This window comes from Pongo pygmaeus, chromosome 11 (genome assembly GCF_028885625.2).
Source record: "Pongo pygmaeus isolate AG05252 chromosome 11, NHGRI_mPonPyg2-v2.0_pri, whole genome shotgun sequence".
Taxonomy (NCBI): Eukaryota; Metazoa; Chordata; class Mammalia; order Primates; family Hominidae; genus Pongo; species Pongo pygmaeus.
The window spans coordinates 122,634,871-122,923,228 of record NC_072384.2 but is presented as its reverse complement, the minus strand read 5'-3'; the positions used below and the strand labels follow the sequence as shown (position 1 = coordinate 122,923,228).

Below are 288,358 nucleotides of genomic sequence, written 5' to 3'. Positions count from 1 at the left end.
AATCAATATCATGAAAATGGCCATCCTTCCCAAGGTAATTTACAGATTCAATGCCATCCCCATCAAGTTACCAATGACTTTCTTCACAGAATTGGAAAAAACTACTTTAAAGTTCATATGGAACCAAAAAAGAGCCCGCATTGCCAAGTCAATCCTTAGCCAAAAGAACAAAGCTGGAGGCATCACACTACCTGACTTCAAACTATACTACAAGGCTACAGTAACCAAAACAGCATGGTACTGGTACCAAAACAGAGATATAGATCAATGGAACAGAACAGAGCCGTCAGAAATAATGCCACATATCTACAACTATCTGATCTTTGACAAACCTGACAAAAACAAGAAATGGGGAAAGGATTCCCTATTTAATAAATGGTGCTGGAAAAACTGGCTAGCCATATGTAGAAAGCTGAAACTGGATCCCTTCCTTACACCTTATACAAAAATCAATTCAAGATGGATTAAAGACTTAAATGTTAGACCTAAAACCATAAAAACCCTAGAAGAAAACCTAGGCATTACCATTCAGGACATAGGCATGGGCAAGGACTTCATGTCTAAAACACCAAAAGCAATGGCAACAAAAGCCAAAATTGACAAATGGGATCTAATTAAACTAAAGAGCTTCTGCACAGCAAAGGAAACTACCATCAGAGTGAACAGGCAACCTACAAAATGGGAGAAAATTTTCGCAACCTACTCATCTGACAAAGGGCTAATATCCAGAATCTACAATGAACTCCAATAAATTTACAAGAAAAAAACAAACAACCCCATCAAAAAGTGGGCAAAGGACATGAACAGACACTTCTCAAAAGAAGACATTTATGCAGCCAAAAAACACATGAAAAAATGCTCACCATCACTGGCCATCAGAGAAATGCAAATCAAAACCACAATGAGATACCATCTCACACCAGTTAGAATGGCAATCATTAAAAAGTCAGGAAACAACAGGTGCTGGAGAGGATGTGGAGAAATAGGAACACTTTTACACCGTTGGTGGGACTGTAAACTAGTTCAACCCTTGTGGAAGTCAGTGTGGGGATTCCTCAGGGATCTAGAACTAGAAATTCCATTTGACCCAGCCATCCCATTACTGGCTATATACCCAAAGGACTATAAATCATGCTGCTATAAAGACACATGCACACGTATGTTTATTGCAGCATTATTCACAATAGCAAAGACTTGGAACCAACCCAAATGTCAATCAATGATAGACTGGATTAAGAAAATGTGGCACATATACACCATGGAATACTATGCAGCCATAAAAAATGATGAGTTCATGTCCTTTGTAGGGACATGGATGAAATTGGAAATCATCATTCTCAGTAAACTATCGCAAGAACAAAAAACCAAACACCGCATATTCTCACTCATAGGTGGGAATTGAACAATGAGAACACATGGACACAGGAAGGGGAACATCACACTTCGGGGACTGTTGTGGGGAGGGGGGAGGGATAGCATTGGGAGATATACGTAATGCTAGATGACGAGTTGGTGGGTGCAGCGCACCAGCATGGCACATGTATACATATGTAACTTACCTGCACATTGTGCACATGTACCATAGAGCCTAAAGTATAATAATAATAAGAAGAAGAAGAAGAAGAAAAAAAGGAGCTTCCATCTGTTGCACACATATAAGATGCATACACAGAGAAAAACGAGTGCAATAATATAAAATCAATACTAAAAGGAAAAAAATGGAGCACCAGATGACAATTTCTATTAAAAAACTACATGTATCACAGCTGTAATTTTCAAATCTGGAATCAGAATTATCTCAAAAATCTGCCAAAATTACAGACCTCTTCAAAGGAAGTATGAATTCTTAAATTAGAAAAGAGAAAAACAATGAAACTAACAAATGCAAAATAGAGTTATTGGAAAAAAATGCAGCAAAATAGACAAACCATTAGCTAATCTAATAAAGAAAGAACAAGAGGAAAAACAAAAGCACAAAATTTTAAATACTGAAGGAAAAATAATCATTAAAAGCAGAGGAAAAATTTTAAAAGCCTTAGAGGCTACTTTGTATACCTCTATGAAAATAAGTTTAAAAAAAAGATGAAATAGATTTTTTTTAAGGAAAACACAACTTACTAAAATTGATCACAGAAAAGAAAGTCTAACCAGACTAATTATCATAAAACAGCTAAAGAAAGGGGGTTAAAATACTCCTCTATGAAAAGCACCAGGCCCAGCTGGCTTCACAAAAACATTCTATCCATCATTTAAAAAATGGGTAATCACAATGCTAATTAACATATTCCAGACATAGATGAAGACATTTTTCAAATTTTCTTTTATGAAGCAATATATTGATCTTGAAACCTGAAATAGTACCAAAAGAAAATGATAGAATACTATCACTTGTGAAAATCATTCAAAAATCTGAAAATATCAGGAGTCAGACTTCAGCAGCTCATTAAAAAAAATAGTTTGTAATTAAAAAAGTGAGATTTATTATAGTTATGCAAATAAGTTAAGTATTAGAAATCCATTGATATTATCTATCATATTCATAGAACTAAAGAGAAATATCATATGATCTGTTATGGACTAAGTTGTGTTCCCTGCCCTAAAAAAAGATATGTTGAAATCCTAATTCCTAATATTTCAGGATGTCATCTTATTTTGAGAGAGGGTCTCCACAAATATAATTAGTCAAGAAGAGGTCATACTGTTACAGGTTGAGTATCCTAAATCTGAAAATCCAAAATTCGAAAATGGTCCAAAATTAACACTGTTTGAGCACTGACATGACACTCAAAGTAAATACTCATTGGAGCATTTCAGATTTTGGATTTTCAGATTAGGGATGCTGAACTGGTCAATGAAATGCAAATATTCCCAAATCTGAAAAAATGTGAAGACTGAAACATTTGTGGCCACAAACATTTTGGATAAGGCATACTCAGCTTGTAACGGAGTGGACCCCTGATCCATTATGACTCAGATGTTTACTCACTTAGACGACCATATGAGGACAGAGACACAGAGGGAGACCACCATGTGATGATGGTGGCGACTGGAGTTTTACAGCTGCAAACCAAGGGATGTCAGGGATTGCCAGCAAATCACTGGAAGCCAGAAGAGGCTACGAAAGATTTCCCTACAGGTTTCAGAGGGAGCATGGCCCTTGATGTCTGGTCTCCAAAACTGTGAAACAATAAATTTCTATTGTTTTAAGCTACCCAGTTTGTGGTACTTTGTCATATCACCCCTAGGACACTAATACATCATCCTTTTGATAGATGTAGAAAAGCCATTGGATAATATTTTACACTCACTCTTGTCAAGGCTCCTCAATAAAATAAAAGTGTTTAATGTGTCTGGGGTCAGTGAGCACATGATTTTGGTTGGATGGAGAGTTTCTGTATTTTAGTAATAGAATATAATGTGGGAAGGATAAATTGTGTCTTCCCAGTAGTAAGTCCTGAATGTTGGGTTGAGTTTTACAGTATATGTTTGAGGGAATGAGAAATCTTTGAAAGGCAGACCAGGTGCAGTGGCTCACATCTGTAATACCAGCACTTTGGAAGGCTGAGGCAGGCAGATCACTTGAGGTCAGGAGTTCAAGACTAGCCTAGCCAACATGGTGAAACCCCGTCTCTACTAAAAATGCAAAAATTAGCCAGGCATGGTGGTGGGTGCCTGTAATCCCAGCTACTTGAAAGGCTGAGGCAGGAAAATTGCTTGAACCTGGGAGGCGGAGGTTGCAGTGAGTAGAGATCATGCCACTGCACTCCAGCCTGGGCAACAGAGCGAGACTCTGTTTAAAAAAAAAAAAAAAAAAAAAAAAAAAAAAAAAAAACTTTGGAAAGCAAATAAAGGACATGAGAAAAGCAGTGTTTCCAGAAAATTAATTGGGAAGTTTGCTATTTAGTGAATAGTGTCTGGAAGCAGGGAAATGCTGGAGATATGGATATCCATTATAGGCCCCCATAATTCAGATTTAATAGGACTTTTTCAGATGGAAGAAATTTCACTTAATTGCATATTAAAGCAAACATGAATCTACTGATTTTTCCTTTCTTTTTCCCCACACAAATGGTAGCATTTGTTACATGCTGTTCTCTGTCTTGTTTTGCCCATTATGATATACTTAGAGATTATTCCATGTCATTATTAAAAGACCTTGTTCACTCATTTTTTTTAACTGCAGCACATTCTATGTGTTGTAATTTATTTTACCAGTCCTCTAGTAATGAACATTTTGGGTTGTTTCCGAACAATGACTCTACAAACATTGCTGCAATAAATAACTATTGTTCCCACCTGCGCTTCCATACAATAGACTCCTGGCAATGGAATTGCTGGATCAAAAGGCCTGTGCATTTGTAATTATTAGATATGGCTTAATGGACCTCTAGAGAGTGATGTACCAACTTCCTCTTCAGTCAATAAAATTGCCTATTCCTCTATATTGCTGGCTACATATTAAAAAGTATGACCAAACTTTTTAATTTTTGTCAGTCTGATAGGCTAAATATGGTATCTTGTGGTAGTTTTACTTTGCACGTCTCTTATTATCGGTGAGGCTGGCCAACCGGAGAGAAATGTCCAGGTCTATTCCTATCTCCAGATGAGAGATCTGGGTAAGAATGTTGACTTATCCCAGTCAGTTGCAGGGAAAATATTAGCTCCCTAATCTCCCAGCTTGAATGCCATGTTCACCCTATTAAAGTCAGGAAGCTCCAGTTCAGTGTTTACCAAGGTGCTAGAGTTGGTGCTCATCCTGGATTATCTTTGAGAGCCACAGAACTATTTTGGGGATTGAGAGAGGGACCAAACCTGGTCTGTAAAATCTGCTCCAACCCAGGACTAAGTGGGTGGCTCTGATAGCAAGGCTGTAGAGAAGCCTCCTGCAGGAAAAGTAGTTATGGGGTGACTGCTTGCCTCATTCACCACTAGAAGTTAGGTTATTGCAGCAAGAGCTTAATTATTTATACAGATTATGTTAACTTTTATTGGCTAATTAAGTTTTATAGTTTTCTTGGACTATAGTTACAAATTATTATATACCGAGTGGCTTAAAACAACAGAAATGTGTTAACAGAACCCTCAAAGTTCTGGAGCCCAGAAGTCCAAAATCAAGGTGTTGGCAGAGTTGCTGCATGCCTCTCTCCTAGCTTCTGGTGGTTGCGAGCAAGCCTTGGCATTCTGTGGCTTGTAGGGGTACCACTCCAGTATCTTCCTCTGTCGTCATATGGCATTCTCCCTGTGTGGCTCTCCGCGTCCAACTTTCCTTCTTCTTCTAAAGGCATTAGCCATTGGATTAGGGTCTACTCAAATCCAGTTTGATCTTGTGAACCCCCAAAACTTCAGACAGGTATCAGTTTAGAAAGTTTATTTTGCCAAGGTTGAGGACACATGCTACAGCCTCAGGAGGTCCTGATGACATGTGCCCAAGGTGGTCAGAGCACAGTTTGGTGTTATACATTTTAGGGAGACATGAGACCTCAATCAACATGTAAAAGGAACATTGGTTTGGTTTGGAAAGGCGATGCAACTTGAAGTGGGTAGGGTGCTTCCAGGTCATAGGTAGGTTAGAGACAAATGGTTGCATTATTTTGAGTTTCTGATTAGCCTCTCCAAAGGAGGCAATCAGGTATGTATTTATCTCAGTCAGCAGAGGGGTGACTTTGAATAGGATGGGAGGCAAGTTTGCCCTAAGCAGCTCCCAGCTTGACTCCTCCCTTTAGCCGAGTGATTTTGGGGCCCCAAGATATTTTCCTGTCACATTTCCCCAATTTTCTTTTTAAAAATCTTTTGGAGAAAGCATTTTAGAAGAAAATGAGTCTCTGGTCTCAGGTTTTGTCTGGTCTCTCATGGCTAGGATGGTTTATTCCTAGAGGAGTAGGTCCCGAGTTATTAGGAAAGCTCATTTTAAGAAGGTTGTGAAGTCTCATGTCCTATGAAGAGAAAGTAGGGGGAGAAAGGGAGAAAAACAACAACAAACAAAAGAACAATCCTGGAAAATCAATATAGGCCACATTACTCTGAAGTCCATACATCAGTAGGCAGGTATGAAAGTGGCTTATGTATGCAAATAGGCTTTACTTTCTTCTGAAGTTGAAGTTGTCTAGCTTTGGATTACAGGGCTTTATGAAAACACAGCTTAGTTTTCAGTGACTCCAAGTTAGGGAAAACAGGAAAAAAAAACCAAGAAGGAAAAAAACTAAAAACATTATTTTGAAGACTTGTAGCCAAGTAAAATTAAAATTCAGTCCAAACTGTAGAAAATAATAAAAATTGAAAAACATTAGGAAAGACTGGAATCTAATAACAGGTATACTATAGTTTTTGAAACATAATTTTTCTCTCTCCAGTTTCTCATTGCTGCTAAAGGCAAATCATGGTAGGCCTGGTTTGCTTTATTATACTTGGCCTAGTTATTTGTATACAGTGCAGCAAGAATAATTACTTTTTACATAAGCTTTTAAATTGGCTTTGATAGGACTTTGTTCCATGGAAGGAATCTCAGATAAGACTTTTTTAAAGCTAAGCCCAGCCATGGATTTGTACCATCAAATACTTATGAGTTGGGTGATCCTCTCCTCTTGAGGTTCCAAGATAAAACTTGGGGCTCCTAAGCCTGTCAGAAAGTGACATTCTTTGCTTACCACAGGTCAGGAACCCTGTACAAGGACTGTGTAGACAAGTACGAGGCCAGTTTTCCCAAGGCACTTTTACTGGCTCTGTAAGTCAAGTTTGACTCCTTAAAGGAAAACACACCATTCCAGTTGAAGTGTTGGTAAAGTAACCAGTTGCTGTAATTGTGTCCTATTATAAATGCAAACAGGTTCTTACTGCACTTATGCACATAACTTTATTGCCATAAGTTAAGAATAGTTTACAAACTATTCTTTGGAAACTATTCTTTCCAAACTATTTGGAAACTCACAAATAGTTTCCGAATTCTGGAGAAATCAGGTAGAAAGAAAGCAAATGTGATCCAAATTTTGTTCATAGGAGTACTCTTTACTCAATTGTTAAACGCTTTAATGTAAATAGTTTAAAACTTTTCTTGACTCTGAAAAACAAAACAAAGGATCAGCAACTTTTTAAGCAAAAAGTTAAAAATATTACTTCTCCTTGATATTCATGAACATTTCAGATCTCCATGAGCCCTGAAAGTTTTTTCTCTATTCTGATATCACAATCTCCAAAGTTATTAGAAACCTGCATTCAAGAGTACCCATTAGAGTTTCACAGCTGATTATAAAACCACCTTCTAAAGAAGACAAAAACAAAAGAACAATTGTCCATGGATGACAAAAAGTTTTAGGGCAGCCATAGTCAAAGAAACAATTGACAAAGGAATTTGTTACCTCCGTGGCACAAAATAATTTAACATAACAATTGTAATTATTACTGATAATGTACATTAAGTCATATCAGAATTATAGCAGTTTTCCATAATTTTGGAACACATACCAATAACATATTTATACAAGCACAGCCCAAAGAAAACTAAGCACCATTTTATATTTGACAATGTTTCCTGTATAATTTCATACCAAATAAGCCAAATATGTCATTTTTGGACTATAGGGTTCATCATATCCTAAAGAATTAATTAGGTCAGAAAAAGACATAATTTATAATTTGATTTGGGAAGTTTGTCAAATATTAAAGGTTTAAAACACTTGATATCACAAAATAGCATCACAAGTCATTGTACATTTCATTTACCCGAAGTGATAACTCAAGAATTCTGAAAAAAGGTGAAAACCTTCACTCTTTGAGAGAGGAGACTTAATTTCCCAAACAATAAGCCCTAATAAAAACAGCATGAAGCCAATTAAATTTGTTTTTCAAAATTATATAAACAATCTATAAAATTTTAATCTTAACCATAAGATATAACTTCCATAAGCCTTTTATAACTTTTATAACCCTTATTAAGCAGTCAGTTAATGCTTCAAGAAAACTGTTACTCTGACACAGGGGCCAAGATGCTGGTCTTACATCAGTGTGCTTTTGACATTGATGATTAATTTATAGAGAAACTGAACTTATTTTATCTCTCAAAATTGGCCCTTACAATCTCACATGCTTACCTCTTCCATGATAGTCCCTGGGCCTTGAGGAGTTGAATAGCCTTAATTTATGGCCCTGTGTCTCAAGAATGCAGTTTATTTTGATGGCATTTTCTACAGGGCCTGAAGATGGGGTTTAATTGCTGTAAGTGTTTAAAATTTAGCAGGGCTTGGTGTCCTTTTCAGGCCCAGGAGTCAAAGCCCTGTAACTCAATGTCACAAGCCCTTTGAAAGGGCATACAGAGAGATATGCAGATATAGTAACCTTAATAAAAAATTTACTCTCAGATTTTTTTCCTAAGCAAACCAAAACTTAATAATAATATGACAACTTGATTATATAAAAGTTTTTTAAAAATAAATCCTCTTGTGACATATATAGACTGTTCATGACATGCTTAGACTTTCTGGTTTGTCTTGAGCATCCCTCTTTTTTAAACAACCAGTCATTTTACTTTGGTACTAAATTTACCATACAAGAGTCTTTCTCGTATGAAATTATTTCTCTTTAAGCTTTCCTACCAAAAAAAAAAAAAAAAAAAAAAAAACTACTTCTGTAACTTTCTTTACATCTTCCTTATTTCCTGGTTCCTTTTACCTTGTTTTATATGTGACCTCTAAATAAGCTTTGAGAACTTCATGTCTAAAACACCAAAAGCAATGGCAACAAAAGCCAAAATTGACAAATGGGATCTAATTAAACTAAAGAGCTTCTGCACAGCAAAAAAACTACCATCACAGTGAACAGGCAACCTACAGAATGGGAGAAAATTTTTGCAATCTACTCATCTGTCAAAGGCCTAATATCCACAATCTACAAAGAACTCCAACAAATTTACAAGAAAAAAACAAATAATCCCATCAAAAAGTGGGCGAAGGATATGAACAGACACTTCTCAAAAGAAGACATTTATGCAGCCAACAGACACATGAAAAACTGCTCATCACTGGCCATCAGAGAAATGCAAATCAAAACCACAATGAGATACCATCTCACACTAGTTAGAATGGCGATCATTAAAAAGTCAGGAAACAACAGGTGCTGGAGAGGATGTGGAGAAATAGGAACACTTTTACACTGTTGGTGGGACTGTAAACTAGTTCAACCATTCTGGAAGACAGTGTGGTGATTCCTCAGGGATCTAGAACTAGAAATTCCATTTGACCCAGCAATCCCATTACTGGGTATATACCCAAAGGACTATAAATCATGCTGCTATAAAGACACATGCACACGTATGTTTATTGTGGCACTATTCACAATAGCAAAGACTTGGAACTGACCCAAATGTCCATCAATGATAGACTGGGTTAAGAAAATGTGGCACATATACACCATGGAATACTATGCAGCCATAAAAAAGGATGAGTTCATGTCCTTTGTAGGGACATGGATGAAGCTGGAAACCATCATTCTCAGCAAACTATTGCAAGGATAAAAAACCGAACACTGCATGTTCTCACTCATAGGTGGGAATTGAACAAAGAGAACACTTGGACACAGGAAGGGGAACATCACACACTGGGGCCTGTTGTGGGGTGGAGGGAGGGGGGAGGGATGGCATTAGGAGATATACCTAATGTAAATGACGAGTTAATGGGTGCAGCACACCAACGTGGCACATGTATACACATGTAACAAACCTGCACTTTGTGTACATGTTCCCTAGAACTTAAAGTATAATAATAAAAAAAAATTTAAAAAAAGCTTTGAATGAGACAAAAATTGTTCACCTTTTTCAAAAGGACATACTTTTTTTAAAGAATGTTTTTCTACAAATATATTTTTATTGAAAAATACCTAAATAATGAAATATCTATTATTTAATTTAATATAACTTTAAGTTCTAAATTATGATGAGTTTGTCTATAAGAATTTATCCCATTACATTTACCTAATTGTTTTACTTTATTTATTAGACAATCAGATATGCATTTATCTCAGTGAGCAGAGGGGTGATTTTGAATACAATGGGAGGCAGGTTTGCCCTAAGCAGTTCCCATCTTGACTCTTCCCTTTAGCTTGGTGATTTTGGGGTCCCAAGATATTTTCCCTTCACAACCTATCTTAACGTGATCACATTCACAAAAGCTCTGTTTCCAAATGTGGTCACATTCACAGGTTATGGGTAAACATAAGTTTGGGGGGAACACTATTCAACCCAGAACATGCACTGCCTCTGTGCCAGGTGTATGCTCAGTACCTTGTACCATAACTTAAGTAATCATGGTTTACTCTTCTAGCAGCCTGTGAGAAAGCCACTCATCATGCATTTGACAATATGTGTGCATACTAGAGTCAGGCACTGTTTCAGGCTTGGGGACACATTAGTTAAAAGAACAGAGCCCTGGGATTATGTAGTTTATAGTTTAGTAGGGGAGGCAGCTGATAGTAATTCAAACAAATATATACTTTTAGGGAGTGACAGGTGCTATGGAGAGGAGCAAGGTGGGTGGGGTGGGGCGAACACATTTTTAGGTAAGATGGTTTCCTCAGAGGATGTGATATTTATGCAAAGTCCTGAAAAAAATGAAGGAGCCCATACTGTCAAGACCAGGCGAAAGAGCATTCCAGACAGAGGGAACCACCATTCTTAAGAATTTGAGGCAGGCACAAACTCCGCATATTGGAGCAACCACTGGGAAGCCTGGCTGGAGAGGCTTGAGTGCCAGCGTTGACCCTGGGAGAGGTGTACAGAGGCTGAATCAAGTGGGGCTATAGAGGCTGTAATTAAGACTAATACTCTCACTTTATAGGTGAGGAAACTGAGGCTCAGAGATAGAAAACTTGGCCAAAGCCACCCAACTGATAAGTGGTTACAAGGACAATTGAACCCAAATCTGTTTGACTACAAAACCAGTGATCTTCATTACTAAACTACACTCTATTCCTTGGATTTATCTTTACTTTTCACTTTTGTATTGAAAAGTATTCTTCGTGAGTAATAAGCGCTAAATAAATACTTAGTTGCTCTGGCTAAGAGTAAGACATCACATTTTTTAGAGCTCTTGGAATTCATGACTCATGTTCAAATTATTACGTTTAAATTCTACAACATCCCTGGTGGGAAAGTGGTTTTAATCTCCATTTTATGGAAGAGAAAACTGAGGCTTGGAGATGTGGGGTGATTTCTCCCCAAGCTACAAAATGTATTAGATACATTTTGTGGGGCCCACCATCTACCATCTCACAATGCTTTTACAAGAGAACGTCCTTCCTCTTCTACCCATAATCTACCCATGGGAGGAGAAGGAATGGGGAGAGATTGGCCACCATGTTTGAGCCAGATGACCCAGGCCCTGGCCAGAGCTACCTGGCCCTGGGCTGGACACCTGGCCAAATTTGGGCTCATCACATGCTCCCTCTTTGGGAATTTGGATTCAGAGATCCCAATCAGTATCTGCTGCACTAAAGAGAAGAAAATTTAAAAACTGGAGACTGCACTGTGGAGCAGATAACTCTGTCATGTGGAAATGAGAGAAAAATAAAGCAGCCATACGGATAAGTCAAAGGTGAGAAAACAACCCCTGAAAGACAGCTCTCTGGTGCCTGTTTCCAGCCACTGTAAGGTTTTTCCTGCTTTTGGGTAGCTCAGGGAACCCAAAATTCACCTATTAGACCTGTCTGGGTAGGTAATATTAGACCCTTGGAGACCTGAATGAGAGCAAGGTTCACATAGAGCTTTAGTTTCCAAAGCATTTTCATACATTTACCCTCTTATGTGTACAAATCTTCACACCAACTTCATGAGGTAGGTGGGACTGATACTCCCCACCCCCAATTGAGCCTGAGACTCAAAGAGGTTAAATGAATTCTAAAGGCCTTTCCAACTAAAGGGAGAACCAATATTCACACTTACACTTTCTGGCTGCAGATACTGATCTTTAGACCCGAAACCCAATGTGCTTTCTAGATGTGCATGTTGTTCACTAAATCATATTGTATTCAGAGGCTGAATGTTTAATTCATCATCTGTATCATGAGTTTCTTTCACCTGAAATGTAGGTACTATAAAAGCAGGATGATAACTCTAACCTGAAGCCCCAGAACCCAGGCAAAATCCAGCCCATGGAGACTGGGAGTTTTTAAGCAGGTACACAGACCAGACCAGATCTGACTTATTGTAGTGACTCTACTGATAGTTCTCACTCATGAGCTGAAGATGTGTACAGGATTGAATCAAGCGTTTCCAAGATGATAAGAGTTGCCATGGAAAGGGAGAAAAACCCTTCTCTGTCACCCATAGCTCTCCAGACAATTCACTTGTTAACAAATTCCTTATTTCTGTTATCTGTTGCTTGAAGAGGGCTAGACAGCCAGGAACTGGCAGAAATGGAAAGAGAGGCTCTAGGACTGAAACCTGAGCTACTTCCTACCTTCGCTTCACAGTCACTAGATCACCAAAGCCCCACCCACCTGTCTGCGGAGTCCACTTGCTGCTGCCATGGAAACTACCAATTCCTACCCATGTCAGGGCCTTGGATGTTGTAAAGGGCTGCAGGATCTGGGGCTCCTAAGAGATTCTGGAACTCAGTGATCTACTGATACTATTTCACCTCATGTATACATCAGATTGCCTCCTGGACTTTGCTGGAAATCTGGCCACTTTCTTTGGGCAATGCATTTTGAAAGCCAAGCAAACTTTTGACACACAACCCTTTCAAAATTTGCAAACTCCTGTATATGAATTTGGTAACTGACAGTTTTTTTAAAAAACACTAATTCATATCTTTGCATTTGTGTTACGTAAATACTTGAGGATTAATATCTTTATCAGATTAGAGGCATATCATTTGTTAATGAATTGGTCAAAGCCTCAGCTCCATGGACTATCCAGGTCACCAGAATTTTGAAATACAAAGCATGGCACTCATCTTCTGTTGTTGAGGGTGAACTCCTTTCTTCTGTCTAATGAAAAATGTCTTTTTTTCTATTTGGACATGTTCAATAAATCATCAAACCGAAATTCTCCTTTTTAAAACTCTCAGGCTGGGAGAAATTTCAGCTTAAAACCTCACTTTAAACAAAAACAGTTAAATAGGCAACAAAAACAGAAATAAACCAGTGAGACTACATCAAACTAAAAAGTTGCTGCATAGCAAAACAATCAACAGTGAAAAGGTTGAGCTAGGCATGGGGGTTCATACCTGTGGGCCCAGCTACTTGGAAGGCTGAGGCAGGAGGATTGCTTGAAGCCCAGGAGTTTGAGTCCAGCCTGGGCAAATAGACCCTGTCTCTCTCTAAAAAAAAAAAAGGACAAGTGGGAGGTAAATGAAGAACATGTGGATGCCAGGAGGGGAATGACAGGCACTGGGGCCTACTTGACGGTGGAGGATAAGAGGAGGGAGAGACTCAGAAAAAAACTACCTATTGGGTACTACGCTTATTACCCGGGTGATGAAATTATCTGTACACCAAATCCCCATGACATGCAATTTACCTATATAACAAAACTGCACCTGCACCCCTGAAACTAAAAGTCAAAAAAAAAGAAAAACTCAAATAATATGGCATTTCTGCAAAAAGGCATATTTTGCCTTCAGTTCCAAAAGGCATATTATTGAGATTGCCAAAAACAGAAAGTATGGCCCATTCATTAAATCTTTAGTGTGAATAAATGTGAATCTGATATTTTTTAAATCTCAAAATAAATACATAAAAGTTTTTTTAAAAAAGAAATCACTGTAGGATCCTTCCCAATAGTCAGCTTTCTGGACATTTTTATAATATCATTCAATTTGCAAATTCAGTTAACAGTACTTTCCAAGACCATGTTTATTATATGGATATGGGTACAGCTGTAGCACTTAGTTATCAAAAAATTTTAAAGCCTCATGTAGCTCTGGATAAGCTTCCAAATCTATAAATCTATAAAGTACAACTTTTGGTTGTACTTTATGCACATATTCAACTTCCTAAAACCTAAAAGTTGATTGGAAAACTTCACAGATAGTTACACTCAAAACACATTGTCTAATAAACAAAGCAAGTCCCAGAATAATGCAGCACATGTACAGCATGTTGCTATTTATATTTATGTCTAAAATATTAAAATACACATTTTTGTGTGTATGTGTATATGTGTGTGTGTGCACACATGCAAAAGAATAGGAAAAGGGAAAAACACTCATTGGCTGACACCAGCTACCTGTGGGAAGAGGTATGGAACAGGAGCCAAGGGAGACTTTTAATTTTGACTCTACGTGGCATTTGCTTGAATTTTTCACATACATGTATCGCTTTAGTGATTTAAAGGATTTATTGTTCTTTTAAAACTGTCCTAACTTGTCAGGCTTGGTTAGTGAGAGAAGCAGGTTTCTAAGATGCTTACCCAAAAGAGATTGTAGTTATACTGAGAGATTACAATCATTTAAAGGTGGCTGTGAGCCACCAGCTATCTCAAGCATATCTTTCTTACAAAGTTAACAATATCTCTGCCAAACTCGCCTGATAAACAACAGAATTCTTTTCTTTTTTTTTTTTTTGTTTCTAACCAATTAATCTACTAAGTCATCTTGTGGTGGTGAGAAGGGCCCAGAGTAGGGAGGGGAGCAGTGTGAGATTCTGGACACATGCTATAACCCCTCTGGGTCTCAGGGTTCTCCAACATCCACGGGCAGGTTAATCAAGGTCTATCCAACTAAAACGTCTGTCTGCAGTGGGCAGATGATCAATCTTGTAAGTGGCCTGTGCACATAGGCCTGCAGTGCCTACTTTGTACAAAGGCCCCGACCATCATGCCTGCCAATATAGATTCTCGGAACTAAAATGACCTGCAGGCTACACCATGGCTTTGGTTGAGACATCAGCATGAATTCAGCAGAATCTGTAGACAAATGTGAGAACTATCAACACACAGGAACCAACATCTAAAGAGGCTGGCCCACACTGTCATCTTAAAAAATGGAATTAGTTGCCAGCCTTTGAAAATCAGATGATTTCATAGGTAGGAATGTAAATCAGTATAGCCATTACGGAAAATAGTATGGAGGTTCCTCAAAAAAACTAAACTAGAACAACCATATATGATCCAGCAATCCCATGAATGGGTATGTACCAATATATCTAAAGGAAATGAAATTGATGTATCAAAGAGATATCTGCACTTCTATGTTCATTGCAGCATTATTCACAACCACCAAGATACGGAATCAACCCAAGTCTTTATTATGTATGAATGGGTAAAAATGTGGTATATAACACAAAATGAAGTATGTCAGCCTTGAGAAGAAAATCCTGTCATTTGTGACAGCATAAATGAATGTAGAGGACATTAAGTGAAATAAGCCAGACACAGAAAGACAAATACTGTATGATCTCATTTATATGTGGAATCTGAAAAAGTTGAACTCATATAGGCAGAGAGTAAAATGGTGGTTACTAGAGCCTTAGGGGTTTGGGAGAGGTGTTGGTCAAAAGATACAAAATTTCAGCTAGACAGAAGGAATATGGTCAAGAGATCTATTGTACATCATGGTGACTGGAGTTAATAAGAAAGCAGATTTTATGCTTGAACCCAGGAGGCAGAGGTTGCAGTGAGCTGAGATCACGCCACTGCACTCTAGCCTGGGCGACAAAGCAAGACTCTGTCTCAAAAACAAAAAGCAGATTTTAAGTGTTCTTACCACACAGAAATTAGTATGTGAGGTAATACATATGTTCATTAGCTTGATTTAGTCATTCCACAACATAAACACGTTTCGAAACATCCTGCTGTATGCCATAAATATATAGAATTGTTGTCAATTTGAAAAAAATAAAGAAGTAGAAAATAAAATATCAGATGATTTTATGTAAAATATAGATCTCTATCTTTACCTTAAAAAGCTGGAAGATCTGACTTCCCTGGGCCAACATTCACTGTGAAGAATCTCTCAAGCTGATCATCTGCTACTGTCTTTGGGCAAGGCAGTACTGTGGGCTTTTGCACAGTTCTCACCACTTCGTATTATTTTATATCTTGCCCCATCACTCATTTTATTGCCAGCTTGCCCCCAGAAGTATTTGCATTTTCAACCACTCCATTTAAAACAAGAAAGTCCAGTTAACAATGTTGTTCATTTGGAGGATGTATTAGTCCTTTTTCACATGGCTGATAAAGACATGCTGGAAACTAGGTTAATTTATAAAGAAAAAGAGGTTTAATGGACTTACAGTTCCACATGGCTGGGGAGGTTTCATAATCATGGTGGAAGGTGAAAGGCACATCTTTCATGGTGGCAGACAAAAGAGAATGAGAACCAAGCGAAAGGGGTTTCACCTTATAAAACCATCAGATCTCGTGAGACTTATTCACTACCACGAGAACAGTACAGGGGAACCACCTCCATGACTCGATTATCTCCCACTGGGTCCCTCTCACAACATGTGAGAATTATGGGAGCTGCAATTCAAGATTTGGGTGAGGACACAGCCAAACCATATCAGAAGAGTCTCAACATTCAATCCAAAAAGAAATCAACAGTCCTCCACCTAGAATCTAGAAAACAGTGGAAGAGATTGCAGCGGCATCTGTATCATCTAATTTAGTCATATGTTTGGTCTCCAAATCTTCTTGCCTTTTTTTAGTATAATTAGTGTCTGTTAGCAAACAATCCTGTATCTGAATTTCCTTATGTGTGTTTAAATTTTACTCATTTTGACATTTGCAGCAGTTTCTCTCAAGGGGAGTCAGTATGTTTACTGGAAACTTTAATAAGATATGTAGTCTTACTTAAATAACAAATACTTATCTACTCAGAAGAATAATTAACAGAGTACTAGTTTATAATTTTGTGCATAGTGCTTTCTCATTGCTAATAACAGCCTTCTTTTTATTGCTAATAATGCCCTTTCTGTTACTAATAATGGTGAGAGGCAAAATGAGCTGGTGGAGCGGGTTTGAGTCAGGCACACTCGGATTCAAACCCAGGTCTCCTAGTCCTTGGGCATTTCTCTTTCCTTCTCTGTGCCCAAGTTTAACTATCTATACAATTAGGATACTTTTCTTGAAGGGTCATTTTAGGAAGTTAATGAGATGCTTCTTTCTTTCTTACTTTAACTGTAATAGGAATTTCTCCAGATCTCCAAACATTTTCCTATCTGCACCATTGTAGAGATGGTTTCCCCTGCATCATTAAGCTAATTCATAGTTATAGCCACTCTATTAGGTGAAATTAACAGCTTTGTTTGCATGCCATAAAACCCTCCTTATCACTAACCTCTGTGGTCAGCATGCAATGAAGGAGAGCCTTCATGATGAACAGTGAAGTGGTAACAGGAGACCAACAGGACAATCAGACACACTCTGATTTCTAATTTGCATATGTTACCTACAAGTTCTAGGGGCTTGAATACTTAGAGCTTTTACAATGTGTTTTATTGTTGACATTATGACAATTAAAATACCAGTGTATTGCCTGGTTAATAAACACTTACGGAGCTTTATACAGCCATAATCTCATCATGAATTGAATTTATTAACTGTGGTAAATACCGTTTGTCTACATGTAGTAATTGGTTTGTGGATTTGTTGACCGTATACCATATACTCTCCATGGTGGAGAGTTCTTTTAGTTGTTTTGCTGATTGCTTTGACATAAGTGAGCTATTTATTAATTTCCTAAGAACCAGGAGCTTGTCCCACTTTTTAGTGAATGCAAAATCTTCTTCCTGGTCTGGCTTAAATTTTCCATTTCTTTTTTTATACTTGGTTAATTTTCGCTTTGGTGTCAGGGAAATGGTATAGCTGAATCTGTTCAAATGTCACTGACATACATAGAAACAGTGAACATCTCCCAGTCCAAAGGCCTGAGAACCAGGAAGGCTGATGGTGCCTTATGGACTTCCAGGAGAACGTGGCTTTGCTACTGAATCACAGTGCTGGTTCTGGGTATCACTTCACAGAGTCAACAGGCAGGAGTCTCCACACCACCTGCTGTTGCCATCACAGCTAAAATGTGTGCCTTTGCTGTGTCTGATGAAGGAATAAATCTTTTTGATGTTGTTGTTGTTCAGGTCAATGAGATTTCATCCTATCAATTTGTTTTTATTTTACTTTATTTATTTTATATCTATATATTTAAAACTAGTCAAGTGTAGTAGTGAAAGTGTAGTAGTGAGAAGAAGGGAAAGAGTAGAACAAGGAGTTAAATCTGTAACTGACTATGAACAATCAATTGCCTTAACTCACTACCTTTGGACCCCAGCCTTTTTTTTTTTTTTTTTTTTTTTTTTTTTTTAAGACTAGTCAAGTGCAGTAGTGAGAAGAGGGGAAAGAGTAGAACAAACAATTTTTATTCACTGATGTTTTATTTATGATTCTTCCAAGCTCTTCCAATTATTACAGGGGCTGGAGGCCTAAAAACTACATTTCTCAAACTCACTGTTATTGGCAGAGTTCCAGTTTAGATTCCTCCCTGGGAGATGCGGGATGATATTTGAAGGGGAGAGAAAAACAGAAGCTGTTTTGCTTCTGCAGCATGGGCAGCCTCATGTGAGAACCTCAGCAGATGACAGACATGGGGCTTGGCCAGCAGCTTTTGGGTGTCTTGCTGTGGAGCACCCACTTCCTGTGAATCACCACAGGATCCTGTGATTCCTTTATTTTCTGATTACCTAAACGTCAGCAGTGGATTCCATAATTAACGTTCCCCCCAGTCTTTCAAATGGGTAATGAGCTTCTAATCCCTGTACTAAACCTCTTGCTACTTCAAATACCTAGAGTAGTGTATTAGTCAAGGTTCTCCAGAGAAACAGAACCAATAGGTTGTGGAGATTTATTATAAGGAACTGGTTCATGCAGTCGTGGAGGCTGGCAAGTCCCAAGCTCTGCAGGGTGAGTTGGTAAACCAGAGACCCAGGAGAGCCAATGGTGTGGAACCAGTCCAAGTCCAACGTCCCAAGGATCAGGAGAGCCAAAGATGCAGTTCCAGTCTGAAGGCCAGTGTACTTGAGGCCCAGGAAGAGGTGATGTTTCAGTTTGAGTCCAAAGACAGGAAAAAGCTGTCTTAAAGTTTAAAGACAATTAGGCAGTTTAAAGGCAATTAGGCAGACAAAATTCTCTTATTTGTGGGAGAGTTAGCCCTTTTGTTCTATTCAGGGCTTCAACTGATTGGATGAGGTCCACCCATCTTAGGGAGGGTAATCAATTTATTCAGTCTGCCCATTTAAATGTTAATCTCATCCAAAAAAAAAAAAAAAAAACACACACAGAAACACCCAGAATAATGTGGGGTTTTTTTTTCTAAACAATTTTAATTAATTTTAGAGATAGGGTCTCACTATGTTGCTCAGGGTGGAGTACAGAGGCCATTCACAGGCACTATCATTTAGGGTCTCACTATGTTGCTCAGGGTGGAGTACAGAGGCCATTCACAGGCACTATTGTGGCACACCATAGTGCACCACAGCCTCAAACCCCTGGGCTTAAGTGATCGTCCTGCCTCAGCCTCCCAGGTAGCTGGGACTGCCATTTTGTGCCACTGCACCTGGCCCAGAATAATGTTTCACTGAACATTTTGGCACCCGATGGCCCAGTCAAGTTGACATATAAAATTAACCATCACAAGTAGCTTCTGATTTTTGCCACCCATGTTTGATACATCCCTCATGTGTCATACACACAAATGGTTATCTTACCTAGAATCCTTTTTTCCCTCTTTACCCCAAGGTAATAAAATTTTATTCCTGAAAAATTTTTACAATTGGCTTCATGTAGGGAAATGCAGGTGGGTAGGAAATAGTAAGTAGTAGTGAAAAGTGCACCTTGTCCCTCTAAAGGACCATACAACTCATTAAAAACCGTTATTCATACTCATCTCTCCTTTTCTTCACTGTTGTTTTTAACCTCAGTAAGAGGTGAGTGTCTGTGCAGTGATCTAAATGGCAGACCTTACAACCCGAGGAAATGTCTGCCACACCAGCAGTCAGGTGGAGGCAGGGTCTATGCAGTTGTAGAGGCATGTTCTAAGCACCCATTTTGATATGGTTTGGCTGTGTCCCCACCCAAATCTTATCTTGAATTGTAGCTCCCATAATTCCCATGTGTTGTGGTAGGGACCCTGTGGGAGATAATTGAATCATGGGGGTGGATTCCCCCATACTGTTCTCATGGTAGTGAATAAGTCTGACAAGATCTGATGGTTTTATAAGGGGAAACCCCTTTTGCTTGACTCATTCTTTCTTGTATGCCACCATGAAAGATGTGCCTTTAACTTCTGCCATGACTGTGAGGCCTCCCTGCCACGAGAGTCCATTAAACCTCTTTTTCTTTATAAATTACCTAGTCTCAGGTATGTCTTTATCAGCAGTGTGAGAATGGGCTAATATACCTTTCTTCTTTTATTCACTTTTCCAAGATCATTCGTTTCGGAGAAGTCAAAGGTAAAGCATATATACTCCCTGTATACCCATCACAAGGTGACACACTTAGGGCCACATTCTTTTATACATTTTTAAATCTTAAAGTATGTCTTGAAAATAGTAATTCCCACCATATATCCCATGACATTTCAAAACAGCTCCATTGGCCAGAGTCCCCTGGTCAATCTTTTGATGGTCTCTAGTACCAAGGAGTCTGCCACTGTACTCCTAACCCCAGAGTGGGGGATAATTCTCACACAGAAGGAAGTGTCTTAATTCCAGACAAGACTTTGCCTAACATACATCAGACACAGTCTTGTAGAGAATTACAGAAGTCTACCAAACTATATAAATTTATTCCTAAGAATTCGAGGAGGCGTGAATTCTCGTCCCATCCCAGTGCAGTGATTGTCATGTTAACTTCTTAGGATTGCAGTGGTTTCATATTTGTATATGTAGTTGACCCTCCAACAACACAGGAGTAAGGGGTGATGACCCCCACATAGTCAAAAATCTGCATATAACTTTTAACTCCATTAAACTTAACTACTAATAGCCTACTGTTGGCTGGAAGCCTTATAAATAACATTAACAGTCAATTCACACATATTTGTATGTTACATGTATTATATACTGTATTATTACAATAATGTAAGCTAGAGAAAAGAAACTTTAGGAAAATGATAATTAAGAGGAAGAGAAAATATATTAACTAGTCATTAAGTGGAAGTGAGTCATTATAAAGGTCTACGTCGTTGTTGTCTTCACATTGAGTAGGCTAAGGAGGAAGAAAAAGAAGAGCAGTGGGTCTTGCTGTCTTGAAGTGGAAGAGGCAGAAGGAAATCCACACATAAGTGGACCCATGCAGTTCAAACCTGTTTGCTCAAGAGTCAACTGTATACACACACACACACACACACACACACACATACACAGATAGGAAGGGGTTAGACAAGATGATCTCTAGGGTCTCCTCTAACTCTAATTAATGCCTGACTTTACTATACTTAAAGTTGGAGGTTATTTGGGCTACCGAAGCCCGAGTATGATCCAGTGAATATGCTTGGTGAACAAAATAATTTATTCTGCCCTAGAACCTTGTTGTCAGACCCTGATGGAGCCATCTTGTTATTGTGTCTTCCCCCAATCTCTGGGATAGCTTCTTCCCTTTACATCACCCCCTGACTTTGACCCACATCATTTTCTGTTTCTGTTTTTCTTTGTGCAATGCATTCTGTCTTCTGTCTGTTGTATCCTTCCCTGAGCTCATTGGTCAGGGTTTTGCCTGCCACTAATGGGCTTTCAGATCCTACTTCCTCCGTTATGCTTTCTTTGGTCTCCCAGTTATAATTAATTTCTCCCTCCTTTATCCCCCCATCATACCATCTTAGATCAGTTTGGCTATTGTAGTCATTACCATATCTACTTATATACTCCCACAGACTACTCATGGATGACAAGAACTACGTTGATTCCCTTTTCAACTTTCCACCCTTAAAGCATTAAAGCAGTGCTTTTTATTTAGCTGGTGTTGAGCAATTCAGCATTGAATTGAATCCTGTTTTCCCTTTTTTTTTTTTTAATCTTCTCTAACAGGGATTCAGGATTCCATGGCATGGTTTTCAAAGATCCTGGAATTAAAATGGCCTTTAAACAAGGCTAGGAGAATGTCTTAACAGACCAGAGCAAGATCGCTAAATGTGCAGAGACAGCCTCACATCCTGAAGGATGTTGGAAACCAACTGGGCAGGAGAATAAACCAGACTATTCAACTAGACATCCCTTCAGAACAGACTCCTTCGATCCTGCCTTCCTCACTTTGTGCAAAAAGTTACTCACGAGTCCAGCACATAATGTTGGCCTTCCAAATAATTTTATAGGTGATTATTTGATAAGGGAGTTAAATGGGACTTTTTCCCAATAGCTGCTTAAAGAAGAAAATCTGTTTTTTTTTTTTTTTTTGTCGTAAGGTACAAGATTTTTTAAAAAATGGTTAGGCTACTTATGAGTTGATAGTAATTAATAATGGATTAAAGTTATATATTATAGCAAGTGACTTAGCCTTTCCAAATCTCAGTTTTCTCATCTGTCAAATAGTGTAATAGTAACTTTTCCTAACTTTTCAGTTGCTGTGATTATTAGAGATGATATTTATAAAATGCCAGCATAGACTAGTACCTGGCCCACAGTAAGCACTTAGTAAATGGTGGCCACAGACAGGCTGTATGAGGATGAGATTAAAATATCAACTGAGGGACAGGTGCAGTGGCTCATGCCTGTAATCCCAGCACTTTGGGAGGCTGAGGAGGGTGGATCATGAGGGTCAGGAGAATGAGACCATCCTGGCTAACACAGTGAAACCCCATCTCTACTAAAAATACAAAAAAAAAAAATAGCCTGTGTGGTGGCGGGCGCCTGTAGTCCCAGCTACTTGGGAGGCTGAGGCAGGAGAATCACTTAAACCCAGAAGGTGGAGGTTGCAGTGAGCTGAGATCACGCCACTGCACTCCAGCCTGGGCAACAGAGAGAGACTCCATCTCAATAAAAAAAAAAAAAAACATTAAAATTAAAATTTTTAAAAAATCAACTCAGTTTGTTCTAGTAAATAGTTTGAATCTTCTTCTAATTAGTAAGCTAAATTATGAAGTATGGCTCTGATAACACTTTTCTAAGTATTAATTTACAGAAAATACTGTTATTCAACACTAGCATGATCACTAAATTACGTATATTGATTTTTAAAAAATGAAGGTAAAACCAGTTATCATCTTAAGAACTAGAGTAGGTTTTCATGTACTAATTAAATATTTTACAGAAATTTTTTTAGAAACGAATGTCTCTATGTTGCCCAGGTTGTACTCAAACTCCTGGACCCCAGCAATCCTCCTGCCTCAGCCTCCTGAGTAGCTGGAACTACAGGAGTGCACCACCCACCTGGCTTAAGTGGGATATTTTTAACAAAATGATTATGTGCTTGGTTTATATGACACTTACCATTAAAATTGATTCTGATCCATTTTTTTCTCAAACAGTTCAGATCTGAATATGTTAATCCCAAAATTAAAAAAAAGCTTTATCATGCCAACTTTAATTAGATAGATAAAGATTATATAAGTGAATCATTTACCTCAGGCATATTGTTTGGCAAAACTTGTGCTGCTCCAGGAAAGAATAGCTCCTCCTCTAAATATTATCGTAAAGAGAAAAACACATCTAATGTCAGGAGCAGAGCTCATATGGCAGCTGGTCAACTAATGGATCCTGTAATTGGCAAAGAGATGGGCTTCTGCAGATAAAGGAAGCAGCGTAATCATGTTGCTAACAATACACATGAGTGTTTGGCTCTTAAGATAACAAATGGGCTGACACAGGACCATATGCATGAAGCTAAAAATACCTTGCAAAATAGCTACAATGAGGTGCCCTGGGACACAGTTGTAATAATAAACGACTGCATACTGGCTGTCAGACCCCTATTTGACAAAACTAAAATATCTTGTACTGCTTTTCTACTGACTGGGAACATTGGAAAAAAGAACACAAAATTGTCAATGTGGCAGTGAAAGAAAACGCTCATGGAAATGTGAGATCTGATAATCAGATAATGCAAATGATACTGTATACATAGCAACAATTTCTATCCTCACAATAGCTCACGATAACAGGGACCATTTGTTTTAAGACAGTAAGATCCAATTCACCTGACTGTGTTCTGTGACTTAGGATCACTAGATGCTCAATTTTGAGTCACAATATCTTAGTAGCTGTATTACCTGGGGCAAGACTCCACATCGTTATTCTGAGGCTTAGCTGTCTCATCTATAAAATGGGGTTAATAAAACCATTGGATAGTGTGGAAATAGAATCATGTATCAAAACAGAATGTCTGGCAGAAACAAAGCTTTTTTGTCTTGAATGTGGATTGAGTTAAACATAAATAAATAATTCATCCAAATATTTGCTGAATGGTGGAAACATTATATTTTCTTTATTCGGAAATGAAATGGTTAATTATTCAGGGATAAGAAAAATCTTTTTATAACCAACCAGATGCCTGGACTTTGTAACCTTGGTGATATTCTAAAGTGCTGTTGAGATTGCTGCTGCTGCTGCTCTAATGAATCCAGTGTTTTGGTGGAACTGGGGTATCCAGGGTCCTACAGCAACAGAAGCGTTTTCCAGAGTAGTGGACATAATGGGCCCCTTCCTGAGCAACAAATCCTCCACTCATCTTTCCTAATCAGACCCTCAGTTTCCTAGCCATGCGATCCTGCTGTGGCTCCTGATTGGCCTTCAATAGTTGCATACTTCTACCTCTGTTGCCACAGAGATCAGTGCACTATGTAACCCAGGTCCAACCAATCAACATGCAGCACTTTCCCAGCTTCAGTCATTCATTTTGGAATGGGCATGTGATCCCAGTGATTCAATCAGAGCGAAGCTCAGTCCTTTTGTTTGGTGGTCAGGGTATGAAAATAGCTTTCTGCCCTGTGTATGAATAAGAAAGTACATATCATCAATACACAAAAGCCAGTTACAGTTTCACAAACTTGCAACATTCAGAAAACTTATTTTAAACATATATATGTGTGTGCATATATAAATGCTGTCAAAAATATTTTCTCCTAGCTGTGTAGGAGAAAATAATCTAACAAAATATGGGCAAGACCTTTAATGAGAAATGTGAAAACTTAATTGAAAGATACTAAGGAAGACATAAATGAAGAAATATGTCATGGATAAATATGAAAACTCAGTGTTAAAAAATGTCATTTCTAACTTGTTCTATACTATCAATTCATTTGCTATGAAAATTCTAATAAGTTTTTTCAAGGGACTTGATAGTTTGTGTACTCCAAAAGCAGATGTTGAGATGGAGTTTGGGGTGCTAGATGTTTACAACTCTATTAGTCAGTTCTCACATTGCTATAAAGAAATACCTGAGACTGGGTAATTTATAAAGAAAAGAGATTTAATTGGCTGATGTTCCCACAGGCTGTACAGGAAGCCTGATGCTGGCATCTTCTTGGCTTCTGAGGAGGTGTCAGGAAACTTACCACAATCATGGCAGAAATGGGGGCAGGCACATCTTACATGGCAGGAGTAGGAGCAAGAGAGAGTGAGGGAGGAGGTGCCACACACTTTTAACCAGCTCTCAAGAGAACTCACTCACTATCATGACACAGTACCAAGGGGAAAATCCAGCCCCATGATCCAATCTCCTCCCACTAGGCCCCACCTACAACATTGGGGATTACAATTTGACATGAGATTTGAGCGGGGACACAGATCCAAACCATATCAACTAGGAAGGTATGAAAGGAACAGGGAGGAAGCAGGATTGGACGGAGGAAGATGTTAAACTCTGATGCAGCCTTGACAAGTCTCAACCAACTCTGTGGTGAGCTCTGAGACAAGTACTGCCCTTCACAACATCCTACTTCAGGCCAAAATATTCCTCATCCCACTTAATCACCAGATAAAGGCTGCCCCTGGAAAGGCCAAGTCTCTGTGTAGGTGGTTCTCTGAAGCTGAGGCTAATCTTAAAGAAAGTGATATTTGGGGGCTGTCTGCTGACTGCACTCCTTTCAGCCTGCCAGCAAATTCTTCCTTGAAGAAGGCCTATGCAAAGTAAATCTATGTCTATCACACAAGCTGATTCTAAAACTGATAGAAAAAAAAGCCGAGAATAGCTAAGATATAACTCCTGAAGACAAAGGAGGAAGAGGAGAGAGAGGAGGAATGATGGGGAGGGGAAGGAATAAAGGGATTTGTCCTACCAGAAACAAAACTTATTTTTATTTACCTATATATTTATCATTTTCTGTGTTTTTCATTCCTTTGTGAAGATTCAACTTTCCTCCTGGTAGGATTTCCCTTAAGCCTGAAAAACTTACAATGTGGGCCTTTTGAGATAAATTTTCTCAGCTTTCATTTACATGAAAAGGTCTTTATTTTGCTTTCGTATTGCAATGTATTTTAGCTGGATGTAGAATTCTGAGTTGATGCCAGGCGTGGTGGCTCATGCCTGTAATCCCAGCACTTTGGGAGGCCGAGGCGGAAGGATCACAAGGTCAGGAGATCAAGACCATCCTGGACAATGTGGTGAAACCCCATCTCTGCTAAAAATACAAAAATTAGCTGGGCGTTGTGGCATGTGCCTATAGTCCTAGCTACTCAGGAGGCTGAGGCAGGAGAATCACTTGAACCCAGGAAGCGGAGACTGCAGTGAGCCAAGATCATGCCACTTCACTCCAGCCTGGGTTACAGAGCTAGACTCTGTCAAAAAAAAAAATTCTGAGTTGACAGGGATTTTTCCTTTTAATATTTTTAAGATGTCATCTTCTTATGCTTAGGTCTCCATTTTTTCTGATGAGAAGCCTGTGGTCGTTCTTATGTTTATTTCCCTGATTGTAAAACATTTTTGCTTTGGCTACTTTTAAGACTCAGGAATTGGACTAATATATATCTAGGTGTGGTTTTCTTTGGACTTCCCTGCTTGGGTTTTGCTGAGCTTTCAGATACCTTTCATCAAATTGGCAAAAGTTCTGGTCATTACTTCTCCAAATATTTTCTGTCCTAATATTTGAATCCTCTCATTCTGAGACTATACTTCCATATGTTTTAGAATGCTTAATATTTGCCACAAGTTACTAAGATGCTTTTCTTTTTCTTTTTTTCCAGCTTTTCCCCCTTTTTTCTTCAGCTTCTTAGATAGTATTATGGGCTAAATTGTGCCCCTACCTCAAACTGATATTTTGAATTCCCAACCCTTAGTACCTCAGTGTGTAATCAAGTTTTGAGATAAGGTCTTAAAGAGGGGACTGAGTTAAAATGAAAAATATGACAGTTGAGAAACCTATAATTAAAATAAAATAAAATGAGAATATCAGAGTTATCCAATCTTCCTGATGTCCTATAAGAAGAGAAAGGACACCAAGGGTATATGTGCACAGCAGACACCCATATGAAGAGGTAACAAGAGGGTGGTCATCTGCAGTTAGAGGCCTTAGAGAAAACTAACCCTGCTGACACCTTGATCTTGGACTTCCAGTTTCAGAACTGTCAAAATAAATTTGTCTCATTTAAACCACCCAGTCTGTGGTATTTTGCTATGTATTACTAGCAGACTAATGCAGATAGGTTCTACTGTTTTTTATTCAATTGCATTGATCTTTTCCTCTGCAATTTTCAATCTACTGTTAATTCCATCTATTATTTCCTGAAAATATAACTTTTTCATTTCAAATGTGGTATTACTAATTTTTAGAATTCCCATTACTACATTAATATTCCCCATTTTTATTTCTCATTATATGCATATTTTATTTTACATCCATGGATATATTTATAATAGCTATTTTTAAGTGCTTGTCTGTTAAATTCAACATCTGGTCATTGCCATTGAGGATGCAAAGATGTGAGAACTTTGCTAACTTTTTCTTTCCTGGTTATGGCACATTTTCCTGCTTCTTTGCATATCAGGTATTTTTTTCATTGTATTCTGACCATTTTTTTCTTTAGAGATGAAGTCTCACTCCCAGGCTGGAGTGCAGTGGCACAATCATAGCTCACTGCAGCCTTGAACTTTCAGGTTCAAGTGATCCTCCTGCCTCAGCCTCCTGAGTAGCTGGGACTACAGTGTGAGCCACCATGCCTAGCTTGTATGCTGGTCATTGTTAATACACATTGAATATCCCTTATCCAAAATGCTTAGGACTGGAAGTATTTTGGATTTGCGATTTTTTTTTTACAGATTTTGGAATATTTGCATATATATATTCAGATATCTTGGGGATGGGACCCAAGTCTAAACACAAAATTTATTTATATTTCCTATACACCTCATATACATAGACTGAAGGCAATTTCACAATATTTTAAATAATTTTGTGCATGAAACAAAGTTTTTGTACATTGAGCCACCAGGAAGCAAAGCTGTCACTATCTTAGCCACCCATGTGAACAATCTGATTGTTTGGCATCATGATCATCCCTGGCTCTAAACTGATATGCTACTCAAAAGCAATAATTTTCTTAAGCTTATTCACACATAAATACTTAACAGTAAAAAATATGATATGCCATTAATACAATGAAGAAATATTGTGTGCAGAATAACTAAGTAGCACAGTAGCATCACCAGAATACCTGTCTCAGCTGTTAGACAACGGCAACAACAAACAGTGATAGGTTTCAACCTCCACCTGATGCTTTTCTTTGACTAAAAGGTTACTAGACAGTGTGTTTCTTTTTCTTTTCTTCTTCTTCTTCTTTTTTTTTTTTTGTTTGGTAAGAAGAAACATCAAAAGTAATTGAGGGACCAGGAAATAGGTCCTCTAGGAATGAAGAGGCATTCTGCAGGATGGCTTTCAAAAATGTTTTCTCCAGAATAATCTGCCTCATTAACAATGAGTTTTTTGCTTAGATGTCTTTTTTTGATTTTATAAACTGACAAGATTTCTTGTCTTGTTATAAATATACACTGCTGTAGTCCTTCAAAAAGCCCACCACACATTTTCACTATGTTGTCAATAGATACTTTTCCTATAGTGTTATCATCTTCATCATCACTATTATCATCATCTTGATTGGGAACTGTTTTGTCATATTTCACCACTAGTCATTGAATAAACAACTGGAGCCTTGTTATTGATGTTAAAAACTTTTTCAATATCACCTTCTTCCAGCTTATTGATGGACTTTAAGGATACATTTCTTGAATATGTAAGAAGGTCAGATGTCCCTGGCGATCCATGCCTTTTGTTAGCATAATAAAGGACTGCTAAGAAATTCACTCCTTGAGGACAGCAAAGCTTTTGCCTATCACAGCAAGTTTACACTCATGCATACCTGCTGTGTTACCACATCCCAGCACAGTTATTCTGTCTTTGCTTCCTTAATTCCTGTAGGGGCTTTCTCATCAGATGTAGTCAGTGTCTTTCTGGAGCAATAAGGCCAAAAGTGTTGATTCATCAGTATTATAGACTTGTTCTGGCATCAGATTTTCATCAGTGATGACCTTGACGAACTCATCAGTGAATTTCTCTGCTGCTTTGTGATCAGCAGATGCTTAATCACCAGCAGTCTTTACAAATTTAAAGCAGTGGTTCAAATTTTTACAGGTTCTGTTCATTGTTAACCCCAAAGAATACATCCACCTCTCTTTTGGGTATCATTCTGGGACCACCAGTGAGCAATGTAGGTTTTGACCCCAGAGGCTCTGAAGTGAGTCCAAAGAAAACATTTATGAAATTAATGCTAAAGCCACAGCACACCTAAGGGTGAAAATGTACTCCTTCTTCCATTTACTATCACAGGTTGTGTCCAGTCACTTTGTCCAATAGAGCTCGTCAGAAATTACACAATGAGATCAAGTGATTATATTAAGATTTTCCAACAATAAAATACAAAAAAAGCATTCCAATAAAAGAAACTATAAAGAAATACATAGAAAAGTTTGTTACAAAAGTGTGGATGATACTTGCAGATCTGTAAAGTGTTAATGGTGGAGGGTATCTAGGTTCCTGGCATCTTGAACAAAGAATTAGACAAAACGCACAAAGCAAGGAAAGAATGAAGGGATTTATTGAAAATGAAAGTACACTCCACAGTATGGGAGCTGGCCCAAGCATAGGGGCTCAAAGGCCCTGTTACACAGTTTTTGTGAGTTTAAATACCCTCCACTTGGGGTACCCCCTATGTAAATGAAGAGGATGAAGTAAAGTTACAAAGTCATTTACTCGATGTATTCCCTATGGAGAGGATATTTCCTGTTATAGCTGAAGTGTCAATAGGCCTTATGTTCCCTGCCCCCAGACCCTATTTTCCTGCCTCAAAAGGAAAGGTCATAGAGGGAACTTCTCAGGTACTGCCAGTACCATTCCCAAACTGGGTGGTATTCACTTGGATGTTTGCTTTGATAGTACTCTTTAAAATGCACATAGGGCCAGGTGCAGTGGCCCACCTCTGTAATCCCAGCACTTTGGGAGGCCAAGGTGGGCGGATCACTTGAGTCCAGGAGTTCAAGACTAGCCTGGGCAACATAGCAAAAACCCCATCCTTACAAAAAATACAAAAATTAACCAGGTGTGGTGCCACGTGCCTGCGGCCCAGCTACTCACGAGGCTGACATGGGAGGATTGCCTGAGCCTGGGAGTGAGCCAAGATCATGCCACTGCACTCCAGCCTGGGCAATAAAGCCAGACCTGCCTTAAAATAAAATAAAACAAAATAAAATAATTAAAATAGAATAAATAAAAAATAAAATGCACATATATGTTTAATACACTTTCTGTAAGTATAATAATTTTAACAGTAATAAATTTCTTTTAGAAAAATAAACTTCATTAATGAAATGCCAACAACAAGATGTGCTAAGAAAAATTAATGTGTCTTTCTCAAATTTCTGCAATCAGTCTGTTGAATATTTACAGTTCCTTTCAATTTTCAGTTCATCGTGACAGTTCTTTACTGGTTTTGTGATTAACAAACAATTAAGTGGTATGTGTTCATTGTGACACAGACAGACCTACCTTTTCAACACATGATCAAGATCTTCATTTTTAGCTTCATGCAGCATTTTCCCATTTTTCACTTTCATTAATATCTGTTCATCACTTTTAGCATAGAACTGCTACAGTTTATCCTTCTGTTTCTTCAGGTTATGTATGCTGATAATTCTAATACCATACTCTTCTGTAAGATGTTTTACACTTACACCACTGGCTGGTTTCTCCAACAGCTGGACTTTCTGTGCTATGGATAAGCATAAATGCTTTCTCTTTTCCTTATCACTGTTACTCATAAGGATATCTGCAAGATTTTTTGACATTTGCAACAATATCTACACCACAATGCAGACAATAAGCAAGAAAACACAGTGAGTAATGCATGTAGGTCTTGGCCACATGTGGGGCATCATGGGGAACATGGACCCAGCCTGTACATACATGTGTCATTTCATTACCCATCGTGGGCATGCTTGCAGGGAGAATCTGGGTGTGTGCCGAAAACATGTATTACAGCTAAAGGGGGCTGGGAGGCTCGTTTTCCCTTGGGGATGCTGAATAAACTGTGCATTGTGTGCCTTTATTTGACTGTGACCCATGACATAAGGTCAGGTGTGGAATTTTTCACTTGTGCAGTCATGCTGGTGCTCACAAAGTTTCCAATTTTGGAGTTTCAGATTCGGGATGCTCAATCTGTACTAAGTTGTTAGGACTTTGGATTTTGTTGTCTCCCTTCAAGAATGTTGAGCCTTGTTCTTGTAGGGAGTTAATTTGCTGTAAGATCAGCTTCATAAGCCCTCACTTTAAGGCTAGGGTAGCTTTACTCATAAGAATAGTCCTCTAGACTCTCAACTCATTGCCACTGTGTTCGAATAGATCTCTCTACACTAACTGGCTAGAACTTTAGTGATCTCAGCTCTGTGAAACCTTCAGAGATTGAGCTTGGTGTTCAACCAAACAGAAGCCTTTCTCTATTATCTCCCTTCTTTCCAACACCTACGTCACAACTTCCAGTTGCCTCAGCAGCCCCCAAATCTGATCTTTGTTCCTCCATCCAGTAAAAGCACAGCTTTTGTTGAATCTCCATTTCTCAATGCCTTGGCTTAGAAAATGCCTACAGGCAGAAAGAGAGCTGGATGTGGAGCTCCCCTTCTGTGTCTTACTCTTAAGGATCACAGCCCTGTGCTGTTGTCTCATGTCTTTGTCCTGTTTTATAGACGTTCACAGTGTTAGAAGTCAAAACTTATTTCAAAGCCAGAATCGTTAAGTCTATTGGTTTTGGCTCAGGGAGAGAAAAATTGACCAATGAAACTGAACATACAGCCCAGAAATAGATGCACATGCATAGGCAAACTTTAAATGTGACAAGATGGCATTGCAGATCATTGGGAAAAGCATGGAAGATTCAACATGGGTGCTGGCCTCTAATTATCCATATGGAAAAAAATAAATCTGAACTCATACCTCACACCACTCACAAAAATAAATTTCAGGTGGATCATGATTTGCATATGAAATGTCAAGCTTAAAAATGTTTAGAAGGCAATGTAAGAAAATATATTTTCAGGATAGGATTTTTAAACATAAGGCAAAACTGCTAATTATGAAAGGAAATATTGATACATTTGAGTTTATTAAAATTAAGAACTTATGCACTGCAGAAGACATCATAAGAAAATGAAAAGAGAAGCCCATAACTGGGAGAAGATGTTTACAAGCTATATAACTAACAACATATTATTTGCAAGTCGATAAGAAAAAGACAAACCATCCAGCAGAAAATGGATAAGAGACATAAACCACATAATTAGAGCAACTTTAATAATGGAAAGATGCTAAACACTATTAGTAATCAGAGAACTGCAAAATAAGACTCTAATGAGACATTATTTTATGCCTATAAGATGGCAAAAATTAAGAGGTATGAAAATACCACAGGCTGGTGATTAGCTAGAGCCGTGAGAGCACTTTGGCATTGCTGATATGAATGGAAATTGTTATCACTTTGGAGAACAACTTTGCATTATCTTTAAAATAGAACTCTTATACATGTGCACTAAGAGGCACGTACAAATATGTGCATAATAGCATGGTTCATAATTATAACCAAAAAATGAAAGTATTGTAAACATCCTTCTGTAGTAGAATGGATGAATTGTGATATGGTCTCAGAATAGAATATATTTCAGTAGTGAAAATAAATGAACTGTAAGTTCGTATAACCATATGGATAAATATTAGAAACAAGATTGCTTGAGCCCAGTTTGAGACCAGCCTGGACAACATAGTGAGACCCTGTTTCTATCTAAAAAGTTCTTTAAAAATAAATAAATACATAAAGTAATTTGTAGAAAACAACTTACAATACTATAATTTTCAAAAACAAGAAACAGCAATGTCTTGAGTAGTGATACATATAAAATAGAAATATAAATACTTATAATATTTATATTTATATAACATAATATAAACATGTTATATATAACATAATATAAATATTATTATATTTATATAAATGTATTATATATCATATATAATAATATATAATATATTATATATCATTAATTTGTTATATTAATATATAATAATATAGGTATATATAATAATATAAGATATACACTAATATATATTGTTAATACATTATTATATCAATATAATATATTATATTATATATATATAATTCAAGATATCACCCACACCTTTGGGGGTGTGGGTGATAGGATCAGGTGAAGCACACAGAATGAAATTGGTAATGTTCTAGTTTGTTAATTGGTGGTGGGTTTATCTATCTAGCAGATATTATTTGACATGATCAGATATTACATATCTTAACATTAAAATTATTAAATATGTGAAAACAACTTTAAAAATAGAATTAAAATATTTGGGCCCTTTAGTTAAAATAATGTAAAGTGAGTTCATAGAACATTATAATTTGAAGCACTGGTTTGAGGACTATATTAATTTTCTATTGGTGATGTTACAAAGCATCACAAACTTAGTGGCTTAAATAATTATCCTACAGCTCCAGACATTAGAAGTCCAAGGGTATTACGGGGGCTAAACCAAGGTATTGGCAGAGCTGAGTTCCTTCTGGGCATTCTAGGGGTGAACCCATTCCTAGCTTTTTCCAGCTGCTGGAGGCTGCCTGCATTCGTCTCTGCTTCACTCGTCACATCTCCTTCCCTCACTCTGATCCTCCTGCCTCACTCTTATAAGGACCTTTGCAATGACACTGAGCCCTCTTGGCTAATCTAAGATAATCACCCCATCTCAGAATCTTTGACTTAATGACACTGCAAAGCCCGTTTTGCCATAGAAGGTGATGTATTCACAGGTTCTGCAGACTAGGATGTGGACATCTTAGGGAGAAACTATTCTGCCTACTTTAGTACTTTTGACGTTGCTGGGAAACAGCTGGGAAATTCCGAGTTAAGACACTTAATATACCTTATGTATGAAAGAAGAGGAAGGAAGGAAGGAAGGAAGGAAGGAAGGAAGGAAGGAAGGAAGGAAGAGCAGACAGACGACTTAGCAGCTATTGACAAAAGCTTAACTTCCACAGCCAAGTCATCCTGAGAGTGAAGCTGGAGGAGGACACAGCTTTAAGAATCAAAAATAAACAGGGCTAAAGACCTAATGTCCACATGAATCTCTGAGTCAAAGTAAATCTAAAACTTGATTATCTCTGGACTTATACAGTTAACCCTTGAACAGCACAGGATTTAGAGGTGCTGACCTCCTGCACAGTCAAAAATCCCTGTATAATTTTTGACCCCCCTGAAACTTTACTAATAGCCTATGTTGCCCGGAAACCTTACCAATAATATGAACTGTTAGCTAATACATATTTTGCATGTTATATGTATTATATACTATATTCACACAATAAAGTAAACTAGAGAAAAAATGTTATTAAAAAATCATAAGAGAAAATATATGCACTCTTCATTAAGTGGAAGTCGATCATTATAAAGTTCTTCATCCTCATTGTCTTCACATTGAGTAGGCTGAGGAGGAGGAAGAGGAGGAAAGGTCGGTCTTGCTGTCTCAGGGTGGCAGAGGCAAAGAGAATCCACTGATAAATGGACTATATAGCTCAAGGATAAACTGTATTTTCCTTTTAGTTACATGTCTTTTGTAAAATTTACCACCACTTTACCCAACAAGCTTTCAATTTCTTGGTAGAGATATCGCCTTGGTGAACCTACTTTAATCTTGGAAGTGCAGCAACTTGCGTAAGGCAACTCCATGGTTGATTAGAATTTGGGGACTGATTCACAGTAACCACTAACTGGGGTGCTAGTTGCCTATCCAGCATCTCTTCTAATTTTTCCCTTTGTAATTACAGCCTGTTTTACTCAAGGTGGCAATGTGCTCAGCTGATAATTACCTTTTTTGGTCTTTCTTTCAGATACATGTGGGCATTGTCAAAGTTCTGGCCAATGGGGAGTATTACATTATTCTTTTTCCTGCTTCCTGGAATACAGAGTTGAGTGCCGGAGCTTCAACAGCAATCTTGCAGCAAGAGGTGACTATGAAGACAGAAATTAATCACTAGGGTGATGGGTGCTATAGACTGAATGTTTGTGTCTCTTTCCCCCTGCCCCACAAATTCATATGTTGAAATCCTAATTCTCACTGTGATAGTATTTGGAGGTGGGACTTTTGGGAGGTGATGAGGTCATAAGGATGGAGCCCTCATGGGTGGGATTAGTGCTTTTATAAAAGAAACCCTAGAGAGCTGTTTTGCCCTTTCCTGTCATATGAGGACACAGCTAGAGGAGAGCCATGTATGAACCAGAAAGCAGGTCCTCACCAGACACTAAATCTGCTGTTGCCTAGATCTTGGACTCCCTAGTCTCTAGAACAATGAGAAATAAATGTTTGTTGTTTAAGCCATCTAATATATACTGTTTTTATTATATCAGCTGAAACAGACTAATACCATGAAACAGACAGAAATAACCTAGGTCTCCACTGACTTTGTGAACCGACACCAATACTGATCCACCTACTTGTGGTCTTCTTTTGCAGGTAAGCATAAACGTTGTGCATGTAAGTCACTCTTATTTTGGATTCTTTTTATATACAGACAATATATCCTTAACTCTTAGACTAAAATAATAATGTATATAAACAGGAATAGACAATTATTCATTTACAATGAAAACATAATTATAAATTCCATGTATATAAAAAAGAATCATAAATTATTCATTTACAGAGAAAAGGTAACCATAAATCCCATGGGGCCAGACTACTTAATTGAGTCAATATATTCTCTCCTCTAGAAATCTGTTTGGGAAGCAGAGAAAGGAAGGCAAGGGGTCTAGCAGATCAGCTTTTAGGGCCAGCTTCATCAAGTCAGAGACCTTGAGGACTCACAATCTACGTGGAGATAGATGGGCACAAGGGGCAGCACCTCTAGCTCTATGATCAGAGGATTTTCCTCCAGACAATAGTTGGTGAACATGGTTCAACCTTGCTTCTTCAACCACCAACATGTATTCCTTGCTCTGAATCTACAGTCTTTAGATGAGTCATCACCATCACTAAGGTTCTAGTCAGACCTGCTACTACTGTTATTGACTTTAGACTGATCTTTTACATAATTTTTTTTAAGAATTTAGAACACATGCAGAAGCAGACAGCCTAGTGTAATGAATATCCTATGTACCCCTCATCCCACCCCAACAATCACCTTCCCATAGCCAATACTGCCCCATCATACCCCATCTGTTTCCCTCCATCCCAGATTATTTTGAAGCACATCCCAGACATCACATAATTTCACCTGTAAATATTTCAGAATGGATCTTTAAAAGATAAAGGTCAGGCTGGGTGTGGTGGTTTACACCTGTAATCCCAGCACTTTGAGAAGTCAAGGAGGGAGGATTGCTTAAGCCCAGGAGTTCAAGACCAGCTTGGGCAACATAGTGAGACTCTGTCTCTACAAAAAAATAAAAAATTTTGCCGGGAATGGTGGCGCATACCTATAGTCTTAACTACCCTGGAGGCTGGGGTGAGAGGATCCTTTGAGCCTGGGAGGTTGGGGCTGCAGTGGGCTATGAACTCATTGCTGCTATCCACCTGGGCAATAGAGAGAGACCGTGCCTCAAAAAAAAAAAAAAAAAAAAAAAAGAAAAGAAAAAGAAAATATAAAGGTCTGAGAAATCATAATCTATTAGCCGACCCTCCATTTCTGAGAGTCAGTTAAAGGTCACTCTCCTAGTAGAGAGACATTATGTTCAACCAGACATAACCCTAACTTGTATACCAAAATGCCAATGTCTATAAAGAAAGAATAGCTAAGCATTCATTTACAATGAAAAAAATAGTTATAAATTCCATAGGAGCAGAAACCCAAGAGACACTTCCAGTCCCCTCAATCCTTGCCTGCCTTCTGCCAAAGATGCTTACTTTCCCAGCTTCCTATGAAGCCCAGGTGGTCATGTGTCCCAATCCTGACCAACGAGATGTAAGAGGAAGCCTGCTCATGTTCTCCTGGAAAAAATTATTGCTTCCTTATAAAACGAGAAATGGTGAGGGGCCTGCTTCTCCTTAGCTGCATTGATACAGTTTAAGAGAACGCTACTGTGAAGGGATGATCAAGACAATCACAGAGAACAGATAAACAAAATGTAGTATATCCATATAATGAAGTATTATTCCACAATTAAAAGACGAAACAAAAATGATTCATGTACAACATGGGTGAACCCTGAAAATATTTTGCTAAGTGAAAGAAGCCAGACAACAAACCCCATGTATTATATGACTTCATTTATATGAAGTGTCCAGAATAGGCAAATCTATAGATGTAGAGAGTAGATCAGTGGTTTTCTAGGGCTAGGAAAGGAGAAGGGGCTTGGGAATGACTGTTAATGGGTATGGGATTTCTTTGAGGGATGATGAAAATGTTCTAAAATTAGATTTTGATAATGGTTGCTCCACTCTGTAAATATACTGTAAACTAACAAACCATATACTTGAAACAGGTAAACTTTATGATTTGTAAACTATATTTTAATAAACCTGATTTCTTAAAAAAATAATCACAGACACACCAGCTCAGAGCCTTGAGATCATTTTGCTGCTGAACCAGTTTCTGCAACAATGTACCCACATCTTGTGTTGGGGGACAACAAACATAGTATTAGGTTATTTTTCTGTATTTTTGCAGCCAAAGGTATTCTTTTTTTTTTTTTTTTTGAGATGGAGTCTTGCTCTGTTGCCCAGGCTAGAGTGCAGTGGAGTGATCTTGGCTCACTGCAACCTCCACCTCCCAGGTTCAAGTGATTCTCCTGCCCCAGCCTCCCGAGTAGCTGCAACTACAGGCACATGCCACCATGCCTGGCTAATTTTTGTGTTTTTAGTAGAGATGGGGTTTCACCATATTGGTCAGGCTGGTCTCAAACTCCTGACGTCAGGTGAGCCACCCATCTGGGCCTCCCAGAGTGCTGGGATTACAGGCATAGAGCCACTGTGCGCGGCAGGTACTCTTAACATCTTATTTTGCCATTCAACTAATATTTATTTAATGCATACTATATGGCAGGTATTAGAGAAACAAAAGGGCCAACATTCCTTGTATTCCTATTATGTACCAGGTGATTTATATACTTTTCATTATCAATGCCTCACAGCAGCCCTGGTGAGAATGGCCTCTGCCTTCAAGGCATTCACATTCATGCACCACCTGCCTCTTAACCCTTACGTGGTACTGTTTAAAAATGTAAAGTCTCTTTGGGAGGCCAAGGTGGGAAGATCACAAGGTCAGGAGATCGAGACCATCCTGGCTAACACAGTGAAACCCCGTCTCTACTAAAAATACAAAAAATTAGCTGGGCATGGTGGCGGGTGCCTGTTGTCTCAGCTACTCGGGAGGCTGAGGCAGGAGAATGGTGTGAACCTGGGAGGCAGAGCTTGCTGTGAGCCAAGATCGCGCCACTGCACTCCAGCCTGGGTGACAGAGTGAGACTCTGTCTCAAAAAAAATGTAAATTCTTGGCTTCACCTTGGACTTACTAAATCACATCCACTGTGAATAAATCATTGGCTAATAATCTACACAGGTGGCCCATAAACATAACTGAGCCTTATGAAGCTTTCAACATAAACCTGAAATAAACAAATACAAATAGAACTTCTGACAGCAGAGCAAAAACATCACAAGGACATTGTTGTAGGAAAGGCAAGAAGTTAAGAAATGCACATAAGGCCCCCCACCCCGTCCTCAAGAAGGTGTGATATAGGGCAGAATTTTAACCTAGCCCCAGGATTCCCAGCCATGGTGGACCCCACACCTTCTCCCAATTGCTCAATCAAATGCTAATCTGGTATTGCTGTGAAGGAATTTTCCGGATGTGATTAAGGTTCTAAGTCAGTTGACCTTGAAATAGGGAGCTTATTCTTGTGGCTCTGACCTAATCGCATGAACCCTTTACATCAGAATCTAGGGGCAGGGGAAATCCGTGATTCGAAGTATGAAAGGTATGTGATGTGTGAAGCATTCTTTGCTGGCTTGGAGATGAAGGAGGTAAGGAATATGGATCATCTTTGGGAATTAAAGGAGCCCCTGCTGACGACTAATGATAATATGGGGACCTCACAACAAAGTGAGATCCCATCTCAACAAAAAGTCAAAAAATTAGCTGTGCATGTGCCTGTGGGCCCAGTATTTTGCCTTTATTTATTGTGATCGCAAAATGGCAGCTCCCCCTCTGGGCTTCCCATGCATTCTAGTTAGGAAGAAAGGGGTGGACAAAGGTTATTGCCAGCTGAGTCTGATCTTTTGTAGTAAGAAAGCAAAAGATAGTCTAGAAGTCCTACTCAGAAGACTCACTTACATCTCAATGGCCAGAACTGGATTACGGGGCCACCCTTGGGTCAATATTGGCCAAGGAGGATGAGATTGCTATGACTGGTTTAGACTAATCACAATGCATTACCTCGGGTTGGGGTAAAGATCCTAGTCACCCATTGAAGAAATCCAGGTATTCTTCATAGGAGTGGTAGAGGCAAGAAGGGGTATTGGCTAGATAGCAGATAATGTCTCCCATGGTTGAAAAGGACATTTCATCATCAATCCAACAAATATTTGTTGAGCACCTTGTATTAGGGCACTTTTTACAAAAGTGCATGTGTGTGTGTGTGTGTGTGTGTGTGTGTGTGTGTGTGTGTTGGAAAGGTAGAAGGGGACACAGGCATGAAAATAATAATTATGAATGACTATGGCTTTAATTGCAAAATGAAAAGTTTCTACTTTTATATTGACCATAATATAGTCCCTACCATAGATACATTAGGTGAATCACAAAACAGCAATAACTTGCCCTAAGACAGCATATATTGATTTGTGCTTTTGAAAGAGAGAACATGTTTTAATTGGTAAGGATTACATTCAGAGTAAATTTCTAAGAACAATTGAATTAAGTATTGATCCATATCTTGAACTAAATCTGGGCAAGAAACATAGTTATCATTTAAAATGCAAAAGTGGTACAAATATAGATATGATATTCTCCAAATGAAGTGATGCAATCTGTTTCTATTTTATGGGAATGGCAACACTGAGTTTCAGTATAATTTATACAAGATTCCCGGGTGCTCCACCCATTTTAATCTGCAGTTAAGTGCTTTGGATGCATACATATTTAAAAATGTATATTTAGCCTTTGGTTCACCAATTTCATCTTTGTAAAATGTCTCGATGAAAACAATCATTTTTTCCAAATTCTAATTTGATGATATAGAATATGACACTTGAGCTTATTCACACTACAGAAATTAACTCAGTAGTTAATTGTTCTGATGTAAACTAGCCAGTTTCACACTAACATAATTAGCCAGAAGTTTTATACCAGGCCAAACAGATGCAAACAGGAACAGCTTGCGACTGATAACATAAAGAGGTTTACAGTGCTTATTTTAAGGTGTAAAGCTTAGGAAATGCTGAGACTTTTGTTCAGGTCCTATTCAAATATATGAGTATTCCAACATAGAAGATGATAATAAATATGACCATATCTTCTCTAGTGAAAAGGTACTGAATTGGGTGATGAGTTATGTGGACTCTGACACCAGCCATGTTCCTAACTAGGGTACATGGCTTAGAGTAGGACCTCAGACAAATTTTGCTGTGGCTTTTCAAGCCCCTATGGTTACTAAATATGTGGTGTAATAAGAACGCTTTTCTACTCAGTGCTTTTTTAAAAAAAATTTTAAAAATAGAATTCGTTATTAAAATAGCTGAGCATAAGCATAGGTGGTGCTGTGTAGGTCTTAGTGATTTTCCACCTGAGCTATTTGCCTTCTCTCCACTGCGTTAAGCCCTCCTTCACTCTCTAGGAAAAGTCCTGACCCTCAGGAGAGGGACCAGCATCAGTATTGACTCAGTTTTGCTGCTGACACTTACGGTTGTTCCCTGCATTTGCTCTCAGAAACAAGACTGCAGTGAGCATTCAGCTGTGTTAATCTTGGTGCAGGCTTCTGTTAATGTCTCCAGATAAGCTCCTGGGAAAATGCTTGTTGGGTCAAAGGGTTGTACATTTTTAATCTTGAAAGATATTCCAAAATTGTCTTGCAGAGAAATGTCACCAATTTAAAGGCCCTCTAAGAAGATATGAAATTAGTTTACTACATGCTCAGTGATATTAAACATTATTAATATTGTAAATATTTTCCTTTCTAGTAGGTGAAAAAGGCATCTTTCATCTTAATTTGCATTTTTATAATTCTAAAGATTTATTGCCTTTTTGTTTCTCTTTTGCTATGGACTCCCTAATTATTTTCTCATTTTCTTGTTTTTCCCCCCATTAAAAAAATTTGTTTATGGGTTCTTTGTATAGTCACAAAGAGACAAAAATTTTTGTCCATAATATGTGTGGCAATGTTTTCCAGTTTCCTTTTTTTTTTTAATCTTGATGATGTGTTTTTGCCAGGCAGAGTTTTAAAATTTTATAATCAGTTATATTTAGCACTTTTTTTCCTCTGTGGAATTTGGATTTTGTAGTACGCTTTTAAAGGTCTTCTATATGCCCATATTATTTTGAAAAATCCATTCACACTTTCTTCCAACACCTTTATAATTTCAATTTTTAAGTTTAATGTTTATCTGAAATTTGTTTCGGTGTAGGGAGTTAGGTAGGGATTTAGCTTCTTCTATCCAATTTGGACTCATCTACCATCTATTTGTTAACATCTGTCAAGAGTGGGGTGCTTCCTATACGTTAACTACTGAGGGCAGAAACTAGGACTACTATAATTCAATTAAATGTGTTAAATCTCTCCACCTTAGCCATTTCCTTTTCCTCCTCCCCTTCCTTCATCTCTTCTTCATTCCCTTCCTTCTCCCTTTTTCTCTCTAACCCTTATCGGCTCTGGCCCACTTTCCCTTCCAGCCCTCTCTCTCACACCTTCCTCATCTCATCAGTGAAAAATGATTTTGCTTTTATGCTGCTAATCAATGATTCTCTATCTGGAGAGAGATTGAAGGAAACACTTCAATGAGTTGGAATGACTCAACCCATTCTCTCCTTAACATCTGTAATCTGACCTCAGTGTACACTGCTGTATTGATGTGTTTTCTTCTTTTTTGTAAGCATTCTCCATTACCTCTTTATTGTTTCTAATATTGTACTTCATTATCTATTTTTAAAGGTTCACATTTTTTTTGCTTTCTTAAGCCCAAGTGGTTCTTTTAAAAAAATTTTAATTTGTGTGGGTACATAATAAATATACATATTTATGGGTTACATGAGATATTTTGATAGAGGTATGCAATACATAATAATCACATCAGGGTAAATGGGATATCCATCACCTCAAGCATTTATCCTTTGTGTTACAAACAATCCAGTTATATTCTTTGAGTTATTTAAAAATGTACAATTAAATTATTATTGACTATAGTCACCCTGTTATGCTAGCAAATACGAGGTCTTATTCATTCTTTCTATTTTTCTTTGTACCCATTTCTATCTCCACTTCTCCCTGAACCCCACACTACCCTTCACAGCCTCTGGCAATCATCTTATTCTCTACCTTCATGAGTTCAATTATTTTAATTTTTAGCTTCCACAAATAAATAAGAATATAAATGAGTAAGAATATGCAAAATTTGTATTTTTGTGCCTGGCTCATTTGGTCATTTCACTTAACATAATGACCTCCAGTTCCATCCAACTGGTTCTAGATCCTTGAGGAGTCACCACACTGTCTTCCACAATGGTTGAACTAATTTACACTTCCACCAACAGTGTAAAAGTGTTCCTATTTCTCCAGCATCTGTTGTTTTCTGACTTTTTAATAATAGCCATTCTAACTGGTGTGAGATGGTATTTCATTGTGGTTTTGATTTGCATTTCTCTGACCAGGATCTTATTCTTTTTTCATAGCTGAATAGTACTTCATTGTGTATACGTTCTTTATCCATCAATCTATTGATGGACAGTTATGTTTCTTCCAAATCTTGCCTTATTAACAGTGCTGCTATAAATATGGGAATGCAGATATCTCTTCGATATTCCTTTCTTTTGGGCATATACCTAGGAGTGGGATTGCTGGATCATATGGTGGCTCTAGTTTTTCAAGGAACTTCCAAACTCTTCTCCACAGTGGTTGTACTAATTTACATTCCCACCAACAGTGTCTGAGGGTTCCCTTTTCTCCATATCCTTGCCAGAATTTGTTAATGCCTGACTTTTGGATAAAAGTCATTTTAACTGGGGTGAGATGATATCTTATTGTAGTTTTGATTTGCATTGTTCTGATGATCAGTGATGTTGAGCACCTTGTCATATGCCTGTTTGCCACTTGTATGTCTTCTTTTGAGAAATGTCTATTCAAATCTTTTGCCCATTTTTCAATTGGGTTATTAGTTTTTTTCCCATAGAGCTTTTTGAGCTCCTTATATGTTTTGGTTATTAATCCCTTGTCAGACAGGCAGTTTGCAAATATTTTCTCCCATTCTGTGGTTTGTATCTTCACTTTGTTGATAGTTTCCTTTGCTGTACAGAAGTTTTTGAGCTTGATGTGATCCCATTTGTCCATGTTTGCTTTGGTCACCTGTACTTGTGGGGCATATCTTAGATTTAAAGACTTTAATCCATTTTGATTTGAGTTTTGCATATGGTGAAAAATAAGGGGTCTGGTTTCATTCTTCTGTATATGGATCCAGTTTTCCCAGCACCGTTTATTGAAGAGACTATTATTTCCCCAATGTATATCCTTGGCACCTTTGTCAAAAATGAGTTCACCATAGATGTATAGATTTATCTCTAGCTTCTCTATTCTTTGCCATTGATATATGTGTCTGTTTTTATGCCAGTACCATGCCATTTTGGTTACCATAGCTCTGGAGTATAATTTAAAGTTAGGTAATGTGATTCCTCCAGCTTTGTTCTTTTTGCTTAGACAGCTTGGCTATTCTAGGTCTTTTATGGTCCCATATAGATTTTAGGATTGTTTTTTCTATTTATGTGAGATTTGTCATTGGTGTTTTGATAGAGATTGCATTTTATCTGTAGACTGCTTTGAGTGGTATGGACATTTTAACAACATTGATTCTTCCAATACATGAACATGGAATATCTTTCCATTTTTTGGTATCCTCTTCAACTTCTTGCATCAGTGTTTTATAGCTTTCAGTGTAGAGATCTTTCACTTCTTAGCTAAGTTCATTCCTAGGTATTTTATTTTATTTTTAGCCATTGTAAATGAAATTACCTTCTTGATTCATTGGTTTTTTTTTTTATTGTTCACTGTTGGCATACAGAAATGCTACTGATTTTTATATGTTGATTTTGTATCCTTCAAATTTACTGAGTTTGTTTATCAGTTCTAATAGTTTTTTGGTGGGGTTTTCAGGTTTTCCAAATATAAGATGAGATCATCTGCAAACAAGGATAATTTGATTTCTTCCTTTTCAATTTGGATGCCTTTCTTTCTCTTGTCTGGTTGCTCTAGCTAGGACTTATGGCACTATGTTAAATAACAGTGGTGAAAGTGAGCATTCTTGTCATGTTCCTGATCTTATAAGAAAGGCTTTTGGTCTTTCTCTATTTAGTATGATACTAGTTGTTGTATATGGCATTTATTATATTGAGGTATATTTCTTCCATACCATTTTTGACAGTTTTTATCATGAAGGGATGTTGAATTTTATCAAATGCCTTTCCAGAACCAATTCCTATGATTTTATGGTTTTTGTCCTTTATTCTATTGATATCAGGAATCATACTGATTGACTTGCATATATAGAAACATCCCTTCATACCTGGGATAAATACCACTTGTTCATGATGAATTATCTTTTTAATGTGTGGTTGAATTCAGTTTGCTAGATTTGGAAGAGGATTTTTGTCTCATTGTTCATCAGAAACAATGGTCTATAGTTTTCTTTTTTCATTTTTTTTCTGGTTTTTGTATCAGAGTAATACTGGTCTCATAGGGTGAGTTTGGAAGTTCTTCCTTCTCCTGTATTTTTTTTAATAGTTTGAATAGAATTGGTATTAGTTCTTTAAATGTTTGGTAAAATTCAGCTGTAAAATAATCAGGTCATGGAATTTTCTTTACTGGGGGACTTTTTGTTATGGCTTCAATCTCATTATTTGTTATTAGTCTGTTCAGGTTTTGGATTTTTTCATGTTATGATATTGGTAGGTTGTATGTGTCTAGGACTTTATCCATTTCTTCTAGGTTTTCCAATTTATTGGCTTATAGTTGCTCATGGTCACCTCTAATGATGCTTTGAACTTCTGTGGTATTGATTGTAATATCTCCTTTTCATTCTCTAATTTATTGGAGGTTTCTCTTTTTTTTCTTAGTCTGGCTAAAGGTTTGTCAAGTTTGTTTTTTCTTATCAAAAAAACAACTTTTCATTGATCTTTTGTGGTGTTGCTTTTTGTTTCAATTTCATTTATTTTTGCTGCGATCTTTATCATTTCTTTTCTTTTCTTCTACTAATTTTGGGTTTGGTTTGCCCTTGCTTTTCTAGTTTTTTAAGATGCATTGTTAGGAGTCTCTGAGCAGCCATTGAAGGGGAAGGAACTGCAGGTGTGTGTGTGTATGTGTGTGCGAATGTGTGTGCGTGTGTGTGCACACGCTAGTGTGTGGACAAGGAGGTGGGGGCAGCTGAGTTAGAGTCCCAACTCCTAGACTCCATTTGCTATTCTCTTCTTTCTCCCCCACACCTATCTGGTGGTAGTGGGCATTTATATTTGCGTTCCTTTTCATTCATTTCTAAATCTCTTAAAAATTTTGGGTTGGGGGTATTGGGGAAGGCAGGAAAGGGAAAAGAAGGAGAGTAGTAGCTGAAGAGCAAGAGGAGGACATGGAGATGAAGAAGATTAACCTGGAGTTAAGGAACAGATCCCCGGAGGAGGCGACAGAGTTTGTCCTTGATAATTGCCTGTGTGTCAATGGGGACATTGAAGGCCTGAATGATACTTCTCAAATAGCAAAGACTTGGAACCAACCCAAACGTCCAACAATGATAGACTGGATTAAGAAAATGTGGCACATATACACCATGGAATACTATGCAGCCATAAAAAATGATGAGCTCATGTCCTTTGTAGGGACATGGATGAAATTGGAAATCATCATTCTCAGTAAATTATCCCAAGGACAAAAAACCAAACACCGCATGTTCTCACTCATAGATGGGAATTGAACAAAGAGAACACATGGACACAGGAAGGGGAACATCACACTCTGGGGACTGTTGTGGGGTGGGGGGAGGGGGGAGGGATAGCATTAGGAGATATACCTAATGCTAAATGACGAGTTAATGGGTGCAGCACACCAGCATGGCACATGTATACGTATGTAACTAACCTGCACATTGTGCACATGTACCCTAAAACTTAAAGTACAATAAAAAAAAAGGAAGTTAGGAGCATCTAAATATGGAAAATAACTCCATAAAATTATAGTATATTTTATATCAAAGAGAAACCAGAAAAATAAGAAATGTTTTAAGTATTTTTTCATATAGCATGTTCATATATAATTATTTCAATAGTCTCAATGTAGTTGTGCAATTGTTTGGGTAAAGAACTAAACTTGAAGTTAAATAGCATAGGTCTGGATTCTTATGGTTTATAACATTCATATATTTTATATGTTCCATAAGAATATGTAATTTCTAAGTTTATAACATAATAATTACAGAAATCTAGGTAAAGTAATACTTCTGTGACGGTCTCTTCATCTACAAAATGGAATTAATATTGCTTTTCTCGTTACATTTATATTAAAAATTGGAGAAGTAATATATGTGAAAGAACCTTACATTAAATATGCAAGTTTTATTTGTTGAATGTAAACAGTTATTAAAGAATAGAATAAGATATTACATTTTGATTAAAAAAAAAAGAACTAGAATTTCTGAGTATGGCTAATGTGGAACTAAGTTCGCTGGCCCAGCTTCCCAGCTTAAATAAACTTCAAAAATTGGAGCTTAGTGATAATATAATTTCTGGAGGCTTGGAAGACCTGGCAGAGAAATGTCCAAATCTTACCTACCTCAATCTGAGTGGAAACAAAATAAAAGATCTCAGTACATTAGAAGCTCTGCAAAATCTTAAAAATTTGAAAAATCTTGACCTGTTTAGCTGTGAGATCACAAACCTGGAAGATTATAGAGAAAGTATTTTTGAACTGCTGCAGTAAATCACATACTTAGATGGATTTGATCAGGAGGATAATGAAGCGCCGGACTCTGAAGAGGAGGATGATGAGGATGGAGATGAAGATGATGAAGAGGAAGAGAAAAATGAAGCTGGTCCACCGGAAGGACACGAGGAGGAGGAGGAGGAAGAGGAAGAGGAGAATGAGGATGAGGATGAAGATGAAGACGAAGCAGGTTCAGAGTTGGGAGAGGGAGAAGAGGAAATGGGCCTCTCATACTTAATGAAAGAAGAAATTCAGGATGAAGAAGATGATGATGACTATGTTGAAGAAGGGGAAGAAGAGGAAGAAGAGGAAGGAGGTCTTCGAGGAGAGAAGAGGAAACGAGATGCTGAAGATGATGGAGAGGAAGAAGATGACTAGATCATTCTAAGACCAGATTCTCTAATGTTTCTGGGTGTGCAATAGAGTGATCACATCTTTGTTTCTTCATGAATGATAGCTATCCCTACAGAAGATAATGTGTAACATTTTATAGGAAAAGTGTGGTTTTACTATTTTTGCCTTATCATTCCAAATAAGAACTGTCTGTTAATGATCATATTGTATGTAGAGAAAAATTTTCATTGACTTGCATTGTGGAATTCCCTAGCAATTTATTTAGACTTAATTTTTTAAATTCAAGCTTACTGTATTAGTCATTTTTAGCCCATAATTAAAGCATGATCACTTTTACACAGGTGTAGTATGGTGCATTTCATTCCTTATTTGTAAATTAACTGAAATTACAGTTTGCTATAATATAAAATGACAATAGTCTCTTGAGTGGTAAGTTGGTTTTTTTTTAGAGGTGATCCAGGGATCTTTAGTTTGAAGGCAGTTACCTTTTTTTTTTTTTTTTGACTAAGAGTGTTTGGTTGCTTTTTTATCACAAGTAACTTGGAAAATAGAAGCAGAATAGTAAAGGTTCTATTCAGCAACATAGTTCATGGATTTTGTGGAGGTTCTATTGAGTAATATGGTTCATGGATTTAGTGGTGACTGATAAGATTTTATTTTTGAAGGAAAAATTGCTTATACTAAGTCCAGAGACATGCAGGTGAGCCGTTTTGTCAGGCTGCAAATCATGACATGCCATTGGTTGTTTATTTTGTTTTGCTTTTAGGTGTGCATTCTTTTTCTTCTTAGCAATTCCTCTATGATCACCTTCCTTTCTTGTTTCACTCCCTCCCGCTGTCTCAAAAGAAAGTTGGGAAACTTGTGAAACCCAGGAAAACCTTTAGTCTTATACCTCAACTACCTTTCAGTACTGTCTGGGTTTTAAATAAGTGAAGTGGAAGAAATTGAGTATTTTCTGACATAAGAATATATTATCAATACAGTTTTATGCAGTAAGCTCTGCTTACCATAAATGTTTCTTGGTTGACGACATCTAAGACAATATTAGTAGGATGAAGAAAGAAAAAGCAGGGGTGCTTTTGGAAGCAGTGTTAGTGTTCCTCAAAAGTCAGAACAGTTGCCTGTTGATATATTAATAAGACATTAAAGTCAAATTTTAAAGTTGGCCTCTCAAATGATTTGGATACCACTCTGCAAAGTATTTCTAACCTTTAATTCCCAGTTTTAAAGCAGATATAATAATAGCATTTAATTGGAATATACTAGGCAGCTGGAAAAGTATTTGAAACTAAATCGACATTAAAATTAAGATTTGTTTTCAAGTGGATGTCCATTAAAAGTAGAAAAATATTTGGGATAAGTGAGTGTGTGTTTCCTTACATGGCCACTAAATAAAATATAATGAGTATTCAAGTATATCTCCGCTTTTGCTATGGAGGCTCCATGTTCAAGGCAATGGCTTTTTAAATCTTAGCTATCTAAAATTTTTTCCCTTTGTTTTGAATATTTGTAAGTTTTTAAAAAGTTAGTGTCAGCAAATTAATTGAAGTTATGCTTCTATACTGGGACATATTTAAACACAATATAGTACTGATGCTACTGCTTCTACAGTGTAAAATGTATGACTTGGTGTTTTAAAGTAAAAATTATGATGTTACTTGTGGAGAAACTAAAAAAGTTGTGCAACTGACTGAAATAAAACCCTTGGGATAAGTTTAGTGAGGGTATTGGAATCCCCAAAAAACTAACATTTTTCTTCTGCTTTTAAAAACTGAAATTCCCTGTTCTAGTTCCTAACAATTCTCATTTCATACTATGCCAGATTACAAAGTACTTATTTTTAAAATGAAATCTATATATTGACTTTCTTATCAATCATCTTACTATGCAATCAAAATTAGAGTACTTTGGTTTGAAAACAACACTTAGAGCCTCCAGGTAACTTTTAAGACTTATTTAGCTTTGTGGGTGGTATTTTCATGCAAATAAGTAAGGGTGGGTTTTATATTTTGTAGAAGTTTTCGGTCCTATTTTAATGCTCTTTGTATGGCAGTATGTATATATTGTATTAAGTTCCTCAAGAATCTCCTTAAAAACTTTGAAGTTAATACTTTTGTGCAACTGTGTTTTGAATAAAGCCATGACAGTGTTAAAAACAAACAAACAACAACAAAAAAGACGCAGTTAGGTTGTTTATTTAATTGAAGTTTTTCTACATCTTTGATGTAGGTACTTATTGGTATAAACTTTCCTATTAGTCCTGCTTTTGCTGTATCCCATAGGTTTTGGTGTGTTGTTTCCATTTTTATTTATTATAATTTTTTTTCAGTTTTATTAATTTCTTCATTAACCCATGGTCACTCAAGAACATATTGTTTAATTTCCACGTGTTTGTATAGTTTTCAAAATTCCTCTTGTTATTGATTTCTAGTTTTATTCCATTGTGATCAGAGAAGATACTTGATATAATTTTCATTTTTTGAATTTTTAAGACTTGTTTGCTGGCCTAACATATGGTCTATCCTTGAGAATGATCCATGTGCTGAGGAGAACAATGTGTATTCTACAGCCATTGGATACAATGCTCTGTAAATATTAGGTCCATTTGGTCTATAGTGTAAATTAAGCCCATGTTTCTTTGTTGATTTTCTGTCTGAATGATCTGTCCAATGCTGAAAGTTGGGTGTTGAAGCTTCCAGCTGTTGTTGTGTTGGGGTCTATCTCTCTCTTTGGTTCTAATAACATACGCTTTATGTATCTGGTTCCTTTAGTGTTGGTGCATATACATTTACAATTATTATATCCTCTTGCTGAATTGACCCCTTTATCATTATATAATGACTGTCTTAGTCTTTTCTTACAGTTTTTGTCTTGCAATTTATTTTGTATTATATAAGAATAGCTACTCTTGCTCTTTTTTGGTTTTCATTGGCATGGAATATCTTTTTCCATCCCTTTGTTTTCAGTCTGTCTTTATAGATGAAGTGTATTTCTTGTAGGCAATAGATTATTAGATCTTGATTTTTTTATCCATTCAGCTATTCTATTTCTTTTCACTAGAGAGTTTAGTCCATTACATTCAATGTTATTATGATAACATTAATTATTAAGGACTTACTGCTATCCTTTTATTTGTTTCTGATTGTTTTGCAGTCTTCTCTTCCTTTTTTCCTTTCTTTCTGTCTTCATTTTAGTGAAGGTGATTTTCTCGGATGGTAGGATTTAATTTCTTGCTTTTTATTTTTTGTGTATCCATTGTATGTTTTTTGACTTGAAGTTACCATGAGGCTTGCAAATACTATCTTATAACCCATTATTTTTAGCTGATAACAACTACTTAACAAACAAACAAGCAAAAAGAAAATTAATAAAAACTCTACACTTTATCCCCTGGCTTTTTAACTTTTTGTTGTTCCTATTTATATTTTATTGCACTGTCTATGTTTTGAAAAGTTGTTGTAGTTATTTTTTGATTGGTTCATCTTTTAGCCTTTCTACTTAAGGTAAGAGTAGTTAACACATCACAATTAGAGTGTTATAATATTCTAGATTTTTTCCCCTAGAAGAAAACCTAGGCAATACCATTCAGGACATAGGCACGGCAAAGCCTTCATGACTAAAACACCAAAAGCAATGGCAACAAAAGCCAAAATGACAAATAGCATCTAATTAAACTGAAGAGCTTCTGCATAGCAAAAGAAACTATCATCAGAGTGAACAGGTAATCTACAGAATGGGAGAAAATTTTTGCAATCCATCTGACAAAGGGCTAATATCCAGCATCTACAAGCCACTTAAACAAATTTACAAGAAAAAAACAAACAACCCCATCAAAAAGTGGGCAAAGAATATGAACAGACATTTCTCAAAAGAAGACATTTATGCAGCCAACAAACATATGAAAAAAAGCTCATCATCACTGGTCAGAGAAATGTAAATCAAAACTGCAATGAGATACCATCTCACACCAGTTGGAATGGTGATTATTAAAAAGCAGGAAACAATAGATGCTGGAGAAGATGTGAAGAAATAGGAACACTTTTACACTGTTGGTGGAAGTGTAAATTAGTTCAACCATTGTGGAAGACAGTGTGATGATTCCTCAAGGATCTAGAACTAGAAATACCATTTGACCCAGTAATCCCATTACTGGGTATATACCCAAAGGATTATAAATCATTCTACTATAAAGACACATACACATGTATGTTTTCTGCGACAGTATTCACAATAGCAAAGACTTGGAACCAACCCAAATGCCCATCAATGATAGACTGGATAAAGAAAATATGGCATATATACATCATGGAATACTATGCAGCCATAAGAAAGGATGAGTTCATGTTCTTTGCAGGGACATGGATGAAGCTGGAAACCATCATTCTCAGCAAACTAACACAGTAACAGAAAATCAAACACTGCATGTTCTCACTCATAAGTGAGAGTTGAACAACGAGAACACATGGACACAGGGAGGGGAACATGACACACCAGGGCCTTTCGGGGGATGGAGGGCTAGGGGAGGGATACTATTAGGAGAAATACCTAATGTAGATGATGGGTTGATGGGCATAGCAAACCACCATGGCATGTGTATATCTATGTAACAAACCTGCACATTCTGCACATGTATCCCAGAACTTAAAGTATAATAAAAAAAAAATTCTGGGTTTTTCTGTGTTCTTGCTATTACCAGTGAGTTTTGTACCTTCAAATGATTTCTTGTTGCTGATTAATGTCCTTTTCTTTCTGATTGAAGTACTCCCTTTAGCATTTCTTGTAGGTAAGGTCTAGTATTGATGAAATTCCTCAGCTTTTGTTTGTCTGGGAAAGTCTTTATTTCTCTCACATTTTAAGGATATTTTCACTGGATATACTACTCTAGGCTAAAAGGTTTTTTTCCTTCAGGACTTTAAATATATTATGCCACTATCTCCTGGTCCGTAAAGCACTGAAAAGTCTGCTGCCAGACATATTGGGGCTCCTTGAATGTTATTTGTTTCTTTTCTCTTGCTGCTTTTAGGATCTTTTCTTTATCCTTGACCTTTGTGAGTCTGATTATTAAATGCCTTAAGGTAGTCTTTGGATTAAATATGCTTGGTGTTCTATAACCTTGCACTTGGATATTGATATATTTTTCTAGGTTTAGGAAGTTCTCTGTTATTATCCCTTTGAATAAACTTTCTATCCCTATCTATGTACCTCCTCTTTAAAGGCCGTAACTCTTAGATTTGCCCTTTTGAGGCTATTTTCTATATCCTGCTTTATTATTATATTATATATTATATAATATGCTTTATTATTTTTTATTCTTTTTCTTTTGTCTCCTCTGATTGTGTATTTTCAAATAGTCTGTCTTAAAGCTCACTAATTCTTTCTTCTGCTTGATCATTCTTCTATTAAAAGACTCTGATGCATTCTTCAGTGTGTCACATTTTTAAACTCCAGAATTTCTGCTCGATTTTTTAAATTATTTCAATCTCTTTGTGAAATTTATCTGACAGAATTCTGAATTTATTCTCTGTGTTATCTTGGATTTATTTGAATTTCAACTCAAAATAGTTATTTTGAATTATCTGTCTGAAAGCTCACATATCTCTGTTTCTCCAGGATTGGTCCCTGGTGCCATATTTAGTTCATTTGATGACATCATGTTTTCCTAGATGGTCTTGATGCTTGTGAATGTTTATCTGTTCCTAGGATTTGAAGAGTTCGGTATTTACTGTAGTCTTTACAGTCTGAGTTTCTTTGTACCTGTCCTTCTTGCGAAGGCTTTCCAGTTATTCAAAAGGACTTAGGTGTTGTGATCTAAGCTGTGCCTGCCCTGGGGACATCCCAAGCCCAGTAGCCCTGTGGTTCTTGCAGACTCATAGAGGTACTGCCTTGGTGGTCCTGGATAAGATCAGAACAAGATTACTAGACAGAGACTCTTGTTTTCTCTTCTTACTTTCTCCCAGAGTCTCTCTTCCTCTCGCTCTCTGTTCTTCACTGTCCAGAGCTGGGGGTGGGTTGACACAAGCACCCCTGTGGCCACCACCACTGGGACTGCACTAGGTCAGACTTGAAGCCAGTATCACACTGGGTTTCACCCAAATCCCACCGTGATCACTACCTGGCCACTAACTATGTTTACTCAAAGCCCTGGGGCTCTACAATCAGCTAGTGGCAAAGCCAGCCAGGCTTGTGTCCTTCAGGGTGACAAGTTCCTCAGGCCCTGGGTGGATCCAGAGGAGCCATCCAGGAGCCAGAGACTGAAGTCAAAAACCTTAGAAGTCTACCTGGTGCTCTATTGTACTGTGGCTGACCTGGGATTCAAACCATGAGACAGTCTTTCCCCTCTTCCCTCCCTTTTCCACAGACAGAGGAGTCACCATAGCTGGGAATGTGCTGAATCTCACCTAAAGCCAGGAGGTCTCAGCTTCACCCAAGGCCCACAGGGGCTCTATCTGGATATTGATGCTGGTTATTCAGGGCCCAAGGGCTCTTTAATCAGCCTGTGATGGGTCTTCCCTTCAAATCAGTGGGTTCCCTTCTGGCCCAGGATATGTCTACAAATGTCATCCTGGAACTAGGGCCTGGAAAGGAGGCTTCATGACTCTGACTAGTGCCCTGTCATACTGTGGATGAGCTGGTATCCAAGAACTAAGATCAAGTCCTCTTTACTCTTCCCTCTCATCTTTTCAAGTGGGAGGAAGGAGTCTTTGGAGCTAAGAGCTGTGCAGCCTGGGGTTGGGGAATGGGTGGCATACAAACACTCCCTTAGATGCCCTGGCTGGTATCTCAGTAGGTCGTGTGCCCCCGAAGTCCACTAGCTCTGAGCCCAGTTCAGCACTAGATCTCACCTAGGAGTTGCAGCCCCTGTGGCCTAGATTACCCTTCAAGTTTATTTATGGCCCCAGAGCCCTTTAGCCTGTGGTGGCAAGCCTTGCTGGAACTCAAGTTCTAACTACTCAGATGGACAATCTCCTCTAGCTAGAGTTGGTTAAAATGCTCCCTCCGTAGACAGGTGTTAGCTGAGTTCAGGCCAGTTTTGCTTTCTGCTGTGACAGTGCAGCACTGAGTTCAATAAAATGTCTCACAGTTGTTGTGCTCTCCCTCTCTACAGTGCACAGATTCTCTATGGCATGGAGCCACTGTTGGGAGATGGGAGTGGATGGTGTCAGCAATTCAAAACTGTCTTCCCAACCCTCTTCCAGTGCCTCTTTCAGTGTTATAATGTTGAAATCAGATACTGTGAGTGCTCACCTGATTTTTTATTCTTATGAAGGTGTTTTTTAAGTATACATAGTTGTTAAATTGGTGTCTTTGTCATGGGGGACGATTGGTGGAGCCTTCTATTCAGCCATATTGCTTCTCCCCTCTCTCCAAGTGTCTCTTAATGGAGAGGAGGGGAGATGGGATTTTATCCCCAGTGGACATTTGGCAATATCTAGACATATTTTTGGTTATCACAACTTGGGGAGGGGTGTTCCTGACATTGACTCATTAGAGGCCAGGAATGCTGCTAAAAATCCTGCAATACACAAGACAGCCACCTGCAACAAAGAATCACATGGCCCCAAATGTCAATATTGCCAAGGCTGGGAAAACCTTTAATACACAGCGGTGTGGTTTCTTCAGGAGCATTTGGAAGTGTGAGGAGCAATAGGCATTATTTTGGTGGTTTCAGGACTGAAAGACTGGGGAGTACCATTGGCATTTATACTTGAAGCTAAGGATTCAAAATATTTTGGAGTGTGCTATAGTCTCAGGCAATGAAGAACTGCTCAGCCTCAAATGCCAATAGCACCTTTGTTTGGAAACACTGCATACCTTTATGTCGTTTACATTTCCTTTTTTGGTTTCTCCCTCTCACTGTGAGTGTTATGCAACCTCTTAGTTTTTCTCTCTGCTTCTGAGAGCTCATTCTATCTCTTGATTTACTCTAGTTCTAAACACCTACTGATGACAATAATGAGATTGAATGTCCATGGATGACACTATTTTGGCAGTCAAGATTCAACCTTGGAGTTATCCTTCAACATTTTGAAGATATTATTTTATTGTCTTTTGGCCTCCATTTTGTCTGGTGATTTTATCCATTATTTGTATTGTGTCCCTGTATATAATGTGTCTTTTTCTCTGGCTGCCTTTAAGAGTTGCCACCTTCTTTGATTTGCAGCAGTTTAATTATGATATGCTGAGGTGTGGTTTTCTTCACATTTAGCTTGCTTTGGACTAGTTGAGTTTCTAGGATCTATGGGTTGATATTACGTATCATTTTTAAAATGTTGTTGACATGATCTCTTCACACTTTTTTTTGCCCCATTCTCTCTCTCTTCTATTTCTGGGGATCAAATTTCATATGTATTAGACTGAATGGTATTGTCAGATGCTCTGTTCTGTCTTTTTCTCCTCCCTCACTCTTTATGTTTCAGTTTGGGTATGTTCTATTGACCTGTATTTAGGTTCATTAATATTTTCCTCTGATAGGCCCAGCCTGCCATTAAACTCATCAAATGAATTTTTTATTTCTGGTATCACATTTTTTATTTTTAGCTTTTTTTGTGGTTCTTTTGTAGACCTTCCATCTCTCTGCTAAAACTCTCCATTTCTTCGTACATGTTTTTTATCTTTTCCAATATATAGATCAGCATTTTTATTACAAAATCTGTCTGATAATTCTAACAACTGAGCCATCTCTACATCTGCTACTGTTGATTATTTCCTCTCTTGACCATGGGTCACATTTCTTGCACTTTTGGGTGACATAACTTTCACTACGTGTTGTATTTTTTTATATAGAAGGGACTAAAGTAAGCAATATTTACCTTGAGAAAAGGGCACGCTCCTCTTCTGTTGGCTTTAGAGTGATGTCTGAGTCATTTTGATCTGTGGTTGAACTGGATCTGGGCTTTGTTGCAGCTTTAGCTTAATTAATTTCACCACTGGCATCAAATACTTTAAAAATTGTATCAGGATTTCTTTCTCTTCAGCAGACCTTGGGATTTGAGTGCTAGAGAGATGTCAGACACCTCTGTACTTTACATCTCATCCATCAGCTTTCAAATGGTGACTTCTCTCAGCTTTATAGCTTCATTGCCAGGTTTTTGGTTAGGTGGGGATTTATTTATTTATTTATTTTTGCCTCTCAGTATTTGGGGTCTTTGAGGGATCTTTTTCCAGCCTTTAGAGGGTTGCTACCTTATACTCTATAAAGTCCCAAAAATGCTTCAGATAAATGCCTCTGATATGGTTTGGATCAGTGTCCCCACCAAATTTCATGTCAAATTGTAATCCCCAATGTTGGAGTTGGGGCCTGGTGGGAAGTGATTGGATAATGGGGGTGGATTTCTCATGAATGGTTTAGCAACATCCTCCCTTGGTACAGTCCTCATGGTATGAATGAGTTCTCATGAGATCTGGTCATTTATGTGTATAGCATCTCCCCCCTCACTCTGTCTTTCTCCTGCTCTAGCCATGTAAGACATGCCTCCTTCCCCTTTGCCTTCTGTCATGATTGAAAGTTTCCTGAAGTCTCTCCAGAAGCTGAGCAGATGCCAGCATCATGCTTCCTGTACAGCCTATGAAACTGTGAGCCAATCAAGCCTCTTTGTAAATTACCCAGTCTCGGGTATTACTTTATAGCAGTGTGAGAACAAACTGATGTAGCCTCCAAGTGGTTTCTTTATTTCTCCCAGCTTTTCTGTTCCACTTTGGCATTGATTGCTGAAAGCTCAGAATGCCTCAAATGTTTTCTTTCAGCTTTTGATGTACTGCTGGAAGCCTAGAGAGCCTTAGATGAATTTCTCTCAGTTCTCTTGCTCTGCCCCAGGGGCAATTGCCTTGAACATGGGAGAGACATCATGTATCTCAGGAAAGATTTCTTTCAGTTCTTCTGCCTTGTCGCAAGCATTTAGGAAATTTCACTGGTGCATTAATGAAGACCCATGGGAAAATGTTGGTAGGTGGATGTAGACTCACTCTGTGGATGCATTTCCTTGAAATTTTCATTTGTCACATCTGCTCCCACATGCCATTAAGTCTGTTGAAAATTCAGCTGAATTCCTTTTCTTCTTGCCCTGCTGTTAAGAGTAAGAGCAACTGTGGAAGGACGTTCCAAGATGGCCAAATAGGAATAGCTTTGGTCTGCAGCTCCCAGCATGATTGACACAGAAGACAGGTGATTTCTGCATTTCCACCTGAGGTACCCGGTTCATCTCATTGGGACTGGTTGAACAGTGGGTGCAGCCCACAGAGGGTGAGCCAAAGCAGGGTGGGGTGTTGCCTCACCCGGGGAGCACGAAAGGTCAGGGGATTTCCCTTTCCTAGCCAAGGGAAGCTGTGACAGACTACCTGGAAAAACGGGACACTCCCACCCAAATACTGTGCTTTTCCCAAGGTCTCAGCAACTGGCAGACAAGGTGATTCTCTCCCGTGCCTGGCTCGGCAGCTCCCACGCCCATGGAGACTTGCTCACTGCTAGCGCAGCAGTCTGAGATCAACCTGCGAGATGGCAGCCTGGCTGGGGGAGGGGAGTGCGCCATTGCTGAGGCTTGAGTAGGTACACAAAGCGGCTGGGAAGCTCGAACTGGGCGAAGCCCACTGCAGCTCAACAAGGCCTACTGCCTCTAGACTCCACCTCTGTGGGCAGAGCATAGCTGAACAAAAGGCAGCAGACAACTTCTGCAGACTTAAACGTCCCTGTCTGACAGCTCCGAAGAGAGCAGTGGTTCTCCCAGCATGGCATTTGAGCTCTGAGAATGGACAGACTGCCTCCTTAAGTGGGTCCCTGACCCCTGTGGAGCCTAACTGGGAGACACTTCCCAGTTAGAAAGAAACAACACCTTTTACAGGCAGCTGCCCCTCTGGGACGAAGCTTCCAGAGGAAGGATGAGGCAGCAATATTTACCATTTTGCAATATTTGCTGTTCTGCAGCCTCTGTTGGTGACACCCAGGCAAACAGGGTGTGGAGTGGAACTCCAGAAAACTCCAACAGACCTGCAGCTGAGGGATCTGACTGTTAGAAGGAAAACTAACAAACAGAAAGGAATAGCACCAATGTCAACAGAGAGGTCATCTACACCAAAATCCTATGTGTAGGTCACCAACCTCAAAGACCTAAGGTAGATAAAACCACAAAGATGGGGAGAAACCAGAGCAAAAAAGCTGAAAATTCTAAAAATCAGAGTGCCTCTTCCCCTCCAAAGGATCACAGGTCCTCGCCAGCAATGGAACAAACCTGGATGGATAATGACTTTGATGAGTTGACAGAAGTAGGCTTCAGAAGGTTGGTAACAACAAACTTCTCTGATAAAGGAGGATGTTTGAACTCATTGCAAGGAAGCCAAAAACCTTGAAAAAAGATTAGATAAATGGCTAACTAGAATAAACAGTGTAGAGAAGAACTTAAATGACCTGATGGAGCTGAAAACCATGGCACGAGAACTTCATTACACATGGACAAGCTTCAATAGCCAATTTAATCAAGTGGAAGAAAAGGTATCAGTGATTGAAGATCAAATTAATGAAATACAGCAAGAAAACAAGGTTAGAGAAAAAAGAGTAAAAAGAAATGAACAAAGCCTCCCAGAAATATGGGACTATGTGAAAAGAAAATCTATGTTTGATTGGTGTACCTGAAAGTGATGCGGAGAATGGAACCAAGATGGAAAACACTCTTCAGGATATTATCCAGGAGAACTTCCCCAACATAGAAAGGCAGGCCAACATTCAAATTCAGGAAATACCGAGAACACCACAAAGATACTCCTCAAAAAGAGCAACCCCAAGACACATAATTGTCAGATTCACCAAAGTTGAAATGAAGGAAAAAGTGTTAAGGGCAGCCAGAGAGAAAGATCACGTTACCCACAAATGGAAGCCCATGAGACTAACAGTGGATCTCTCAGCAGAAACCTTACAAGCCAGAAGAGAGTGGGGGCCATTTTCAACAGGCTTAAAGAAAAAAATTTTCAATCCAAAATTTCATATCCAGCCAAATTAAGCTCCATAAGTGAAGGAGAAATAAAATACTTTACAGACAAGCAAATGCTGAGAGATTTTGTCACCACCAGGCCTCCCTTACAAGAGCTCCTGAAGGAAGCACTAAACATGAAAAAAACAACTGGTACCAGCCACTGCAAAAACAGGTGAAATTGTAAAGACCATAGATGCTACGTAGAAACTGCATTAATTAATGGGCAAAATAACCAGTGAACATCATAATGACAGGATCAAATTCACATAAAACAATATTAACCTTAAATGTAAATGGGCTAAATTCCCCAATTAAAAGACACAGAGAGGCAAACTGGATAGAGTCAAGACCCATCAGTGTGCTGTATTCAGGAGACCCATCTGACATGCGAAAACACATATAGGCTCAAAATAAAGGGATGGAGGAAGATCGACCAAGCAAATGAAAAGCAAAAAAAAGCAGGGTTTGCAATCCTAGTCTCTGATAAAACAGACTTTAAACCAACAAAGATCAAAAGAGACAAAGAAGGCCATTACATAATGGTAAAGGGATGAATTTAACAAGAAGAGCTAACCATCCTAAATATATATGCACCCAATACAGGAGCACCCAGATTCATAAAGCAAGTCTTTAGAGACCTAGAAAGAGACTTAGACTCCCACACAATAATAATGGGAGACTTTAACATCCCACTGTCAATATTAGACAGATCAATGAGACAGAAGGTTAACAAGGATATCCAGGACCTGAACTCAGCTCTGCAACAAGCAGACCTAATAGACATCTACAGAACTCTCCACCCCAAATCAACAGAATGTACATTGTTCTCAGCACCACATCACACTTATTCTAAAATTGATCACATACTTGGAAGTAAAGCACTCCTCAGCAAATGTAAAAGAACAGAAATCACAATAAACTGTTTCTCAGCCCACAGTGCGATCAAATTAGAACTCAGGATTAAGAAACTCACTCAAAACCACACAACTACATGGAAACTGAACAACCTGCTCCTGAATGACTACTGGGTAAATAATGAAATGAAGGCAGAAATAAAGATGTTCTTTGAAACCAAGGAGAACAAAGACACAACATACCAGAATCTCTGGGACACATTTAAAGCAGTGTGTAGAGGGAAATTTATAGCACTAAATGTCCACAAGAGAAAGGAGGAAAGATCTAAAATCAACACCCTAACATCACAATTAAAAGAACTAGAGAAGCAAGAGCAAACAAATTCAAAAGCTAGCAGGAGGCAAGAAATAACTAAGATCAGAGCAGAACTGAAGGAGATAGAGACACAAAAAAGCCTTCAAAAAATCAATGAATCTAGAAGCAGGTTTTTTGAAAAGATCAACAAAATTGATAGACCACTAGCAAGACTAATAAAGAACAAAAGAGAGAAGAATCAAATAGATGCAATAAAAAATGATAAAGGGGTTATCACCACCAATCCCACAGAAATACAAACTGCCATCAGAGAATACTATAAACACCTCTATGCAAATAAACTAGAAAATCTAGAAGAAATGGATAAATTCCTGGACACATACACCCTCCCAAGACTAAACCAGGAAGAAGTTGAATCTCTGAATAGACCAATAACAGGCTCTGAAATTGAGGCAATAATTAATAGCCTACCAACCAAAAAAAGCCCAGGACCAGACAAATTCACAGCTGAATTCTACCAGAGGTACAAAGAGGAGCTGGTATCATTCCTTCTGAAACTATTCCAATCAATAGAAAAAGAGAGAATCCTCGCTAACTCATTTTATGAGACCAACATCATCCTGATACCAAAGGCTGACAGAGACACAACAAAAAAGAAAAAAGAAAATTTTAGACCAATATCTTTGATGAACATTGATGCGAAAATCCTCAATAAAATACTGGCAAATCAAATCCAGCAGCACATCAAAAAGCTTATCCACCTGATCCAGTGGGCTTCATCCCTGGAATGCAAGGCTGGTTCAACATACGTAAATCAATAGTAATCCATTACATAAACAGAACCAACCATAAAAACCACATGATTATCTCAATAGATGAAGAAAAGGCCTTTGACAAAATTCAATAGCCCTTCATGCCAAAAACTCTCAATAAACTAGGTATTGTTGGAACGTATCTCAAAATAATAAGAGCTATTTATGACAAACCCACAGCCAATATCATACTGAATGGGCAAAAATAGGAGGCATTCCCTTTGAAAACTGGCATAAGACAGGGATGACCTCTCTCACCACTCCTATTCAACATAGTGTTGGAAGTTCTGGCCAGGGCAATCAGGCAAGAGAAAGAAGTAAAGGGTATTCAATTAGGAAATGAGGAAATCATATTGTCCTTATTTGAAGATGACATGATTGTATATTTAGAAAACCCCATTGTCTCAGCCCAAAATCTCCTTAAGCTGATAAGCAAATTCAGCAAAGTCTCAGGATAAAAAATCAATGTGCAAAAATCACAAACATTCCTGTACACCATTAACAGACAAACAGAGAACCAAATCATGAGTGAACTCCTATTCACAATTGCCACAAAGAGAATAAAATACCTAGGAATTCAACTTACAAGGGATGTGAAGGACCTCTTCAAGGAGAACTACAAACCAGTGTTCAAGGAAATAAAAGAGGACACAAACAAATGGAAGAATATTCCATGCTCATGGATAGGGAGAATCAATATTGTGAAAATGGCCATACTTCCCAAAGTAATTTATAGATTCAATGTCATCCCCATCAAGCTACCAATGACTTTCTTCACAGAATTGGAAAAAAATACTTTAAAGTTCATATGGAACCAAAAAAGAGCCAAGACAATCCTAAGCAGAAAGAACAAAGTTGGAAGCATCACACTACCTGACTTCAAATTATACTACAAGGATACAGTAACCAAAACAGCATGGTACTGGTACCAAAATTGATACATAGACCAACGGAACAGAACAGAGGCCCCAGAAATAACACCACACATCTACAACCATCTGATCTTTGACAAACCTGACAAAAACAAGAAATGGGGGAAAGGATTTTCTATTTAATAAATGGTGCTGGGAAAACTGGGTAGCCATATGTAGAAAGCTGAAACTGGATCCCTTCCTCACATCTTATACAAAAATTAATTCACGATGGATTAAAGAATTAAATGTTAGACCTAAAACCATAAAAACCCTAGAAGAAAACCTAGACAATACCATTCAGGACATAGGCATGGGCAAGGACTTCATGTCTAAAACACCAAAAGCAATGGCAACAAAAGCCAAAATTGACAAATGGGATCTAATTAAACTAAAGAGCTTCTGCACAACAAAAGAAACTACCATCAGAGTGAACAGGCAACCTACAGAATGGGAGAAAATTTTTGCAATCTACCCATCTGACAAAGGGCTAATATCCAGAATCTACAAAGAACTCAAAACAAATTTACTAGAAAAAAACAAACAACCCCATCAAAAAGTGGGCGAAGGACATTAACAGACATTTCCAAAAGAAGACATTTACGCAGCCAACAGACACATGAAAAAATGCTCATCATCACTGGTCATCAGAGAAATGCAAATCAAAACCACAATGAGATACCATCTCACACCATTAGAATGGCGATCATTAAAAAGTCAGGAAACAACAGATGCTGGAGAGGATGTGGAGAAATAGGAATGCTTTTACATTGTTGGTGGAAGTGTAAATTAGTTCAACCATTGTGGAAGACAGTGTGGTGATTCCTCAAGGATCTAGAACTAGAATTACCATTTGACCCAGCAATCCCATTACTGGGTATATACCCAAAGAATTATAAATCATGCTACTATAAAGACACATGCACATGTATATTTATTGCAGCAGTATTCACAATAGCAAAGACTTGGAACCAACCCAAATGTCCATCAATGATAGACTGGATTAAGAAAATGTGGCACATATACACCATGGAGTACTATGCAGCCATAAAAAATGATGAGTTCATGTCCTTTGTAGGGGCATGGATGAAATTGGAAATCATCATTCTCAGTAAACTATTGCAAGAACAAAAAACCAAACACCACATATTCTCACTCATAGGTGGGAATTGAATAATGAGAACACATGGACACAGGAAGGGGAACATCACACTTCGGGGACTGTTGTGGGATGGGAGGAGGGGGGAGGGATAGCATTGGGAGATATACCTAATGCTAGATGACGAGTTAGTGGGTGCAGCGCACCAGCATGGCACATGTATACATATGTAACTTACCTGCACATTGCGCACATGTACCATAAAACCTAAAGTATAATAATAATAATAATTAAAAATAAAATAAATAAAAAATAAATAAATAAATAAATAAATAAAAAAAGAATAAGAGCAACTGTGGATCTCTTCTCTCCTAAAAAGAGCCTGTCTCTTTCTGGCATTTGGTTCTTTTAGGTTCTTTGCATCCTCCACTCTGTCTTAGGTTTTAAAAAATATGATTTTGTACCTTTCTAGCTTGATTTGGTTACTAGGATGACAATTATGGTCTATTGTGCCTTTGTTTGCCCTAATAGGAAGTGAACATTGAACTGGAATTATCATTGAGGCTCCTTTCTCTTCATCTCTGGTCCTCAATAGTCTAACAATTTTTCTCTTTAACATGAGTCTCATGACTCTTGGAATGAATCCTCATTATATCAGAGTAAGGATTAGAATATTAACTTGGCCTTACTGGTAGTCTATCTCTAGTCAACCTCTCCTTCCTTCAGTCCCTCTATCATGTAATCTAGTCCGTCCATGATTTGGGTTCCTCAACTGCATCACATCTAAATGAGCCAGTCTATAGGCTAGCCCCACCTCTTTTATATCATCTTTTTTTAAAAATAATATCCTAATTTTATTCCAGTGATATTGAATGGTTCATATATATTTGGGAGGGTGGAAGAACCAGGTTGATGTCACATAGCCAAGAAAATGCTCCAAATCCCACTGTAGTGATCTGGTGGAAATACCATGCTTGCCACCACTAGACAATGGACAGCACATCTTGGGCCTCCAGTATCAACTCTGATACTGAATGTTGCTGCTGCAAACTCACTATTGCTGCCCTCACTGCCTCCTATTGCCACAACTGAGTCTGCATAGTATTCATTTATTCATGCAATAAATATTTACTGATTGTCTACCATATGACAGGCTGTCTTCTAGGGGCAGTGGAAACATGAATAAATAACCAAGACTTCTGCCTTTGTAGAGTATATATTCTACCCAAGCAACAAATTTATCCAGTTTGTCTAGGACTTTCCCAGTTTTAGCATCAAAAGTCTCGCATCCTGTGAAATCCCTAAGTTCAATAGAAATTTGGAAGAAGAATATTCCAGGCAAAAGAAACAGTGATGAACTTGAGGTGAGTGAGGCCCTGTTATTAGGGGAATATCAAGGACCACAGTGTGGCTATCATGAATTGAGAGAGATTTAGGCAGGTTAATAACATCTCCAAGTTTCTGTTTCTTCATTAATAATTTTGGGAAAAAAACAGACAATCTTTTGCTAGTAACTAGGTAGGATAAAAAAGTCAGTGTATTCAATCACACAAAGGACTTTGAATAGTAAGCATGACTCAGGGATCCCTTTGGCCATCTAAGCAAAGCCAAGAATAGTGATTGGATTTCCCAGGATGGAACTGTGGAGGAACTTCTTGTCTAATGGACTGAATCTCTTGTGACATACTTAGAAGACCCATGATGTTCTTGAGAATGTTATGCCATCAGAAACACTGCAAAGTGGGTATGAAAGGGACAGCAAGGGGACAGAATGAAAGAAGGCTGTCAGACTCCTCACATTTTACAGGCTTATAAACTACTAAGTTGAAAAACTACTAAGACTGATAAACTGGCTGATAAAACTACTAAGCTACAACTATGTGTTACCCTTCATGAAAAAGGAAGGATGACTCAGCACAGAACAATAAGCCCAAACTGTGGAGTCATTTCTCAGAGGAAATTATACCAGGGAAATACGTAAGTTGTAAAAGTTTTATTAAAAAATAAAACAAGACTTAAATACAGCCTTGAAGACAGGGAAACACTTTCAACATTGATTAGAATAGATAGATTACATTCTATATTGCAAAGTCTTAAAACTAAAGTTCTCAATTTCAATATCGTAATAAAATATACTCTGCCTTATTAAAACATTTACTTCCTTTTCATAGCACACTATGTGATATATATTTGACAAAGTGTAGCAAGATGTCTACTTAATATTCTATTCTTTTTTTTTTTTTTTTTTGATGGAGTTTCTCTCTTGTTGCCCAAGCTGGAGGGCAATGGTGCCATCTCAGCTCACTGCTACCTCTGCCTCCCAGGTTCAAGTGGTTCTCCTGTCTCAGCCTCCCAAGTAGCTAGGATTATAGGCACCTGCCACTACGCCCGGCTAATTTATTGTTAGTAGAGATGGGGTTTCACCACGTTGGCCAGGTGGTCTCGAACTCCTGACCTCAAATGATCCACCCGCCTCAGCCTCCCAAAGTGCTGAGATGACAGGAGTGAGCCACCGCACCCGGACTATTTTTATTTAATAAGTATTTATTTTTTATTTTACTAAAAGGACAAATACTTTTCAGGTTTCAATGGAACATGGTTTTTCTGCTATCTTTAGTTTAACTGGGTAGAGTATGAGCCTTGCTTGCAGGAATTAATACTTACTAAAATCTATGAAATGGATTCCAGGACTGAGCAAACTGACAAGATCCACTTTCAATTATTACCTTAGGCTGAATGATTTTAAAGTAGCTTTAAACTGATTCCTAAAAAGCATTCTACAGAAAGAGACACATTCAGGATTCCTCAGAGAGAAGCAAGCAAGAAAACTCTAATTTTAAACATAATTTTTGGCAGTTGGGTCTTAAATCAATTGACTCTCTTTCAGTTATTTTTGGACCTAATAAGCCAACCTAAAAAAACATACTAAATTAACTTAAAGGAATTCATGTTTATAATACAAATGGACATAAATAAACCTAATCTTCTAATACTGGTAATAACAACCAAGGCTGCTTCTCATCATAGAAAAATAAAACCAACATCCTCCCTGTATTAGTCTGTTCTCACGCTGCTATGAAGAAATACCCAAGACCGGGTAATTTAATAAGAAAAGAGGTTTAATTGACTAACAGTTCTGCAGGGTTGGGGAAACCTCAGGAAATTTACAATCATGGTGGAAGGGGAGGCCAACATGTCCTTCTTCACATCACTGCAGCAAGGAGAAGTGCTGAGCACAGGTGGGAAAGCCCCCTATAAAACCATCAGATCTTGTGAGAACTCACTATCACGAGAACCGCTGCGTAGAGGTAACCACCCCCTTGATTCAGTTACCTCCCACTAGGCCCCCTCCCACAATACATGGGGATAATGGGAACTCCAATTCAAGATGAGATTTGGGTGGGGATGCAGCCAAACCTTATCACTCCCAAAGAAACTTCTGGAATATGCATCTTGACTCCTCTATAAAAGGAAACCATCTTGATCATTGATAAACTCAGAAAAACCTGAAACAATGTGTTATTCCAACCCACAGTATTACCATCCAAAGAGAAGAGGCTGAGGCCTTATACTATACAAAATATGTTAACAAGGGAGAGAAGTATAATAAAAATAAAATAAAAAATCCAAATATACTTTCCAAAGACTAAAATAGTACTTCTCCAAAAGATGGAAAGTATTTCTCTATTTCTCTATCTCATGGAAAGGCAGTGGTCCGTGGCATTGGCTACTTTATGAGGTTGAGGAAATAACTCTAGTTTATTTTAATGTACCATGTAATCTGGCTCATTTCCCATATTGTTCTGTGATCTTAACTGTGGAATTCAAAGGAAAACTTGGACCAGAGTTTCAAATGTCATCTTGATATGACCATATGCATTTCCAAGCTCACTTCAGTAATTTGCTTTTCTTTTTCTCTCCTTTTGTCTATAATGTTGAGCCAATGATAACAAAATCAGTAAAAATGCACAACAGTATAAGAAACAAGTCACTACAGGACCCAAAAAGCATTGGCTCATTAGAGTTGGAGACAGATTTTTGATTTAGGAAAGCATGAATTCCAGGATGCTTACATGGGTGGTGTTTCACTTGGACTATTTCTTGTTGGTAAATGCCTCACTTTCAATTACTTCTTTTATTTTGTTTCTCCCTAAATTGTCCAGACATTCTGTACCCCTCCTGTATTTGGTTGGGATTCTCTCTGTCTCTCTCTTTTTCCCAGCCCCCACAATGATTTTCACTGTAAAGTCTCTGGTGTCAAGGTTACAACTGACACAGTTCTGGCTTTAACAGAAGGTCATTTTCAACAAAGGATTTCTGGTTTGTGTTTGTGTATAACATACCTCTGCTTAGGAACATGCCAAATCGACAAGAGTCACATGGTGCCTCCTGGCTGCTCAGTACTGTGTTCAGGTACAATAAACTTTGACAGAAGGGCACCACAAAATCAAAAGTGACTTCTAGGAATGGAGTCCACAGCTCTGACAGGCTGTGACCTTGGTGACAGCTATGTCTTTGGGGAAGAACTGAGATGATTTCTGAAGCCTTCTACTGAATGTTTCTATCTATTTTAGAGACCTACCTCACGCATAAGACCTGTCTGAAGAAAAATAAGAAATGATGCTTCTATAGTATAAAGATCATGACTGTGCCTAACTCCTACCAAAACTTTGAATGAATACTTACTGCAGTTAAGTCAAGGTCTTTTCAACATCAATTATTTGTCTGTTATAATTTGATTGCCAGATGGGTGTCTTTATGGGAGTAGTCAGGTGATCTGACAAAATTTCCAAACTTACTTTCAGTAGCTTAAAAACTAATTGACTTCTGAGCTCTAAACTAGCAATGCATAGGATATGGTCTTTTAGACAGTTAATAGTAAAATGGGCATCTCCATAAGTTTTTGCTGGAAAATAATATTATTAAAAGATCATTTCTATCATTAGGAGGATCTGCTATATCCAGGCTGAAAATTTTTGTATGTACTTGAATTAAATGCAAAAGAATTTTATTTTAAAGAAAAGAATCTGCATCACATATTCTGTCTCTTCAGCAACATAAAATGCAGCCCCAAATCATTTCCCATATTCAATTACAAGAGTCAGGACTTGGTCCAGCTCTAATTGACTCCAGGAACATTTTATTTTTTCGTTTGAAAGATAATTTAATTCACTGCCATATGTTTACCGGGGTAGTTCTCTGATCTTGGCCCTAATGGTCCCTCTCTCCTCACTACCAGGTGTGGTTTCCAAGGGACCCAGAGGCTCACCCTTTGCTCTCATTTCCACAGTTTTTACTAGCTTAATCCTCTGTTCTGAACAGCATTTATTCTTCTGTGGCTTTTCCCTCCAGTGTCTTTCTCTTCTTGTAATCATTGAAGTATTCATGCTTGAATTGAAATAGTGAAGTCAGCTTTTAATGCTAGATCAAAAATATCAGAGGAGCTACCAATTTCATGGTTCACCAAATAATGGTATCAATCTGGACTGTTTAAGAGACACCAGAATCTTCTGACCCAAACGCAAACCCCATTGGCCTTGAAATAATTTGATTCATATCTGATGACTGAGGAGCCATATTAAGGTTTTGCTTAGAGTTTTCCAGGCCAGTGACTGTCACCACTGACTTTTATTCTTAAAGAAGTAGGATTTGGAGGATTGAAGAGTGTACTCATTTGAATGTCAGAAGACTCAGAAATATATTTTCTGGGAAAACAAAATGCCTTCTTGCAACTTATAAGAGTTCATGGAGCTCACTTTTGTGCAGAAATGTAATGACTATTAATTTAAATACAAAATTCATCTTTCCTACTGTATAGTCAACTATGGCTTGTGTAACAAACTCTCCCAAAACATAACATCTTAAGGCAACAGCCATTTATTACTTTTCTTGGGGCTACGAATCGGTTTAGTGGTTCTGCTGACGTGGGCTGGGTTTGTTTGCTTGTGTGTGGTCAGCTGGCTGGTTGGCCAGGCAGCCGGCTGATCTAGGATGACCTTAGCTGATGACTCAGTCTGTCTGCATAGGTCATGAATATTCCTCCAGCAGGCTAGCTCAGGTCTGTCCTTGAGGTAATGGCACAAGTCCAAGAAAGGGGACCCAGCTGTGCAAGAGAGCAAACAGAAATATGCACACATTTTTCAAGTTTGATTTGTCAAATTTACTCTTTTCTCATTGGCCAGAGCAAGACCACGGCCAAGCCCAGGAGTAGTGTGGGAGGGCACTGCCAAAGGGCATAGATACAGGGAGGTATGAAAAGTTGGGGCTTTTAATGCAAGCAACCTGTCACCCTTACTCAGGTACAACTAGGGCATAGCAACAGGCAAGCTGGAGAAAAGGGCCACTTTCTTGTGCTACTCATATGTGGGGAGGAGGGGCAGTGGAAGTAGAGTCCAAGGTTGCCAAATTAAAAACGTGGAAATCCACATCCAAATCATGTCGTCAAACAAGAAACTAAGAGCAAAACTGAGGTATGCCTTAAGAAAGGGGAAGGAGGTGTCAAAGAAGCAGAAAAGCCTAGAGTGGTGGCATGAAATGTAGATGGCCATGAAGTCATTTTACATTGGAATTTTACCCATGTTTGGGAGAACCTGGGTGCAAAATCTTTGCATATTTAAGAACATACAGGATATAAACTATATCAAACTGTCATCAAAAGATTCGAATGCCTACAGGCAGTGGAGTTTTTGAAATTTCTACACAAGAAAGATTTGGTTTTGCTTAGAAGAAATAGTTGCTGCTAAACAATTCTTATACATCCTTAATATGTATGAGCCCCAGTAAAAATTTCTTTTAGAACCAAGGGTCGGTAAAACCATTTGCTTCTATGTGAATGAAGAGGCTTTCTTTTGCTAGCCTACTCACAGAATTTCTGTAATCCAGTGGATTTTCTTCTTCACTTTGGTTGCTAGGAAGGTCGGAGTTAATTAAGTTTCATAGGCCACTGAGAAGACGTTTGAGGCAAAATCTTTGGATGTAATTTTCCTTCCCCTCTTTTATTTTCTCCTTTGTCTTTGTCTTTCCTTTGTGTTATCTTCAGTCTTATGATACCCTGGTATTTACAGAGAGGGCTTTGAGGAAATTGCAATGGCAATTTCCTCATTTTCTTTCCAGAATCTCTTGGGATTCTGGCCTCTGTAACTCCTGTTTCCCAAAGAGAAAGGGCAGGGCAGGCATATTCTCATATTCCACTCAGGTTTGGCAGGGTCCCCACAGACTCTCAGCCTGGGGGAGTTGATGTGTAGAAATAGGAAACCAGACTTTCTGAGGAACCAGCTGGAGAATGCCACAGATAGGTGGTTGTTCCCACATTGCACAAGTAGGGTCAGGAGGTTGACAGTGTCTTCAAGCAGCACTCCTTCCCCAGCACCATGTCTCCTCCTCAGATCACCCGCACCTTACCATAGTAGAGATTTTGTCCATGAGTTGCCAGATTTAGCAAATTAACATACAAGATGCCCAGTTAAGTTTGAATTTCAGACAAGTAATGAATAGTTTTTAGTATAAGTATATCCCAAATATTGCATGAGATATACTTGTGCTAAGAACACTTATTTGTTGCTTGTATGAAGTTTAAATTTATCTGGGCATCTTACATTGTTTTCTGGCAATCCAACCATATTAAGTAAATGGGAACAGAGTCAAAATATCCATATTCTCAAATTTGAAAGACTGCTTTTATTCTTTGCTGACTTTCCTATTATTTTTAAATTCATACAATGGTGTTCCCTTACAAGGTACACAACTGAGAGTATTCTTACCTTAGTTACATTCCTTAGGAGCACTATTTCAAATATTTTTCAAAAAACCAAATACTCCATAAACTTTCTTTTTCATTCCAAATAACACTTATTCAGAAAAGGGAATGCAATTTATTATATCTAATTAGTCTGCTGCTCATTAAACCAATATCTTTTAAAATAACTCCATTATGGTCTTTTGCTCATTCTTATCATTGACAGGGGTTTCATATTTGGATACTTTTAGGGAGGCCAATATTATGGAATCACAACTAAAACCCTTTTTTTTCTTTTTAAAAATATGTATTCAGCCAAATCCACAATGTGAGCCATTCTACGGGACATTTGACTAGATTTCTTCAAGAAGTCAGTGGCCTAGAAATAACAAATGGAAGTGAGGAGAGAATGTTCCAAATTGAGGGTTAACACAGAGATAAGATTATTAACATTTGAATACAATGAGTGGACCTGTCTGGATCTTGATATGTACAAGCCAATTTTTCAAAATTTTGTTAGCATAGAGGGGAAATTTGATTATGGCCTGAGTATTAGATGGAATTAGGAATTTTTGTTAGTTTTATTATGTGTGGTAATGTATTATGATTGTTTAAGAAATATCATCCTTCTTTAGAGATTTGTCTTAACGGTGTTTTGTACTGCTGTAAAAGAATACCAGAATATTATAAGGCTGCGTAACTTATAATATACAGAAATTTATTGATTCATGGTTCCAGAGGCTAGAGAACTCAAGAAGAAGGGAGCAACATCCAGTGAGGGCCTTCTATCTTCATCATCCTGTTGCACAGGGCAAAGAGAAGGTGAAAGAGAAAGGCAAAAGGGGCCTGCACTCATCCTTTTATAAGGAACTTCCTTTCCCAATAATGGCACGAATCCCTCATGACCATTAGGTGATTACACCTCTTATTAGGCCCTACCTCCCAACACTGTTTCGTTGGGGATTCAGTTTTCAAAACATTCAAGCCATAACAAAATGTGTGCTGTAGTATATTTAGGGCTAAAATAATGTGATGTCTGGAGTTTGCTTTAAGAACTAAAAAAAGAAAGAGAGAAAAAGCCTAGGGGAAATTGGTGTGGCAAATTGGTGACAATTGCTGAAGCCCTATGATGAATTCATGAGGGTTTGTGATATTCTCTGCTTTTGCACATTTTAAAGAAATTATATAATACAATATAAAATTCAATCTTATTTTTAAATATTACAAAGAAGTTTATAAGGATACCATACTTTCTTTTTTCAACTTCTAAATGTCTTATTAATTTCATTTACAATTTTGTTCCTAATTATAAAAGTAGCATATACTCAGTATTTTAAAAACTAAAAAAACACAACAAAGAGCAAAGAGAACACAAAAATCACATGAAATTACCTGTAGATAAGTTGAGGACAAACAAAAAAGATCAGCTGAAAGAATAATTATAAGTTTCCTTCTAGTCTCTTTTTATTGTTATTACATATGCTTGTTTTAAATAAATGGATTTGGGTTCAGCTATTTGTTTCCATTTGTTTTATTCCAAAGTGGGTTCTGTTCAATGACAAATAAATGGTTGGAGTTTGATAAGAACTTCAAATGTTGGATTATTTAAGTAGTGTTGCCTTCCTGCCATAGCAAATGGGAAGATTTCCCACAAGGGGCAGGGCATTGTAGATGAGCAACACAAATGCTTTTTTTCTTCTTCTTCTCTTGCATTTCTTTAACTTTTAAAATTTGATTTCATCTTCTAATCAAAACAATGCCATAATTTCGTAATTTCTTCACCTTTCTGCTGGTACTGAGAGGAAACTCTCGTTTTATTCTTGTATTAAATGGCTAACTACTTATTTAAATGCTCAAGAATGCAATAGTTATTGATTTGGTCATCTTTTTTTTTTTTGATTTGGTCATCTTAAGGTATCAGCTTGATTGTGTCAAATAAAAAAGGAATAGGCACACCCCCAAAACTGGGTAGAACAAAGTCCTTAGAAATGTATTAATCAGCATGACTTTGGAATAATATTATACGTGGCTATAACCTGGTGAAATAATGTCCTCCTTTTGACAAATGCTGCAGCTATCTTTGGACATAGGTCATTCTGAACATCAGGGAGGAACCTCGCCACTTGTCCCTATTAGTGCCCTACAAGCCCTGATGGCTAAAAGAAGACCAGATAGTACTAAAACCCAGGAGAGATGCTAACTTGAGGAATGACTATGTAGATGTTTGTTTCCCTTAATCCACATTTACCCAGGTTCAAAAGTAAACATCATTTTAACATTATGAGCCTTCTGGTGTGCTAGAAGCACACAGATCATCTATGAAGTCTTCCTGCTGAAACATTTAATCAAGCCTCCAGATGTGCATCAATTGCTCTTGTTGCAAAACTGATCATCCGGGAACTTGGTGGCTTAGAACAGTAACAATGTATTATTTTATACTGTTTTGTGGGTCAGATAAATGATTCTCTGGTTGGAGCCATCTGGTTGAGAATGGCTTCACTCCTGATGTCATTTGAGGAGATGGGGATGACTTGGCCACATGTTTCTCATTAAGCAGCAGACTTGAGAGCCACAGGGCTCTCAAGAGCAGCAAAGATGAGCAAACCCAGCACCCAAGCATGTAGCAAGCCTCTGCTGTGCCACATTTGCTACTGTCCCATTGGCCAAACCAAGCCATATGGCCAGGCCCAGAGTCTAGGGGAGAAACAGACTGCACCACTTAATAGGAAAAATATTGTCAGTTTTGCAGTCTACATCTAACTTCTGGTTTATATAAACACAGTGTAGAGAGGAAAATGTTACATGGTATCATAAAGAAATAATTAGGCAAATTCAAAATGTGCAACATTCTATAGATACCTCATCCAGGGTTTTCAAAAAGTCAATGTCATAGAAAAAAAAAGAAGAGATATAGGGATGGGGTGACTCTTCTAGATTTAAAATGACTAAAAAGAAATAACACCCAAAGCCAATGTATGAACTTTATTGGGTAATTATGCAGGAAAATAAAAACTGCCATAAAAAAACATTTGGACAACTGCATATGGATTAATACAAATTTAAATTTTCTTCGATGTGATAATGGCATTAAGGTTATGTAGGAGATCATCCTTATTCTTAAATGAGGCAAAGTGACATGTTTAGGAGTGAGATGTCATAATGTCTATAATACGTCTTCTAATGGATTATCAAATCAATATGCCTATATATTATAGAAAGAAAGAGATAAAGCAAATATAATGTTATGGGTTGAATTGTGTCCACCCCCTAGATTTGTATGTTAAAATACTAACCCCCAGTACCTCAGAATGTGACTATATTTGGAGTGGCTCTTTAAAGAGGTGATTAAATTAAAATGAGGTGGTTAGGGTGGGCCCTACTCCAATATGGCTGATGTCTTATAAGAAGAAAAGAGAAAACACAGACAGCCATACAGAGACAGGATACTGTGAAGACAGAGGGGGAGGACGACCAGCTACAAGCCAAGGAGAGAAGCTTCAGAACCAACCCTGCCAACACCTTGATCTCAGACTTTCAGCCTCCAGAACTGTCAGAAAGTAAATTTCTGTTGTATAAGCCACCAAGTTTCTGGCACTTTGTTCTAGCAGCTCAAGCTGACTAATACACATGTGAAAATGCTGTTCATTGTTGAGTCTGGGTGAGGCTGTGCAGGTATTCATTGTGTTATTTTTTCAACCTTTGTGCATGTTTGAATTTTTACATATTAAAAAATGGGAGGATGCTATGGACTAAATGTTGTGTCCTCACGAAATTCATATGCTGAAACTTAATTCTCAGTGTGGTGGTATTAGGAGATGGAGTTTCTGGGAGGCGATTAGGCCATGAGGGTGGAACCTTCACAAATGGGATTAGTGCCCTTTGATGGAACTGAAGAGATCAGAGATTCTTCCACCTAGTGAGGACACAGTGAGAAGGCACTGACTATGAACCAGGAGGTGGATTCTTACCAAACACTGAATCAGCCAGCGCCTTGACCTTGGACTTCCAGCCTGCAGTGCTGCAAGAAATAGATTTCTGTTGCTTATAAACCACCAGTCTATGGTATTTCATTATAGCAGCCTGAACAGACGAAGACAGAGGACGAGGCCTTCTAGGACACCTTCTTTAGTCAAGCAACTCTTAAGAAACAATATTTTCAATCAATTATAAGTGAATTTTGAAATATAGATTTGGCTGCAACCTTGCTTAGAGAATAAATGAGTAGTTGGAAGCTTGACAAATTAAATGACAAAACCATTTCTCACCATATCAGCAGTTCAAATTATAGGCCATTAGATCTAGAGAGAGACTTAGTGACATGATTAATTTGGAAAATTATTTTGTGCAACAGAATAAAAGGACAGTGTGGCCATTGTCTTGAGTTTCAGCTCCAAGTTATTTCAAAACAGCAGCAGTGGCAGCTGGCCAGCTTTGAAATACAGTGACATGAATAAGGGACATCGATGATGGAATTATCCAAACAGTGCATTAACTCTGTCAGTCTGCCAACAACTCAAACAAATATTTCCTGACAAAGTTGTATTGCATTTTTAGTAAAAAGTGTAAAGCGGTTAATCATAGGATTTGATTCAAGCAAAAAAGCAGTTCATTTTGTGTATGTTGCCTGTCTTTTTTCTTTTCTTTTGCTCTTCTCAGCAACTGTCCACACATCCAAGTGACCCGGCTATTTCTCTTCTCCCTAGCATCAATGAGGTGGAAAAAGAAATGATCACATATCCAAGTATTATTATTTACAATGGTGCTTGCATTTTTTAATGCTATCAAGACTCAGAGTGGTTTTCAACACTAGCAACACATTAGAATCAACTAGGAAGATGTGAGCAAAAAAAAAATAAAAACCAAAAACAGTGATTCTGGGATATATTTTTAAAAATTCTGATTTAATTTATTCTGAGGTAGGACCTTGGTATCAGTATTTAAGTTTCCCAGGTGAGAGTGTGAAGCTAGGTGAGAATAACTGCTCTAACCACAAGTCCATGCACTTCTTGGTGGTCAGTGGAGAGCCTGTAAAGGGTTCTTTAAATTATCTCCAAAAATCTTTTTAAAATATCTTTTAAAATGTATTATAAAAAAGTCTAATAATGCTACTAAAGTATCATTTCACTTCAAATTTTTTTGAAAAGTGTTTTCTGGCATGAGATATGCTATTGTGCATAATAGGATGAAGTATAATTATTGTAGTTGCCAGGCTGTGACATCTAAAATAATTTTCCCCATTGACAATACCGTAAGAACTCCAGGAGTCCCAAGACTATGATTTCTAAATAATATTTTCTACTAAAGGGAACTAGCGCTTCTTGAAGAACGAACAGTTTGAGGTCTGGAGCACAAAAAGTACATGATGAGCCTAAGAGAGCTGTTTGCCCTAAAGCAAGGATGCTCAAAGTCTAATGGGATGTTTCGAAGTGACTCAAAAGCCAGAATGAAGACACTCCCATTGGCTACAATTTGAACCTCTGAAGGAATAATGATTATAAAGTGACTGTAATAAAATAAACAAAAACCCCGGTTCATACTGACACTCAAAACTAAAAGAACAGAACAGAAAAAAAAGAAATTCATTTACCCCTACTGGAGGCAACGATTACAACTCCTTATTCTGAAAAGAGAAAAAGAGTTAGACATAAATTTGCCCCCGTAGAAGGAATAAAACTCATCTCCAGTTGATGGAGAAAAGCTCTTCTTTACAGATAGATGCTACCTAACTTTCTTAAAAGATAGATATTTTTTAAAATCCCCAAACCTCAATGACATAATTAATGAGAGCAGCAATAATTAATAGAGATTAGCAACATTAGGTAAAAAGCTAATGGGACTTCTGTTTTTGTTAAAGGTGAAGTAACAGGGATAAGATATATCCTTCCACCTGACACAACCAAAACACTAGACAAAATATGTAACGATGACATTCAGCATTGGATATGAGATGACAAAGGACAGCAATCCCTGAGAAGTGGAAAACAAATGAGGTAGCCCTCTGAGTGTACCAGCTTACTGCTTGGAGTTAGTTTTCAGGTTTCAGTACAGTGAAGGGGAATCCAGGCAGAGCTCAGTGGTATCCCTGGGTTGACAGTATTGAGCTGGCAATCCAGGGAAGCCAAGATGCCCAGAGTTCACAGGGCAGACAGGAAGTGAACTGCATTTTTTTAAAAATCTGGAAATACAAAGGAAATCTCCCTCAAATATTCAACTCAGTATTGATAAGCACATGTGTGTGAGGAAACTACCTGAGATCAGGAAAAGAATCACCTGAAAAGATTAGAAGAAATTTAATTTGCAGTTTTAAAAAAATCCAAAAAAACTTCCTATGAAGAAAATTCTGGCCCCAGATATCTTCGCTGGTGAAATAACATGAATTTTAAACAGTATTCCACAAAATTGTAGGAGGGAATACTTTCCAACACATTCTATGAAGCCAATATTACTCTGATAACAGAACCAGATAAAGCTTTTATTAAAAAGAAAATTATGGACTAATAACCTTTATAAGCATATATGCCAAAAATTCTAAACAAAAGTTTAGTAAATTGAACTGAGCAGTATATAAAAATCATGGCCAAGTGGGGTTTATCCCAGGAATGCAAAATTGGCTTGGCGTTTGAAAATCAATCAGTATTTCTAAGAGAAAAACCAGAAAACCAGGAGGAACTTCTTAACCTGATGAAGGGCAGCTCTGAACCTGTAGCTGGCACTATAGTTAATAGTAAAAGACTGAATGCCTCCCCTACCCAGGAACAAGCTTTTACTGCTTCTATTCAATATTGTACTGGAAATAGTAGCCAGTGCAATAAGGCAAGAAAGAGAAATAAAAGGTATTCAGATTAGAAAGAAAGAGATAAAACTGTCATTATTCTCAGATAGTATGATCATTTGCATAGAGAATCTAAAGAATCTACAGAAAAGCAATGAGAACTAATAAGTGAGTTAAGCAAGGTGGTCAGATGCCAGTTCACTATAAAGAAGTCAGCTGACTTTCTTACATACTAGAAACAATAAACTTAAAGCAATGCCATTTATAATAACATCAAAAATATTAAATACTTAGGGATACATATGACAAAAATGTGCAAGACTTGTATACTGAAAACTATAAAACATTGCTGAGAGAAATTAAAGAAGACCTAAAGTTTCTATTGTGTTCACAGATTAGGAGACACAATATTGTTAAAATGTAAATTCTCTCCAATTGATATATAGATTTAATGTTATCTCAATTAAAATCCCAGCAGGTTTTATTATTAAAAAAAAAGTTGATTCCAAAATTCACATAAAAAAGCAAATGACCTAGAGTAGCAAAAAAAAAAACTTTGAAAAAGAACAAAGTTGGAAGACTTACACTAATGTCAGCACTTTTTATAAGGCTGCAGTAATCAAGGCTATGATATTGCTATGAGATGGATAAATAGATCAATACAACAGAATGAGATTTCAGAAAGGGACCTACACATACAAGGTCAATTAATTTTCAACATAGATTCAAAAGTAGTGCAGTTGAGAAAGAATAATTTTTTCAACATGTGAATGGATACAGAAATGATATATTTGTACAATGGAAATTATTCAGCAATAAAAAAACAACAAACTATTGATATACACAGCAACACGGATGTATCTCAGAATATTTATACTGAGTGAAAGAAGCCAGACCAAAAAAAGAATACATGCTGTATGGATTCCATTGATAAAAAGTTATAGAAAATGTGAACTAATTTATACTAGCAAAAACCAGAGGTGTGGTTTCCTTGGGATGGGAATCGGGGAAAGGGCAAGAGGAAACATTTTAGGGGGATTATCTTTATCATTATCTTTATTGTATTGGTGATTTTACAAATACATTCATATTTCAAAGCTTACTAAACTGTCCACTTTAAACATGTACAGTTTACTATATGGCAATTATATGTCAATAAAATTATTTAAGAAAAGCTAATGGGATGTTTGCATGCTACCAAAGTATTATTCTACCCAACAGATTGATTAAAGTACCCCTCAGATTAATTGTTAGTTGAAAAGAGAAAAAATATATCTATACAAAAGGGAAATCTGGCTGCCACCATGATAACCAACTGATCAAGTTAAATATCACTAATAGTGGGAAAAACTGACATTAAATGCCTCTTGAAATCTTAACACCTAAGTTCAAATTCATGGAAAATACTCAGGATAGAAGAATTTAAACAAGATCTAACTGAAGCCACTAGACAAATCCAGAATGTGGAATATCCTACAAGACAATTTGCTTAGTCTTTTCAGGAAGTCAATGATTGGTTGGGGGTGGGGATGGGGAATTGATTAGGGATAACAAATGTCATGCATTAAACTTTATTGGATTTTACTTTAAAAACAAAACAATAACATTTTGAAGAAAATTGATGGTAATTCAATAGGGACCAAAACTCTATCAAAATTGGTATTTGCTCCAGCACAAAATCTCCTCTCTTCAAGCTTGTTTACCACGTGCCTGAATGAAAAGAAAATTGCCCACATACAATTGCAGAGATCTTCTGAAGCCATATACCCTGGAAATAGGCAAGCTGGCTTGTGGCTTGAAGCAGAGAAAGAAAACTGAAGTGGTTCGTTAATGAAAGCACGCTGTCAACTCCAGAATTACTGCCATTTCTTCCAATATTTTGAAAAAGATTACAGAGGGATTGTCGGTTCTGCCCATAGTACTGTCTACCAAAGAAATCACATCTTGGTTTTCCTTCCTTGTGCTGTACTAACACCATCAAAGAATCTCTGTTATATCATTTTGGGCATACAAAGACCATCGAAAACGTTAGAATGGAATTTGCAAAGTAAGACTTCCACTAAAAGAACAATCTTAATACCGCTGTAGAGATGGGGGCCCCATGATGTGTGACAGCACATCAATACTTGCAGCTTTGGAAAAGACATGTGTATTTTGTGGCTTTCTATCTAAGCAAACATTGATGGCAAAAAACAAACAAACAAACAGAAAACCAGAAACAAAACAACAACAACAAAAACCCCTGCCAAACTTCCTGCAATAAATCTTGTCTATTTCCATGAAACACAGCAACTTCATCAGACTCAGGACCTCAAATGGTCACTTTTTTCAAGATTTTTTTTTTTTAAAAAAACAAGAAACGCAATAGAAAATAAACTATGTTTTCTTTCTTGTCTTTCTTTTTTCTTTTTTTCTCTTTTTGAGAGTCTCACTCTGTCACCTAGGCTGGAGTGCAGTGGTGAAATCTCAGCTCACTGCAACCTCTACCTCCCAGGCTCAAGCGATTCTCCTGCCTCAGCCTCTCAAGTAGCTGGGATTACAGACGCCCACCACCACGTCCAGCTAATTTTTGTATTTTTAGCAGAGGTGGGGTTTCACCATATTGGCCATGCCAATCTCGAACTCCTGACCTCAAATGATCCACCCACCTTGGCCTCCCAGAGTGCTGGGATTACAGGCATGAACCACCGGGCCCAGCCTAAAGTATGTTTTCTATAGACAGGAATTTGCTGGCTTTCTACAAGATAAGACTTGAGCATTTGAATGACCTTCAGGCAAAAAAGAAAATAGGGACAGGGGAAGGGAATGTTGAAAGTAAAGGAACATTTACTCAGGACAGTTGAACATGGATGAGTTTATTCATGGCTTGACTTATTTTGTAGATACTTTTGATGGAATTAGTAAAGTAATTTTTTCCATTCAAAGCCTTACATGCTATTAGGAAAGCTGCAGAGCCACTATGAGCTCTTCTGTCCAAACTGCTGCTCTGGAAAAGGAGGTGGGAGCAGGCACTCCTGTTAATTTTCAATGCTAGGAAAAAATGTTTCTTTAGGCTGAAGTAGAGAGTAATATTTTTTGTTCCAGTTTTCTGCGGGCAAAAATCTGTGGGCACCTGGAACCTTGCAGAATCCTTTTGATGCTTATTTCTGCTCCAGTGATCTTGAAATTAAACGTGTGTTTATGATCCTTAACTTGCTGACATCCAATGTGCAGATTCCGCCAACAATGACCTCACTAAAGAATTGATGCTACATGGTTTAACCCAAGCAGAGTCTTGAAGAAATCTGATGTTGCTTGACTCAGGCCTGCTCTTGTCTCAAAAAATGTACTATGGGAGCTCTGATTCCATTATTACGTTTATGAACTGTGTGAACAACAGTTTTTCATCACTTATCAGTCAAAACGACAGATGAAATCCACTGACAAAGACGACATTGGCATTTCATCAGATAGCATGCTACAGTTTCATCCTCTCATTCAAGCTAAACAACAGCACCTTTGCTGTTAGATTAACTTTTGAGCAGTTAAAATGTGCCTTTTGTTTTACTTGTTTGGAAAATTTTTTATGTTTTTGCATATCTTTGCAACAATTTTGCGTATTTTCCAAGAATGAGCATGAATTTCTGCCTGAAAAAATGGGAGTGAAGCATAAGCATAAAATATTATTTTTGTATTTTGTACAAGTAGAAAAATGTGTGTTCTTTATTCCAAATGATATAAAAGCATTCTGAGTTGATGTCTGTGTGTTTTTTCCTGGGATGCCTACCATTGCTTCCTTTGGCTTCTCAAAGTGGTACTATATCCTAAAAATGTAAGAAACTGCGAAAAAAAAAAAAAGAAAAAGAAAAAAAGAAAGAAACTCAAACAGTGGAATTTCAAGCATCCGTCAGTAGCTGGAGCAGGATTTATAAAGCATCCAGCTCTTTCTAGTGCCCTAACACCTCACCAAATGACCATCTCCTCCATTATCTCTGCCTAAGCTCATTCTTGCAGTCTAGCTCAAGAAGTAAAATAAATCAGATATTGCCCAATTTTTACAAATTTATCTTTCTTAACCAATGCTTTTGCCACTTTTTAATGTTCCCTGGCCTTACTTAACTGGCAGGCTTCTCTGGGTTTACTTAACACAGGAGCTTTGAATCTGACCCATGTATAAGAAACTGTAGGAGAGAAGCTAAGGGACATCATCACATTTTTTTATTTGAGGCGAATAATCTCTTAGACTGTGCACTATAGTTTGAATATAATTTCCTAGACTTATTTTTCCTGTTAGCATTGAAAAATAAGTCTGCTACTGAAAATATTTCAACCATTACAGGGTTAATCCATGACTAGAAACAGAAACAGTAAAGTAGAAGTAGAAGATAGGACCATTAGTTATATCATTGGTACTGTATTATCACATATGGTGTTGCATCTGCTTTCCCTTTATATTTGATCCATAATATATAAACAGAGATGAATGAGATATAAAGGTGCAAATTTCTTGAACTGTATTAAATATCTGTTAATTAACAAAGTATCCTGAAAACTATAATGAACTGTAAAAATTGAAAACTATCATCAAATGTAATTCTGTTTTGTTTCATTTTCAAATAGAAGCCATAATTCTCTCACTCAACTTCATTTGCATAATATCATAATATTATGGCAACTACAATATATTCCTCTTTACCATATATTTCATTAAAATGGGAAATTTCAGCCAGACTCAGTGGCTGCTGCCTGTAATCCCAGCTCCACGGGAGGCTGAGGCAGGAGAATCGCTTGAGCCTGAAAGTTTGAGGCTGCAGTACTGTATGATCAATCACATCTGTGAATAACTACTGCAATCCAGCCTGGCAAACAAAGAGAGACCCTGTCTCTGATTTAAAAAAGAAAAATGAGGGTAGAGAGGGTATTTCCCCTTCAGAATACACTTCATCTCTGAATCTACAAGTTTCAATGTAGATTTTGAAACAAATTAATAATTTTTATGGCATTGGCCTAAGTATGATTCAAGCATTTCTCAAGTAGAAAGTGTAATGTGATTTTTTTTCAATTAGATATAGAACACAAATAGAAGAGAGAACCAAAATCTGTCCAAATAATTTATTATATATGCTACACTTTAAGGTCACTCCTGTATTTTACCTTCAATAAGATTTTATAAACTAAGTAAGATTTCTAAAAAGTTACAAATTCCCTCACAAATGTTTTTAAAATAAATACAAAAGGAATAATCCTAAATATTTAAAAAGCTATATTAAAATGTTTATTGCAATTAAAATTATGATTTCTAAAAGTTTAAAGTTTCTTATTCATAAATATTCAACTTTAAGATATCTATCAAATTAGTTTATTAAACAACACAGTAAACGATAAAAGATCACATTATTGTATCAATATTCAGTCATTTTCAACAAAAAGTCCTAGTAGCATGGGATAAAAAGAAATATATTAATATGCTAAAGATCACTCATAAAAATCCTGTGACAATCATAACAATCAATAATCAAGATGTTACTAGAAAATAACATCTTGAAGTCACTTCCATTGAAATTAAGATCAAGAAGTACTTCCACGGCCAGGCGCAGTGGCTCACACCTGTAATCCCACCACTTTGGGAGGCTGAGCTGGGCAGATCATTTGAGTTCAGGAATTTGAGACCAGGAATTTGAGACCAGCATGGCCAACATGGTGAAACCCCAGCTCTACTAAAAATACAAAACTTAGCCTGGTATCGTGGTGCACACCTGTAATCCCAGCTACTTGGGAGGCTGAGGCAGGAGAATCACTTGAACCCGGGAGATGGAGGTTGCAGTGAGCTGAGATCGTGCCACTGCACTCCAGCCTGGGTAATAAAGCGAGACTCTGTCTCAAAAAAAAAAAAAGTGTGCCCACAATTATAATATCCAGTTTTAACTGAAACAACGAGAGAAGGAAATAGTCATTATACATATTGAAAAAGTAGAGACAAAAATGACTATATTACTATGTTTTCTTTTTAAAATTATTCTATATTTAGAAAAACTAAGAAGATAATAAACTTTTTTTAAAAAAATAAGAGAAATTGATAATGTAATTAGGCACAAGATATAGGTACAAAAATACTCACAATAATCTTATTTTATAATAGCAATAATATGTTAGAAGTAGAAACGGAAAAAAAAATAATTCCATTCATATTAGCCAAACCAAAAGCAAATACACAAACAAAAAAACCCACAACCCAAGATGGGCAAAGGCCCTTTATTTAGAAAACTATGATTTTTATCGAGGGATATAAAATGAAATTTGAGCTAAGAAAGATTTTCTAATCTGGTGTGGAAATGGATGCAACAATTTAATGCAACCCCAGTTATATTATCAACGTTTTAAAGTAGACAAAACAAATATAAACTTTATGTGGAGGGATTAATATCAGAGAAAAGCCAGTAATTTTTGAGGAAGATGTGTATATGTGCATGTGAACATAAACACAATTGCAGGGAATAGATACTATCTTACTTTCCCAACTATTAAAATTCATGACAAACCCACTATGATAAGGTAGTATTCCTGTATGTTAGCCTAAAACATTTTATATTTTAGTGTCTGTGAACTGATACTGAAAGAATTTAAGAACAGTATGTTTATAGTCAACAAGGTAACACAATTTTATTTTATTTTATTATTTTTGAGGCAGGCTCTGGCTCTGTTGCCCAGGCTGGAGTGCAATGGTGTAACAATCATGGCTCACTGCAGCCTCCATCTCCTGGGCTCAAGTGATCCTCTCACCTCAGCCTCCTGAGTAGCTGCGACTAGAGGTGCGCCACCATGCCCAGCTAATTTTTGTATTTTTAGTAGAGATGAGGTTTTTCTAAGCTGCCCAGGCTGGGCTCGAACTCCTGAGCTCAAGTGATTTGCCGGCCTCAGCCTCCAATTGTGCCAGGATTACAGGCATGAGCCATTGTGCGAGGCTCATAATAATTTTAATTATTTATTTACTCCAATATAGAACAGTCTACCATGATATGTCATAGTGCATGTTAATGGAACAATGCAATAAAATAGAACAGGAACAAATCTAAGGATATATGGTAGCTTGATATATAACCAAGTTGGCATTTTAATTCAAGGTAATGAATAATTGAATACATGGTATCGGCATAATTTACTGTCTGTCTGAAAAGCACTCCCAAACAATAAAATTCCATACTTTTTTTTAATTAAGTGGGGAAAGATGTAGTGTATAAAATTGAAGTGCAAATGGTAGATTGGAGCAAAATAATTGCATTATATGTGACAGACCAAGTATAATTTCCTCCTACTACAAATTCCACTTACTAACTCTTAAGAAAAAGACAAAAAAGAATGAAAGTATGGGGAATTTATAGAAGAAAAAAATCAGATTATCAAGAAATACTTGAAAATATTAATAGCTCCATTTGTAGCATGGAAATGCAGGTAAAGCAAGATAATTTTTAAACCTCAGATTGTCTATTAAGAGCAACAGGATCTAATGTTGTTGAGGGTGGGGCTGAAACTAGCAATCTAAGACACAGCTGATGAGAATGTCAATTGCTGAAGTCTTTTGTGAAATTAATCTGAAAACATCTACTAAAAATTAGAATACTCATGCTTTAAGGATTCCACTTGGGATTATGTATCCTATAGAAATAAAAACCAATGTGTAATATTGTGTGTTTAAGGATTTTTATTATGACATTATCTACAAGGGCCAAAAAAAAAAAAAAAAAAAAAAAAAAGTCCACCTCTAAACAACCCACTGTCCATGTAAGAAATGGCTGAATAAATTATGGCACATCAATATCATGTACTATAATGCAGCTATTTTTGTTTGTTTGTTTCTTTTGTTCTGTTTTGAGACAGTTTCACTCTTTTTGCCCAGACTGGAGTGCAATGGTGCCATCTCGGCTCACTGCAACCTCTGCCTCCTGGGTTCAAGCAATTATCTTGCCTCAGCCTCCTGAGTAGCTGGGATTATAGACATGCACCACCATGCCCAGCTAATTTTTGTATTTTTAGTAGAGACGGGGTTTCACCATGTTGGCCAGGCTGGTCTCGAACTCCTAACCTCAGGTGATCCACCGGTCTCAGCGTCCCTTAGTGCTGGGATTACAGGTGTGAGCCACTGTGCCCAGCCTAATGCAGTTATTAAAAAGGATGTTAGGTGTACATTTGGGCTCTGGAGATGCCTATGATATATTACTACATGAAAAAGACATTGTAGAACAAGGTATGTGATGTAATCCCATTTTCAAAAACAAATTCTATGTATATACATACATATATTTATGATCTATATTAACATGAGCATTGAGAAAGATAGAAACTTGTGCAGGAAAATATTAACATCAGTTGGTTATCTTGGGGAGTGGCAAGTAGAATTCATCAGGAGTAGAGGGTAGACTATTAGATTTTCTTAAGCGTTTCTATGTTGTTTGACTTGTTAAAACATGTCACTTTTGTTATTACAAACTCTAACAAAGTTTAAACAAAGCACCAACAGGGAAAATACTTTAAATATTGGTAATAGATTACTTTCCTCAGTTGTAGGAGGACAGCCTCCAAAAACCAAAGTACTGTTAGCAATAGGAACTGGGTCTCCAAGACTGATCACAGCCTCAGTATAGTTACTTTTTAGCACTTTTTTAGTAAGTTCCATTGCATCTTAAGTGGAAATATCTAAATCTCATATGAATTTAAAAGATTTATAGCAAGTGACTATTTAAAACAACTAAGCAGATTTAAAGGAGTAAAATATAGATAATAGGAAGATACTCCTACATTCTAATGAAGACTCACTAAAAAATACTCAAAGAAAAAGCTTAAAAATTATTTAGAAAGAAAAATGTACAGTTAACAATGATAGAGGTAATGTGCTATAATCATACAATAAAATTCAGTTGACCTTTGAACAACACAAGAGTTGGGGGTGCCCACCCCTGGCACAGCTGAAAATGCATATACCTTTTGACTCCCCCAAAACTTAACTATTAATAGCCTGCTGTTGACCGGAAGCGTTGCCAATGACATCAACAGTTGATTCACATATATTTTGTATGTTACATGTATCATGTACTACACTTTTACAATGAAGTAAGCTAGAGAAAAGAAAATGTTATTAAGAAAATCATAAGGAAGAGAAAATATATTTACGCTTCATTAAGTGGAAATGGATTGACATGGTTTGGCTTTGTGTCCCCACCCAAATCTCACCTTGAATTGTAATAATCTCCACGAGTAGTGGGAGGGAATTGGAGGAAGGTAATTGAATCATGAGGGTGGGTTTTTCCCATGCTGTTCTTGTGATAGCGAATAGGTCTCGTGAGATCTGATGGTTTTATAAAGGGAAGTTCCCCTGCACATGCTCTCTTGCCTGCTACCATGTGAGACGGGACTTTGCTCCTCCTTTGCTTTCCATCATGATTGTGGGGCCTCCACAGCCATGTGGAACTGTGAGTCCATTAAACCTCTTTCCTTTATAAATTACCCAGTCTCGGGTATGTCTTTATTAGCAGTGTGAGAACAGACTAATACATGGATCATCATAAAGTTCTTCATTTTCATTGTCTTCACATTGAGTAGACTGAAAAGGAGGAGGAAGAGGAGGGGTTGGTCTTGCTGACTCAAGGGTGGCATAGGTGGAAGAGAATCTGTGTATTAGTTAGTAGACCTGTACAGTTCCAATCCATGTTGTCCAAGGGTCAACTGTATTGTACTATGATAAAAATTATGAAGATTTTATTTTAAAAACTTGGAAAATACTATAGTTATAACATTATCTTAACAAAGCAGGATGCAAAACTCTATATGCTTTTGATTACAATCAAAGAAAATGACAACAATAGCACAACTTCTGTATTAAAAAAAAGACCAAAAGGAAATAGACTAAAATATCAACAAGAAAAGGGGAATAAAGGGATTTTTGTCTTTTTTTCTATTTCCTAAACCTTCCAAATGTTTTGAAATAATTGTTATTATTACATAGCATTATATAATTATAAATGGAGTAGAACTTTATTTGACCATATGGATAACAAATATTTGAATTATTATATATAGTACTTTATAATAATAAAGTTCTATGTAATATGCATAAATAATACGTTTAATAGTTATTACATATAATATTTTATCCCTTAATAATAGTATATTTAGTAAACAATAGTAACTATTGAGGAGTAAATAAAGTGTCAAATATTTTAAGGCAATAAATAATATCTGGATAGTTAATCTCACCTTGTAATTGCATTAAATATTTATTTTCTACAGCTCAATGCTGAAATTTCATAGATAATTTGCTGAAACTCTTAAATATCATTCTTCATGAGCAGTATGGAATTTCAGCCTCTGTTAACTAACTAACCCCTGCAGTTCTGTGCTGGTATTCCTGTGCATTAGCCTAAAACAGTGTCTGTTTACAGTGTCCAGGATTTTTTAAAAAGTCATATTAGTAACATGAATGGAGCTAGAGGCCATTATCCTTAGCAAACTAATGTAGAAACAGAAAACCAAATACCGCTGCAAGTTCTCACTTTTAAGTGGCTTATTTTGTTTAACATGATGAAAACACATGGACACATAGAGCGGAACAACTCCCACCGGGCCTATCAGAGCGTGGAGAGTGGAAGAAGGAAGAGGATCAGGAAAAATAACTAATGGGTAGTAAGTAGGCTTAACACCTGCGTGATGAAATAATCTATACAAGAAACCCCCATGACACAAATTTACCTATGTAACAAACCTGCACATGCACCCCTGAACTTAAAAGTTAACAAAAAAGTCATATTAATTGTCAGTAAAAAAGTATGATTATGTTAATCCAGGATAGTATAATCTACCATGATATGTCATGGTAGAAAAGTTAAATAACTACCATATAACTGATGTAATGCACAAAGCCAGAGTGGAAACATGAATATTGTCTTATACCATCTTTCTGAGCCATCACTACGCATCTCTTCATTTTCCAAACTGTAAACAGATATCATGTCTCTAAATGATCTTGTTAGTTAGATAAATAATGACGTGCCGGTAAAGTACCTAGTTGAATGTTGGTGCCATCTTCGTCATGTCCATTTGCCAACCAGCAAACTCAAGAAGGAGACAGGAGAACTAATGATACCAAAAATCAAGTTCCTTACCAGTACCTCTTCCACTTTTTTTTTTATATCCTTCTAACTCATTAGAATAAGAAACGTTTATATTATTAGGATGTATCCAAGAAAGGGATTTCACCCTGAGTCAAAAGGGACCCCAATAAAGATATCAGGTCCAAAGGACATATTTTATAGTATCTACTGTGTACCAGGTTCTTTCAGTCATAAGGCACAGAAGCCCCCTCACAAACGAAAGTCGGTAAAATGGGGAGGGATGTGGCAATAATTTAGAGCATCAGGGAAACCTCCCAGAATCTTAGGTCGTCACAGTGCATGGGTGTAGGAACGGAAACATTCCTAAGCCAAGGCCTTGTTGCCATCTCTCAGGGCCTTGCTAACCTCATCTCCATGTGCCTCTGTTTCTTGCTTTCATTGGCTCTTATTCTCACTCTTGCTCTCTCTTCTCAAGCATCCTCTGCTTTTTCATCTCCTGCTTGGCCCAATGTAGCCATCTTAGCCTTGATCTAAATGACCTTTCAGCTCAAGTGCCTCCCACAGACTAGAATTTCCCTGTGGGTTTCTTGGTTCAGATTCCAGATAGAGGGAATGTGATTGTTGAATTCATGAATGAATATATGTATGAATGAGTCAATCAATCAATAAATTAATTCAGCATTATTCTCCTTTAAGAACTTTTATTGAAAATAAATAATCCATTGAACTCATGTATTTGCCGAACAATGTTCATAGGTAGAAATTTATTGGGCCGTCTATTTCCTCATGAAGGAAATCTTCTATGTAATATTATAAGGGTTCTATTTATGCTCCCAAACTGTATCTACTAAATTTGTGTCATGTCGAAATAACTTTTTAAAAGATATTACTTATTCATTTTTAATTTTTATGAGTACATGGTATATATATACATATCTCTGGGGCACATGAGATATTTTGATACAGGCATAAAGTGTGTAATAATCACATCAGAGTAAATAGGGTATCTCACCTCAAGCATTGTATCATTTCTTTGTGTTACAAACATTCCAATTCCACTATTGTAGTCATTTTAAAATATACAATAAAGTGTTTACTGTAGTCATCCTGTTGTGCTATCAAATACTAGATCTTACTTATTCTATCTAACTATATTTTTGTACCCACTAACCATTCCTACTTCATCTCTCCCCTAACCACTATGCTTCCCAGCCTCTGGTAACCATCATTCTATCCTCTATCTCCATGAGTTCAATTGTTTTACTTTTTAGCTTCCATAAATGAATGAATACAAGAGAAATTTGTGTCTCTGTGCCTGGCTTATTTCATTTAACATAATGTCCTCCACTTCCATCCACTCATCAAAATTGAATAAAACTATCAACCTAAATAACAGAGCTCTCTAAAAGAAAATGGTATTTATTCAGAAATAGGATCACAATGGGAATATGTGCATGGTTTACTATGTCATGCTTATTCCCATTGCAATGTTTATTCCTGAATAAACATCATTTTCTTTTAGAATCTCTCTCTCTGTTATTTAGGTTGTCAAAAGAAAACAAAATTTACATCTTATGGGTTAGGCACTTGTTAAGTACTCTGTTATTTTGTTTAATCATTGTAATATCTACAGAGTATGAAGAAATTTAGGCTTAGAGGGTTTAGAAATCATTTCACAGTAACACTGTGAAGGAAAGACTCCCACAGGTTTCTCTGGATCCATAGTTTATAAGCTTAGCTATAAAGTATATAAGTACGTATACCTAGGTATACGTACTTATATATATATATAAGTAATATAAGTATATAAGCTTAACTTTGTAAATTATAGTTATATAAGTATATAAATAAAGTATGTAAGCTTTACTGTAAGTATATAAGTAAGTACATAAGTAAAGTATATAAGCTTAACTATATAGCCTACTTCGTACTCCTAGGTGATATAAGACATTTAAGCCCTGTGACATATAGTTAATACAACATTTTGCTGAAGTTTTAGCAATCAGTTAACATTGTGGCTGGTTAGCAGTTATTGTAGAGTTGGCAAAAGGAAGAGATAATATTTGTCATCTTTACAGTTCCTTTTAAGCACTTTAGATTTTTTAAACACTTGAAATTGATTGAAAGCTCTGCATTTTGCAAGGAAGTGTTCATATCAGCCCAATGCCAATAGTAATTATAGCGTTCACATGGCAGAGTTTAAGTGATGATCTTCCTTATCAGAGTGAAATCAACCTGTGGAATTGTTGCTGACTTGCAAATCTTAAATATGGCATTTCTGAATTTCAATTCTAATTGCCAGATCATTTAAAAACTTTAGCCACTACTTGAAATATAAATAAATTCAAAGCAAAATCCAATGTACCATTTTAATGTGTACTCTCCTTTGGACTATTTGTGATTATTTTTATTTTGATGCTCTTGAGTATAATACTTTGTTAATTATCACAAATAAAATACTGTATCATTGAATGTCCACTTATATTTTACTATAAAATGTGACTCCCTTGGCCTTATGATGTGACATAACAGTAGTTATCCTTTTGTGCATCCTCTTGTCTCCACATAGCACTTTTATCCATCCCAATCTAAAGATTATCTTCATAGTCTTTTTTTTATTATTATTATTATTATTATCATACTTTAGGCTCTATGGTACATGTGCGCAACATGCAGGTAAGTTACATATGTATACATGTGCCATGCTGGTGCGCTGCACCCACCAACTCGTCATCTAGCATTAGGTATATCTCCCAATGCTATCCCTCCCCCCTCCCCCCACCCCACAACAGTCCCCGAAGTGTGATGTTCCCCTTCCTGTGTCCATGTGTTCTCATTGTTCAATTCCCACCTATGAGTGAGAATATGCGGTGTTTGGTTTTTTGTTCTTGCGATAGCTTACTGAGAATGATGATTTCCAATTTCATCCATGTCCCTACAAAGGACGTGAACTCATCATTTTTTATGGCTGCATAGTATTCCATGGTGTATATGTGCCACATTTTCTTAATCCAGTCTATCATTGTTGGACATTTGGGTTGGTTCCAAGTCTTTGCTATTGTGAATAATGCCACAATAAACATACGTGTGCATGTGTCTTTATAGCAGCATGATTTATAGTCCTTTGGGTATATACCCAGTAATGGGATGGCTGGGTCAAATGGAATTTCTAGTTCTAGATCCCTGAGGAATTGCCACACTGACTTCCACAAGGGTTGAACTAGTTTACAGTCCCACCAACAGTGTAAAAGTGTTCCTATTTCTCCACATCCTCTCCAGCACCTGTTGTTTCCTGACTTTTTAATGATTGCCATTCTAACTGGTGTGAGATGGTATCTCATTGTGGTTTTGATTTGCATTTCTCTGATGGCCAGTGATGAGCAGTTTTTCATGTGTTTTTTGGCTGCATAAATGTCTTCTTTTGAGAAGTGTCTGTTCATGTCCTTTGCCCACTTTTTGATGGGGTTGTTTGTTTTTTTCTTGTAAATTTGTTGGAGTTCATTGTAGATTCTGGATATTAGCCCTTTGTCAGATGAGTAGGTTGCGAAAATTTTTTCCCATTTTGTAGGTTGCCTGTTCACTCTGATGGTAGTTTCCTTTGCTGTGCAGAAGCTCTTTAGTTTAATTAGATCCAATTTGTCAATTTTGGCTTTTGTTGCCATTGCTTTTGGTGTTTTAGACATGAAGTCCTTGCCCATGCCTATGTCCTGAATGGTATTGCCTAGGTTTTCTTCTAGGGTTTTTATGGTTTTAGGTCTAACATTTAAGTCTTTAATCCATCTTGAATTGATTTTTGTATAAGGTGTAAGGAAGGGATCCAGTTTCAGCTTTCTACATATGGCTAGCCAGTTTTCCCAGCACCATTTATTAAATAGGGAATCCTTTCCCCATTTCTTGTTTTTGTCAGGTTTGTCAAAGATCAGATAGTTGTAGATATGTGGCATTATTTCTGAGGGCTCTGTTCTGTTCCATTGATCTATATCTCTGTTTTGGTACCAGTACCATGCTGTTTTGGTTACTGTAGCCTTGTAGTATAGTCTAAAGTCAGGTAGCGTAATGACTCCAGCTTTGTTCTTTTGGCTTAGGATTGACTTGGCGATGCGGGCTCTTTTTTGGTTCCATATGAACTTTAAAGTAGTTTTTTCCAATTCTGTGAAGAAAGTCATTGGTAACTTGATGGGGATGGCATTGAATCTGTAAATTACCTTGGGAAGGATGGCCATTTTCATGATATTGATTCTTCCTACCCATGAGCATGGAATGTTCTTCCATTTGTTTGTATCCTCTTTTATTTCCTTGAGCAGTGGTTTGTAGTTCTCCTTGAAGAGGTCCTTCACATCCCTTGTAAGTTGGATTCCTAGGTATTTTATTCTCTTTGAAGCAATTGTGAATGGGAGTTCACTCATGATTTGGCTCTCTGTTTGTCTGTTATTGATGTATAAGAACGCTTGTGATTTTTGTACATTGATTTTGTATCCTGAGACTTTGCTGAAGTTGCTTATCAGCTTAAGGAGATTTTGGGCTGAGACAATGGGGTTTTCTAGATATACTGTCATGTCATCTGCAAACAGGGACAATTTGACTTCTTCTTTTCCTAATTGAATACCCTTGATTTCCTTCTCTTGCCTAATTGCCCTGGCCAGAACTTCCAACACTATGTTGAATAGAAGTGGTGAGAGAGGGCATCCCTGTCTTGTGCCAGTTTTCAAAGGGAATGCTTCCAGTTTTTGCCCATTCAGTATGATATTGGGTGTGGGTTTGTCATAAATAGCTCTTATTATTTTGAGATACGACCCATCAATACCTAATTTATTGAGAGTTTTTAGCATGAAGGGTTGTTGAATTTTGTCAAAGGCCTTTTCTGCATCTATTGAGATAATCATGTGGTTTTTGACTTTGATTCTGTTTATATGCTGGATTACATTTATTGATTTGTGTATATTGAACCAGCCTTGCATCCCAGGGATGAAGCCCACTTGATCATGGTGGATAAGCTTTTTGATGTGCTGCTGGATTCTGTTTGCCAGTATTTTATTGAGGATTTTTGTATCAATGTTCATCAAGGATATTGGTCTAAAATTCTCTTTTTTTGTTGTGTCTCTGCCAGGCTTTGGTATCAGGATGATGCTGGCCTCATAAAATGAGTTAGGGAGGATTCCCTCTTTTTCTATTGATTGGAATAGTTTCAGAAGGAATGGTACCAGCTCCTCCTTGTACCTCTGGTAGAATTCGGCTGTGAACCCATCTGGTCCTGGACTTTTTTTGGTTGGTAAGCTATTGATTATTGCCACAATTTCAGATCCTGTTATTGGTCTATTCAGAGATTCAACTTCTTCCTGGTTTAGTCTTGGGAGGGTGTATGTGTTGAGGAATTTATCTATTTCTTCTAGATTTTCTAGTTTATTTGCGTAGAGGTGTTTGTAATATTCTCTGATGGTAGTTTGTATTTCTGTGGGATCGGTGGTGATATCCCCTTTATCATTTTTTATTGCATCTATTTGATTCTTCTCTCTTTTTTTCTTTATTAATCTTGCTAGCGGTCTATCAATTTTGTTGATCCTTTCAAAAAACCAGCTCCTGGATTCATTTATTTTTTGAAGGGGTTTTTGTGTCTCTATTTCCTTCAGTTCTGCTCTGATTTTAGTTATTTCTTGCCTTCTGCTAGCTTTTGAATGTGTTTGCTCTTGCTTTTCTAGTTCTTTTAATTGTGATGTTAGGGTGTCAATTTTGGATCTTTCCTGCTTTCTCTTGTGGGCATTTAGTGCTATAAATTTCCCTCTACACATTGCTTTGAATGCATCCCAGAGATTCTGGTATGTTGTGTCTTGGTTCTCGTTGGTTTCAAAGAACATCTTTATTTCTGCCTTCATTTCGTTATGCACCCAGTAGTCATTCAGGAGCAGGTTGTTCAGTTTCCACGTAGTTGAGCGGTTTTGAGTGAGATTCTTAATCCTGAGTTCTAGCTTGATTGCACTGTGATCTGAGAGATAGTTTGTTATAATTTCTGTTCTTTTACATTTATTAAGGAGAGCTTTACTTCCAAGTATATGGTCAATTTTGGAATAGGTGTGGTGTGGTGCTGAAAAAAATGTATATTCTGTTGATTTGGGGTGGAGAGTTCTGTAGATGTCTATTAGGTCTGCTTGGTGCAGAGCTGAGTTCAATTCCTGGTATCCGTGTTGATTTTGTTTCGTTGATCTGTCTAATGTTGACAGTGGGGTGTTAAAGTCTCCCATTATTAATGTGTGGGAGTCTAAGTCTCTTTGTAGGTCACTCAGGACTTGCTTTATGAATCTGGGTGCTCCTGTATTGGGTGCATATATATTTAGGATAGTTAGCTCTTCTTGTTGAATTAATCCCTTTACCATGATGTAATGGCCTTCTTTGTCTCTTTTGATCTTTGTTGGTTTAAAGTCTGTTTTGTCAGAGACTAGGATTGCAACCCCTGCCTTTTTTTGTTTTCCATTTGCTTGGTAGATCTTCCTCCATCCTTTTATTTTGAGCCTATGTGTGTCTCTGCACGTGAGATGGGTTTCCTGGATACAGCACGCTGATGGGTCTTGAGTCTTTATCCAATTTGCCAGTCTGTGTCTTTTAATTGGAGCATTTAGTCCATTTACCTTTAAAGTTAATATTGTTATGTGTGAATCTGATCCTGTCATTATGATGTTAGCTGGTTATTTTGCTCGTTAGTTGATGCAGTCTCTTCCTAGTCTCGATGGTCTTTACATTTTGGTATGATTTGCAGTGGCTGGTACCGGTTGTGCCTTTCCATGTTTAGCGCTTCCTTCAGGAGCTCTTTTAGGGCACGCCTGGTGGTGACAAAATCTCTCAGCATTTGCTTGTCTGTAAAGTATTTTATTTCTCCTTCACTTATGAAGCTTAGTTTGGCTGGATATGAAATTCTGGGTTGAAAATTCTTTCCTTTAAGAATGTTGAATATTGGCCCCCAGTCTCTTCTGGCTTGTAGGGTTTCTGCCGAGAGATCCGCTGTTAGTCTGATGGGCTTCCCTTTGATGGTAACCCGACCTTTCTCTCTGGCTGCCCTTAACATTTTTTCCTTCATTTCAACTTTGGTGAATCTGACAATTATGTGTCTTGGAGTTGCTCTTCTCGAGGAGTATCTTTGTGGCGTTCTCTGTATTTCCTGAATCTGAATGTTGGCCTGCCTTGCTAGATTGGGGAAGTTCTCCTGGATAATATCCTGCAGAGTGTTTTCCAACTTGGTTCCATTCTCCCCGTCACTTTCAGGTACACCAATCAGACGTAGATTTGGTCTTTTCACATAGTCCCACATTTCTTGGAGGCTTTGCTCGTTTCTTTTTATTCTTTTTTCTCTAAACTTCCCTTCTCGCTTCATTTCATTCATTTCATCTTCCAGGGCTGATACCCTTTCTTCCATTTGATCGCATCGGCTCCTGAGGCTTCTGCATTCTTCACGTAGTTCTCGAGCCTTGGTTTTCAGCTCCATCAGCTCCTTTAAGCACTTCTCTGTATTGGTTATTCTAGTTACACATTCTTCTAAATTTTTTTCAAAGTTTTCAACTTCTTTGCCTTTGGTTTGAATATCCTCCCGTAGCTCGGAGTAATTTGATCGTCTGAAGCCTTCTTCTCTCAGCTCGTCAAAGTCATTCTCCGTCCAGCTTTGTTCCGTTGCTGGTGAGGAACTGCGTTCCTTTGGAGGAGGAGAGGTACTCTGCTTTTTAGAGTTTCCAGTTTTTCCCCATCTTTGTGGTTTTATCTACTTTTGGTCTTTGATGATGGTGATGTACGGATGGGTTTTTGGTGTGGATGTCCTTTCTGTTAGTTTTCCTTCTAACAGACAGGACCCTCAGCTGCAGGTCTGTTGGAGTACCTGGCTGGCCGTGTGAGGTGTCAGTCTGCCCCTGCTAGGGGGTGCCTCCCAGTTAGACTGCTCGGGGGTCAGGGGTCAGGGACCCACTTGAGGAGACAGTCAGCCCGTTCTCAGATCTCCAGCTGCGTGCTGGGAGAACCACTGCTCTCCTCAAAGCTGTCGGACAGGGACATTTAAGTCTGCAGAGGTTACTGCTGTCTTTTTGTTTGTCTGTGCCCTGCCCCCAGAGGTGGAGCCTACAGAGGCAGGCTGGCCTCCTTGAGCTGTGGTGGGCTCCACCCAGTTCAAGCTTCCAGGCTGCTTTGTTTACCTAAGCGAGCCTGGGCAATGGCGGGCGCCCCTCCCCCAGCCTCGCTGCCGCCTTGCTGTTTGATCTCAGACTGCTGTGCTAGCAATCAGCGAGACTCCGTGGGCGTAGGACCCTCTCAGCCAGGTGCGGGCTATACTCTCCTGGGGCACCGTTTCCTAAGCCCGTCGGAAAAGCACAGTATTCGGGTGGGAGTGGCCCGATTTTCCAGGTGCCGTCTGTCACCCCTGGAAAGGGAACTCCCTGACCCCTTGCGCTTCCCGAGTGAGGCAATGCCTCGCCCCTGCTTCGGCTGGTGCGCGGTGCCCTCACCCACTGACCTGCGCCCACTGTCTGGCACTCCCTAGTGAGATGAACACGGTACCTCAGATGGAAATGCAGAAATCACCCGTCTTCTGCGTCGCTGGCGCTGGGAGCTGTAGACCGGAGCTGTTCCTATTCGGCCATCTTGGCTCTATCTTCATAGTCTTAATCTGCAGTAAAGAAAGATATGTCTTCATTATCTACATAATGGGCTCATTTCTCCATTTCCCTTTGGATATGAATGTGAGTCTGAAACTGCGTTACATTATTTATAATTTCATGCTGCATCTCTTAAGTGAGCTAAGCTCTAACTTCAACACAGGCAATTTGCAGTTTCTACTAAATCACGGTTTAGTTTTGTTTTTGTTTTTTACTTCTTTTTCTTCTGTTCTGCAAGGATCTTAACTCTAAGAGACAGAGTTCAGGTACAGCATTTTATAACATCATAGTATCTTATGTCACTGAGGTTTTCTATTTCATAAAAATGATTTCTTTGGCCAATATAATCTGGCATGAATCTAACTCTAATAGCTTCCTTGGGCCTACAGTTTCTTTTACTGACCTTGCTTAAATTTCAAGTGTACCTTGAGTTTGTAGAGGTATTCAGAGAAAAATCAAAGTTAAAGGTGACTTTAATATTTGAGTGTTGGGCAGAAATTTAGCAAAATTTATACCTGGCTGTTATTTTATTTTTCAAATTAGGCTGAACTTTGCTAGAGTTCATCTGAATTTCTCATTCAAGTTGTTCCTCCCCAACTAACTGTAACAAAAATATTCTTTTTTTCTGAAGAATGTTCAAGCAACATACCAATTCTCAATCTATGAAGTACAAAAAGTGAAAGCTTCTTAAAGACTTAATGGAAAAAGATTCATTGAGGAAAATAATATTAGCTCATAAAATATTCCGTAGGTTAGGTGTTTTATCAACCCATAGAACTATCAGACTAGTGTTCTGAGCTCTTTGTAAGGTCTCTGTGTTTCCTTATTGCTATGCTTATAGCGGGTTTCTAGAGATAGCAATTTCACTTCCAGCAATAAATTAAGTCAATAATTAAAATAACAAAACAAGGTGTATCTATGTTCCTCACTCCCCTGAAAACTGTACTATCTGAAGCAGGGGCTCTTTGCTTCTGCCTAATGTGCTTTGACTCCCCCATATTTGTCAGTTATCTTGTAAGTTAGAAACCAGCTATAACCACTTAAGAGCTACATTACTATCACTTATTTTGATTAATATCTCTTCCCCCAGGGTACATATCTAGATGATGGCATCTGTTCTGAATAGCTTCCATCTGAAGAGCTACAGTTCTAATTTTTCCACTTACATATGTAAGATTCATTGTGATGAAGTAGTTTTAAAAATAGTAATAAATATTTGACTTAATTATCCTACAGAAAATTTCAGTCTTTTATAACTGCAAACTGAGGAAAGGAAACATGACATTAGTGTAAGTAAAGCAGTTCTATTTTTTTAGAGTCACATAACTAATGTTATTTGTCAGTATGGTTTGGACCTGTAGCAATAATTGATTAATAAATTGCTCATTTACTGCCATCCCCATAGTAGAATCCAACATGTACTGTGACTGTTCAATAATGTACATTTTAATTAATGATTTCTTTTCTCTGAAACTGAAATGTCAATATGATTATAAGCGTGTATGCTGAGGACAGAGTTCAACAGAGCCTCTTAATAACAGAGCTAAAATGGAAGGTAACAGCTTGCTTGCCACATGAGGCTGTGACCAATTAAACCAGCTCCCTCAAGTGTTCAATGTTGGGGAGAAAGAACTGTCAAGAATCCCATATACTCACAAATAAGTTCCTGATCACTTTGCGTTGTACGCATTGACTATTGCTATAATCCATGTAATAGATACTTGGGTCTTTATTTTATGCTCAGAACTTGCCTCTGTGGGCATCACTCATATTTTGTAGCAGCTTTGTCCCAGCAGGCAACATGTATGGTTAGATCAGATGGTACTATGTTTGATACTGAACTACTCTTTATTATAATTGATCTATGACTTTGTGTAAATTGTGTAACTGAGCCTCAGTTTCTTCATCTATAAAATAGGTATTTAATGAGGCAATATCTTAAAGTACCATGCACAAAAAGGTATTCAACAAATGAGAACTATTATTTTCTCTTTGGGCATCCACATCGAACCTGGTTCAATATCTGGATTATGTTATATTTATTTATTTATTTTTAGAGACAAGGGTCTCACTCTGTTGCCCAGGCTGGAGTGCCGTGGCATGATCATAGCTCACTGCAGCCTCAAACCCCTGGGCTCAAGTGATCCTCTTGCCTCAAGCCTCTTGAGTAGCTGGGATTACAGGCATGAGCCACCGCATCCGACTGGACTATGTTGTTTAAAGGAGATAGAAATTTATTCTTGTGTGGTATTTTGGGAAAAATGTGTCATAAAACTTTCCAGATCTTTTGTAATGAGTATTTGTAAGTTTTTAAATCAAGGGCAGGGTAGGAAAGCCTTACTTTTAAAAAATTCAATATGGCATCCACATACGGAGCATACATTTTTCACCCCTTTCCCTTCAGAAATCCCATTAAAATTATAGCACAGGAATAAAAAGGGAATAAAAGCTAAGCTATTCAGAAGGGGACCTTCACAGATGAGAGAGTTCAATAAATTTTTGGAAGACAACAGCATATAGAAGATGATAGTTTTAAAAAAAATAGCTGGGGTAACTGCTATAGGAGTTTCATAGGAGAGATGAGTTTCTCATAAGTAGCATATAACCGGGTCATGTTATTTTTATCTAGTTAGTCTGCATCTTCTTAATGAAAAGTTTAATCTGTTTACACTCATGGTAATTCTTGATATATGAGGGCTCATTCCTGTAATTTTATTAATTGGTTTCTGGTTGTTTTGTGTATCCTTTGTTCTTTTCTTTCTCTCTTATTGTTTATCATTATGATATGGTGACTTTCTGTAGTGGTAACATTTGAGTCCTTACTCTTCATTTGTGCGTTTGCTCTACCAGTGGGCTTTATATTTCTGTGTTTTTTCGTGATGGTAGATACCGTCCCTTTGCTTCCACATGTAGGACTCCCTTAAGCATATTTTTTAAGGCCAGTCTAGTGGTAATGAATTTCCTCAGCTTTTGCTTTTCTGGGAAAGACTTCATATATCCTTCATTTATGAAGGATAACTTTGCTAGGTATAGTAACTTTGTTTGGCATTTTATTTTTCTTTCAGCACTTTGAATATATCATTCCATTTTCTCTGGGTCTTAAGATTTCTGCTGAGAAATCTGCTGTTAGTCTGATGGGGGTTCCCTTATAAGTGACTAGACACATTACTCTTGCTGTTTCTAGAATTATCTCTTTGTCTTTGGCTTTCGACAGTTTGACTATAATATACCATGAAGAAGACCTTTTTGAATTGTATCTATTTGGGGATCTCTCAGCTTCCGGAATCTGGGTGTCTAAATCTCTTGCTAGATTAAAACAATTTCAGCTATTATTTCATTAACTAGGTTTTATATTTCTCTAGTTTTCTCTTTGCCTTCTGAGACACTGAAAATGCAAATATATGGTTGCTTTACGTTGTCTCATATGTCATGTAGGCTTTGTTCATTTGTTTTTATTAATTTTTCTTTGTTTTTGTCCGACTGGGTTTTTTCAAAAGACCAGTCTTCAAGTTCTGAAATTTGTTTTTCTTTTTGGTCTAGTCTATCGTTGAAACATTTGAACGTATTTTGTGTTTTGTTTAATGAATTCTTCAGTTCCAGAATTTCTGTTTGTTTTTTTTATGATATCTGTCCCTTTGGTAAATTTCTCATTCATATCCTGAATTGTTTTTCTGATTTCTTTATATTGTGTTTCTGACTTCTCTTAAATTTTGCCGAGCTTCTTTAATATCATAATATCATTGTTTTTCATAAATTTCTTTTTCATTGGAATCTGTTGGTGGAAAGTTAATTTGTTCCTTTGGAGGTGTCATATTTCCTTGTTCTTTTTTTCATGTTTCTTGTGTCCTTACATTGATATCTGTGCAGCTGGCATAATAGTCACTTCTTCCAATTTTTAAAATTTGCTTTCATCGGGGAGAAATTTTTTCTGAAGCTACATCTATGCTATTGGTTGGTTAGGACACTTTGGCCTTGATTCTAGGTGTGTGCAGTAGTGTGGTCTTCATACGATTGCTTTGGGTATAAACAGTGTCAGTAGTGTCTATGATTTCTTTAGTGGCTTAGGGGGCTGTTATTAGTGGGGGCTGTGGTAAAGTTTTGCTGTGAACGGACATGTCAAGCAAGCCAATCCTTGGATTCCAGTGGTGACAGCAGCAGTCCAAGCATCCCTGTCCTTGGGACCCATGGTGGTATACACTGGCACTGGTGTTAGTGGGTTCAGGTCAGCTGATTATTGGGCCCCCAGGAGGATTCCTTGGGTGTTGGCAGTCACAGCAGTGACTCATGTGGGTGGGAGGTTCCTTCGGCCCATGGACATCAAGTATGGCCTGGGTAATGGCAGTAGCAGTGGCAGGACAATCTCTGGCTATCCTGGTGTTGGTGCTGACTGTGTTGGGCAGGGTGGGCTTGTCCCTAGGCTTGCAGCTGGGACATACAAGTGGGTGGCAGCTGTGGTAGTAGTGGCAGGTTGGTGGGCCTGTCCTCAGGCCCCCGGGAGGGGTGCTTAGGTGCCAATAATGGTAGATGAAGTTGGGCAATCCCAAAGCACCCAGACATCATGCTCAGGCACTAGGGGAAGGGGGATGGAGCCGGGTCAGGTGGGCCTATCTTCAGGCCCCCTGAAGGCATGTGGGTGCTGGCTGTGGTAGGCGGGAATGCAGTGATCCCAGGCCATTGGCAGAATGCCTGGGTGGGAGCAGCAGCAGCTGTGCTACGATCCTGCTGCTAGGGAGGGCAGGGTTGCTTTCAGTGGCAACAGTAAGGTGGCTGGGGAGCACACATTTTGGCCTCAGGTGGCTGCTATAAGTGAGGTAGCCTTTTTTTGGGATGCCTTTAAATGCACAGTGGCCCTGCTACTGGAGGCAGCTGGGTTACTGACAATGGCTTGCATTTTGGCCTTGGCAGCAGAGCCAGCTGTGGTGGTGAATAAAGGTGGAGAATGTCAATGGGGCTCCAGGGATGTGAAGATAAAGGGGCTATTTATTGGGCCCTCCAGCAGAATACAGTATGATAGGGGCTGTGTTCTCAAAATGGAGCCTTCCTTAGCTGCTTAGGATTTAGGAGATATGTAGGACCCTGTGTGAGCTTCCTCTCAGAAGGAATACTGTGGGATAGTCTCCAGGCAGCTCCCTATGTTAGTCTCAGGGGCTGCTTGAGTTGAATGGCTCAGGGTCCGGGCTAGGATTTCAGGAGTCCATGGTAAGAAGGTGGACCTGCCGGGGGTTTCTCATTTACCCTTTTCCTACATTGGAGAACTTCTCTAGGCTCCCAGCAGATGCCTTCTGAGCGGGCTGCCTCCCTTCCCCCTCCTTCCTTGTCTTACGTGTTTCCTGTCACTTCTCTCTTAAATTCCAGTGTTCTCTCTCTCTCTCTCTCTTGCTCTCGCTCTCTCTCTCTCTCTCTCTCTCTCTCGGTGATCTATTTGAAGTGTGATTATGCAGTCACTATTTTGGTTCTTTGTGGAGAAGGCAGCTCTGGATGCCTCTGGTCAGCCATCTTGAAGGCCCTCCTTGGTTGATCAGATTAATAATCTGGCCAGTTGGGATGTAGTCATGTACCTGTCTTTCATGTATTTGAATAATTTCTACATACTCTGTCCCTTTAGTTCAATACGCAAATGTGCATTCTTTTAAAAGAAACAACAGCAACTCTGGTGAAGAAAATTTGAGTTTAAACCAGAAGTGGATTTACCATGAAACCAATGAAGCTTAAGTTTCAAGGCCCCTTATTTGAACTTGAAGTGTTCCCATGTCCATATGTTCTCATAAAATTCACAGGAATATATTTTAACTGCAAATCTTTAAGACCATTGTTTCTTTCCACTTCAACTTCCCCTTGTTAGGGTTAGGTAGCATCGAAGAAGCCACGGGCATTTTTGGACTGTGTCTAAGGAAGTTGATCTTTGGTTTTGGTTTAGTGAAATATTTATGCAGTTCACAGATTCTTCTGTGTAGAGGTTAGCTGTCCCAGTGCAGAAAACAATTTTCAGTCCTAATCTTACCACTCCCTATATCTGTGCATCTAACTTTATAAAAGGAAGGTGAAGGGCCCCATATAACCCTCATAATATGCCACATTATTAGGGACACCAAAGACAAGCTGGTCAGTGAGTGTTGTCAATTCAGAGTACTTAAAATTACTTCCTGCAACAAACAAATCCCTAAAATGCCTTGAAATTTTACAGCTCATATATGATATTCACTTGAGAGAAGTGTTTCTAAAATTAATAATAATCCTAAAAATGTACACACCAATACCAACAAATTGTGAAGCCAGAAGGAACCTTTCCATACTATTAATTTTTTAAAAATATGTTGTTTGATCCACCATGCTAGAAGAAATACTGATTTCTTCTTCTAGTCTCTCGCAGAAAGTATGACAAAATTCTTGTGGCATGAACAGACAATCAAATAGTATGCAGACAAATAATTTTATTGAGGGATATGTCAGATAGCTAATTAGTTGAAAAAAATTTTTTTCTGGATTTTGAGATCTTTCCTGAATTTATCAACTTTAAATGTTTTGTTGTGGCAGTGGTTTATTTTATAATTCTAAATGAATACTTAACTTCTTACCAAGTAGTTTTAATTATTTTTCTTAAAAAGGACCTCCAAAATGTTATAAGCTTCAGGTCCATGGGCTTGCACCTGGTTGAAGTGAGTACCTCACCCACATACTCTGATAGTGGATGGGAAACAACCTAATGGATCTGCCCTTTACAACTGCCTCAGTCTCCTGAAAACCAAATCTGCTTATTATTAAGTCAGCAAATGCACAGTTGATGGATTGTAATGACTCCGAAGGAATCTGTGTGGCCAGAAAGATAAATAATACATTGTTTAAAGGTTTTTGAATTCTTATAATGTTTTGGAAGAAGACATTCTTTAAAATACAAAAGAAATTAAGAGGGAGGATGTATCATGGTCAGAGACAAAAATACATAAACAACCAATTATGATTAACCATGCTAGATGAAAGGTGATTTGTCTCTTATTTCCGTCTATGGGAAATATTACAAAAACATCATCATGTGAAGAGTCAATTAAGCAGATACCATCTAACAGAGGCAGTGTATCTTGGCTCAATATACCCTTAGAATCTGTTTCTTTTCAGCAAGGGTACTGCTGCACGTAGGATGGTACATGGCTTCAAATAGATGATGCAAATGGCATATGGAAGAAATTAGCCTGTTTCTTTATTGTTAACACATCTGGTTCTCCATGCATGTCAAATCTCACTCCCAGCTTTAGCCCTTTATAGGTATAAAGGGAGAAGTCGATTCCTGTACTGGTAGATGTGCTCCTTTGTCTTATGCACTTTCTCTCCTGCACCACTCAATATTTATAATGCAGCATCTGAATCTGTTTCTTTAAAATTCTCTTCTCTTAAGGCTTTTAGTCATACCTTAGATACAAGTTTACTAAAAAAAAAAATTTTGAGGCTGTAAAAGTTTGATAAACACTTGTTTATACCACATCGAACTGATTTCTTTACATCTTTGTAACAGTACTTCTCAGAGCCTTTAATGAGTAGAAAATATAGAATGTAGTTTGGAATACTTCCCAAATTATTTGATGACAAAAACTTTTTTTTGAGGAATATTTTAGAAACCATAATTTTAGGAAATTCTGCTTTAGACTATAATGAAATGAGACAATGGAATTTGAATGCTTTGTTTAACATAAAAACCAACAAAATTATATGGTACTATGATAATAACTATTATTATTACTATTATTATTATTATTATTATTATTATTAAGACTACCATGTTCAAAGGAATCAATTGATTCTCTCATTCTTTTCTAATAGGTGTCATTTAAACTGTATGTATAGATCTGAAAAGAAGATGCACTAAAACAAACATATTTGCTTGCATAATTTTCGGCTGTAATAGTTTTATTTTACAAAGAGATTGAGAAAAATTATATAAGCTTCTAGCTATTGAGATTTTTTCCTGTGGCCTTAGTAGTTTTCACTATATTTTTAAGATTTTTCACTGGATTTATCAAAGAACGGTGACTATCAATGCAATCCCTATCAGAATTCCAATACTTTTTTTGCAAATGTAGAAAAATTCATTCTAAGATTCATGTGGAATCTCAAGGGGCCCTGAATAGCCAAAACAAATTTGGAAAAGAAGAATAAAGTTGGAGCATTCACACGTCCTGATTTCAAAACATATTACAGAGCTACAGAAATCAAAACAATATGGCACTCTCACAAACACAGACAAATAGACCAACGAAATAAAATAGAGAACCCAAGCTGGGCATAGTGGCTCACGCCTGTAATCTCAGCACTTTGGGAGGCTGAGAAGGGCAGATCACCTGAGGTCAGGAGTTCCAGAGCAGCATGGCCAACATGGTGAAACCCCATCTCTACTAAAAATACAAAAATTAGCCAGGTGTGGTGGCACACACCTGTAATCCTAGCTACTCAGGAGGCTGAAGCAGGAGAATTGCTTGAACCCAGGAGGTGGAGGTTACAGTGAGCCAAGATTGCACCAGCACACTGCAGCCTGGGCGACAGAGTGAGACTTTGTATCAAAAAAAAAAAAAAAAAAAAAATAGAGAGCCCGGAAATAAACCCATGTGTATAATCAAATGAACTTTGACAGGGGTGCCAAGATCATTCAAGGGGGAAAGGACAGGGAAATGGAGAAATGGTACTGAGAAAACTGGATATACATGTGCAAAAGGATGAAGTTGACTTTTATTTTATACCATATACAAAAATTAAATCAAAATGAATTAAAGACCTAAAAGTAAGATCTAAAATTATAAAACTCATAGAAGAAAATATAGAAGTGAAGCTTCATGACACTAGACTTGGCAATGATTTCTTGGATACAATACCAAAAGCACTGGCAACAAAAGCAAAATAGATAAATGGGACTGCATCAAACCTAAAAACTTCTCCACGTTGAAGGACACAATCAACATAATGAAAAGGCAACCTATGGGATGGGAGAAAGTATTTGCAAATCATATATTTATGGGGCTTAATAACCAGAATATGTCAGGAATTTCTACAATGACTCAATGACAAAAAAATTTAATAACCTAATTAGAAAATGGGCCAAGGCATTGAATAGACATTTCTCCAAAGATGATATACAAATGGCTAATGGGCCTATGAAAATTTGCTCAATATCACTAATCATCAGAGAAATGCAAGTCAAAACCACAATGAGATTTCACCTGAGACCCATTAGCATGGCTATCAAAAACAACAACAACAACAACAAAACCCAAAAAACAAAATAATAAGTGTTGGCAAGGGTGTGGAAAGATTGGAATACTTACATACTACTGGTGGAACTTTAAAATGATGCAACTGCTATGGAAAACAGTATGAAACTTTCTCAAAAAATTAAAAATAGAACTGCCCTATGATCCAGCAATCTCACTTCTGGGTATATGTCCAAAAGAACTGAAATCAGTACGTGAAAGAGATATCAGCACTCCCATGTTCAGAGCAGCATTATTCACAACAGCCAAGAGGTGGAAGAAACCTAAAGTGTCCATTGATGGTTGATTGGATAAACAAAATGTGATATACACATACAATGGAATATCATTCTGCCTTAAAAAGGAAGGAAATGCTAACACATGCTACAACAAGAATAAGCCTTGAGGAGATTATTCTAAGTAAAATAAGCCAGTAACAAAAAGACAAAAAGCATATAATTCCACTTACATGAGGTATCTAAGTGGTGAAGTTTACTTTTGATGACAAGAACTGCAATTACTTTTGCACCAACCTAATACAAACAGAAAGTAAAATGATGGTTACCAGGGGCTAGGGGGAGCTGGGAAAAGGAATTTGTTCTTTAGTGGGTATAGAGTTTCTGATTTGAAAGATAAAAAGCTCTGGATATATGTTTCATAGCAATGTGAATATACTTAGCATTACTGGACTATACACTTAAAATGGTTATGATGATCAATTTTATGTTATGTGTTTTTCACACACACACACACACACACACACACAAAGACAACCATAAATAAAACAGTGACTGTCTGGGAGCTCCTCAAAGGTGAGTGAAGGCTATTTATAACTAGACTTTCTAGAACAATTGACTGTTTTTTTTTGTTTTGTTTTGTTTTTGTGACAGAGTCTCACTCCATCACCTAGGCTGGAGTGCAGTGGCACAATCTTGGTTCACTGCAACTTTTGCTTTCCAGGTTCAACCGATTCTCCTTCCTCAGCCTTCCAGGTAGGTGGGATTACAGGTGCCCACCGCCATACTTGGCTAAGTTTTTTATTTTTAGTAGAGATGGGATTTTGTCATGTTGGTATGGCTGGTCTCAAACTCCTGGCCTCAAGTGATCCACCCACTTTGGCCTCCCAAAGTGCTGGGATTACAGGCGTGAGCCACTGTGCTTGGCCTACAGTTAACCCTTGAACAATTCAGAGGTTAGGGGAACCAGCCCCCTGTTCAGTCAAAAATCTGCATATAACTCTTGACTCCCCAAAAACTTAACTACTAAAAGCCTACCATTGACCGGCAGCCTTGTAGATAATATAAATACTTGATTCACACATATTTTGTATATGTTTTATAAACTATATTCTTATAATAAAGTAAGCCAGAGAAAAGAATATTATTAAGAAAATCATAAGGAAGAGAAAACGTATTTACTATTGATTAAGTGGAAGTAAATCATCATAAAGGTCTTCATCCTTGTCATCTTCATGTTGAATAGGCTGAGGAGGAGGAGGGTTGGTCTTGCTGACTCAGGTGTGGCAAAGGAGAAAGAAAATCCATGTATAAATGGACCCATGCAGTTCAAACTCATGTTGTTCAACTGTACTTCTCTTTCTGTGTACCTTTGTTCACTTTTGTTCTAATCAAATGAGTTCTTTTAATAAATTCCCCTTGGAGCCAGGATACTTAAGAGATTATAAATAGACGGCATACGTGTATAATGGGTGTTAAAGAGTGAGAAATTGACACCAAATCTGAAATGTTTTCATTTGATGTTTCCTTTCCTTTCAAATTTTGCAACTGGTGATCAAACACATCAAGGACTGCTCGGCCATACAGTCTGTGATGCCTTTTACTACTTAGATCTTTGCGAAGTATCAAGGAGACTAGAGTCTTAGAAGCTGGGTCATCTCCTCACCTCCTACAGTCCATGGGAACCTACAATACCTCTTCTTTCAGTCAAAGACTTGATTAGACTTAACACCATCTTTGGCTTTTATTCTCCCTCAAGGTCAAGACCATCCCTGGTGTCAGGTTGGGAACTTGAGTGCCTTTAGTATTTCACAGCACTAGGGCAGCCTTTCGAGTTTTGAGAATCATTGCTTTGAAAGAAGTGCCAGGACAAATAAAGGTAAGAAATGCAATACAATTGCAGCTTCATTTACTCCTATTTGTGGCATCCAAGAAGGTGTATTTCGTTATATTAAAAGTGCTGTATTTTACTTTTATTTCTCAAAGAGAATATTCATAGCTCAAAGAGAAAGAGCTTTTGCAACTTCAACACACATTTTTGACCTGATAAAGTGTGTTTATATTAATAGCATCAAATAAAAGGGTAGAATTATAAGAGGGAAAAATTTTTCTGGCAACAATGCAGACTTGATTGAAAGAGTCCAGGCTACAGAATGACCTTTCAGAAATAAAGTACATTGCATGTATTTCCATTTGATCTTGCCTTTGGCATACAAAGTGTAGGAAATATTAGAAGGGAAAAAGCTATTTTAGAATTGGGCCTGTAGCTGGTTGGCATAGAAAGCATAAGTTCATGAATGGCTTCCAGAGATTAAGGTAGGGCAATCATTTTCCCAGGTGAGGAGATGGCCCAGCCTCCTAGACCTGCATCTTTTAAAACTTTGAAAAGATCTGAAGAGCAAAAAGCTTCAGAGACCATGTATAGGTTAGAAACAGGTATTTAAACAAGTATTTCTTCCACAGTGGATTTAGTAATTCTTAAAAAATCCACCATGGAAGAAGCTCCTATTTTTCCATTCTGCCATTTTCTCATTATTCTATTTATTATATAACATTGATAAGCTCCCATATTTCTTCTTCATCTGCTTTGGCCCATGCAGTCTGGGTTTTGGAGCAATGATATCACCAATGTCTTGAGTGATAAGGCAGTGGTCTGAGGCCTGAGCAGTGCCTGTGGAGAGTGGAGAGAGGAAGAGAAGGACTCCTAGGACTCGTGCTGGACAGTGAGCTCAGCCTTGATTTTCCTCCCTGTTTCAAAAAGGGGACATCTGGGCTCCCCTCCCGCTTCAGTGCTTCCTTGAATTCTTTCTGTTTTGTTTTTGTTTTGTGATAGAATCTTGCTCTGTCACCCAGGCTAGGTACAATGGTGCAATCGTGGCTCACTGTAGCCTTAAACTCCTGTACCCAAGGGATCCTCCCTCCTCAGACTCCCTTTGTAGCTGGGACCAAATGTGCACACCACCACACTCGGCTAATTTTTATTTATTTTTATATTTTGTAGAGATAGGAGCTGGCCATATGTCCCAGGCTGGTCTTGAACTCCTGGCCTCAAGTGATTCTCCCACCTCTGCCACCCAAAGTCCTGGAATTAAAGGTGTGAACCACCACCATTAGCCTTCCTTGATTTCTTTTTTCTCTCTCTCTTTCTCTCTCTCTCTCTCTGCGTGCCTGCCTGCCTTCCTTCCTTCTTTCCTTCCTTCCTTCCTTCCTTCCTTCCTTCCTTTCCTTTCCTTTCCTTTCTTTTTTCCTTTTCCTTTTTTTTTTTTTTTACAGTGTTTTCTCAGCTGCCCAGGCTAGAGTGCAGGAGTGTGACTCACTGCAGCCTCAAACTCTATAGCTCAAGGGATCCTGCTGCCTCAGCCTCCTGAGTAGCCAGGACTACAGGCTAATATTTTAGTTTTCTGTAGAGACAGTCTCTCTGTGTTGCCCAGGCTAGTCTTGAATTTCTGTCCTCCAGTGGTCCTCCTATCTCTACCTCCCAAAGTGCTGGGATTACAGGTGTGAGACACTGCATCCAGACGTAGATTTCTTAAAGACGGCAGAGAACAAAAAAAAGGCCAAAGGAAAAAAAATGAACAAAAGAGCTAGATTCCAGATTATTTTCTCCAGTCCCTCAAAACTAATGTGCTTAGTGAGGTCTTCAAAAATGTAGGCATTATTTGTGCTATTTTTATACAGATGATCCCAATTTTGAGTGTGTCTCTATGATTGATGACTGTTATGAACATTTTTAAATATCATGGAAGATAGTAGTATAATGAGCATCTGTATCCCCATCATCTAGCTTTATCCATTTTCATACATTATGACAGTCTGATTGTTGACTCACTACTATTTACTAAAGTCCATGCTTTAGTCGGATTTCCTTAGCTTTTCTCTAATGCTCTTTTTCTGCTCTAGGATTCCCTCCAGGATATTACTACATCACATATAATCGTCCTGCCTCCTCAGACTCCTCTTGGCTCGTCTATTAAATTATTGGGTCCAGGAGGCCAGGTATATTATCACCAGCACCAATGGCTTCTGGAATAGGACCTCAATAAATGTTGATTGAATCGACCTGGTTTCTATTTTAAAATGTCAAGGCTTTGATTGAACCATCTAGTACCTGCTTCTGAGTGGCATGATCTGCATATATATATATATATATATTCCTCCAATACCTACAGTGAGATTTCACTTTGTCCTGATGTTTTATGCAGAGCTTTATTTATTGCAACTAGTAGATCAATAATGTGTGATTAAATTCATAGGTCAGGCCTCTGCCTGGTCTTCTTGACTGAGCTACTATCTGTATCTCTATCTCTGAAATAACAGAAGAGATACGTGAGAACTACTTTGCTCCTATTGGCTGTGTCACCTTGCACTGATTACATAAACTTTCTGAGCCTCTCTCACAGGGTTTCATAAGAATGACTGAGCTCAGGTATAGGAACCGCTGACATAGATAATACTGAGTGTTAACAGCAGCCCAGGAGTCTTTGTGTGTTATGTGTACAGCATATTCAATCTTCACAACAGACTTATGCAGTAACCACCCTTATCCTCATTTTACAGTTTGGGAAACTAAAGCACAGAGAAGCTAAATAGCACATCTAATACTACACAAATGATGAGCAACAGAACTAGGATGTGGACTCAGGACTGTCAACTCACACTCTATGTTAATGCTTTTTCCCCACTAAGTCCTTTGTGAGACAGTAACCCCAAAACTAAAGCATTCTCTCTCTTTAGGTGGTCAATAGAGGAAATCTACGTAAGAGATTGCCTGAGACCATGGCTGTCTCCCATTTATACACAAATCTTCAAAAATAAAACAATTCAGCAAATAGTGGATGTCTAGTATGTTAAAGCATGAACAAGATTCTTGCAAAGCCAGTTCAAATACTGACATGAATACAAGATGAATATCCCTTATCTGAAATGCTTGGGATCAAAACTGTTTCAGGTGTCATATTTTGGAATATTTGCATATACATAATGAGAGAGCTGGGGGATGGGACCCTAAACATGAAATTCATTTATGTTTCGTATTCACCTTATACCTATAGCCTAAAGGTAATTTTATACTCTCTCTCTCTATATATATATATAAAACATGGTATATATATATTACATAGATATATATTTTGAGACAGAGTCTTACTCTGTATATATGTGTGCGTTGTGTGTATATATGTGTGTGTGTATATATATATATATATATTTTTTTTTTTTTTGAGACAGAATCTCTGTTGCCCAGGCTGGAGTGCAATGGTGCGATCTTGGCTCACTGCAACCTCCCGCTCCCAGGTTCAAGGGATTCTCCTGCCTCAGTTTCCCAAGTAGCTGGGATTACAGGCGCCCATCACCACACCTGGCTAATTTTTGTATTTTTTCATAAAGACGCAGTTTCACCACATTGGCCAGGCTGGTCTCAAACTGCTGACCTCAAGTGATCCACCCGCCTCAGCCTCCTAAAGTGCTGGGATTATGGATTTGTGCCACTGTACCCAGCCTATATAATATTTTTAATATTATAAAATATTAATTTATATATTCATCACATGAGGTCAGGTGTAGAATTTTTTCACTTGTGGCATCATGTTGGTGCTCAGAAAGTTTTGGAATTTAGATTTTTAAATTAAGGATGCTCAACTTATGCCGAGTTCCTTGTTTCTGATCCCTTTCAATACATCTTTCTCTAAATTGGAACTCTAATTCCTACATGAATGACCAGGCTTTACTACTTAAACCTTCAGGTGACACTGGCACTGGCCTGACAGTCTATTAAGGCAGGTGTCTATGGCCTGTGTCACACAAACTCACACTCCTTAGCAATGTCATGCCTCCTCCCTGTACCTACAGAAGCCCCACATGGCATTTTTATGGTTCCTAAAAATGAATGATTGACTCTAGGATATAAAATAATTGAAGATTTGGGCTCCTCTGAAAAACGTATCCAAACTCAGACCGTAAATTTTACCATGGTTAACCAAATTCTCGCAATTGTTTATGACTCCATCAACAGGATGTGTTATTGACAAAAGCTGTACTGGACCTCTCAAAGAGAGTTCAGTATTATCTAAATGATCATGAGCTATAGAAGAAATGCCTGTAGTCATTAAATTCTTTGAGAATGCTATCTTACACTAGTTAGGAGCTGTAAGATATTACTGGTTTTCGTTTCACTTTAACCAAATCTGTGACTTGGTGGTAGCTCCATGGTCCTCAACCAGAGACATTTTTGGTTGTCACAACTGGGGAGAGGTATTACTGACATCAAGTGCGTAGAGGCCAGAGATGCTGCTAAACATTGAACAATGCCCAGAACAGCCCCGCATCAAAGACTTATCCAGCTCCAAACGTCAATTACGCTGAGCTTGAGAAACCCCGGTGTCATCCTACACTCTGTTCCTCAAGTCTGTCATTCAATGGTGAGAATGCATAATAAAGTGAAGCTTCAAAATCTTAAGTGTTTTGCCCATATGCACACCATATTCAAACATATAGACCTTCAGAACTATTTTTAGTCCCTTGGTATGGAGGCCACACTAGCCCTCCTGTTCATGTGCTTCTCTTCTCCCAGATACTCTGTTTTAAATATGTCCTACATCAGCATTACGTCTCTTCTCGGCACACAGCTACTCAAGGCTTAAAGCACAAGAACCCAGTTTAACACTGTGCATAAATGAGCATTTTCAGGCTTTTCCCAGTCATACAACCAAATGAGGGAAAGAGGACAGAAAGCCACTTCCTATAGTTAGGTTAGTATCACTTTGTAATATTCCAAGGCCAGACTAAGGCCTTCTCAGGTTGTCCCGTCAACCCACCCTCTCTGATCACCACCCCATCACTAAGTGAAATGCTTAAAAAATTGAAAGAATGTTATTACCCCAAGTAATAATTACAAAATTAAAAACTAGGAAATGGAAAATAGTGGGTTTTAATGAGCTTCACTTAAAGCCCTTCAAACTGAAGACGTCACATTTACTATTAGCACAGAGTAAAACATTTATTTTCAAATGTCATAGAAACAATTTTTTTAAGTCTTCCTCTCCACCTCTTGTGTGGTGATTTACTGATTTCTCTCTTTCTTTCCTTCTTTTTCTTCAGCTTGCTTCCCATCCAGTCATCCTTTTTCACAAACATTCCCTGGGGGCATCTTGCTCTCTTCTGCAGAGAATCTGAAAAAAAAGTAGGAACATTCCCAACTGTGGGAATCCAGAACATTCCAAAGTCATCTTTTCTTGTGTTGAGGGGGGAAGGTGGGTTCCCTGCTCATTGGGTGAGGCCCAACCTGGAGAAATTGGGGCACAGACTTTCTGGTTAGGAATATCTGAACACCACCCCTCAGTTGGTCCTCAAGCCCACCACTCTTGTCACCTACCCAGTGCTTCTTAAACAAGCCCTATTTCTTGCTACCCTGTCCAGTTGATCTTCTGTTTTCATTAAATCAAGAGGACCTGTCCCATGTTACCCCTGGAGTTTCAGCTCTCTACATGTGTATGTTAAAAGTTTAAGTGGACAAAGCCAGTAAGGGAGCCCAGGAACTCGGTTTAAGCCGCACTTTGACGGTCTGTGAACCTGTTTGACAACTTTCTCCCCTCTCTGCCTCTGTGAACGCCTGTGCACCAACGAAATAGCTACCTAGATCCGCTGTGGTCAGCGTCAGGAAAACAGCAAGACCCAGCTATGAATCTGTGTCTTCGTCCTCTTTTAAATCTCAGCAATATTTCTGAGAGAGAGAGAGAGAGGGGAAAAAAAAAATACTGTTCAGCTCAAAAATTTCCTCTAAATGATACAAGGAAAACGCCGCCGCTCGGTTTGTACCCTAGATGTGGGCTGCAGGGCTGCCTGGGCTCTGCTAACAAAAGCACAAAGCGTGAATGGCCTGGTGATGGCTGTTTTTTCGCTTTGGACGGAGAGATGAGATCACGATTTTCACGAAGAGAAGAAACCGCCGCTGCCAGGCGGTTGAGGCTGCCGTTTCCCCTCCCCGCGCGGGTCCCGCATTACATCACTGGTGAGCTGTGGCTTGGGGGTTGGTGCGTGAAAAGGAGGCTTCGCCAGGGACCCAGCCCCCGGGCGAGGAGGATAAACAGAGCCACACTGGTGGGGAGGTCGTGTCGAGGAAGAGAAAGAAGGAAAACTCAGGAACCGGTTTCCTGCCACCACCCCGCGTAGGGGGCGGGGGACCGCTGGGGTGAAAGGCAACATCTTTATAAAGCAGCCGCACCCCAAATCTCCTTCCCGCGCGCCTCCAGGCCGCCCTCAACTCCCAATTTCAAGTCCAACAAAAACCGATATCCTAAGCTGCTGGGAAAGCTGCGTTGAGGGGGCCGAAGGGGACTGCAGAGGAGCCCAGGGACTGGGAGGGACCGTGGTGCACGCGCCGGGGGCGGGGGGCGGGGAGGCGCGAGGGGGAGGCGGTCGCTGCTGCGCCCCCGCCTGGCCCAGCCAGCGGTGCCTTCCCCGCCAGGCGACAGCAGTCAGAGGGGGGGAGGCAGAAGCGCCTCCTCCCCGCCCGGAGCCCAGGCGGCGGTGCAGGGGGAGGAAGACACCTCACCTTGCCCCCGATGAGGGGCGGATCATGCCATGGCAGCGCCGGCGAGCGACAGCGGCGGCAGCCAGCAGAGCCCGAGCAGCAGCCCCGGAAGCCGGGAGGGAGCTGGGGTCGCCGCAAAGGGAGCCCCGGACTGCGGAGACGCAGGAGCCAGGGACGCAGCGGAGACGGTCTCCGGCCTCCCTCCGCTTGAGGACTACGAGTGCAAAATCTGCTACAACTACTTCGACGCGGACCGGCGCGCGCCCAAGCTGCTGGCGTGCTTGCACACCTTCTGCCAGGAGTGCCTGAGCCAGCTGCAGCTCCGCGCCGCCACCGCCGCCGCCGCTGCCTCCGCGCCTGAGCGCCCGCCGCGCCCGCCGCCCTGGCTCTGCCCGCCCGGCGCCATCGCGTGCCCGGTGTGCCGCCACCGCACGCCGCTGCCCGACAGCCGCGTGCACGGCCTGCCCAACAACACCAAGCTCGCGGAGGCCTTCCCGCTGGCTTTGCGCGTAGCGCACGACCCACTGCCCCAGGACCGCCTCCCGCCGCTGCCCGCGCGCGGGCCCGCGCCCGCTGCTGCCCCGCCGCCCACCCCGGCCCCGCCACCGCCGCCTTCCCCAGCCCCACCGCAGCCGCCGCCGCCGGCTGCCGAGGACTCTGCCCCCGGGCCTCGCGCCCGCCCCGGCCTGCGCGCCCCGGGCGCCTACGACAGCTGCCAGAACTGCAAGCGCGCGGCGCTCACCGCCGGCTGCGTGTGCGTGGTCTTCTCCTTCCTCTCCATGGTGGTGCTGCTCTTCACCGGCCTCATCTTCGTCAACCACTACGGCGGCGGGGGACCCCCTGGAGGCGGGGCGCCCCCTGGCGAGGCACCGGCCACCGGGTCGCCCTCGCCCTCGCCTGTGGGGCCCATCTGCCTGTCGGTGGCCAGCATCCTGGCACTCTTCTCTGTCGTTGTCACCTGGGTCATCTGCTGGCTCAAGTATCGGCCCGAGGGTGCGGCCGCGGGCTCGACGGGGGGCAGCGGCGGCGGCGGCCCGAGGGCACGGGCGGCGGCGGGAGGCGCGCGGAGGAGCGACACATAGCCGGGCCGCGCCGCGGAACTGGCGCCTGCACCTCCAGCCCCGCGCGGCGGGAGAAGAGGGGGCCGCTGGCTCGGTGCGCTCGAGCTTCTACACCCTCTGCCTGCTGCCCCCAGGCTCTCCCGGACTCACACCCTCTCCCAACTCAGCCACTGAGGGGCCTCGGTTTTCTGTCCCTCGGGCTTCTGTCGACCCTCGCCCTTCGCGCTGGGCCAGAGAGGGAAGCTGAACAGGCAGGGATGCTGGTGGGGGGGTCTCTTTTGCTTGGACTGTGCAAAATTGACCTCCGCATTATGCACCACCCTCGTCCTTGTCAGAATGTGCGGCCATCCCTCCCTAGAGCACAAAGATCTGCAGAGAGGAGGCAAGGGGAGGGGGAGCCCCACCGCCCAGCCTGAAAGCTGGTTTTCTGGCCGCCAGGACTTGAGAGTTTCTTTAAAGGTGCAGCTGCGCGCGAGCACACGTGCATCTGTGGCGGCTGTGAATGGACTTGAATTGCCCGGAGGAAGAATGAATGGGATGTAAACGTGAGAGGAAAAGGGTTTCCTGCTTCCTAGCGGTCCTGGAAAGGGAGAGATCCTGAGCGCTGAGAGTGACGGACACTCCCCGCCGGCACAGCGCGGGCGTGCCGGGAGCTGCGGCAAGAACCGGCAGGCAGCAGCTGGGCGCGATGGGGCAGGTGCACGGCGCGCGTGCGCGCTCGGAGCCGACTCGGAGCGGCCGAGGCGGCGGCGCGCCCAGGGAGGTGGGCCCTGTTGCCCATGGCCGGGTATTGTCTGGAGCAGAGCCCAGAAGTCTCATCTCCTGGAAGCTTGTGGTTGTTTTATTCACGGTGTTACTGCCAGGAAGTCATTTCATCTTCTGCAACTGGACTCAGGGAGCTTAAAGAGCCTGTTCTCCCTTCTCTCAAAAGTGACTTACTGTTGCCCCCACCTGGAAGATATTGAAAGCTATTCACACAGAATATAAACTAGATTTTCTCCTTTCCCTCGCCTTTTTTTCTTAATTTCATTTAAGATATAATTTATTTTTGAATATATAAATCTGGAAATTTTTGTGCATTAAGATTTCCAGAAAATTGTTTGATAAGCAGTGACATTAGTCTCATACCTCGAGTCCAAACACATTTCGAAATTAGGAGCAGAAAATAAAGCCTGTTGGTAATTGATTCAATATTTTATACTGTGAAATAACTAATGACTTTTAATTATCTGATAAAATAAAAACTAGTGCCCAAAGATGAAATCAACTAACTGAAGGTCTTTCTGCCTTTGGCTACAAAGATATATATCGCATACACATATTAGAAAGTATTATATGATTTTGAATTTAGCTGTTTGATATTGTTGGAATTACTGAAATGTTCACATACAGTCACATGAGATGAAAAAGAATATCTATCTGATTTTGTAACTACAAAGATGAATTACCAGTATATGTTGCAAGTGGGTTAGATGCCTTTCTTTAAGAAGGAAAACTGTTCCAAATGTATTTTATATGAAAACATTCTTTATTCCATCTTTTGAAATTTGGAATAAGACAAAGTTTTCATGCTTAAAAATCACAGAAGCTACTGAAGGTATGCTATTATTCCTCGAGTATTTATGCAAACTGTCTGCATGATATCCTGACACTATTCTATTAATTGAACTTGAATCGAGCATTTGTATCTATCATAGGAGTGAAGTAATTTATTGGCCATTGATAAGTGGTTTGGCTGCAATGTAGAAACTACCGTATGAAGTGTTTTATGTCTGCATTGTCTTAATAATAAAAACAAGAGGTATTTATAGAAATACCTATTTTCATGACATTAATTTCATGGTAAAATTGCTCCATTATTTGTGTGGCACTTCTCTTCCTTAAATACATGTCCCCATCTAAATCCAAATGTCACATTTTTAAATGGGGCTGAGAGAGAAATAACTCACACGTGGAAATGTGCGTTGCTAAGATGGGCATTTTGTGGGATTATTTCTAGGAATAATGACCCTGGAAGGCCCAGTGAGATCTGTTGTATTCTGAAGGGAGAAGTAACTTAACATGTTTGCTACCACAATGTCCACTAAAACTAAACTCTGTTGTGAGACTTTGTTCTTGCCTTCTATGAAATGTTTTTAGGTTTCTATTACTAAAAATCACTTTTCAGAGCTTAGTTTTAATTTGTTTATACCCCCATGTCTTGTGTTTTACTTCTATATCCATTTTTACCTCTTATTCATTCTTTATTTACCTCCATTGCTAAGATTCTGTTTGCATTAAAAACTGTTGAGTTGCACAAGTGCAGCTACACATGTATATGTGTATGTATTAGGTTTATGTTTAAAGATATATTATGTATAAAATATATGCATACTGGTAACAGCTTGGCTTTGTGGCTGTAACCATTGTACATGTGTACACACACATGAGTTTTTTATGTGTGCTAAACTGGCAACCTGGAAGTCTGTCTAAGGTTACTTCAGGCACCAGGTTTCTTTTTAGAGTTTATTTGTGCTCCAGAGAAGTATGCCAATAATGTAACCTAAAAGATTCCTCATAACTGAGAAATACATTCTTGAATCACCTCGATGACAACAAAAGCCACATTTTGCTTCTTTTATGGATTGCACGTGTAAATTTCATGTAATTGAAATTTGAGTTAGACTACTTTTAAGTCAATGAGACACACTTAGCAGATCAGTATCTAAACATGGAGAGATATTTTCTGTGGCTTAGCATGCTTTATTGCTAATTTCTGATTTTGCTATCAGGAACTGAGTGGCAGGATGTGGTCATGGAAAACATCTGTCTGGTTTCTAGTGGTTATCTGGCATTCAGGTCTCTCTCCCCTCTCTCCATTCAGCAGATTGGATTTAATCATTTATATTAACCTGGAAACACCTATACACCAGCACCTTAGACAAAGCAGGAGTTTAAGAAGTAATTTTTGAAATAACAAGTGAGTTGTCTGGAGGGCTTCTGGTGAAAATGGTATTTTTCTCCCTTCCCATGGCAACTCTCTTCATCTCGGAAAAGCTTGATTCAATCCTGGACACCTCTACTACCAGTAGAGTCACTATAAAAAGCCAGGCCTGGTCTGGTCTTTGTACCTGCTTGGAAACTCCTGGTCCCCATGGGCCACATTCTGCCTGGTTCTGGGGCTACAGGTTAGACTCATCATCATGCTTTCATAGGATCTACATTTCAGGTGAAAGAAATTCATGATGCAGGTGGTGAATTAAACATTCAGCCTCTGTATACAATATGATTTAGTGAACAACAGGCACATCTAGAAAGCACATTGGATTTGGGGTCGGTATCTGCAGGCAGGAGGTGTAAGCCTGAACATTGGTTCTCTCTTTAGTCGGAAAGACCATTAAAAATCATTTAACCTCTTTTGAGTCTCAGGCTCCCCATCCATAAAATTAGGGGTGGGGAGTGTCAGCGCCCCCTACCTCATGGGGTAGGTGTGAATATTTGTACACATAAGAGGGTAAATTCATGAAAATTCTTTGAAAACTAAAGCCCTATATGGACCTTGCTTTTATTTAGGTCTCCAAGTGTCTAATATTACCTCCCCAGAGAGGTCTGCCCTGGCCACTCTATTCCCAGTGGGTATCTATCCCAGTTTTACTTTCTTAATGAGATTTACTTTGTATAATATGTATTATACTGTTTGCAGTAGTCTTAGTTATCAGTTGCATTTTTCATCACTCTCCTGCAGAATGTAAAGACAGAAACAGGAACTTTGTCTATCTGTTCATCCATTTGATCCACAAAGCCTTAACCGGTTCTGGGCACATAGTGAGTGGCTGATAAATGTTTTGTTGAGTCTGCTGAAGGGATACTCTGGAATCAATCTTAAGTGACTTGGCTTCCCAGACTCACACTGACCATAACTCCTGAGATCCTGGCAGGCTTAGGTAAACAGTTTCCTTCCTTACTTCATAAGAATTTTTGAAAGGCAAAAAAAAAAAAAATACTTATGGCAAGCATTTTGAGTTTTGAGAAAAATTAGCACTATAATAGTGGAACTCTTACTGTTTTATATTCAGTGATAGGAACCGCTAGAGAGACTAAAGGACATTTGGCCTCCATTTTTAATCAGTTCTGCATTGTGTGACATTTTAAGGTATCTTTGTGAACAAGTCTACATTGTCTCCTCCAAGGCTAGCAGCTCCTGCGTAACTGGGAAAAAAGCACACTGCAGTGGAATTTCCAACATGAGAAAAAGATTTATTAAATTTCTTACTATTTGTTACTCCCTGTTTTCTGAAGTATTCAATCTTTGCCATTTTAATAAATCATTATTCATAGAATTGCTAATTTTATGATCTTAATAACTAAGCAATTTCCCAGTTATTATGATCTTAATAACTAAGTAATCCCCCAGTTATTCTGTGATTCAACTCGTACCCTCTTTAATCATTTGATTCCTGTTAGCTGTATTTGTATTTCACATTTCTGCTATTATACAAAGATGATGAAATTCGCTTTATGGACAATGAACTGCATGCTTGCAAAATATGCATTATACTTCTTCCTTTGAAATCATATGTTTTTTATTGTATTTGTTATAGTGCAAGTTTGTTTGAGGAGCAGCTAATATTTACTGTAGTATCTATTTCTGAAATGAATGTTAGAAATGACTGCAGCCAGATCTTAGTTTGAAGTTATGTGAATGAAGAAAGTGTAAGAAATTGAATTTATCCTCTGCTAGAGATCTCTTTTGATTTTCCATATAAGATAAGCTTTGTAATATATATCGGCATTGTTTCATCCAATCAGTTTTGATTCTAAGCCTTCTGTACTCTTATGCAAACTGAAATATGCCAAAGAAAAACAAGTTTGTTTCTGTGATGAATTCACAATAATTTCTGATTATAAAATATACTTGGAGAAGTAAGAATATTCAATGCCTAATTTCCAAGAATATTCCTAGGAGCTGAGGAAGAATGTGCATACTTCCTTTTTTTTTTTAAGCTGTCTTTGCATGTAAAATTGGATTATCTTTGGTTTAGAAATACCACATCTCTCCATGGGGTTTAGTGGGGGATACTGAAGTAGGAAGAGAGTGGAGAAAATATGCAAAAAGTTCCTTTAGCTTTTAATCTTACAAAACATACCACAAAATAAACAGAAGAGAGCATGTTTAATCACTGCAAGAATAGGACAATTTTATTTCAACAACTATAATTTCAAGAACTATGGTAATATATGGTCCACTCAGCTATCTCATAGCACATAAACAAGTATTCTCCATCATATATAAATAACATATTTGTGTCACTACTGTGTGACTTTAAAAATATTTGGTAGTCAAATTTGAGAGGTAGAGAGCAGGTTCTATCTGATGCAAAGTTTGGGGAAGAATTAACTTTCAGTGAGAATTAGACAGTCTTTGCTTGGAAAAAATTGGAGGGCCAAGTTCTGCAAGGCAAGTGATTTGTCCCTAGAAGCTCATTTCCTGTTAAATTCACACATAGCAAATTTATCCACCAATGTGAGCTTTATGGAGGTTCTCAACACTGTTAGCACGTTAGAATTACCTGGAGAGCCTTAAAAAAAATTACAGAAGCACTCTTCCTGCCCCCAGAGACATATATTTAATTGGTTGGGGCAGCGAAGAAGGAGATGCATTGGTATTTTTTTAAAGGCACCCCATGTGAGATTATTGTGCAGCCAAATTTGAAAGCCATTGTATTTAACGTATTTACTGAAAGGCGACTGTCTTCCTAATCTCACTTTAATGAACTAAACGCCACCAGGTGCCCTGTCTTAGAAACCGATTGGGAGATGCTGAGGCAATGCTTGGATTTTGAATTTTGGAAGTGGTCTTGGATCACCAAAGGAGGGTTATTTAATCGTTGCTTCTCTCTCTCTCTCTCTCTCACACACACACACACACACACACACACACACACACACTCCTGTTACTTTTGCGTTCTCGGGAAGGTTAAGTAAATACTTGCATCCGCATTTGGCCGCTGGGATCTTTTCTCACGTGGGCGGGGTGGCGGTTGCTCCTTTCCCCATCAGGGGGCGTTTCTGTGGGCTTCCCCATCCCCCACAAAATAGGTGCTTTCCAAGTCCCCCGTGTCATCAAAATGCAGTGACAACGAGGGGATTTGAGGACGGATTATGCGGATAATCAGGGAAGTCTCGAGGTTAAATTAACAAAACATTGCCAGTGATAGATGTGGGTGTCATCGCCAGTGACAGCTGAAAGGGGAATCTCAGCCTGTCTGCTGGTCGCTGACAGGTGCCGACGGGCGAGCTGATCTAGCGCAGAGTCGTGTTTTAAAATACTCGCCAGGAGAGCTGTTAAAAAGATCCTTTTTAATAGTAGCCATTCAGCGTGTAAATTAATTCCACGCTCTTGGGTGCAGGTATACTTCGGTTTGCACAGAGGCCAAGCTTCCGGCAGTCGGTGGGAGGCGGGGGATTACCTCCATTTCTCTCCTTGTGGGTGCGCACGCCGGCGGTGGCTCGCAGCTGAGCCCAAGGGGCAGGGCGCGCGGACCAAGCACTGGGGCCCCTGCTTACTCTGCGACCGCGGCCCGGGGCAGCCATTGCCACTGGGACACCGGGGGAGGCTCTCGGGTGGGAGGGGCAGAATCCTGCACCCTGGCGCTGGCGGGGTCTTCCTCCTCCCCTGCAGCCTCTCCGACTGGAAAGGACCCAAGGCCACCCGGGGTGACAGGCGTTGAGCCCCTCTCGGCCGGCCGGGCCAACGACGCTTTAGGCTGTCCCGTTCGCCCCACTTGCCAGCCCCATTACGGGTTAGTTTGAGATCGGAAAGGCAGGGGAGGGCTCGGGGACAAATCGAAGGCACAAGGACGCTGTCATGAGCCCACTTGTCACGCGTGGAGGGAACCAGCGGCCACACTATCTTGCCAACCCCATCACTCGGCATCCCGGCTGAGATTGGTTTGCCTTTGTGCTAACCTGGTATTCAGCCTCACCTGTGACGTCCCGGATTTCAGGGACTGGGGAGTAGGTTATTTACAACCGGATGACGTTTTTAAAATTCCTAGATGCCCACGGGCCGCTCCCAGAGCCCGCCCGAAAGCTCTGCGTTCGCATTTATTTGTAACAATAGCAGAGGTGCCCAAAAAAGTAAATTAAGAATAAAACAAACGCCGGGTACGGTGCCTGCGCCCTGCGGGGAGTCGCCTTCGTTTAGTCCCGGGTTTCTCCTGAGCGTTTGGCCCCCAGCAGGGGTTCGAGAATCTCAGCCCCGAACGGCTCCCGAAAACCTGCTCCCCGTCGAAAGTCTCCTATTTCCCCCTCGGCTTCCAAAGATGCAAAGAGCATCTTGACACGCCCTCTCATTGTCCGAGGGCGGGGCAGCGTGACCTGGACACGAAAGTTGGAGGGGGACTTGGAAACACCTTAGGAGTCGTGAGGTGCGTTTGTAAATTTCTTCCCAGGGGCCGAGCCTGCGTCCTCACGCCCAGGGGCCCAAGACCCGGCCTCTGCAGCCACACAGTCCTTATCCCAGATTTTCTACGACGTCTGCACAATCAAACTTGGCGGTAGGGAAGAAGGCGAGGTTCTCTGCGGGGCTTGCAGCGGAGTAGGAAGGACTCAGAACGCCCGCAAAGACGCCGCATTCCAAATGCAGAGCAGATCGGCTGTAACAGGAAGGCGAGAAGCTTGGAATTCTTACTTTATATCTTCATCTTCCGCCTGCCATTGTCCCGACCGAATTAGAGGCGGAGGGTTGAGGCTGAAGTGTCTCAAGTTGTTTTCTGCATGGCAATATAGGCTAATAAATTTTCTCCCCGGGAAGAAAAAAAAAGTTGTTTAAAATAAGCAAACACTTTAGGCAGGGCACAGTGGCTCACACCTGTAATCCCAACACTTTAGGGGGCCGATGCCGGAGGACTGCTTGAGGCCAGGAGTTCCAGACCAGCCTAGGTAACACAGCGAGATCCCTGTCTCTAACAAAAAATACAAAAATTAGCCGGACATGGTGTCACACGCCTGTTGTCCCAGCTACCTGGAAGGCTGAGGCGGGAGGATCGCTTGAGCCCAGGAGTTCGAGGCTGCAGTGAGCTATGATCCAGCCACTGCACTCCAGCCTGGGTGACAGAGCAAGACCCTGTCTCAATCAATCAATCAATCAAGTAAGGAAGCACTTTAAAGTGGGATTATTTGATGTATTTTAAAAGGGAAATGAGGTGAAGTAAATTTCTAAATTATTTTCAATCGAGAGAAGTTAGTTTGGTGTCTCCTGAAGGCATTAAAGGTAACTTTTGTTGACATTTACTTACTGCCACAACAAGGCAAACAATGAAAGATGAAGCATTTAGGTAGCTTCCAGACCTCGTGTTTCCGAGGCTGATCAAAGTAGTAGAAAACTAGTACTTTCTAACGGACCAGGACTGGTAACATAATCTTGTCCTGATTTAAACCCTAACACAGCAGCTTCTTAGCTGTATGACCTTGGGCAAGTTAATTAACCTATCTGTACCTCCTTTTCTCATTTTAACTAGATATAACCTAATTGATTTGAGCAGTAAGTAGATGAATCTTTGTAACATACTGAGAACAATACCATTATATACTAAGCACTCAATAAACATATACTTTTATGATTCACCATTATCAAGTACTGTTGTCACCACATGTGGATTTCCTTAGTTTTCCTGAGATACCTTATTCAGCTTATTTGGATGGGGACCCCTCGCAGCAGGACCAAAAAACAGCAGGCCCTCCAAGCTCTCATGTTGCTAGCCCCAAGACACCAAAATGTCCTCAGAGAAATCTCATGAAGAGAGTCGTCTGATTCCCAGGACAGAGACTGAGACAGGTGAATGGTGTTTGTAATGCTAAGCAGGGCATAAGTGGCATCCTCTTCCCTGATTCCCCCATCCTGGCACTTCGGTGACTTCTACTTTAAAAGGGTTTATTCCAAGTATTTGATTTATTTACCTTCACCTTTTCTCCTATTTTTCTGCACTTTTGCAAGGTTTGAGCAGGCAAAGTCCAAACTCGATTTATTTTAAAACCTTGGGAGCAAAACAAATAGGTTTTTTCTTAAGTCAGTATAAAGTAAGGGTATATGTAATTTGTCTAGCCCATGATAGGATCATAAATATTGCATTTTCCTTTCTAATATCTTTTTCCCCTATTATGGAAGACTGAATTGGGGATGCAGATCAGTTCTCCCAGTGCAAATGTGTCCTTCAAATTGGAAATGATCATTCATTGTTGCCTAGTGTAATATACCACCTGGATTCCATGTAGAACATCAGTTAGGATTCATTTTATCAGAAATATCTTAGTAATTATATTCTGATATTTGATGTCTCCCTCTATTTCTCTCTCTCTTCCTCCATCGTTCTTTTCAGTTTGGAGCAATCCTCTCTTTTTCCAGGAGTTTTTCCTTTTTTCTGTCTCTAAGATTATCCATTCCTAGGACTTTCCTGCTTTTTGAGCTTGGAAAGCTTCTCTGGTTTTTTCTGCCACCCTGCTTTTGAATGTCCTGTGGTCTGGCTCCTGCACTCCTGAGTCATCCTCCTCCAGTGAAAGCCACACAGTTTGCTCTTCTGAAAGTCAAACTGCTTCACCAAGCGGAAGAGTAGAGCAAAGCCCCTATCATGTGACTTTGTACTGAGGGACCAGAGATTATCTTCTATTACAGGCATGATTCTCATGTCCCCATTATGACAGAGGTACCTGGTCTTTCTGGGAACCTCTTTGGATTGCTTTGGAGATATGAAGATTAGGTCTGGAGATGCCACGAAGATTCCCTTTCAACATGGGCCTTCTCACCTCTTCCACCAGTATAGGTTTCTGTTTACTTCCCTGATGAGCAGCTCTAAGTTATTTATTGGTAGGTTTTACTTTATCAGTAGTTCTTGTGATAAGTAAGTACTGCTCTCTTTGACTGTGAAGCACTTCTGCATATTGCTCTGAGAAATCTGTAGCGTAGTCAGGTGTCCATGGTGGTTCATTCTTATAATCACAGTGGCTTTAGGAGTCCAAGGTGGGAGAATGGCTTGAGACCAAGAGTTCAAGACCAGCCTTGAGACTCCATCTCAAGAAAGAAAGCGGGGGGGGGGGGGGTGGGGGAGAGAGAGATAAGAGAGAGAGGAAGAAAAAGTAGTAGAATAAGAACAAGAAGAAGAACAAGAAAACAAAAGAAAGAAGGAAAGAAAAACAAAGAAAGAGAAAGAAAGAAGAAAGAAGGAAAAAAAGAAAGAAAATCCATGGTCTTTTTTTCAAGCCTCTACTGCAGGGCAACACACTGTTGCCTCCACTTCGTCTGTTGCATTCCTTGGTCCCAAACTTCTTAGACTTTCATAGATGTGTTCAAAGACTTTGTAATAACTTATGAAACCTTTTGAAAATATTTCCTCCTGAATTCTTCCTGCTGGTTTATTTTCCATTTATCTCACAGAAATACCAGCCAAGGAATGACGACTGGTTCTTTAGGGCCTTGGGCTCCTCTGGATTATCTGGAAAGAGGAGTCTTCCACACCCCTCCCACTGCCAAAGTGGTAGTAGCTCCTCCGAATCACCCAGGAGGAAAACACAAACTTGCCGCCACAATGTGGAGCAGGGCGCTCCTGGCTTTCCCAACATCTCCCCTGCCTTGGAGGGAGTTTCCTCTCCTATGGGAAAAGGGAGTGACAGGTCCCGTAGAGTGGGGATCTGGACACCAAGAAGGTGCGCTGTCATTTTCTGTCAAATAAAAATGCACTTTTCAGCCGATGGGGGCTAGATGAAGAGGCCCAGGTCCATCCTGGATTTTTGAGCCACGATCACTGGAAGGGAGGCATCTCATACCTCTGGCATGTCAGCGGTGACAACTACCCTACCCCTGGAGGTGGTGAGAGGAACAGAGCTCAAGGGATCCTCAGCCGGTCCAACAGAAGGTTCAGTCCCCTTGTCACCGCTCCCATAGCCGTTTTGAAATATCTTCCCAAAGAAGACAATGGGAAACATCTAGAGAGATGCTGGGCCCCCAGAGGAGGCAAGCACTACCTCTTTTGGAGGGAAGCATATCTGCAGATTTGGCTGACCAGGCCCTACCAGGAGTTTTCCAGGACCTCAGACTGCCACAGCACAGTAGGCATTCACTAAAATGTTGTGGACTACATGGTTTCATCACTTTCCTGCGTCCTTGCCTTTCCTTCAGCCAACACTCCTTCCTCCTCTCCCTTCTCTGCAAGGAGCTACAGCTCCGTAGAGCCTGCCCAGACCACTCCTGCTGAAATATCAACTGCACCTCAGCCTTTCATACCCGCCCACTCACTACCCCACCCTTGGTCCTTCAAGCTTCTCCAGAGCTGAGCCTCAGTCTTACAACCAGTCTCTTGACAGGGTGCATTTCTATATTATTTTTTGCTATTTTCTAGACCATCAGCTCTGCCAGGGCAAAGACTTTAGTCTGTTTCGTTCCTGTGGCGCCAGCATTCGGAACGGCACGTAGTAGAAGCTCAATAAGTGTATGTAGAATAAGTGAAAGGCCATGTGTGCCAGAGTGCGATCGACTGCAGGCGAAACCGGAAGACTAGCCCGGCCGACGATTCAGTGGGGGAAGAGAGGGACAATAAAATAATCTGGTGACCCGCAAGGTTCGCAGGTGCCTCAGGTCCAGGAGATGACCCATGAGCAAAGGAGCCTGAGAACTTTCAGAGGGAGAATGAATGATTGAATGTGAGAATGCCGGACACCGGAGTGTGCCCAGCTCTGGCACCAAGGAAACAGCAGGGAAGAGGGAGGTGCTCCAGGCGCTGCTAAACCCTGGCGGGTGGTGTTCGTGGGCCACTCCCACAGGCACTCTCGTCTCCTCTAGTGCAGCCCAAGCAGCACAATGAGGCAGGTTCCTTCGCAGGCCACCGGGTGCCCAAGGCTGCGTGCTGGGGCTCAGTAGCACTCGGCAGCGCGCTCGAAGGAAAGGCTCAGTGTACGGTGCGACTTTTTGCTTCCCGGGGAGGCTCCGAAAGGCCCTCGAGCCAAGGGCGCCCGAGGACGTGAGGGTGGGCAGGCCAGTCCTTTAGGGTGGGAATCAGCTGAGGGCCAGACCTCCGACGCCAAGCTTGATCCAGCTTTTATAATTTTTTTTTTAACCAGTAGAATCTCTTGAAGGGACGATGGTCCAGGCTCAAAGCGCAGAAAGGTTAGGACCTACTAGTATAGGGTGGGACTAGGGAGCAAGGTCAGGCCAAGAGGCCAATCCCTGCTTTGCTGAGAGAGGTGGTCGCACAGGACACCCTGCCCCAAGGCGTTTTCTGTTGAAAGCCCAGGATAACCTGCCTTCAGCGGACAAGACTGCTGCGGGGCTGCCCGGAAATAACCTGAGTTTGCACCCACCCCCTCTAATCCCAATCTCCAGTCAACTTTCCCACTTGCGACCCGGAGCCTGCGAACTTTCCCGGTTCTCTATGGCAATAACTGGAGGATCCCTCTCTCTCCCCAAAACTCACTCCTGAGCAGTGTGCTGGTCTTATGGCAACCTGGTCACCTGGGAGGAGTTGGTCGCCCTGACAACTTCTAAGGTCTTCCCCGCCCCATTCCCCCAGAGCAGTTTTTCGGGGCGTCCTGGGACAACAGGAGGTTTTCTGCCTGCCGCTGTCACTTCGCCCCAGGCTCCTTTTTAGAGGGTCCTAGGGAAGAGGAGGACTGAGAACCGCGTGGTCCCCACTGAGCCTGGGGGTGAGCGGACGGAGGAAATGGGCCATGAAGTGTCCGCGCGAGTCCCTGTGCGAGTTTCTGCGTACGAGCGAGTGCCCAAATAGTGAGTGGGGGGTATTTTCCGGCCTGTCAGGGAATCTAGAGCGGTCCTGCTGGCGCGCAGCCAGCCGGTGTTTCAGGAAAGGCCTCCCTGCGCGCCGGGTAAGCAGCCAGCGCCAGGCGAGTCCAGAAAGGTGGAAGTCACGGTGGAAACGCCGGCCACGCGGCTCCGTCTCCAAACGCGCTCTGGGAAGGGATTAGGCGCCCCCTGCGCTTTCACTTTGGGCGTGATTGATGCGAACGGCGTGCTAAGGGCTGCGTAATTAATAAAGATTACGCCGGTTTTGTCGAAACGTTCCTCTTAATTAATGAAGAAGGGGGGCGCCAAGGGTGTTTGATTGGCATTTGGAAAACTCCCTCGGCGGCTCGGGCTCAGTGGTGAAGCGGCCGCTGGGATCCGGGACTAACGGGCAACCGCCCGGCGGAGGCGTTCTTGTTCCGGATCAAGTGTACCCCATCCTGTTCCCCTCGCCCCGAGATCTACCGGGCCTCACTCCCTGGGGCTCAGGGCCCCACTCAACTCTATCTGCATCCACCCCTCCTCGAGTGGGCCTCCTTGCCCTCTGCGGACATTGGCGGGCACCCCCGCCCCCCAGCCCCGCACACTTCCCGCAGAGCCTCCTGATCCTTCCCGGTTCTTACCCCATCTAGGCGGTACCTCCAGGAGCCCAGATCACCGATTCTTGGACTCGGCCAGGGCTTTCGTCGCTGCCCTCTGGGAGGGGGCCGAGGGATGGAAAGAAGCATTTATTCCGTGTCTCTAAGGCCAAAGGGCGCTCAGGGAACGCTGACAACCCTCCCCGCCCTGCGTGATTGTGTGTGTGTGTGTGTGTGTGTACATGTGTGGTTGTTTGTGTCCCTGTGTGGGTCGTATACGTGTGTTTCTGGGAGTGGTGCGTTTTGTTAAAATACTACATTTTCTCGGGCCTTACTGTCCACCTGCTGCAGCCCAGGAAAAAAGAACCTCCTTTCCCTAGCGTTGCCGCAGTGAAACACACTTTCGCTTTAACCGTAGACTCCTCCACCCTGTTCCCGGGTTGGAGGGGGAAGCAAACGCTCCTTGCCCAGCAGGAGCTGGGGGCGGGGAGGTGGGAGAGACCCACTGGCCGCGTGGAGGGCCCGAGAGCCGAAAAGCGGCTTCAAAGGTTTTGGTAACGACTCTTCGGCCTTTATTTATGCCCCTATTAATACAATATCCATCATGTAGATATCGATCTTTATCCTTTAAACTGATACGCTGAGAATCAATTAGCCATGCAGATTACATTTCCTACATACCCAAATGTTAATCTCTTAGGCTCAGAGCCGGTGATAATACATTTTTGCAGCCAGATAGTATTAGATTTCGTTTAGAAAAAAAAGAAGACGAAGAAGAACAGGAAGAAAGGCTCTCTGAGGCTCCTTCCTCTTGGGGCTACTTGTCTTAACTCTTAGCCCGGCTGAGGCTGGAGTGCCCCTCACAGAGTTTTCCGGGGCGAAGAAGAGAGACCGGGAGGATGGTGCGCGCGCAGGGCCACCGTGGGGGAGCCGGGCAGCTTTCTGCAAGAGGGCTCTGGGAGGTTGGCGGGTTAGCGAGGGGTCTGCACTTCTGCTGCGTGCTCCCTCCAGCTAATCAACAGGTCTCGGTGGCCCCTTTCGATGGGTTTGTGTGTCGGAGATGGTCAGTTTTCATCTTTTTGGAATTTGTCCACCTGGTTCTCCAATCTCCAAAGTTCTGGATCAAAATTATTCTCCTGTCCCTCGCTCCCAAACCTACGACTTGTTTAAAGGTTCATCTCCGGAAAAAGAAACTTTATTTAAAAGAGGAAATGGGTGTTTTCTTGGGTGACGGGAGACGAAAAAGTTTAAGGTCTAGGAAGGAACTTAATGCAAGTCATGTGTAGAAATTCAGGAAGCTTAGGCGTCCTGCTTTGGTTGTGGTGATGAGAGTTTCTCCCCTGTTCCCTCCCCCGCGTTTTCCCTCCATTCTTCCCTCTTTTATTATTTTTTAAAATTTCTTTCCTTCTTCCTCTCTTTTCTTCTCTCTCTCTCTTTCTTCTTTTTCTTCTCCTCCGCCTCTTCCCCAATTTTGAAAGAGTGAGTGGTCGGGAGAGGACGTGTCCTAGGGTGGGCAGCCCTCCCGGGGTCTGTGGACTGTGCGCTCTCAGGAGACGCCCGAGTGGAGTTGGATATCTCCGAGAGGCAGGTGCGCGCAGCACTCTTCAAAACGCCTCTCTGCAGTCCCAGGTCCGCGCTCCCCAAGAACTGGCCAGATCGCTCCCGGCTTGGCCCCTGACAACTCTACCTCCTCCACCTGTTGCGTTTACTCCGTTTAGTTGGCTGTGCAGTCTCTGGCCCCAGGTGTGCTTTTTTTTTTTTTTTTTTTTGCTTTTAAAACCCGAGGAACGCGGGGTGCTGGACTCATTAGCAGCCTCTTGCCTCTGGTTCCCGTGATCCCACGGTGGCGAGCTTCCAGGCTCAGCGAGGAGATCTGGGTTTGAACATTCGTCTCCCATGTTTCTCTTTTCTTGCTCCTCGCGTCACCGGCCCCTCTTCTCTGCCGCTGAAATCCATCTCGAGGAGAAATTTACTAAGAGACCCAGGTTGAGAAGCGGCTGAGACTAACTGCGCTGGTTCAGGAGCTGGGACCGCGTGGAGTCAGGAGTCCAGTCCTGATCCGAGCGAAAGAAAGACCTGTTAGTTCCCCCTGCCCAGTACCCTCCTCCGCCAAGAGCAGGACGCACAGCCCCAGCTCTTTGTGTACCGGCTCCCGGAGGCAGGAGTTCCTGGAGTGGTCACTCGCCTACTTTTTTGCTCCAGGAGTCAAGGAAACCAACGGACCCCAAGGTTTCTTTTATTCACTTCCTCCAACTCTGTTCCCGCCCCCACCTCACTCACAGCCTTCACCTGCCTCCTCACAGATCAGATTTTCTGGTTTTTCCGAGGCCTAGGCTGCCCGCCCCCAATACAAGACGGTCCCCCAGCTAAATAAGGCCCTTCAACCCTTACCCCTTTCACACACACCAGATTCTTTCACACACACACATACACACACCCCGAATACACACACTCCCCGAATACACACACCAAAGAGCAGTTACCGAAGAATTTCTCTTCTAAACATCATCGCCACCCCACCATGAACTTTTACCTAATTGAGCAGAACATTTTTTGGAAGATTAGACAGGACTTACTCTTATTTTTTACAAGACACCCTTTTCCCCCCGCCCTGGAGAATCGGGCTGCGGAATCTTGTCTTCGTTGTTTGCCTAAAAATAATTTTCTCAGACCCAAATGAACTAGGAGACCAGCTGCTGTGAGATTTATTCTTCTCTCCCTCCCTCACTGCCTTAAAAAAAAAAAAGTACCTCTCTCTTCTTTCCCTCTTTTCTTTTTCCTTTTCTATTTTCCTTCTCCCTTTCTTTCTTCCCACAAACCATATGTCCTTTATTGTAAACCCGCTCACACGTTCCCTGGGGCTCCCCCAGCTGAAGGAGCAAATCCACTTCGGCTGGCCTATACTGTTTCAATCAGATGTCCACATCCTCATCTAGTCCCTTAATCCGAACTTATCCCGACTGATTTTTCGATGGGGAGAAGAGCGGCGCCAAGGCTTTTGACAAATAACTGCGGGGGGCCTAATGACGGTCACTGAGGCAGCGGCTGCGAAGGACCACGGGTTTAACCCGGGCATTCACCAATCCTGTATCATCACATCCGGACCGGAAGCTCATGATCACGAACCTGGCGTTTTGATGTCCTCCCCGTGAGCCCCCGGAAGCCTTTCTGTGGGATTGAGGGTTTCTCGGCGTTTGCCCAACTTTTACTGCATCGTGAGAGTCACGCCTGGGGCCGGGCGGGTGACCAGGGGCTTCTGTGCTCGACCATGTCAGCCTGCCAGAGCTCGGCCCTTCAGACAGGACGAAAAAGGCCTGGGTGGCAGACGCCTCCCCCGCTCCCCACTAGGTCAGGGACATTATTTTGCATAGATCATAATTTCCTCTTAAGACCTGTGTCTGGCTGAGTATGAAGTCATCCCTCAGAGGCCCTGTGAAGTCTACGGGCCATAAAACCCTTGTGCCAGTGTCCCCAAGTGCGGAGGCTGTGCGCTGAAGGGTGCTTCACAGCCCAGGCCGAAGTCACCCAAGAGCGACTGGGCTGTAGACGCACGCATCCCAAAGGGCTGCGAGGGAGAACCTTCAAGCTAACAAAGGCATGCTCCACCCAGGCTTGGACAGCCAGTCTGCTGTTATTTTCACCTGCAGTGTCTCTGAAACTGGAGACAGAGGCGCAGAGGGGACAACAGAAGCTATCTCTCCTGCCCACTTTTTTTTCTTTTTTTGGTCAAATTATTCAAATATTGTCTTCAAGGCTCCAGTTTCATTTCGAACGTGCACAGAGCGTGAGTGGACGCTACACTCGTTCACAACACCGTTGTGGAGAGTCCCACTGATGCTTTCTGGGTAATTTGTTAGCCTGGGGAAAAGCCACTGCCTCCCAAACCAGGGTTCAAGGATGCACGGCGTGGGTCCTCGCCTTCCAAGCCCCACCGCTGGGTCATCCCTTTACCAATTAGCGCCTGTACCGAGGCCAAATTTGGCACCAGGACTCCTTGGCCCACCGGCTCCGGATAGGGAAGTGGCCCGGATTCCCATCCAGCTGCGGGGTTTGGGGGTGGGGTGGCTTGGGCTCCGGAGAGACTTCAGAAAGAAATAAAGGGGAAGCCCAAGCCTCGGAGATAGAGAAAGAGTGACTGGAATCACCCGGCATTCCTGAGACCTGTTGCGCCCTGTTCTGCGGAGTCCCCGGCTCTGAGCCGGGTTAGGTTTGGCGACGTGCGGGCACCCTAGGCCGGGCAGCCTCAGCCAACTTTGCTGTCCTGGCCATCCCAGGTCGGACTTCGGGGACACAGGCCACAAGAAATTTAGATTCATGAAGTCTTTGGATGTGGCCCAGCTGTCCAGAGCCTAAGGGTGCGCACCCATCCCTCTCTGGGTCTCGGGGGACCTCTGGCCACTGCCCGGTGGAGAAGGGCCGAGCTGATCATCTGGGTACATATGAACCTCAGAGCGCTCCGCAGAAGAGAAAGAGGCCGGAAAGGAGAGAAAATGAGTCGCCTCCTGATTCCGGAGCTTTAGGTCCCCAGCACCCCCACATCCTCGTGACCTCCATTTGTACATGTTTATAGCAAGTGACGGCTAGTTTATGAACCAGCCCCCATGGGCACTTAAGACCCAGCTCAGCCTGCAGTACCTCCGTTCAATGGTCCCGCGGACTCTGCAGTCTACCGGACCGGGAGAAGGAATCTTGCAGCAAGCGCCTCCCTCCAGCATCTGCCAGCTCAAAACTCCCGGCAGGAAAGGGACCGGTGGAAGCTGGGAGGGCTTGGAGACCAAGCCTCCGGCTCAAAAACAAATGAGACTCAGCCCTAGATGTTCTTTAACTGCTCGCGGGGTCCCAGAGTTTATTTTAGCTGAGAGATGAGCCTACATTTGCCTTCTTGAAATTACACTTCGGGTACCTCCTTCATCCAGCGATTACCGCTGACCCCAGAAAGCGCTCTGTCGACTCTGCTCAACCTTTGGGAAGAAGAAAACTTGGAAAAAGCCTAGCTATCGCTGAGAAGTGGCTTAAAACATACGGACACAGGCTTTGGTGGCCCCAACTCCTTAAAAACAAAGTAAGAAAATTATCCCCTTGAAAAATTGAATCATTTTATGTAAAACCAGGTTAAACATGGCACATGCCTCCTTCATGGGTCCAGACATTTTTGGGAGTCTCCTGAGACCTGTCTCCGTGGCTCTGAGGGTCAACCAAGCCTTCTGGCATCAGGCAGGCTGAAATCTTGCGTGTTTTCCCCAATGGTGGGTGGGTTTTTAAAGGGCCAACTTGTGGATTGCTGAGCAGCTATACCCCACACACCCCTACATCTTGCCTTCTGAGTTTGCCTTAATTAGGGAATGGGGAAGTAGGTTTGAGGGCCCGAGTTCACGTCAAAACTGTCAAAGGAGGTGGGGGAGGGGGACAGAGAGAGAGGAGTGGAGAACTCCCTCCAGGGGCAGGAAAAATTCAAAAATCGTAAAAGGAAAAGGGGGAACTTGAAGCCCAGAAGTCATTGTTTCCTTTATTTCAAAGGGAAAAACCTGCCCGATTCTCATCCTTTTGATTGATTAAGGCCCTGAATACCTCGCGGCCCCGGAGTGACAGTCCCTGAATAGACTCGAGCGAATAAAGCGCAGTGCAGAGCGCGGGGCTGGCACTCGGGGGTGTAAAGGAGGCGAGTTCGCTGGCACTTACCAAGTTATAAATAAAAGGCTATGCACAATGGTACCTTCTCTAAGGACAGACAGTCTTTACAACACTCCTGGCGTCATATCCTGCTGGGGACACTTCAGCTCCTAGCCAAGACTTCGTTCCTTTTATTTTTCCAGCAGTTTAGTCTGAATGCCATAATAAATTCCTGAGAACAAACGCTGCACCCGGGCAAAACTTTAACATATAGACACATCTCTGTCGACGCATCGGGGATGTATACGTAGAGATTTAGAACCGCAGCTTGCCAGAGCGGTTTTTACATCAAGAAGAGGAGCCAGGTTTTTTTCTGCACCCTCCCCCATACCCCCAGCCTTCAACTAACGAGTGCTTGGGCCTAGCGACGGCTGCCTGTGCTTCAAACTAGCCCCGCTTGCAGACGGAGAAGACAAAAGAACATCAGCGCACTCTGGACTCCTCCCGGGAGGAACCCCACAGGGAGGACCCCTTAACAAGCCTAGGCCAAGGGGCACTGACCACAGGAAGGAAAGCTAAATATGTCTGGGGCCCCAGATGCCTTCTTATTGGAATTGTGCCACCTCCAGTGGCAGTAAGCCAAGAGAAATGAGAGCGAGACCTACAGGTAGAAAAAATGAGACATATAGAGAGACACAGGAAATAACAAGAGGAATAGACGCTGAGCGACACACACACACAGAGGCACAGAAAGAGACAGAGAGAGAAATAGAAAGTCAAGGAAAGAGAGATCAGAGAAAGACACACACCCACACACACACACACACACACACAGAGTGACAGACAGAGACAGAGAGACAGAGACTTCTCCGCCCTCAGCAACTGCCATCTCCCTGGGGCTGTCTCTCTCAGTTTCCACCGGGCCACCCTTCTCTCCTGGGCAAGGGGCGCAGCGCGGGTCCCCCTCGGGGCCAGCAGAGGCCTCGGCACCACCAGAGATGGGAAGAGAAAGTGGCCGCTGTTGCCCAATCAGCGCGTGTCTCTGCCACCCGGGACGGTCTCCCCGTCGGCCAATCGCAGCTCAGGGCTCCTGACCAAGCTTTGGGTAAAAGAACTAATAAATGCTCCCGAGCCCGGATCCCCGCACTCGGTGTCACCACAGGAGGAGACTCAGGCAGGCCGCGCTCCCTCCTCACCAGGCTCCCCGGCTCGCCGTGGCTCTCTGAGCCCCCTTTTCAGGGACCCCAGTCGCTGGAACATTTGCCCAGACTCGTACCAAACTTTTCCGCCCTGGGCTCGGGATCCTGGACTCCGGGGCCTCCCCGTCCTGCCCCTTCCCGGGTTCCAGCTCCGGCCTCTGGACTAGGAACCGACAGCCCCCCTCCCCGCGTCCCTCCCTCTCTCTCCAGCCGTTTTGGGGAGGGGCTCTCCACTCTCCGGATAGTTCCCGAAGGTCACCCGCGCCGCACTCGCCTTTCCGTTTCGCCTTCACCTGGATATAATTTCCGAGCGAAGCTGCCCCCAGGATGACCACGCTGGCCGGTGCTGTGCCCAGGATGATGCGGCCGGGCCCGGGGCAGAACTACCCGCGCAGCGGGTTCCCGCTGGAAGGTAAGGGAGGGCCTCAGCGCGCCGCCTGGATCCCAGGGCCTGGGACCGGCTGCCTCACCCCATCCCCAGGCTCCGCAGGCTCCTTTGGTGCTTCCAGGAAGCCCATTCCCCGGGCATCCCACACCCCAAGAAGCACCAGTCGGGGGCGAGGACCTACTCGATTTCCTTTCTGCAAATGGAGCGCGCTGCTCTCTGCAAATCCTGGCGGAGCTGGGCGGCCAGGCCTGCAGCGGGCCGGGGCGACTTGCCCCTGTTGTTTTGGAAATGCCGCGGTGGAGAAGGAGGTGAACCGGCTTCTGAGCGGCAGAAGCAACTTCTCCGCAATTTGTCCATTCGAAATTGTCTCGAAATTGTCCCGGCTGCGCCCACACTTGTGAAACATATGTTCGTTCAGGAAGCATTTTTTTTTTTTTTTTTTGCCCTGCAAAGTTGTGGTGGCTAACGCCGCGCCACTGTGATTGGAATTTTTAGAATAATTAAATAAATTAGAATTCTATTTATCTCAAATAGCATCTAGAAGTTTCTATAACTTGCTTAGGAGTCGCCTTTCAGTCCACTTGAAGATTCTGGGAATCCCGGGGAGGCAGGACGCCTTGCAAGCCTGAGCCCTTTTCAATGGTTTTCCAGGTTAGGGCGCCCCAGCAGAGATGCTCATCGCCCCCCCCCCCACTACCCCCTTCACACCCAGCCTAGAGTAGAATGTAACACCCAGAGCAAGAATGGGGGCTAGGGGGCCCAGGAGCAGCCCTGCCGCTGCTGTGGTCTCTGTCCCAAGATGTAACAGGTGACACAGGCACTGCTGCTTGGGCCTCCTTTCTGGACCCTCTTTGACCCTTGGCTGCTGCACTTTTGGCTAGAAACCCCAAGGGCTATCAGCTGGCCCAAATCCCTTAGAAAGGGAGCGATCCCAATTGGACAGGGATCGGTGGGAGCAGAGTTCATCAAGGCCAGCTTCTGGGTGAACTTCTCTTCACCAGGAGGCTGTTTCTAGAGCCAGCTAGACTCTCTACCAGCTGCAGGGTCTCCTAAGTTGCCACTCCTCCCGGGCCCGAAGGGGAAGACGCTTTCTCTGGGGAGAATTATTTTGCCCCACTTGCTGTCTTTACACAAGATTACATGTGCTATATTGCTGAATAATTTGAACAAATGTGATTGAAATGTGGTCTGGGTCTGGTAGTCCGATGTCGAGCAGTTTCAGTGTCGGTGCTGTAAACATGAGGATAGGCCAGAAGACTGCGAAATTACATGCTGCTGTTCTTTGCTTTTTATTTCCCTCCAGTGATTTTCCCTTGCTTCTCTTTTTCACCTTCCCACAGTGTCCACTCCCCTCGGCCAGGGTCGCGTCAACCAGCTCGGCGGCGTTTTTATCAACGGCAGGCCGCTGCCCAACCACATCCGCCACAAGATCGTGGAGATGGCCCATCACGGCATCCGGCCCTGCGTCATCTCGCGCCAATTGCGCGTGTCCCACGGCTGCGTCTCCAAGATCCTGTGCAGGTACCAGGAGACCGGCTCCATACGTCCGGGTGCCATCGGCGGCAGCAAGCCCAAGGTGAGCTGGCGGGCCTTGCCCTCCTGGCTCCCAGACTGTGGTCCCCTGTGTTGGGGAAGAGCGGGCGCGGGGGGCAACGGCTGACATCTGGGGCTCTCTAATGAGTTATTTCTGAGGTCTGTGAAGGTGTGTAAAGGGGTGTGTGTGTGTTTGTGTGCGCGCGCCCTGGAAACTTCTTGATGAACACTTAGGGAAAGCTCTCGCCTTTTTGCAAAGGAAAAATAACATTTGTTTTTTAAAGCTCATAAGCCTTGGAATCCTCATCAAATTATTTTAATGGATAAACACCTAAAGCAGGCAAGGTCTATGTGCCCACCTGTTGCCGATTTCTTCCCTAAGTGTCTTCCCGGCTCCCACCCATGGCACCGTCGTTTCCAAAACGAATGTAAGGAACCTCTTTAGGTTTTATAATGGTTTGTCTCCCAAACCCCGCCCTCAGTCTCCCCCAGTGCAAATTGTTTTCAATGAGTCAAAAACTAGGGTGATCAGTTTTCTTTGCAATAAGCCAATGACTCCATTAAAAAAAATAAGCAGTTTGGTGCTACCCTTAAATTATTTTGGTTCCCTTTTTAAAAAGAAAGAGTCACACCAGCTAGGGCTGAGTGGGAGGGAATTACACAAGGTCTGTCTTTTCTTCTACTTGCCACGGGGCAAAATCAAGAGGGTTATGGTAAACCGAAGACCTCCAAACACCCTCCTCTTCCTTCCCACGTACTGAAACCCTTTCACAGCCTTTCTAAGAATCTTTGGAGCCTTCTTCTTCTTTTTAAAAAATATATATTGGGGGTGGAGAGAAGAGTCAGTCTCTCTTAATTAATATTTGTTATCGACTCGAAGTTTTAAAAACCCAAATACATACCTTTACATTTCAGTCTTCACTTTGGCATAAATATCCCTTTGGAAAAGCACAAGTTGCAGATTTAACTTGATTTTTCATCTCCTTTTTCAAGCATCTCTTTTTTAGTTTCGTTTTCATGTTGGTTCTGTGTAAGCAGTTGCCTTATTTCCAGGGATGAGAAAGCATAATCCCACCCCATCCCCATCAAGATGTTATAATTCTTCTGGATTTATCCCGGTTGTCTGGGGCTTGTCTGGGGGAGGTAGAGGCTTCCCAGGCTGCTCTGGGATGGGATGGAATGTGTTCTTGTCTGCCCCTTTCTAAAATGCCTCGGAGAGTTGAGGTCTTTTTGCTCACAAAGGGGGACCTCCACAGAGGATTCAGGGAGGAGCATCCCGACAGGCCTAGAGGCGGTGGGGCCGCCGCCACCTGGCCCAGGGTACCGGGTACCAACGCCTGCCCGCCTGTTCTCTTAAAGCAGGTGACAACGCCTGACGTGGAGAAGAAAATTGAGGAATACAAAAGAGAGAACCCGGGCATGTTCAGCTGGGAAATCCGAGACAAATTACTCAAGGACGCGGTCTGTGATCGAAACACCGTGCCCTCAGGTACTAGGCCCATTAACGTCTCCCCGAGGCTCGACAGTCAGTCGCTATTACCCCGGCACGTCGACCCAGACGTAATCACCCCAATTATCGATCTCAGCTATTGGGAGGTGGCCTCTCCCGAGGCCCTGAAATATTTACCAACCCGGTGTTCTTGGCACTTTATGGAGGGAGGGGTGAGCTGCTTGTCCTGGGGGCGGAGGATGGCGAGACCACCGCTGAGGACTCCCCAAAAAAGATTTCTGTCGAGGAGGCAGGGCAGGAAACGTGAGGCGGAGGCAGAGCGTTTATTAATATTGATGTTCCCTTTTAAAGAGAAACAAACGTTTTGGTAACCCCAACAGAAGGGAGATGGGGCCCGCGCCGGGAGGGACTTTGCCGTGTGCGCAAAGCCGTGGAGGCTTCCACAACGGCCCCGATTTCTCCCGAGAGTCTCAGGGACTGTCCGGAGCCCCCCGCCACGGCAGCCTGGGGGAGGCGGAGGGAGAAGAGGGGCGAGCACGGGGCCAGCGAGAGGGCGCACGGGAGGGTTTGTTTTTAATTAAAAGGAAACTCCCTTTTCCCTCTGCGAGAAACATATATTTCAGAGCATGGATTTGTTTACCAGACTGGAATCTGGAAAAAATAAGTGGGAGAGAGTGCATTTTCTTTTGATTTTTACAATAGGAAACGATTCTGCAGTTGAAAATTTAAACCCTTTATAGCCTTAAAAAAAAGGGGGGGGGGAAGAAAAGAAAAAAACAAACTTGATTTACAGGGAGGTTGGGGGGGAGCGCGGACAAGTCAGCTTTGGTTCTTCCTCCCTTAAGGCGAACCGCAGGATCCATGCATTCAGGTGGGGAGGAAGGAGGGTACCCGGTGGGCTGGTGGGAGAATTCTCTTAGGTTGGAGACCTAGAGCCCGGTCTTCTGAGTCCAAGAAGGGAAATGCTTCCTGCCCAGAATCGAGGGCCAAAGATGGCATCCGGCCCTAACTGGAGGCACGGTTTTCCCAGGTTCCGTCTTTCAGTACCGAGATACAGATAATAGGGAGAGAGGTTTGAGTGGCAGGATGAGCGGGCTGGAGAAGGATGAGGATGTCCAGAGATGCAGAAGGAGACACCCGAGCAGTGCGGGGCAGAGGCTCTAGGGCCCTGGTTTTATTGGGGGGGGGGGGTCCTTCCCGCACAGCCCCGCTTGTCTCAACCATGTGAACTCCCTTGCTTCCTTCCTCCTCCCGCCCCCAGTGAGTTCCATCAGCCGCATCCTGAGGAGTAAATTCGGGAAAGGTGAAGAGGAGGAGGCCGACTTGGAGAGGAAGGAGGCAGAGGAAAGCGAGAAGAAGGCCAAACACAGCATCGACGGCATCCTGAGCGAGCGAGGTAAGCGGTGGCGCCTTGGGCGGCGCACTTGCTGGGGGACTTGGAGGGCATCGGCTCCCTGACATTGGTGATCTGACGGCAGCCAAGCCCAGCTCGGATCAAGGTCGCTTCATGCGCGGTGTCTCTGCGCCTGAGTAACGTCATGGAAGTGAAAGACCAGAGGGACACTAGGAATTAAAATAAACATTTCTATTCTGCTTAGTTTTTCTGTTTTGTAAATCTTTCTTTCTTACCACTTTCAGTCCCTGGGATTCTAGAACTGTGAATTGTGCTCTATTGTAGGGGGCAGGGGAAGCGGTCACTCTCTTGCCATTAAATGTATGAGACTGGGCATCTCTGAGCAATTGTAGGGCCGGGGATAGAGGGTACTTGAATCTTCAGAAGTTGAAGTAGCTTTTATGCCCTCAGGAAAGGCCCTGGTCTCCGGAGTTTCCCCGCATTAAAGGAGAGAGAGAGAGAGAGAGAACTCTTTTGGGCAACCGCCCTCCAAAATTGCCCCCACATCGGCTGCCTTAAAATGTGTGTGTGTGTTGACTGGTTTGATTTGTTTGAAATTGATTTTCAAATGTGAGGGGTTTTAACCTGTGTGTGCCTGGGAATTGAAAGGAACCCAAGCTCTGGGTTACAAATTGAAGGGATCTGGGTTCTTAGAGTGCTGGCACCCACTGTCTTCTAGGGGTACAGATCCCCATTCCTTTTCGGCTGTGCGCTGTCAGCACTAAGAAAAAAAATCTCCCCCATGGGAGACAGAAGTGCAGCTTGCTTCCCCTTCACCTGCCGCAAGTCATCCTCAAACTTCAAGGGTAAAAACGCAAAAAGAAAGACAAGGAAAATAAATGCTGAACCAGGAAAGGATCGTTGCAGCGGGAGACGGTAGGGGGAGGGGAGGATTGTGTCTCAGTGGCTTTGGCCTTGGGGGTGATTGCCCCTCTTCAAATGCACAGTTGGTCAAGAGTGGCCAGCGGCCCCACTCTCGCCTGAAGTTTCCTCACCTGGGACTCGGAGTTCATTGGGCAAAGTTAGTTTTGGAGTTGCCAGAGGGACAGACGGCTTTCCAGGTGGGCTCACAGCCGTTGCCGACTGTGACTAGCTGGGTCCGAGCCCTTACCAGAGTGACATCCAAGTGGGACTTCTTTTATCTTCGTTGCCCAACTCCGTGGCAGCCAGTGGCTCTTCTGAGCAGCTGCTTTACAAAGCAATGCAAAATCTGCACACAACGTGGAAGGAACATTTAGATTTGGAAGTTACAGATCCAAATGGCTGATTTGAGGGAAAAACAAGTGTAGATACTCTGATGCACACAAGAAATCAAAGACATGTCAAACCACAGCAGGTTGGGCAGGGAGATGCTTCCTTTGCTTTATGACAGAGGCCTCCTATGGACTCAGCCTAAATCCTCTTTTTGGAGAGGTGCATTTTTCTGCCCTGGTCTCTGAGAAGACACCTTGGCTTTTATCCCAGGCCTAGCTGCAGCATAGAGGTGCTGAGAAGGGAGGAAGTCAGGGAGTCAGACAACCCCAAACCAAATGTGTTCCTGTGGGCAGTGGGGAGAAGAGCCCAGAGCAGTCACAGAGGCTGGGGACTCACGGCTTTGCTACTTGTTGCTGGAGGCACCGGCGCGGCAGACTGGCTGCTCTCTCGCAGTACAGGCGACTGAGGCCCAGGAGACAAAACGTCCCAAATGAGCTGGTCAAACATTTGTACAACTTTTCCAGCTTTTACAAAGAAGGCCTTCTCTACACAATCTACACTTGGAGATGAACTTGGGAGACAAAGCCTGGAGAGTCCATTGAAACTCACACTTTAGCTCAGCCCAGACAAAGCTCCAGCTCGGAGCAGCTTGATGTGAACAAAGGAAGGCAACCTTTTTATAATTCAAGGAGAAAAGAAGAGAAAACAGCACCACAAAAGGCTGAGAATAGACATTATGGGCTTGCAATGAGGGATGAATTATTCAATGAGCCCCCATAGCTGCTACGCCAGGAAGTTTTATGGACTCTCCAGCGTGGAAAAAGTGGCCATTTCACCTACAAAATGTTTCTAGTCTTTTGGGCTGTCTAGCTGGGCCGGCTGCTATTCAAGGGCAATTGCTACCATTTTTAAAATCAGAGTATTCTCCCCAGTGGGGGCTGTGCTGTTGGAAACACACACACAGACACACACACACACACAGACACACACACACACACACAGACACACACAGACACACACACACACACACACACACACACACACACACACAGACACACACACACACACCTTGGAGGCTGCAGCCTGATTTAATTTGGGGTTGTCAAGGAAGATGCAGTGTCTGTCTCTTCAGCACCTCTAGCTCCTTTTCAGATGAGCCTTGGAGGGCAAGAGGGGCCCAGAGAAAGGACAGAGTGAGGTGCAGTTTGAAGTCTAGAAACTTCAAAAACTGCTTTCTGTTGTTTGGGCATAAAAAATCCCAGGCTGCCCGCTTGTAAAATAGAATGAATGTTGATAAAGCGCTCTTAGCGCCCTGGCAGAGGGGGAGGAGAAAGCTGAGGGAGGAGGGACTTTGGGGTCCCTTGACCAGTGTGGTGTATTCTTGCCCGTTTCCAGTTAGTGGGTCTGGTGGGTGCTGCTGAGCCTGGCTTTTCAGGGGACATCTTTGGCCTGAGGTCTGCTTGGCAGACACTAGGACAAAAGGGTTGAGCCACCTTGAATGAGGTCAGAATCACCTCATTCTTCTCTCCAGTGTCTTTCTCCCAGATGGTCCTCTTAACTTTCCCAACTTTCGCTTTTCCCTCGCTCAACTCAAGAGCTGAGCCGCTTGTGGAGCTCGTGCGCTCAGGCCCGCGCTCCCTAACCGGCGCGCACTAAGCATGATGCACCCTTGCTGGATCCATCCTTCCAGCTCCATAGCCCAGGAGAAAGGAGAGGGCTGGGCGGTTCACGAACACGAACCCCGCCCGCTATCCCCAATCCCCCTAGCCCCTGGCCCGCGCTGAGACTGGAGCAGAGGCAGCCGGGGTAGCCAAGTCCTGGCCGAGGCATCCGGGGCTGTGGGCACGGCCCTGCGCAGCGGCCGCTCAATGGGCGCCTCTGTTCCTCCCCCGGCTGCCTAGCGGGCCCGCGGGCGCCGCCACAATGGGCTGGGCCCCCACTCCTGCGCTCTGCGCCAAAGCGCCGCGCCGCGCCGCCCCCTCCCTTACTCTCTGGCCGGCTCGAAGCTTAGCTCGCCAGGCTGCAGCCGACTCAATTGCCTCCTTTATGTCCTTCTCACTTTCATCTAGACACAGCCCGCCTCCCCCCTTCTTCTCCTCTTTTTTTTCCCTCCCTTGCCTGAGGCTCACATTAGTGAAATTTCTGCAACCTCCCCCCATTTTTTTCTTATTTTAAAGAAAGCCCTTAACACAAAAGCGGTGACTAATCAATAGAAACTGCCCCTTCATCATCTCCTCTTCCTCCTCCACCCCTCCTTCTCCCCCTCCAGCAGGGTGACGCTTTTCCTGTTTGTGAGTTTTGGGAAACATTTTTGCTTTGTGCAGTAATGGAATTAGAGGACAGTTGAGGACTGTAAATGGACACGCGACTGCAAGACTCTCGCTTAAATATTTAGATGCAACGTTACAATTACTGACTTGTTGTAGCAGCTTTGGAGTGGCAGCTCCGGAGTGCAGGGGGAGAGAGGCCAGATTGCCAAACTGATGTTTTGATTGGGGACTGGCGATACACTCTCATAAGACTGTCCTCCCTTTTAAAATCACAAGTGAGCGTGGGAGGTTTGCAACAATTTAAAAGATCCCGCTAAGAGATCTCAAGCATAGGTCGGTTGGGGGCTTATATTCCTTTCCTGTCTGTTCCCTCCTATTTGACGTTTACAAAAAAGAGTGCTTTCTTAAAAAATCGGTGAAAGTAAAAGTGACGAAAGCTTTGCTCAAGTTTCCGTTTTATTTGTAAGCTTGTCAGCTTTTGTAAAGTTAACGAAGACGACTTCAGCTTTTTTGGGGGGAGGTAGGAGAAGATTAATCAGTTTAAAACGCAGAAAAGCGTTAAAGGTATTTGGAGTATTTTATTTCCAGTGAAATCATGAAAAGAGCACTCTTACATTAAGGGACTGCTGAAATCAAGGAAAACGAAGGGCCCTTTCTTTCCCGGTTAGTGAGCAGGAAGGGCCATTTTGGTCCAAGGTTGGGAGGAGGGGAAGGCGGGGGACGAACTTTCCCATAGATTAAAATCATTGGGTATAGGATCATAGGTTTATGGCATCGGATCCTTTATTCAAGTGGACAGACCAGCCCACTTTCCAAGTCCATTTGTTAGGATCACGAATTTGACCTCAACGTCGTCTCGATTCTTTAGAGAAAACTTCATATTTTCTGAAGTCCTTGCAAAACTCAGCAAAGAAATATCATCCATTTAAAAAATGTTGGAAGTATCAGAACTTGAATTCTATTAGAACACCACGCATATTCGATTTGTTAATGTCGCGGTAACAATTTTCCTGCTGGAACGATTTGAAAGGAAACACCAGAGTTCAGCTGCTGGTTTTTTCTTTTTCGCTTGTTTGGTTTGGTTGACTGCTGTGTGCTTACCTTCTAGAGCTTTATTGAAAACATGCAGATTTTCTAATTAATGCTTGAAATCGTATGTTTATTTTGGGGTTTGATTTGATTGTTGATAGCACCGGAACCAGGACGTAGGGGCTTCTACTGAGTAATAATTACTGAAGGGTCATTTAAAAGTCCCCAGGGCTGAGCAATAAAACCCACCCGGGCGGTGAGGCGGAACCAGTCAGCGCGCGGCGGTTCAGGAGAGTGGAATATACAGAAATCGATCACGTGAATAGGAGTGTGGCCGCTAAATCCGAATGGCTTCAGCATCCATGAATGCATATATTTTGAGAACAACAACAAAAAATTCTTCCCATGAGACTAAATGTTTAAGTTGTACATAAGTAGATGGCCAATGAAAATGAAAAGCTGCAACAGTAACAACAAACAAACGGTGAGAAATGAGAGTTTGGCTTGGGCTGGAACAGAAAATGTTTTACGTTCGATTGGATTCTGTATGACAGGTAACTTATCTATGAGGGTAAATAAAGATTAAAGAACCATTTAGAATGTACATATATAACTAACAAGACACTAAAAGGCAATTAAGCAGTCAGTTTAATGTCTTATCTCACTGGCTGCTCTGGGGTTGTTTTACAAGTAGGAATTAAAATCTGAAAAGGAAGTTTTCAGCAGCTCTGGCCAAATATTGATTAAGTAGCTGTTTGTTGATACCATTGTTACGCATTAAAAGGCCGGGAGCGCGGCCCCTCAGTGGTCATCTTCCATTGTGAGGGGTTCTTAACCACAGAGATCAAAGCGGGATCATTTCAATTTATCTGTCCTGGAAAATCCTTCTTTTCCTCAGAAATCTCTAAGGAGGAATTGACCAAATTCTCTTTAAGATATAGGAACTGAAACCAGTTACATGTTGTAGTTTGTAGAGAAGACTCATGGGGTGTTTTTAATTATCCTATCGTTATTTCTTACTTAGAACTGAGGCTATGACGGTGAATTTATCATCAAATAGATTCTCATTTTTGGGGGGGGGTGGTGGCAGAAAGCATGGCAGCTACTATCTGCCTGTTGCTAAATTTCTAAATACAAAAGTTTCCCTAAAATTGTCTTCCAAGCTGGAATTATTTAATGAAAACATAGTAGATTTTTATGTAAAAGTAGGTGGGGAATAATTAAATACACAGGAATCTCAGAGTTATATTGACTACATCTCTCTACACGTGTTTCCATAATTTCTGTGTTTATAGATGGTTAGATGATTCTCATGTATATTTCTAATCCTCTATAATTTAGGAATAGATATGTGTTTATGTGTATGTGTGTGCATTGTTAGAGTTTATTTATTACACTAAGAATTATGCTGGCACTAAATTATATTTAGTTGCACAAAATGAAGATATGTTTGTCCTATGGATTGCACTTTCTAAAGTCATCAGAAACTGAGGTAACAGCACAGCCTCCCAGTTGTTGAATGTCGGGAGAAATATTTCGTTGAATCATTTTATGACTCTTTTAAACTGTTGATTTTGAGATGAACTTTTCGACTTTTGTTTGTTTGTTTAAGAACTCAATATATTTGCATAGGTTTTTCTTTTATTATGAGAGCAAAAATCCTGCAAAGGGATCTTCTGGAAATACCATCTCTGTGCTTAATTTGCAAATTCCAACAAATCGCACTAACTGAGGTTGTAAAACTCATGCCAGATTTAGGCTTTGGATATGTAACTGTGCATCATGGATCTGCCTGTGTGTGAGGTTTTCAAATCTCTTTCTTCGTGCTCTTTTCAGTACTAAAAAGTTGTGCATGAGGCGTTATTGTTTTATTTTTTACTCTTGTTCACTCTTGAGCAAGATGAATCTTGACATACAGAGCAGAATTTTGGTGGGTATTATCTAATATTTTCTATTATAATCCTCCTATTAATTAATAATCCATCTGTGCTCAAATGCTCTCTGATGTAAAATATTTACTACCAAACATTGCAGTGTAGAACAACTGCCTGAAATAGATTAAGCTAGAAGTTAAAGTTAGCTCAGATTTGTTATGGTTCCCATGTCCTGGGTCCAGATATAGCATTAGATAGTTCTTTGTCATATATTTCAAATGTATACTTCGTATACATACAGAGTTCAAGTAACTTTTCTTCCTTGGATATTAGGCCGTGTATTCACACACTGCCCCAGGGACAGCAGCTTCCAGCTCCAAGTTGGGCCTGATCTTAGTACCAACTCAAAATTGCTGACCCAAGAACTGGCTGCCTTTAGTTGGGGAATTGTGAAAAGGAATTTCAGATATTTCTGAAGAAAATTCAGGTATTGCCATCTTTCTGGAAGATAAACACCAAAGCAGCAATAGGTATTATACTTCTATAATAGGTGAATAAAAGGTGTTATAAATTCTTACCTTCAATACCTATTTTCTTTCTTTCCTTCCTAATAAAGGTTATTGAAAAGACTAATACCCTAATGGCCATCCTCTGCCCTATTGGGAAAGATATTTTTGTCCCATTCACACCAGTCTTTGGTAGAGCAAGACACAACTCAGCTTTTAGCTCTACCCTACAGTGTTGGGAAATACTGAGCTCCAATAGCATTGTGAGCTTTTGCTGGAAGCAGAACACCTCTCCTTTAGGAAGGCTTTCTTCAAATTATCTAAGCTGAGATTATGCTCCAAAATGAACAGAATATGTATATTTCCAAGTTTTAGTTGGAATATGCACAGTTATCAAAATGCCTATTTAACATCATAAAACATCAATTCACGAGAGAAGAATTAGAAAGTTCACCATTGTCAAAGGGAGGTATGAAAATCATGAAATATAGTTATTGAGGACAGTTGAGGAATAATAGGTGTTATAAATTCTTATCTTCTTCTTTTCCTTCTTTCCTTCCTGATAAATCCTTTTAAAAACCACCAACAGGTAATTTCTGTTGTTAAAGTGGCCACTTGTCTTTGAAAATGAAATTGTATTGAATAAAAGGCAACAGTGTTAAGAATTTGATTTGATGAACATTTCTTCTAGGGGAAAGGAAAATCTTGAGAAAGCATTTTGCCTTGCACATTGCATACAGCAAAATTCGTACCATTTTACATTTTGCTGCAGGATTTTAAGTGAAACAAAACAAAACAAAACACCTCCACTTTGTGGTAAAGTAAGTTGATCGAAGTAGTCTGAGTTTTTACGTCCACCTCTTACTGAGGTGATTGATAAATTACCTTCCCTAGCAAAACAGATTAGAACTCAAGATAGGCAACTATTAAACTAGCTGTATGTTTGGCTCCTTAAACTCATTCACTAATTCCTCGACTATACTTTCTTATGTACTTTTATTTGGCCATATTTACTGTATCTGTAATGGTATGTGAATATCAACTGAATTCTAGAAGCCAGTTCCCCACATGTCTTGGACCTAATCCAACATATTCTGTTTAAAAATAGCTGATCAAGCCGCCAGGCGCGGTGGCTCACGCCTGTAATCTCAGCACTTTGGGAGGCCGAGGGAGGTGGATCACCTGAAGTTAGGAGTTTGAGACCAGCCTGGCCAACATGATGAAACCTCGTCTCTACTAAAAATATAAAAATTAGCCAGGTGTGATGGCACATGTCTGTAACCCCAGCTACTTGGGAGGCTGAGGCAGGAGAATTGCTCAAACCTGGGAGATGGAGGTTGCAGTGAGCTGAGATCATGCTACTGCACTTCAGCCTGGACGACAGAGCAAGACTCCGTTTCAGGAAAAAAAAATAGCTGATCAAAATGCTTTGTGACAGGGATGGGAGACTTTTCTTGGTTGACCAACATAGGATTGAGGGAGAGAAAGTACCACTGATTTTCAGCATTTAAAAATTTACAGGATCATATGGATAATTCAAGTAGTATAGTTTTATCAGACTTAAATGTAGATTTTCAAAATTTTTATAATTGAAAAGTAGGCATATTTATGGAAACAACTGTAGAATTAAATGTATTTGGTCTTGTGTTAATGGTTGGAAATAAGTAAGTTAGGGTAGAATATTAAGAAAGGAAAGTTAATTGCTGTGAAATTTGTATTGCAACATGGAATTATTGTGTACTCTCATAGTAAATGCTGATATGGTCACACACACATTTGCATTTTTAATAGAAAGTCTACATTTGTATTTTGAGATGTTTACAGGCACACAGATATGCTAAATGTACATATATACAGAAAATGAAAGTGACTTTTAAACATATCCCTCTTTGCCCTCTACCCTTTTAGTGGCAAACTCTAGTGTAGGCATAACTTACCCAGTTCACAGGCTCTTGGTTCTTACCCAGTTCATTGGCCCTTGCCTTTGAGTACTAACTTCCTAGTTTCCTTCATACTACCTCTTTCTTTCAAAAGCATTTTATTTTTAAATGATTATAGATTCATAGAATCTGTCTTCAAACATATATTTAAATTCTTCCAATATTCAAATGTAATATGATGATTAAGAAAATCTTGGCCAAAGCATGTGTGCATGTGTGTGCCTCAATCATCATGGTTGAGCTTAACCTGAACTAAAGAAAATTAGTTGGTTCAATTCATTTTATTATAAGAAAAGCAATAGGTTTCTTCTTTATGAATCCCCACTTGACCAGTTCCCCAATTGAGGTTCACTAAAGCAATTGAATATTTTTTGTCTTGTTTGATTTAAACACACTCCAAAGCTTTTCAGATCTTTCTTGCCTTATAAAAACACAGTACCCAAGGTGAAAGTGGTCTGTTCTTGCATCACCAATTTTGCTCTAAAATTGAGACCAAGCACATTTTAGTTGTGACCTTTTGAACTTCAGTTTTGACATCTCTAAGACAGGGAACTGCATACCAGCTTTCCAGGATTCTGTGAGAATGAAATGGGAAGGTGCGTATTATGTGCAAATTACACCTAGCAGCAAAACTCAGAAGTCTTGGTCAGGGGAAAAAATCTCTGAACACGCAGAAAGTGACCAGCCTACAAACTAGCAGATGGGCTCTGCCCAAGGGCAGATAAAGCCTAATTCAGGGCTTAGAAGCAACAATGCAGACCAAACACACACACACACACACACACACACACACACACACCCCTCACACCACTAAGTCCGCTTTCACCAAGTCAAAAAATTGAGTTTGTGAGCAACTAATTAAAGTAAAAAAACTCGACTTAATGGGTATAAAAAATAAAATTCTAAAACCATTAGCTGAGATGTCAAAACATGCTTCTTAATTACTTTTCCTTCCAGCTTAAAAGGTTACTTTTCTCTTTTAGATTAACTTGGCTTTTTTTGAAACTCCAACTCAAACTTTTCTTTGTATTTGGCACAAGTTTTTTCAGCAGATCAGGAATTGACAAATACGTTGCTTTTTGAAAATGAGTCTCATACATTCATTCTTATTCCTAAAATGCTGTTACAGTCTTTCATTTTGGGGAATTGTTTTTGCACAGTTTCTCATTATATCCCCTCTTCAGCCTGCTTCATTGTTCTTAAAGGTCTTTATAGCTCTGCACACGAGGTTGTGTGCATTCTTTTTTCTTTGTGCATGATTCTTCTTAATTCCCTCTCCTTTAAAACTGGAGCTAAGAAGTTTTAAGGACACCTTCCAAAGTAGCATTCTTCAAGCTGAAGGATACATTTTAATGACCTTTCTGTTCCATTTTCCTCCATTACATCCCAAAAGGTTGGGGGCTCCTGTGTTATTGGGGTGCAGTGTGAGAATGAAAAAGAAAATAGCCTGGCTAGTAAGGCTCCTAGGAGCTGGAGAGCTCCTGCCCCCATGTTTCTCCCTCTGGTGCAGCTTGGCAGTGCACCCACTGGCTGCAAGGAAGGTTGTTTTCCTATCCCCGCATGCACTGGTCTGACCTGTCTCCAAAATAGGTCAGGCTGGGGCACAGCCAGTTTATGCAGCTGTTGCGGCTTAGGCTTCGCAGCAGGCAACCGAAGCTCCTTGGCCAGCCGGGCCCCCAGTGAACTGATAAAAATTCGCTGGCGAGCCATGGGGCCTTCCTTCTGGACAGTCCTGGCCCCCTGAAGGCTTTTAGATGCAAGGAGACTCCTGGATTATGGGGGCCAACTCTCAGCCTCCAAAGGGAAATGTTCTTTTATTCTGAGGATTGCACTCTTGTTGACCCAAACACTCAAGTGAAATATATACTTTGTCAGATTAAAAAAAAATTATGGTATTTATATTTGACTGGGTAAAACATTCACTTTGCACAAAATTCAAAAGATATAAATGGATGTACGGTGACTAGTTTCCCTCCCACCTCTGTCTGCTAGTGGGCAGTATCTTGTCTATTTTTCCAGACACTGTATGCCAACCAAGCAATTACATTTCTCTCTCTTTTTAAAAATACTATCTTCCCCCTTTGGCAGAAATGGTAGCCTACCTACAGTATAAACTTTTCTGCACCTTGATTTTTTTTTCCACTTTAGAATACATCTCAGGAATTATTCTGCATAATGTCTTGTTTGTATAGCTGCATAGTACTCCATCATATTGGCAAAGGATGACTTATTTAACAACATGTAGATTGTTTTCAATCTGACAGCACCATTTGGCACATGTGTGAGTTTATTTGTAAAATAATTCCTCCCTGGTAAGGACAAAAGGAATGACATTTGTAATTCTGGTAGCTTTGGTGGAATTTAGCTTCTGCATTGAGAACAAATGGTGGGGAAGTTCTTAGAAAGCATGGTGCAGGAGTGTGTTTGCCTTTGGGCACTGGCACAAGAAAAATGATACGTTTTCTCCTATCACTATATCTGAGTAGGAACATAGGTTTCAAAATAACTGCTTAGAGTTGTTCTGCTAACAATGACTACCTTCTGGACATTCCTCCAATATTCTATTGTTTCTTCAAACGGAACATTCTCTAAATACAAGGAAAACTTTTTTCTTTGACTTATTGGTTCCTTTTTAAAAATTCTACTTTTTCCCTAATTACTATTTAAGTTTGGAAGCATCAAAAGTAGTCTCTTTATGTTAAGCATTCTTATTTTTCTTTGTAAGCCAGAAAAATTGTGGGTAGTTTTATAACAACTTAGAGGCAACTTATTATAATTATTTACTTACAAAAGAAAAATTGTCTCCAAGGTCACCAAATTAAGTTTGAACTAGTAAGAGAGTGGTTTATGAATAAGAAAATATGGTCTTGTATTTATTTTTCAGAAGTGCTGCTGGATGCTCTAGGGGTTTCTTGAGTTTGGGAATGGCTGACTTTTAATCTGTAAATTTTTAGAGAGTATGTATCCATGCCCATCTCTGCACAAAAGACTTTTTATGTTTTTTTTCAAAAACCTTGCTTCCCCCAAATCATTTCAGTCTATTTTCCCTTAAATCTGATGCTATGGAATTCAGTTGTTGCCCTGCTGAATACCTGGTCTACCTAAGCTAGACGTTTCAGTCTGTGAAATGAGCCAGAAAGGACTCTGCTCCAAGTATATGAGAAAAACAACCCCCTCAAAACCCTCCCAAGAAAACTGGAGCTATGAATGCCAACGAATATTATAGAGCAAATGTTTCAAGTCATTTCTTCTTAGGAATGGGCCTTTCAGAAACAGGAGAACAAGTTAGGGGCGAAGGATTTATTTCTGGAAATCAAAATCTTGATTTGGTTTTAAAAAAATAACCAAAAACCAAAAACACGTATTCTTTCTTGACTGTTCTTGCGGCCAGGCCCAGAATGTGCAGGACGTAGTGTGCTAGTAAGGCAGGAGGATGCATTTTCTTAATTCTAGAACTTTTGTTTGTGCTTAGATGGAAGACGGCTAGCAAGGTGCCCTCAATTCCCTTCTTGCTTTCTCTCTGACTTGCCTATGGAAATCTAAAGGGGTCAGTTAGGGGATGGAAACAGGCCTGCATTAAGAGTGTCTACAAAGAGCTAAGAAAAATCAAAAGCAGCTTTTTAAAAATTCCCTGCTCTGCATAATTTGGGTTGAATCAGGCTCATAGTTTGTGGCATCTGATTACTACCTGTAAAAGTATGCAGCTCTCCACACAGGAAGGAAAGTCTACAGAGGATTAATATCAACATGGAAAATTTTCATTTGCTCGTCAAGTTTCTCTGATGTTCTCAACAAACATTTGGACCATATAAAATAATTTGCTTCTAGGCCCATAGTGGCCAAGCTTTAGGTTACTGACAGATCATCGCACTGCTTTTATCCATACAGGTGAAGAGAAGTGGCAGGCAGAGCCATCCTCCAGGGAACTTAAACCTCCAGGCTTAATGTCAGAGAGCAGGTGTTTTGTGGTGAGAGCAGCCCCTTTGCTTCTGATTTATAAACTTGCAAGTTTTTAAAAATAGGAAGTGGAACATAAATTCATCTGGGGAAAATGTTCAATTTTCCATTTCGCGATTCCCAAGTAGATGGGATCTGGAATTGTTGGTTACATTTTGGGAAGTTCTGGGTTGTCTAAAACACCCTCTGAGACCATTTCTAAAGAACGCTGAAAGTCCATTTCAAGTTGAGCAAATAAACAGTGGTTTCCTTACGGTGCCCCCGGTGGACTAGCAGTATGCCAGAGCAGAATATAATTTGGGAATTGATCCAGTGTGGAAACTTTCCAGGTGGTAGATGTGCTTGGCTTTTATGCAGACAGGGCACATCTGGGGCACGTGTGTACATGACACACATTTATCAGAGGGCAACAGAAAGGCAACTTTTACAGGTTCTTACTAGAAGCCAGTGTCTGTTTGTGGTCACTGGCCCGGCCAAGTTCTAAATACTTGCTGAATTTTTGTCTGAGAGCAGAAGTCGAATGGAAGACTGGGGATTTAACATCATGTCAGAAACTACAAAGAGCCAGGCTTAAGAGCGCAGGGGTTAGAGGAATGCCTGGGTACTGGGCGAGTCCCCATTATACAGGCAATTCGCTCCAAGTAGGAGGCCAGGATGGAAACTCAAGGTCTGTTCTACTTTGGATTCAGTTTCTGGGCTTCTCAGTAAACTTTTGGGCCTTGGCTCCTCTGGGTCTTCTCCTTGTCTACGGAAAGTATCAGCTGGTCTTTCTTGGGGCATTCCTGAACATAAAACCAATGGAAAAGTGGGATGACCATCTCATCTTGCTTTTGTAAGAGGCTCAATGAGTTGTCAGTAAAAAGTAGGGACATACAACTCTTGTGGAGGTCAAAGCAAGTACTCACTCATTTCCTGGCATACCTTTGTCTTATATTATTTGTCCTTTTTAGGAAAATTGAAACAAAGCCATTGCACAGGACTCTTTCTTTCTTTCTTCCTTTCTTTCTTTCTTTTTCCTTCCTTCCTTCCTCTTTCTCTCTTTCTTTCTTTCTCTTTCCTTCCTCCCTCCCCTCCCCCTCCTCCCTCCTTCCCTCCCTCCCTCTCTCTCCTTCTTTCTTTCTTTTTTTTTTCTTTCTTTCCTTTTCTTTCTCTTTCTTTCTCCCTCTCTCTCTCTCTCTTTCTTTCTTTCTTCCTGACAGAGTTTTGCTCTTGTTGCCCAGGCTGCAGTGCAACAGCACAATCTCATCTGCCACGTTCAAGCAATTCTCCTGTCTCAGCCTCCACCTGCCACGTTCAAGCAATTCTCCTGTCTCAGCCTCCTGAGTAGCTGGGATTACAGGCGCGCGCCACCACGTCTGGCTAATTTTTGTATTTTTAGTAGAGATGGGGTTTCACCATGTTGGCCAGGCTGGGCTCAAACTCCTGACCTCAGGTGATCCACCCACCTCAGCCTCCCAAAATGCTGGGATTACAGGTGTGAGCCACCATGCCCGCCCTTGGACTCTATTTCTAATGGGGTGCTGGTATGTACCTTGGTCAGATAAGGAGACCAACAATTTCTTTATTATAAAATACAAATGACACAGAGAGCCAATTTTTTTTCTGAATCTTTATTGGCTAACTTTCATAATTTTATTGAATTACTATAATTTAATGTTACTAGTTTAAACTAACATTCTTTCCCCTGAAATGAATCCTTTCTATTTTTTTGTAACATGAAAACCCAAGTTAAATTCATTAGGTAAGACAATGACTATCTTTCACATTGAAATTTCTGGTGCTTGGAAAATTCTTATGGAAAAACTTCAGGAAAAATAAAAAGAACTGTCACTCAGACTACAATTTATAGGAAATGATGTTACCAGAACAAGTGTAGGCTTTTCACAGGCATACTTGAAAATTCTCCTACCACCTAACCCTCCTCTACCAAACCCTTTGAAAATGATTTTCCCCACTTTCCTTCCATAAAGGGCCCTGTGGGCTGACCTTAGGTGAAAAGAGTGAAGTCAGTCTTGGGTGCTGTTCCCTCTCCTTTCCTGAATCCCTGTCCCTGCCGTTTGCCTTGTACATTCCTACTACTACTATTACACCACACACACACACACACACACACACACACACACAGGCTTGCACTCAGCTCTACCTCATTCACATAGATACTCAACTGGTTGGCTGGGCGTGGTGGCTCATTCCTGTAATCCCAGCACTTTGGGAGGCCCAGGCGGTCGGATCACTTGAGATCAGGAGGTCAAGACCAGCCTGGCCAACACAGTGAAACCCCACCGTCTCTACTAAAAATACAAAAATTAGCCAGGCATGGTGGCAGGTGCCTGTAGTCCCAGCTACTTGGGTAGCTGAGGCAGGAGAATTGTTTGAACCTGGGAGGCAGAGGTTGCAGTGAGCCAAGATCGCGCCACTGTACTCCAGCCTGGGCAACAGAGTGAGACTCCATCTCAAAAACAAACAAACAAACAAACAACAACAACAACAACAAAAAACCAAAAGAAACTCAACTGGTTAAGCCTTTAACTCGTTAAATGGAAAGTATTTGCTCTTTTCTAAAGAACGCTGAGAGCTGACAACTTAGCATGAAGGAATGAATCCCTAAAGGTAGAACTTCAGGTGTCCGTGTTTGGTGGGGGCAGGAGATAGTTTCTTGATGCCCCTAAAATCACACCTCAGCAGATCCCGTTTTCACTGTGAAAGGACAGGATTAGTTCTGCTATGAAAGAGCTCCTTGCTGGTGGGCAGGACGTGCTAGGGCACAATTCTCCACTGAGCTGTCCAGGAGGAGACATAGCCAGGTTGGACCAAGACCATCCTTCCACCACAAGTGGATTTCCCTCACTTTCTCGGTGCCAGGGAAGGGCCTTGGCTTGTGTCCCTTGGGGCTCCCTGGCAAAAAGCAGAAGGACAAGAAGGGTCTCTTCGGCCAAGAGCCATAGACTAGAAAGGAACTGTGGGGCTCATCTCACCTTAGAACTCACAGCCTTCTCCAAGGAGCAGAAGTCTGGGCTGAGCTCTTAAATCCCTAGTGGCTCCTGGACAGTTGTCAGAGTTCTGAAGAAATGAGACTTCACTCCTCTAGAGGACTGGGTTACAAAGGATGTCTGTCATGGATCTACTAGCTGTGGCTGGGGGTGGGGGAGGCTTCTGGCCAGGGAGGGCCAGAGGCTTAAATCTCCAGAGACTCCTAGACTCTCAGTCTTCGGACTTCTGAGATTCTTAGAAACAAATCACTTTGGAGCATGTAAGCCAAAAGGGTCTCAGTGGAACAACTGGGATTGAGTCCACCAACGATATCTGGGATTCAGAAATTGCCAGTGTATTCATGGACCATTTTAAGCAGGGTGTCCAATCTTTTGGGTTCCTTGGGCCACATTGGAAGAAGACTAATTGTCTTCGGTCACACATAAAATACACTAACACTAACATGATAGCTGATGAGCTAAGAAAAAAAAAGAAATCACAAAAAAACTCAATTTTTTTTTTTTTTTGAGATGGAGTCTCGCTCTGTTACCAGGCTGGAGTGCAGTGGCGTGATCTCAGCTCACTGCAACCTCTGCCTCCCGGGTTCAAGCGATTCTCCTGCCTCAGCCTCCCGAGTAGCTGGGACTACAGACACGTGCCACCATGCCAGGCTAATTTTTGTATTTTTGGTAGAGACGGGGTTTCACCATGTTGGCCAGGCTGGTCTTGATCTCTTGACCTCGTGATCCACCTGCCTCAGCCTCCCAAAGTGCTGGGGTTACAGGTGTGACCCACTGCGCCCGGCCGAAACTCATGTTTTAAGAAAGTTTATAAATTTGCTTTGGGCTGTGTTCAAAAGCATCCAGGGCTGCATGTGGCCCATGAGCCATGGGTTGAACAAGCTTGATTTAAATGATCTTGGGTTCCTATTGGACTGTCAAAGTGGGCACTCAGGCTTGATTTGTGTTTTATAAATATTAGGTAATGACAGGGAGTATGAGCATCTAGAAAAACGGTCCATGTTTCCCCAGGAGGGGTTCCTGTAAGAGGTGGGTTCAGCAAGGAGCTAATGAACCTATGGGAATCTCACCTTTGAGGTTTGTTTCTGCGATTTGTTTCTGAGGATCTCAAGAGTCTCAAGACTGAGAGTCTAGGAGTCTCTGGAGATTTAAGCCTCTGGCCCTCCCTGGCCAGAAGCCTCCCCCACCACCAGCCACAGCTAGTGGATCCATGACAGATCACCTAAAAACATCTTTATGTCATTAGATTTTTGTAAATATTGCAAAATTAAGATATATTGTATTTATTTCTCAAGAGGAGCCCCCTAAATTGTAAAAGCTTCAGGTCCCACAAAACCGCATCTACCCTTGTCCTTGTTCAGCAGAGGTGGGGAGAGATGGTACGCTTCTGTGTGTAAAGTGTGAGTCAGCACAACCAGGTAAGAGACAAATACTAACAGTGCCAACTTGTGTCTCGCACTTTAGAATACGCAGGGTGCTTCTTCATTTCCTGTGCCTTATCTTGTTTGCTTCAAGAAGTCAAAGTCTGGGTTTGACTAACAATTTACCCATATGGTTCTTACTCTACACAGCATCCTCTGTCTTTGTAGGGAGCCCCTCAGGGGGGATCTTGGACCGACTCCTCACAAGATGAGAAAAATCCACTCACTGCATAAGGGCAGGTGGGCAAAACCCTTAATTGGAGGATGCAGGGAGGCTTAGTCCCCTTAGCTGTATAGATTGCGTTAGGCAGTTTCTAGATGTTTCTTGTAGGTCTCTGAAACTATTACTGTGACCAGGTTGCTTCCCCTTTCTGGACCTCATTCTCCCCTCCTCTGACAAATGGAAGCTCTGGGCGAGGTGAAGGCCACGGTCTCTCCCAGCTTTAGCAGGCTGTGGCAGCTGTGGCCCCATCCACCTCTCAGCAGACTTGTAGAAGGTACAGACAGCCAGTCGAGGAAACCGTGGGGCCCTCAGGCAGCCGGGGAATCAGGGCAAAGATGGAGAGGAACGGGACCCTTGATATCTTAGAAGGTGAGCAACTCCTACCTTGCCTTGTCTTTGAGGGGAAAGATGCCTTTAGGTGCTGGAAGGAGGTGGGAAATGAAGCCTGCTAGGAAGAAGCATTTCTGTGCAGTATCACAGGTGAACACACTGGCTCTTCTCCATCCACGCAGGGAGATGCGTGTTTTCTTGCACCTCTTGTCAAAGCTGTGGCTTCCAGAAGAGGCTGGAAAGGCCTCCGGGTATTGTTTTGAGAGCTTCACTTTCAATGAGTTGCACGTGATTCTGCCAGAAAGTTAGAATTGCTTACACAGGAGGGTGACATTCCCTCTTTCGTCTATGCCTGGACGATTTCTTCCTGTGTCCAGAGAGGGACACACAGGATTTCTGGCTACTGACCACAAAGCTAGAAGCTGTCTGGTCTTGAAGAGGAGACTCACAATAGTGCATTCACTTCAGATGATTCTAAGTCATATCTTAAATTAACGCCCTAATGGCTCACACTTAGCGGTTGTCCCAACTGATTGGGGCAAACAAGAGTTTGCTCTTAGCTAAAACACACACATATACACTCACATATTTAAACATCTTATTTGAATAAATCAAAATTTTCAATGCCAAACAGAGTTTCAGAGAAAACTCGTGAAGATTAAACAGGAGAGCATTTCAAATCTGAAAACTTTTGTTGTTTTTGTAAGGACATCGAAGCATTTAAAAACTTGGAAAGAATGTAAGAAATATTTTTTTGTTATATTGAAGACAATCCAAAGCAAAATGTCATAGCCTATCAAGAGGAGATTTTACTAAGTTTCATCCTCTCATTTTTTTACTATTTTATTTTTGTGGAGGAAAATTATTTCAAAAATCATCTGCACAACATATTGACTTTTCAGTCATATATTCTGAAGGTAGACAATGATTCATTCAAATATTACACTTTTTAATTGCAAAGACTGAATGGTAAAATTAACAACGTAAAATGCACTTTGAAAATGTGTGGTGTGTTTTTTTTTTGTTCAAGAAAATTTTAGAGCATATAAAATATCCAAACTAATATTTGCATGCATAATTTTTTTGTATGAACCTGATATCTATGGCTCAAGCTTTATTGTAGTTTATCTTAAATAGGTTTGTGGAAACACATGTAAGCAAATATTGCCATAAAATATTTACTAATCTTTTAAAATAGAAGCCAAACATTATAAAACGAGACTGTTAGGAAGAGGAACTATATACCCTTTGTACATTCAGAATAATAAGCTCTGCTATTTACTATATGAGTTTGTCTCTATTTTTCTTAGTGATTATCCTGTACTCAGATCAAATATATTGCAATTTTGAACTTTGAATCAAAATTAAAATTTTTATTTAATAAGAGAGAAAGTCACTACTTGACCTTTAGATTAAAGAAGAAATCTGATCTTAGCCACTTCACTTCTAGCTAACATTAGGATTTTTGTTGAGTAATTCCATACAAATCAAAACAATTCAAATTATTGACTCCTTTTTCCATATCCACAGACAAAACTGACTGATTCTGCCACATGAATTGGGTCCTAGCAGGTTTGAAGAAGTTGAATTTGTGAGAGATACGGCATGAATTTGTTTAATATAGTTTGAATAGCAAGATAACTGTATAGCTTTTAAAATGGCAGGCATTCATGATGCTTTGCCAAGCTTGGGGTGGTGAGCAGTACTCCATCTGAGTATTGATTTCCTCTACTTGTTTTTTTTCCATGTTTTCTTAGGGAAGTGCTAGTTGAGATTCGAAGAAGAGTTGTTATTCTGTTTAACTATATAAAAACATTAAAACATTTTAGGGAATGCAAAAATACATATGCTTCAAGTTAAAATATTGAGACATCTTGGGTATTTTAATAACATTTCCACTCTAAAGTAGCAAAAGCAGACTTTAAAAAAAAAACAAAAAACTTCCTTTATAGAGGTGGTTACATTTGCTGGTTAAAATAATTTGAACATTTAGGAAGAATGCTAACTCTACAGTGTTGAGACATTTACTATTTTCCATTCTCTATTAAAAGAGATTTAAAAAAATTTAAAGTATGAAGATGATTATTTTTACAGTTGGCCAGAGGGATTTTAATATTAATATAAATATAAATTTATACTCCTTAAGGAAACTGAAGTCAACAAATGCTAAAATGAAACTATAGAATGACTTCTACAAAAGAGGAAAAATATATAGTTTGTCAAAATTACTTATATTAATAATGTATAACAGGGCTTAAAGACTCTGTTGTACAATTCATTTTGGATGTTTGAGATTAAAAATATCCTTTTAGAATTTGGAGAAAATGAAATTGTTGCATTTGAGAGGAGAGGGAGCTGCAGAACAGAGCACAGTGGAGAGAGCATATTAAGGATTCTGTATATTTTATTTCACAAGTCCTTTGTAAAGTGAATTTCTCATATTAGGTTTAAAACACTAATTTTTCTAGGAACCAAATACATACCAAACTCCAAATTTACTTGCAGGACAGATTACAATTTATACCTGCTTTTATTCAAATGATGTCCATTTTCTAATGAAGAGAATGAATTGAGGAGCAAATTAAAAAAATTATAGCACCTAATTTGCCATGTTTTAGCTGAATTTTTATTTGATTATAGTTCTAAGAGCTGTCAAATTACCTAAAGGAAGCAATGAGTTTCTCAATAGGAAAAAAAAGAAAAGAAAAAGAAAAGGGAAATGATCCAAAAATGCTGCAACTAAACAACAATCGTTTCTGCTAAGCTTTGTGCAACTTTAAATACAATTGAATATTAATTCTTTCAGACCTAGTTGACTTAAAAGCTAGAATGGATCAGGAGCTGATTTTTGGCATTCCTTCATTTTTCCACTCTTTTGTTCACTTGACACACAGCTTTTATACACTGGCTTTGCAGGAACCACTGGCATGATCTCCGAACAATCTGTTTGAGGAGGAAAGGGTCCTTCCAACCAGCAGCCAGAGTTTTAATAAAATACTGCCCATCCTGTCTACCTTAAACAGTAGAAGAAATAGCTGTTGGCATAAAGGTACCAATGAACTTATGTTTCCTCGTGTTAACAGAGCAAAGAACCTTCTTGGAGTTTAAACACACATGGACACACACGCGTGTGCACACACACACACGCCCGAAAATCATGTGGTCATATTTTTTTAGTTAAGAAGAGTCACAATGAAGCCACAACCCTGTTCCATACTGCTAGATTCAGTATCATGTTGTAAGGAACATGCTGGTTGAAGAAATTATTTTGTTTATTAATTCAGGTTACATGTCCTGCCAGGCTGGCTGGAAGAGAAAGGAAAGAAAGGTGTAACTTTAAGCACACACTGATTTGTTCTTATTACATAACAAAAGTCTATTTCTTTATCATGTTATCATTCAGTTAATAAAAATTAGCTACAATAACAGCATCAACTTAAAAACCCCTCAAAGTCCAGGGGATTTTCTTTCACAATGAACATGAATACTGTTCAGAAATACAAACAGTCAAAGGATAACTTTAGGTCTGAAAGAGAAACCTGGCAAGGGTAATTGAATAAGCCTGGGTCCCCTGACTGTGTCATGGTGAGGGCAGTCAACATGTCATAATTAGGTTTATTGAGGGCCATTCCAACAATCTGCTTCTATTCTTCCTGCCTTATTGTCCACAGCTAGGCAAATAGCCAAGGGACAAAAGGAATCAAGTGCTGACAAAACATGAAAGAGGAAAAAGATTTAGCTGCTTTTATCAAAGAAACTGAGAAGGACTTTGTGTAAATAAAATAAGTGACTGGCCATCCCGCATTTAGGCAATGCCGTTTTCATTAGAATTAATTCTTGACATATTGGAAGAGTTCCAAGGGAAGGATTTCTACTTCTGACAAGTTTAATTTGTAAATTAAAAACAGTTGGTTAAACATGAGCCTCCATCAACAAAACTTAACCAAAGCCATACACGGTAAAGGCCTAAGCAGGTGAAAAAGAGAATTACTTTGAAAACAAAGTCTTCCCCAAAATTATGCAAATTCTTATTACTTCATAACAAATGTTATCCATGAAGCCTACAGCAGGATGTCTGCTCCTAGAGGTTTGTTTAGATCACATTTTCTTCCCCTTTTAAGCCTCTTTAGTTGACATAACACTTACTCCATGCTTGGGAAACATGCTAGTGCTTGAGAGAAGGGGCAGCAAGATTAGAGAGGTATAATGATGTTTTTAAAGAACTAAAGGTAATGCAACTTTTGTAACTCTACAAATTTCAGAATGGCTTGCTGCACTTTTTTTCTTTTTTCCATTGAAGATGAGAGTTTCTTCTAAGTGTGCCTCTGATTCCTAACTGGGATAAACAGTGGCAGCTACTATGCAGTGTTTCCTGAAATAAACATTCATCAGATCTCAGGTCAATGTTGTCTGGTAGGACGGTTTCATGCAACACGATCAGCTTTGTGGTCATGACTTGGTGACGCAAAGAAAGTGAAACCTTCAGGAGAGAAGTCCAGCAGGCATCTGGACAAGGCTTTCATTTAAGTCTTGGAAAATTCTTTAATAAAACAGCTCCTTGTGAAGTTGGAACACCTTTCTTGTTGCATTTTTGCAGCTTGCAGGTTAAGCTTCTTTCATGTGGAACTGAATTTCAGAAGCATCTTTTTCAAACTGCCAATGGGAAGGTAGCTAGGAGGAGGATGCTGTCATGAATGATTTGTCCCTTGGGAATATAAATTTTACTTGGGTATCAAATACACCTCAGCTTTATTGAGAATTACATAGGAAATAAGAAAGCTATTACTTAGGTAGCTTCAATGACTAGGTTATTTAGGTTTAAAAACTTCAAAATGCTTTACTTCCCTTGGCATCAAGGCACGTTGCCTTATTCCTTGACACTTAAAGTGAAAAAAAGGTTTTTCCCTCAACTCAAAGAATTGTATGGTTACACCAAATAGTGAGTGTAAAAATGCTTTAGGAAGTGCAAAGCCCTAGACAACTGCAAGATATAATCGTTACTGTCACCAGCACCATCATCATCAGCATCACCATTATTACTATGTTTGGGATGGAACTTGTCACAGTTATATTTACATGACCACAACATCCTGAGGAAGCATTGCAATATGTGTTCCAAACATTTTTCTTGTGTCTCGTTGAGCTGGATTTGCAGAGGTCTTGAAGTTTATTCCACTTACAGATTTTGGTAAAGAATCCATAGGACATCAGGCTGCCCAGGTCTGGTTCTGCACCAGATATAACCATGGCTTTATGAAAGGCTTTGGGATTAAGAGATTTTGTTTTTTTTTTTTGTTCTGGTTCATTCTCTGAATAGTTGTGATCATGGAAATGTCACTATCTGTTCTGAGCTGGAGTCCTTTTCAATGTAGGTGATAATATTTGCTCTACTACCTCAAAGGATTGTTGTGTTAGTGACCGTGAACACATCAGAAGTCCTGAGCAAATATAAAGTATTATTTACTTAGAATCTGTTGATTGCTTTTGTACTCATTGAAGCAAGGTTTGGTAGCTGATTGATTTGCCTTCTTGCTGTCTCAGAGTGCAGTTTAACAAGGATTAAGTGGGTCTTCCTGTGGTCAGTCTGAAATACACAGAACTAATTCTATATCTAGGACATAAGGGACCTAGTTGCTGGGATAACATTGCTTTATTGCAAAGCAGCACACCACTGCATATCTAGTGAAAAACTGGTATGGGAGAAACTGTTTTTAAGGGTTTGGATTTGGGTAAAATAAGTCTTTTGATTTTCACATTGTTCTGATGCCTGTTGGCTCATGTCACAAGATTGGAAAGCCCAGCAGGCCAGGAAGGAGTTTCTCTGGAAGGAGTTGGAGATTTATGCAGATTGGCTGACTCTCTGACATTTATTTGCTGCCCTTTTTCACTCTATTTTGGCAACTCTGAACCAGATGGATAAGCTCATGGAAAATAAGGCCAGTGAGGAGAAGATGCTTTTGATTTCCCTGAAGATAAGGGAAACCTCTCTCTTTTTCTCTTTCTTTTAACATAGCAGTGACAATTTTATTGCACGAATGCAAAATTGGCAACTCACTTTTGGAGACTGATGGAAACATCTGAACAAGGACCTCCCTTGTACGTCATTGAGGGTAACATAAACTCTGTTTACCAAAGCATCCAGTGAGGGGAGAGAAGCCCTGACAATGGTCTGAATGTTATGTCTACCAGGAGGCCAACGGTTCAGTTTGTAGCCGGGCACCAAGGATGCTAGTCGGAGCTTGAGCTAAGATGATAATTCACCAGGACTGAAATCCTTCTTTAATCATCAACCTCTCTGCAAGGAGAATGATGAAGAGGGGAAACAGGGCTTACTATTTCACTCTGTAATCATTTATGATTTGAGCTGTATTTTACCTTATGTTGACCTCTGGTGCTGTTGGTTTGCTCATTCTATAGCCGCAGCTACAGTGTTGCAAGGGGACAATGCAGACAGTGGCCACTGCATAGTGATTTCTCTGTAAGAAATGGAAAAATATTGTCTAAATGTGTAGATAGAGAGATACAGTTTTACTATTTTAGGCTCGAACTAAATTCTTTCTACTAAAAGAATTAAGTGTTTAAGCACAAATGTTCATATCAAAAGTAATTATGTCTTGAGCTCACTAGGACATTTTTTGTGAAAGTGGCATTTTTTCCCTCTATTTTAAAGCCATCACATTTTCCGTCTGTGCTACCCATGGCACACAATTTCAAACTGAAAATACTTTATCTCAGGCATATTGTTGAACTTTGCCCTTGGAATTTAAATGTTGAAATATGGTATTAAAAATGGTGAAGGGATTTGCTGATTAAGTACGACTTTTTTTTTTTTTTTTTTAATGGAAAGGTGGGAGAGAAATGTGCAGCTCGAGAATTTAGCCTTATTATTTATTTTATGTTGTTGTTGTTGTTTGTAGACTTTTTTTTAAAAATATGTTTACTCTTGTTTGTTTGCACTAATCACTACTTAGGGAAAAGTAAGTCACAGGCCAGCCTCCTCTTCACGAAGCCTTTAGCCATGGTGACCGTTCAGGCATAAAAACGTGCTTATCTGCAAATGAATGGCAGCTCTTTGCTTCATTAAAGCCCCTTTCTCTTTTGGCACTCGCATTGTGACCCTTTGATATTAATTCAAAGGGCAATTAAAGAATGCGGGCCATCTTTGAAGTAAGGCATTCAGGGCAAGGGCAGGGACGAACCTGGGCCTCTGATGGACTGTGCGCATTCAACAGGCCTTTTCAAGGCAGTTTGAAGTGAGTCAAAGAAAATGGGCAGGAGAAGGTCAAAGAGAAAAAAGGGGCTAAAGAAACAGTCTGTATTTGTTCGGAGTATTAGCCAAGAAAACTGCAAATAGCAACAAAATGAAACAGTTAATAGAGCAGCCAGACAGAGCCATGTCAATCACTTAACTTGAACAGCGTTAGGCCTACCAAGGCTCCTCCACTGTGTTACCTAATTATCTTGGGAAAAGCAGTAACTGGAAGTAATGGTATTGTATTTCTTTCTGCCTACTGCCCAGAAAAGGTGATAAATACTCACTGCTCCATAATTATGCAACATATATACATAAAGGAGTAGGAGGGGGTGGAAGAGGCTGGGGGTTCAGAGACCGCCTTGAAGTCGAGTTCCTAGTAAAATGTCCGAATATGGCACAAATATGGCATTTTCAAACATTAGCATGCTGGAGAATCGCTTAACTCGTTTCATCTGGAGCTGGCTGAAATATGCATGATCTCTCCTGGAACAACTCTTAAAGACAAACACGTTTACTCATCTAGGAAAGTTCTCGTTGAGAAAAAATAAAATAGCCTGCAAGAGCTGTGCCCAAATAAGATGAAAGATTTGGCGAACACTCCCCTCTGCCCCCCAACCCCCTGTGGAAACGAGGAGATTCAGAGTGAGGTAGGAAACTCAGCTCTTAGCTTTCCCCATTGTGCCTGGTTATTGAAACACCCTTGGGGAGAGGCAGCCGGAAAGCCCTCCGTGGTAACCGCATAGCCCCAGCGAGTTGCATATGTTACCTAGAGAGCAGGCGGATAGTAGGTAGGGCTGGGGGGTTGATTGGATATTTGATTGGTTTCTGTAAGTGTGGTTAGGATGGATATTTTTGGATTCCACTTGTATTGGTCATGATAAAAAGCAAAAGAACAACAGAAGCCAAGCACTTCTTTGAAAGTGTGAGCAAACCGGTTGAAAAAATATTTCCAGATTCCCCCAGGGGTGTATGGGTAAGGGAGGAGGAACCCAGGCACGCACATAAATGTCTGCAGATAGGTCGAATATGTGTCCGTAATTGCAAAACATAACCAGCCTTTAAAGAGGCCCCCCCAGGACTCTGCTCAGATTATTTGCAATATGGGCTGCTACAGATTGTTGTTTGATGTTGCATTTATGCATAACAGGTTTTGTTTGGAGGGACAGTAACAGATCTAAAGGATCTGTTATGCAGCTTTTTGGCATACTGTTACACAATGTAGCTATTAATATAAAAGTTATGGCCTTTGTAAAAAGTCCATTATTGAACTAAGTACTCAATTGCTCTGCATTTTAACAAAACAGTCATATACTGGTGCTTGAAAACTTTCCTGTTCTTAAAAAAATTCCAATTTGCGAGTCACCCAGACTAAGTCGTATATAAAACGATGAATCACAAATTATATGATTTTTAAAAAACATATTAGTAACTGCATCTACTCAGTAGGATCAACCAATACATTATGCCTTCTGTCTCGTTTAATGGTACAACAGAACAATGTTTGAGTGGTTAGGGGGTGTCACTATCTCAGAGACAGTCAATACAGCAGTAGCTGCTTAACTAAACAGGAATCAAGTTGGTGGTATTGCAAATTTCCTTAGGTGTCTTGGGAAAAAAGCACAACAAAATGTCCCAAATAATAATAAAAATGTAATTTAAAGTAAATTATAAAATAAGGGGAAACTCAAGTAATAGAATAAGCTAGGATACTTTTACCAATAGTAAGCAGTAACTCTCTTCCACTTACAGAAAGAATAGATTTCTTTTTTCACAATAATTTTGAAAAAGTGTTTTATTTAAAAAAATACATAGCATATTTTGATGTCTTTTGAAAGGGTGACTGAAAGTCATATGTCTGGAAAGATTAGGAAATGTCCATCATCTTATAATACTGAAAATATTGATGTACCTTGTAGCTCACAATCAGTGACGTGCAAATGGAAATATGGAGTACTTTTTAATTGTATTCCTCCTCACACCTCCTGGGTGACTTGCACATTTTCATCAACTTTTGTCCTTCTAGTCTCTTTTTCTTACTCCTTTTCCATGCAACTCAAAAATGTGTGTTATGAGGAGTGAAGGCTGGGGAACAGTGGTGAGAGAGAACACTTTGAGTTACTTTTTGTCTCCCATTTTAACTTTTCCCACCTTCTTGAACTATCAGTTAGAATCATGTGCAATCTCTGGGTAAGAGTGTGGCTTTGAATAAATTTATCCAGATAAAACTGGTCACTTGTTCTGCTTATGCTTTGGTGAATTTGGATTGAAGTGGCTCTATCTAGCTTACAGAGCAGACTTACAGTTATTGCACTTGTAGCACCTGCTGTATACAGGTTCAATGCCACGTGATTTCATAGGTTGCAAATGCAACAAACTGATACTGTTATTTCCTAAGCTGCTTCCTATAAGTACATAAGGAATTTCTGGGATCTGTATTATCTTTGGGGTCTCATGGTTTCAGTGGCTCTCTGAAATCATAGAGGAAGAGAATTTTCTCTCCCACCTCCTTTGGGCGTACGTTTCTTCTTGGATCTGCCAGGCATTCCCCTTCAAGGGCCAGGTAGATAGCCACAAAGCAGAAATAATAATGTACTAATTGTAAAGCTAAGGAAGCAGAATTTTAGAGAGATTGTGTAGCAGCTATTAAGGGGCAGAGCTCGGCTCAGAATCCAGGTTTGCACAACTCTAGAACCTGCACTTTTAACTGCCACACTATGTGACTGGCTTGTGCCTTCTGGGAAGACAGTGGTATTAAGAAAGAACTGAGGAGGGGGCTACTTTCAGGGAGTGGGTCTAGTGCCTCTGCAGCTGGTAGCTCTATAAAGTGGGGCCAATAATAGTATTTGCCTTATAAAATTGTGACAAAGACTATATGAGAATATACAGGGGTGCCAAGTTCTTCTCAATAAGCATCAGGTATTGTTCTTGTTAATCTTATTTGTAGGGCCTGGCCCAGAGGGGGCTTTCCCAGGAAGCTAACAGAACCTAAACTTTGGGACTCTTGCACATATGAATTCCTGAGTGTGCTGAGGGTTTGTTGAGTGCTGTAGTGTTCTAAGTGAGGAGGGGAAACCAGGATGCAATCAGGATATGTTTCCGTGTAGGCTCCAGCAATTTGTTGTGATTTTTTTTTCCCGTTCTAAACAAATATTCACTTTTCAAGCCAGATTTTGTACTTGTAAATCTATATTCTTTTTAAAAGAAAGTCTCCCAAATTTTACAAGCTTCAAGCTCTGCAAAACCTGGATCAACAAACTACTGGCTGTCCCCACACTATTGGATTGGCCCTGCCTTCAAACCCTTCTACAGGTGTCCCTGAGCCAGATTCTGGCAGGATGTAGGAGTTTGGTCATTTTGCTGATTGGTTGTTTAAGAATTTGATTCACCCACAGGTATGAACAAGAATTCTAGCCGTTCTGTCAGATTCTGTGTGTATATGCATAAACTAAAGAAGTCAAAATCATCATCGTATTCTGGAATTGTTAAAAGTCTGACTTGCTACATATTCTCTCAGTGTCCGGAAAAGGTTAGAGGAAAAATAAAAATCAATCTTTCCCTCCCTCCCTCCCTCCCTCCCTCCCTCCCTTCCTTCCTTCCTTCCTACCTTCCTTCCTTCCTTCCTTCTTTCTTTCTTTTTTTTTTGATGGAGTCTCTCTCTGTCGCCCAGTGGCGCGATCTCTGCTCCTGCAAGCTCTGCCTCCCGGCTTCACGCTATTCTCCTGCCTCAGCCTCCCGAGTAGCTGGGACTACAGGTGCCCACCACCATGCCCGGCTAATTTTTTGTATTTTTAGTAGAGACGGAATTTCACTGTGTTAGCCAGGAAGGTCTGGATCTCCTGACCTCATGATCCACCCACCTTGGCCTCCCAAAGTGCTGGGATTACAGGCCTGGCTGAGAAGAAAAATCTTGCTCCAAGTATTAAGGATCCACAAGAGGCTAACAGAACTACTAGGAAAGCGTAGAACCTAGGGAATAATAATTTATTTTAAAGTAAGGGTAACAGGAGAAACTAGGCATTGCCCAGAAACCAAGTTAGAGCCTTTTATGAGACATGTACAGCAAAATCCACACAAACAAGCCACTCTTGAATGCCTACTCTATGCTAGATACTGGAGAGAATAGCGATTAATAAGATATATTCTCTCTTTTCCAGAACCTATAGCCTGGAGGGGAAGATGGTCACATGAGCAGATCACAACAATCTCATGTGTTTAAGTACTTTTTAGAGTCCAAGGCACTGTGGGAATGCGGGGGACGGTCGTCTGGCCATCCCCAAGTTCAGGAAATGCTTCCTTGAAGAGAAGATCTCAGAGCTGAGTGTTAGAGGATGACTAATGAGCTGAAGAAGCAAAAAATAAATGGTATTACTGGCAGAGTGAGCAGCATGGGCAAAGGTATGGAATGGTCACATGGTGCATGTGGGAATGGCAAGAAGTTAAAGACAAGAGGTCCTGTCACCAGAATGCCTCAGTCTTCAAAGGCAAAAGCTGTGAGTGACCATTTTGTGGGAGCATTTGGGAAAGAACAGAGCCTGATGCACTGAAGTGGGAAGTCCTTTGGAATTTAACAACTTAACTCTTCCTTTGTGCTTTGTTCAAGGAGGTAATCTAAGCGTGGAGTTACAAATTATTATTATTTTTTTCTAGTTTCTTTCTTTTTATGATTTTAAATTTATTTTTTGAAATTATCATGGTAAAATAGACTTTTTTGGATTACTTTGTGTGGGGGTGAAATTTGCATAACACAAAATTAACTATTTTAAAGTGAACAATTCAGTGGTATTTGGTATATTCACAACATATTGCAATCACCAGATCTATCTAGTTCTCAAACGTTTTAATCACCCAAAAAGAAAACCTGGGACCCATTAAGCAATTGCTTCCCAATCCCGCATCCATCTCCTGGCAATCATCAATCTGCATTTTATCTCTATGGATTTAACTATTCTGGTTATTTCGCAAAAATAGACTCCTACAGTATGCGATCTTTTGTGTCTGGCTTCTTTCACTTAGCATTATGTCTTAGAGGTTCATACATATTGTAGCATGCATCAGTATTTCATTACTTTTTATGGCTGAATAATATTCCATTGTGTTATATATCCTAATTTGGTTATCCATTCATCTACTGATGGACATTTGGGCTTCTACCTTTTGATTATTATCAATAGATGCTGCTGTGAACATGTATTTGATCTTTTTTTGGAGTCTTAACACATGCCAATTTATGCAATCATCATCACTACCAGGATAGAGCACAGTTTCACCACCCCAAAAACCTCACTTTGAAATTGTATTCTCTACTGCTCTTAGTCCCTGGAAGCTGCTGATCTGTTCTCTATCAATGTGGTTTTGTTCTTGAAGAATATCTTATAAGTGGAATCATACAGTATGTAACGTTTTGAGATTGGCTTCTTTCAATCAGTGTAATTACTTTGAGATTCACTCAAGTCATTGCATGTGTCAATATTTCACCCCTTTGTATTTATTGCCGAGTAGTATTCTACTGAATGGGTAGGCCACAGTTTGTTTATCCATTCACCTGTTGAGGAACAACAACCAGTTGAGGGTTTTGGTTATTTCCTTGTTTTGGTCATTATGAATAGAATTGCCATAAACATTTGTCTAGAGGTTTTGTGTGAATACAAGTTTTCATTTCTCTAAATATCTAGAAGTGTGATTTCTGGGTGATATGTTAACTGTATGCTTAACTTTATAAGAAACTGCCAGATAGTTTTACAGAGTGGCTCTATCCTTCTGCATTCCACCAGCAATACACAAAAGTCCCAGGTGCTCTGCATCTGTGCCCACCCTTGGTATTGTCAATATTTTTTTATTTTGCCATTCTAATATATTCTTAGTGATATTTAACAATGGCTTTAATTCATTTTTCTCTAATGGCTAACGATGTTGGACAACTTTTCATGTCCTTATTTGCCAAACATATATCCTCTTTGGTGAAATGTCTATTCAACCCTTTTGCTCATTTTTAAAAATTGTTAAATATTTTGTTTTCATATTGTTGAGTTTTGAAAGTTCTTCTTATATTCTCAATACAGGTCTTTTGTCAGATATGTGATTTGCAAATATTTTCTCTCAATCTCTACATTGCCTTTTCATTCTTTTAACCATGTCTTTTGCAGAACCAAAGTTTTATTTTCATGAAGTCCAATTTGTCAATTTTTTATTTTATCAGTTGTGCTTTTAAACATCACATCTAAAAACTATTTGACTAGCCTTGGTCCTGAAAATATTCTGAAAATATAGACTTTACATTTAGTTCTATGACCCATTTTCAGTTAATTTTTGTATGTGGTGGTGTTAGGTTTAGGGCAAGGTTTATTAATGTATTTTTTGCATTTCTATATCTGTTTCAACACTGTTTGTTGAAAAGGCATTCCTTTCTCCATTCAGTTGCATTTGCACCTTTGTCAAAAATTGAGTGTCCATATTTTTGTGGTTGTTTCTGAATTGTCTGTTCTGTTCCATATATATATCTGTGTCTTTCCTTATACCATGATGTCTTGATTACTGTGGCTTCAGAGTAATTCTTAAAATCAAAAAATGTGATTCCTCTAACTTTATTCTTCTTTTTAAAATTGTTTTTAGCTATTCTAGTCCTCTGTTTGTCCACATAAATTTGTTAATTAGTTTGTCTGTATCTACAAAAAAAAAAAAACCTTCTGAGAACAATTTACTTTCAAAAGTTGTTTTATATTGGTTTTAAAGAGTTTTGGAAATCAAAGAGTGATGAAAAAAAGAATCTATTTATATTACATACCCAATTAATAAAATTATCTGCCAAACTGAGGATGTCATTTTATTATAAATTTTTCCTCTATACAAGTGCTCAGTTTTAGTAAAATGGTGAGAGGGGTTGAGTAAAGTCATATCTGCACCAGAAAAAAATGGAATTGTCATGCTTTTTTTTGTTTGTTTGTTTTGTTGTTTTTTAAAAGAATGGTCATGGTAGCTTTATTTGTTATAGTCCAAATAGGGAATAATCCCTAAGTCCACCAACATAAGAATTGATAAAATGGATAAATAAATTGTGCTATATACACTACATTGGAGTCCTGTTCAGTAATAAAATAAGAATGAACTACTCACATATGCAACAACATGGATGAATCTGAAAAATGTTACATTGAGCAAAAGAAGCCAAACATATGAGTCTACATATACTGTTTGATTCTACTTATCTGGCATTCCAACACATGAAAAACCAATGGATTGTGGTAGAAATTAGAACAGTAACTGCCTCTTAGATGAACTGACCAAAGGGGCACAAAGAAGCTATTTGGGGTGCTGGGAAAGTTCTACTTTGGGAACCCATTGGGATATTGGTTGCCTGTCATACTTGTTAAACTGCTTTACTAATTTGTCATGCAAGACTCAAAATTATTTTCAGAGAACAGGAAGGCATACATGAAACATTTAATGTACATTCATAAAGAGAAGATCAATCTCCTCATGGCTTTTATATCATTTATTTAATTTATATAGTTGTAAGCATTTGGGTCCTCTCAAAAGCATTTGCAAATGTGCAATATTATAAGGTTTGCAGGCCAATGTTCTGACTCATGTATTAAAAACTGCAATATCAGGAACTTGGGAAGGGAAGTAGAAGGTAAGAAGTTGGTGTTTCTTTTTCTTTTTCTTTTCTTTTTTTTTTTTTTTATTGTTGTTTCTGCTCGAGTGAAGACAGAAACCCACCCTCTGTTCTGCCTCAGAAGAGGACAATTAGAGAAATACTACAATCTTGCTGGTATCTTTTCCTCCTAATGTAGAATTCCATTGCATAGTTCCAGTGAACTTTGAACGCTGTGTTGTAATGTTCCGTACAAATTGACATGTGTGCTAGGTATTTAGATTTTTTTTCTTAGCTGTTTGCTAACATTTCAAATAGGATTAAAATTTAATACTTACAAAGTCAATGTGAGCATTATGAAAATGAGCTTAAAATATAATTAAGGATTCAACAAGTGAGCCTCAAATTTGGCTGAGGCTGCCTGTGAAACCCTTGGCTTTTTGAGGGAGGCTGTTAGCAGTCGGTGGCTGTGGATATCCTGGCAGTCCACTGCACGCATGCCAGCTCTGGCAAAATAGTTGTTTGCTGATATAATTTTGGAACTTTGGGTTAGATGAAATCTGCATTTCAGGTTACTTTGAAAAAACTGTATATTGAGATGAATATCTAAGAATAAAGTTTATCAGTGTAGTAATTTTAGGAATTCTCCATTGAAACTGCACTCACTGCATTGAAGGATGTGGTGCTGAGTGCTTCTGGCCACAACCTGAGTCCATTTTAACTATTTGTAAAAAGTCTAAGTGACTCTAGGTGATTATTCAATGGTTCTAAGGAAAGCATTATTTTAAAATCTTGTGTTGCGGCATCGTGCGGTGGCTCATGCCTGTAATTCCGGCACTTTGGGAGGCCGGGGCAGATCACTTGAGGTCAGGAGTTCCAGACCAGCCTGTCCAACATGGCGAAACCCCCTTCTCTACTAAAAACACAAAAAGTAGCTGGGCATGGGGGTTCACACCTGTAATGCCAGCTACTCAGGAAGCTGAGGAGGAGAATTGCTTGAACCTGGGGGGTGGAGGTTGCAGTGAGCTGAGATCATGTCACTGTACTCCAACTTGGGCAACAGAGAGAGATTTTGCCTCAAAAAAAAAAAAAAAAAAAAAAAAAAAAAACACTTGTGTTGCTTGAAATGGTTTTTTCATTCCTCAACCATGACCTTATGGTATTGAAATAGAGACATGTGTAAATGAAAGGGAGTTTGATTTCTTAGTTAAAAAACAGATAGAAAAATAGCACAGTAAAACTATGATCATCCAGCAGTGATCATTATGAAGCTTTCGTTTCCTGTTGTTTTCTTTTTGAGAAAGGTCTTGCTCTGTTGCCCAGGCTGGAGTGCAGTGGCATGATCATGGCTCACTGTAGCCTCGACCTCCCAGGCTCAAGCAATTCTTATTTTTCTATAGATTTTTTTTTTAACATGTAGTCTTAATTTGCCACTTCAATCTTGTGATGTACAGTAGAAGAGCATTCAGTTCCCCATCTTAAAGATAAACAGACCAGACATGGTGGCTCATGCCTATAATCCCAGCACTTTGGGAGACTGAGGCAGGAGAATTGCCTGAGGCCAGGAGTTCCAGGCCAGCCTGGGCAACAAAGCTAGACCTCATCTCTACAAATTTTATTTTTTAAAAAATTATCCAGGCCTGGTGGTGTGTGCCTATAGTCCCAGCTACTCCGGAGGATCACTTGAGCCCAGGAGTTTGAGGATGAAGTGAGCCATGTTTGTGCCACTGCACTCCAGCCTGGGTGACAGAGAGACATCCTATCTCTTAAAAAAAAAATAAAAAAAGAAAGTGAGGATCAGAAAAGTTAAATGAAGCTAACTTCACTAGTAAGTAACTGCTAGTAAGTAGCAGAATCAAGATGATAACCTCATTCTCACACCAATCTGAAATGGCATTTTACTTTTAGGTAAAGGAAATTCCTATCTATGTCTGTTAGAAAAGAGAAAGTATGACTTCAAAGTCCTGAATTTCTGATCCTGAGGCAAAAGTTATTAGGTTTTAATTTGTTTTCCTTTAAGACAAGATGAAAAAAAGTTAAGAATGCTAAATTTTGTATCATCAACTCTGGCTTTGAAATGTTTAAAAAATATGGACACTTGCATTTTTCTTTCTTTAAACACAATCAGTGTTATTTCCCAGTGTCACTTCTCTGTTTAGTTATAACCCCCTTTGATTCTGATGTTCTTAATAGATGTTAATTGGTAGAATGCTATGCCTAGTCTTTATATTTGATATATATCATGTATTACCTGTAAAGTGCTTATTTGTTTTGTATAATCTCTTGGCCTTACCTTTTGATCTAGATATAAAACAGGCAGAAGCAATGTGATTCCTGCCTTTAATGTCATATGATTCCACGAATTAAGAATTTCCATCTCAGAATGTATCAGGAAGTGGAGAATGGGCTTATTCAAACAATTACGTTCTGTTGGATAAGTTGTGTTAGTTGCTTCCGTGTGTGTGTGTGTGTGCTCATTTTGAGGTAGGTGTTCATTTCGAGGTAGTAAAAGTAGGTTTTCCCTTTCACAAGAAACCACTCTTGGAAAGTAGATCTCAGCTGCTGCAGATGCAGCAAAATACAGAATAAATTTAGTTTAGGAAACTTGAAATGTTAAGATTATTTTTTTGGAAAAAAAAAATTTTCAGGAAGGAGTTTCCTAATTCTAGTCTTCTTGTTGACGCTGGCTTATTAGCTCACTCCACAGTATGCTTCAGGGTGTGAGATTTGTATAAAGTGTTTTAAATCAGTGCCACACAGTCAACCCCAGATTTGGCTCTAGAGAACAAGACTCAGGAAAAAAAGAAATCTCAGCATCACCAATAAGAGAATTTTTGTTGTTGTTAAGAACTGAATTTCAGATCCACACATTAGAACATTAGAAAGGTATAATCCATATCCCATAAAACTCAGATTAAGAAAGTCCTCCATGTATGCCATATATTCTGTAATTGCAAACAGTATGCAAGGTTGGGAAATCAAGTCCCAAGCTTAAAGGTTCTTCCTGGGGAGCTGCAGAGGAAGGCGAGAAGCACATAGATGCATGTCAGTTTCCAGACTCTGGGATCAGGCTGTTGTTCTTAAAAGGAACAAGGCATCTTCAGAAAAAGTGTGATTATCAAACAACAGGTCAAAGTTTATCTCTAGGTCAATGACAAGGCAGGGGCAGGGTGGTGGTGGTGGTGGTGATGGTGTCATCATTCTGGCTGTGAATATAAGCTCCATATTTAAATAAATTTGTGGTAATGTATTCAGATTTTTTTTCAAATTACCTTATTAGGTTTACTAAGTATTATTTAATAATGAAATTAGAAAATTGTTCTTACTTATAATAATCTAATAATGGGTAATAATAATAAAGTTTCCCACACATTACATAATTTAATCCTCACAGTAATGCTATAAGGTAAATATTATTATTCCCACTTTGCAGATGAAATAAAATTGAGGCTTAAAAACATGACTGCTTCCTTTAGGCAGACAAATACATTGCTTTTTCCATCACTATAGTTCCCTCTGAAAAAGCTGGATTATGTAATATGGATTCATCTTTTTTGGGTTTGCTTTTATTTTTACTTGTTTTCACTAGGTTTGGAGGATTCATCTTAATTTGATTTAACTTAAAATAGAGATGCACTTGAAAGCACTCTAGAAAACTAAGTTTTAGAATGGAAGCATATCTCTTGAATAGAATATTCCTCTTTCTTGGAGCAGTTCTTTTTTCCTTCCCTTTTCCCCAGAAGGGTTTTCCGTCCATCCCTATTACAAAGCTCCTCTGTGCCCTGCCTGGATGTTCTCACAGAGGTGGTGTGGGAACTCCCTGAGCCGGGATGATGCAGTCAGCAGCGCGGGGGCGACCATGGGGAGGCCCTGGTGGGCACAAAACAGCCCCATTTCCTGCCCAACCATGCTCTGCCTTGAGCCTCAAGAGGCCCCGACTTCTGACTTCTGCCCTGCTGTCAGATGCGAAGGGCCCTCTAGTCTTTATCACTCTTTATTGTTTTATTTTTTTAAGCATAATTCCCTGGGAGAACATATCGTACAGTGACCGGTACATGCATTCTTACTGGCATTTGAAAAGATGAATCGAGACAGGTAGTCAATTTAGATGACTTTTTCAACACAAAATGAAGGATGTGTTTAAAATAACGTCTGGAAAACAGGCACTATCTCAGTGAAAGTCCCTGAGAACAAGTCTCAATAATTAGCATGGCAAAACAGCAAATAATTATTTTTTGAGCATTCACTAGCTATGGAGTTTCAAATTATTTGTAGCTGCTGAGGTAGAAAAATAATCATTCTAGCATAGTACTATGCTTAAAACATAAAAGTACATTATTAATTGGCCCTTTATATTTGGCTCTATGAGTTAAAAGACATGAAAACAACACACATCTTGAATTGTTATAGCATGAAAACTTAATAGTAAATTTAAATAGTAAGTGAGTGTGAAGGAACAGAAACTTACCTGAAGGTCAAAAAAAATGCTGAGTCATTTATACAGCCGATGTTTACTGTGTCCCTGTTAAGAGAGCAAGGCACCTGGAGACATTTAAGCAAAGCTTAGACATTGTAAAATATATATCTGTGTCAAAATTATCTTTGTCCCCAACTACTATTTTCCCTTACCATAAAAGAGCCCATGGCGTTGTGTGCCTGTGTGTGCCCGTTCTGTGACTATTTCCCAGATTTTACCTATGTGTTGATTGTATTTATTGTCTCAAATTAGCTTTATCATACAAAACTATCTCACAAGTACAGGGTCCATTTCAATGATACAATGGAAGCAAAGTTTAGAGTTTAGTGGTAGGTGGCCCTATCTGTCTTTTTAGAAGTAGAATAAGCCTTGGGCCAGTCTGTTGAATTTCAAAGTGGAAAGCGAGTTCTTCAAATGCAATGACTGCTTTCTGAGATGATGTCAGGTTACTTTCTCTAAAACAAGTTGTGTCATTGAAGCATAACATGAAAAATACTGCATTATTATTCACTTTATGATGTTTAGGAAGAGAAAATAAAAGAGTATTAGTTTTAAAATTGCTGTTATATACAATATTTAATTTTGCATTCATGAGAAAATGAGACTTCCAGACTGCTGGTAATGAAAAGTTAATTCCTTGCAGTAGAGAAATCAAAGAGCAGTTTCCGAGTCTCTGGGGCCGAAGGACTTGGAGGAGGCTAGGGGGTCTTTGTGCCTGAGGGATTGTCTCAGTGGGAGTGGAGAGGGAGAGGGAAGAATCAGGAAGTGCCTGCCTCAGTGTGAGCCCAAGGGATCAAGGAAGGACAGCAGGGGTCTCTGAGAGGGAGGGATGGCATTATTGGGATGAGAGGACGTCCTGCTCCTATCAAGGCATCGTCCAGAGGATGGTGAGCACTGTCTGCAGGGCTGGCTGGAGGGAGAATGGTTTTTTGTAAACAGAGAAAGTCTTCCTGCAAATTCTGAAAACCCTTAGGAGGATCAGCCTTACAGCCAGTTTGACTCCTTGGAATGTAATTGATTCTGGCACATTCCAAATAGCAGAGGAAGAAAGGAGCCCATGACTCTAAGGTTTAGAAGATCAGGGTTTGGTACAAGACAAAGCTCATCCTCAAGGTAGGTGCTAACAACTTCGAGTAAAGAATATAATCGGGGCTGGGAGTGGTGGCTCACGCCTATAATACCAGCACCTTGGGAGGGCAAGGTGGGTGGATCACGAGGTCAGGAGATTGACACCATGCTGGTTAACACATGGTGAAACCCCGTCTCTACTAAAAGTACAAAAAAAAAAAAAAAATTAGCGGGGTGTGGTGGCGTGCACCTGTAGTCCCAGCTACTTGGGAGGCTGAGGCAGGAGAATGGCCAATATTGTGCCACTGCACTCCAGCCTGGGCGACAGAGCGAGAGTCTGTCTCAAAAAAAAAAAAAAAAAAAAAGGAATACAATTGGGCATGCCATTAGTATTCTATTATAGACCTGTGAAATAGCATGTGCTACGGCCACACTGCTAAATATGACAGATCAAGGAATTCACTCCATGTGCATCTTCCTTCAAAATCTAGGTAGGTCAGTACTTCCCTAACATCAAGGTATCTGAGTTGCCTGCAACAGAATCTGAGTTCCTATATGTAAAATGCCAAGAACACTGACCAGCTGACATGGTAGATGCTAGATAGGTGTCAGTATTATTACAATTAATTTCTGAGGCCTTTGTTTAAAAAGAACATTTCTGGGACCACTTTAAGTGATTTTGATGTTGCAGTCTGAGTTGGGGCCCCCAAGTCTTCCTTTTTAACAAACAGCTCAGGTGATTCTGATGCAGGTGTTGGTAAATGATTTGCGTGAGATCACCTAGTGGGGATTCTCCAGCTAGGAGGTCTTTATACTGCTCAGCCTATCTCCTTGAAGCCTTCACCGTATTTAGGCAGGGCAGGCATTTTCTATCACATGCCTCCATAGTGGAATGACCTCATTCAGCCTCAAAATCAGATCCCATGACTCACATTTTTGAAGGCTGCACATTCTCTTCCCCACTAGTGAAATCTGTAAATGAATCTGGCCTGAACAAAACAAAATCTCAATTTGTATTAATGCTGCAACTTGCCCTGCCGACTTCCTGAGTTAAAAATGTAAAGCTTGCCAGGTGCAGCGGCTCAAGCCTGTAATCCCGGTACTTTGGGAGGCCGAGGTGGGTGGATTGCTTGAGGTCAGGAGTTCAAGACCAGCCTGGCCAACATGGTAAAACCCCATCTCTTCTAAAAATACAAAAATTAGCCAGGCGTAGTGGTGCGTGCCTGTAATACCAGCTACTTGGGAGGCTGAGGCAGGAGAATCGCTTGAACCTAGGAGGCGGAGGTTGCAGTGAGATGAGATCATGCCACTGCACTCTAGCCTGGCCAATAAAGCAAGACTAAGTCTCAGAAAAAAAAACAATAGAAAATGTAAAGCTTAATAGTGAGCCTTAAATATATGAGTCTATTATAAATGCCATGTTGATGTTGAGTTTTTGACATGCTTATACTGTAGAGTATCATCAGAAACGTTAAACAATATGAAATAATTGCTCATTAACTCTCTGTAAGGGATCTTCTGATAGTTTTAGCTACCCACAATGTTCTCTTGCATCTTAAGTAATTATGACATTGATGGAGACATCAGTTTAGGGGCAGATCCAGAGATGGGTCTGCCAGATGCCTTTTTGATAAAATAATACTTAGTGACTGTGGGAAACCCAAATTTCCAAAGGTCTTCCTGGTCATCTAAGAAACTCTGAATTTCAGACCCTTAGGGTCACCTTATATGTGCGATGCACTGGACAACGCTTATCACAAGAGGAAGCATGTCAGAACAGATGAGCATATTTCATACAACAAGACCAATCTAAATGTAAGGTGAAGAAAGACTGACAAAATGTAAGATGAAAAAACACTGTGACAGCTACCCTCCTTTCCCCAGGCAAATAACATATCAACTGAACACAAAATGGGATTAGAAGTCCAACTATTATCTGGTTAACCATCTAACATGTCTGATTGAATACTTAAAGTGAAACTTTCTGTTTAAAAAAAATTTGCAATTGGCATTTCCTGGAGATTGGATGTCATATTAAAAAAAAACTTGTTATTTGCTGTATTGCGAGCTCTGTTCTGCTCAGCTTTTTATGTGCACTGCTTTGCAGATAACTGGAAATACTGCAGGCACTGAGTAAGTATTTGGTGAATAAATAAATGTAAATTTAAAGAAACATTTTGAAGAAAAAAAAAAGGCCAGGTGTGGTGGCTCATGTCTATATTCCCAGCCACTTTGGGAGGCCAAGGCAGGAGGATTGCTTGTGCCCAGGAGCTTGAGAACAGCCTGGGCAACATAATGAGAAGCCCATCTCTTAAAAAATAATTAGCAGGATGTGGTGGCATGCTTCTGCAATCCCAGCTACTCACCTACTCAGGAGGCTGAGGTGGGAGGATCACTTGAGCCTAAAAGTTTGAGGCTACAGTGAGCTAGGAACATGACACTGCACTCCAGACTGGGCAACAGGCTCTTTTCTTCTATCTCTAAAAGAAAAGAAAAAGAAAGAAAAAAAAAGAAAAATTTTGTAGTGAGGTTGTTAAAACTTTGACTTATTTTTTTCTTGGGAAAGAAAATGTATGTCTAAATGTATGTATGTTGTAGGTTGTGTCCTATTCTCTGGACTCTGGTTATATCTTTGACAACTTGTTTTACTGTAATTTCTGTGGTGCATCACCTAGGTTTATTCAGAGTCTTAGTTTACATGAAGTTTTGGATGCTAAGTCACACGCTAAAATGCCTAAAATGTCTTTAGGGTTTGAGAAAGTCAACAGACTAATGTCAAACCAGGATATGCATTTCATACCTCAACACTATAATTTACCTGTATTTTACATTCTACAAGCACTCTGTGTTTTCCAAAGTCTGTTGATAGCCCTGTAAATTTGTTCCTCAGAGCTACCTGTGGAGTGTTAGCACTCTTTCACAGACAGGGAATCTGACAGCCATACCATGTAGGCAGCTCACCCAACTGATCATCTGGGTTGAGAATAGAATCTTCGGAATAGAACAACAGTTCTTTCTTTCATGCTGCTTCTAGCTTCTTTGTTTACTAAGTAGGTAAGCTTGCTGCTCTGGTGGTGGCCATTTAGATAGAGATGATGGAAGTAGCCTATGGGGTACCAGGGCATAGGGTTGGGGAGTGAGGTGACAACTTTGGTTCTAGCAATTCTGGGAGAGTAGTTGGTGGTTCATGTCAGAGGTCACTGAGTCTGAAGTCAAAGCAATGATCATCAGTAAGCTAAACTAATCATAGCAAAGACTCCAGGCCACTTAGAAAACTACTGTCCTGTTAAAAGAGTTTCCTGGTCCTCACCCTTTTTATGAACTGAGCAACAGCTCAGTTTTTGGATATAATTAATTCATAAATTAAGTTGGACACCTGCCCTATAAGGTTGAGTAACATCACAGAGATCTGGGTCCTCATGGGAAAAAAGTTCCACACAACTCTGGATTCATTAATGTCTGAACATAGGAGAATAACAGGAGATAGGGCAAGGAGTCCCTCCATCCACATGGCAGAGGGATTGGGACTTGCATTATGCTGTGGATAATGGGAGTTTTGAGTCTTAGATGGTGATAGTGATGATGGGCTTCGGTGGTAACGGAATGTGGGGATGAAGTTTGGCACAAAATTCATAGACTCAAGCTTCTACATGAGAGAGATTGAATGTTAATTCTACTTTCACTACAGACTAGCTATTATTATATAACCTCTCTGAACCTCATTTTTTCAATCTGTAAAATGGGGGATAATAATAATGTTGATTTGAAGATTGGATGAGGGAAAGCAAGTAAAGATGCTTGGCATGGCACCTGGTGCATAGTAAGCACCTATAAAATGTTGGCTATCATATAGACTAGGCAAATATTTTCTGTCAAGGTCCATATAGTGAATATTTTTGGCTTTTTGGGGCCACTGGCCTCTGTTACCACTACTCTGCTGTTGTAGCATGCAGCCATAGAAAATACAGGAATGGATGAGCATGGCTGTATTCTAATAGACTTTATCAACACTAAAATTGTATGTAATTTTCGTGTGTCAATGTTACTCTTCTTTTTTCAACCATTAAGTAATGTAGTAACCATCCTTAGCTCAGAGGTAAAAACAGGCAGTGGATCACGTTTCGCTGACCTTTGGTATAGTCTGTTACGTCTTCGATTTGGAGGTATTGTTTTGTCTCCTAGCACTCCATTTATGTTTGTGATGATTTTTCTTAGAGTTCTGTTGGTAAATTCTGGTTATGAAGCAAAGCAATTTCAGAAAGCCATGGTGAAATTGTGATGGGTAAGAGAAATGCAAATCAAAACCACAGTGAGATACCATCTCATACCAGTTAGAATGGCAATTATTAAAAAGTCAGGAAACAACAGGGGCTGGAGAGGATGTGGAGAAATAGGAACACTTTTACACTGTTGGTGGGACTGTAAACTAGTTCAGCCATTGTGGAAGTCAGTGTGGCGATTCCTCAGGGATCTAGAACTAGAAATACCATTTGACCCAGCCATCCCATTACTGGGTATATACCCAAAGGATTATAAAACATGGTGCTATAAAGATAAATGCACACGTATGTTTATTGCGGCACTATTCACAATAGCAAAGACTTGGAACCAACCCAAATGTCCAACAATGGTAGACTGGATTAAGAAAATGTGGCACATATACACCATGGAATACCATGCAGCCATAAAAAATGATGAGTTCATGTCCTTTGTAGGGACATGGATGAAGCTGGAAACCATCATTCTCCGCAAACTATTGCAAGGACAAAAAACCAAACACCGCATGTTCTCACTCATAGGTGGGAATTGAACAATGAGAACACTTGGACACAGGAAGGGGAACATCACACACCGGGGCCTGTTGTGGGGTGGGGGGAGGGGGGAGAGATGGCATTAGGAGATATACCTAATGTTAAATGAAGAGTTAATGGGTGCAGCACACCAACATGGCACATGTATACATATGTAACAAACCTGCACGTTGTGCACATGTACCCTAGAACTTAAAGTATAATAAAAAATAAGAAAATAAATAAATAAATAAAAATAAATTGTGATGGATATTGACAGTGTTCCCTCTTCACCTGAGGGTGGTTATGACCACAAAGTGGTTACCACTAGAGGACAGTGGAAGTGTTGGGGGAGGTAGTTCTTTACATGCAAATGTGCATTTTCAATTTTGTTTATAATCCAGGAGCCATGGCAGTCAGCCCAAAACTTCTATGTTAAATAAATCTTCCTCAAATGATCATGAGTTGCAACTGCTAAGTGAAAATTTGTGTTTTATTTATTTGAAAGTGTGAAGAAATGTAGAGAAATTTAGTTTCTAATGAATCATTTGGGGCAGAACTGTATGAGGTCCTGTGTCATATTTAGAATTTAAGAAATTTCAGATGAGAATAAAGCCACATCTTCGGATGCAAATAAAGGAGAAATATAAGATAGTATTTAGGTAAGTGAAATTCTAAAGCCCTTGTCCTTGAAATAACCAACCAATCTAACCACAAACATTCTTTTTTCTTGTAAATTTCTAATTGCCCCAATTCTTCCACTTCAGTTTCTAGGGTATTAAGTCTGGCCTAGGTCTGGCCCATGTTCCCTTTTTCATAATACCTTTTTCGAAGTTTCTGTGGCCCAGGTATTTCCTATGCAAGATGTTACAAAGTGAATTGACATGCATAGAATTTTTAGTGGTATTTGATTTTTTTCAAGTTTGGGAGGGTGCTAGCAGTATCATTTTTTAGGGACAGAAAGATTATACATGCTGGCTAAAATCCTGAATTGACTCAAGGTTGTTCGCAAATTCCCATGAAAATACCAAAGCTTTTTGGGGGTTACTTCCCAATAATGGAACTACTTCCATTGCACAAAAGTAATACATATTCACTACAGAAGATATATTCATGATAGAATTTCACAAACTATTTCAACTGCATTCTGAGGCTTAGTGAGTGTAAAGACATGCACATGGAGGAACCAGAGTGATGGGAAGGGTGCAATCATGCTCATAAGATCCCCCTACCTGTGATAAAGTCCAGGTTCTCAAGACATTTCTTTAAGGGTAGGACATAAAGCAAAAAATAAAACCACAGTTTTATTCATGAGGTTCTCTGAACTATCCATGACCTATATGTCTCCATTTACTCATAAGTCGAGGTAGGTTGATTTCAAGTGGAATTGGGAAAGAAACCCTATTCTCCCATCAAAGACTCTAGGTAGTTTATAAGCATGAATATTGATTGACTTGATTGTTCCTGCTATTTGGGGATCAGGGGAGGGCTGTCATTACTGTTATTTAGGGATATTTTATACTGTGTCATTAGCAGGAACAGCAGACATAGAAGGAAAGTGTCTTTCACTTGAAGACTGGCTTCAGCAGAGGTTCATGGGCAGAAGTGAATTTACAATGGAGAGAACTGCAGGACTCCGGGGGCAAGGGCTTCTTCTGAATCTCTGCAAAGGGCCCTTACAATATGTCACGTGGTCATGTGATTTTGTAGACTATGCAGAAGAAAGCTAGTTTTGTGTTCTTAAAGTGGATGTTCCCAAATCAGAAAAGCTTCAGACCTCTGCAAAACATAGACCTACTTCTAACACTGCACTTTTGGGCTAGGATTTACTTAAACCTTTTTTGAAAGAGGAGAAGAAAAAAACCTCTTGGTTGATAAATATGTAGGACTCTGGAAGTCGAAGAGTAAACCTTTCCTAAGGCCTAAGACTGAAGATGAAAATGGGAAAAGGAAAGAGTTACTCAAGGAAAGGGTCACTGAGCTGAAAGAGGAATGGTATTGTTGATGTCTTCTTGTATTCAAAAAAAAAGAATCAGGACATTTGAGAAAAAAGGGGCAAGTGTATTTAGTTGTTCAGATAAAATAACTTCATACTTTTATGTTTTTATTTTTTGTAGAAACTGAAAGGCTTAATATAATGCCTCTTCAATTTAATTCTTGCTAATAAAGTTTATTTAATTGGTGCTTTATTATCTACTACAATAATAAAATCTGGTGGGGGTGCTGCTGCTGCTGAAAACATGTATGTTACATGAATGTTACAGTTTACTAAACACCTTCACAGTTTTTTTCTCCATTGGTAAATACTGAAACCAAGAAAGAGCCTCCTTATTTACTGTCTGTGAATGCCTCCAAAATTAATTGCAATCCTATGAAAGACTGAAGTAGAGTTGATCACATACTCCTCAGTCACTTTCCTTATTTTGTGATAATGCTGTATCATACCATCAGCCAGTTTTTCCTCCTTCCCTCAGATTTTTTTTACCATTGTGACAGTCAAAATAACCACTAAACTTTAACACACAAAGACATTTCTCTTAAAATGACCTCTAATTTTTTGTTTACAAAACTACTCAACAGGCAAGCAAAGAACCAAGCTCCCTCAAAACCTGCTTTTAGTAAGGCAATGTTTGCATTTTTTAGATTTGTCTGTATAAACTTACTAGTTGCTTTGCTGACCTCTGACTATTTGACCCTTTAAAATGAAAAAGTACTGCTGGGACACACAGCTAAATGGATACAAATTCAAGGAAGTGGTCAATCAGAGAAATAAGTGTGGTTGCAACAAGAGTTGACCTGTAAGTTGTAGTCAATAGTTTAATTACCAAGGAAAGGCATGGTGTGTATGGAAAGTACAAAATGCTCTTGCAGTACAGAGAAGGGAGGGGCATTGATGGCTGTGAGGTTCAGCTTTGTGAAACTTTGTGAAATGCTTTGAGGAATGCTTTGTGAAACTGGGCTTTGAGACCTGCATGTGGCATTGTGTGAAGATGTGCAGAAAGGTATTCAAGGTAGCACAGACAGTGAGGGAGCCAAGTTATGACAAACAGTTGGTCCATTTTGGCAAGCACGTGAAATTCTGGGAAGTCGTTTTGTTCCACTCTAATGAAAACTTTAAATGCCATAAAGTGAATTCCTAGCAGATTTTTGTGTACATGTTCAATTTCACATTAATTACTAGTTTTCTATATTTTACAGCTAATTTGCTCTGGAATTTATTATTATTTCTTATTAAATTGGTTATTAATCAGTAATTGAACATATATCTTATTTGAGTGAAAAAAATTTGTGAATAATACTAAACAATAGATGATCCAGAGGACATTTTTATGCATATTTAGAGTGAAGACTGATGATTGTCTTTGAAGCTCTGACCTGTAATTGACCCGCTGAGACTTTGGGCAAGTTCTTTTATCAATGTCATTTTTAAAACAAAGATAATATCCAACTCACAGAGTAGTTATAAAGATGTAATGAGGTAGATATAATGAGATATAGTGAGAATTTAAAAATCAGAAACAAAACAGCATTATATAATGGTTAGATGTAAATAGAATGGTTAAGATGCTAAAAAAAATTTTTTTCCTCTCTGGGCCCAATTATGAGTCCACCTCATTCCACTAATTTTCAGATTCAGTGGGTTTGTTGGTGGTAGGAGGACTTTAGCTACCATTAGAAAATAGGAGTAAATTCACCTATAGATCCACAGAAAAAAATGAGTTGATCATGTGATAAAGTGAAAAAAGCCAGAATTTAGAACTCAGAGATATAGGTTTGAAATTTAACTTGCCACCAAGCCAGTTGATGATGGAGGTATCATTTCATTCCTCTGAAACTCAGTTTTTGTTTCTTGAATTTTTCAAATCTAGAGTAAAGTGTTGTCTGCTGATATTTAAAGTGATTTCTAGGTTTTAAAATTCTATGCTAAGCAGCACATTTAGCACAAAACATGAACATCTCTGACAAATAGTGGGAAAAAAAATTTAAAAAACGATCTATTTCTAATTTTCTCCCTGCAGTTTAGTTACGTTGTTAGTTACCTGGGATTTGCCTTCCTGTGCTTCCACTGGTTTTCTTCTCTTGTCACTCTCTCTGTGCAGAGGCTTAAACTCAGCCATTCATACTCTCATCCTGCTCTAGCTTCTTCTATCAGAAAGAAGAAAATATTTGAAGAGCCCCCTCCTACTTCATTGAGGCCTGAATAGGAATAAGGACATGGACTTGGGAGGGATGCTGTAAGGACAACAATCTCTGATGACCCAGCCCTGGACAAGCTTTCTTAAACTTGTGGCTAACTTATTGTGAGAATAGAAAGAGAGATGTATAGTGGGTTCAATGTTTGTTTGGATGAATTAGACACCTGAGTTTTACAAAGACAATGAGAATATATGTGCATTTGTCTCAGCCCTCATACAGAGAAATTGGCAAATTTTCATATCTAGACATCCAAATGCATTCACAGGTAAATATGAACAAATCAGAAGCAGTAGTGCTTTATAATCTCAGAAAACAACTTTCAGAAAGTTAAATTTTCAAATATAAACAATAGTATTAACCAAGCAACTTTTGTTATTGCTAAAATAACAAGGATAAATTCACTTGAAAACTTGCTGGAGGAAAGAGTTTTATTTACCTTTTTAATGTCTAATTAAGAAAGTTTTTAAAAACTTATATTTTGTTAATAATATACACAGGAAAAAAGAATGCCAAGGAACACAGCAAAGGAGTTTGGTCTGTCTATATCTATCTATTGATCTATTGATCCATCCATCCAACCATCCATCCATCCATCTGTATAATCTAATTCTCTAATTTAAAATCAATAGTAATTCTTTTTGATTCTGTGACTATCATTATTTTTTATTTTTAGACATTGCTCAAATTTTATTTTATAATGTACTGTACTTTTATAGTATGAAAACAAAAATGCACAATGAAATAAGAAACATATTTTGCTCAGAAAGCTTTTCTTAGGAACGAACATGTAAATTGGGTGGTGAAGAGTGAGCTTGAGTTTGAACTGAATTGGCAGTAGTTTCTTTAAATGTTGGCATCTGTCTTGACATAGTGATGGGATGATTTCCAGTTAAAACCATGGGCTGGTGTGGGTGGGAAGAATGGGTGGGGCTACTTTTGGTTTTTACCCAGGAAAAGCTTTAACTTATTTAAAGCTGCCAGGGATTAGGACACATTGTCAGATCCTCAGCCTCAACTTCAGTCCCTCAGAGCAGGCTTTCCTAACTCAGAAAGGCTTGTCAGAGGAGAATTTTGGGGAAAAAGTGGTCATGGTGAACCCATTGACTCTGAAACCACCTATTGCTTTATTTTCTATCCTTCTTTGCTAGAAAGGAAAGTTGATCCTTCTCTCTCTCTCTCTTTTTGAGACAGAGTCTCGCTCTGTCATCCAGGCTGTAGTGCAGTGGCATGATCTCAGCTCACTGCAACCTCTGCCTCCAGAGTTCAAATGATTCTCCTGCTTTAGCCTCCGGAGTAAGTGGGATTACAGGTGTGCACCACTACGCCTGGCTAATTTTTTTTTTTTTTTTTGTATTTTTAGTAGAGATAGGGTTTCACTATGTTGGCCAGGCTGTTCTCAAACTGCTGACCTTAGGTGATCCACTTGCCCTGGCCTCCCAAAGTGCTGGGTTTACAGGCGTGAGCCACAGTGCCTGGCCTCTCTTCTCTTCTTTCTCCCCTCTTTTATTCTCTTCAGTTATTTTCTCTTATCTCCTCCCCTCCTTTACTCTCTCCCACATAGCACTTCCTTATTCATTTCCCTCCAGTTCTGCAAGATTGTCCCTGAAAAGGCAATGTGGAAAAGAAAGGCAGTTGTCCAATAATTCATGCAGAAACCTGCTACTGAAGAAATTCTTGTTTTTTTCTGGTGTTGGGTACCTGACCTATTCACGTTGGTTGTGGACACTAATAAAAATGATCAGATGGTGAATTGCTCACAATTATACTTTGTTTTGCCTGTGCAGATCCATATCAGTAGACATATAGAAGACAAGAATTTGCCTCCAAGCAAACATATTCAGGTTTTCCCCATGAAAATCAAACTAAATATTGGCATATGCTTAATTTCGTTTAGGCTGGTTGCCTGATTTTTGTTAAGCTTGGCCTTCTTGTTTAGGCCCTGAGGTATTTGGGAGCACTGAATTTATTTACTTTCATAGCTACCTTAATTTTATTCTATTTATTTTCTTTTTCTTTCTTTGAGACAGTCTCGTTCTGTTGTCCAGGTTGGAGTGCAGTGGCATGATCTCAGCTCACTGCAACCTCTGCCTCCCAGTTTCAAGTGATTCTCGTGCCTCAGCCTCCTGAATAGCTGGGATTACAGGCGTGCGCCACCATATCCAGCTAATTTTTGTATTTTCATTAGAGACAGGATTTTGCCACATTGGCCAGGCTGGTCTCATACCTCTGGCCTCAAGTTATCTGCCCATCTCAGCCTCTCAAAGTGCTGGAATCACAGGCATGCACCACCACACTCGGCCTAATTTTTGATCTCACAGTACAGATACAGGCCCTGGGCTAGGTGAAGTTGAGTAACTTTGTTCTTCATTTTGGATTTTTAAGGGAATTGGGAATGAGCAAGAGCTGAGTATCTTTTTTTTTTTTTTTTTTTTTTTTGGTGAACAATATACTGTCTGACTACGGGCAGGTTCTTCTGAAGAGGAAGCAGATGGGAGATTGGATCATGCTTATTGTACACATTTGGGAACTTCTACAAACACCTGCAAAGCTTTGGTGGTGATTTTTCTCTCTCAGTCTTAGGATGTAGAGAACATTCTTCACATGCTATTCCCTTATGCCTGGTAGGACTGGTGAACAAGAAGGGGAATAGGTGCAGAAGGGATAATATTTACTGAGGATAAATTGTGTGTCAGGAATTGTGTTATGTTTTGCAAACTATCTCCTTTCCTTAAAAAACACTCTTTGGAGCAGATGTTTTAAACCCTACCTTGCTGATGAGAAAACAGATTCAGAGGGTTAATAAACTTGTCCTAAATCAGAGAGGAAGGGGACAACTGGGTATTCGAAGTAGTTTGGCCTCTCTCCTAAGCTGTAGGACACATCACCATGACATGAAACTTCCTTTGCCCAAACCTTTGATATCACCTCTTGTAAGTTCAATGGCAACTGTTGCTTAGACACAAAAAGACAAAATTTCAAAAAGCAGCTGTCCCTACCTAAGGCTGGTGATAAATCATTTACATCACCTATTTAGTCATTTTGACTGGTTTGCCAATTCCTCCCCTAGGTTCATTGGTTGGATGTGACACTAATCTGAAGAACCACCTTGTAGACAGGAGACTTATACTTTTGCACGATGAAGGGGAGGAATCACACTCTCTTCTCATTCATTATCCCCTCTTCACAGCCTCTAGGGAAGTACTTCTTGCACAGTAGCTATTCCAAGCATGATTTCTGATGATGACCTTGATGTTGCTGCTAATTCCTTTGCCAGCAAGGATTAAGCTCAGCTTTCTCTGTTGCCTCCAGGAAAAGAGTTTTCTCTTATGTTCAGTTATTACCTCTTTCTATCTTCCAACAAGCAATAATTGACCCAGATAAGATTTGGATTTTCAAAACAAGCTTCCTGTGCTACCCTTTTTCTTTTTTACAGAACCCAAGAGAATATGGGAAGCAAAGAAACAATCTTGAAATACCATATGGGACGTGTCATTAAAAGCCTTTATGTATTATTTTGATCTTTATACCAAAGATCACAGAATCTATGGCTCTGTTTCTTAGTAAATAACATATCTAGGTTTTTCAGCTTTGACGGGCTATTTAATCTTTCTGTTGCCACAGGGCATGACTAGATTAATTCCTATGTATACTGACACTTTCTTTTGCCTTAGTGGAAAGAGTACTGGAATGAGAGTTTTACTTTTTGAGTTTAGGCTCCATATATTATTCATATTTGCATCCCTGGTGCCAAGGACAGTATCAGCCACATCTCAGGCATTTAATAAATGTTTCTTGCATGATGTGTCATTTGAGATAACCTCACTTGCTCTCTCTGGGCTTCATCAGAATAATGAAGGGATTGGCTCAGGGCTCCTTTCAAGGATGCTGCAATTTTGTAAATGCTTTATCTTGGCATTTTCAATTCTCTACTCATTTATCTTCTTACATCTTTGCATAGGCTTTTGGCACAAAAAGTGTAGTATTTAACTTTCTTCTAAAACCTGCCTTTCTTTTATTTTCCAAACGTCTCATGTCATGCTAATCTTGGCAAAGTTTCATTGTGGATAAAGCTGTTTAGGTTTTGTGTATCTTTGGGTAGTTTTGTCCTAATAAGGGTGACAGGAGAATTCTTTTGTTTTCTACCTGCTCCAAGAGGCTCTCTGTGTAAGTAACTTATTATCTCCTTTACATATTGAATCTTTGTTTATTTGTTGACTTTTAAACAACATATGCACACAACAGCAAAAATATTTGATAGTGGAAAATAAGGATGAAGGCAAAGTACTTGTCTTGGTCAATTATGTCATGAGACTTATTGAACACTCATGTCTCATTCAAAGTTCTGTAAATATAGCTAAGGTTTAGATTTCATAAGCAGAGTTCTTTCTTGGTAACTGTACAGAACATAATTTCTACCTACACCAACCACCACTGAAAGTATTACTCACCTTTTATGCTTATGTTTTCACAACTGATTTACAGGGTTGTGATATCTGAGTCCTAGCTCAGTGGATCAGGAAGAAAGAAGAAGTGAAGATATTGGCCACAGTTTTTCCTTCAACCCTCATCAATCCTATTCCTCAAATGACAATGCTGATATGATTTTATATTAGGGTAGCCTCTCTGAGTTCTCATGAATCAGGTAGGTAACATCACTCTAGAACTCATTTTTGCCCATCTGTAAGATGGGGATGACAGCATCCCTCCAAAGAGGGTTTTGTTAAAGGTGAAAGAAAATGCACAGCAAGGACTTCGCAGGGAGCAGGGATTGGGCGGAGGAAGCTGTTAGCAGGTCAGTAAGTAGCTGCTTTTCTTATATAATAATTACTATTATTAAGTTAATTTTGTCCATAATGGTAAAAAATCCATCACAAGAAGGGCTTTGAGATATCTGTGTTCTGCCTCTAGTTAGCCAGTTTACATAGCTATGATTTCAGAAGTAAGTTGTTCAATGGACGAAACACACTTGAATCAAAAAAACGTGGTTTCAATTGAGTTGTAGTAACAAAAACATAAGCAAAATCCCCTCATAAAACTAGTCTTTTACAACATGGTTTTTCTTTCCCTATTAAAGAAATATTTTTTTCCAAAGGAAGAAGGTATGTTGAAAAAATGAAATGGATAGAAACAATGACTTTAATCTGCTTATTTTTTGTTTGATCACTGATTTTGTTCTGTCATAGTAATCAACCCAGAATGACAGCATTTCTAAAATTCTGCAGTTTTGAATAAGTAAGATGTAAATGACAGAAAGGTATATAATTACTACAGGGAACATGATCTTATGTCCTATTTCATAGAGTTAATCATTTTCATTTATAACATCTTAGAAATGCATATTTAATTGTGAGAGATTAAAAACGCCCATTGTTCTTTCAAATTATTCGAAGTGTTCTTTCATTCTGACTCAATTCCATTGAATATCTACGAGTTGTCACATTTTTAGTAAGTAATAACTGTGTCAAGCTGTGCTGACAAAATGTCCCAACATAACTGTTAATAAGCATTGTCATTTTAAGCATGAAACAGTTTAGCTAATGATTTATCTCTTATAATGCAGCACTCGGGGCAGCTGTATGATTTGTCTCTTTAGCAAGTCAAGTAATTTCTTTAACAAAATGTTAAGCACAGATGGGCCATAAGCTGTCAGTTAACTATTATTGTGTCTGCATCTGCTTGCTTTCAACGCACTGTTTTATGTATTCAGTCAGTTACTTAGCGGCAGCTCCGTGAAAAGCTGAACCTACTCTGATTGGCAAATAAAATGTTCATTTGTCTCTTCTTCCTATTGTTTTGTTTTGGTAACACATGTCAGCAGCTCAATTACCCAGTTCATTAACAGCTCCCAAAGGACGTGATGGCCAGCCCGCGATAAGAGGGCAATTGTGGCACATATGGTCAATAATGGCCTCTCTCTTGGCAATTGTAAATAAAAGTCACTTGGCCCTTTTCCTTTCACGAGAACTACTGTTTTCCTGTTCCCCTTCAGTGTGCAAATTACCTTTCTGCGCTCCTTGCAATCCAATCCCAGTAAACTAGAACTTAGCTTACTGCTTTTAGAGACATGGAGCCTTACTGTAGATAGCAGCCCTGGCTCTTAATTTTAATTATGACTGATTTTTAAGCTCTTGGGTGGGGAGAAAGTTCTTATCATGGGAGACTATTCTTAGAACGCTGTTAGCTGATTAGTTAACTAATCAGTTTTCCTAATTGAATAAGGACACATTTTCTTGTGGACTTTCCTCTCTTTTTCTCTTTGAAATGCTTTGGTGGTAGTTACCATGGCGTTTTAAAAAGTCATTAAAAACAATTGCAAATAGAAATCTTTTGCAGGAGACTGTAGGAAAGGGCGATCTCATTCGTGTTGTAAAAGGAATTCTTGTTACACACATATACACACATAAGAAGCCACTGGGCTAATTTGGGTCAGTGTTAGGGTTCTCAAGCCAATAACAAATTCCTCCTCCACTTTAAGCCTTTGAAAGGAGTTGCTTAAACAGGTACGGATTGGTGGGTATTTTGTGGCCCCTTTAAGCAAAATGTTGCTTGTATGAGTGGTTGAAAAAGACACAAGCATGGTTTTACATAAACATACCAGTGAATACAGCTACTAAAAATAATCACTAGCAGGGCTGCATGAATGAATGAAGGAGAAATAAGCCTTTCTTGTTTGCTGCTGTTGTTAGAAAGGAGGACTTTTCGATGACCAGTGGTCAGGTGGTGGCTTGAGATGGAACTCCATCCAGAGAAAGTTTCCTCAAGGAAATGTGGATAGAAATCCTGCACACACCTGAAACTCAAAATTCTGGGAAGCTTAGGATATCGGGGGGCTTTGGGGCTGCACAGCTCAGCACTTCATAGGCAGCTTGCCGTGCCGCCAGCCTCTGCTTGTCAGCCCTTATCTTAAATAAACACCCAATAGTCCATGTTGTGCATTAAAAATAACTCCGGAGCAACGGAGCACACGGCCAGGCCCTCCTGGACTGCCCCCGTGGTCGGCCATATTCATAACCAATCTGTACTCTCCTCCCAGGGCAGCAGGCACTCGGGGAGTTGTTGAGTGTCAGGGTTTATTTGTGCTATTTTGATTAGCCCCAACCTGGCAGGAGCTTATTTTCCTTCTAATGACCTCGTGCTGTGAGACGGCAGCTTCCGAGGGAAGAGCTTGGGTCAGAAGGGAGGGGAATAGCGTTACTTTTCTCCAGCCAAAAAATAGGGGACTGCTGGGCAGGAACAAGAGTAGGTAAATGGCTGGAGGGTGTTAATTATATTTAGTGTTCTTGAAAGAACCTTTGCTCAAGAAAGCCCAGCATATCCTTGACAAAAATTCTATTTTTTTTTTGCACTTGCTAAAGAGTCTTTTGCTGGCACATTTCAGGGAGAAATCATACAGGGAATAAAAACAAAATGAGACCCCTTTACCTACCCCTCACCCCCAGCACCAAATAGACCATTGAACAGGTTATAAACCATCCCTCCCAGTTTATCAACTAACAATTGTTTATCAAAATAACAATTACTCGGACCCTAGTTCTGGGTTAAGAATTCTGGAAAGTTCAATGTATGGCTTGATAGTTACACAATGTACAGTTCTAGCTACACGTTAAAATTTTATTTTAAATCTCTGTTTTTTTTTCCACCTGCATATCTGTTTTCTTTTCTCAACATATATACAATTTTAAAATAATTTAAAAATAACATCGTTGATTACTTCTTAGCTTGTGAATTAATGTGGAAGAGAAGCTTCCAGGTGCTGAAGTCTCTCAACTGACTTGGATTAACCCCTACTGTGTATCCATTTCAACCTCCCCCCTCCTTCCCTCTCTGAAAAAAAAAACCCACCCCAACCTCCCCTTTCTCATCCACTCCAGCTTTCTTTGTGTCTCCTGCGCCCTGCCAGGCAGGTGTCAGAACCCTGAATGAGGGTAAATGCCCTGCTGATGGATTCCACAGATGGAGCGTGGAAATCGGTAGAATAGGCCTCAGCCACAGGCCATTTCTTGGGATCCAACAAAAGCCTCCAAATAAGTCAACAAAAATCCCAAAGATCACAAAGGGAAAATGTCATTTGTCATTTACTCTGGGTCTGCAAAGGAATATCAGTCTTGCTTCACTCCTCCTGACTTTCACCCGAGTAAACACGAGAGAGGTCATTCACATCTTTCTCAGCGTAAAAGGGCTACTTCAGATCAGAAAACAGTTAGTTGTCCCATTGTACCCTTCACGTTGAATGGCAAAACTCACAAGCACAGGAGACCTTCTGCAATTAGCCAAGTAGGTGCATCAAACTTCGAGTTGACCTGTTAAAGACCTTCTGGAATATACTTGTGAAATACCCTTAAGTGATCAGACTCAAAAGGCTTCATGGAGCTCTCAGGAAAGATTCTTATTTTTATCTTGTTCTTTTATCAGTGAAACACAGCTGGGAGTAAAAGTGCTGACAAATCTAGCTCAGAAAGATTAAAACCAACGAAAAGACCATCGGGTTTGGTATGAGGCCATCTTATAGTAAATAAACTATGACTAGGAAGTTCAGCCTCCAGAGATCCCTCCACCTCCTCCCCTGTAAATCACATTGTATTATATCTGGGGCAAACATAGAGTTTAAATGGTTGTCATGTTTTGATTCTTTAATTATTCAAATGAAACGTCTTGCTGAGAAGAAAGACAATGTACCAAATTCATGCTTGTGAATTATTTTGTTTCTCCATTTTTTGCCTGTCTCCCATCTCTGAATTATATTTGTCTGAACACCAATAATTACAGAATTCCACATGACTAAATCCCTATAAAATTGAGGCAAGATTTCATGTATAATAGTGTTAACTAGGATGAAATATTTCCCGAGGCTACAGAGGAGGTCACAAGGGGCTAACGGACAAAGACATACTCTCTAATTCTGTAATTCCTTCTTTAATTAAACTTCATGGTTAGCCCGCTGGTGGTAATACTTTTGCCTTCTCCTCCCAGTTTGATTTGTCTCTGAAGGAAGAGTTTGTAATCCTGTGGGGTATGACAGTTGCCCTGTGCTTGATCCTTTCTTTCTTTTTACTGACAATGTCCATTTTCCCAAGTGTAATCTTGGGAGTTAATGTGAGATCATTAGGATAACTAAAAATTTGGCTCCTGTGTCTAAAATTAGCTTGAGATCAAACTTTCTTATAAAGCACAGAGTTGAAATACTTTGGTGAGAGGTGATGCTTTCCAGTGATCACACTGGAGTTTCTGCTGAATAACCTGAGAATATCCTGATACGTTTCCAGTTATTCCTTCCTGCACTTTTGCTTCAGAAGACTATTTTAGCTCTTGTTATATTTTTATTACATTCATTGTAATGCAAAATACCAAAATTAAAACTTTAATAAAGATACAAAATGAATAATCAGTTCACCAGCTTATGATTATTGGCAGGTTCCAGACCGACCCTAGATATCAATGGTCTGTGATGGTTCTTAGTAAAGACTGCAAATGGTCAGATGAACTACTTTGATTTCTTAAATCCATTTAATATCTTGGCAAAGTTGATTTATTTCTTAGTGCCTTATTGTTGTTTAAAAACTATACCTTGGCAACATATAAAGATTTAAATAAGTGTTTGTTGAATTGAATCCATTGGAAAATTGTTTGGATTGGTGTATAATATTGATCCAACTCTAGCAGTTCTGTAGATTTCATTTTATGCAGGGCAGTTTTTGAAAATTTGGGATAAATGGTAGCAATAGTGGTGATTAGCTAAATGATTGATATTGAATTTCTGTTTTTGTTCATTTCTGTTATTTCTCTTCAAAAGAACTGTGTGTGTGTGTGTGCACGTGATAAAAGACTCAACACTCATTTAAAATACTCTAAGCTAGCAGCAAGCCAGCAAGCATGTCCTCTGAAGTCCCATAGATCTGGGTCAAATTCTAGCTTCCTTAGCTGTATGAACTGAACAATCTCTTGGAGTCCCAGTTTCCTTTTTCTGTACAGTGGGATAAGTACCTAATTCCTAGGGTTGCTGTGAAGTTAAGGGGAAGGGAGAGAAATCTTCATCCCCCTGGAAAGCATTGCTCTAGGGTCATTGGTGACACTGAGTTAAACTAATGGGTAAGCCAGATAATGGATTGTAAAGGGGTTTTAATAATAGAGTCAAAAATTTCTAAATCTGATAGCAATATAGATTGGGATAAAATCTGCATGTTTTTTGCAATTTAAAGCAATGAAATTTCCATTTAGAATGCTGTGCATGATGTATTGATATGGATTTTCTTATGAGATCTATTCTGGAATTTCAAATTTGGGAACAGTATCTCTAATAATAAAGGAACTTTTCTTTGTGAAGGTGTCTGTAAAATATGATTGAGCAACTTAAGTGTAATTTAAAATCTTCCCTTAATATTAAAATTGTACAGTAGTAATAGTACAAAGAGTTTATATTTAATCTAATTGTTGTATCCTGGCAATTTATTAACTCATTTACATAACTGTCCTGCTAAGACATTTGTGGTTTCCAAATCATAGCATTAGATATTCTATAGAGAAAAAAGATATAATTTCTTTCTATTAAGCTTCCTGAAAGAAAGCCTTGTTTTCACTTTCCATGTAATATTTAGAACTAGATTCTTTGTATCTAGTATCCAATTGGTTCTAGTAGCTTAAGTAAAACTGAATAGATGAAATCCAACAAAATGGCCCTCCTGTGTGCTCTTAAAATGGGATTTAAGTTTTAGTTTTGTTCTTGGTAAAAACTGGATGATTCTGCCAGGTGGTGTGAGTCTGTAGTCCCAGCTATTTGGGAGGCTGGGGTGGGAAGATTGCTTGAGCCCAGGAGTTTAAGACCAGCCTGGGCAACAAAGCAAGACCCTGTCTCTAAAACAAATAAACAAACAAAAATAAATGATTCAAATTGAGGTGATCATTGTGAATCAAGTACTGTATAAATAAATTTTATTTCTATTGAATTATATAAGAAATAGTAGTATTTCCATGTTTAGAAATAGCTAGTTTTTCCTAGCTGGCAGATTAATCTTGGGTTGCTGACTTTACATATTTTAAAGCCCACATCCCTTTGGGGTTTACAGATGGGGAAAAGTTAGAATTATCTTGTAAGATTGTGGCTTCATATTGCCAAAAATTATCTGGTTTCTCAAATAAGTTTCTAGCCGAAAAATCAGGCAAATCATTTCCTCAACATCTTCTGAAATTATGCTATGTGGTGGTTTTCTCAGTTAGATGCAACCTTTCCATTGCTTTTGAATAAACAGTCTAGAAGTAAGAGTAGTGATTTGTAAGCTTGTTAAAGAGAGTTTTATTTTTGGTGGTAACAGCTGTCCTATTGAACTCTTAAATTCTGAGATTTTTTTCTTTTAAAGAATCACCAGGCCCTGCTTTCATGGCCTATATTTATACTCAAAGTCAGGATCAAGGGAGCTTTTGCCCTTCTCCTCCACTGGAAGTTTTTGTCCTCCCTGAACTCACCTTGGGATACCTGCATTCCCTTTTGACAGGTGTACTGTCCTAAATTCTGAGGCTTTTACATTACTAGCTATGCTAGTTTTCATCTTTAAAAAAGCCCACAATCCTCTGAAAAAATTGGTAATCATTCTTCCAAACAATGCAGATATATAAATACCTGCTAAACATTCAACGTGATTGCCTCACAGACTTCCAAAGCCCACCTGAATAGATGTTGGGAGATGTCATAAGAGAAGAATTTCTATTTTAAGAATAAAGATGTAAAACAGTGGGAAATAAATCAGTGTTGGAGCAAATCTGAAATTTGCCCTGCACTTGGCATTCATTTAACGTGTCCTTATTAAGTGCCTACTGTGTTCTAAGGGTTCCAGCAGTGAACAAGGCAGAGAAGGGCTTTGAGCTCACCCAGTTTATATTCTGGGGGATGTTGATTTTTAAGGTGAAACACTGTGGTCTTGACCCTCAGGATTAATTCTCGCTGGTGCTTGTAAATCTAACCAGTCTTTTTCTTCAGAAACCAGAGATGATTTTGATTAATTGACCTGACAGTGCATGGCACATCATATTTACTTGAAAGAATTTAATAACTCCAGAGACTCCCAAAGGAAACATGAAAATTTCCACATACTATTATCCTAATGGGATCATAGTAAGAGAATGTGCAAGCAAAGATTTAGGGTTCTCTTGGGCAGAGAAAGTTTTTGGTCAGTCTTTAAATGCTATTGAGTGTTTCACCTGAATTCACTTTGGAAAGAAAGGTTAGAAACTGGAAGCACTGAAGGAAAATATTTTATGGAAATTTGTCTTCTTAGGGGAATATGTAATTTGTTTCTTAGGGAGCATATTGTTCACAATTTAAAAATATATATGTGGGAGTGACTTTCAGTTAACTGTGGCAGATGTATTTTATAGAGTTGAAAATTTTGAGAGTGACAAGAATTAATCTAGAATATTCTATAGAGGTGGTTCTCAGTGTTGTCTGGGGTCGATAGAATCAGCATCAATCACCTGGGAATGTGTTAGACATGCAAACTCTTGGAGCCCACCTCAGATCTACTGAATTGAAACCATGGAAGGGGATCCACCAGTCTATGTTTTACCAAGCCCTCCAGGTGATCCTAATGCTCCAAAAGCTTATGAAACACTGTTCTATGACTCAGCACAAATTATTGCTCATTTAGTTTAGCTTACATTTATCAATCATACATGTATATAAGTTGCATTGGGAGCTTTTGGAGTTTATAATGCAATGCACGGCGTATTTTTTAGCATGTTAATTGTCCTTTAAAATATTGCCACAGCTAAAGAAAGTCTAGTTTTCTTTCTTTAAGTTAATAGTAAAATATCCTAACATAAGATTTATGTTAAATGAAATAATTTTATATTAAATTAGATGATAGAAAAATCAAAAATAATATCTAACACACATTAGATGCATTATATATAATACTTCTCTTTTGTTTTATGCACATGTATTTGTTTTCAGGTATATTTTAAAAAATTTATCACATACACTATTAATTTATTCTATTGCCTCTTAGTTTCATAATATTTAGATGTGAATAAAGTATGGAAGTATTAAAATGTTAGAAACTGAAAATCACATTTATGGGTTCATTTTGGATGTGTACCATTTGGGGCAGTTTAAAATTTCTACTGAAATAGAATGAAATTTTAGATTTCTGTAGGGCAGAGTTAAGTTGGAGTTTAAGATAAAACAGAATTAGAAGTATAGGACTTACACATTTTCACATTGCTTCTAGCACCACCTTCATTTCCCCAGGTCCTATCAGCCTGAGGGTGCAAATGAGTTAGTGTGACATTGACATTAATAATCTACAATTTTCTGGCTTACTGTTGCATTTACTGACAGTAACCTCAGCCTCTTCTTTACAGGATCCCTTAGTTATTTGGGGGAATTTTCAGAGCACATTTGGATGTGTTCAAGAGCCAGGCTGCTCTGGTTCCCCCTCTAGGCTCAGGGTCTATGGCCTGATAACGCTTTGACAGAACTTTGCCCACTACCCCAGCATCTGGGGTCTCGGGAGAGGGCTGCTCTTCCTGCCCGCAGCCCTGGTCTGATGCATTCTCCCTCACACTGCAGAACCCTCTATAGCCAGCGTTGCTCTATTACTGCAAGGGTTCACTTTGCTATGGGATCCCTAATGCATTCCTAGCAGAAACAGGGAAAATGCCTGCTCCACCCCTGCCCTCATCAAATTCTGGCCTGGAAATGGAACCCCTTGTGCCCAAGTTTTGCTAGTTGTAGCCACAGATTCAGACCCTGTTCTTACAGGAGTACTAACCATTTTGTATCATTAACGTAATTTCTATCAAATTTCCCACTTCCCCCTTCTCTTGCCCATGTACCTGCCCACTCAATTTTGAAATTCCCTTCCACATGTGAGTATAAGCAAATACACACAAGTTTTGTGTGTGTTAGGCCACCACACAGTGGCTTCAGGGGCATTTTTGTCTTATGCAGTTGCTCAGGGCCACACACTCAGAATGGCCCTGGGATTGGGTTAATGATCTGTTGTTGCCTTCTTGAAACTCGTAATATTCTTTTTACAAAAGGGATCATACTTTTTTTTTTGGCATTGGCTTTCTTAAATAAAGCAGCTGTCCTGGACAGATGCCCACCTACTCAGCAGAGACCCAGACTCTAAACTTCAGTTTAGGGACAGTTCACAAGCACCCATTAAGTAGTAAGCATAGGGCCATACAAATGGAATAAGGCCTGTCCCTGTTTTCTAAGAGCTCATAATTGGCCTAGAATGACAGATGCTATAAGCAATTATTTCTGCCTAGGGGACAGAAAGATAGAGTAGGGGAAGAGATTAAATATTATTTAATGATGCAGGACTGCATGGGGGCGGGGTGCTTGGTGTCCATGGAAGACATTGGGAATGCACTGTAGACCAGGATTTGAATTATTATGGGTTGGTTAGACTTGTTTTTTGATCCACATTTATTTTACTTTAGGTATAGGGACCACTGTAATGGGGTCTTGCAGTCGGAGAGAGAACTTGGATTCAATCTCAGTTTTATTTTTTTGATTCACATTTTATGATGTTTTTTTCTTCTGTGCTTTTAGCCTCAGCACCCCAATCAGATGAAGGCTCTGATATTGACTCTGAACCAGATTTACCACTAAAGAGGAAACAGCGCAGAAGCCGAACCACCTTCACAGCAGAACAGCTGGAGGAACTGGAGCGTGCGTTTGAGAGAACTCATTACCCTGACATTTATACTAGGGAGGAACTGGCCCAGAGGGCGAAGCTCACCGAGGCCCGAGTACAGGTACTGTTGCCCAAACCTCTGCGTCCTACTTCAGTCCAGATAGAAAACAAACAAGCATCTTCTCATCTAAAACATATGTCAACCCCCACCAAAAATATATTAGGAATGGCCCTTTACTAGGGATGCATATCGTTAAGACTTTGATGATTATTACTGACAGAATACAACTATATCATTTACGACACACAGAAGTCCACCACTTCACATGACTAACTCAACGTTTCAGGAATCCTTATTGTACACCAGCACTATATGGACTTTGGGGGTGATACACAAGTAAGAGCAAATAAATTTTGAGTGGTTACTCTGTCCCAGGCATTATTTTAAGTGCTTCCCATAAATTAACCCATTGAATCATTATTAAAATCCTAGCTGGGTACCATGATTGCTACTCTCCATTTACAAATAAGGAAACGGAGACTTGGACTATATAAGTAACTACTCAAGGTGGCATAGCTGAAAGTGAGTCTAGAGATAATTGGATTACATACGCTTCATCTCTGTGACCTTTCAATTATGAAAATGTGCAAAGGTGCATAATGTGAAATTCCTTCATTTAAGGATTTTATAATTAAGATGCATTTCAAGTAATTATATTACTTAACATGTTGAATTATCTTTTGAACTCTTAGAGGTGCTCTGAACCTTCTGGAAGGTTCAGATGTAATATGTTTCTATTGAGTATAGCTTAATGTTTTCATCATTAATGAGGAACTTCTCCCTGGAGTTAGTAAAACAGTGTTTGAAAGATGGCAGATATCTTAGGGTATCCTGGAACTCCTCACCACCCTAGAAGTTAAACTACCTTGTCTGCAAATATTGTGTGTTATTTCCAGATTCTTAACTTGCAGGCTGGGGACTCAGCAGTGGACTAGTCAGTTGACATGGTCCCTAGATTGATCAACACGTTCATAGATGCAGCGAATTAACTCTCCTATTACAGAATTTTACAGAAATAGCCTCTTCCAGGGTGCAGAGCTCAGAGAGATTGTTTTCTTCAAACTTCCATATGATCATCATAGTGCTAGGAAAGTCAAGGAATGCTAAGATCAATTAAGACAGTTCTCTCAAGGAGCTGCAATCTAAGAAAGGTAAAATAAGTAAACATACAAATAATTTAAAAATAACACAGACGTGATATTTTTGCACAGAATATTTCTGCACAGAAGTGCAGAAAGAGGAAAAGTGCAATGGAGTTGAGAAGAGGAAAGATTGAGTTTTTGTTTTTTGAGATGGAGTCTTACTCTGTCACACAGGCTGGAGTGCAGTGGTGCAACCTCAGCTAACTGCAACCTCTGCCTCCCAGGTTCAAGCAATTCTGCCTCAGCCTCCCAAGTAGCTGGGATACAGGTGCTTGCCACCAGGCGTGGCTGATTTTTGTATTTTAAGTAGTGATGGGGTTTCACCATGTGGGTCAGGCTGGTCTCGAACTCCTGACCTCGTGATTCGGCCACTTCGGCCTCCCAAAGTGCTGGGATTACAGGCATGGGCCACCGCGCCCAGCCTTTTTTTTTTTTTTTTTTTTTTAAATTATACTTTAAGTTCTGGGATATATGTGCAGAAGGGGCAGGTTTGTTACATAGGTATAACACTTGCCGTGGTGGTTTGCTGCACCCATCAACCCGTCATCTACATTAGGTATTTCTCCTAATGCTATCCCTCCCTAGCCCCCCACCCCACAACAGGCCCTGGTGTGTGATTTTCCCCTCCCTGTGTCCATGTGTTCTCATTGTTCAACTCTCACTCATGAGTGAGAACATGTGGTGTTTGGTTTTCTGTTCCTGTGTTAGTTTGCTGAGAATGATGATTTCCAGGTTCATCCATGTCCCTGCAAAGGACATGAACTCAAGAGATGATATCTTGAAGGAATGAAGAGAGGTACATGAAGAAGGCAGATTTAATTTTTTTTTTTTTTTTTTTTGAGACAGGTTCTCATTCTGTAGCCCAGGTTGGAGTACAGTGGTACAATCACAGCTCACTGCAGCCTACACCTCCTGAGCTCAGGTGATCCTCCCACCTCAGCCTCCAAGATAGTTGGAACTACAGGTGCATGCCACTATGCCTGGATAATTTTTTGAAGAGATGGGATTTTGCCATGTTGCCCAGTCTGTTCTTGAACTCCCAGGTTCAAGCGATCCACTTGCCTTGGCTTCCCAAAGTGCTGGGATTATAGGCATGAGTCATTGTGCTACCCCAGAGGGCAGATTTAAGATGAACTTTCCAGGCTAGATAGATATTCATTGGACCAGGTGCATAAGGAGAGTATATTAGTAATAGGGAATTATATGAGCAGAGGCACAGAGAGGTAGAAGTGGTGAGCTACATGTAAGATGACCTTTCTTTTTCACTCTAGTCATATTGGGAGAATAGTTAGTTTGATTAGAATGTAAGGAGTGGTAGGGTGGTGGAAGAAATAGGGTTTGGTAGCTAGGCTGAGGACATCCTGTGGAGGTCTTGGGTTTCAGGCTAGTGAGCTCACATTTGATGTGACAGGGAGTGGGGGCTATGGCATGAGATAGGTAGTGGCAGTGGGAATGGCAAGGAAGAGATGGTGGTGAAGGTATTCAGAGGTAGAATGGGCAGCCAATTGTGTAATCTAGAAGTGGGGAGGAAGGTGAGTGAAAGGAAGAGTTGTAGATACACCAAGGTTCACAGGGCTAGTGTTTTAAAGTTGGGAAATCTATTATCATTGGGAAACAGAGTGTTTCTCCCCACCACACAGTGTAGAAATAACCTTTATTAACGAAGTCATAATATTTCAATAGAAAAATATTTTAATACAGTACTGATATAGTAATATTATATAATATAATACCATATAAATATTATATTAACCTAACATTAATATTATTATATCAATATTATGATATTAACATGCATATTAATATAACAGTGCAGAGAAAAAATCTGTATCACAATCAAATGGGCAGACAAAGTAAATCATATTATAGTAGTATAATATTATATATAACAATGTTATAAATAATATGTTTCAAATCTACTTTGCTTTTATTATAGTTCTGCGATTACCTACAAATGTTAGGTGGGGTCCAATCATGCCTCTTTTGAGTGGCCACTATATTCCAGGATTTGGTACCTGTCCTCTGTAACTGGCCAAGCCCACCTACTAGATCTGGTTTTTTTTTTTTTTTTTTTTTTTTTGAGACAGAGTCTCACTTTGTTGCCCAGCCTGGAGTACAGTGGCTTAATCAAGGCTCACTGTGTAGCCTCGATCTTCCAAGCTCAAGTGATTCTTCTGCCTCAGCTTCCAGAGTAGCTGGGTCTACAGATGTGTGCCACCATGTCTGACTAATTATTTTTCTATTTTTTTGTAGAGCTGGGGTCTTGCTATGTTGCTCAGGTTGGTCTTGAGCTCCTGGACTCAAGTGATCCTCCCTCCTCGGCTTCCCAAAGTGTTGAGATTACAGGTGGGAGCCACTGGCGCTAGATCTATTTTTAAAATAAGCCGAGTATCAGCTTTGAGCTCAATGTGAGTAAAAAAAAATAAACATTTATTGTAAAGAGATCAGACAAGGAGTGTGATGGAAAACTGAGGAGTGTTCGGTGTTGCTCTCTTTCATTCCTGCCTTTGTCAAAACTAAGGATGGAGACAGAATATATTTCAAACCCATGTAGCTTGTACAGCACCCAGCATTCTCATCTGGCTCAATGAATGTCAAAGGATAATAATAATGGCCCATTAACTTTCAGAGGACATGGGATCAAACCAATAAAGAGTAGTTCATACTTTTCCATATAGTGACATCCTCTTCGAAGCAGGGCCTTCATTAACGTAACAGCTGTCTTAATGTGGCTTTAACCCGGTGACTCTTGACATTCCTTATGGCTTCTTTAGTTCCCTTGAGACACATCACGGCTTGCACCACGGCTGTGATCTATAGCCTAACAAATTCCCTAGAACACCCAGCATATGGATCTTTTACTTAACCCAGCAGGAAAAAGAAGGGAGTAGTTAATCACTGATTAAAATGCCAGAAGAAAATCCTTTAGTTTTTAGAGGATCTGGGAAAGCAGTAGCCAAGTCAACTCAGTTTGAGTGATAGCCAGAAAGTGTGAGTTAGTTTAATTTGGGGCACCTGGGAAAACCAAACACGAAACACCCCCCAAACCCCAAACCATGTCTACATTTCATTTTTTTTCCCCCTGAGGAAAAATATTTCTACACTCTTCTAAATAGAGATGGGACTAAAGCTATAATAACTTTAGCCTTTGTCAGTGTTTTATATAAATTCATTTAGGCTGTAGCTGTGTTGAGTTTATATCATAACCAAATCTGAATACACAATGTAAGAATTGTTGCATACTAATAACTACTTGTCTGGTAATAATAACACTACAAGGGTTTTTTTTTTTTAAAGATGATTTGCCTAATTCATCTGTAATGAGGGTGGCTGTTATTAATATTATGCAAATAATGACAAACATCAAAGTTTTGTGGGGAGGAATTACTTGCAAATATTAATTAATTAATTTTTTTTTTTGAGACAGGGCCTCACTCTGTTGCCTGAGCTGGAGTGCACTGGAGTACAGTGGTGTGATCTCTGCTCACTGCAACCTCTGCCTCCTGGGCTCAGATGATCCTTCTGCCTCAGCCTCCTGGGTAGCTGGGACTACAGGCTTGTGTCACCACACCCAGCTAATTTTTGTATTGTAGAGATGAGGTTTCACCATGTTGCCGAGGCTGGTCTCAAACTCCTGGAATCAAGGAATCCTCCTATTTTTGGCCTCCCAAAGTGCTGAGATTACAGGTGTGAGCCACTATGCCTGGCCCAAATATTTATGATGTGCAAAAGTTTTAGTAAATATTCCATCTAAGAATCCCATGAAGTAGGCAAGTAACATCCTCTTTTACCATGAAGACAATGGAAGACAGAAAAAAAAGTTACTAGGGGAAATAGAATTTAACTAGGAGTCAGATAATATGGGTTTCGTTCCCAGTTGACAAATGTGTTTTGTTGAGCAAGTTACTTAATCTTGCTGGAATCCTTTTGGACTTCACATTTTTAATTTTTTTAATTTAAAAAAATATGGGGTTGGTTAGATCACATGATCTCAGCTTGGGTTCATGCCCCACCAGGATAATCACGGATGGACTTCAGGAGATCTGGGAGATTTGAGATTCGTACACAAAATTTTGCTCCTTTGCTTGTGTATGTGTATATACAACTGTTAACTAGAGAAAGGGCCTCTGGCTTTCATTATGTGCTCAAATACCTTTCCCCCATGCCCAAATTAAAAACTAGTAGAACGCATAATTTCTCAGGACCCTTATAGCATCGGTAATTTAGGATTCCCAAAAAATAACAATGGTGATTCCCAAGGGTCCTGAGAAATCGTGCATTTTGGGAATGACCCAAATGCATGATTTCTCAGGACCCTTGGGAATGAGAAAGAGAATGAGAATATGGCAGAATCCTTATAGCATCAGTAATTTGGAATTCCTAAAAAAGCACCATGGTGATTTAAAGCTGTCTAACTGATCTGTATAGTTCAGAAGTTCAGATAGGTATAGAATATCCTAAGCTCCATAATGAAGCAAACATATGTTCATCCTGAAGCTCTCTGCAGGAGTTTGCTTTTGGGATGTATCAAGATGCAGTTGAGTGTGCGTTTGTGTGTATCCATGGTCTTTTCCCATGCGTGGGAGCATGGCATTCCTCCTGTTCAATCTTGCCCATCCTGTTTCCAACCTGCTCTCCAAATGGTGGCCAAAGTTGGATAGCAGCAGTGATAGGAAGGCTGGGAGAACCTTTTATAGCAAGAGAAAGGAGGTGAGAGTGAAGGAGAAGGTCCAGGGAAATGAGCAGCTTGCCCTGAATTTCCCTACTTGGAAAGTACTGTACTTGGCACTTCAGCATTTGACATCCTAAGTCTAGTATTTAACCAAAGGTTTTACAATCTTGTTGTGAATTCTCTTTCTAAGGATTAACTATTATGTTGTCTCCCCATTTTTCAAATTGCATTTGAAATAATCCGTCTTGAATAATGTAAGCTGAATTGCCTCTGAGAACACCACCAAAAATGTGAACCAGTAATTTATTGATGGGCAAAATTAGGCTGACACCATGGGACAATTAGCACTAATCCATGAAACTTGGAAGCAAATTTGACGTAAGCCTCCATTCAAGTCAAACCGGCTTTCAATTATTTGAGGTGTTCTCTGGGCACTTTCCTGTTTACTCACAGACACAAAAGGCTTTGGCTGGACACCACAGAGTGAAGGAAACAAAACACAGCTTCAATTCTTGGTTTTCTCAGATAGAAGGGTCAGTGTGAGACTTTTTATTTAATAGCCAGCATTTATTGAACATTTAATATCTCCTTGGCATTCTTTTGAATGCTTAGATTGCATTGTATTTTTAATAGTCACAACAGTCTTGTGAAGTAGTTTTTGTATTCCCTATTTAGCACATGGGAAAACAGAGACCCCCAGATATTAAGCAAATTGTTCATGGTCACAGAAGTATTCATATAAATGAGGAACTGAGACCCAACTTTTGCCTGGTCTGCATTGCACACATGTGAATAAGACGTATTGTTATATCTTTACTGTAGAAAGTACTAGTTTCCCCACCCCCCCGCCCAACTTGTAATATTGAGAGTCCGAACAAATTGGTTTGCTTACTCATAAAGAGAAAAAATTATGAAAATTTCTTTTCTAATTATTATCTTTTTTTCCTAGTTATCATGATGTTATGGGGCTTTTTCAACCAATTTAAATTTTGTTTCAAAAAATCATTGGACATTATACTACTAGAGAAATGCATCTAAAGATCATTTTTCAAAGACATGAAATATGGCTTTATGGAAGGGCTCAGTAGAGAGACATACAAGTTGGGAAGTACAGGGGGCAGATAAAAATGAACCAGGCTGCAGTTTATCAAATGAAATAACAACTTGCTTTGAGGGAGACTTTTGATGTAATATTATACACGCAATGATAGGCAATTAACTGTGTCTAATAGTATAGTAGATTACTGACTAATTTGTGCCTCCTGCCCCGACTTCCTTAACATGCTAAGTGTGATGTGGAAGGCCAGGTAATCTTGTGTGGGGATAGTAAAATCACATTTAATTGTAGATCATAGAATTTCATTTAATGGTGTATAGCCAACTTTGTAAAGCTTGTTCTTTCCACCCTACTGGCAAAGACATTGGGTGGTAAATTTCTGTTCTCTCCTAGAACATCAGTCATAGGCCAGTTTGCCTCTGTTGCTACTGCTATTCTTTTCAAAACAAGAGGAAATTTCTAGAAAGTGTAACCACTGAGTTATAAATCTGTATATTTTAGATGAACTTATTCAGTGTTATACACTCACACATGCCATTCCATAGATTATTCATTGATTGTATGTTAGGAATTAGTGACACAATATTGAAAGAGTTATCTAAGACTTAGGAGTATCAAGAAAATTTCAGCTAAATGTGGGCTGATAACAGCCTCCTAGGATCACTACGCTTGGTTCGTTCAGGTATTGAAAGTGAAGGTCATTTCTAGGGTACTCTTTTTAGTCTACTAAAAATAGAAAATTTGTCTTTTTTGAGTTTCAAAACATAAAGAAGGCAAAGACCAGTTCTTAATTTGCAATGTTAGTGTTTTTTTCCTTTAATACTTCTTTTGGAAAATTCAGCTGGTTCTAGGAAATGCAGAAGGCTGGCAATGGTAAGGTGATTAAAAAATCAGGTTAAATGGCCAGAGACAGGCAGGCCAGTCCTCACTAAGCCCTGGTTCTCTCAGGAATAGCCCTCTGGATTTATTTAGCCTAAATTTAAACAACATTTAAATTCCTTCCTTTGGGAATCTCTTTTAGCTCTTGCTGAAGTTTTGTTTTTCAGTAAAGATTTGCTTCACAACAATTTCTCTTCATTTTTTATTGTGGATCTAATAGATATTGTATTATAAATACAAAGACTTTTTAATCCAACTCCTGGTGGGTTTACTCAATGTCCTTGCTACCTATTTATATCATTTTAGAAAATATGAAAACAAACCCCCAAACCCTTATATTCTTACTGTGTTTGGATTCTGTCTTTTGAAGTTATTTGTAGAAACTCATGATGTTTCTTCTTTATTATTTGAGCAAAGACATTTTTGTTTCTAAAAATTGGGTTGTGGTGGAGTTAGAATGAACCTTGAGTCAATAGTAACTTGAGATTGATGGAGGGATCAGGCTTCACCACCCCTGGGTTTGCTTATCTAAAGGTTACAGAAGGCAGGTGGCACAGACAGATTGGCAACAAATCTGGCAACAACCGAAGCGTACCTTTCTGAGTTCTTCATAAAGGGTTTCACCAGTGGAATTGAGAATAGTAAATCTTCATGAGTGAAGTTACATCAAAACTTTTGGAAGTCCAGTTCTCCTCCCAGCAATATAAAGCTGGAGATGCACTGTACATTGCTGGTCTAGATAGTTGCAGAGGACTACCTGATCTGAGCCGGGAGTACCTCCTTAGTCTTGACGTATTATAATATAAACTACAACCACAGTGTGTGGTATGGTACAGTGCACTCAGGCATGAACATGACCCTAATTTCCCACCCTCAGCCTCCCCAGGCTAACACAGTTTGTTCCCAGAACTTTCTTGAAAATGATTTTCTTACCCTGATGTCTTTCGGAGCCATGATAACAGGCACTCAGACTTGCAGTGAGAAAGCACACTTAGTGCAGACCTGAAATTAAGTGCTGTTCATGGTTCTATTACCCCAGGTGGCGATTTATTAAGTTAAGTAAAACTCTAATTCAATTATGTATCAACATGGGAAGATATTAACTTACCTTGTTTTCCTGTTGGAAACTTAAGGAGTATTAAATGTTGATGTTTCGAGGAAGTTCAAACAGCTTTCCTTACCAGTATCTTGCAACAATGGCGGGAGAAGACAAAACTCTTTTCAGACAAATGCTTGGGTGAGTACCAAAAGTTTGAGCAAATCCCTTGGCAAAGGATTTATTAAATTGAGCTCTCCTGTTCCAGAAAAAATCTTTTCCTCCCCTTTTAAATGATCTGACTTTAAAAATTACAATTAAGTTGCAAAATTGTTAACATTGCTCTGTAAGGAAATCAATTCTCATCTTGTCTTAAGCTGGCCTCCTGTAACAAGCTGCATCTGCCTGCCCTGTAGGACAGAAAGGATGTCACTTCCATCTCGAGCAATCGCTCATCGAAATTAGAATCAAACTTTAAAATGAGCTGAAACTTTCTGCTTCCACTTTAGAGTTTTCCTGATTCTCTGTGCTTCCAAATGTGGAGTTTCTACCTCTAGCGAGCAATTATTTTGGTCTCCTTGACTGCTCTGTGAATCCCATGAGGACAAGGCATCAAACTACCAGAGTGCAGAGATCCTATTTTATTCCCTTTATATCCTTCTAACCCCAAACACAGTGCTGTCCTCCATATTAAGTTTCAATGGGTGGCTCATGCCTGTAATCCCAGCACTTTGGGAGGCTGAGGCAGGTGGATCAGCTGAGGTTAGGAGTTCAAGACCCACATGGTGAAACCCCGTCTCTACTAAGAATACAAAAATTAGCTGGGCATGGTGGCGGGTGCCTGTAATCACAGCTACTGGGGAGGCTGAGGCAAGAGAATCCCTCGAACCTGGGAGGCGGAGGTTGGGGTGAACTGAGATCCCGCCATTGCACTCCAGACTGGGCGACAGAGCAAGACTGTCTCAAAACAAACAAAAAAAAGTTTCAATGAACTTTTGATGTAGGAATTAGAATATCTTTAGTTGGTAGAAATCCTCTCTCAATTTAGGGGAAACATCATGTGTGCTCCGTGGAAAAATCACCCCAAGTTCTACATTTAAACTCTGCAGGTGTAAGAGTTGGGCAGGAGCACAGGACCCATGAAAGGCCTTATATCACAATTTCTCAATAGTTTAGATATTCAGTTACATTTCTTGCTGCCATGATTGCCCTTTCTCTCCATTGACTCATACAAAATACTTGGGCTTTGAATTATTTGAGGGCATTTTATTATATTGTATCAGGCTTTTCTGAATGTACCTGGTTAGCATAGTGCTTGACACAGTGTGTTCTAGGAGCTTAAAGCTGTTGTTGAAATAAATAAGACACAAATGAATTATTTTAGTTAAAGAAAGGCTTTCATTTCTTGAAACACTTACCTCTTTGGCATTTATTTCCATTGAGATCAGCGCAATGTTTCATATTTTGGAAGAGATGAAAAAAAGGCTCCACTTATCCTCTGTTCAATTTATGTGACCATCCAGAAGCTATACCCATAGTGACCACAGAAATACAGAGACAGACTAATAAGAATATAAAATACAAGGCTTGGTGTAAAAGGCAAGGCCAAATTTAGGACACGCATCATGCAGGGGTCACAGAGGCTCATGTATCCTCCCCAGAAGGCTGTCTACATGCACGTGGGTGGGTGTTGAGGGTAGGGAGGGGAGTTCCTGTTGTTCCTACTCCTGCTCAGTGACTCCTGCCCATGGTCCTCATAAGGTTCATGGGGGCTGTTGTTGCAAAACCATGGTGGGTCCCTGAAGCCTCTCTACCTTCCTTTGACACTAAACTCTTCTTTTACTCCTGACAATTCGCTCAAACAACACAGAAGGCAGAGAACTCTTGCATCTATTTGCCCTGTCAGTAAGAAGCCTCTAATCTGTTTTAGCATGAAAAATTCATTAAGAATGTACTATTATTTCATCAGTGAAATCCTTAAATTTTAAATTAAATCCATAGGTCTGGTTTAGCAACCGCCGTGCAAGATGGAGGAAGCAAGCTGGAGCCAATCAACTGATGGCTTTCAACCATCTCATTCCCGGGGGTTTCCCTCCCACTGCCATGCCGACCTTGCCAACGTACCAGCTGTCGGAGACCTCTTACCAGCCTACATCTATTCCACAAGGTACCGAGAAAGAGTCAAGGAGATTAGAAAGTAACTTCCAGGCGATTTCTCTGGTGGATATTTTATACAAGTGAATCCTTCTGCAGTGCTGACACCATGTTGTTAATTATAATACATCAGGTTGTCCTGAACGTACCTATCCCATTTCAGAAAAATAGTTTGTTCTATGATGTATCAGAATATCTCTAGATAAACTGTGCTGTAATAAATATAATTCCATTGCAGTATTTTAAAACAAAATGACCTTCCTAAATAACCGTGGGATTTGCTTTTCTTTTGTGAAAATTTTACCTCTACGTTTTACTCCAGTTTGCAACTAATTGGAATTTGATGATGCTTACCAACTGTAGGAATAATAGAGGGAAGGTAAGCTTTGACAAAGTCATTATTTGTTAGCACACAGAGGTGAATGGGATAATGTTAAATTATAAGACCCGATTATTTTGGATTATGAAAGAGCATTCCAGGCATTTGAAACTGTATTATTACACAAATATTTAGGTGCTTTAAAAGCATATTTGATAAGAAATTCGAGACTTGCAGTCCTTATATTGGTTAATTCTCATATTGATGAATAACATTCACTACCAAAATATGCTTGTTAGCATTGCTAATATGATTTCTGCATTTGTATTCTGGGTGAGCCTGCCGTGAGAGTATCTATGTTACTTACAAGTATGTGCAGAGACAGGTGTGACTGTATCTGTTATGGGTGATTCTACACCTGCATGTTAAGAAATGCAGTTTGAAGTGAACATTTGATTTGATCAATAGATGCTCCTGATGGCCTGGTGGCTGATGAACTTTTGCACTGAACTTTCTCTGCTGGCCTAAAAGAAAACATGATGGTTGACAATCTTTTTCATTTCAGCCGTGTCAGATCCCAGCAGCACCGTTCACAGACCTCAACCGCTTCCTCCAAGCACTGTACACCAAAGCACGATTCCTTCCAACCCAGACAGCAGCTCTGCCTACTGCCTCCCCAGCACCAGGCATGGATTTTCCAGCTATACAGACAGCTTTGTGCCTCCGTCGGGGCCCTCCAACCCCATGAACCCCACCATTGGCAATGGCCTCTCACCTCAGGTCAGTCCCGTGTTTCTAGACAGACGATTTGCTGTATACCAGAACCAAATACTCAATTCCCTGAGGCAGTAGTGTAATGAATTGCCAAATTTAAACCATAATGTATTCTTTATACAAGCCACATGATTTCAGTTTTCTAGTTTCCTTTCTCTCCACCCTTCCTACTGGCTTCATCAAAAGTTGTAGCTTAGACTTAAAATTCAAGTGATTTTTGATATAATCTTGGAGACTTTGTGTTCATATTTAGTTGTGAAGGTGTTTGCCATGTTTTGTCTTCTCCATCCTAGTTCTGGGCTTTGGTTAAGAAGCTTGCAAACAGTGGCAGGTTTTTTGTTTTGTTTTTTGTTTTAAATTGTATTTAAAATTGATAAGGTTTCAATCAATTGATAAGGTTTTAAATTGATGAGGTTTCAATCAAAAGCACCTCATAAGAAAACACTAAAGCTTTGACAAAACAATCAGAGAGGAAGCAAACAAGTCCTGTGGAGAGAGACCCAGCTGATGACTACCAACTCTGGAATAAATGAGTTATAAATGCACAAATTAGGGGAATTACTGCTCTTTGGGACTATATAAATATTTGAATGTTGTAATTGTTTTTCTAATTTGCATTGGACTATGAGCTTTTCTTAGGGGATCACATTAATAAATTGCCTTGATAATTGCATGTGAGAGGGTTGGTTAAATTTCCTACATGTGGCATCTGTCTGAGGTTGACATTATTAGCAGTTGTTTAAATACAGATCCCTTGATTTTATTAGAGAGTGCTTGGCCCAGGTGGCAAGGATAGCTGCCCAGTAAATTTGGAGAAATGTCACAAGGGGTTGCAATCTATAATTGCAATCGAGAATCTCTTCAGAGAGTTTGAACAGCTTTATCTGTTCTCAACCCCCTTTTTCCTCTTAGTGGTTAGAAAAACAGAGAGAAGCTCAGAATGACACAAATGAAAAGTGAAAAGACAATTATACTCAATTACACACTAATCACTGACTATCACCGCTGCCTAAGCACCAAGAGGGCATTCTAATAGGCAGAAAATGAGATTTTAATGGCACAAAGGGTGGCCAAAATAACGACTCGTATATCTTTGCCTCTTCGTTTTCTTCAACTTGTGGTGCGTGTCTTGGGAGTGGAGTTCCTGGGCTCTGCACGACAGTGATAACTGTGAGCAGCTGAAAAGTTCAAAGCTGGAGGAGTTGAAAAGAATGGATAGCAAAGGCAATGAAATAAACATTTCTGCCTAAAGGCAAAAGTTCATAAATCCTTTTTTGTAACAGTAAATGTAATTAAGTTTCATAGATTCCTATAGCACATCCTGGGATAAAAAAAAAATTTGAGGTGGCTTTAAACCTCAGCTGAAAAATAACAACATGAAAACAATGAAAGTGCTTCCTACAGGACTTTAATACATTTTATTTCCAAGTACTGGCATTTGTGAATGTGATTTCTACATGAAAATCATGGACTTATATTGATAGAGTCATCCTTAAAATACCCAGATTCATGGCATATAAGCTTCTTCCACAACTTAGACGTAACATCAGAGGTACTTATCTCTGCGATTTTTTAACATTTGTAGTTTTGGGGGCTGTAGAAAAGCTTTTCATGAACATGATTTGGTTGAAAGTTTTAATAAAAGTAAACTCCCGCCTTAGCTGCTTCTGCAAGGTGAGATCCCAGATTCCATTGGCAATTCTTAGTACCTTACTTTATTCAATAGCAATAAAACTAATAAGAACCTGTATTCTATAGGTGAAACTGGTACTTTCTTGTATAAGTGTATTATCTTGTATGTTATGATGTGTATTCTTTTGTATTATATAAGTATCACATAAGTAGAATTGCTAGAATGTGATCTCCTAACTATTAATCCTTGACTTCAAGAAGCCTGGCTATGATTCTGGAGTTGATGGTAGAGCAAAATCATTCTAATACTAAGCAACGGAAAATTCCATAGGCATTTTTTCCTGTATTTCTTTACTATATCTTACATATTATGGTAATTCCTTATTACATTGCAATATGCAGGGTATTTTGCATTTCTGCCATACATTTCCACCTCAAACCACCACTAGGAATTTATGTTCTCTTGGTTTTTGTAGCAACCCCACTGAGTTAGGAAAGAGACAAATAATATGAAGTTCCTCCTTATTTCCTCAGGCAAAATTAAAGAGCAAAGGACAATGAGTAAATCAGTATCTTGCCAAACATATTTATGCAACAATGGAGTAGGAGAATTGGATTTGAACTTAGATTTCTGTAGACTTTGGGCTATATAACTTCTCTGTAATGACACTATTTAAACAAGAGGTGCCTACACTACTTTTGCTTGTCTGGCTTTCTTAAAAACATTTTAAAGAAAAATGTGAAGCAAAGAGCTCATGTCTAACACCCTGGTTTACTTGTTAACTAAATAAGAGACTAGAGAAAGGCTTGTGATCTATAATAAGTCACTGCTTATTATAGAGTACTTATGAATATATTGGATCATATAACACGGACAATGTTATGCTAACTGATAATAACTAATAGCGTTATGATTACCATTTCTCCTTTTCCTCACTACTTACTCTTCTACTTCCTCTACCTCTGTCTGGTTATCTAATATGCAGAAAAAAACCAACTGAGGCCCAAAATGATTGTCACCTTCTGCCAGCCAAAGGATTGATAGGGAGGGAATTAAGACTAGAATCTAGGATTCCTGGTTCTTGGTCTAGGATCTTGTCCATTATAGTCCAGAGTTGAATGAAGAGAAAACAGGTTTCATAAAAAAACAGATGCAGGAGGTTTTAGTCATATTATAAAATAATTTAGTAGAGACTAGTTTTTTAAAACTTTTCTGTTCAGGCCAATTTATGCTCTTTTTGCTAAGTTTAATTTCCATTAATCTTCTATCTTCTCCCCATATTAAAAGCACTGGATGTTCATTGTAGAGAAATAAAAAAAAAAATGCTTAAAAAGTGTCTGTAAAGTAGAAAAAACAACCCTCAAGGCAACTACCATGAATATCTTTGCATATTGCCTTCTAGCTTTTTAGGTTCTTATGCCTCCTTTAGAAACATAATTGAGAAAGTAGAAAGTAGCGCATACAACTTTGTATCTTGCCTTTTCTCTGTCTTTACATGTCATCAGAGGCCTTTTGCCACCTGTCAATTTACACGGAATTGGGTATAATTTTTTGAGTCACTGTGATCAGTTCACTGTAGATCTCTCTGGTGGAACTATTTGACATGTTAAAAATATTTCTGCATTTTATTAGACTTTTTCCCTAGAGCCATTGAAATTGATGTGTTGTTTGCCATCCACACTTGGAAATTGTGAGCTGGAGTATGTGTGAATGATTGTAGAGTGGGCTTTCTAGTTTCTCATCAAGGAATTAATAGACACTATAAGGATAGCCAAAGCATTTCTCTCTCTCTCTCTGTGTGTGTGTGTGTGTGTGTGTGTGTGTTTGTTTATGTGTACAATAGTTGGTTTTTGTTTTGTGTCTCTAATGTATCTTTTCCCTTGAGCAAAGGCTGGGAATTAGAGCCATTTGCCAAATGGAGCACCATAGATGTCCTCAGTCCTTTCCTCAGAGAAGGTCTCAGCTTCATGAGGGGCTGGTGTGAAGCAGTGTCTCAGGGAGGTCACACCTGTACAGATGGTCAGAGCTTGGCAATGGACTGATCTGTATTTGTGACAGCCTAAATCTCAGAATACCAACAGCAACCTTTAGAAACTCTGATGTTGTTCCTCCTCAAGTTGCTGAAAGGGTCTGCACATTATTTAATCATTGGCGAGTTTTTCTTGTTCTGAGGGAATCAGCAACAATATCTGGGGAATATTTTCATTTTGCTTATTGGAAAACTGAGGCCAAGGCAACACAATCATCTAATTGATGGAGTGAGCTAGTGGCAGGGTTAAGAGCCAACTCTGTCTCTTATCCAGTTCTTACTAGTTCTTCTATGAACACAAATTACACATTTTAGTGGCTGGTCACAACCGGAGGAAGCATAATGTCCTAAGAAATTTCCCAAGGGCTGCCCCAGTGATATTTGACTGAATTTTCTTGCAGCCATGGTTGAATGGCTTCACAAATGGTGGGCTTGGCTTTTCATTCTATCGAAGGCTGGATGTGTCAGGGAATTTAAGGGGAGATTCTCAGTGATGCGTGAGAGGGTGGAGACAGGCTAATGACCTCAAAATTTTCTACCATCTCTGGATAGCTGTTTGAACTGCATAACCTTTTTGGAGATGGGGCTTATAATGAATGACAAAATACGCTCTGGGAAGGAAAGCATTTAACTCACTGCAACACGGGCTGTCTTCTGTATTACCATCCTTCTGAAAGTTTCTGTTCTGTTGATGTGAGGACAATATAGTACATGGGGTAATACAGACCGTTTATTTCCCCTACATCTCCAGAGAGTACATTATCAGCACCTTCCTACACATGGAGGAGGAAAAAGGAATGCTGCCTTGGAATACGGAGTACCGAGGAAGTACTACCATATGCTCAAGATGTAAGGCTAATTAACATTTGGCCCACGTTCTTCTAATTAACTTTTCTTTGCAAGAAATACTACCCTCACTGCTCCCCCACCCCCAAGACACACATAGCCAAACCTCCAAAACAAGACCAATTAAATTAACAAACTTTTATCATTTCATGCCTCACCCCCCACCCGACTTCTACAAACTTCACAGTTCTTTGGTAATAGTTTCTAAAGATTTCGTGAGTGAAATACAGTATCAGTGGGTTACACTGTTTCTAGGAATCTTTTCTATTGTTTTGTAGTATACAAAATGGGCCAACTTGGCTGCATTTAGGGTTCATCAACCATTGCAAATGATTCTTCAAATGTTTTGGGTTTGGTAAAACCTAAAACACATTTTTGCCAAGCACTTTTCCTCCTTAATTTTTCAAACTGTGTATTTTAAGGAAAATTTGATCCATATGGTTTTGATTCATTTACTCTTATATCACTGACATTTTTTTTCCCTATGAAGCCATTTGATATGTAAGAAGCTTTCTGAGCCTTTCCTACATTCATTTTAAGCATTTTCCTCCCTGAAAAGAGGAAGTTCTGTTTGCAACCTCAGAGCCCATAAATTTTGAGTTCCTCTCAATTCAGCAATACTTACAAATACATTTGGTATAAATCTGGATTATTATGAACACATTTGATGTTTAGAGCAGATGGGCAGATTTTAGTTTCTGATTTATGAGTGAAACCAATGACAAAATGAGAAAATAGGCTTAAATTACAAAAAAAAGTTTTGTTTTAGAGAACCTTTAATTGTTATTAATAAATCCCCATGGTAAGAACTATGCTGTGAGGCCTCGTTTCAAATTTTGTCCAGGTCTTGGGTAAGATGTAATTGAATAACCAGTACACCTGTCCTATTTCATGGATAATCTACTGAGGAAAGAAAAAATTCTCATAAAGATTTGTGTACTGGGCTTGAAAAAGCCTGAATGTTTGCCCACTACTCAGCACCACTCAGGAACAAAGAGGAGGTCTGCAGATCTCATCAAGTTTATCCACCATTCATCTAGTAAGTCCGGCTGAATCATCACAGACTTGTGTTGATGAGATACCATCTCTGAAATAGACCCAGAAAGAGCAGATAGCTCTTTACACTAATAAGACTGTGGTTAATGGCATAAAATGCCAGGATCAACTTTTTGTTCTTATTCACATTTTACAAAAGCAAACCTTTAACTCTACCACCCATCCAGTTGCTTTTAAAGAATAATATTAAAATTGAGATTATTAGTGTGTAATGTATGTAAATTGCATATTTGGTGTCAGCTATGCCTATTAGGAAGCTTCTTCGTTTCATGCATATATGTATTAGACTATCGTGGTTCCATTTCAAATTAGATTTCAATTGCTCAGCACAGTTCCTTTTGACAAACATTTGTTAATCCTGAAACTTATTAGGAAGAAGCATTTAAGTGTTAATATGTGTACACAAAACTCAAGACTGGTTTTGATTTCGCTTGTCATTTTTGGGACCACAGTGCTAACAATGATCTCAAATTCTTTAGCTGCCAAGGCAAAATGATGGTTGTTTGCTCATCCAGGGGGTAAGGACTTGTTATGTGGATGGGATATAGTCATTAAAAATTGTTGCATTGGGTACTTCTCTGTTTCATTTGTTGCCGTGAAAATCTTTCCTACCATGGCTTGGTAATTCCTTGCCTTTCTCTTGTGCTGTTGATATAGGTCAAAGCAATAAGGTTCACCCTGGCAGTACAGCCAGCTTCTGTTTCAAGATAGCTAATTTTTTGGGATGGTTTTGGGTGCGCATCCAGAAGCTACTTGATGCTAGTATTGTTGATAAGGCATTCATTTCACACACTGGTTGCAAATTCTGTGCCCTTGACCTACCTTTATCATTGTGAAGAATCAGACAAACAAGTAGCCTGCCACCAACCTATTTCCCAGTGGAAGAGCTTTCTTCCCTTTACACTTTCCAGGAATTTATCTGTAGAAGAAAAAGGAGTGATTTTGATTACAGAAATTTGTTGGGTGTCAAACAAAGCTGGGGGCAGAGAGATATTTTTTACAAAAGTGGCAGCCTCTCAAAGGCTTGAGCCTCTTTCTGTTTCTTTTCTAAAGCAGTTTGTGCGCTGATTGCCAGGACTTCAGAAGCCTCCATGTTTATGAAGGCTCAAGAATGTTTATGATCATAAACAAGCCCATTTCAGCTACACCAGAATAACCACTGGCCATTTGGAGATTTCCATTCTGCCATATTAGGTTTTCGAGATGTTCTGCTCATGGATGAAAACATGGCTGTTAATCCATTTGTTGAATCAATGAGCAGGCTGTAATTGACCTGGTACTTTTGGTTTTTCTCTAAGGCTGTGGTTGCTACACTTAAGAGTATGAGGAGAGCCCTGGTTTATGTCAGCTCCAGTCATAGCCTCTTGAGTTAGTTTAATTTGGCGAACTGTGAAAGAGACAACGACCTGGCGCAAATCTCCTTTTTAAAGAAAGGGAGAATGTAGCAGCCAGTGACTGAATCTTACATCATGTTACTGAAATGAGCCAAAAGAAAACCTTCCTTGCTGAATTAATTATTTTTGTGTCTGCCGAGTTGATTTAAATAGAAATTCTGTCAGCTATGTTCTCCTGTACATTGGACAAATCAAATGCAACAACCTTGTGTTTTCTTTTTTAGTCCCATTTGAATTCCTCTTGCTCTTGAGTAGAAAAAAAATGAGCATTATTGCTTAGTCTATAACTAAGCAACTAGGATACAAAGTTTTTCTTTGTAGTTAGCAATACACAGCCGTGCTAGATACTATGTGGGGCCAATGATCTGAATCAACCGTTTATTTTATATGTGGGTGGAATGCAATGTAAAGCTTTTAATTTATTATTGCATTTGCAAAATGGCAATATCTCCAGAAATCTGAATACTTGCATATTTATTCAATTAGGGGATGAATGTGTGCTTTGTACTACAGACACAGAAGACTTGATTTAGTCATTAGTTGTATACTAGTTATGTGTGTGTGTGTGTGTGTGTGTGTGTGTGTTTGTTTTTCCAAAGAATCTGTCTCTGTAAAACAGTCTGGGTTTCATCAGAGGTGTATATTTTTCAATGTATAGTATAATATTTAAAAATTGCTCTTGACATTTAGCTCGAATTCAGTAAACTAGAGTTTCTGAGATTAGCAATTACATTGCCCCTGCTGATCAATGGAACAGATGGCAAATTGGGAGACATTTGGGGAGAGTGCATTTTGCAGAATAATGGGATAGCGTGTCTACATTGAAGGGAATATTTCTTACCTGTGAGATGACTGTTCGGGTAACCTTTAGCACTGAACTAATGAAAGAAGCAAGCATTACTTAAAAAAGTAACTCTTCTTTTTTCTCCCCAAAATACTGATGTCTCATTTTGGGCAGATTGCGTTAAAAAAATCTAGTTAAACTATTGCATCTGTCCTGAGATTTCAAAATACCTGCTGTAGAGATGATCCTCTATTTGTGTCACTCTATGCTTCTAGCTCAATGTCAACCCTTCCATGACTCTTCCAGGCAAAATTTCTTTTTTAGCCTCTATTGATGCCACATTATGATATGTATACCTTGTTGAAACACATACCAGGCTCTCTTCTACTGTAGTGTATCCACACCCCCACTGCCTTTGATTATAAGCTTCTAGAGGAATGATGCTATTTGAATACCCTGAAACCAAACCAAGCCTCATGATAAAGACTTGTTCCCCAAAGCAGCCTCTGTAGAACAGTGGTGTGAGAGAAAAGTATTCTGAAAGTAAAATTTGGTGAAAGTCAGAAATTATATCCCTTTACCTTTCAGTGTACGAGTGCACATTAGCCTACTAAAGGCCCTGACAAGTCTTGCGGTATGAAAACATGTTTAACTTTGTTTAATTCAGTGTATTCTATTCTGATTATGGAGCCCTTTTGTTGAATACCAAACTATCAAGTTTTGAGGAACATTTCCTGGGATGTACCGAATAGTGGAAAACCCACGTGGAGACCTAACTCTTGATCCATTTGTTTCTAAAATGGCTTCTTGATTTTTTCCACAGGTGAATGTTTTTTTTCTAATTAATGTCTGATGGTGTCTTCTACCTCAACACAGTGTCAGCCCTTTGTGTAAGAACTTAGAGTAGGGGGAGACTAATTTTAAAACGAGGCCATAAACTACCTAATAATATTAAGGATGAGGCAGATAAGGGGGTAAAGGAAAAGAAAGAATTCCTGTCTAATAAATTGATTGCAGTGTGGGTATAACTCATTAATCGAAAGACAGCACCAATAGAGTTCAAACTTAGCCACTTACTAGCTGTGCATTTTCACATAAACTGTTTAAACTATCTCAGCTTTTTCTGTACCTTCTTGTTCAACTTAGACGATACTAAAAAAAATTGTCTTGTAGACTTAGGCTGAGGAACATTAAGTGCTTTTTGATAAAGTACTAATGCTATTGCAACAGGGTTTCATTATTGTTGACTTAAAAATATCATGTATGGCCAAGTGTGGTGGTTCACACCTATAATCTCAGGACTTTGGCAGGCTGAGGTGGGATCGCTTGTGTCTAGGAGTTTGAGACCAACGTAGGCAACATAGTGAGACCTCGTCTCTACAAAAGATACAAAAATTAGCTGGGAATGGTGGCCTGCACCTGTACTCCCAACTACTCAGGAGGCTGAGGTGAGAGGACAGCTTAAGCCCAGGAGGGTTAGGTTGCAGTGAGCCGTGATTGCACCATTGCACTCAGCCTAGGTGACAGAGTGAGATTCTGTCTCAGAAAAAAAAATTATATGAATTTCTGACAAAAATATACTTTTGCTTGTCCATGAAAAATAAAGCAAACACGGGAACTGAGTGACATCAAAGGAAAGGCGGTATGTTGGTAAACTGGAGTATTTTCAAGTATTCTACTTAGACATTTCAAAGATCTAAGGATTCATATTGATGTCCATTTAGAATGCAGTAACTCTAAGGTGGCTGGATAAGATAGTCTCCAGAAATATAATGTACTAAGATCAATTTATTTGAGAAATTCAGGTTACAATAACATGAGAACCCACTATAATGAAAACTAAAGTCAACCCTTTATTCCATGGGGTGAGGAGCAGGGAGGGGAGAGGGTCACCCTGTTGTTTTTCTTTTTGTATTCTAGTTTTGACTTATTGAAATATAATATTGACATGAATGTATTTTTGAAAATATACAGTCCATCTTCTATAACAATAGATACTGGGTAAATTAGAAGCAAGATACTTGCCTCAAAGGCAGGGGAATCTGATATGCAGTGATGCTTCTCTCTCACCAGCCAAGGATAAGGGTAGCTAAAACATCATGTACCATCAAAAGGTTTTGGAACATAAGGGACAATCTAAGTGATTTTGAGTTTATCAATTGAGGAGCATTTTTAAAAATCACTAGATTACAAAGATTTTATTTTGCTAGGATCTGCAGGAGCAGAATTAGTTTCTGTAAATCAAAGTAGGTTCTGTATGTTGCCAGCCTACATCAAGTTGCCTGTGCAGTAGGAGACATAACCACTGCCCAAATTATGACCATAAGCACAAGTCGTCAGGTGGAAAAAAGAACAGGCATCTTTATTGGTTCAGTGTCCCTGGAGTTAGGTATGGGAGAGAATTAAGGTAAATACGATTTTAGCTTAATGGTGTAGTAGTTTCTAGCTTTTGGAAGACTGTGTTCTCAGATGTTGTCTCACATTTGTAGAGTTGGTAGAAATTCCATTAATTTGATTAAATTTAATTTTTTTTTGAGACAGAGAGTCACTCTGTCACCCAGGCTGGAGTACAGGGGTGCAATCATGGCTCATTGCAGCCTTGACTTCCTGGGCTCAGGTGATTCTCTTACCTTAGCCCCCCAGTAGCTGGGACTAAAGGTGCATGCCACCACTCACAGCTAATTTTTTTTTTTTTTGTAGAGACAGAGTTTTACTGTATTGACTAGGTTAGTCTTGAACTCCTGGGCTCAAGCCATTCTCTGGCCTCAGCCTCCCAAAATGCTGAGATTACAGGCATGAGCCACCGCATCTGGCCAAATTCCATGAATTTTAAATGAATGCTTATTCTGCCTTACCACAGAGCCTATGAAAGAGACCAGCAAGTGTTTTCTAAAGAGTATGTTCATTCTTAGACTTTTGCAAGCCTGTTCTCCATTTCCCCGTGATTACCAGAAATACCTTTCCTGACATTTACTCATCAGTATCACAGGTAAATCAGTATCACCAGGTCTTTTCAGTTGGTTCTTTTCTTTATCTTAAGGACGTACTTTCCTTCACAAGAAAAGGGTAAGGAAGCTTCTTTTCCATAGTCTTCAGACATTTCATAGGTGCAATCTTCTGCTATTGACTTTAGGCAGCCACAGAAATATTTGCTTACATCATACATAGTCTGAAAGAAAGAAGAAATTTCCTTGTTGAGCTGGACAACCATTTTCTTCCTTTAGCAGATCAGAATGTCTGCCCTACATGTTGTTAGAGTGGTAGGTGGAGGGAAAACTTTTAGGGAAATGGGAATATAGTACATATAGACCAACATTCCTCTGCTTGGGAGAAGCAGAGTTGAAGCTCTTTTCACTAAAAGGCAGTATTTCTAGTTTATTATAAGTGATTTGTGAGTCTTAAATGGGACCGTGAAGTTAAAGGTCAGCAAGATTTGCATTTATGAATGGTTATTAGGGTGAATCAGCCTTGCATTTCCTTACATGGAAGTTTGGTTTACAGGCAATTAGAGACAAAATTTTGAATGCCGTATCACTGAAGTGTTGTGAGATGCCCAAACATAGAGCTTTTCTCTTTCTATATTTAGAATCCCAAGTCTCAAAGGGTCAATTAATATTTAGCAAAAGTATCCTAGAGTAGTCATGAAATGAAACCAAGATACACATTTGATTTTCCACAGTCATGTTCTCAGACTGGATTTTGAAACAGTGATAGGTTTGAGCACACGCGCTTTAGAGGGCTACAGTGGTTGTGAGAAATTTCCTGAAATGAGAAGAGTTAACAGCAGGTAATGTCATTCCTCCCAGAAAGAGTTTGAGGCTCTATGTGTTAAGTGATGAATGAGGGTATCTGACCCACATCTGTTTTACATTAGAATGGAACATTGCCCTGACATCCTCAGGAGCATTTGTCAAGATTCCCTGGACAGAGCTTCTGTAAATTACATGCTGCAAATGTGTCAGGGTCAGATAAGAGGATATCATTAACTTCTCCAAGTTTACCCAGGGCTCTGTCAGTCCCTCTTAATATGCTAAGGGCCAACAATTTTCCTGAGCCATTTTGTTATATTTTTCATTCATAGAAGAAAAAAATATTTGCTTTAGTTCCCCAATATTGCACATGTTCTTTTCCCATAAATCATATTAATTGTAGACATGGTCACAAAGCATATGAAATGCAGGCATGCGTAAATGAATTAAAACATATGAGAATTTTATTATGCCCATGGTGGGTCTAACATAGTCAAATACCAGCAGTATTAACTGGCATGCTTTTTCATTTAGGTGGAGTGAACTTTTTCTTAATGGGCTTTATTGATAATAGATGGACATGATATGGTTATTCATCACTGGCTAGAAGTAAACTAGAAGTTATATATATATATATACACACACACACACTTTAGAGGGAAGGCTAGAAGGCTGAAAAACCCTTTATATCGTACAAAATCATAATCCACAATGGTTTTTTAAAAAACAACTAAATGTGCATATTGAATGTTAAATTAGAAGAACATCTGCCTGGTTAAGAACAAGTATCTGTGGTTATGCAACTCATTGCTGTGCTAATTCTCTGTCTAGATTTATATTTTAGTCATCAGTCCCTAAAGAATATTGCTGTTAAATTTAACACTTAACTCTATTGAGAAATAGGTATTCAAAATAATTGATAAAAATAAGCTATTTCTGTGATTGGTCACAGGGCTGGAGATGAAACATACATAATCCCTTAGAGTTTGACTGATACAATACTTACTGTACTCTTTACAATGAAAACTTGGAAATGTATGCTGCATATGAAGCACACTTGTCTGGCACTCATACTTTTTCATCATGCATTAAGCACAGCTACTTTTAAAATGTAGGCTAAGGATTAAAATAAAACATGCACAGGTTTTCTATCTGGTTAGGTAAAGATCAGTCTTGGCCTTTCCCTAACTCTCAGGATGGGTGAGAAGGTCACCACACATACCTTAAGAGAAACTTCTGCCTTCAGGCAACTTCCCTCTTACAGCTTTCAAACAGACAGGACCCAAAATCTAATTATTTAGATGCTAATCAACTGCAGGATAATTCCTAAGGCATTTGAATCTGAGGACAACATTTTCAGGAAAGTCTCTGCTCTTTAAATTTAGGTTTTTAACCTCAAAGATACAGTTACTGAAATTTAACCATTAGATGACTCCAGTAACACCCATATTGGCAAAAAACGTTTGGATAAACATTTGAACATTTTTGTTTGGTTCTGAAAATAAATTATATCTAAATAAAAAAATATAGTCAGTAGATTTTTGGAGGAAAGGATGGAAGAATAAAAAACTCTTTATGTCATACAAAGCTGGAATTCACAACATTTTTTTTTAAAAGAACAAACAATGTGTATGTTAAATGTTAAATCAGAACATCTGACTACTTAAGAGCAAGAAAGAAAAGAAAGATGTGAACCAAGAATTCCTACTAAAGAAAAAAGAAGCGCCTGGATGTGCACCATAATTTACTGAATCATTTTAGATTTCTGATAAGCTTCAGGCACTTTCAACTGATGGGAAAACCATAATGCTTGTGCCAAGACAAATATTTTCCAGACATATCATTTTAAAGGTAAATCTTAATTTGGCCCATAGTTTTTATCTTTTTTATTTAATCTTGCAATAGGAAAATTAATTCAAGAGAAATATGGCATGGAGCAATTGTAAAGACTTAGGTTTTCCTGAACCATATAATCTTCCAATCAAGATATAAACAACCTATTTGGAATTCTGAAACTTGAGAATGAGTTTAAAGAGATCTTCAGAAAATGTCTCTCTAATAATGCAAAAGATGGAGGAGATGGTAGAAGAAAGGTGGACATAAATTCAGAAGCTTTGAATTTGTTTTTAAAGGCTGTTCAAAAAACAATTTAGAAACAGTATGTGGAACACATTTTGGAACAATTTAGAAATCTGCTCAATAGATTTTTTTTTTAGATGGTTCACAACTAAAAGTAAAAAGAAAGAGTTCTCCTTGCTTCCTTTTCTAATGAGACGGAACAGAGATCTTTATTAAAGAAAAAGTCTTTCTGGTCATTTCATCTCCTGGATTTACCTGGCATTTAATGAGTGTGATCAGTGTTCAGGAGACAGAACTGTGTAGCCTTGAATTTTTTTCTTTTTCTTTGAAATTGTTTGTCAAAACTAGGCAATCAAGCTTCTCTCATACCCCAAATTAAAAAAAAAAAAATTGGTACAAAATGCCAGCCCTGTAGTAGAAATATCTTACTAATGGTTTAAGGGGAGGGCAAAAAAATCCAATTTACAACAAATTAAAATTTGATTTTAGGCTTTGAATTACAAATTTGAAGGAATTTGTAGGAAAAGCATGCATAAAAGAAATTCTGACATTATTCTTAAAAAGAAAATGTGACTGGAAGACATTCCATAACCATATTGGATAAGTTCTAAGAAGTTCATTTACCAACTTCTTTGTGCACAGAAAGAAATTTCCATAGCTTCCCTTGAACCACATGAAACACAAAATGGCTTTTAAAGAAACATACATGAAAGTGTAATGGAACCCTTCTACAGAGATTTGAGGTTTTAAATTATGTGAGGGGAGAGTAATGCATTTTCTATTGATGTCCTCACTCCCCCCGCCAACACACATTTTTTAAAAATGTAAAACAGTAGGCTTGTAAAATGGTGTATATTTCTCAAGTTTTCTCAGTGTGAAATATTGAAATAAATCACATTATAATTATTTATTAATCTCAGTTTCAGGCCAAATGTAGGAAAATGTTAGTGCTGTATTCCCCATCCTTATAAGATTCTTGAGATTATGATTATAATATATGACCATCACAGTGGAAATAAGAACTTGTGAATGTCTGTCTTGGGGGCTCTATCAGGGAAGTCAAAGGAACAAAAGATAACTGGTCTCTGGTCCCCTCTATGCCCTCACATCAGCCCCCGCAAGTATTGGGCTGCTGTGCTGAGCGCTGTGGCGAAAGGAGATGCCCTCACTAGCTTTCTGTGTGGGACAATAGTGACACACAGGAAGACCCTTCAGGTGTCCTTCCTATTTGGTCATGTTTTGGGATGTCTTAAAGCTACTCAGCCCTGGAACCTGTGAGGAACTATCTTTCTATTGCCCCAATTTGGACCTGCAAACAGGGTATCTTCTCCATCCTTCAATAGATATACTTCAAGGTCTTAAGAGTTAAATCCTTTCCTAAAGAATTTTCTAGTGCAGTGACTGACAAAAGTTGCTTCATGAACAACATCATAAGCTGATTTTTGCTTATAGGAAAGACGTTTCTTCTCTTTTAGGACCTTCTTGGGTTCCCTCATCCCCTATAATTAGTTATTGCTGCCTTCAAAGTTATGCAAACAAAAAATGTATGGCAGGGGATTTTTTTAAAAGTTTATCACAAAAATGTACATATAGCTCATGGGAAAGTGTGCATGTCTTGAATAAAATTCTGCTCTGAGCTCATCAAGTATAACTGTACATAGAACATTCCATTGCTCCCTTAAAACGACCTACCATTGGCTGAATTTCAAGTAAGTATCTTCATGAAGGACACTATTAATTTAGAGCTTATTTTCCTTTTATTTAGTGCCACTGGATATCTTTCCTCTCTGGACTGATATAGTTACAAAATTGCTTTTTCTAAGTTTTTGAATTTTGCTTAACACAACTTATTCATGGTAAAATATTTGCCTGTGCGATTATTCCCTTTCATTAAAAAAATCACATTTTTAAATGTTTTTATGTTCATGTCCAATCTCACTCATCAGGATCGCACACGAAAATGTACTCCTGATTTGAAAGGAGTGTGTTTGGCACCAAACAACCTCTAACTTAAAGACTCTTTTCTCCTAAAAGAGATGTCTAATTTGGACTGAAATTTCATAATTAATAAATCAGTGTATCAATCGAAGTTCATGAATTTTCCAAGTACATACTTACATAGAAATCATCTATATAAGCTCAAAGAAAGGCAGAAAGAACCCACGTAGATGGAAAACATATCCAGGAACTAATTTAAATGCATTCTTAGTTATGTTCAAGTTTTTTTAAATAGTGAAATGAAGAAATTGCTATAAACGATGCTGGGTAGGTCCCTAAAAGAACCCACATTCTAGTGATTTTCCATCTTCCTGGAATTGTCAATCCTATTGATGCTTACTTTATTTTGTGACTTTCACTTTTTCCAAATCCCCAATAAAACAAAACTAGGCTCTGCCACAAATAATGTTTTTTTGTGTGTGTGTTTTTTAAAGAATATAACTAATTTTTAAAAATTGTAAAAAAAAAAAAAAAAAGACGTTTTACCACATATCTCAAAAAATTTTAGATTCCTGGGATGTCTTTCAAAATGTGGGCATTGCGGTGTGGCTTTGCCCACACGGGCCCACCTTCCCATGTGTGTGCATAGACAATAACTCAAATGAAAGAGAGACAACAAAATGAAAAACAGGATTTCTGGGGAAGGCAGGGACATCCGTTCAAATGTTCTGTTAAAATGGAGGAAGAGCGGATAATTGATAATCCACAGAAGGTGGATGTCTTTTTCTCTGTCTTTTGGGGCTAACTGAAGATGGATCAGCTCAGAGCTTTAGTTCAAGAAGATTTTACTTAATCATAAGGATTACGCAAACCCTTCCCAAAGGGAATTATGGGATCCTTGTTTTTGGAATCTGAGTTGAGATCCTTTGTGGGAAGCAAAACAAGACCCGCCCCCTGCCGACCTGCCTCTCAGATTCCTGCCTTATTGGAACTCCTAGATCCAGGGTTCTATTGCCTGAATTATGAGAGTTATTTTGCAATTAGCATGAGGGCTTATAGCCAGGGCTTGGTTGTCATTTCTACCCTCTCCTCTTTCTCTTATTTGTACACTTTAATCTCTATAGGCTTCACACTTCCTAAAATAAGATAGGACTGTTATGGAAATATTGTGGAATTGCTGGATACTGCATTTAAATACTCTGTAAGTAGATGTGTCTTAGAGGGGCTCTTCACCTGGCATTACATTTCTTTTGCAATTGCTTTTGAACCCTGCCACAGAAGGGTACACAGTTTAGAAAAATCGCTTCCTCTCTCGTGCGGCAGTTTTCCAGCTGCAAAATTAATTATCCACTTACTTTCACCACAAGGTGCTGTAAGGGTCAGGGATCTTGAGTTGGTGAAACACTTCACCATGTTGATCCGAAAGTTATTCTGTCACAGGATATTTTTCTTTTTTCCAAGTTGTCTTACTCTCCAGGTTATTTACAAAACTGAACTTTTTAAGACCATGTTTGCATTTCAGGCTTGTCTTTCCTTTTAACACTTCATATATATATATATATATATATATATATATATATATATATATATATGAAATGGTGGTTTAGAGAAGAAATAAAATAATAGGTAATGGAGGCTTTTACTTGGAGAATCATTTACATTTCATTCATTTGGCATTTAATATGTGTCAAGCACTTACTGCTTTAGGTGCTGGGATATAAAGATGAGTAGATTGCGCCTCTCAAAGTTCTCACCAGTCAAAGCAGCTGACTGAACTAATGAATATACAGTGGGAGGGGTAAGTAAAATAACAGGGATCATCAGGAAAGGAGTAAATATTTCTAATTACCAAAGGATGGCCAAGATAAGGAAAGGGGCTTTCTTGAGAGGGAACACTATTAAATAAATAAAAAAGAAAGGCACAGAGGTCTCAAAGTACATGAAAAATAACTTGATTTGGATTCATTTATCTTTTAAAAATATAAGCAAATGACTGTTTAAAAATCATATGTGAAACTTCCAGATATAATGTATGAACAGACATTTTTCTATATGAACAGATACAATTTCTGCCTCTTTTCATCCTTTTTTTCTTCTTCTTTGAAATTCCAGTCTGATTTTATCACTAGGGACATGGTGTAATCTCTCTCTTTCCTCTTCTCCTTCCTTCTTTTCCTTTTCCCCGTCTTCTCCCCTCTTCTCCCTCCCCCTTTCCTTCTCCTGAAACTGCAGTCAGATGTTATCATCGGGCATGATGTAATATCTCTGCCACTTAGAATTGGGGTCATAGTCTCCTGGACAGCTCTTTAACAGATTTCCAAAGAAGTAAAAACTGGACTGTCAAGTTATTCTTTCAGTTGTAGGCTGCAATCTGGTTCTCTCTGCGTTTTAACTTCTTCCCAATCTGGCTGTTTTTTTAGGTAATGGGACTCCTGACCAACCACGGTGGGGTACCTCATCAGCCCCAGACTGATTATGCGCTCTCCCCTCTCACCGGGGGTCTGGAACCTACCACCACGGTGTCGGCCAGCTGCAGTCAGAGACTAGACCATATGAAGAGCTTGGACAGTCTGCCAACATCTCAGTCCTACTGTCCACCCACCTATAGCACCACAGGCTACAGTATGGACCCTGTCACAGGCTACCAATATGGGCAGTATGGACAAAGTAAGCCTTGGACTTTTTAGGGGGCAATTTCTCCTGGAAGGGAGATAAACTCAACTCTTCCCTAAGAAAGGTGAATTAGAGGCAAGATTAAGCCACACATGCCGGTATCAATTTTTTTTTTTTTTTTTTTTTCAAAGCCAGTTGACTGTTCCAGCAGGGGCTTCCTTGTGTAATTATTTTCTTAACTGATGTCAACAACATCTTGCGGTTATTAATTGTTGAGACGTAAAAACTGATTGCCACTAGGTAAAACACAAGGGTTGGCCAAAATGAAATAATCCCTGACATTAGAAACACATGTTCTTAATGAGGTCAGCTCCAGGATCATATGGGGGATAATCCCAGGGACACAAAGTTGTGTCAAACTTGTCTCAGGAATAAAAATATTAGTCTCAAGCCTTTGATACCACGGTATTAAATATGACATTGTCAGCCTGTAGCTGATCTTGCCCCTGACTGTGAATTGTCCCAGCATGACCTAAAAAGCTGCGTGTGTTTCCTTACAGGTGCCTTTCATTATCTCAAGCCAGATATCGCATAAGTGAACTGTCCACTTGGAGCTAAAACTGGCCCTGTTTCTGGTCTTCACAGCCTAGACATGAAGAATCTGCTCAGAAAATAAAAAATTACCCTTTTGCTGGGTGGGGTGGTCCCAATAGGAGACAAAGGAGAGTGATTGATTTTCTTCCTCCAATAGTTGGTTTCAAATTCTTTTGAACACGTTCGACAAAAGCAGTGGAGAAGAGGAAGACCTGGAGCAATAAAAGACAAATGCAACATTTTAAGGCAATGGTTTCACATGGTTACATAGCAAAACATCCCAGTTCTTTAGTGCTGATCATCGAGGAGCTAGAACATTCCATTTGCTTGTGTGTGTGTGTGCGTGTGTGTGTGTGTGTGTGTGTGTGTGTGTGTGTGTGTATTGAGATTTACCCAGACTGGTTTGGGCAAGCAGACTGTTCTAAAATACAATAGAATACTCAAGTATAACATGTCGATGTTCGATGCTGATACTTCTACAACTTTAAAACTGCTCACTTCATGAAGCAAGAATGGAGGAATCCTTGACTCTTACACACTGGAAATTGAAATAAAAATAAATGCAACCATTTTTAGGAAGCTAGACTAGCTGTAAAGGATCTCCTGAATAAATTATTTGTTACTGTATCCTCATTTGTAATCTAGTTGTCAATAAATGTCCCGGACACGTCTTGCTAACAGGATATGGGCTACCAGGAAGAAGGACTTGTTTCCCTTTCCTGTGTGGGGAGAGGTGTGTGACGTTTTTCCAGTTCACATTTATTTGGTAGCCCACCTGGTTTGGAGGAAGGGCACGGTGGAGAGAAAGTGACATGCATTCACATATCTGCTTATCAGTGTGCAATACTGTGTACCTCATGGATGCTTTGGCAATGCCCAAGGCAATATAAACAAAATCAGAAGTATATTTTTGCAGGTGCTTTTATTTTCACAGCCCATCATTCATAGTGATAGAGTGCAGTGATGTTTGCCATTTGCTGGACAACCAACACCCGGGTTGCTCCTTTGATTAGAGACCAGATCAGATAATTATGCTTTTAAACTGCTTACGTTTACATTCTTCTCTTTTCTATGAAAGGCAGGGCAAGAACAGAAATGTTCACATGGCTCTCATGTACTTTTAAATTATACAATGATATCCAATATTAAAAGATTATAGGAACTGAGGTTTACATACGTTTGTTTGGTGACATTTTAGAATGTCAATAAATTTGCTTTTTGAGATGTTGAGAGGAACAAGAAGGTGGAAGGCAGTGTTATTTATTTCTTTCTATTCTTGGAACCATGAATGAGGTAGGCACAAATACATTCCTTTTAGAGTTAAGAACTATGATGTAGCGAGTTAGTGAGACTAGACATAGTACCGAATTTAGTTCATGCATTGGTCTTAGAGGGTGATGGAACAAGAGAAGTACTATCTTTGTGTTGCAGCCTCAACCAACAACAATGTGTTGTAAAAATGTCTTTCATGTAAAAAGTGCAGTAAATATTTACTATTTATAATGAATAAACAGTTATGAAAACTTGCCCACTACTGCTTTTTGGGGGGAGCTGGTGAATATAGTATAAATGAAAAATTGGCAATGGGGAGCCCAATGTACATGTACTTCACTTCTGGTGGACCCTTTCTATGAGAATATTCTGTAGACAAATAAGGTTACACAACCCACGGTTGTATTCTCTTGAAGAAGCTTGCTTGAACACACTTTTAAGGATTGAAGTTTATGTTTTTATCAGTGTAGCATCTAGAAAAACCCTTCAGTTTAGCTTCCTTCATCTTTCTTTGGTTCTCTCAGAGTTATCCAATCCGTTTACTGTCACTTAGAGATATGTTTTCCCTGGAGTACCAGGCTCCATCTTCATCTCTAAGTCATCTCCAAGTCATCTCCACTGAATTTTTTCTTTAAAACTCTCATATTTTATTTATTTTATTTTAGCAGCCTACTTTATTCTTCATGAAAGATATTACTGCCTACTTCATTCATTCTTCCTTTCTTCCTTCTTCTTCCCTCCCTCTCCTGATCCTTTCTTCTCTCACTCCCTCCTTCCCTTCTTCCCTCCCTCCCTCCTTCCCTTCTTCCTGAACGTATTTAATGAGAGTCCAAATGTGCCAGGCATGGTGATTGGCACTTATGTTATAGCGGTGCTTGTAGCCTAGTAGAGAAGGCAGAGGAGTAAATGCATAGTTACAATAAAGTGCGAGGACTGTTATTTTAGAAGGAATAATCATAATACCTTTTGAAGCTCTTACTTGTATTAACTTATTTATTACTCTCCACATGTCACATGCAGCAAGTGATTTCATTACCATTCCTTTTGTACAGATGAGAAAACTGAGGCTCGAGGAACTTACATGAATCACTCAGTGGCAGAGCTAGGATTTGAACCTAGTACAATCTCAGTGCCCAAGGTGTTTAAACTCATGCTCTTCTGCTTCCTCAAGACTGGTGTGAGAGAACCTTACAGTCAGGAAGATCTAAAAGGGTGCTGTCCAATTCAGAAGGTACTAGCCATGTATCCCTATTTAAATTTAAAGAAACAAAAGTACATAAAATGACAAAATTAGTTCCTAAGTTGCGCTAGCCACATTTCAAGTGTGTGATAGTCACATGGGGCCAGAAGCTGCCATACTGGGGATTGTTACTGTGGAACATTCCACATCACAGGAAAGTTGACTGCTCAGCTGATTGAATGCACGTGAGTTCATAGTTTAACAATATCAAAAACTTGAAATGCAGTAGGTAACATCTTCCAAAGTTGTAAAATGCTATTTTTTTTTAGCTCACACACTCATCTTTCTGATCAAATGTGTTGCTCTTCTTCTGACAATTATTCCAAAAATAATTTAAGAGGAAAGGAAGATAATCTTTACAGCACACTTACTTTTATTGTCTTGTTTAATCCTCACAATGTCCTGTAAGGTGGGCATTATTAACCCCAACTTATAGATGAATGGACTGAGGCCAAAGCTGTTAAGCAGTTGGGCCAACATTACATATAGCCAGAAATGGCAAAAGAAGGCTTTGACTTCTATGCAACCATGTGGCAGAACCTGTTTGTTTTATTTGCCTTTCCAAATGCTGCTTGCAATACCCACTTAATTATATCAGTCTATCCTCATGCCAAACTCAAGTTGCAAACAGGCATTTAAAAAAATCATTCACTCCCAATACATGAGAGGAATGCTGCCAGGATTCAGATTACACAAGAGAAACTCATTTTACATGATCAGTTTTCCTTTCTGTCTCCTGATACCAGAACTTGCCATGAATTGCTTATATCTTATTTTGATATACTTCTTTGTGTCCTTTTCTTATTTCTGCATGTCTTTGAAATCTATTTCTCGGCTGTTAGTTCTCATGTTGAAAGTCCCTGTAGATCTTTTTTCTCCAGACTCTTAAAATATCTAATCAATTTCTGGGGAAATGTGACCTGATTTCTTTCAGTCAGAGTTCCTACCCTCATTTGCTGGGACAAGTAGCCCTAAGAATTTTGACCCTTTGACATTCAACAGAACTTGAACCTGATTGTATGTGGGGGGTTCCTTCCCCCTTGTCCATGTAGTTATTTGATTTCATTTGAAAAATTAAAAGTAAGAGCTGAAAATTAAAACTCAAATTATTAAATTGTGGATGTACAATTGTCAGCTGTTGAGCCATTCCATGGCAGCAATTTTTCTAGGAATAGATATCATACATTTCACATCTGTGACAGAAACAAGCATATTGTTTTATGCTTTTGATTTAGCCCAGTCTGGAAATGTATTTTCATACACACTTGGATGCTTGGGAAACATCCTACGTTAGAAGGGATCTTCATTAGTGCTGGCATATAGAACCAGAGTAAGAGATAAGATCACTGGCTCATGGCTATAAGTTTAGGAAGTCTTAAATGGAGAAGGAGATGGATCCATTAATGCCTTTTTTCTGAATATGGCATGGAAGAATCTATCTGAAAACTACATAATTAAGAGTTAAAATTAATACACAGGACCAGAACCAAAGTTTCTATAAAATGAAATCTATTTACCTGAGCCTCAACGATTCTGAGTGAATGAGTCTTGGTGTTAAGTCATTCATGAATAAGGAAAGCCAGTGTCAAACATGGTGGGCACAGTAAGTGACGAGTGGCAGTATTTGTGCAAAAAGCTCCACATGGCCAGCCTCAGCCTCAGAAAAGTGCTCATGGAGCTGGAAGTCAGTGGTAGATGATGCATGAGAGAAAAGGAAGAAAACAGAGCTGGGTACAGGACTTCTCACCAGATGCCTGTGATATGAGTTAGTTCTCCTTTTTCCATAGACCCCCCTTCGGAATTGCTGACCATGGTGTCCCAAGTGCCTAGCACCATGTCTGATCCATTATAGGTACTCAATACATGCCTGTTGAATAAATGAATAAATAAATAGATGAAAAGTGATTTTCTTATACTGTCCCTACATGATCTTCTGAGCAGGGAGATATTTGTATGACCAAAGGTGCACAGATTGCCTCCAGGTTAGATTGGTATGAAGTCTTAGGGAAGGAGTGAGAGGCAGCTGGCCTAACAAGTCACTCAAAAGCCATATTTCTGATGATTTTGACTGTAGCAGAGGATACAAGGTGGTGATTTGTGGGATTCACCACTGGGAGGATTAGAACAGAAAAGGGAAATTGCCAGTTGGTTTATTGCTTAGAAAAGTGGCTATTAGCCCTGGCTGTTTAGTAATCTGCATATTAAAAACAAAGAGAGAGAGAGAGAGAGAGACAGATACCATTCAGACTACTGAACTCAGAATCCACAAAGACAAATGCCAGGAAAGTTGACAAAGCAGGAGCTCCGGGAGAAGCCTCTGGCTGCATTGCAACCGTGGCCACACCTGACTAGGTAAGTTTTCTGGGACTTGAAGCAGTAGTCAGGGCTGTTTACCACAGCACACCTGAGACAGGAAATATGGACACAGCTTAGCCTTATCTCCCAACAAACCTCACTACCTCCTCTCAAGCCAGACGGTGAGACATAGAAAGGCAGGAGTTCTGGCCATGGTGCATGAGGAAAAGGGGTGGAATTAGGAGGAAGAGTCCTGCCAAGTTGGTTGGTGTTGTGTTATGATCCCATCATTTTCCCAGCTGGAGGCCTACAAAGCCCCACCATGCAAAAATGAGGAATGCTTGAGCTCTTCCCCAAGAGGCGTGACGACATCTTGTTCCCCAGGCTCATGTGATTCTGCGGCATTTGGGAGAGTACAAAGCATGGAGCTGAAAACCTAACTGCCTTTCCATTCCGCTTGTCTGGCATCCCCCACTCCATGCCGCTGAACATACATAGAGCTTCTGAGTCTCAAAAATAATCCCCACAAATCCTGACTCTTTTCACTGCTTGCAGAGTTGTGGGAGATGGGCAGTGATTGTTATTTCCTAATTAATTGCTTAATGCATTGGATACTAACCAAGCTCCTATCATGCAAGTAGGAGCAGTGGGACTATAACGGTGAATAAAACACAGTTGCTGTTGTTGAAAGATCCCAGGGCAGAGGAATGAGCTGGATAACTCAGGAAAGAGTTGGAACACAAATAACATGTAAGCAAAAGTTAGTATAAGAACCAACGTGCCTGACGTTGGAGCACTTTTCAGAGGAAGTGGCCCTGGGGCTGAATCTCTAAGGATAAGTGGAAATTTATTGGGTAGATGCAGTGGCAAAGGGCATGCCAATTCATTTTTACATGATGCCAGCTCTTAGGTTATCGGATTAAAGGAGCCAGGAGATCAGACAGGGGCTGGCCCCCACTGATTCTCTAATCAGAAGGGTCCGCAGGCAGAGCCTTCTGGGAAATCCTGGTTGATAGGGTCCAGAAGGTCTGAGATGAGGTGCAGTGGGGCAATTTTTTCTTTCCTAAAAACAGATTGAGAGAGTCTCAGTCTCAAGGGCCAGTTAAGGAACTTGTGGGTGAGCCTGTAATCCCAGCACTTCGGGAGGCTGAGGCAGACAGATCACTTGAGATCAGGAAATCAAGACCAGCCTGGCAACGTGGTGAAACCTTGTTTCTACTTAAAAAGTACAAAAATTAGCTGGTGTGGTGGCGGGCACTGTAATCCCAACTACTCGGGAGCCTGAGGCACGAGAATCACTTGAACCCAGGAGGCAGCAGTTGCGGTGAGCCGAGATCTCGCCACTGCACTCCAGCCTGGGTGACAGACAGAGTGAGAATCCGTCTCAAAAAAAAAAGAAAGAAAGAAACTAACTCATGGGTGAAGGAACATATGTCTGCTATCATTATCCTCTTCCTAAGCTGACCCCCAAAGTTTGATAGGGGGGTAATGCTCACTGTTAGTGGCCCAGCTGCATTTTTATAGGTGGACGACTCTATTGGAGGTCTGGAAGCTGCTCCATGCTTGTCCCTGGCATTTGCCTGGGAAGCTGTAATGTTCCTCAATACTTCTACAGATTGTTCCAGGCTTACTGGGATGATCCATTCTTACTAATTATCCAGTTGTGTGTAACTGAGTGCTTTGCCGAGGACAGGCCCCAAGATCTCTTTGCTCAACTTTGTTGGGTCAAAATGAGAAAAACTGCTGCTTTTTTTCTCTTCTATTTTGAGCTCCAAGTTTAAATTCTTCTTTGGGGCACTTTTCCCCTTTGCAAGCATGCTAGTGGGTCTCTTGGTTGGGTAAAGGAAAAGCAAATATCTGACTCTGAGATGGAGGGTGGACTACACGTAGATGCACATAGAGATGATGAGAAGCTAAGCAGCTTTGTACGAGCATGTCAAAAGCTCAATTTGTAGGTAGAGTTTTATGTTTGCAGATTATATTTAGTTGTAGGAAACCAACTCCTTCTTTCTGGGTTGGAAGAGTAGTGGCCTGCTCAACGGAAGGAAACTACTCCCAGAAACACAGGGGCAGGCTGAGGGCCCGAGTAGAGGAATGTGGGTCTGGGAGAGCTGCCGTCCTCTCTGGCAATCATGGCTGAGTCAGGATCCCAACAGAAAACAGCCGCCACACTTGAATTGGAAATTTAGAGAAGGATTTTTAATAAGAGACTATTTACAAATGTGAAGTGGTGGAGGGAAATCACAAAGGATGATGTAGAAACCTGAGGATAGTTGGACAGCTAAGGAGTGGGGAGGGTGAGCTTACTGAAACCTGGAAATAAAGATCCGTGTAGCACAAGTGGTTCTTACAGTGGCCTCTGAGGAAGGGATGCAGACATCCAGAGGAAACCTCAAAGGGAGGGATCCAGGGGACAAATGTCCTGGTCTAATTTTCCTCTTGTCTCCCAACTCCTGCTGGGGCTTCCATTGACTGAACCCAGTTAGAACCAGATGGCACAGGAGTCAAGCATGTGCTCCATACACCAATCCCCTGCAGAGAGAGAGCTAGGTAGAGAAAGACAGAGAAGGATCTGGGAGAGTCTGCAGCTTATGCCTAGGCTTGAGTTTTCTCTTTCGCAGTCTGCTATGGCCTGAATGTTTGTGTCCCCTCCCCACTCTGCCCCCAAATTTTTATGTTGAAATCCTAATCCCCAGGGTAATGGTATTATAAGGCGGGGTTTTTGGAAGATAATTAAGATTAGATGAGGTTGGTAAGGTGAAGCCCTCATGCATGGGATTAGTGTCCTTATCAATAAGAGTCCCAAGAGAGTTTGCTTCCTCTTCTCTGCTATCTGAGGACACAGTGAGAAGGTGCCATCTATGAAACAGGAGGCAGGCTCTCCTTAGACACTAAATCTGCCAGCGCCTTGATCTGAGACTTCCCAGCCTCCAGAACTGTGATAAATAAACTTCTGTGGTTCATAAGCCTCCCAGTTTATGGTAGTCTGTTTTATCAGCCTGAATGAACTATAACAGTCCCTTTCAGTTATCCCCAACCCTTTAAAAAGGCTTAGACAGCCTTAGCCATCACCCTAAGGAATTCAGGGAAGGATCCATGCCCAAGCTGGGGAGAGATGATGCAATGCGTACGGACGCTGCTAGAGGAAGGCTAATCTCCAGAGGACAAGCAGCATTGTGTGCAGCAGCCATTCAAAGTCAGCTGGTTGACTGAGATGACAGAGTGAGATTTAGGAAAGATACAGTCTTTTCTCAGGAATTCCCAGAAGTGTTTGGAGGAGAAGAACCTATTCAAACGCTGTACTTCTTATCAGTAAGCAGTATGGCTCTTTGCACTGCAAGAAGCTGGATATGAAAAGGAAAGTGAGAATGGTCCTTTTTAGTCACCATACCAGGAGATCTGGAACACCAGACTTACCCATAGGAACAGTTTCATAACTGTTTTAGATTTGTCTATTTCCTCCATAGTTTACGTTTTTGGAAGATAAGGACAGTGTCTTGGTCATTCTTGCATTTCCACCTTTGTTTTGTTCACTGTCAGCCTGTCTGACATGCTTATTGAATGGAATTAAATTGTTGCTTACCATGTATGCTTGATTATTATGCAGCACATGAATAGTTCTTTACACCTTAAACGTAACAGATTTACTTGTTTTCAGCTGCAATTGATTTAAATACTAAAATTCTGCAATTGTGTGCTTTAGTCTTTGTGGTTTTCTGATAACGTAAAAGAGATGGTCCATTACAATTGGAGAAGAAAATACAGAAGGCATTTAAGATGTTATAGAATTTACTGCATTTACTCTACATCCCAGGTGTTTGGGAGATAGAAAGACAAAACAAATCATATTCCTACATTCAAGAAGCTCTAATCTATGGATAAACTTAAAATATAGTTTGTATGATTATATGATAAAAGCTAAAGTTTAGTTAATTTTTATACTAGAAATAAAGAACTTGCCAAGAAAATTATGATGTAAATATGATTATTCTGACAATAATAAGAGTACTTAATAAAGTCAAGTCTTCAAGATCACAAGAAGAACTACTTATGAATGTACAAAGTTATATGGCAATTATAATTCAGAGGGCATGTATTTTTTTTAAAAGGACTTATAGAAATTTGTGTTTGGCAACACTTCTTTAGTTGGCAGCTGAAGTTACTATATATGTTTGATAGTAGTAACATTTCTTTTCTTAAAAAAAGTTCTATCAATTCAATTTCATTCCAATTAAAAAACAAAGACAACAGTCCAATTTTAGAGAAAGCTTAACAGTATGTTATTCTACCAACATGAGAGACATTTTCAGTTTTTATATTGTCCTCCAGCCTTTAGCCAAATAAACCTATGAGTATACAAAGTATACCTTTTCATGACCATTCAAGTACAGTAAATTAAACAACAACAACAAACAAACCAGTGTTTCTTTTTTTTTGAGACGAAGTCTTGCTCTTCTCCCAGATTGTGCAGTGCCATGATCTCGGCTCATTGCAACCTCTGCCTCCTAGGTTCAAGTGATTCTCCTGTGTCAGCCTCCTGAGTAGCTGGGGACTACAGGCTCCTGTCACCATGCATGGCTAATTTTTGTGTTTTTAGTAGAGATGGGGTTTCACAATGTTGGCCAGGCTGGTCTTGAACTCCTGACTGTAAGTGATCCTCCCCCCTTGGCCTCTCAAAATGCTGAGATTACAGGCATGAGCCACTGCACCTGGCCACAAAAAATTTTTAGAAAAAAATTATTACTAATGTCAATTACTGCATAACTGTCTCATTTCTCCATGTGTCTAAAATTCTAAAATTCTAGTAACACGTGTGATTTAATCTAAAGTATAGGACTTTTTATGTGCTCAATTTCTTCTTTTTGCTCAGACCTATTCTCTGCTTACAGTGTACAATAAAGGGAATATTAATAAAAGCTAAATTTCTTAAGTCTGGTTTTTTTTTCTTTTGCAAAATTCAAGTACTTTTTGGGGGGTTTGTTTTATTTTGTTTTAGCTTCTTATCTCACCTAACTTATTTTAATTTTTCTTTTGTTTTTACTCTCAAATTTAATATTAAAAAGAAAAAGTCAACTTGAACATTGATAGTAAGAAAATATCTCCATATCTATTTCTATATTTGTAGACTTTTTATGTAATTGTAAATATCAAAGAGTTTGAGGAGTAGTATTATGTATCTGTGATGGTCTGTATAACACCTTAGAATTTCAAGGAATTTTCACATACATTACATTGCTCTTCCCGATATCTTCATTAAGAAGGCAGCTCATGAATATGATTCTCAGTTTACAGCAAGAATATTAAGCAACAGAAAAGTCAAATGATTGTCTAATATTTCCGACTCAGCTAGTAATGGTGGAATCAGGAATGCAATTCAGGCTTCCTACTTTTCCATTTAGTCATCTCTGCACAACACCATGTTTCAGTTAGAATATGCCCTCAGTGAATTCTTAAATACTTGCTTACTGTTACTATTAGAACTCTAGACCCCTGCTCACATTGTTTAAGCTTGTAAAAGAAACTGGCTTTCTACGTTTTATAAGGCATTATGGATCATTGCTTACTCTGCTAATATAATATGAATATAATACTGAGCCAGTTTTTGAAAGATTGCCTACTGGCTATGGTTGCTCAGTCCTCACAGTGTTGACAGCTCCAGCTCAACTGTGTAAGAGCAGATGGGGATGAAGGGAAGCAATGATGATGGGAGAAAGAGATGTCTAAGCTGCATTTGAATCTTGTTGATAAATATAACACCAGTTGTCTATATGATAGAATGATGGTGGAAGTGGTCTGATGGAGATACTTGGAGAACTTAACCATCTATCATTGATAGCTAGTCATTCCTCAGCCCTGTCCACTGCTTTGCAGGTTCATGCACCAATTTCAGCTCTGTAAGGTAAATGGCTTCTTCCTGGAATTTCAATACCTCAGGTTTCTAATTAAATGTAAACCTTTAGAGTCCCATAATGGGTTGTCCATGAATGGGTCTTTTTTTGCTTCAAGGAGTGCATAGCAGAATTAGGAAGAAGTGAGTAAGTAGATACCTCACCTGGAGAGGGTTGGACAAAGAGGAGGGTCTCCTGAGCCAGACCTGGGTAGTGTGATCCAGGAAGGTTTGAAAGAGGGGACACTGGTTTGGGTCTGAAAGGGGAAAAGAAAAATATCCAGGAGTAGAAGCTTGACTTGATTGGGTTGAGGGGAAATGAGTTTTTCATGGCAAGAGCTCAACATACTTTGAGAACTGCCTTTGGGTGAGATCATGGAGAAGCAAGGAAAGATGGGCTTGGAAAGGTAGCCAGGACCCAGTGACACAATGCCTTGTGCTGTATTGTGTTGACACATTTGTATCTTATTTTAAAGAAGAAAAGATTCCACTGAAGAGCTCTAAGTAGAAGACCGACAACTTAGATTGCTAATTTAAAAATAACCCTATAATTATAATAGTTATATTTTACTGAGCTTTTACAAGTATGGCCTCTCCAGCATTATGAAAGGGACTTTATATATTATCCAAAAATGCTCACAGCAACTCAACAATGTGGTGATATCATCTCATGCTCAGAGAGTTTAAGTACTCTCCTAAAGCAACAGGCAAGCTTTGATGCCCGGTAAGATGAAATCTGACTAGCTCTTTTCCTGTCCTGCTGCTCCAAAGGCAGACCTTCATACTCTTCTTGGATTTTTTCCTCCTAAACCTTACAGCAGTTTACAAAAATAACAAACATAGAGTAAGTGTCAAAGCTTCTAAGTGAGCATTGTTCTTGCTGGTCTACAGGACACAGTTGTCTTTGATGTGGTATCTAAAATCATTGTGGAGAACAGTTTGAATGGGATTGATTGAAGGCAGGGATTCTAATTTAAGAAGCTATTGCAGTTGTTTAAGGAAAGATGAAAAGGGCTCAGAGCAGCACCGTGGAGCAGGGGAAGGGATTTGGGAGGTATTTAGAGGTAAACTGCTGATAGGTCTTGTTGACAGATGTTTGTGCAAGGTTAGCACAGAGAGGAATCTAGGGTAATTTCCAGGATTCTCTCCTGGGTCATGGGCTGACAGTGATTCTACTCCTCAAGACAGGGAATACAGGAGGAGGAGTAGGCGTGAAGAAGGTAATGCCTTCTTTTTGTGCATGACCTACAGGTGGTAAAGTGACCCTAAGACCTCCAAGGGGAGTTGTCTAATAGGTGGCTGGATACGTAAATCTGAAGTTACGAAGTGATGTCTGGCCAAAGATATTTGTTTAAAAGTCATAGATGGCTCGGGAAACAGGGTATTTATTTTCATAAGATTGGAGAGCTTTAACCATGTTCGTGGGCTGAGGGGAATATGTTGATAGCATGGGAAATTATTGTGTTTTGTATTTTGCAACCCCAAAAAGGGTATGTTCAAGTCTTAATCCTTGATACCAGTGAATGTGACTTTATTTGGTAATTAGGTCTTTGTGGATGTGCTATAATTAAAATGTAAATGAGGACGAGGTCATAGTGGAGTATGATGGGCCCTTAATCCGATATGACTGGTATCTTTATAAAAAGAGAAGTGACACAGACACATGAGGGGAAAATGTCATGCGAGGGCAGAGGGTGAGAGTGAAGGGCCGCAGCTGCAAGCCAAGGGATGGAGAGGACTGTCAGCCACCACCAGAGGATGGGAGAGAGGCATGGAGCAGATTCTTTCAGAGCACCCAGAAGAAATCAACGCTGCAGACACTTGATTTCAGGCTTCCAGCCTCCACATCTGTGAGAGTAAAATTTCTGTTTTGATAAACTACCCAGTTTGTGGTACCTTTGTTATGGCAGCCCCAGAGGACTAACAGAGGTGTTATAAGAAAGGGGGCCGATGGATAGAAGCAAGCAAGTCCTTGCAAAGCAGGAAGGAAATGAATAGGATGCAGTGCATATATAGAAGGACTGGCTTTATCCAGGAATATGTGAGTCTTTTAAATATTTTCTACTTAAGCAAAGGAAGTGGGGAAGAATGCAGACACATTTGCAGGTGGAAGAGGAAAGCTTGAAGTTGAAGGAGTTCATTTCTGCTGCCTCTATTTTTTCTAAAGTTGACAGTAGGTGTTTATGGGGGTAATGGTGATGGGGTGGGGGTGGAGGAGCATTTAAGATGGCTGCTTGTAGACAGGAGAATAAAACTAGATCCTTAGCTTTCACCATATGCACAAATTAACTCAAGATGGATTAAAGATTTAAATGAAATACCTCAATTTAAATCCTTCAAAATCCTAGAAGAAAACCTATGAAATATCCTTCTCAACATCGACTTTGACAAATAATTTTTGGCTAAGTGCAATTGCAACAAAAACAAAAATTGACAGTGGAGCCTAATTAAACTAAAGAGCTTCTGCACTGTAAAAAAAAAACTATTAACAGAGTAAACAGACAACCTACAGAACGGGAGAAAAATATTTGCAAACTATACATCTGACAAAAGTCTAATATCCAGAATCTATAAGGAATTTAGATCAACAAGCAAAGAAAAAAAAAATTAAAAAATGACGAAGACCATAAATAGGCATCTCAAAAGAAGACACACAAGCAGGCAACAAACATGTGAAAAAATTCTCAGCATCATTTACATCAAAATGTAAATCAAAAACACAACGAAATACTATCTCACAAGAGTCAGAATGGCTATTATTAAAAAGTCAAAAAAAAAAAAAACAACAGATGCTGGTGAGGCTGTGGAGAAAAGGGACCACTTATGCACTTTTGGTGGGAATGAAAATTAGTTCAGTCACTGTGGAAAGCAGTTTGGAGATTTCTCAAAGAACTTAAAAAAGAACTACCATTTGACCCATCAATCTCATTACTGGGTATATATACTCCAGCCCCCAAAATTGATCATTATACCAAAAACACACATTCACTCATATGTTCATCATAGCACTATTCACAATAGCAAAGACATGGAGTCAACCTAGGTGTTCATCAATGGTGAATTTGATAAAGATAATGTGGTAGATATATACCATGGAATACTACACAGCTCTAAAAAATGAAATTGTGTCTTTTGCAGTAACATTGATGGTGCTGGGGGCCATAATCCTAAGTGAGTTAACACAGGAGCAGAAAACCAAATGCCTCATGTTCTCATTTACAAGTGAGAACTAAACACAGAGTACCTATGGACATAAACAGGGGAAATAGACACTGTGGACTACTAGAGCGGAGAGAGAGGGTGGTGGGTGTGGGTTGAAACACTACCTATTGGGTACTATGCTCACTGCCTAGGTGTGCAATACCCATGTAACAAACCTACAAATGTACTCCCTGTATCTAAAATTAAAGTATAAATAAATAAATCACTAAATAAATAAAATCATTGCTTGAAGGCATTGTCTTGGGACACAGGGAATGATGGTGGCACAGCCTTGAACACCCAGGTGTGGAGGGAGTGATTTTCTGCAGTTGAACTTCATGGCTCAGGCTTCAGGACTGAGACTGAAGTCTAGATCGATTATTTCTGGGCAATGTCTGGCACAGCAAGCAAGGAGTAAATGATTGAAATGCCATTGGAGAGAATGGCAGAAACTCGGTCTTGTAGGACCTTGTGGGATATTATAAGGGATTCCTCCTAAGTCCATGTAAAGCTGCTAGACTAGGCTTTTGAAGCAGAGAGAAACACAATCTAAACAATCTAAAATATGTTGTTGAAAACATCATTTTGGAGAGATGCATTTTGGTGCTTGTGACAATACATGAGACGGAAACTACTGCATGGCCAGAGAAGAGATGACCTCATCTCTGCCTAAGGATTCCATAGATCCATTAATGAACCCCAAGCTGCTCGGCTTGATAGGATGCCATGTACGAGAGACATTCTTCTGAGACAACTCCTCCCCTCTCTACCTTCCAGGTCTTTAACAATGTCATATTGCTTTGAACGTGATATTCTCAAGGCTGTGTAGCCTAGTGCTAAAGAGTGAAGACTTTGGGGGAATGATAGGCTTAGTTTTTAAAATTCTGGATTAGCAATTTTAAAATGTTTTGCTAGCTGTGTGAGTTTGAATAAGTTATCTAAATTGTCTAATTTCCAGTTCTGTAAAGAAAGAAAAATGGTGATGGTTTCTTTATCATACACTAGTGAAGATTAAATGAAATCTTGCATTTGTTTGGACTATGGTGAACAATCAATAAATGTTAGCTATTAATATTATTATTTGATCACCTTAATCATAAAATGCAGATTATAAAATGTGTTCCTGAACTTTTAAACTTACACATTAATCTATCCAGTTTACAAAAATAATGAAGGGATTATTTTTAATGACCATGAGTGAAGAAGTCACAGAATAGCTTTATTTATTTATTTATTTTGAGATGGAGTCTCCCTCTGTCACCCACGCTGGAGTGCAATAGCATGATCTCAGCTCACTGCAACCTCCACCTCCCAGGTTCAAGTGATTCTCCTGCCTCAGCCCTCCAAGTAGCTGGTGTTACAGGCTCCTGCCACCATGCCCGGTTAATTTTTGCATTTTTAGAAGAGACAGGGTTTTGCCATGTTGGCCAGGCTGGTCTCGAACTCCTGACCTCAAGTAATCTGCCCGCCTCGGCCTCCCAAAGTGCTGGGATTACAGGTGTGAGCCACAAAATATCTATTTCATATGAACATAATTTATTGAGAAGATATATCCGTAGCTTCTTTTTTATACCATAGGTGGTCATGGTTTTTAAATAACTCTCCTTAATCACAGAGAGTTACAAAAATAATGGGACTAAAGCTACAAACAAGGAAAAAAATAAGCTTATCTGTACTCCAGAGTGTTTACTGACGGTAGCTTATTTATCACTGCAACTTAAGTCATGAAAACAGGTATGTATCTAAGGCTCAGAGAAAGTGCAGTAAGAGTCAGTTCAAGGCAGTGGTTTTCAGCCTCCCCACCTCCCTTGCATTTGTACACTGAGGAATATGTCCATAGCAAGACTGATTCTTAACAGTGGCATAAGAGTTCTGGGGGAGCAGTTACTAGGAGTATCAAAATCTCTGGTAGGAAGACTTTTCTAGTTTTGTTTGTTTGTTTGTATTTTACAGAAATCTGGTTTTTTTTTTTTTTTTTTTTGGTTTTTTTTTTTTTAGATAGAGTCTTGCTCTGTCGCCTAGGCTGGAGTACAGTGGAGTGATCTCAGCTCACTGCAAGCTCCGCCTCCTGGGTTCACGCCATTCTCTTGCCTCAGTCTCCCCGAGTAGCTGGGACTACAGGCATCTGCCACCACGCCCGGCTAATTTTTTTTTGTATTTTTAGTAGAGACGGGACTTCACCGTGTTAGCCAGGATGGTCTCGATCTCCTGACCTTGTGATCTGCCCATCTTGGCCTCCCAAAGTGCTGGGATTACAGGCATGAGCCACCGCGCCGGGCCAGAAATCTATACTTTTAGGGAGAAACTGTGAGTGGATTTTTGCAGGCACAGGTCTATGGGCTTTTAATCTCATGGCCCACAGCAAGAAGTGGTTTATTTTTTTGACCACCCAAATGGCCATTCCTATCTTCTTTTCTAAAACAACCCCAGTTTTTTTAGGTGTATGGCAGCCATGTGCTTAGCTCAGATGAACCCCATGGAATTCATGAAAATGGTGGAGAAAGAAAGAAGAATGGTGTTTCAGTAATACTATTAACACACTCTTGAAGATGAAAGCAAGGCAAATACTAACTTATGGCAGAGTTGGACCCAGGCAGGACAAACGACATTTTGAATGAACACTAAAAAATCATGTTAACAATGAGAACGTGAACTGGGAGTCAGTGAGACTTCAGATCTAACTCTTTCATTCATTTATTTGGTAAATACTTTTTGAAAATCTTCTACCAGCCAGGAATTGTTTTAATGTCTTTGTTGTTTTGGTCAACAAACGGACTTGATTCTCAGCTTCTGAAGCTCATGTGGGGAAGATAGATACAAATTAATAAAAACATGAACATCTAATTTGAAATTATGCTTAGTATTAAAAGGAAAAGAATAGGATGAGGAGAAAATAACAGGACCTACTTAGGCCAACTGGTCAGTGAAGTTCCTGGAATTGAACCCTGGGAAGAAAACAGAGAGGTTTTCTAGACAGAGGGAACAGTGTGTGTGATGGCCCAGATTTGAGAAAGAGCGTTGTCTGTTTGAAGTACTGAAATTAGGTGCTTGTGTCAGGTGTGCAGGGGTTGAATGGGGTTGGGTGGTGCAGTGTGGCATATGATGAGGCTGGCCAGAGTAATGAGCTTAGATTTGATTCTATATGCAGTGGGAGCTTGTCTGAAGGTTTTCAAGCAGAAAAGGGATATTATCTCATTTCCATCCTTGATGGAAGATGCATTGAAGGGAGGCAGAATTGGAAACACTAAGAAAGTAGCAAGAAGAGACTTGAGATGCGTGTTTAGGACTGGAAAGCATGTTGGTTTTAGACTCAGTCAGACATGAGTTTGGATCCTGATTTGATCTCTTATTATTGGCTGACTTATACCATTGAGTTGTAGCTTCTCTGAGCTGCCATTTTCAAATCTACCAAATGAAAATTAAGGAATATTTAGCTCATAGGTTGGTGAGATTAACTGGGTTAAGTTTATATGTCTTAGAACAGTTCTGGCACATATAGTGACCTTTCAGAGATGTTAGTCTTTTCTTCCTTCGTGGGTATAAAGGGCATGACACTCTGCTCCTTAATGAGGAAGGATGTGTGGCATAGAGGCCAATGGGTTGCTGACAATAAGGCAGAGAAAAGACATTAAATCCATGTGTTAGGTAGTATGCGATGGGGTGAGATATATCTGTTAGTATTTGCTTCAAAATGTTAAAATTCTATTTTCATTGTAAAAATAATAACTAATTAAAGAAAAACTGAAAAATACAGAAGAGTAGAAAGATTAAAAAAAATTAAAGAGCCACAGTCCAAACACATCCACCAAAAACGTTTTGTTTTCTTTGCCTCTTTGCACTGGGGATAATAACATCTGATAGTGCCCACTCGTTAGGGATGCTGAAAGAAAGATGAGATAGTGTTTACAGAAAGTGTCATAATTTCTGAATAAAAGATACTGCATAAATACGGTGCTTTGTTGTTTCACTGCCACTTTCAAAATTATAACAGTGATGTAATAACGATTTAACTATTGGGGTCCTCTTTTGCATTGGTCAACTATTCAGTGTCTCCAACTTTGCCCTAATAGGAAAAAGAAGGCATACTGACTAACAGAACTTTGACAGCTCAAAAGTTACTATCCTAGGAGCTAAATGGATTTCATGCCTTTTGAATAAATTATTTTGCTCAAGAAACATGTTGACTATGGCAACCTCAGGATATCATGCCCTGTTGCTCTCAAGATGAATTGAAACTGGTGTCTTATTTTAATGAGAAACAGTTAAAGTGGACTTCTGACAGTTGGTAACTGGAAAATTTTCAGGCACCAAAGAAGAAACTGGCTGAGAGACGGTACATACACAGCGTCATATAAAACCCCATTGTCTAAGTGACTCATACCACACCAAAGGAAATCAGCATCTGGGTGTAAATGTCTTCCAGTCTTTGGAAATACAATGTATACTATGCAGTTATTTAGTCTGTGTCATGAAATATAAAAATACTCCAGAAAACACATATCCCACTTGACCTTTGCAGAATGATTTAACAAAGTTAGCTTGATACAAATATATGAGAGTAATTGCCGATAAAAGCAGAATTGTGGCTTCCTTCAGATTCTCCTTTCTTTGGGAACACTTCACAAGCTTTATTAACTCTTTAATGTTTTTGTAATTGGCGGTGTTTGTCCCTGGGGCCATATTGCCAGCCTTGGAGTTGGGTTCCATTAGAACAGAGATTCCATATCTCCTAGTTTTTCATCCCCTTTCAGCACTCATCTTGATATCCTTGTCTGTATAATTAGGCAAATATGTTTTCAATTGTTTTACGTGTGTACACATTTCACCCCTTTTACTGCTATCTTGATTGATGTTTTATGGGATAAATTTCCCATTGTTGGCCTCCTCCACTTAGAGAGGTGCCAACTTTTGTTTCTGTATCTACTTATGACTCTATCGGTTCCATCTGCAGGTGTAACTGAATATGGTCCTTCACTTTCCAGATGAAGGCTGGGCCGCCTGGGTTTTCTAGCTGAGGACTTTATTACCCCACCATTTTACCCACTCTTATTTATTTATTTTATGGTGTTATTCTGATTTAAAATGAAACATAGACCTACTTGAGAAAATTTGGAGACTATGGAAAAGTTTAAACAAACTTCTTTGTGGTTTTATAACCACAGTTGTCCCTCCGTATACGCCTCCTTCAGCCCCCAAGTATATCCATGCATACTTAAGCCCATGCATTGGAAAAGTTGGCCTTTCCTATACGTGGGCTTCCCATCCTGCAATACTGTATTTTTGATTTGCATTTGGTTGAAAAAAATCCACACGTAAGTGGACCCATGCAGTTCAAACCCATGTTGTTCAAGGGTCCACTGTATTATAATTGCAACCATCAGCTTAAGTCATTTCTTCCCAGAAGCCTCTCTGACCAACTACTCACCCAGTCCTTTCTGATAATATCATGGGACTTTATTTCCATCAGAGTGTGCATCGTTACCTGATATCATCTTACTTATTAATTTGTGTTAATTATGAGACTGGGGCTCTTGTTTATCTTTTTTTTTTTTTTTTTGAGATGGAGTCTCGCTCTGTTGCCCAGGCTGCAGTGCAGTGGTGCAATCTCAGCTCTGCAGAGTAGCTGGGACTACAGGCGCCCGCCACCACACCCGGCTAATTTTTTTGTATTTTTAGTAGAGAAGGTGTTTCACCATGTTAGCCAGGATGGTCTCAATCTCCTGACCTCGTGATCCACCCGCCTCGGCATCCCAAAGTGCTGGGATTACAGGCGTGAGCCACCGCGCCCGGCCTGTTTGTTTTTTTTAATGGTACTTCTCCTGTGCCTGTAGTGCCTGGGACATATTTGGTCCTCAATAAATATTTGCTTAATGAGTAAATAAACTGATATATTATTTTAAAACATATGTTTTTCCTTAACATTTAAAAGTATGAAAATGTTACAATGTAATTGTTAGGTTTTTATTTCCTTTGCACTCCCTAGCATTTCTTTTTTTAAAAATCTTTTTGGAGACAGGGTCTCACTTTCTTGTCCAGGCTGGAATGCAGTGGCAGGATCATGGCTCATTGGAGCCTTGAACTCTTGGCCTCAAGCGATCCTCCTGCCTCAGCCTCCCGAGTACCTAGGGCTACAGATGTGTGCCACCATGCCCAGCTAATATATATATATATAATGTATATAATATAAAATATAATATATATTATATAAATAATATATTATATATAATATATAATACATAATATATATTCTATAATATATAATACATATAATATATATTCTATAATGTATAATACATAATATATATTCTATATAATATATAATATAGAATATATATAATATATAATATATATTATATATTATATAGAATATATATTATATTATATATTATATATTACATCTTATATATTCTATACAATATTCTATATTCTATATTCTATACAATATTATATATTATATATTCTATATAATATATATTATATATTCTATATAATATATATTATATATTCTATATAATATATATTATATATAATATATATTATATATTCTATATAATATATATTATATATTCTATATAATATATATTATATATAATATATTCTATATAATATATAATATATTCTATATAATATATATTATATATTCTATATAATATATATTATATAGAATATATAATATATTCTATATAATATATATAATATATTCTATATAATATATATTATATATATAGAGAGAGGCAAGTTCTCTCTGTGTCACCAAGTTGAAGGACAGTGGCACAATCTCGGCTCAGTGCAGCCTCAACTTCCCAGGCTCAAGCCATCCTTCTACTTCAGCCTCCCAAGTAGCTAGGACTATATGCACGTGCCACCATGCTCGCTAATTTTTTAAATGTTTTGTAGAGATGGGATCTTGCTGTGTTGCCCAGGCTGGTCTTTAACTCCTGGCCTCAAATGATCCTCCCACTTCACCTCCAAAAGCACTAGAACTACCAGCTTGGGTTTGTAATGTTCTGTCAGGCAGGATAGGCTGGGTGTTGCTACCAAAGCAAACAACTCCAAATGTTAGTGGCTTCAGTAAGGATTATTTACAACATGAATTATCTCTCATTCTATGTGTCTGATATGAGTTGGCAGCGGAGCTTTGCTCATCATAGTCACTCAGGGACCCCAGTTGATGAAAGCTTTATCTCTACACGTGCTTTCAGTGTGGTTGGGACAAGAGAAGGGAATGTGGTGAGTTGGACATTGATACCTAAAACTTTGACATGGCGCATTTCACATCTGCTCACATTTTATTGACCGAAACAAGCCACACAGACTAATCTCATAAAAGGTGGGAGGAGTGCATTCTTGTCATGTGCCAGGGAAGAGATTTGAAATTATTTGAACTACCACTCATGACTACCACACAGGTTAGAAGCACACATAGGAAACAATGAAAAGTAATAAGTACTTTTCTTTCCCTCTTTCTTTCTTTCCTTCCTTCCTTCCTTTCTTTCTTTCTTTCTTTCTTTCTTTCTTTCTTTCTTTCTTTCTTTCTTTCTTTCTTTCTTTCTTTCTTTCTTTCTCTTTCTTTTTCTTCTCTCTGTCTCTTTCTTTCTGGTATTTTTTTTTTTTTTTTTTGAGACAGAGTCTTACTCTGTCACCCAGACTGGAGTGCAATGACGTGATCTCAGCTTACTACACTGCCTCCTGGGCCTAAGTAATTCTTCTGCCTCAGCCTCCCGAGTAGCTGGGACTACCGGTACACACCACTATGCCAGGCTAATTTTTTTGTTTGTATTTTTGGTAGAGATGGGGTTTCGCCATGTTGGCCAGGCTGGTCTTGAACTCCTGGCCTCAAATGATGCACCTGCCTCGGCCTCTCAGTGCTGGGATTACAGGTGTGAGCCACCATGCCTGGCCAGTAATTTCTTACCTTAGACCCTCAAGTCCTTCTCTCCATGGGCAGCCACTGTTAGCAGGCTGTCATATATCATGCTTAAAAATTTCCCTTCATATATAAGCATATGTGGTGTGTATGTGGATATATGTATATAACCTTTTTTTGCTACTGAAATAAGAATGTTCAATAAACACTATTCTGTCTTTTTTGATTGTTGGATTATTTTGTCATTTTATTTCTGCATAGCATATGTTGGAGATCTTTCTATATCATATCAAATAGTTCTTGTGCTTGCATTAGTGTTTAATTGATGAAATGTACCATAATTGACATAACCACTCCCTTTTTGACAATGAAATAGGGTACTTACAATCTCTTCCTTTGACAAACAATGCCAACAGCACACTTAGAGGAAGCTGTTGTGATAATAGTGTAACAAGAACCAGCTTGGCTTGACTCCAAAAAGATCTGGTTTGCAATCCCAAGTCCCACTGATTAGCTGAATAGGCAACTCATTAAACTGCACAAGTCTTGGTTTTCTCAACTATAAAATAGAGACATTAATTTATCCCACCAAAATTTGTCATGAGAAACAACTGAGATAATTTTCCTGCAGCCTAATGGCTGTCCATAAATATTTATTGTCGATTGAGTATTTCAAGTCATTTAACTTGAATGTAAGTGCTTGTTCATATGAATCTTATTATAATAGGAGATAACAGTTAGCAACCACTCAAATGTATGGAAGTCATGGAGATTCTTTCATTCTTTTTCCTATCTCATATATAAAACCTGAATTTTAAAGAAGAGAAAGAAAATTTGGGTTTATTAATTTTATGATTTCAAATAATGGAGGCACACAAATATGACTGGAGGTATGGATGTAAACACACAAAAATGACACCGTCATCAAGATTCTTGAGTACATGCAAAAATAACCATGGGGTAAGTGGTCATGGATAGGCCTTTTGGTCCTTGTAGTATTATGTATCCCAGATGGCTTATAAACTCATCTAAAGAAAGAGAACAAGGTAGAAAAGGGACAGTGAAGGGAGGACGAGCTTTAGGTTGTGATCCAGGGATTTTTCTCTATCTATTTATATTCAATTCCTAAGTCTTAACTGAAAATGTATACAACATGAACCATCCTGTTATGGTAAACCATCACCTACTGGAAAGTCAAATGAGATGCAGGTGAATAGAAGATCAAATAATTGGTTGCATGGTTTTTTTTTTGGACAAGTGTGTATTTCTTGCTAAGTGTGCATGTGGTGTCCTTTGATCTATTCTTGTTCTATTCTGTTCTATTCTATTCCTATTCTATTCTATTCTATTCTATTCTATTCTATTCTATTCTATTCCATCCCATCCTATCCTGTCCATTTCATTTCATTCAAAGAACGTTGGCCATGACCCATACATGCATTTCAGGACTGATTAAAAGGGCCAAGATTCACAGTTTAAAAATCCTGTCCTAAAAGCTTTCCCTTTGTTCTGTGACTTTACTTGCTGGCCACATAGTGACATCATCCAAATTTATATCTCCACCAGAGTGACACACTTTACTTTTGCTCATACTTCATTGACCAAAGCAAGCCACATGGCCATTCTAACTTCAAACGGATCCACTCAACTTCTCCAAGTGGGTGTCTGAAAGGCAAGTAGACCTCTTTATTCCCTCTTTGCTACAATTTGCTGCTACTATATTGCTGTTCTTTTAAGCAAATGGCATCACCATTTTCCCAGTTGATCATGCCCCTGTGGGAGACATTACTGATACTTCTTCTCTCACATGACACATCTAAATTATCAGTATGCTCTGGTGGCTTTGTATGAAAAATATATGCTAAATCCAATCACCTTTCATTGTTTCCACTGCTGACATTCTGGTCTAGCCACCACTCTCTTAGCTAGTCCTCTGTCTCAATATCTCCCAAACGGAATCTTTGGTTTCTCTCTTGCCACCCTACTTTTAGTCTATTTCCACATAGCAGCCAGAGTGATTCTTTTAAATACCAGTCAAATCTTGTAACTCTTCTGCTTCCGGTGACTTTTTCTCAAACTTAGAATAAAATTTATTGTTTCTCAAACTGTGGTTTATGATCTGTGTGTTTGTGTGTTTGTGTGTGTGTGTGTGTGTGTACATGTGTATGTAGGGATGACTTGTTTATGATGCTAAAGTATTTTTCTTACTTTGAATTGCAGTTAAAAAAAATTGAAAATATCTTGGATGATTTGGCCCCTGGGTCCTTTTATAACCTGTTTTGTTCTAATCGTTTTTTTTCACCCAGCTGTAACCTCACTAACTTCCTTGTTATTTCTGAACACTCCAGGCACCCTCTACCTCAGTGCTTTTGCATTCTGAGTTTTTTCTTCCCGAAACATTAATTCTCTAGATATTCTGCGACTTCAGTTTCCTTTGCCGACTTGGAAACCCTCTCCCTATTCCTCTTCATTATTTTCAGATACCCTAAGGGTTGGTTCAAAAAATTACATTCTAGAAAAAAGGATTTCAAAAAAAAGAAAAAATGGATAGGGGACAAAACTTATGTATTATCTCCTTACAGTCCTTCATTTTACATATATAATATACTTTACATATTATATATATATATACACACACACACATATATATGTGTATGTGTATAAATTGATTCTATACTACTTGTGACTAAATCGAAAAGAGGCATATAAAGAAAGTTAAGAGTCTGCCTATCTCTCTCTAGTCTCCCAGTGTTAATTGTATCCTTCCACTTACTCCTTATGCTCATAAAAACTTCATTTTTTTGCTATCAGTAGATCATAAATAGCCTGGTAAACAATATTGCAGAGGGTGGGTCTGTCATAATTCATTACACCATTTCCTAGTGAGTAAATGTAAATATACTGCAATAAACTATATATATATATAAAATATCTCCTTCCACCTTGGTGCTTTTAGCTCCATAGGATAGATTCCCAGAAGTGGGGTTGCTGGGGCAAGTAACTCTTTTTTCAGTTGACTCCCTGCCCTCATCAGTAGCTTACCATCCTTTTCCCCTTAGCGTTGAGCCATGTTGGCTCCCACCCCTACTCATTCCACCAAAGTGCACACAGGATGGAGACAGCAGGAGGGGAAGTAGCTATTGTGGCTCATGACCTAAGTTGTTTGTTTATAGTGACCCAACCTCAGAAGCTGACAGCCTGCTCTTTTTGACTGCTGACAAAGGAGGCAATTAATATAAAATTCATGTGCTTTTCTGGATTCTGTTCTGTACTATGTTCCTTTAAGAGAAATCTGAATGAAACTAAAAGCACCTGGATTTAGAAAAAATGTTACATAGTTCATAAAAGAAATGGCAGAATGAGATGCTGTTAAATGCTATTCAAAGTCTCGTTAAATGCTATTCAAAGTCTCATTAAATGGCATTGGTGGTCTACATACCCCTGGATGTTTGACAAAGAGTATATTAAATATATTACTAGAGTACCTAAATGGTGTAGACAATTTTTAAATATAATCTCACTCAAATTTAGAATTTGAATCTAATTTCTACTAGAATTCATTTGACATTAATGTAATTAACAACTTTTCAATTTTTCTTTCTATCTCCTCTTTCATGATTGACTGCTTCTCTGCCTTATCTTTTACAGTTTCCAAGTTCATTCATTTTATTATTTTTCAAGCCATAAGTATTTGAAAATTAAAAGAAATCTGTGATTAAAAAAGAGTTTAGTTTTAGATTAACTGGAGTGAAGGCAACAACAGTGACAACAAAAAGCCAAACCCAGAAGAAAACATGTGGACCAGAAAAAAATATGAAGACAAAATGCTATAAATCAACCAAGGATAAAGTAGACAAAACAGATTGACAAACACGCATATTTAATGGTAAAGTGTATATTCTACCTTAAGATGCATGAAATTAATTTTATCAAGTTGATTAATATATACAACCTGAAACACTTTCTATAACCCAAAGTGAATTTAAGTGATTTTTTCTGGTATCCAAATGGTATAATTAAAAAAGAAGGAACATCATTAAATGACTCTACATTGCAGGGTTGGCTCTGATTTTACTATACGAGAGATCTAAACTCAGAACCCAGGGCACTGATCAAATAAAAATAAAGAAATGAAAGGGAATGTCACGAATTTATTATTGTTGACTATGTTCTCTTAGCCTGTTTTTTTTCCCCCCTGAGAAAATGAAGAATTTGATTCTAGAAAGCAGTGCGGGTGTTACATAAAACATGAGACTATAGTGCTATCGCTTCTTTTCTGATCTTGCTCAAGTTTATCAGGGAAAATTAACCTTGGCAGCTTATTCAGCGACTAAATCTTGATATTTTTTCTGGCTTAATTCATAACATAACTGTACGCTATTGCTTTGTGTTTATATTTCCCATCCATTTCTCACATTTCCAAAGCATGCTGATATGTGATCCGGGCAGTTTAGCTACCATAATTGGCATTTTTCTTGGGCCAAAAGGAAACAAATTCCTTATCCACCATACTTTTTTAATTTCTGAAAAACAACAAGTAACATGGTTAATCCCCTTTTTGATCTTTTCCCCTTTTGAATTTTCCTTATATTCTTTCCCTCTTTTAATCTTTTACTCTTTTTAATCTTCTCGTTTTGCCCCACCCCTTTTATTTGACTTCTTATTGTGTATCACTCTAAAAGAATTGGTCCAGTCTATGGAAATGGGTCTTTAGAGTCTGTTCAAAGACCCATTATCCACATTTAGAGGCCTCACAATTTCTTTAAAGAATTTCACTGCAGCATTTGCCAAGATGTTTCAACAGACTATCTTTCACAGTGTTAATAGAACACAAATTTTGTGGACAAAATGACACAATGAAATTATTTCCTGTAATGAGAAATAAAAAAAGTTTTTTTTTGTCTTCTGCATATCATATACATTGATGATAAAATGTTATTTTAGCAACTCACAAAATGTGGCAATTGAGTTAACAAGCTACTTGGCTTTTTCAATCAGAAGCATCTCTATATAAGCTTTTTTACAATTTCTGTTAGGCAACTTTGGTGATGGCCATAGTGGTGGAAGGACAGGTTAGTTTCAGATGCAAGCACTGCTTAAGAATTAATCTTTATATTATTTTTATATGATTTTGAAACTCATATAGCAGTCATGTTGTTCATGTATAAGGTAGACTTCTAACATTAGCTACTAGTTTGAAAAAGAAAAATAAAACTTAAGTTATAAATAAAAATATATCTATTTCTTTGATATAGCACTATATATATCTTCTACATAACTACTTGAAAGACTTATTTAAAATGAGTTGCCCATTTCTCTTATAAGTCACATTTTCAAAACACACTCATAATATGTTTGGCTGATGGTCTAATATTACACCTTTCTCTTTCATCTTTCTTTTTACTACAAACCCTTAATGACAAATGCAGGCCAGTTAGTGATACTGATATACCTTGCTCTTAGCATGTGAATTAGTCATCAGACAATCAGTTCAGGGGTCAGACTTAGAGAAACAGTGCAAAGTTAGCAAAATGCAGGTCGGCAGAGGTGCTCTCCACTTCAAAGGAGGCGTGCTTGGCCACTAGGATTGGGATCACAGGCAGAAACAGCTGGGATTCTCGTTTGCTCAGAGATGGAGAGTTTGTGTGTGTTTGAGCATGTTTGTAGCTGAGATAGGGTTTCACTACTTTGTAAAACAACAATTTACCTTAGAATGACTTTACTGGTAAAACCCAATAGGAAGTTAGAAGCCACAGGAGCCCAGGTGCCTGATATCAAACAAGGGAACCTGATTTAGAACAAACTAAAAACAACAACAACAACAACAACAACAACAACAACAAATTCATGCTGTCCACTTGCCTGGGAGAATTAAGGATTTTATTTTCTGAGAAATTTATGAAAGGGTTTTCTTTTCTTGGGGGTAAGGTTAGAACAGGGTCTTGTTTGAGAATTAATATGAAAATGTTAAATTTTGAATCTCTCCTGAAGATTCTAAAATATACTTTTTCTATCTCTTATTTTTCTAAGAGCAAATATATGAAATGAGAGTTATGATTTAGATTTGTGTGAAAATATATACCAATCCGTCCTTTTAAACTTCTTAATTTTTCCCGGAAAAACATGTGAAGTCAAGCCTGCATGTCTCCCCAATATTAGCACTTGATTTACTTAAAGTTGCAATGAACGTTTAAAAGTGTATTCAGTCTTCAGTTGTATGTTAGTTTCAGTTTTAGAAATGAATTTTCTTCTTGGGGTACTTAGGGTTTTAGGGCCAACCCTTGTTCATTATCAACTAGTTAGAATTCCATAAGTAGGAAAGACTCTGCCTTATAAAGAAGGGTCTCAAGATAAAGTCACCCTTTTTTATTCTTGAGAAAAACTACAGCATAAATCAAGAAAATTAGATTCATCTCTGAGTGTTTGAGAACTGCTGGAAAGAAAACTGGAAAAAGAAGTAAAAAATGCTACAGAAGAGAAAAAATCCAAAATCCAAACCATATGACAATGCCTATTTCTTCATTTTCTTTGTCATGTTGTTTTACTCTTTCCTGGCATTAACTGTCTTTTGGGTTATTTTTGCTCCAAGAAAGCCATTTCAAAGGGAGATCTTTAAAGGGAATTAAATGAGAGTAAGTACTGAAACAAGAATGTGACCCATCTATGGTGGAGAAGTATTACTTTGAAGACGAAAGTATTCTTTGAACACTTAAACGAGGATACTGTGCTAAATACTTATAGAAAGCACTTATCTCAGGGATATGAAGACACCTTATTCAGCTATGTGCAGCTTGAAAAGGCAAAATTATTGCCTAAATGTAGGTGATGTCTGAAGCAAAAGAAAAAAGATGAACTTTCTAGAAAACTGATTTATTTGCAAGAGACCTCTTAAGGACCAGCATGACTTATAATAACTTCTCCTCCTTTATTTTATAAGTTGGAGAAGACTGAGTTAGTATTAACATGCAACTAATTTATCCTGCAGCATCAGTAATAGATTTTTTTTTGATTGTGCTCTTTTAAGTTATAGGCAGGAAAAGAAGAAAAGCAGTTAAAATCAAGAATGTAAATTGTTCACAGGAATTTGTCACTTATGATATTATCAGGCTACAAAGGCCATCAGTTTTTACTTTCTTTGGGAATTAACTCTGAGAGTATCTGCAGTATAGCAGAACATGTTTTAAACTTCTTTGTGTATTAATCCCACTGAATATGGAAAAATATATCAATTCTCTACTTTCTGTCCCCCCAGATTGAATTTATATGCAATGGAAAAATTATTAGCACAACATCTGCAGAACATGATTGCAGTGCTATTTTATATCCTTTGACGGGAAAACTACGAATTGAAGGCTAATATTTTTTTCTTTCTATGATTTGGAAACATTTGTAAATCTTACAACAGAAGTGTTTCTCTGATTTTCATTAGCGGTTATTAATAGTCATGTAATTCCATTGGTGATTTTCATGAATGTAAAAATAGTATATTTTAAATACCTATTAAGCTAATGCAAATGCATAGTATATTTAATGTGAATTTATTTACAATATGTCGGATTATCTAACTTTTTTGGTCAATGATTGCAATGGACTGACTGTTTATGTCTCTTCTAAATTAATACATTGAAATCTAAATCCCTAAAGTGATGGTATTAGTAGGTGGGGCCTTTAGGAGGTGTTTAGGCCATAAGGGCAGAGCTCTTATGAACGGGAAAAGATACCTCAGAGAGATCTCGCTCAATGACACAAGAAGATGGCTGTCTAAGATCCAGGAAGTGAGCCCTTGCCAGACACAGAATCTACCAGTGCCTTGATCTTGGACTTCCCAGACTCCTGAACTTTGAGAAATAAATGTTTGTTGTTTGTAAGCCACCCATGGTATTTTGTTATGACAGCCATAACTATGGTTTTGTTATAACAGCCAAAACAGACTAATCTCAATATTTTTGAGACTGTAGACCAATTTAGACACCTTTGTGCTTGTTTTGAATATCAAATGTTTTAGTGGCACTCCTGAGGGGTAATAAGATGATAACAACATTATCAATATTAATGAACATCGTACTGCCAACATTATTAATAAATAATAAATAAGTTATTAGTTTATGGTCAGCTTTCACTACTGTCCTATACATTCATTAATTGTCTACTATGTGACAGACACTCTTCTAGGAGCTGGAGATCTAGATATGTGCTAAAAATACATCACACTTACCCTCAATGAGCTTAAATTCTAGTGAAGGAGACAGACAAGAAATAAATGCCAGGTCAAGTTGTCATGATAAGAAGAGTAAAGTAGGACAAGACGTTAGGGTTGGGAGTGCTGTTTTAGGTAAGGTGGTTAGATTCCATGTGTCTGGGTGATATTTGAGTAGACCCAAATGACAAAAAGTTAGCTATGCAATGATCTGGGAAGAGAAGATCCTAGGCAAAGGGACCAGAAAGCATGAAGGTAATGAATGCAAAAGGGAAGAGTTTGGCATATTGGAGAATAAGGGCAGCTGAGGAGGAGAGAAGGAGGAGAAAACCATAGGACATGAGTCTGAGAGAACTGGACAGGTCCAGATGATGCAAAGCTTTCTTGGCCAGTCCAAATATTGGCTTTTATTCTAAGCATGAAGGAACTAGAATATTTTTATTTTTATTTTTTAAAAAATTGCTCTGGCTGTTGTGTGAAGAATAAACACTTAGTGTATTAGTCCATTCTCATGCTGCTAATAAAGACATACCAGGTAACTTATCAAGAAAAGAGGTTCAATGGACTCAGTTCAGCCTGGCTTGGGAGGCCTTAGGAAACTTACAATCATGGCAGAAAGGGAAGCAAACACATCCTTCTTCACATGATGGCAGGAAGGAGAAGAATAAGCAAAGAGGGGAAAAGCCTCTTATAAAAAACCATCAGATATCTTGAGAGCTCACTCACTATCATGAGAACAGCATGAGGGTAACTGCCCCCATGATTCAGTTACCTCCCACCAGGTCCCTCCCATGACACATCAGGATTATGGAAACTACAATTCAAGATGAGATTTGAGTGGGGACACAGACAAGCCATATCACTTAGGGAAGCAAGAGTGAAGTCAGGGAGGTCACTTAGGAAGCCACTGAAATGGTCCAGAGGAGAAATGATAGTGTCTTAGACCAAGGGCTGCAGATTGTGTGCAGCCTGAGAACAATCAAGTGCAGTTCTGCTCAGCCATTCCTCTGTGGATCAATTCTGTCCACAATTAAAGACTAGGTTTTGTTTAATTTTAATGTAACTTGGGCTTTTGTATTATGGTTTTTAAATTCTCCCTGACTTCCTGGGGCTGATATCTCCCAGGGGCTGAGACAGGAATGCATTTAGGGAAGAAGATGGGAGTGAGAGGGGTTAGGGATCAACTGACCCAACTGTGCATGAAGGATGTCTATGTGAGCAGGGGCCTTACAGAGAACTAGCAAACTTTAATTTTTTAAATGTCTGCTATGCCTGACATTCAACCATATTAGGAGTCTATTGGGAATAAACAAACAAGAAGAATATCAGCACATTTGCTGCACTATACTTTCTGATATGGTTTGGCTGTGTCCTCACCCAAATCTCATTTTGAATTGTAACTCCCACAACTCCCACGTGTTATGGGAGGATCCCAGTGGGAGGTGATTGACTTATGGGAGCAGGTCTCTCCTGCACTGTTCTTGTGATAGTGAATGAGTATCATGAGATCTGATGGTTTTAAAAAATGGGAGTTTTTTTTGCACAAGCTCTCTCTTTGCTTGCTGCCATCCACGTAAGTGGTGAGTTGCTCCTCATTGCCTTCTGCCATGATTGTGAGACTTCCCCACCTTGTGGAATTGTAAGTCCAATTGAACCTCCTTCTTTTGTAAATTGCCCAGTCTTGGGTATGTCTTTATCAGCAGCATGAAAACGGAGTAATACACTTTCCTATCTTCTTTTTCCTTTTAGACTTCTAGTTTCTGTATGTAAGAAAACCACAAAATTCTATATTCAATAATTGAAATTTTGAGGCGAAAAGTCCCCCAATGGACTATAATCTATGTGGTGTATGGTGCTGGCTGCATCATTAGTCAAGTCCTTGACGGCCTTGGGCAACCCGCTCGGGTCCCCTTCCACGTTGTGGAAGCTTTGTTCTCTTTCGCTCTTCACACTAAATCTTGCTGCTGCTCAAACAAAAAACAAACAAACAAACAAAATAATAATCCTCGATGGCCTCCTCAGTGTTCATTCTCTTCTTTTTCCATTCTAATAGAACTTTGATATTACTCAGGTATTTAGTCAACCCTGCGCAGCTGTGTGACTTAACAGACGTTGAATTCCCCTCCCTCCTGCTCTAGGAGTGGGTGTAATTCACTAAGAGGAATCACATTTCCCTAAATGGCGATTTGTTTAAAAATAAGCATGTGACTTGAAGAGGAATCTGCAAACTGTTTCTGGGAAAAGTTTTGCCTGTCTCCTCAGAAAAAAGGCAAAAGAAGAGACAGACTCTTTATCTTCTTCCCCCTGCCCTTGTCTCATGATATGGTGTTCGGTGCTAATTCAGCCATTTCCACCCAACTTTATCAGGCATCTGATGTGGGCAGAAGAGAAAAGAAAGAACTTGGTTCCTCTTGACCCCGTGGTCTGCTGAATTAACCAACCCTGAAGTTTGATTCAGCTTTGGACTTTCTGTTATGTAAGAGATTAAAATTCCTTTTTGTTTAAGCCAGTTTGAATTTGGTTTTGTTGCCAAAAAACATTCTCACTGATGTTATCTGCTATTATTTCCATGGTACCAAAAAGTTTTGACAGAGCTTTATTCCATACCCACGTGGCTGCTTGGGTAAGAGGAAATGCATGTTTTTTTTTGTTTTGTTTTGTTTTGTTTTTTTCACCGTTATATTCTTCCTTTATTGGCTGCCCTTGTATAATACAAACCTGCAAGTTTAGATTAAAAACAAAATCTGGAAATAAAGGGTGGAAAAGTACCCGCCAGGCACCCATCCTTCTTCTTCCCAGACCCCTCCCCAGTGGGCACCCACATGAGGTGACTGCACATTTTTTCCCCCGTCACTCACCGCCACCTGGGCTCCCAACTTGGCCCCAGCCCAAGAAATTCATGCTTTTTGACATAGATTACCATAAATGAACAAAGTTTCTAAATTGGAAGTCCTAGCATTAGCCAGTACTGTTTTCAACTCTCATTCTATCCTGCTCCCTCATCCTTTATTGAAACTGCTCACCTGGCGTAGCCCTGCTAAAAAGAGAAGCCATGTTTTTAACAAAGGATGTTGTTACGATCTCTAGCAACCAGGTGATTTAAGAGTCTGGACAGGATATCTGCACTCCCACATCTTTTTCAGCACTGTTCACAATAGTCAAGATTTAGAAGCAACATAAGTGTCTATCAACAGATGAATGAATAAAGTGTGGTGTGTATACACAATGGAGTACTATTCAGCCAGAAAGAGAATTAGATCCCGTCATTTGTAACAACATGGACAGCATTGGAGGTCATCACGTTAAGTGAAATAAGCCAGGCACAGAAAGATAAACGTTGCATGTTCTCACTTATTTGTGGGAGCTAAAAATTAAAACAATTGAACTCACGGAGACAGAGAGTAGAAGGATGGTTACCAGAGCCTGGGAAGGGTAGTGAGGGAGGTGGAGGGAAAGTGGGGATGATAAATGTGTGCAAAAAGTAGTTAGAATGAATAGGACCCATTTAAAAATAACTAAAAGAGTACGATAGGATTGCTTTTAATACAAAGTAAATGCTTGAGATGATGGATACCCCATTTACCAGGATGTGATTATTATGTATTTCATGCTTGTATCAAAGTATCTCATGTATCCCACTAATGTGTTCACCTACTACATACTCATAAAAATTGAAAATTAAAAAAAAGAGGCTGGACAATTGTCTCAATTGAACCAATTGTATTCCTATTCTGGATTTTTTGTGTGTGTGTGTGCTTTAAAATAAAATGCAGATATCAAAAGGAACGCAAAACAAAGGCTTTGCTTCATGAATTATTATAAGGCAAACACCCTTATAACCATTCCCTTGGATCAAGAAGTAGAACTTTTCCCACCAACTCTGAAGCCCCTTCAGGTACCCCGTCCCAATAACTATCCCAACTTTTATGTTGATCACTTACTCAAGCTTCTTTCTTATCATTAAACTGTGCACCCGTAGGCCCTATGGTTTAGTCGTACCCACTTAAAAAAAATCATGGAAGTCTCTTAGACCTAGGAGTATCTTGTAATCTACAGGTGGCACTTTATAGTTGATATTGTGGTGCGCCCTCCAGTGCTCATCACCATCTGTCAGGGGGACCGTGGGGACACTTTTAGGATGTCCTCTATGAGCCCTGCCTCCTCGTATTCATGCCTTCTTATAATGCTCTCCTTTTGAGTGTGGGCAGGACTTACGACTTCTTTCTTACCAATAGAACACGGCAAAGGCAGAGGAGCGTCATCCGTGATTATGTTACATTTTATAAGACCCTGCCTTGCCAGCAGAGTTGCTCTAGAAACTGTCCTTGCTGGTTTGATGAAGTAAGTGGACATGCTGAGGAATGATGGCAAAAAACGAGGGGCCTCTAGGCCGGTTTCCTGGGGAAAGCCTGCATCTGCTGACTGGTCTAGGCAAAGCCTGACTTGGTTTGTCTGTCTTCTATCAATTCGAGTAGCTGTGAAGAGCCACCCTTCCAGTGCTGTGTCTTTGTTACACCTACATGGTAGGTCAGCCTCCCTCTGCCCAATCTTGCTCCACTCACTTTCTTACAAATGTTGTTCTATAGTTCATCCCCCAATAAATGTTCTGCACGCAAATCTCTGTCTCAGAATCTGTTCTTAGGAAACCCCTCCAACCATTTCCTTTCCTTACAACTTATCTTTTGAAGATTCTAGCCGATTTGACCTGTAGAGTTTCCCTCTATCTGGATTTTACTGATTGCAAACTCCTGGTACATGTCAGCATGCTTTTCTGCCCTCTGTCTTTCCTGCAAATTAGCAGCTGGATACAGAGAATGGATGAGACTCCAGTTCCATTCCCTTGAAAAGACCACAGGTGGTGATGTTTCATGGATAAGATGGCCTATAATGTTTATTTTGCTTTTTGATATTGATACTTTTTGATATTGATCAGAGATATTGATACTCAGTGCCTAGTTGTATTAATTCACTGGGGGTTAAAAAGTGATGCTATTCTAATTTTATTATTTTGTTTTTACTTATTAGCTGGGATAATTTTATAAAGAGATGCTTGTCCTCATTTACCTAGTGGTGTAGTTCATGTAGAAAACACAAGACAAACATGATTCTTTCCTTTTATTTACTCAGTTTTTTGAGACAATGAATTGGATTCCTGTCCTCAGATGAGCAGTTTTTAATATGATTTTTAAACATTATAATCTCGTTTCTAGACATATTTGATAGGTTTTCATTTATTACAATTCTTATTTTTATTGGAGTTCAAGTTGGCCTGTCTTTGCAAGTGAGATACTCTTTGGATGGGCTCCTGATTTTTTATTTTTTATTTTTTTGCTGTAGCCCTAACAGTCTTTTATAGCTCCCCCACTCTCTGGTATATCAAGAGGTCCTTGGTTTATTTTATATGTTTCTTGCCTAGGGCCAGGAATAAGCCATTTCTCCAAGAAGCCCTGGTTTCTTGTAGTGTAAAATGGTATTTCAAGACCATAATCTGGGTTTTAGGGATCCTCATTGATCTTGGGTTGGGTCATTGTTTCTAGATCTTTTAAATACATATGTGTGTTTATTTTTTTAACATATATACACAAATTGCATATATACACATACATATATAAAATAAATATTTGAAATAAATATATATGTGCATGTATTTAAAAATACTATATATATAATCCATATATAATATACATGTAAATAAACATGAAATAAATATATATGTACTCAAAAATATGATATATAATAATATATACTTGCACATGCATACATATGTATATCAACAATCTTGTGAATTCATACAGAAATATCCAATTCAAATTTAGGAATTGCTTTTCACTTAACATCTCCTATATTAAATCTTTATTTCCTGTCTTTTTCACTAAGAATCCTATTTCTCAAGGCCACAGGGAATGATAGAATTAAAATCCCCAAAAAATTCATTTACTTTATTCCACATTACTCATGCAATGATCTCAGAATAACAAGACTAATAATACTTTCACCACTTCCGATTACTGAAAACAGTTACTGCTATTATTTATTGTTTATTGTTATTTTTTATTATTGTTATTTAGTAATGCAGTCCTCACTCTCCCACATTTTTCTGGTTGTACTAATTGTCTGGTCATAGAGCCATTTGCATATTAGATTTTCTCCTTTCTCATGCTCACTTAGTATGTCTGCTGTGAGTTATCACATGTTTAGTGCTCACCAGCAGTCCTTATGTTGATGTCTTTCTCGTCATTTTCATTGTCTCAAGCTTGATTTTAGCAGAGTCCTTGTGGAGGGGGGTGGGGTTTATGGGAACAATATTTCCTCAGTTGTTGGTAATGACTTTTCTGTACCCTTTATTCTTGGAAAATAAGTTCTGAAGGATGTAAAATCCTTAGCTCACAGTTTCTTTCTTTGGGAACATTAAATATGTGGGTCAATTTTCTCCTTCCGTAAATGTCACTGTGAAAAACTCTGAAGCCAATTTAATTTTCTTTCTAAGTTATGTGTCCGTTTGCCTACATCTCCCTCAAATTTCTTCTTTCTCTTAAAAGTCCAGTAATTTTACTAGAATATATTTTGGTGTTGGTTGTTCTGGTTCAATATTCTCATGCTGCTGAGAATTATACACATTTTTTTTTTATTTCAGGAAAGTTTTCCAGAATTATAGTTTTAAATATTTATTTGTTTTATTCTCTTACTTTGGTTTTCTTCTTCAGGGACTTTCCTTATTTGTCAGTTGAATTTTCTTTGTCTATCTTCAATATTTGTCATATTCTCTCAAACTATTTTTATCTCTTCATTTATCTGATTTAAAAAAATTCTTTTTTAACCTTCTATTTCTCTTAAAACATTATTTGTTGTATTTACTGACTCTTGTGTTTGTCTAATTCAGTCTTCATTTCTCAAACAATTTTTCCCCTTTATTTTTAACTCCTTCTCAATTCCATCACGTACCTTTTGAGCTTTCCTAATGCTGATTTATGCTGGCCTTTCTTGTCTTGTTTTGTTTTGATCTGTTTTTTTGGGCATAACTTTCCATCCTGCTGGATGTCGTTGCGCTTCGTTCTTTTTTTGCACTTTTGAATGGGATTTGACCTTACTGCTTTTAGTTACTCATTTTTTGTGTAAATTTAGTTTTCCTGACATTTTAGAGAAAAGCTGGTTCTGAGAACCTTTCAGCTTCACAAAACTGCCTCTCCTTTACTTTTTCACGTTACATAAAATGGCAGCTCGTTTCTGAGATTGCCGGGCTGTCCCCACCCCCCGCCCCACCCTGCACTTTTATCTCCACCTTCTCTTTTCCTTATTTCTGTTCTCCCTGTTCTGTCTAATAATGGTTATTCTCTTGGCAGTTTCTCTTCAACGTGGGGCTATGTTTTTGAAGATAGCGTGGTAGATCATTTCTGAGATTTCACAGGGGGCTACACTGCCCAGCTAGCTCTTCAGAAATTCTTGGGCAACCCCTTGCCCGCACTGATTGCTGGAGGAGGCATGACTGTCCAGCTATTGATTTCAAATGGACCATCTATCCTTTCCAGGAAGTATTTATCTACTCTTCTGGGATTTTCCTCTTCTCAGCTTCATCAAATGTCCTCTTGTTGCATTTTGCTTTCATCTATGCAGATCCCAATAACACACAGGTCTAGGTGCTGTTGGAGATATAGCCCATTTCTACTTATATTTTGGGGTTTATAGGACTACCTGTGAACTTAGTTTTTCTTTTAGTTGAGGTGAAATTTACATAACATAAAATTAATCACAACTCAGTGTCATTTAGCCACTCATAGTATTGTACAACTACCCCCTCTATCTGCTTCTGGATATTTCATCACTCCAAAAGAAAACCCTGTACTCATTAAAGAAGTTCTTCCCTTTTTCCCTTTGACCCCAGCCTCTGGCAACCACCAATTGGCCTTCTGCATCTATGGATTTATCTATTTTGCACACTTCATATACAAGGAATCATAAATTATATGACATTTTGGGTCTGGCTTCTTTCACTTAACCTAGTGTTTTCAATTTTCATCCACTTTGTAGCATGTGTTTGTACATCATTTCTTCTTATCACTGGGTAATATTCCATTTTATGAATGCACCACAATTTGTTTAGCCATTCATTCTTGTCACTTAGTTTTATTGTAAATTTTGCCCATGGGCTTTTGATTTTGTTCACTAGTTGCTTAGTTTTTGTGTAGGGACTTAGGAAGATCCAAAACCTGCTGCTACCGCTTTGGTCATTTTTCCAGTATTGTGTCTGAGAAATTTTACTTTAGACTTCAAACATGTGAGTCAGCTATTATTTCAGGAGAAAAGAAAAGAATCTGGTGGCATATAAGAGAACAGAGCCAGAAAGTCCTGCTGAGGTCCTGGTGTTCTTCTTTTCTATATTCTTCTTCAGGCTTGTTATTCAGTCTTTCCATGAATTCCCTAAAATCTGTATTTTCATTGCCCCTACCCTCTTTCCATGAACTTGAGCCAGGCTGGGTAGGTTTCTGCTTTTTGAAACCAAGCATGACATGACACCAGCCTTGTGTTGCTTGTGTTTCCTCTACAATTCTACCCTAGGTCCAATTCCCTCTTGGGAACAACAGCAGGAATACACTTCATTGTGTGATTCCTCTCTAGTTGAAATGTTTTTCAACAAACGCTCAACAAAACAGAAGACGGCATGCTTGAGCTCTTAAATCCTTTCTTCTGCTTTTGTATTTGATTACTTCCTCTGTTGCTGCCTGGCTTAGACTGGGTTCCTTATATACCAAGCCTGAGACAGAAATTCTTGAGCAAGTGATTTATTGAGGCAATGCTTGTTCTCAAGCGAAAACCATAAGGGAGTGACAGCAGCAGAGTAAGACAGAAGCCAGGAAAATGCGGCTTTCACTGAAGTCTAGGCTCCATCTGGTCCAAAACAAAACTCCATAGTGTGAAAAATACCAAGTGTTGTCCCACCTTGAGGAAAGGGAGCAGGCCTTTTGTTCAAGATGCTAATGACCAGGCATATTTTGTATAGTGCATCTCCTCTGGCCAGGGATAATTACCAGGAGGATACAACTTTCAGCTATTAGCAACCACTTAAACTAGGGGATGGGAGCACCAGTTCAGTGACAGAAACCTAGGTGGGCCACTGATATAGCTAGATCTGTGTTCCCACCCAAATCTCATGTAGACTTGTAATCCCATGTTGGAGGTGGGGCCTGGTGGAAGGTGATTGGATCATGGGGATGGAGTTCTCATGAATGGTTTAACACCATCCTCATTGGCACTGTTCTTGTGATAGTGAGTTCTCATGAGATCTGGTTGTTTAACAGTGTGCAGCACCTTCCCCTCAACCCTACTCCTGCTCCCACCATGGAAGACGTGCCTGCTTCCCCTTTGCCTTCCCCCATGACTGAAAATTTCCTGAGGCCTATCCAGATGCCAGCATCATGCTTCCAATATAGCCTATGGAACTATGAGCCAATTAAATCTCTTTTCTTTATAAATTACCCAGTCTCAGATATTTCTTTATAGTAATTTGAGAGCGGACTAATACAGCCACCAGCCATGCCTGCCACTCTCCCTACCTGGATCCGTGTGTCAGTTATTTTCCTTCCCTACTCACATATATCTATACATTCCATGTGCATGTAATACACGCACAGACATGCAGGTATACCTGTATGTACATGTACATTTGCAATGTGTATATATTACGTATTTATATATTTGTATATTTATAAATACATGACTTAATTTCAGTGTTTTTCCCATTGCATTTAGGGTCTTTTTAGACAGATTGAGGGATGGATGAGTAGTTAGGTACAGGTTTGGGGAAAGGGTGGGGCAGAGGTTTGACCACCAAAAATAGAATTTATAGATTCCAGTGGCTCCTACTAGAAAAATGCTCCTATGAGAATTGGTACATTTGTGGCTGGAGGTGGGGTTTGGGATCTGAGTCTTATAAGAGTGGGAGGTGGGGGAGTTGGAGGACAGAGGGTTTCCTTAAGAAGGCATAAGAGGACTAGCCCTGGTACCTATGGGTGCAAAATTAAAAGGGGCAGGAAGTGGCTATTTATATGTGAAGGTCATTTGAAAGTCAAATTTTCTTAAAGAGACAATTTCTTGTTTTGGAAATTTGTGGTGTCTCATATGATGAAGCTTAAAATTGAAGATATTATTTGGGTTGTGGAATGGGGTAAGTGTGGTGACAGCAGGAGCAGCTGAGTGATGAACTAATTAATTCCTCAAAGGCGATTTCACTTTTTAAGATTTCTGGTTCTGTGGCTTCTTTTGTTTTTTTTTTCCCCTCTTTATTAAAACCTGTTATAGAAGTGATGGAGCTAGGTGGATCTTTTATCAGAACTGCAAGTTAATGACTTCTGAAGAAAAAAGCACTATCGAACATCTTTTGATACTTTCTATTATTAGTTCAAACATGTATTTTAAACTTGTGTGATGAGAAATGACACATATTTGCCTTTTTAAAGAAATATTGTATGGAATGCTTGAAACAATCTCAGTCCCCAAAACCGTTTTAATACTTAGATATATTAATAACATATTTATGACTTGCTATGTAAGGAATATAATATTCCCTATCCAAATGGGCAAAAAAGAAAGAAACAGGCAAAGGCATTGCTTCTTTCGTTTTTCTACTTTTAAAGAATTGTCAAAACCCCTTTGTGTCCTTTCCCAGCATGGAGCCTGCAGGCAGACAACTGAGGGTAATTTTAGAAATGGGTGATGCAGAAGGAGGCCAAAACCCCGGAGGTCACGACCTATGACTTCTATAAGTGAAGAGCTTCTATTTTGGGAGGACAGTGTTTGTGATGTTCTCTGATGATCTGTGGATCTGGCAGCACAGGGTGTCTCAGTAGGCATCTGACCGCATTTTCCTACTGGGTTTCTTGAGATAATACACAAGCAAAGTCTATATGGTCCTGTCTTTCTCTTTCTGCACTTCTGCATTCTTGTTTCATATATATATATATATTCTTGTTTCATATATGTATATACACACACACACACACACACACACACACACACACACACTTATATACCTTTTCACTGAAGATTGCTGAAAATTTCTATCTTATTTTAGTTGTGCTTTTTTTTTTCTCGTTTGTTTTGTTTCCTTTTGATCCAGATCCTAATTTTCGAATGTTGAGCGAGAACCTTGTTTGAATCATAAAGATCTGGATAAAGGGCATTATTTCTGTAATTTATTTTCCCTATAACCTTCATAAATCTGGAATTTTGACTTCCCTGCTGTTGGGCAAGAACTGTCTTACCTAATAGAAAATCAGTTCATATTTTCTTTAATAGAATTTTAATGTTTGAATCTGGTTGAAATTGTAAGATGTCATTATTTAAGAGATGTCAAGAGCCAAAAATGTCCTACTCCAACAGGAAACTAAGGTAGTGTGTACTTTTAAGAGCTCTTGGGGGGAAGATGGCATTTAAAAAAAATGAAGAAGTGAAATAAATTAGATCGTAGCCTCTAGAGCTTTAGCAGTGGTTCTTAGAAATCAACTTTTAATCATATGATATGAGGTAACTTCCTCCAAAAGAATGAGTCCATTTAGGCAACAAGATGGCCCTGTTTTTATGACCAGAAAACACTATGTAATGTTTTTGATCACATGGTTTTATAAATCTATTTCACGGCTAAGTGTGGGACAGGAACTGGATGGACAAAATTTTCTTAGTTTAAAACTGCCAAGACACAGAACAGTGTTTTCTCCTGTGGTTTAGGAAGTGTTCTGAGATACAATATACTCTCCCTCTGCAAAGCAAATGTGTTCAGCAGTGAAGAGCTAGTAGTTAGTTCATAGTATTCAGCTGCTGGAAATGAAAAGTCACAAGCTAGATACTCTTAAGACAGGGAACAGCACACTTTTGCTCTGTAAAGTTCTCGAAAGTAAATCTATTTTAGGTTTTGCTGACAAGAGGCAATACTGAGAATATTATGTAGGTACTTATATAACAAAAGAGAAAAATATTTTCCACATTTTTTTGACAAAATTAGAAATTATTGACAATATAATTAGAATTATTGACAAAATTTGTACATCATTGTGTACAGTGTTTGTAATGCAGGTCTACTAATGACAAGAGTGGAATTTTCTTTGTAGGGGGCTGTGATGTTTTACTTAATTGGGGTTCAATGTCAGCATTCCACGTCATTAAATCAATTGTAAATGTTCATCTGCTAAAGGTCATTCTTAGTGGATGGACCATACACAAACAGGTTGGCCCATGGACTATATACTACAAGAGCCCATCTTGGATACCACTCATTGAGTGCTAGGTCTGGATTTATTTCTACTGCCTGAGGCTAAGAAAAGTAGAGAAATGTGTACATTCAAAAATGTGTATGTGTGAAGTAAAGTAGTAGTCAATCTTCAATTTCATTTTTTTTTTAAATTAGGAAATGTGGAGCTCTCTGCATGTTCGCATGGCAATAGATTCCAGTGTCCTTTCTTTTTCAGTGAGTGGCAGTCCTGACATGCCATTCTGCTAGGCATGGCTTTGGTTGCAGGTAATATGAAGTGCTTTTCTCAATATTTAAATTGCCTACCACATTCCAGGTGCTGAGATAAAATGAAGAGGAAGGGTGACAATTCCCACGTTGATGAACTTGCCTTTGACAGCTAACATATACTGGATGTCTACCAGTGTACTGCACACTAGGCAAAGCACTCTGCACTAACCATCATAAGTTGTTTCCACAGTAACTCTTTCACATCCTGTTTTTATCCTTATTTGACAGATAGGAAATGAAGGTAGAATTGTAAATAATAATAATTGGGCACTTATTTTGTGCAAAACTTGTGTGTAAGTGCCTTACATGAATTGTCTCATTTAACTACTTTCTTACTATGGTTGGTGCTATTGTTCTTATTTTACAGATGAGGCACAGAGAGATAAGGAGCTGTCCAGAGTTGTCCAGCTGGTAAGAGGCAGAGCTGGGATTTAACCCAGGCAGTCTGTGCTCCAGTAGCCAGGTGCTTAACATCATGCTTTTTTTTTTTTTTTTTTTTTTTTAATTTTAGAAAGATTATGTTACTGCCCAAGAACACACACAAAGTAAATGGCAAAACCTGGCTTTGAACTTCTGGGGTCTGGCTGCAGACCTCTTTTATTCACTGCCACCGAATGATCCCTTATATTCTGGCTTGTCTAGAGTTGATCCATCAGTCATAAATGAGTTGGTTCTAAGAGAAGGTAAAGAGGGTCACATGGGGCAAGCTCACCAGGAGATAAACGCAGGAGGCAGGATGATTGAGCCCTGTTTCTACATAGCTTCCGAATTGGTAGAGGAGAGGGAGGGTTGCACAGGTTGTGTTATGCTCCAGGAAACAGCCTGTGCTTTGGATTTGGAGGGGCTTGGCTGACCTTATTTCCTGGTTGATCTTGGGCAAATCATTTAACCTTTTTAATCATCAATTTCCTTGTCTATAAAATGGAGCTAATACAACTTCCCTCCAAGAGGATTTAAAGAGGAAGTGTTTAAAACATTCTTGTCTTCTGTGATGCTTAGATTTTGGTGTCAACTTGGCTAGGCTACAATACCCATAATTTAATGAAACATTAACCTTGGAATTAGTACAAAGGTATTTTCTAGATGTGGTAAACATCTACAATCAGTTGACTTTAAGTAAAGGCAATCACACTTGATAATGTGGGTGGACTTTGCCTCATCAATTCAAGGCCTAAGAACAAAAATTGAGGTTTCTTGGAGAAGAAATTCTGCCTCCAGGCCATTGCATCAGCTCCTGCCTGAGTTTTCAGCCTGTCTGCCTTACAGAGAAATTTCTGAAGAACTCTGACCGATACATCCTCTTATAGGCACTCCAAACGACATCGCTAGGTAATTGTAGCCATAGATACCCTAAGATCCACAGAAAATCTTTGAATCTTGATGATACAAATGATTGAAATATCCACATTTTACTTTCATTTACACATTTCAGGCCTGTAAAATAAAAGCACTCCTACCTCCGAATTTCATTTCAATTGCAAAGTTTATTTGTAACACAATTTTCTTTGAGAAGTCCTGCTGTGGTAACAATATAGATATGGTTCCAACATCATCTTAAAGCCTGGCTGGTATGCTGATTAAAGGGAAATGGCATGGTGAATTGGAAGATATTTTAACCACTATATCTAATTACAAAAAGAACATGTTGCTTACCAAAATTTGAATGCATTCTATAATAAAAAAACAAGGGCAATTAACAATCAAACAAGCAACTGCTTTTTGACAGGCAGATGACACAGAACAGGACTAAGAAAATGTAGAGAGCCTTTACTTCACGAGGAAAGTTGAGATGGTCCTTCAAGTTGTAAGGTAAGATCCAAAGAGCATGTGACTTTGTGGTTAAAAGGCCAGGGAGGGACTCAGGAAGCACTGGAGTTGCTATGCTTGGCTTTGTATTATTGAAGCAAAGTCTTATTTATCGTTAAAATGGGTAAAAACAAGCATTTACAAGTTCTCAGAAATTTTGATATAAAAGACACTTTTTTTCCCCATGCAATTTTACTTGGAGATAGACTAGCACTTATTTTTAAAATGCCTATTTAAATATGGACCTTTCTTTCCTGTTTTATTCTTTATTTAGTTTTATATTCAGAATTTCGTAATCTTGTCCCTGACCATGCCACAGGGATTTGTGCAGTAAAAGAAGTTAATATCTATACATCAATGAACTTTAAGGGTGAAAAGTCCTAGAAAAGTTAAAAATTCCTAAGAAACTCAATTCTTTCTCTAACAAACAGTAAAAGATAATGTGTTCTCTTTTTCCTTGCCACAAAGATGCCAGTTTCCCCAATAATTATTTTGCTTATTAAGTCTGAGAATGGGTTAATAGGCTTATCATTGTCAACCCAGGAGGGAATGGATCCTTTATATTCAATATATAGTCTCTGGGAGCATGGAGTGTATCATGGCTTGGATTCCGGCATAATTTTCTTGAGTAGAGGCTTTGGTTTGCAAACAGCAGCATGCTTAAGAATCACCAGGAGAGGACCAGGAGCAATGGCTCACGCCTGTAGTCCCAGCACTTTGGGAGGCTGAGGTGGGCGGATCATGAAGTCAGGAGTTCGAGACCATCCTGGCTAACACCGTGAAACCCCGTCTCTACTAAAAATACAAAAAATTAGCTGGGCGTGGTGGCTGGCGCCTGTAGTCCCAGCTACTCCGGAGGCTGAGGCAGGAGAATGGCGTGAACCCGGGAGGCGGAGCTTGCAGTGAGCCGAGATCACACCACTGCACTCCAGCCTGGGCGACAGAGCGAGACTCCAAAAAACAAACAAACAAACAAACAAACAAACAAACAGAAAAACAAAAAAGAATCACCAGGAGAGCTTATTAAAAATGCAAAACTTTGAATGGCATCTCGAGAGATTCTGAGTTAGTAGTTCTGGGGTGAAATTCAGGAATTTCTATTTTTTAACAAGCACCCTCAGTAATCCAGAGGCAGGTAGTTCATGGGCCACATTTTAAGAAACAGTCACGTGAAGCAGTGTTATGCACCCCATCCCCTGTTTCTTTTCAACCTGAAACTCCCATTAGTACATGTTTGTGAACTTATCTCTAACACTTATTTATTTGTAAATTATAGATCTGATTGAATTTATTTATTTATTTATTTATTTATTTATTTATTTATTTATTTTGAGATGGAGTCTCGCTCTGTCGCCCAGGCTGGAGTGCAGTGGCGCGATCTCGGCTCACTGCAAGCTCCACTTCCCAGGTTCACACCATCCTCCCGCCTCAGCCTCCCGAGTAGCTGGGACTACAGGCTCCCACCACCACACCCGGCTAATTTTTTGTATTTTCAGTAGAGACGAGATTTCACCGTGTTAGCTGGGATGGTCTCGATCTCCTTACCTCTTGATCTGCCCTCCTCAGCCTCCCAAAGTGCTGGGATTACAAGCGTGAGCCACCTCGCCCGGCCTATCTGATCTAATTTTTAAATATATACAAACATTCTGTACATTGTGAAATATATGTAAGAATGGGAATTCAACATTTTAAGATGCCCTCAAGAAGAACAAGTCATATTTTATAAATATTAACAATCTATTTTATTCATTAATTACACACACTATTTTTCTCTTACTAAAATATTATTTGTATAGTTATTACTAATTATATTTGGATAAGAGTAGTGTGATCAGACACATTCTATTATTTTAAAAATATGGGTTAAATATATCATGAAGCCATTATTTGAATGTCTGTCTAATAGTTCAGTTTAGTCTGATACTTGGTTATAATGGGTTTTATAGATGAAAGAGGTACCTTTCAAAGATGCGTAGATTCAAATGAAAGGCATGTATCTAGGACTGCTTTCTAAGCTATAATACTCATTTTTAAATGTCATCCATCAATCATGTAATATTTTTTACCAGAATTTGGCTGGTAAGTTTTCATATTCTTGGAGGTCATTTAGTTTTATTTTTAATCAGAATATGCTGATTTTTAAATATTTTTAACCGATTGGTTAAAAAAAATGGAAACTTCATTTGAAAGATTTCAAAACAGGTTAGAAAGTTTTTTTCTAGATTTGACTGCATAAATCTGAATTTCTGTAGTGACATACAGCTTTTCCTTCTGTAAGTCATGTAGCAACGAAAATATTTCTAATCTTGTTTTCTTTTTTTGTTTTTATTTATTTTTTATTATTATTATACTTTAAGTTCTATGGTACATGTGCACAATGTGCAGGTTTGTTATATATGTATATACATGTCATGTCGGTATGCTGTACCTGTTAACTCGTCATTTATATTAGGTATATCTCCTAATGCTATGCCTCCACCCTCCCCCCACCCCACAGCAGGCCCCAGTGTGTGATGTTCCCCTTCCTGTGTCCAAGTGTTCTCATTGTTCAATTCCCACCTATGAGTGAGAACATGCAGTGTTTGCTTTTCTGTCCTTGCGATAGTTTGCTGATAATGATGGTTTCCAGCTTCATCCATGTCCCTACAAAGGACATGAACTCATCCTTTTTTATGGCTGCATAGTATTCCATGGTGTATATGTGCCACATTTTCTTAATCCAGTCTATCATTGATTGACATTTGGGTTGGTTCCAAGTCTTTGCTATTGTGAATAGTGCCACAATAAACATACATGTGCATGTGTCTTTATAGCAGCATGATTTATAATTCTTTGGGTATATGCCCAGTAATGGGATGGCTGGGTCAAATGGTATTTCTAGCTCTAGATCCCTGAGGAATCACCACACTGTCTTCCACAATGGTTGAACTGGTTTACAGTCCCACCAACAGTGTAAAAGTGTTCCTATTTCTCCACATCCTCTCCAGCCCCTGTTGTTTCCTGACTTTTTAATGATCGCCATTCTAAGTCATTAGATGGTATCTCATTGTGGTTTTGATTTGCATTTCTCTGATGGCCAGTGATGGTGAACATTTTTTCATGTGTCTTCTGGCTGCATAAATGTCTTCTTCTGAGAAGTGTCTGTTCATATCCTTGGCCCACTTTTTGATGGGGTTGTTTGATTTTTTCTTGTAAATTTGTTTAAGTTCTTTGTAGATTCTGGATATTAGCCGTTTGTCAGATGGATAGATTGTAAAAATTTTCTCCCATTCTGTAGGTTGCCTATTCACTCTGATGGTAGTTTCTTTTGCTGTGCAGAAGCTCTTCAGTTTATTTAGATCCCATTTGTCAATTTTGCCTTTTATTGCCATTGCTTTTGGTGTTTTAGTCATGAAGTTCTTGCCCATGCCTATGGCCTGAATGGTATTGGCTAGGTTTTCTTCTAGGGTTTTTATGGTTTTAGGTCTAACATTTAAGTCTTTAATCCATCTTGAATTAATTTTTGTATAAGGTGTAAGGAAGGGATCCAGTTTCAGCTTTCTACATATGGCTAGCCAGTTTTCCCAGCACTATTTATTAAACAGGGAATCCTTTCCCCATTTCATGTTTTTGTCAGGTTTGTCAAAGATCAGATGGCTGTAGATGTGTGGTATTATTTCCAAGGGCTCCATTCTGTTCCATTGTTCCATATCTCTGTTTTGGTACCAGTACCATGCTGTTTTGGTTACCGTAGGCTTGTAGTATAGTTTGAAGTCAGGTAGTGTGATGCCTCCAGCTTTGTTCTTTTGGCTTAGGATTGTCTTGGCAATGCAGGCTCTTTTTTGGTTCCATATGAACTGTAAAGTAGTTTTTTCCAATTCTGTGAAGAAATTCATTGGTAGCTTGATGGGGATGCCATTGAATCTATAAATTACCTTGGACAGTATGGCCATTTTCACAATATTGATTCTTCCTATCCATGAGCATGGAATGTTCTTCCATTTGTTTGTATCCTCTTTTATTTCATTGAGCAGTGGTTTGCAGTTCTCCTTGAAGAGGTCCTTCCCATCCCTCGTAAGTTGGATTCCTAGGTATTTTATTCTCTTTGAAGCAATTGTGAATGGGAGTTCACTCATGATTTGGCTCTCTGTTTGTCTGTTATTGGTGTGTAGGAATGCTTGTGATTTTTGCACATTGATTTTGTATCCTGAGACTTTGCTGAATTTGCTTGTCAGCTTAAGGAGATTTTGGGCTGAGACGATGGGGTTTTCTAAATATACTATCATGTCATCTGCAAACAGGGACAATTTGACTTCCTCTTTCCCTAATTGAATACCCTTTATTTCTTTATCTTGCCTGTCTAATCTTGTTTTCTAACGCTTGCAATTTATATCTTGTAGTACTCTCTAAAAACAGTACCTTTTTAAAGTTATTGTTGAATTATCACCTTTACTTTGAAGGAACAGGGGAAATTTAAATAGATACAGATATATAGATGTAAATCCGCTAGATAGCATGCAATTGAGAGATACTTATGACAAAAAATGATGGCAAATTTAGAACACGTGCTGTAATAAAAGAAAAACATGCAACTCATTATTAAGTGGAGATACTTTAAAAAGTACTTGATTTTTTAAATTAAGTTACCTTAGTAACTTAATCAAGGGACAACCAGGGAACCTCTGCTCTTCATGACTACTCTCATCTCATGACAAAGAATGATGACATTTTCTATATAAAAGTGCTGTTTTGTTTTTGTGTTTGTTTTTGTTTGTTTTTTGAAAAGCAAACAGTTCAATGGCATCTTGAGGAACTTTGTGCACTTCTGGCTTTCACTTCTTTTTTGCAATAGCTCTAAGAGAGGTGGGGTATGAGTTTCAAGTGCGATTATATCTCTGTAATCTTAGCTTGAAATTGTGCCAAAGATTTTTTTGTTTCATTATTATGCAAGGCATCTCCAAAATGACTTCAAGACAATTTCCATTCTGTTTCAGAAAAATTTTATAAAGCCCTATTACATGACTTTAAACATTGCTTGAAAAAAAATCACAGCTTTGATTTTATGTTCTTGAGGCTTAGGTTTTAAATGTCTTGCTAATCATGATGACTGAACTCTACCGTTAAATAATATCTTAAAGTACACCACATGCTTTGGGTGAGGTCATTATTAAAGTGGACAAAAACCCAAATTTCAGAGAGTTTTGATAATGTTTAATTCGGTTGGTCATCCTTTTGTCAGATCTGATTGTATTGACATTGTTTTTACTAATGTGACAATTTTGGACATTCTACTTCTATTTTGTAATAATATAAGCTTGTTTTGGGGACAAGAGAAGTCTCAGCTCTGCCTCTTAATATATTTTTGGATGGATCTGAATGGATTTTATTTTTATTTTTGTTTAAATTTTTATTTCAATAGCATTTGGGGTACAAGGAGCTTTTTGTTACGTGGATGAATTATATAGCGGTGAATTCTGAGATTTTAGTGCACCCACCACCTGAGTAGCATACATTATACCTAATATGTAGTTATATATCCCTAGACCCCTCCCAACCTCCCCCTTCTGAGTCTCTAAAGTTCATTATATTACTCTGTATGCCTTTGTGTACTCATAGCTTAGCTCCACTTATAAGTGAGAACATATGGTTTTTGGTTTTTGACTCCTAAGTTACTTCACTTAGAATGATGGCCTCCAGCTCCATCTGAGTTGCTGCAAGAGGCATTATTTCCTTCCTTTTAATGGCTGAGTAATATTCCATGGTGTATATATACCACATTTTTGTTATCCACTCATTAATCCATGGGCACTTAGGTTGGTTCCACATCTTTGCAATTGCGAATTAGCTGCTATAAACATATGTGTGCAAGTGTCTTCTTCATGTAGTGACTTCTTTTCATTTGGGTAGATGCCCAGGAGTGGAATTGCTGTATCACATGGGGGTTCTATTTTTAGCTCTTTAAGGTATCTCCATACTGTTTTCTATAGAGGTTGTACTAATTTACATTCCCACCAGCAGAGTGAAAGCATTCTCTTTTCCCCACATTCACACCAATATCTATTGTGCTTTGATGTTTAATAATGGCCATTATTTTTGCAGGAGTAAGGTGGTATCTCACTGTGGTTTTAATTTGGATTTCCCTGATGAGTATTGATGTTAATCAGCTCTGCCTTTTTAGAAAAATTGTTAACTTGTACTTTTGTTATTTTTATTATCTTTCATGCATGTTTTCCTTGCCAGACTCTTTTTAAGTCACTTGTCCATTTTGTTACACGTTCAGTTAAAACCAGATAATATAAACTCTGATTTCACTTGAGTCTGTGTCCTCACCCAAATCTCATGTTGAATTGTAATCTTGAGTGTTGGAGGAAGGGCCTGGTGGGATGTGGTTGGATCATGGGGGCGAGGTTCTCATGGTTTAGCACCATCCTCCCTTGGTACTGGATAGTGAGTTCTCACAAGATGTGGTTGCTTAAGGCAATGCCTTCATCCATGAGTACAAGTTCCCTGAGGCCTCCCAAGAAGCTGAGCAAATACCAGCATCATGCTTCCTGCAGAGCCTGTAAAACCATCAGCCAACTAATCCCCCCCTTTTTTTTTATAAATTACGCAGTCTCAGATGTTTATAGCAGTGCAAGAAAGGACTAATACAAACTCGACAACTTTTCAGTCTGGCATATATAAACTGCAGAATTTCCTAATATGCTCTGCATGAATGCAGTAAGTAGAGGAGGGCAGGGGCTGCTGTTGAGCCCACTGGTAGGAGCTTCTGTTCCTCTCTCAGGTTACCCCAGGTTCCAGGTCACACTTGATGTGACATGCAGGCTGAGTGAGGTCACTAGCATCCACCCACACATTAAATATTAGTAAAGCATAATTTATTTTGTTATTATTATCAAATATAAGTAGAATGTCCAAAATTGTCTTCCTCTATCCTGTTAATCACTTGAAACATCCTCATGTATCACCACTATAGAGATGGGACTTTCAGTGGATAACTGGTGACAGTGCTCACAGTGTCAGGACACACAGATGCAGGACATCCAACCCTCACCCTCTGGGTCCATACCAGGGGCCATGAGGCCAGGCTGAGATACATAGTACAAAGCGTTCTACACTCACTCTGCATGAGTTCTGTGTGTATCTGTACTCCCATCATCTTAAGCATGTTTATAGAGGAAGCACTGTCTTCTACATTTCTTACAGTGTTGCAGACTTTTTATAAATTGCCCAAGGAAGAAAATTTGCCCTAATAATTTATATTGATATACGTGTGATTTGAAAATAAATATTGGCTGAGTGTGTTACTCCTGCCTATAATCCCAGCACTTTGGGAAGCCAAGGCAGGTGCATCACTTGAGGCCAGGAGTTTGAGGCTAGCCTGGCCAACATGGTGAAACCCCATCCCTACAAAAAATACAAAAATTAGCCACGTATGATGGTGTGTACCTGTAATCCTCCAGCCTGGGTGACACAGTGAGACTCCATCTAAAAAAAAAAAAAAGAAAAAGAAAAGAAATATTAAGAAATGGGCTAAAAATGTGAAAATGCCTTAATACCAATTATAGTTATGTCTCTCATCTTTACCAGATACGGCACAGATGTTCCACAAATGCAGGATCATGTATCTTGTTCACTGCAGGGTTCCACAGTACGGAAATGAGCGCATGGTAGGCACTCAGTAAATATTTGTTGGAGGAGTGCAAGAGCAGTACATATTTTGTGTATTTACCTCTTTACTGGCTTCACGTTATTTTTCCTGCCCTTGTTTTTCCTCTCTGCCAATTTACTTGTGTCTTTATTTTATTGTGTTGTATTTCATGTATATTTGTAAGCTACCTTGAATCAAATAGTAGTAAAATGTCATGTATTATTATAATTACAGGTATCCTTTACTGAGTGCTTATGTGCTATTGAGTGCTAGGAGTCTTGCTAAGTACTTTATAGACATTTGCTTATTTAATTCTCACACAACCCCATGAGATAGGTATTTAACTAGTTCTATTTTGCAGCCAAATGAAGCTTGGAAAAGTTAAGTAATTTGTTCAAAGTCATACTGAAATGTTAATTCTGATCTATTTCTTTCCAGGGCTTGTTCTTTTGGAATGTTTACAATTGATTTATGAGATTATTTTAAAAATTTGAGGGGATAATACAGTAATTTTTAAAGTTGATTTGCAAATTCATGTTTTTCTAACAGCATGTCTTCTTGAATCCATTATTTTGAATTGTCCTTGGTGATTTTTCCTGCATTTGGGCCAAGTTGCATATGCCACATCTTACACAGAGTACACAGATCATATTTGGCCTGATGTTTTAACTTGAATTTTTATATATTTATAAAACCAAATCATTTAATTTTTCTTAGAAAGTATTTCAAAATTAGCCTTGGTTATATAGTTAGTATCTTCATTACACAGGAAAACTAAAATTCACTGTTAATTTATTGTGTGAATCAAATGGTGTTTGTTTGTTTGTTTGTTTGTTTGTTTTGACAAAGTTTCACTCTTGTCACCCAGGCTGGAGTGCAATGGCGCGATCTCGGCTCACTGCAATCTCCGTCTCCCTGGTTCAAGCAATTCTCCTGACTCAGGCTCCCTAGTAGCTGGGATTACTGGCGCCTGCCACAACGCCTAGCTAATTTTTGTATTTTTAGTAGAGACAGGGTTTCACTATGTTGGCTAGGCTGGTCTCGAACTCCTCACCTGAAATGATCAGTCTGCTTCGGCCTCCCAAAGTACTGGGATTACAGGCGTGAACCACCGTCCCGGCCTAATTTTGTATTTTTAATAGAGACGGGGTTTCACCGTGTTGGCCAGGCTGGTATCAAACTCCTGATTTCAGATGATCTGCCTGCCTCACCTCCCAAAGTGCTGGGATTACAGGTGTCAGCCACCGTGCCCGGCCCCAAATGGTGGTTTCGTCAACCTGGAAGGAAGCAATCATCAAGCTGGATGATGGTGTTCGGAAGGGCATTATGAAAGACGTACTTTATCTGAGAATCTCTACCTCAGAACATGTTTAGTTGGATATTCCAAATTCAAATGTGAAGAATTGTTTTCAATTTCTGAGCAGGACCTTTTATGAGGATCATTTTTAATGCTACAAGAGTCCCATGAAAACGATCTTCCTTTTTCTCTCTCAAAAATCTGCCATTCATTCCAATTTTCCCAAATATAAATAGTTAAGTTCTTGTTTGAAAAAAAAAAAAAAAAGATTCTTAAGTCTGTTTTCCTTACTTACTCAAAATGTGGAATTGTCAGTAATTTTTAAGAATCTCATTGTGGAAATTACTCATCTTTGGAGAATTTCATGGTAATAACCATAGCCACATTCCAGATAAATTAAGTGTGCATGAATTACTGCAGCCGTGAAGCTCCACTCACTCTGCACCTTCCATTACTGCTTGTGAGTCATTAGCATATCAGGTGTCACAATCTTCCTTAATCTAATGT

At 39.4% G+C, this 288,358-nt stretch overlaps 3 protein-coding genes and 1 pseudogene across 5 annotated transcripts; 3 read left to right on the top strand and 1 right to left on the bottom strand.

Moving 5' to 3' along the window:
- The first annotated feature begins 46,071 nt into the window (after nt 1-46,071).
- LOC129031257 (acidic leucine-rich nuclear phosphoprotein 32 family member E-like) lies at nt 46,072-48,168 on the top strand (annotated as a pseudogene).
- A 67,820-nt stretch (nt 48,169-115,988) lies between these two features.
- RNF228 (ring finger protein 228) lies at nt 115,989-122,085 on the top strand. Its single transcript, XM_054477326.1, has one exon. It carries the CDS (start codon nt 116,164-116,166, stop codon nt 117,193-117,195), a length of 1,032 nt encoding a protein of 343 aa, XP_054333301.1. The 5' UTR covers nt 115,989-116,163; the 3' UTR covers nt 117,196-122,085.
- A 9,819-nt stretch (nt 122,086-131,904) lies between these two features.
- LOC129031258 (coiled-coil domain-containing protein 140-like) lies at nt 131,905-132,419 on the bottom strand. Its single transcript, XM_054477327.1, is given in 2 exon segments — nt 131,905-132,269; nt 132,302-132,419. Coding segments are annotated over 2 exon segments (483 nt in total).
- A 4,821-nt stretch (nt 132,420-137,240) lies between these two features.
- PAX3 (paired box 3) lies at nt 137,241-236,176 on the top strand. Of its 3 annotated transcripts, XM_054477322.2 has the most exons (10): nt 137,247-137,742; nt 139,059-139,294; nt 140,611-140,740; nt 141,963-142,097; nt 203,758-203,963; nt 214,691-214,856; nt 215,728-215,942; nt 233,865-234,111; nt 234,618-234,648; nt 234,809-235,013. In XM_054477322.2, exons 1-10 carry the CDS (start codon nt 137,658-137,660, stop codon nt 234,873-234,875), a joined length of 1,518 nt encoding a protein of 505 aa, XP_054333297.1. In that variant the 5' UTR covers nt 137,247-137,657; the 3' UTR covers nt 234,876-235,013. The 3 variants fall into 3 exon arrangements, with proteins under 3 accessions (XP_054333296.1, XP_054333297.1, XP_054333295.1); XM_054477321.2 differs by having other exon boundaries at nt 137,241-137,742; nt 140,614-140,740; nt 234,618-236,176; XM_054477320.2 differs by having other exon boundaries at nt 137,248-137,742; nt 234,618-236,176.
- The last annotated feature ends 52,182 nt before the right edge of the window (nt 236,177-288,358 follow it).

Excerpts from the sequence above, each read along its gene's own strand:
- RNF228 (XM_054477326.1), top strand. The coding sequence starts at position 116,164 with ATGGCAGCGCCGGCGAGCGACAGCGGCGGCAGCCAGCAGAGCCCGAGC.
- PAX3 (XM_054477322.2), top strand. The coding sequence starts at position 137,658 with ATGACCACGCTGGCCGGTGCTGTGCCCAGGATGATGCGGCCGGGCCCG. Across the intron at positions 139,295-140,610 it reads TCGGCGGCAGCAAGCCCAAG|CAGGTGACAACGCCTGACGT; the intron begins GTGAGCTGGCGG and ends GTTCTCTTAAAG. Across the intron at positions 140,741-141,962 it reads TCGAAACACCGTGCCCTCAG|TGAGTTCCATCAGCCGCATC; the intron begins GTACTAGGCCCA and ends TCCCGCCCCCAG.